Source organism: Ammospiza nelsoni, chromosome 1, assembly GCF_027579445.1.
Source record: "Ammospiza nelsoni isolate bAmmNel1 chromosome 1, bAmmNel1.pri, whole genome shotgun sequence".
Taxonomy (NCBI): Eukaryota; Metazoa; Chordata; class Aves; order Passeriformes; family Passerellidae; genus Ammospiza; species Ammospiza nelsoni.
In genome coordinates this window covers 125423805-125711331 of record NC_080633.1, presented here as the reverse complement: position 1 = coordinate 125711331, position 287527 = coordinate 125423805, and the positions used below count along the sequence as shown (strand labels likewise).

Genomic DNA, 287527 nt, shown 5'->3' with positions numbered 1-287527 from the left:
CACTCAGTATCATGGGTGTTATTCACACTGTTCTTAGAGGCCTTTCCCTGTCCAGGTATTTTATAATTCATCTACAGTGAGCCAGACCCTTTCTTTTGTTTTTCTCCTTGTTTCTGAATACCAACAATAATATAGTTGACAATAATATACATCTTGTTTATCAAGATAAAGTAAACCCCTTTTTTCCTGCCTAAACCATCAGTCTGACAGCATAATTTGGCTTCATAAAAATCTGCTGCTTTCTTTTTATGGCTGCAGTGCAGCTATGCTAACTGTATTGCTAACTGTATTGCTAACTGTACTAAGCTTGTCCCCAGCTGAAGAATGTTTCATAAATTTTGTGCTTTCTTGGTTTAGAGGATTTTGTCTTCTCAAAACCCGGTCAGAAGCCAAAAAAATTGCACTTACAACTTCTGTCTGAAAAGTGTGTTTCTCACTCTCCTAGATGCAGAGAAATTCAGAATATTCTGAAGGCACAGAAGTAAATGGAAAAAAAACCAAACTATATGATGAAAATGTAGTTTATTTTAAGATAATTTCATTTTAGGGGATGATGAGAGAAGCAGAGAGGCAAGGGACTGGTTTGGGGTCTATTTTTTTTCTGTTTGTTGAGTGCTCTGCCACAGTTTGTCTCCAAAATGCAAAAATGCCTCCCCTTACTGAACAAAATTAGAGAGCAGTAGGTTGGACCCTGTAGTTTTACTTCTCATGCAGTAACAAACAGAAGGCAAAGTTTAAAGAGCCTGGGAATTGTTTTCCAAATATCCCACCCAGCTATCTGTGTATATATGCACAATGTGTGAAGGTGAGACACCCTTTTGAATCTGTCATTATGATGATATCAGAAAAGTATTGCTTTATCAGCAGTAACTCTAAGGTTTCTTGGATAGTGGGTCCATGAGATAATGGGTCCATGAAATTACAGGGCCTGTGGGTACAGCTTGTCTGGTCTGCTCACCATCTTCCCATTCCCAGCTCTGGATCTGGGATCTGTCCTGGGGAGAGCTCCTTCTGCAGCAGAGGCAGAGGCCCCCAGTGATGGGTGAAGGGAGAGACACCATGCACGGCTCACACTGAAACTGTGACCTGGGACAGACAGGAGGGGACAAGGTCCAGAGCCATGGCTCCCATGGCAATAGCACAGGTGGCCAATGCTTCTGGCACTCTTGGGAACTGTAGTTGTTCAGGCTGACCACACAGCCCGTGGCTGGGAACCTGTCCAGGTCCAGGAGCTGACACTGACAAGTAATTTCCTTTGAAGGGGCCATGTCCAGCCCTAATGCCTGGTGGGAAGCCCTTCAAACAGAAGTGAGCAATCCAGCTCACCTGGATCTTGCTACAGCTCATGGACACACTGACAAAACTGCAAGTTTTAAGCTCCTGTTTGAGTTTGTGTGATTTTGAGCAGAGGGCACTTTGCCTCATGGGCAGCAGCCCACAGGGCTGATGCACCTGCAGTTCTGTGTACATCAAGGACTGAAAATCAAAGACAACTTTGGGAGAGCTGGTGGGCTCAGAAGTTAGTCTACTTTTTTCTTTTTACAGATCAGGTTTTCTGTAAACACTGTTGTCATCCTTGCAAACCCCACCACTCTCTTACACATCTCTGTGGGTTTGGATCAGCAGAAATTTAGAGTCCTCTGATGGTACAAGCCAGAGGAGACTAGGTCTCACATGATATGAGCAAAGCCATGGTCAGTCAGCCCTTCAACACCAACCTCTGATTAGCCACATTATAGAGAAGAAAATATATATGTAAGGAAACTCAGTATAGTCAGCCTCCCATATTAAAAAACCTCAACAAAGAATGGTGACCTCATATGGCTAATTTTAAAGATAGATATTTTAAACTGATAAATTAGGTGCTATTTCTTTTCAGGTACACATCTTTAGTGGGATTTTGGTTTGGGCTTTTTTGTAGTCAGCAAAGCTATACACTCAGATTTTAAATGAAAGCCTCTGTCTGCCATGGGACTTGAAAGAAGCTATGAATGAGAAATGCAGGTAAAACCATCAGCTGGAAACACTGATAGCAGAGTAGAGATATTCTGTGCAGAAAGTGTGGAGAATAACTCCAAAACTGATGGAATCAGAAAATGGTCACATTTCTAAGGAAAATAATAGTCTAAGGAAAGCTACAAGAAAGGTCAGATCTATTATAGTGCTTTGACTGGTTTTAAATGCTTTTCAAAACCATTTAATAATAGCACAGAATAACTCATATTGAGAAAAATAAGGTAAATGGCAGAAAACATCAACATCTGTGTCACAACAGAATTTCACATCTTTTATTGTGCAGGCAAGAAATGCTCTGATGTTGCACACAGCATAATACATCCTGTTTTGCTAGGAAGATAAATGTTAAGGTACTTTTTTCAACCCTTTTTTTCCTTTTCTTTTTTTTTAAATCTTTTAGTTCTCAGCTGGTGACAAGGCTTCCAGAGCACAGTTATGCTCACCAAAGGTGCAGGCACACAGCTACAGGCTCTTTTCATCATCACTTCCTGTCAGGGCTTTGGCACAGCTTGGACTGCTTTTCTTAGCAAGGCACCTGCTGCGTTTAAAAACAAACAAACAAACAAACAAACAAACAAACAAACAAATAAAATTTAATTTCTCTGGAAAGAAAATGCTGTGGCTGCAATCTCCCAGCCTTGCTGGTGCATCTGAGACTTTTATCAGCCAGCTCTGCCTGCACACGTGAGGATCCCATCAGGTGCTGGAGGGTGCCTCTATTTCCCCAGATATGTTCCCAAGGGCAAACTGCTCACATCTTGTGAAGGTGTGGCGAGAGTATTTGGACTATTATGCCCTACTGGTGATAAAACCACTGTTTAAAGGGTCTCTTCTTTAATAACATGTTTTCAACACATGAAAAAGATTTATCCATCACTGGGTTTTGAACATCATTCAGTGTTTTTTATACATGAAGTCTATGACTCAGTTAAGGATTGATTCTAAAACTTCAAACTCAGAGTACTCTTCAATTTCCTCAGTAGGTTTCTAAATGATTCTCTGGGGTATGTTTTTGGGAGTAGAGCCTTGGGAGAAACATCAGCAAGTTGTCAAAATCCTTTTAATCCTATTCAGCAGAAGTAAACTAAGGAGGCTTTCATATTTGTGAGATGCCTTCATTTTTCTGAGTCTCAGTTCATTGAGAAGATCAGTATTTTAATCCTGCTTTACCTGGTACTGCTTTCTCTCTTAAGTAATTGTTTAGAAAAGGATTTAGAGAAAAGAAGATTAGGGAAATGGTAAGGGCACCAAGAGCTGGCCACCAGAAATAACACAGTGGTATCTTGAATAATTGGTCAGCATTAGTGCAGTGGGATGTGTCTCACTGGAATTGAGCTAGCTGCAGTGGGATGTGTCTCACTGGGACTGAGCTTCAAGGCACCTGAGTTTCCCAGGTCCTTTCATGGAGGGTCCTGAAGCAACAGATTTCAGCAGGTAATATTAATCTCAGGAGCTGTAATTGCTTACATCACTCTCTCTTGCTTACATCACTCTCCTGTTTTGAGCACAAGCCCCCTGTGGGTGTCCTCTTATTGCTCAGTGCACTGAGCAGAGGGCCACCCACCCTCACCCTCCCCAGGCTTGAGTCTAACAAAACTTCCTAAATCTCCAGAGTGGTGGGTGGGCTATGTTCACCCACCATATCATGCCAAATTTTACACAATGACAGGTTTGGACTGTCTGAAAACTCTTCAAGGTGACTCCCAAGCAAAAAGTTTTCAGCTGTACTGTGTGATTATAAACACCTCTGGAACCTGAATGTAACACACAGGGGAAAAAAGGTAATGTGACATTTTTTTCTGAATGTCTGTAAATACAGCCATTCGGAAATAAGAAATTACTTGGAGAAAACCTTTGCTTCCAAACCAACCTTAGTTTTTCCAATGGTTACATCCATTTCAGATCTGAAGAAAAATCTTATGAAAGTTGAACGAGGCTTATCTTTGTCCTCAACAATTTTAGTTGGTTTAGATTACCAATAATAAAGATAGTACATCCCCATGGAAATAATCCACTCCAAAAAACATCAAAGTTTTTGGCTGAATTCTAAAATAATAATTTCTTTATTTTCATTCAGCAGACATTAAGTATGAATTAATCTTTAACTCCTATGTGCCAGGTGACTTACATTAAGTGAAATAGTTAGAACCCAAATCATGATGATAGTAAAAGGTCCCAGAATGAGCAGCTGCTTCTAACACCAAGGGAGGACCTAAGCAATAGAAAGCACAAATGAGAATTCCAGCACATCCCTCTACCCAGAAAACTTATTTTTCCTTCAGTTCCTCTATTGGGATCTTACTCAGAGGTTAAACTATTCACCTTCTCAATGGCTATTGCAGAAAAGGCAGCACCAACAAGCACTGTGGTACAAACTGTGGCATGGCCAGACAGCCTGCTGGAACCTGCTGCTCTCCCAGCCCCAGCCCTTGGATGCTGTAATGGAGAAGCAGGATCAAAAACGTGGCAGCAGCAGGAGGCAAGGGCAGTTGTTTGGTTAATATTTAAACATATATACAGCTTTCAGCCCTTGGCAACGGCATCTCCATCGATTTCACTGAGAAGTCTTTGAATACTGCCTGGATAGCTCCCAACTCATGTTCCTTCTCTGGAAGGAAGCTGTTTGGGCAGGGTTTCCCCCAACCACTCAGACTATCTGAGTAGAATCCTTAATACTTGTCTTCTTTTCTGTTTGCTGACAACATACAGAAGTGATTTCACAGTTTCTCTACTCACAGCAGATACCTGAATCTCCTCACCTCCTTTTCAATGGCAATCACTCCCTCCCAGTGCCCCCGGACATTTCACCCCTGCTTTGTCTTTCAAAGGCTCCAGAAGAAGTCTTTTGTCATTGTATAATCAAGTTCTCAAAGGCACCAGTTCTTGTCCTTTGAACTCTCATTTGTTCCTCTGCTCTTTTCTTCAGCATCACTCTACAGTAACCTTAAGCCATCATCTGCCATATCTTACACCCAGATTTACTAAGCATCCCCATGTCTCCATCTGATATTTCCCCACTCTCTCCCTCTGATATTTCCTGCCTATTGCTGATGCTCAGCCAAGGATCAGAGCACTGAACATCCTTTGCCTCTGGGAAGCCATCCCAGCATCACCAGCCTCCCTGCAAAACTGCCAAGCCTCCTATCTAGACTTGGCCTCTTATGCCTTTGAGAATGGAGCAGAGGAGTGGGAAGCAGATGAAGATTGTTAATGGGAATTCAGACGCAGCTGAATTGTTAATGGGAAAAGTGAAATACTGTGGGTTGAAGACTAAGATGTGAAAGTGAAGGGGTTGTGAATTGGCTTCTGAGACACTTTCTCGCATCAGTTTTGCCTAAGTAGGTTGTGTCATCATTCACTAGAAAATTCTGGGTTTTATGTGCTACATGGATAGGATGTGACAGAGGGCAAATGAGTCTTCTTTGGATCATGATACTGAAACAGTCATTTCTTTTTATCCTTCACCATACCCAGAAAGGTCATTGATCATCTTTTGGGACCTTGAGATCAACCTCCTGCAAAAAATTATTGTAATATATGAATGAACTTTAAAAATTTTTATGTATATTTTTATATGCACATACACACATATATGTATACATACTTAAATATAGAATATATGTGAGTTTATATATTATATTCTTTTTAAAAACTCTTATTGACAACACTTAGAAATAAGAAAAATAGGGATAGAAGAGAAAGGATGAAATGTTTACTAACCTATTGGGAAGAATAATGTAGCAATAACTATGAAGACACAGAATATCCATAGAATATCTTGTGGGCAAAGAAAGAATAATAGATTCAGCAAAGGGTGGAAGTGAAAACACAGGGAGTAACCTGTTTTGGGAGGTTTACATGGGCTGTGTACTCTCCTTCACTTGGAAGTGAATGCCAGCTCTCTGCTATCACATCCACTTACTAATAACCCATATGTCAGTCTTCTGACACAAACAGTTTTGGTTAAAAATTGTATGTTTATCACAGAAATAGTGTTAAAAGGAAAGCTAAGTTTTAATACCTTAAGGATCATTTTTATTTTCCATAAGAAAAAATGAAAAATATTTTTGATGGGAAACATCAAAACCTTAATCTAAAGGATGAAATTTTGCAGCTAGAAGGCAAGAAATCAATGTTTAATGAAAATCCTTTTAAATAACATGAACACTTTAAAAAGAACCAACATTTAGAGGACACAGAAGATAAGAGCAGAGACACTTGTTCTTCATTTGGTAGAAACAAGTAAATTACTCAGAGAGAGGGGTGGGGGAGTGTTGAGTTTAGTTGTTTTGATCTTTTTTGCAATGTTCCTGTTTGCAATCTAATATAGAGACATTTACAACTAATCTCAGATGTCCTTTCTACCCTGAGATGTGTCTGTTCAGTAATAATTTTCCAAATCTGCTTCTGGGAAGTGTTCTCTGAACACCAAGCTGCTCCAGTTTAAGAACACAACTGCTTTTCATTCTTGAAAATTTTGTCTCACCTAGAGGTAAAATTTTAAGAGAATGTCTCTAGGGCATTGCAAGCAAGATTTTCCTGTGTTGGTCCTTCATTTAGGCTTGTCTTTGTAAGGCATGAAGTTTGAAGGATTATTTTGTCTCAGTTTTTATGAACTGTAAAATCAGTGATATTTGCAGGAGAAAAATATTTGCAAAATTATTCTCTGTAAAACACCTTTATCCAGCACTGAGCGAGCCAGAGATTGGGTTCTAAATATACTAACAATGTTCAGGAGAAAATCTCATCAAACAACAGATATAATGGCACTTGCCATAGCAGGAATTATACATTATATATTTTATTTTTGCTCATCTCCCACTTTTGAGAAGCTCATGCCGGAAATAAATAAAAGGCAGATGTGATAGACCAGGCCCTGGAGTAGGTTCTTAACAGCTTTCCACAAAGCACACAGAGCTATAAATGTTGGAAATATTTTTCATGAGATTGATCCGTTGGAGCTGTTTCAGCTTGCTCAATCTAATTAGCATCTCTGGGAAATCCTGGATTTTTCCTTCAGGCTTGTGGTTCATCTTCAGTTGGCTTGGGAGAGATTTTGATTGTGCAGGTGCATGGTCAGGTAGATGCAGCTGTCTGCACAATGTGGTGCTGACTGGCAGGGTCGTTTCTGCAGGTGTGAACAGGCTCCAGTGTGAAGCAGAGCTGTCACGGCCTCCTTGTCAGGGAGCATTCCCACTTCTGTGTCTGCAGCATGCAGTGACTGTGGTGGCTTTGGCTGTTTTCTGCTTTGGACCACCCAGGCACCTTGGGTGCTTGTTCAGGATAAAGCCTCCTGTTTCTTTTAACATCAGGCAACCTGGCAGTAACTTAGCTGGTATCAACCCCCAGAATTAGCAGGATGCTGCATTTTGCTCTTTGCCAATACTTTATGGCTTCTACAGCTGCTGTCCTTTATTTCTGATACTCTGGCTTCTCTCATTCAAGATCACAGAATAAGAATAAGCTGAGTTAGAAGGGACCCACAAGGATCATTGAGTCCAGCTCCTGGCCCTGCACAGGAGAACTCAAGAGTCACACCATGTGCCCAAGAGCATTGTACAAGCACATCTCGAACTCTGTGGGGCTTGGTGCTCTGACCTCTTCCCTATTCCAGTGCCCAATCACCCTCTGGGTGAAAAACCTTATCCTGATATTCAGCCTAAACCTCTGACATATCTGCAGGCTCCTGAGTCCTGTCACTGGTCACCACAGAGGAGAGATCACTGTCTGTCCCTCCTCTTTCCCTCACTATGAAGTTACAGGCTGCAGTGGGGTCTCCTCTCAGTCTCCTCCAGCCAGAACAGCCCAAGTGACCTCAGCCCCTCTTCATTCAGCTTCCCCTCAAGGCCCTTCACCATCCTTGTGGCCATCCTTTGGATACTCTCTAATAGTTTAATGTTTTTCTTAGATTGTGGTGGCCAAAACTGCCCCTGGCATTTGAGGTGAGGCCACCCCAGTGCAGAGCAGAGCAGGACAATCCCCACCCTTGCCTGGCTGGAGATGCTGTGCCTGATGCCCCCCAGGACATGGTTGGCCCACCTGGACTTTGTGATCCTTTCTCATTTCAGTATGAAATGGGATGGGATGCTTGTAAGGTGCAGGTGAATTCTGTACAGCAAGAAAATGTTCACAGATTCATTTTTCATGTAAGCAGCATCTCAGAGAACAAGATTCAACCAGTTGGAATATCATGTGACCTTTATTCTTCAGTTCTCTCTGGACTCTGAAAGAGTACTGCTAGAGAAATGAGTCAATAGTCAATCTGCCTCCCTCCTTAGTTTGTTCTCAGGCCTAATCCTCATTGGATGTTTAAGTCTTCTATTTCAGCTTGTCTGGTCATGAGCAACTTTGGCAGTAAATGGAGCTGATGGGCAGAATCAGCTCTAAGTGTTATTATGCTCATGGTTTTCTTTATGGAGTCAGTACATGTGCCAAAAACATGTATTCTTATTTGTGTTCAGTTCCCCATGTAGTGATCAGTTTTTAGCACTATTTTATTTAACTATTTTATTTCACAACTGCGGGGTCAGGATCACATTCAACACATGTATAGGATATCCTACAAAGCACTTCTAAGACACCTAAAAAACCAGCAGTGGACTACAGTGTTGGAAAATGTCTTTCCTACTTAGCAAATAAGAGTCACTGACTTTAATAAATGATAAATCCTATCCTCAGCAGGAAATTAAATATTTCAGATGTTAAGAGCACTTCAAGATCACATGCTGTGAAATATTTGCATTTCCCATCAGTGCCAGTTTTTTCTTTACAACACATTCAATTCCACAGGATTTTGCTATTTTTTCTGGCAGAGATTACACAATTTGATTTTTTTCTTTATTTTTATTTTATTTTTTGGGTGGTTTTATCCTCAAAGAAACCAGTCAGACTAACCTAACACAGCATGACAATCAATGCTGAAAGGTATATGATTGCCATCAAAACAAAAAATGCCTTTAAAGCAACACAATCTTCTTCACACTGGGTAAGGAGTTTGAACAAGCCACACCACATGACTGTACAATTGAAGTAAAAATGAAACATTTCCACTGAATTGCCCATATTTCCAGAAAACTGAGAAAAGACATGCAGCTTATCAGCAAGAACATTTGTAAAACCCAAATGCTTTTGGAAAAAAATACTGAAATGGAAATATGTATTCTATACAGAGGAGCAGACATGAGTAAGGATTTTAATAAAAACATAAGGGGTATGTTTTCTGCATTAGATTCATAGAAGTTAAGGTGTTCCTCTGGCCAGACTTCTGTATTTCCTAAGTCATTCAACTTCACACAGTAGTTACTGCAAGTGGAATAGATAATTTGAATTTGATTAAAGGATGTCTTCTGGAGATGTGATGACGATGATGATGATGAAGAAAGTAACTGGTACTGACATGTAAACAAGATACAGAGAAAATCTGTCAACCTTTATTAATCTTAGTTGCTTAGGGAGTGTACCTAAATTCTATTCCTAATTTGTCCAGTTTCTGCTTAGAGACACAGTTGTTATGCCTCAGAGTGAGGAGCTGTATCACCATAACAGGAACCTTTTGCTGTGTGTTTGAGTGAAGGCAAGATGACTGTACTGCAGTCTGCTTCCTTCTCAGCCTCTCTTTCCATAAACAACTCCTCCCTGAGAGACACTTTCTATCTCAGAAAATTTGTGCAGCTCATTCTGCATCCAGCAGTCTCTATCCTGAAAAAGTATTGTACTCTCCTTAACACCTTCAATAATCATATTAGCCATTTGTCACACTTGGTGTTAACACTTGGTGGTCTGGTCAAAATCCTTTACAAATGTACCATTTTCCAGTATTCCATTTTTATGGATACTGCAGCACATTGTTGGCATGATCCATCTCCTCTGCATAGCTGGGTCACACACCAGGAGCTGATCCACTGAAGGGCAAGTTTTAGGTAAACTAACATGATGGAGTCAATGAAAATTAGATGTACATTATGAACAACAGGGTGGCTGAGGGCTAGGATGTTTTCTTGTTCAGTCATTCGATATTGTTTCTTGAATGCTGCAGCACTTGCCCAAAACTATGGAAATGATGTGCTATATTAAACCTTCTACTTCCACCAAAAGGAGTCACAGCATATTTACTACTAATTTGAAGGCTATTTCTCAACTCTTCAGAAGAATATGATCAACTTTTATTAAAAATAACAAATTGAGGCAGGGAAGGGTTAAAAACCACCTTCTTCTATTGGGAATAGTTCTTCATTCCCAAAAGTATATAAAATTCTTACAATCAGGACTCTTTGCAATATAGTTATTATTCACTGTTGACTTAAATTTTGCATTGTTGAGATTATTTCCTCTCCTGTACCTTTTTAGCTCCCTGATGATTACAGGGATACAAAGCAGCAGTTAGACTAAGGTGTCATCTGGATATTAGAATTACAAAGACAAAGAGAAAGCATTGAAGGTCAAGGAAAGGATTTATGGCTTCATACACAGAAGACTGAATGCTGACCAGTGTTGAAGTATGATTGGAAAGTTACACTTAGTGGTCATGAAGATTCTGATTCAATAGAAAAACCCTAATTAGTAGGGACAGGGACAACCATTATTTGATAATCCTCAACTGCTCAAGTTGTGTTAATGCAAATGGATGAAAACCTTGAGTGCATCCAACTCTCGTCATGGTTGTCATCATGTGGAATGTACCTCACTTAGGATTTGAAATGAAGTTACAGAGCTTCACACAGGAGCACTCTAGCTTATTTGACAATATGTTGATTCAATTGACCGAGTATTCTTCTAGCATAGGCAATGACCCAAAAATGAGAGCATTCGTACTCTGTAAGGCACCATTGAACCTCTGTTCTGTATAAAGAAGAATCCAAGCTGACTTGCTTTGTTATAGATACCCATTTTCTAGACATCCACATTTATCCAGGACACTCTCATCCAGGATAACAACCAAATCATAGTAATCATAAAATATGAAATTATTAAGCAACATTTTAGCAACATTTAGGGTTAAATCCTCTATTTGACATAAGCTGTGGCTACAAGAACATAGTCCAAGTACAGATTGTTCTCTTGGTGGCCACAGAGCAGCTGGTGAACTGCCTGTATTGCAGCTCAGCAAATGACAGCCTTGTGACTGAATTAATGTTATCTGCCTTTAATTATCACAGCTGAAGCTGAAGACCCAAACCAACAATTCCTCCTGGTTTACAGGTACATGCTACTACTGTGATAGTGGGAAATGTAAACTAACAGAGACATTTATTTCAGTGTTTTGGGAAATGGATTGCTTTAAAAGTCCAAGTATTCTTGTGGGTAGATCTTGGATTTTAATCTGATAATGAGACTCTTTTACACATGCTGGTTTGTTGCAGCAATTATTGCACAGAGCTTCCAGTAAGAATGTCAGACACAAGCCAGTAGCTCATCTTTCCCAGATGCCAGAAGCTAAACGTTGCTTTGAAATAAATCCCTGGATAATCCCCCAAAATCACTTAATGATAAAATGTAAGGAGTAAGAACCTTCTTCCTTGTACTGTAGAAATAGTTTTTCAGGGAAGGGGAAAGGGTGTGGGTGATTATCTTGGTCCCTCTAGCTGGAAACACCTTCCACCATGTACTTGTTTCATTCTTTGGTGAGGCAAACAAATATGTGACATTTTTTTTACTTGCTTGCCACAGAAAACTAACCTGATTTTCAGCTTTTTTCTGAGAAAGGAAATTGCTGCTTCCTCACCTATGTTAAAAGAATTCTATAGAGTCGGAAAAGCAATAAAATTATTTGATTTTAAAGGAAATATTATATCAAATTAGTAAAAGGAATAATTTTACCATTCTGTTAAGAAAAAAGAAAAAAGAAAGAAGAAAAAAGAAAAAAAGAAAAAAGAAAAAAGAAAAAAGAAAAAAGAAAAAAGAAAAAAGAAGAAAAAAGAAAATTCAGGAGCCTTGCCTTGCCTTTTTCCACCTTCATATATTCACCCAATTAGGTTCTTCATTTGATAGGAATGTGAAGGGAGAAAAAAGTCACCAATACTTGAAAGAGGGATGTGAATATCTGGGCCTGAGGAGAGGCAGCAAAGACAAAGGATTAAAAATACAAGGACTGGAGTTTAGAGACTAGAAAGCATAAGCAACTTTAAAAAATATAAGGAACTTTATAGCATGAAAAGTTGCTAATATACACGGAGAGGGATAATAATGCAACAGCTCTTTTCTGTTTTGCCTTTCCCTTTTCACAAACTTGAGTGAGAAACAATTAAGTCAGTTTTCATCAATCTTGCTGATGTAGCACTCTGGAGTCAGTGACTTTCCATTCATCTTGATGGCATTAACAAGCCCTAATTGAGGAGAGAGAGGCACTCTCCTCCCTGAGCACGCTGGTTCCTGGCAGCACCCTGGCCCTCTTGCTCACACTGTAAAGCAGGTCACACATTGTTGGAATACTGGGATCTGCTGGATCACAGACAGACACATGTCAAGCTCAACAACCGCTCTTGTTTTTTTTCAAAAGAGAAAGGTTTGTCTGCCAGCTTTTTGTAATAGAGGAAAGAAAAGAAGAGAGATAAGTTTGTGTAATTTGCTCTCCAAAGAGGCTCATTAGTACTCTAGCCTGACAGGAAGCAGAAACTAGGTTTTGAAGTGTGAGGAACATGCTTTCTGCACAAGTTGTGTGAGGTGTTAATTTTGCCCAGGTTGCCCAAACACAGACCACTCTCTTGCCTAAAAACAGATTGAAAATTTTGCCATCCAGTAACAGAGATTTGAGTAATTGTGACTTTGAGTAGTACTAACCCAAACAATCCAAAGAGATTTATTTCAGTCTTCAGAATTAATGTTTTCTATCAATGTGCAACACAACTTTTCTTGTTCAAATGTGTTCCTTTGAACAATACAATCAAATTTGAAGGTAAAAGGAAAAGTGAGGCAGGATGCAGATCAGCTTGCCTCTGAAATGCACTAGAGAGAATTTGAGATTGAAGTATTCTGGTTGCACTTGACACTTTTCCAGAATGAACAGGAAAGTTGCCATTTCAGTATGAAGACTAAATTACATAGTTGGTAACAGCTCCTGGTGGTTGTTGCACAAGAGCACTCAGTAAGGTGTTTCCATGGATTATTTCAGTCATTCAGGCAATATTCAATTTTGAGACTTCAGCTGGCTGACATCACTGCAGACTCAAGCAACTAAAAGTCATTACCTCTTCTTACATGTTAAGCAAACTTTTAACCTGGAATTACCCTGGTGTGCTTGCAGACCTGAACTCCTTTTATCTCCAGTATGACATTAAATGACCCTTTTAGAATTAAACTGTTCTTTTAGTATGAAATTTTGATAATCTTGCATTTGATAATCATAATAGAAATATGGTGCAAGCAGAATCATAGCATCACAGAATCTTTAAGGCTGGAAAAGGTATGCAAGTTCATCACGACCAAGTGTTAACTAGGCATCACCATGTTCCCAACTAAACCATAGCCCCAAGTGCCACATCCTCTTTTTTTCTTGAACACATAAGTATAAACTAATCAGGATAGTGTTAGTTCTACAACTTTAGAAACAAAATTCTGCTAAAGTAAAGTATTGATATATTTAACACCAGGTTTTTGTTATATACACCAGGAATTGAGGGAATCTTACCCATTTCAACTTAAGTAAATGTGAATTCAAAGACTGCCTCTTCTAACTTATTCAGGTTGATTATGAATGTAGGAATTTTACTCTAGATTCCACACTTGCCCATCTGTGTATAAAAGATACAGGTCCCATCTGGATAAGACTTTACTTACGGCCTCATCCCAATAACTTTGAAACAGGAGGGACAGCTGGTGGGCATTGGGCACAGCATGGCTAGCTGGGCAAGGGAGGGGACTGTCCCACTCTGCTCTGCACTGGGGTGCCCTCACCTCAAGTGCTGGGGGCAGTTTTGTATTAAAAAACCCATTATGGTATTAGAGAGCATCCAAAGGAGAGCAAAAAGATGGTGAAGGGTCTGGAGAAGAAGCCAAATGAGGAGCAGCCGAGGTCACTTGTTCTGTTTAGGCTGGAGGAGGCTGCAGGGAGACCTCAGTGCAGTCTACAAGTTCTTTGTGAGGGAGAGAAGAAGGGCAGACACTGATCTCTTCTCTGGTGACCGGTGACAGGACCTGAGGGAATGTCCTGAAGTTGTGTCAGAGGAGGTTTGGGTTGCATATTAGAAAAAGGTTCTTCACCATGCGTTCTAGGGCACTGGAAAAGGCTCCCTAGGGAAGTGCTCACAGCACCAAGGCTGGCAGAATTCAAGGGTTTGGACAATGCTCTCAGGCACATGGTGTGCAGGGCCAGGAGCTGGACTCAATGATCCCTGTGGTACGTTCCAACTCAGGATATTCTATCAGTTTGTGATTCTGTGAACAGCACTTCCAAGCGCCAGTGTGGATACTGGGTTCAGTGTCTTCTGCCTTGGTCTTAGAACTGGCTACCAAATGGAAATTATTTTTTTTTTTTAACAGTTACCATAGCTAGGTTCTGTACCAGCAAATGTTCCGGAAACATATGGGTAATTTGCTGCACCAGTTGATAAAGCAGTCTCCAATATTTTCTGCTTCACAGAGCAGAAGATGTTATGCAGATGATCTAGATTAGATCATATTAGGCACATAGTGTTTTTATGTTGCCAACCAACTTGAGTTGTTTGGTTATGTTTGGTTATACTAACCCAAGATTGAGCCAGTATGTTGACCTGGGCTGGTTTGGATTTAGTTTTAGCTAAGCACTTCCAAGAACTTCCAAGAACTTCCAAGCACTTCCAAGCATATCACAAATGTGTACCATCACTAACCCTATGGAATCAGAGAGATGGTAGGAGTTTTCTTTGTTGTGTCAGTATGGTTGCAAGACACAGTAGCTTCAGTACTGTCCCAAATTGCACACCTTCTGACTGGCAGCAGGTAGTGTAATCATTATCCTGCTAGATACTTGCTGGAACTGGCAAACGAACCTCTCTGTCTTGACTCTCCAACATTGTGTTTTGCAGCCAAGTTCTTTTATTACTAATGGGACCAAATGCTTAACTCTGTGTTGTCTGAGAAGTAGTTGCAAGGCAAGACAAGAATGATATAATGCTGTTTCCACTTCACAAAATGTATGTTTTATGGTGAGACAGTAAAAATCTGCAGGGGGTGAGATAGTAAAAATTATCTCCGATCCTTTCTAAAGAAAAAAAGAGTTCAGCTTAAGTAGACATCATGGTAATCAAGGAACCAAACCATGTAACGCCCTAGGTTTGCAGCTAAAAACTCTGTCTTAAACTGAACTTGGATTGATTGGCTGAGACCACTGGTACGAAGTTCAACAAGGCAAAGTGCCAGGTGCTGCACATTAGTTACATCCACCCCAATGAGTACTACAGGCTGGGGGGAGAATGGCAGGAGAGCAGTCCAGTGGAAAAGGACCTTGGGGTGCTGGTCAACAGCAGCTGAACATGAGCCAGCTGTGCCCAGGGAGCAAGGGGACAAAAGGCCTGTACCAGCAATAGTGTGCCCAGTCAGAACAGCGACTGTTCCCATGTGTTGGGCACAGGTGAGGTCACATTTCAAGTACTTTGTTCAGTTTTGGGAGTTGAATCAATTGAATCCAACCTTTGACTGATCTCCACTTAGAGCATAGCACTAAATGCCATGTCAAGAGACCACTGGACATGGCATTTAGTGATATGCTCTAAGTGGAGATCAGTCTAAGTTTGGACTCAATGATCTTGGAGGTCTTTTCCAGCCTAAATGATTCTGTGAGCTGTGATTCTGTGAGCTGTTATATAGGCAGAGGAAGAACTATATAAGAACTATAAGTAACAAAAACAGCTTAAAAAAACCTTCCCTGTCTCTCACTCTCTGAGTATCAGGAGATGTAGCTTCAGCAGACACTTCAGGCCAAGGGAACTCACGCCTACATCCCCTACCTCCCACTTACACATTCAGTGTATCAGCTTTCTTGGGCAAAGCTCTTCCTCATGGAAGACTTGGGGACTGTGCCAATGACTGAACACAGTCATGCCTGAATTGGGGCGAGCAGTTTGAAGCAGAAATAAGTCAGGTACTAAATTAAAAATTACAGAAGAAATTTTCAGATACTTCAATCAATTTCAGCAAGATTGTATTGGCTTACTAGAAGCTACATTAACAAAGCTAATGGAGAAAATACTGTTAGAACAGAGATATGTACAACCTAAAGCCATCTCAGACCATAAAAGCGCTTAAATTGTGTTCAGCTTAAATAATTTGTCAGCAAGACTAAAATTATATCAGAGGATGAGGAATCTGCAGGGGCTGAGGAAGGAACAGTATCTGTTAAAAAAGCATGCATTTAGCCTCATGGCATGCATCTCCAATAGAGACATACAATTTGTCATGCCTGATGGCTGTGATGGAATCCTCCAAAGGGGAAAATGAGGGCAGAGGGAATTTAAAAGTAATTTTTGGGTTTCAAGGTAGCAGATTTAGAATCTTTGTGTACCAAAAATAGGACTTGTATATAGTTAGGTCTTTGGGCAAAAGAGCTGTAGGGACATTCATTGCCCACGTCTGCTGATGATGGTGATGGGAGGGATGCAGCACATGTGGCAGCAAACTCCATCCTCCCTGTGCAAGCTGCTCTGTGCTTCTAGTCCCTCCACAGCACCTTAAACAAGGATCTGCATCACTACCTTAGATTAAGGAATGCATTTCACAGACACTCCCTTATTGGAGATGCGATGTGAGTTTTCACATGTCAAACATGAACAACATTGACTAGTTCCTGGCAGGACAGCTGTCCAGAGCAGGAAGGGCAGGAATGATGGATTGCTTTCGAAAACCATAGCATTTCTTTCCTCAGAGATCCTTTTGATTCCCAATCTGTGATATCTGGTACAAGGTGAGATGAAATGAGATTGGCAGTGACAATGAGATCCAGCAGTGAGGCTGCAGTGCAGGCAGCTGCAAGAGGCCACTGGCCCAGGCAAGGCCAGAGGCTGGGCAGGAGCTGCTGCCCCTTCTCCCTCCCTCATCTGGCAGCGCCCAGGGGCAGCAGTCAGCTGCAGAGGATGGGAGGGAGATCTGCTGTGGAGAGCCAGAGAGCTGCCAGCCTCCACTCCCTCCAGCTCTCACCACGCTGTAGGGAGAGGGCTGCTTTCCAGAAGGCTTCAACTCTGAAGGGAATTGCATATTTGGATTTTTAAACTTTTACATAGAGCGCTAGGTCTTTGGATGTGATCTAAAATGCATGTGTAATAATAGAGAGCTTTCTGGCAATCCCAAGGAGGGGTTCCCTGAAAGTTTCAGAGCAAGCTGTCAGATTGAAGGCGCAGGAAGCCAGGAACTGCAGCGTGCAGAAAGAAGACATGAATAATCAGGGCTGCCAAACCCATGCATATTTTATTCAGAGTGCAGGTTCAGCAGAGCTTAAATGTTTTGTACAGGGTATTTTTATTCTTGTTGAAATATTGCTCTTACACTTTGTTCTTTCTTTGCTGGGTTAGAAACAAGTGAAATTGTGGGAGTGTTCTTGATTCACAAGAGGGCAGCTGTTAAGAGAAGGACAACCACTGGTAGGAATAGCTTAAATTTACAAGATAATACATGTTACCAATACACACTACTCTCTCATCCCTGTTTGGAGATTTTTTTGTTCAGCTTGATAAAAAGGTTTAACAAGAAACAAACAAAACAGTGGGAGGTTTCTAAATGCAGGTTTGTATGGAAATTAAACAGGTGGTATTGCACAAGCTGCAGTAACAAGGCAGAGCAGGGATGGATTCCTCTTGGGCAGTCCCAAAGTAGATGTAACCAACAGTGTTATTGCTTTGTACAGATGGAGGCTTTGAGAGAGGGTTTCAGCTGGATGATCTGGGGTAATTCGGAAGAGCATCTGGGGAAGGACTACAAATGGATTTTCAGAATAGTATTAGCAAGTCTAGTCTTCTAGAAAGTCTTCAAATTGCTGGAAGAAACCCAAAAGTGCTTGGGAAACATATTACTTTCTTCATTTGCATCTCTGCTGCGATACCTAAATTTAGAGTGATGTTTAGGGATAAAAAAGTAAGAAAAGAAAAGCACCTTTTTATTTGGGGGGTAGAGGGGAAGAACAATAAGGATTTCTGTGCTCTGAGGTAAGTCCATGGACAAGACAAAGCAGGATTCAGAAAAAGGCCAGCTTTCATTATACACCCTCAAGAGGAGGAGCCCTGATGTTAGATGCAACACTTGTACCATACATCCAAAGAAGTTGGACAGATTTGATTATCAGAACAACCTTAGACAACCTTAAACTTGTTCTTTAGATCAGGGGAATCTGTAGGTAGTCAGAAACATGAAGCATCTGCAATGCCTACATTATAGCCAGCAAGTTAAGATCTCTCATGCAAACATTCATAAGTCAAGAAGTTAGATTTATCACTAATCCCACTATGGCATTTGCTGGATACAGGATATATGAGGTGGACCTCTGACATTTCAAATACTCTTATACAGAAATGTCCACATTATCTTCTGGAAGCCCATCACCTGCATGTCTGTGGGAGTTAGTGTACCCACATTTCTTCTCATTGCAATTAAATAAAACAACAAACCCAATATGCAAATACTTGTCCTTTTTTACTTTTTTGGTATTCTGATATCCCTTTTACCTCTCAACCTGCAATTCATAAAATTCACACTGCCAACTGCCTTGCTCCAGGAATGAGTGACATACATGTTAAAGGAGAGTATGAGAAGTCTAAGTTTTCCTTAGGAATAGCAATCACCACCTGTATGATCTACAGATGTTTGAGAGCATATATTATACCCATGCCATCTTCTGAGAAAAGCCAGAATATCAGCTGTCTCTCAGGAGAAGGCAAGAGCCCAGAGGTTTGCTCTACCCTCCAGATATATCTGCATTTTTTCTTCATCTTTAAAAAGAAACATCTTTAAAGCAAGTTCAGAAAACATAATTATGCATATTTTATTTGCAAGTTAATGGAGTCAACCACCAGGTTTTTTTCTGGGACTTGATCTTCTATGTCTCAGAGTTATGAGATTTCATTTCTGTTCTTAAAAGCTTTACCACAAACTTAGCTTAGTGTTTCAGAAACACCTTTCAAATATTTTTAATTTTCATGGTCCTGATTTCAGATTTTGGAAACCTATTTAAGGGTGTGGAGACTCACTGGTTGGCCTAAAGTTCAGGAGAAAATAAAAGAATCCAGAATCATGAAAAGTGAAGAAGCAGGTGCCAGGGCACACCAGCCTGAGGTCTCCAAATGTCACAGCCCAGCAGTGGGACTGGGTAGAATGGTGCCAATACTCACTCAAGGAAACAGCACATCTTTTGTTGCTGGCAAATCTGACTCCTTCAACAAAATGGCCATTTGCAATAGCACCCTCAGTTCTGAGTGAAGTCTGAAGCCACAGCCACAAGTGGGGGAGCATCAGCTTGGTGCTGGGCACTGAGCACAGGAAAAAGGATCTGATTTTTCTCCTGCTCACCTCCTTCCCCAAGGGAGTGAAAAATACCACTGAAAACCAATTGGCCTCTTGAACTTTCAAGAAATTTGAAGACTTTCTAGAAGACTAGACTTACTGATGCCAGTATTTTGTAAAGTCATTGTGTCACATTATGAGTACTGAAGCTTTAGTTATACCTTTTCCTGACTAAGCAGAAGTCCAAGACAATTCACCTGTTTCAAATGTTAATCACAAATGAGAATAGCAGCTTTGTGAGCAGAGATAGCATTCCTTTACCTATTCTTGTCTGCTCCAGAATTAGATTGCCTTTCTTGTAGCTACCCTGGGGCCTCAGAACAAATTCCCAGTCTGGTACCTAGCCTGACAAGCATTCAGAAAGGTTTTTCCTTTGCCTAAGTTGCAGCAGTATCAGGATATGATATGGTCCCGCCTTCCTAACATGAGGCTGGTTTTGGCCAACTTCTCTGTAGGTGTTACTGTGCCTGAACAGAAGGAAAAATCTCCGTTGCTACAGCTTTGCCAGGAATACACATTTCTTCTTACTATGAATATTGCCACATGTGCCAGTAACAATCCCATACAGAGGCCAGGTTCCTTTTAAGGAAGTGTCCAAGGGAAGTCATTGTCAATGTCATCAGCTGTGGGATCGAGCTTGGGTGTCTTTTCATGTTGGTTTTTATCCAAAGAGTAGCACAACTATGGAGACAGCTGCGTAAGCACAATACACTGCTGCTCATTGGTAGTCACCAGCTTGACATCCAGAGCACTCAAAAGAGTTTTACTCTGTTGCCCTCCTGGGGCAAGGAGGAACTTGAGGAAAAAGCCCCTCCTTGCAAACAGTCATAACTGTTAACTCTGCTTTTCACATACGAGAGTAAGATGTGGTTTTACTTTGGCAATTCCATCCTTACATGAAGTACAGGGAAGGTTTAGCACAATGCTCAATTGAAAGGTCTCCTAAGTGGCAGATCTTCACTGCAGGAATAAACATCCTCTTTCTCACATACTCTAGTGGAAGAGGTCATTGCTCCAGCAAGCTCGAAAGAGCCAAAGAGAGGTTACTATTGTGCTTATTTTTGTAAAAAGCAGTTTATCTCAAGTAGATCTCCACCTTTGGTCTGAGTCACAGAGTAAGATTTAACCCATCATTGCTACCTTCCCATCTACTGGTTTCCCCTGCACAGCTGCTGCTTTGCTGTTACACTTCATAGAACCAAAAATTCTGTGATCACTTCAGCAAATCCTGCATCAGGAATTATCCTCAAATGTCACAGCACCCCAAGACCACATTGCAGACAGTGTGTCATTGTTCTTTGTGGACTTGAGCTGCATCAGTTCATATCAGGATTGAGAAATGAATTTTCTTTGTCAGCATTTCCTGTACTGGACCCTCACCAGCTTCCTTTTCTTGGTTTACCTCTTGACTGCTGTGGTTTCTTCAAAATTTCTGCTTATTTTGAAAGAGGTTTCTACACTTTTGAGGATGCCCTTGTTTTTGGTGGTATGAGATCAGATCAGTGTCAATAACCACGGGGCTGTTTAGCCAGATTGCCCAGCTCTTGCTGTCAAGACACTTCTGCAAGTGACATGAATCTCTTGCTTAAACTTCCAGGCTCACAAACCTCACAGATTTCTTCATGACCATTGAGAACTCCAGTCTTTATCAGCAGACTGCTTGCATTTGCCCCAGAGAGCAGGGCATGATTTGTCTTAGATGAATCAGTGCCATAACTTTATCTCTTGGTACAGAAGTCTCTCCTGAGGGAAAGGATACCATTGGTAAGATACTTTCCAAGAGAGAGCCATAAGTGTGCTCCCAGATAGCTGCTTGTTGAAGTAAACATGCAAGTCAACCCACAAGCTGGCTTTCCTCTTGCATTTTTGAGTCATAACATTCACAAGATACCTACAAATAGCTCAGATTCACTTTAAATAAGTGCAAGTAATTGTGTGCCGGGGGAGGGTACACTTGTCTGCTCCAAATTGATTTGCATGGAAAGGTGCTTCTGCTTCCCCCAAAAGCTCTTCCAAAATCACAAGCATTGCAGACAGCTGTTAACACCAAGGACCAATTGCCTCTCCGGACTGTAATCTTGAATTAAAGGTTCTATTCCCCCTCCAAACAGAGGAATGCTGGTTGTAGTAAGCTGCGCACAGAATAGTTTCCAAAAGGCAAGGAAAGCACAAGCAAGAGCTGACTTCAGCTGCGTCACATCCTTTCTATCTGACCCACTGCAACAATCCTCAGCTGGTACTTTCAGTTCTCATTATTTAAATGCTGGATTTGAGTTTTCATGTTCCTACCATCTGCTCACACACAATACAGAGCTTCTCAAGCCAATAATCTGAAGTAAAAATACCTCAAGATAACGACACAAACTTGAGAGACCTCAGAATTTCCTTTTAAAGAACACTTGAGCATGTGACATTCTGCAAAAACCAGCCAAGGAAGGCATCAGCTGCTTCATAAATAGAATATAGTTTTATTTAATTTGAGATTAGGCCAAAGTCAGTGAATGTTCAAAAAACTTTTAAAAGAATAGGCCAAATCTAAGATTAGATATTCTAGTCCCCACAGACTGACATCTTAAAGGGACAATGGGGTAACTAATTATACATGTAAAACATGCTCAGCTCTTAGAGCAATCCAGGCTGGGGACACACTGCTGAGGGAGAAGCCCTGCAGAAAAGGCTCTCAGGGTCCTGGTGGGCAGTGAGCTGAGACCTGGCAACAGAAAGGTCAGAAGCATCCTGCCCTGTATGTCAGAAGCACAACCCTCAGGAGCTGATGGAAGTGATTGTGCTCCTCATCTCTGCAGTCATTAGGGTGTATTCAGCACCCAGTTTTGAGGTGTGTTCAGCAGAGGACCCACAGGATCCTCAGGGGTCTGGAGCACTTGCCCTGTGAGAAGAGGCTGTGAGGCTGAAGTGGCTCATCCTGGCTCAGCTTTGGGAGTGCTTACAAACAGCCCTCAGCCCCGTGGGAGAGTGACCCAGGAGCTGGAGCCAGGCGGTGAATGGTGGGAGGATGAGAAATTGTGAATGAAAGCTGAAGGTAGAGAGGTTCAGAGAGAAGGTAAGGAGACCCTTTCCCCCTTGGCACAGCTGGGCAGGGGGCTGTATTGCCCAGGGAAACTGCTGGCTCCGTGCTGGGAGTTTTCTGATCCACAAAAGAGCACAACTCTAAGCAGCCTGATGTGGGCTCAGAGGTGACCCTGCCTGAGTGGAAGGATGCACAGAAGACCTCCTCGCTTCCTTTCCCTTACAAATGCCCCTATGATCTTGCAATCCTATATGAATAACTCTTCTATAGCACTGTTATTTACAAAGACAACAAGTAGAAAAATATGTGCTCCAAAATATCGATGCCTAGCAACCAGCACAGTAATTCCTGAACATCCACTTAAAGAGAATTTCAGGGGCTGGACCATGCACTTGTTAGCTGCTTTTTGTCATTGGAAGAGCACGTTACAGAAAAAGGAAGGTCTAGGAACTTGCTTGACTGCTTTCTGATAGTTATTCTGTGAACTGAAGTATGACAGGATGAGTCAAGATGGATCTATTATGTCAGGCCTGTGCACAACTTGCCTCAAACAAATTAATGCCTGAACAGCACAAGCAGAAAAGAAATTAAGTGTCCAGGGAATTTTGGTAAGGCAATACTAGAGCTTAGGTTCATGCCATAACTACTCAAAATGCTCGTCATTAGGGCATGGTTTGTCTGAAGTCATGGGAGTAAAAGGGAGAGAAATCCTCTGTTTTGTTATTTTTCTTCTCACAGAATGCCATATCCCGTCTCCATTACATAAAAGCATATTACGGACGTATTGTTAAATTGATTCAGGGGTTGCAAGGACAAGCAGGTCCCAATCAAGGAAGCAATTTTTTTGCCTTAGCCTTCTATAACCCCAGCATTGTCTCTTTGCATTCCACTTCTTCCTGCAGTTCTGTATTTCTCTAGAGGAAATTTCTGATTACAGGGGTGCTGAAAGCAAGCTAAATTATCCCAATAAGCCTTTTGGATCTGAAAGTCTAGGAACTGAGCTCTGTCCATTTGATACAGTGGACTGAAATGAAAGAGTAGGGGTGAGAACATTAATTTTTGTATGTTGAGCTTGAGCCTCTCTTTTTATTCTGAGAGGTAATTTGATTTAATTATTTGCCTTTAAGGCAGAGTGTTCTTGAACGACAAAAATAATTAAATAAAAACAAGTGAGTGATCTTTGTGCTAGTAAGGGCATATGAATAATAGCACTATGACCCACTGGCAGAGGAGGGGAAGGGGAAGAAGAAAAACACTGGTCACTGGGACTCACTCTTCATTGGTCATCCCAGAGCATCATGTGGCCACGGCTCCTTTTTAAAGATAAGTGCTCTTCTCCTGGAGCTCATTTTATTCTCCAGTCCTGCACTTCTGTTTGAATCTGTGGAAGGCATCTTTCTAGCCTGACAAGATGTGCGACCATTTTGTGGGCACCTGGAAACTCCTTTCCAGTGAAAACTTTGAGGACTATATGAAAGAACTGGGTGAGAATTGCTATTTCAACTTCTTGTATCTGGAACAGGGAAGGAATGCCAGTTTTGATCTTTACTCTTTACTTGCTTTTTCTGGCTGTGCTGTTTGTCAAGGGGGGTTTAATCCAGTATTTTGATCAGATAGTCTTAAACTGGAGAATTCGTCTGTTTCAATAAGTGGTGTTAAAATCCTAAAAAGCAGAAAAACTTTACTTGCTGGGAATAATTTCAGGTAAGTCAAGTCTATGCATGCTTTATTAGTAATTTTATAAATGGAAGTAAAACACATCACTGGATTATTTTGTGTGAATTTGCTTTTATCCTTGGACATGCAAATTGGTGTGATGCTAGAAAGCAGCAAGTTCCCTAATGTCTATGAGCAACACACCTAAACAGCTTTAAAATGCTGCTGGATTAGGACACCAGTTAATTGCCATGGCTATTATATTAAATGAAACTCTGTAGCTGGCTCCAGTGGATATTAATAAAGACAATTGCATGGATTCATGTAGATACTTGCAAGATTTGATGTCTAACACTTTTCTCTAAAGGTGTAGACTTCTAACTTAGAATTAAAATTGGGATTTAAAAGGTTTCAACATTCTGTTAGTGTGGAGGAAGCACGGGGTGACTTGCACTGATTCAATTACCACATGCTAAAAGCTGGGGGTGTTATTTGCAGTTTAGGGGTAAAATACTTACTGTGACTTATCCTGACAGCTTTCAATGAGTGAGACTTGCACTCTTAATCTTTACTCCAGATTTTACTCAGGACATAGTACTTGCCAGCTATTTCTTAATCATTTCCTTACATTCAACCTACCCACTTGTAAATATAAAAAGCTTGGGGTTTTTCCCTTGTTTGTTTGTGTTGTTGCTTTTGTGGCTCAGAAACTGTTATATATTCCTGCTTATTTACATTTAGATACAATTAGCATACAATTTATTGTACAAGCTACTAAAATTATTCTGAGCAGGTCTATGTGCAAATATCTGGCATTCATATATAATCTCAGTCTTCAAAATATTACTTTTACTGTTTTGACAATGACAGAGAACTTCCTTACAGCAACCCACCCAACTTGGTCTACAGCAGAACCAAGTAAGATTTTAGAAAAGAATCTCTCTAAAATAGAATTATTAACACTCAGAAGACAATAGCAGAAAAATCACGGAGGGATTTTTTTTCCAACGTATAAGACAAAAAGATTGAGGAAAGATAAAAAATTCATAGTGCCCTATCTTATTTACAGGAGTGGGGTTTGCTACCAGGAAGATGGCTGGTGTGGCCAAGCCTAATGTAACTATCAGCATCAATGGTGATGTGATTACCATCAAAACAGAAAGTACCTTCAAAAACACAGAGGTCTCTTTCAAGCTGGGTGAAGAGTTTGATGAGACCACAGCAGATGACAGAAAAACAAAGGTGAGTCCTGAAATGGCATTTTGCAAATACATCTCTCAGAAGGGATGTGGGAGCAGCAGGGCAGAGCTGTGATTTTGAATCCTGTGCAGAAATGCTGCCTCCAAAGGTAAGACTGCTGAGGGTGCTTTGTGCTTTGTGCTGTTTGGACCTGGAGAGTCTTCTCCTGAGACCAGAGCGCCCTGATAAAACAGCCACACTTTGTTTTTTCACTTTGGTAGAATGTCATAACCCTAGAGAATGGTGTGCTGAAGCAGGTGCAGAAGTGGGATGGAAAAGAGACTATCATAAAGAGAAAGGTGGTGGATGGGAACCTGGTGGTGGTAAGTTAATTTTTGTTACTTAATCGCTGAATTCAGTGTGCAGAATTCATGTTTAGCTGATGTATGCCTTTGGATTCAAACACAGGGAGGGAAAGCATCTGAGAGGGCTCTGTGCACTTGGTGAGAAGTCTCTCTGATTGAGCCTAGAGCGTAGGTTAAAACTGAAAAGCTGTTAAACTTATGGAATAGTATGAAGGTGCCTGTTCTCCATAGCAAGACATGGTTGGGACATGTAGGAAGAAATACCCTACATCCTTATGAGGGAAACATATATTTCAGAACCTTTAAGTCCTGGACAGTATAGAGGAAGCATTAGCAAAGCCCACATTAAATAAGTCCACTCTATGCTGATGCAAAATATTCCCGTTCATCCTCAGCAGAGGCTTAGAGCCCTCTGTGGGAATCCTGCTCTGCATCACCAACAACTTTTTTAATAATGTGATGCTAGAGCAAGGAAATCTGTGTCCAAGCTGTGTTGGTTGGTTTTACCTGGTCAGACTACTGTGCTTGACCTGGTGCCAGGAAGGCCCACATACAGTCTGGGGCTTCCCAGCTCTGCTCTACAGTTTTAGAAAACACACTTTGAAGAATCTGGGACAGGACTAAATCTATGTTCATAAAAGGCAGCTGAGATTCCTACATGCTGCAAAACTATACACATATACAAAATTCCTGAAGAGTTCTGCCCTCCCCTAAGGAAAAATAATATGTCCATAAACTCAATACTTAAATTCCTTTGGATAGAGACCAGAGGAGAAGAAATAGAAATCGTTTTTAATAACAACTTCATTAAGAAAGACTGAACAAACCAGAGTTTGATCTAACTGAAAAATAGATGAGGACAGAGCCTAACATGCAGAGGCTGACACTGGCAGCTGCAAGTCTGAAAGTTCTCTGTGTGTGCATGAGTTGTGCTCACGTGTGTGAAGACAACCACAGCTGCAAAAGGTGAAGGGAAAAAAGGTTAATGCCCAGCTCCAGGGACCAGTAAGCCTGCACAGAAGTCCTAGAAGCCTTCTGTAGAGATTTTAAAGAAAATATTAGAAATCTCCCAGGGGTCAGTACAGCAATTCTTGAAAATTCTTTCACTCCTGTGTTTGTTTTCCAGTCTTCTGTTGCTGAAGCTCTCAAAACTGAGTTCCACTCTTTTAGCAATTGCCTTTAGAGGCAGAGAAATGCAATTTTTTCTTAAACTGGTTCCCAATAGATAAGTAATTCTCTACCTTCGGACTAACAAACATTTAGTAAGAGTTAAAAGCTTACTGAATTATCTTTTCTTTCCAGGAATGCACCATGAATAACGTTTCCTGCAAAAGAACCTATGAAAAAGCATGAAGAAGCCACCTTCACCCAGGACTAATGCTTAAAGCTGGAGTAAAACAACTTAACCAAAGGAGGAAAGCCCCACAAATCTGTTTTAAAGAGAACTGTACTTTTTTCAGATATATCCCAAAGCAGTTACACTCATTTAATCTAATTTGTTGTGCCTATTCAATAAAATGTTCTGCTTTCTACGACATGTGCTTATGCTGGAGTTTGTCAGGGCTTGGGCTTGGGGGCCATGCAGTGTGGGAAGGGTGCTGGGCAGGACAGCATCACATGAGAAGCACTGCCACACTCAGCCATGTCACCCATCTCCCTGAGGAGAGAGCACCAGAGCCAGTCCAGGGAGTGGCACTTGTGTCACAGTGACAGGCGGACACCTGAACACTCATCTGGGAGTTCTGAGAGGGGGCTGTCCCTGCAAGGAGCCTGTGCTCAAGGCAATGGGGCTGCTCTGCTCAGCTTCCAGCAGAGCTGCTTGTTCCTGGGGCAGGGAGCAGGATCATCTGTGGATGCCCAGTTTTGGCTTCCAAACATGAGCAGGGTACCAGGCACCTCCTCTGTGCACAAATGCAGACAATTTTAAACCAGGAGACCATTTGAACTAGCTTGATCTTATCCTTTTTTCGCCTGATCTTATCCTTTCTTTACCTCAACTGTGAAATTATAGCAGTTAGAGCTTTCACCTGTGGTTATTTTGTCAATGTTCCTGTCTTGACCATCTCATTTTGACCTAGGTAGGCTAATAGCCTGGAATTAATAACCATAGCTTTAAAAATACTCAGGTTGACTAAAAGTCTGTACAAGTTTGTTGGTGGAACAACCTCCTTTATTCCCTGCGTGCATTTTCTACCAGCTCATTAGGCTTGATCAGTCTTGGGAGCATGAACCTTTCCAGATGCAAAGCCCTTTGGTACACCATGTTTTTCAACTCTGCTTATATCTGAACTGCCGTCTTCTACTGCCCATAGGCCTGATGTCCTATTTCAAAACTTTGCATCTACAGAAGCCATGACTTCTACACCTGGGAGGGCTTAAATTGAGGACAAAAAAAAAATCGAGATTTCTAGAGAAAACCTGGACAATATGTGTAAAAGTGTGTGTCTTATCCACTAAATGGGGAAATGAGTGATTAAGATCTCTGATCTAGAGTGATTAAGATCTCTGAACCAAATTCCACATATTCCTGATATTCCCAAAGTCAGCTGTCAGAGGTGATGGCTGAGTCCCTACTGCTAGCAGCAGAGACCTCTCATACACTTGAACTTTCCACTGAATTACTCGGGTTGTTTCCAAGTTTTTGCACTATTTATACAACAGGATAGGGAAATGGAAGGACTTTTGCATTGTACATGAGCTGAGGAGTCATTTAAAAGCAATGCCAAAGACTATCAGTAAATTCTGCAGAAAGTGTTTAGATAACCATGAACAAACAACTCCTGTGTTTTAACCTTGGCTTCATTGCTTGTGAAATCTCACCAGTTTAGAGAACAGCAGCTGCATATGGGATGGAAGAATGCTTCAGAGTATATATATACAACTCCATATATATACTCCATATATATACTACTAAATCTATTTAGCACTTAACAAAACCAAAATTATTTATGACAGTTAGGATACAACTACACTTTAGTGGTAGAAAATCTGCACGAGAGTGATGATTGTAAGAAGCAGAATCATTGATTTAAATAAACTACATATAGGCATTAAATATCAGCCCATAGTATTCTATCATCCACAGATTTGGAAATGCTCCATCAGAGGTAAAAGTTCCAATATTTCAATATTCATATAGCAGATTTTATTTTCCAGAAATCTTACATTCTGAATGCAGCCAGCAGTTACAATTGTAACATTCACAGCCTAACATTTCAGCAAAGGGTAATCTCTTCTAAAAGCATCACCCTTTATTTTGTTACCTGGTGAATGACTTTGAACTTTGTGAATTAATCAAGACACTTAAACTTCTATTTTTGGAAATTTCAAAAAAGTGACATTCTATCTATAAACCTGAACAGGGATAGCTTCATTAGGAAGTATTAGTGATGCTTTTCCTAGAATATGAACATGTTTGGAATTTAGTCTCTGAAGAAGGACAAAATTTATTGTCTGGGAATAGCAGCAGTCTAGGGACTGCTTGAATAAATGGAGGTGATTCCTCTCTGTCAGCAAAAGGTGTGTGCTCTCAGACCCAGATGGAGGTGGGACACACATTTCTAAGGGCTTAAGTCAGATCAGTGTCTTGTCCTCACCTGCAGAGCAGCACAGGTCTTCCTCTCTCTCCTGTCATGCTGAACTATGGTCCAAAAGTCAGTAACCACCCCAGAGCATTCCTTTCTGCCAAAGAAGGATCCTACTAAACCCCTACAAACCCATGGACAGCACACTTATCACAGCAGGCACCTTGGATGCTGCAAGGAGGAGATCTCTGGCCCTCTCCACGTTCACTCACCACTCCTTTACAGGTTTCTTGGACAACAAAAGGGAAAGGTGACTCACACCCACAGATTATTGGCAATTCAGCAGAAAGATGAAAAAAGGCTTATTCTGATCATTGACCTATCAGTTGTTTTTGTCATTTTCTTTTAACTATTTATTTCCATTGGAAAGAGCTGGAAGGACTTCTGTGTCCTGGCCAGTCAAGCCCTGTGTGTGCAGTGCAGCCTGGACTGGTTCCCCCAGCCCAGTTGTCCCAGTCTGGTTTTGTAGAATGCTCCAGCTAAGGGACAAGAAGCTCTTTGTGCCCTCCAATGTAGCTACAGGGAAAAGGGAGGCTGCTGGCCCCATGTTCAGGATGGATCCTTCAGCTTCATAGAGTCAATGCTAAAACATCCTTGGTGTCCTCACAGCAAGTCCCTCTTTGACCTCTGTTCTCCCCTTCTATTTCTATTTTCTTCATTGCTCCCCTGAGAATCTATTTAGACTTTTTGGGCCTTGGATTTGCCTAGATCATATTTCCTTTAAATAAATTCACATGTTTACTTTCTGTATTTCTTTAAATGGTATCTTTAATTTATCTCTGAATTCTTAGTTCTCTATTTTTATCAAGTTTTAGCTTTATCTCTTGTGCTTCTTCACAATCTCCAATTTCTATGTTTTAAATCCTGTTTTACATGAACTATAAGCAAAACAAGGGAATCAAGGCTCTCCCTTATCATATGTACTCACAATCCTTGATGCTTTTTTCTGCTTTAAACTCCAAGGAAATATTGGTTTCCACAACTATTTCTACTAAGATATAATTCCCTGCTCTTGTTCTTTCTAAACTGCAAGTCCTTTAAATGAAAGTACTGTTTCTCCTTGGTGACAAAGAGATAGATGGTAGCAATGTCAACATTGTTTGAGACTGCTTAAGACTGGGGTTTTGTCTGAATAAATAATTCTCTGTTACTTTTGTTCTTAAGGGTACTGGTACTGCAGCATAGCTGTTCTATTCTGACTGATTTGCTCTTCTTGAATTTCTTTGGGCCTAATTTTACAACATCCCAATCATCTTTTATTCCCAAAGGCACCAGCCTTGTCTTGTTAAAGTGTCTTTATGTGGATAAGACAATTAAATAAAAGAACAAGGAATGCCTGAGGAGCAACGGTAGCATATTTTCATATCGTTTCTTGAGCAATAATGGATACTTTCATTTAGAAGTAGTTTTCTCATTTTCAGAGATGGGATAAAAGACTTAGCTATTCTTTATACAAAATGTGATATTATTCATCTCTGATTTAGAGGAGTTTTGTGTGGACAACACCTTCAAAGACTGACATTTATTTACTTATTACAGATACAGCACCTGCTTCCTATTGTGGGGGAGAAAGAGTTCTTTGCTGTGATTATATTTTTAATCACTCCAGACTTTTGCTCCCCACACTGAGCTGTCATTAGACCTGTGCAGCAAGGGAAGCTCTTTCCAGCTTCCCCTGCTGATGTTATTATTGAAGGGTTTAAAAACATTTGGCATATATCACCAAAATATGTGACTGAAGACCTTCTTATTTCCCACGACCACCATGTAAACCACAGACTACAACAATTTCACTCCTCAGACTCTATTATTTACCTGTTCCAGTTTGTTCCCCTTCTTCCTTATGACAGCCTTCAATCAGGACCTAGACCTCACCTTCCTTGGCACACCACCATTTCCATCTCATTCTTTCAACTCTAAACACAAGAAACTTGGTCCCACAACCTATAATCCCAGTATCTCTGCCCTTAAAATGTAGATCTGAACAGTCTTCATAGGTTGCCATAACCCAGAAATTACAGTCATACAAAAAAGACGAACAGATAGCTATTGTTCACCCAAGTTGGAAAGAAGCCTCTAATCTTTGCATGTACCAAGCAATAATTTCTCCAGGAAGATGGTTTAGGAAGAGGAAGGACAGAATTACATCTGATGTGGTCTTGCACTAAATAGTTGAGATGTCTTTAGTTATAAAGCTTTAAATTCCGGCCTGTCACATACACATGTGGTTTATGATTTCTTTGTGTCTGCTTTTTACTAACCGTTAGACAATAGTTCTAAATGTGGATTAAAAAAAAAAAAAACCAAACCAAAACAAAATAAAACAAAAATCCACTTTTAAATGCTGAAAGCTCTAATCTTTCAATCTTTCAATTTTAGCATGGCAGAAAATATTCTGGTGGTCCTGGTGTACACCAAGCTGAATATGAGCCAGGAACTGCATTGGCAGCAAAGGGTGAGTGATGTCCTGGGCTGCATTAGGAGTGTGAGGTTGAAGGAGATTTTCCTTCCCTTCTATTCTGCACTCAGCAGGCCACAGCTGGAATGCTGAGTCCAGATCAGGGCTCCCTGGTACAAACAGTACACGGACCCAAGGAGATTGTGGCATTTCTTCATGGAAGCAGGGAAACCTGAGGAAATCTGACAATAGTAGGACACATTTGAATGCAATGTGTTATATGATTCTGCTGGCTTAAATCTTCCCTTTACTTTATGACAGATTAACTACCCATGTGCAGAAAGAAAAAAGGAAACAGAGTATGTCCCCCTGTCAAGACAGCAAAGCTTCTTGCCTCTCATGACGTGACTTTAAACTAAGAATAAGAACTTTAATGACTCAACCTCTTTTCGTGCTGTCCACCTGTCAGGCACGAGAGCTGCTCTCCACTAATGCACTGCTCTTCTGAATATGCCAGGTTTTAAAAGGGAGCCAGCAAATATTGTCTGCTTCTTCTTCTTCTTCTTGTGATCCTGTCTGGGATACGTGCAGGGAAGAACCCACAGCTTGGGATCATTTCTCTGATGCAAAGGGAGAAAACAGAACAGTAAAACTCAGTTCTGCGTTTAAATGATAAAAAATACAGACCTTTTCCAGGATGGACCATGAAAGTAAGAAAAACACCCAACAAACCACTTTGCACATCATCTTCTTGACCGTTCCTTCGCACAATCCACATGGCTTTGATTTATCTGACTAGCTCAGAGGTGACAATAGTGCTCACACTCTACAGCCTCCTGACGAGGGGAAGTGGAGGGGAAGGTGCTGATCTCTTCTCCCTGCTATCCAGGGATAGGATGTATGGGAATGGTTCAAAGCTGTCTCAAGGGAGGTTCAGATCTGTCATTAGGAAGCACTTCTTTAGTGAGAGACTGGTCATACACTGAAACAGGCTTCCTAGAGAGGTGGTCAAACCCCAGGCCTGTCAGTGTTTAAGAGGCATTTCGACAATGGCTTAACAACATGCTGTAACTTTTGGTCAGCCCTGGCTTGGTCAGGCAGTAGGATGAGATGGTTGTTATAGATTTCTGTTCTCTATGGTGACTGCAGGACAATAGTATTGGGAGGACAGTGGGAGCTGGGTTTTGTAGGGAGGCAGTGCTCCTGTACTTGTCTCTGTGCTGCTGACACCCCCCTGCAGTGTGCCCTGACTTCTCTGCAGGTGCAGTGGTAACATCCTATCCCATCCCCATCCCCATCCCATCCCCATCCCCATCCACATCCCCATCCCATCCCCATCCCATCCCCACCCATCCCCACCCATCCCATCCCCATCCCCATCCCCATCCCCATCCCCATCCCCATCCCCATCCCCATCCCCATCCCCATCCCCATCCCCATCTCCATGCCATCCCCATCCCATCCCCATCCCCATCCACATCCCCATCCCCATCCCCATCCCATCCCCATCCCCATCCCCATCCTCATCCCCATCCCCATCCCATCCCCACCCATCCCCACCCATCCCATCCCCATCCCCATCCCCATCCCCATCCCCATCCCCATCCCCATCCCCATCCCCATCCCCACCCATCCCATCCCCATCCCATCCCCATCCCCATCTCCATCCCCATCCCATCCCATCCCCATCCCATCCCCATCCCCATCCCCATCCCCATCCCATCCCATCCCCATCCCCATCCCATCCCATCCCATCCCATCCCATCCCCATCCCCATCCCATCCCCATCCCATCCCCATCCCCATCCCATCCCCATCCCCATCCCCATCCCCATCCCATCCCATCCCCATCCCCATCCCATCCCATCCCATCCCATCCCCATCCCCATCCCCATCCCATCCCCATCCCCATCCCCATCCCATCCCCATCCCCATCCCATCCCCATCCCATCCCCATCCCATCCCCATCCCCATCCCATCCCCTCCCATCCCCATCCCCATCCCCATCCCATCCCCATCCCAGGCACTCCCCATGTCCTGGTGTGCCCAGTGAAGGAGCCAAGGCAGCGTCACCCAGAGCCCTGCTGCTGTCACGGCTGCCCTGGACAAGGTGCACATTGTCTCGCCCTGGCACTGCCTCTCCTATTGGCCAACCCCCACTGCCACGGGCACGGGACCTCTTTAAAGGGAGACCACTAAACCTCCCTGGGGCACACAACCTCTGACTGCCACCAAGAGCTGCTGTGGCCACTGCCTCTCTCTGCAGGAGCAGCGCCTCACAAAGCCTGAACGATGTGTAACCGATTTGTGGGAACCTGGAAACTCATCTCCAGTGAAAACTTTGATGACTATATGAAAGAATTGGGTGAGAAATGTTCTGGGTTTGTTTGTTTGTTTTTGTTTTCCTTTTTGTTAGTAAGTTTTTTCTTAGTACGTTAGTTAGTTAGTAAGTTTGGGAAGGCTCTGCTCATGGATGCTACCTTCTTTCTTGCCAAAAAAAAGCCCTTAATTACTCTTCTAACATAATTTAATGTCTTTTCTTTAGCGTCCGAATTGAAAAAGGTAGGTGATGAATTACTATTATAAATTTACTTCTGCCTAACTGATATTAATCAATTTAATAAGTTCTTCTGTCATGAGAGTAATCTATGGGGATACAGATTTTTTTGGTTTCCTCTTGATTGCACTATTAAACTTGTGACTTATGATAATTCACAATATATAATGGAGCTGATGTCTCATGACACTGTAGTTTCAGACATCTAAATACTGTGAATGAATCTATCTGTTACTGAAGAATGGCAGGAACGTAACAAATTAAGCATTGTTTTTCATTTTAATGCTGGCTTCATTCCTGTGTGCCAAGTGCATAGACAGTCAGCTACTGCATTGCTTTTGCTGTATAAATGATTCACTGATTCCCTTTATTTGAAATGTTAGACTGAATAACAAAAGAATTGCAGTTAATTAATTAGCCAGGGCAAATGTGGGAGGGAAGTCCAGCTGCAGATATTTTTCTGAACCTCTGAACAGAATTGCTTAGTATGGAATAATTATTGCAAATAGTTTTATACTTTGTAGATAACTTTATACCCTTTTTTACAGATCTTTTAATTTCAGCATGGCATAGCATTAACTGCAGCTATCCCTTTTCTGCCCTTATGAAGCAGTGATACATCACCAGTGGCTTCATTCCTACTTGCCCCAAACCTCCCAGCCTGTAGACAATGAACTGGACTGGAGAGGATTAGGCAATACAAAAGGTTTTTCACATGGGTTTTTCCTGGAAGCTCTTTGCAGCTCTCAGCCCTTATACCTCCATGTTTTTTATATTTCATACTTGTACTTTTCACCGAGGTTTAGATGCAAGGATCCTTAAAGGATGTTAATAACAACTTAAGAATTACCCAGTCTTCAGTATATTTTAATGAATAAGCACCAGCATATTGGCAATTCAGTGCCCAGTTTCTTCCTTGCAGCTATTAACAAAGGTACAAATTTTCAGATTTGTCAAGGATTTTTTTTAAAGGATTTTTACAATTTTTTTTTGAGAACCAGACTCTTCCTATTAATTTTCCTACTTATTCTGTCTATATTAAATTGATGCAGATTTGTAACCAACCATGTTTCTTCTTAGCTAATTGTGCACAGCTCTATAATTGTGTATATCTTTATGTCTTGCTGAAGGTGCGCTCTTACCAGCTGGAGCTGCCTCAGTCCCTGAACACTGAGATTTCCATTCCTACCTCTGTCTCAGTAGTGTCTCATCTAAAGAATGAGTGTTTCATCTAAATCAGGCATTGAAGTATTCAAGAAGAAACTTTTCCTTATTCTTCCACTGAAGAATAATGAGAGGATACTGAGTTTCTCGCTTCTAGAATGCAATGATTTTTTTTGTTTCTGATTTCCAGGAGTGGGCTTAGCTGCCCGGAAACTAGGCGGCCTGGCAAGGCCTGATGTGATCATCAGTATGAAAGGGGACATAGTGACCATCAGAACTGAAAGCACCTTCAAAAACACAGCCATCTCGTTCAAACTGGGCCAGCAGTTTGATGAAACAACAGCAGATGACCGGAAAGTCAAGGTAAGGGGGCTGATGATCTCTGAGTGGTCTGAACATCTCATAGAACACCAGGGGAAATTTTACCTACTCTCTTAATTCACCTTGAGTTTTCCAAACTACTGAAGTAAAGCACTGAAAGAAGACACAGTATAGTTCTGAATATAATGTTACTGAGCATACATACATGAGAGTGCATAGTTTGCTGAACGCAAGGTGAATTGCTACTCTAAACTGCAAAGCTCAGTCTGCAGTCTGAAACTCCTCTCTTGGAATTTGCAGAGTGTTGTAACCTTGGAGAAAGGGTCATTGGTGCAAGTGCAGAAGTGGAATGGCAAAGAGACCACGATAAAGAGAAGACTTGTTGACGGGAAGATGGTGGTGGTAAGTTCATGTTCCTTGTACGCTGCTAAAGGTCAGAAGGATACAGCCTTCAGCACGTTTCTGTCTAAACAGACTATCAATTTTGGCTTACTCTTTGAATGATGAAACAAATTAAAGGACAGAAAAATTGAACCAAGCTTAGGAAACAGCTGGAAAGAAATAAATGTTGTTGCATACAGCAACTTGTCTTTAAAGTCACTACATTGGCAGAGCTGCCATAAGTTGACAGCATACTTACCACTCTCAACATTATTGTTCTTAAAAGGAATAAGGTTTAAAAATAACAGAAACCTGTGAAATGGAAACAAAAGTTTACAAGCAGGGTACTGCTGTCCCTGAAACAGCTCGTTCCTTTTCACTACTTTGGCCAAGCCAGAGAGATAAAACTCCTAGCTGTAATGGTCACTATTAAAATTAAGATTTCACTTTGTTCATTAAAGTTTTTTAATATTGGAGTCAAACTAATTTTAGCAACTTTTTTGAAGTCAGTAGCATTACACTTTTTCATGTTAGCTTGTTCTGACTGTCTTTTGTTGTAAGTTCTCATACATAGAATCATAGGATGGTTTGGGTTGAAAGGAACCTTAGAGCTCATCTAGTTCCAACCCACTGTCACGAACAAGGACAGCAGCTTTGACTAGACAAGGTTATCCAAAGTCCCATCCAGTCTGATCTTGAATATTTCCAGGGATGGGGCATCCACAACTTCTCTGGGTAACCTGTTCCTGTGCCTCACTACCCTCACGGTAAAGAATTTCTTCCTAGTATCTAATCCAAACCTCCCCTCTCTCAGTTTAAAGCCATTCCCCCTTGTCCTGCCTTTGCACAGCCCTGTAAAAAGTCCATCTCCAGCTCTCCTGAAACCTCCCTTCATGTAGGAAGGTTGATTTGTTTTTGCATCTCCACATGGTTGCATTTCTGTGTAAGATTTTCTAATTATTAGACCCTCTTCATGAAGCAGAGAGGTAAAAGTGCCTCCTCTGTCAGCGTCCTGCTGCCTGCCCCTTGCCTCAGAGAGGGCTGTGGAGGATTTCTCCTCCTTTGCAGACCAAGGAAGTATTTTTTTAACATCCTGTTGCCTTTGTCGCATGCATCCTGTGACTGTGAGTCAACAGCAGCCACTGATGGCTGAGGGTGAGAGGGGTGAGAGGGTCAAGAGAAATATTTTGTGACTCAGAGGAGCAAAGATTTTTTGGGCCTGTAGCCTGACCTTTGAGATACCCAGGCTACTTCTGCTTCTGCACAAATAAAACATTACTACTTTGAAAATTTGAAAGTGTTGGTGGGCCATGACATAAAAACTAGGTGAGGCTAACATTTCTGACAAGCTAGCAATAATACCAAGGAAAGTAAATTTGTTTGTGGAAGCTGAGCCTAATTTTGCAATCTTTTTGTCATTAAATGCCACTTAATGAAGTTTAAAGTTGTTAAAATAGAAACAGCTCTATTTGCAATGTAAAAATAGCTTTGCTGTTTGCTCTAAAAACATGACATCTGGATTTTCACTGACTTCAGAGGTTACGGCAGCAGACACAACTGCTGTCAGCAAAATGTTTATATTAATATTTTCCTTCATGCCTTAGGAATATGCCATGAAAGGGGTTGTCTGCACCAGAGTTTATGAAAGAGTGTGAAGAAGTTCCCTCTCTGCACCGGACCAGAATTGGCTCTAAAACCTCAGCTTAGTTCAGTGACCAAAGCCTCATGCACTGTGCTTCTTTATTTTATTTTATTTCCTTTTATCAGGAAAATGACTACACCATAATTTGGTATTTCAGAGCCATAGTGTAACTAATCCAAAATGTTGTGGTGATCCAATAAAAGCTTCTCAACACAGAAAATAGTGTTTGGCTCCACATGAATGATTGGTGTTTACTTCTTGACTGGTGCTATCTTTTCTGTTGATGGTGTCTGTACAAAAGGTCAGACTATTTCTGAGTAAAACAGTGAAGCACAAGTAATCCGTATCTGAGAGAGGGCTAACACTGCTTCTTTGGTTTGTGTAAAAAAAATCCCCTGAACTCAATATTCTTTTCCCACAAAAGATTTTATTGCTAAATATCTCCTACAGGGAAAATTATCTTTACCACCAGAATTTTTGACATTCAGGATGATGTGTCATTGTAGCCTTATAGTCTTAGCACATCATTGTTTCATACTAACCTCAAGAAGCTTATATTTCTTTTAGTACCAGGATTTATATGCTGGCATTTATTTGGAAGAAAACAGATACTGGAGGGAAAAAAAAATTGGAATGTATTTCATATTTGTCTGCCAAAAGAGCAGATAAACCCGTGAAACAAAGTGTAGAGCAGGTGTGAATGAACTCTAGAAGCCTTAAGGCCAGAGGACTTCATTTATAAAGTGCTCAGCAATCAAGCCTACTTCCAGAACAGTATTTAAATGTATGCTCAACATTAACCACACAGAGGAGTTGCATTGGGTAGTTTGCTGTCAAGCCTAACTGAGTAGCTACTATTCATTCCTTCCACTTCCCTTACTCTACTTTTATTTAAGGAAAAAACCAGAAAAAGCAAACCTAAACTTCTGGAGAGCTATTTAACCAAAAAGCACTGTGGCAGGTTATTAATACTTGCCTCGACTGGCCGGTGGTCAGTATCGCTGCCACATTCACGCTAAACACATTTCATCCAGTGTCACTGCCTCTGTGCCGTCACACACAGCTCCCACCTCCTCTGTGGGGTTAAAGCAACTGTGAGAGGCTCATGTGTTTATCTTGGCTCATTAAGAGCAGCAGAGCTGATATGAACCTTTGCCTACTGGTTTTACAGGCAAGAGCACAAGTGCTCAAGGTTAAGACAGATCCTGAACATCAGAATCCAAACTTGTTTAGCCAAGCAGAGAGTGAGGAGATGGATATCATATGCAAATGAAAGATATAAAGGTCACCTTTCTTCTCTACCCACCACTGGAAAAGCCAGAATCTGGGCCCAGGTTTGGGTACATTTTTATGTAGATGCAGTCTAACTGCAGGCAGCTGCCAGAGGGCAAACAGGATGAATCCTAGAAAATACAAGCAGTGAGAGAAAGCTGTGGGGTTTATGGACAGCAGTTTTAAGGAAAAATTTATCCTGGTCTCTGCGTTTGATAAAGGGACAAATGCCCTATCTTAAACCTTACAATTAAAACTCACCCCTATGAGTGTCAGAGTTTCTGTGACTCCAGTCCTCAGTGACTGTAACAAGGAATGGAGGCAGAATGATGCTTCATGTATCACTTTTTGCAAACAGAATGTGATCACGTATTTTGAGCGAAGATATTTTACCAGGCTTCCATAAGAACAGCCATACAGTGTGAACTCTCATTATACATGGGCCTCCAGATTATTCTCCTAGTGTCTTAATAGAGAGCCAGAGACATTTCTTACAGATCAGAATCTGCCTGAAATGGACCAGTGAATCTGGATTTCTGCTCTGCAGTTTCTTCATTCCCGTGCCTTGCAGTCTAACACGGTCCCAGTGTGTTAGAGCTGCTGGAGCTGCTCACCCAGCCTGGCTCTTGGAAGCTGGAACCTCTCCAGAGCCTTTTAAGCAGAGTTCACCTCCCAGCCCTGAGCCACAGGCAAGGGAGAAAATACTGCTGCAAACAAGCTCTGTATTTCTTGGCTTTTCCTGATGCAACCTGTAAATTCTTCTTAAGTTAAATGCAAGATCTCCTCTCCAACAGGTATTAGTTTTCAGCTTTATATTTGCTTAGGAAAAGGAAATAAATGTTTCCTTCAGTACAAACTACAGTTTTTCTGGATCTGGAAACAGTAACAGAATAAAAACAAAGGACTTCTCATCTACTCTTCATTTATTTATTTACTGTCATCTCTGTTTCTGTGACATAATCCATCTCTCTCTTCCTCTTCTAAAGAAAATTTTAGTTGCATTTATTTTTCCAGAGATTTGGAATTAAAATAATGATAGCTAAATTCCTACCTAAATACAGATATGCTGTTTAGGAGCCTACTGTTTGGCACTTTCACTCTATACAAAGGTCACACAAAAATGTCATGAGAGCTGGAGACTTTCCAGAACAGGATAAGTGCAGCAGCACTGATAGTGTTGAAGGCTAAAACAATAGGGCAGGTGGTACAAATCAGCATAGAAACTGAGCACTTTGGGCTACTGCTGTCTGTAAAGCAATCTTTGGGGTCTCCAGGAGAATTTAGGGGAAATATGAACTTTTTAATCTCAAGAAAAATTAGTTTTTCTTCTTTCTTAAACTTTTTATACAGGCCAGATACTTCTGGAATGAACATCTAGTCTGAGGTACAATGTGACTTTAAATGTACTTTCACATTGACAAACAATCCATTTGCTATTTTCCTAGCTTGCATATGGGCCTAGCCTAGAAATATTGGCAGGGTGATGCTGTGCATAAATAGCATTATTTAAAGCTATCAGCTTCATCAGGTACCCACTCCAGGCAGTGAAGTCCTGGCTCAGTTGAAAACACCACACTCAGATTCCTCTCCCACTGGTCACTCTTTGTGTAAGTTTGTTAAGGCTCTGTCTCACCACTGTTTCGCCTGCATCTCCTGAGGTGGTGGAAATTGCCTGCATGGGGTACTCATCCTCCAGTTGCTGCAGGTCTGGCAGCATTCCCTGCCACTGCCCTCTCTGACATCTGCTGGGGAAGGAGAAGAAAGCTGTCACAGCAAGAGCCCCTCTCAGCCCCTGTGCTCCCATGGGGAGCACTGAAATCAAATGAAAGACACATCTGGACTCCATGTACCAAAGCTGTTTCCTTGGACTGAGCAAAATGTGGCAATTTGTGATAGAAAACATCTCCCGGTGATATATAGCTAAACCTGGAATACTGGACCCTGCATCCCAGTCTTTTCCACATGGAGTGGTGCAGAGAATGTAGGCTCTCCTGCAGCTTTCAACTTCTCTTGTCCATCTCTTTGAAGTTCATTTTGGGAGCAACTGTATTCCTGTAAAGTGAATTCACACACATCCTGGTGCTTAATGTACAGACCTGCTGTTTTTTCACACAGAAACCTTGTCACCTGCTGGGACAGTGTGACTGGACAGTGAGTGTGTGGCTGGGCAGCCCTAGAAACAGCAAAGATTTGGGGAGGGGAATGGGGCTGTGCTATTAAAGCAATGTGCTGCATAAGAAGTCCTCGCTGCTTACAGCATTTTTTCCAAGAAGCAACTGTGTTATGCTGCTAAACACTGTGCTCTTTATAAATTGCTCAACTGTGCCTTTTAAGACATTGCTACCTTGCCTAATTTTCATTTTGGATTAAAGATGTTCTGTTGCTTTCAGGAATACAAAGGAGTGAAAGGTTAGTGCTGAAGGGATAATCACTCAGAAACAAATAGGCTGATACCATGAAAAAATTGCCTTCAGAAATCCTGGAATTTAGATGTAATCAAGGTCTTTGTTAGGGAGGCAATTAGAGCATATCCTCGCCCTTTCAATGAAAAATGTTGCAGTTGGATATTGGCCATCTGCTGCAGATGAGAAACACAAGAAAATGTTATTTGGACTAAAGGGCACCACAACATTGGGAATAATATTGTGCCTGAGACGCTACGGAGAGGGAAAGCTGTGTTAGACAGCATTCATGCAGGATTTTCAAAGGAAAGTTTGCTTTTTTTTACCTTTCAAGAAGAAAATCAATGTTTAAACATACTTTCCTCAGATGTTATGAAAAATTTTAAAACTAAAATTAGAAGAAATGCAATCATTCAGGGATTAGGAAGGGTGGGGTGAACGCATTACAACTGGATTTGTGACTGTGATTTCTTCCAGTTTCTCAGTGAAGAATTAATAAAAATATTTAAAAATCTTTTTTATATTTGCTATAATGTGATCACCATTATTAATCATACTATTTGTGAGAAGATAAGGGAAGAAGAAAAGGGTTTTCTATTTAATTCAAACTAAACATGCTCCGTGTCACACTCCCTTGGGGATAAGACTTCCTACTAGAGGTACCTGTGCCAGCAATGGGCTCAAAACCACTGCAAGGATCCATCTTGTCTTTCAAGCTCATAGATGTGGTGTCACAGCTAATGCTGCATCAGGAGACACTTACAGAGGAGCTGTGGGACATGCCTGCTTCAAGCTTGACAGAACTTAGGGTTGCTTTGCTTCGGAAATCTGTAAACATAATTACGGGAAAGGGGAGGTATGTAATGTGTCTAGCTATGTATAGTACTCATACATGCCAAAAACAGTCTCATTCATCTCAGATCCTAGTATGAATTTCCCAAGCTAAAAAATCTTTAAGTTTTACTTGGAAACTCTGCACATTTGATATGAAAAAATCTGCAGGACAGTGAAGGTAGGGCCTTCACTCTTCTTGTATAATCTCCTAGCAGAGGTTTGTAGCTTTCCATGGCATTGTGTCACCTTCTTGTATCTTGTACCATACTGCATTCAGAGTTTTATAGCCTACTGAGTCCTACAGATCTGTAGGGGTAAATGCATTGTAATTCCTTTACAAATCTCTTCTCCATATGAACAGTAGGAAAAGAAAAGACTACAAAGCAATTTGAGACTGTAAGACGCAACATTCAAGGCCCCTAATTACTCGGTCAACACAAATGTTTTAATTTCATTTAATAAGAGATAGAGCAGTTAGATTATGAAAGGTTAGGTGCATAAATGTCTGTGCTTTCCAGATAGGAACTGAGCCCTCTGGCCAGGAGTAAGGAACCAAGGTTAAGACTCTCCCTGGTGCTTCCAGTTTATCCTGGCTCTGACTCCAGTTGGACAGAGAGCATGTTGTGAAATACAGGCACAATCACTATGGTCTAAGTTAATGACTTCAGAAAAGTAGTGTTGAAGAAGAAAATATTTTTAAAGCATGAGCACCTATTTGGATAAGGCATTTCAAACCTATCTCATTTTCCTCTCACACGGTGACAAGTCCTGTGGATGGAAGAACAGTAGTAGTCACCTCTGCTGACTTCTGAAATGTTGTAACGATATGACCAAAGCCATCAGCCTACAAGAAGGTCTACAAGAACATTGGAGAGGGACTTTTTGCAAGGGCATGTAGTGAGAGGACAAAGGGACATGGCCTTAAAATAAGAGGACAGGTTTAGATGGAACCTAAGGAAATTCTTTACTGTGGGGGTGGTGAGGCACTGGGACAGGTTGCCCAGAGAAGCTGTGGATGCCCCATCCCTGGAAGCATTCAAGGCCAGGTTGGATGGGGCTTTGGATAACCTGGTCTATTGAAAGGTGTCCTTGCCCATGGCAGGAGGGGTGGAACTGGATGATCTGCAGGGTCTCTTCAAAACCAAACCATTCTATGATTCTGTGTCTATAATTATGCTATAAATTACACCAGATAAAGCTGCTGCTACAGACTGATGCACAAAACCATGTTTCACCAGCCAATAGCTCAAAGTGGAAGGACAGATCTCATGGATTTGTGCCAGTCCAGTCCTGTTCAATCTTCTCAGTAATAATGATGTTACTATTTGTGGAGTGTACAGAGCTGAGAGAAAGGGCAAGCATACCAGAGGGCAGGGTTCAAATTCAAATGACCCCAACAAACCCCAGTAGTAGCTTGAAAATCCAGAGGGATATTTAGGAGGAAAAAAATGCACCAAGCAATATGAGCAAAAACACAAATACCAGATGGAGAACAAGCAAGAAGTAGAGCAAACACTGGTTTTATAGCAGATCACAGACTGAAAGCGAGTGGTGAATGTGTCCTTACCAAAAAATGCAAATATCCTATCAGGATGCACAGTCCAGAGGATAGCCAGCAAGCTGCAGTCATCCACATGCTCTGCCTGTCACTACTAAAGCTTCTGAGATCATTCTCAGGTCTGGCAAGGCTGTCCAAAATGAATGGATTGATGCAGACAATTCAGAGAAAAGCAATGAGGCCCAAAAAACATTCTTTAAATGGAAAAGTGAAATTACTAGGGAGAAGGGATTCAGGGAAGTGAGACTGGTCAAAGGCACAGAAGGCTTGTATTGACACACCAAATTCCTGGGATAGGTAAGATGCGCAATAAATGTAGATCTACACATGCATAGAACTACCTATTAATGCACATGGTTTAGTCACACCCAGGGATACAGGACCAAGCGCCGGTTCTCCACCTCTGAAACTGTCATGGAGTCGAAGCAGCAGAGCTAACTCACCTCTGCAGCACCTGCTGTGAGAGTCATCATTCAGTGCACCTTTCCTCAGCTTCACAAGTACGTGTTCTCACAGGGCAACAGCTCAGTACATGAAGAAGAGGCAATTTGAGCAAGAACAACAAAAGAGTAGAATACTCAAAGCACAAACAACTCACCTGATTTTATTTTACTACTTACATTTTCTATCTGATTGGGCATAAAAAATAGGAGATTGAAGTTACTTGTACCTGAAACATATTGGCATTATTTCGTTTGTCCAAGGTATACAAGCAGGTGGAAGTTAGATAGTTTAGGAGGAAAGAAAAAAAGAAAAAACAGAGAGAGGAAAAAATATGAAATTACCTAAAAACCTTAAATCTCATTGTTTCAGAGTTGATTAAGCACTTGCAAAGTAGAAGACACTGTATCTACTGAAAAAAAAAAACTATACTTGTCACCCTGACACAGTTATGGATTAGATTGTGATTAAATCATTTGGTCAGAGTGTGGTGCTAATAAGACCAAGGTTGTGGATTCAATTCCTGTATTGGCCATTCACTAAGAGTTGAACTTGGTGATCACTGTGGGTGATTTCCAGTTCAGAATATTCTGTGATCTCAGAAGTGTCATCTTCCCAATGTTTTTCTAGGATCAGGAAAGAATTTCTATATTGTTCTTTTACATGAGTTTCAGATTATTCATTGGAGTCTGTGAAAAAAATTGAAGAATGTACTTTTTAAATTTTATTTTAACTGTACTCCAAACAGAGTTCTTCCCAGAAATCCATAAGCTTTGAATTCTCAGAATCTGCCTGTATGGTACCTATGAGCACTTTGGGGTAGGAGATGTACATGGCACTGAAGATATTCTCAAGCTCCATGTCAACAACAGCTCTTCCATCTGGAAACCCCTCTGACAGCTCCTGGTTGGCAACACAGGGACATCAGTATGATTTATATTTTTGATGTAAGGCTGTGCTTTCAGAATTAATATCTTATAAACAGTTAAAGTGATAAGGGAAAAGGCCAAGGGTATTTCTTACTGCTCAGATAAATTCAGTTACCTCTACCTTTGTCAGCTACTGCTGGGTATCTACTGGGTACCATCTGGAGGCAGAGTTCATTGAGAGTGACAGATGAGGGACCCATCCCCAGCTACTGGCAGAATATATAATTCCTGAAAAATATCCAGCATGGACAATAGCAATCAGCCCAGTCAAAACCAACTTGCTGAAAAAGGCCCTGCAGTGTTAAGGCTGGGCTGAGTGGATTGGTATCCCCTGATCATGGTGTGCCCTGCTCCAGGTAGCAGTCACAGCCAGTTTGCTTCCTCCATGTGAGATCCTGCCCTGGGCACCTGCAGCACTTCACCTCCTAGGGACAAAGGCCTGGGATGTGCCCCCACTCAGGCTGCAAGTGCAGTTTCTGCTGCCTGACTGCATCCATTCCTACCCAGGAAGGCTAGAGAGGGAGGGATTTGGCATGGTTCCCCCAGCAGCTTGCAGCATCCCGCTCTGGTGGAAACACCATCTTCGAATATATTTGGCCACAAAAAAACCAAACCACCAAACAAAGCAAATCCTTTACATGGCATTTAGATGAGTGGCCATAAAGACAAGGGGATTAAAGCACATGTTTTCTCCTTTTTGCCTATAGCTGAAGCTTGTTCCTCCTGGCAACTCACACTGCTCACAGCACACTGTGTCCACATCTGCTTTTACCAGACACACACCAGCTCTTCTCTGCCTCTTCTTCTAACTCCATATTTTCCATACCTGCTTAAATATTTTCCATGCCTGCTTCCATACTGGTTTAACTTAATGTCCAATTATGCACCTTTATCCTGATCATCAGGGAGGGAAACAGAACAGAACCTGTCCATGTTTGTCTGGGTGCTGGATGTTTCAGTCTGTGCTGGCCGTGCATATAGGTGTGTGTGTAGCATGTGTGTGGCCAGGTGCACCTTTTGGCCAGTCTTGCTGCTGACTGTGTCTGAGGCAGAGGTTTGCATCGGCCTCACCTTTGTAGGGCCACTGAATTCAGTAAACCCAGGCAGATATCCCTGTTGTGCCTCCTGTGACTCAGCCACAGAGTTCTTGTACATTGCCATCCCTCAGTCAAGCCCTGGTTTCACAGTGAGTTTTAACATGTATACTACTTGATCTGGATTTAGGTGAATTGCTGAATTTAACACTCCTCTCCTCTTGAATCCTGGATGCTGATGTCCTTAATGCAGTGTAGACATTTTCCCTTAACCCACCATGGATATCAATATTTGAAATACATCCCTACTACAGTTCTTGGAAAATGGCAAACACCTTCAGGTAATACATTAGCTGACCTATTTTAAATATCTTCTTTTGGAGATGAATAACAGCTCAGAAACGTGCTTTCTTTTCAGTGCCTGATGAAGGATTTATGTTATTGTCTGATACTTGATGTAACAGCTCACTGAGCTGAAGGTTTGGTAGCTCTCACCACTATTTTGGCTGACAGGTCTGTGACTGAGCTCTCTTTGGTGTCAGAACCCCAAGGATTGTACAGCTGGAGAGTGGTGGTGTGCTGGTGATGCAATGAAAACCCTCACACATCTCTGACGGTGTGCCAGTGACTCACCACAATGTCCATTTGGGAAATTCAATCCGTGTTCTCCAAACAGGATCAGTTCTGTTAACTGTGATCTAAACAGGATCAATTCTGTTAAAATATCTGAAGATCATCTACTGAGATGAGCAGAGAAGATGACCATTTTCCTTTCACTCAGCTGTGAAAGCATGGTCCCAGTCGTACACAGGCATACGAGGTTAAACGTGGTGCTGGGTTTTGCCTCTGCGTGCCTGCACTGTCTTGCTTGCTGCTGCCTCTCTTCCTGCTCTTTCAATGGCTTTGACAGCCTGTCCTGCTTCTTGGGCTAAGTGGTTGGGCAGTACTGATGGCTGCTTTCCAGCTGATTTCCTATCCTAACTAAAAAGTAGCTTAATTTTGTATTATTTTTTATTAATTAATTTTTAATATAATTTAATATTAATATTTTCTTAATTTTCCCAACACTACAATTAATTTTTAATTGTAGTGTTGGGAAAATGTGTGGGAATCCAGGAATGAGAAAGTCCTTCTTGACTAAACAAAATATGCTGTTGTATTGCCATAGCCTAGTTTGGGCTCTCATGAGGGGACTCTCACGAACCTGACAAACACTCAAAATACTGGAAGCAAAACCAACTCTAAATCTTTGTTCCTCACTTGTTTCTAAAAATACTGCAGTTTTTCTACTCACAAAGCAGCAACAAAAAATAGAAACGAGATTCTAAACTTTCATTTCAGACCTCTCATCAGGAAATTACTCAGGACTCTCCAGAGCAGTCTTTGCAATGAGTTTCTCTTCTCTTGGTAAGTCTGTGGAGAGAACTTTCAGCAGAGGGGGAAAGGGTGAAACATGGAAATTATGTTAGAGTTCAACAACATCACGATGTTTATGTCCCAGAGAAAAGGGGAACATCACCCCAGGGACTCGAGTTGAGCATCTACATTGTGATCACATGATGGAACATTGAGATCCAAAGCCAGGCAATGGAAATGTGACCAGCGTCACTCCCAGGTGTGGTGCAAGGACGTACCACAGCCAAGAGGAAGGGAAGTCCTTTTTTCAATAGCAGAAAATTCTCCAAGCACCATCTGGATTTGAATAGAAGCACTTGTTAAAGGAAATAACTTGTAAATGATGACACTACCCTTTGCAGTTCACATGGCTTTCCACACACATCCTTCTCACAGCACACAAACAAACACACAGAGCTGATGTACTCCTACTGTTTACAAACACTGTGACAAAGACAGGACATGGCCAAAGGACAGAAAACCTGAAGTATCTTCTTTAGAGTCCAAATGTGTGATAGAGAGCATAAACCTCCTTTCCTTAGTTAACCCAAGCAATCCATTCATTTTCCTTAGTTAACCCAAGAAATCCATTTGTTTTCCTTAGTTAGCCTAAGAAATCCATGAGCTTAAAATGAAGTAATTACTGTGATTGACTCCTGTGCAATGACTGATGGGGAAGAGGTAACCCTGAAGGCTTAGCAACGCTATATCACTACACATTCATTTCATTGATGTGTCTTTCATTCTGGGGCTTTTCTATGACATTTGCCTGCTGTTTGGTCTTACAAAAACCCCAAGAACTCTCAAAAATTTGAGCTCAGTAAGAGTTTGTGGAAAAGTAAAAAAACTCAACAATATATATTGTTAATTCCTATACCCTACAATATTAATTGAAAATAACACAGAGTTTCCTTTTTCTTGTGTATTTGATATCTGTCCATAGACTGTAAAACAGTTCTTCATCCTTTTGGGAACTTCACCTACAATTTCTATAGAAAATATGCTTTTTTCTATCAAAATGTGGGATTTTTTTTCTCTAAATATATTCCCATTTTCTCTCTTGGATGTGACTACCCCCTATACTAATAAGACAAAAAGTACAGGATGACAATTTAAAAACAAACATTCCTGAAAAGGATGCATGATCTGATGGAGTTCTCTTGTTGCTAGCAATATGAAAGCAGAGCAATTTGTTATTACATCTTCTGGCTAAATGTGAAGGACATTTGTAATCCAACTGCAACAATATGATGAAACCAGGACTAGCACCCTTAGTGGTAAACTGTACTGACAGGGAGGTCCTGTCATTTTCTGTCCCAAGGAATTCATGGTGCAAGGAACCAGAGTATCACACATGTCTCTAAGAAGGCAGATTTTCTCCTGTGTGGCAGCTAAGCAGTAAAGGAGAAAAAATTGTTCCTTTTGGAATCACTGGTTGTAACTGTGAGAGATTCTGAAGTAAATACAAGCAATTTCCATGGGCTGGAGAAGGTTCTCAAAGGTGAGGCTGTGCATTTGTCCTTGCAAAACTGATTCCTTTCACCTTTTCAGAACTCATTTCTGTTGGGGTTTGTCCAACAGTGGGGTTCACTCCCTTGCTGGCACAGCCAAACTACAACATGTAAGTGGGTGAATATTCAAAAATGTAACAAGCAGCCACTGATAGCTGCTAATCACAGCATCTGGGAAGTGATGCTCATTTGGAAAAAAAGCAGATTAGATTTGGCAGACGACATGTCCTCTCCCCCATGAGCACAACATTTGCTGTTCTGTCATCTTCTTGAGCAGATCTGATCCAAATCTGTAAATCCACAGCAAGGCAAACTGCTTTTTACTGTGCCATGTTCACAGTCACTCACTGAGGGCAATCCAGTCATATTTATAGAGGTGGAAACCAGAACATGACAATTGGATCACCACAAGTGAATGGTAGCTGTGGCAGACAGGTGAAAAGGATGGAGTATCAAGATGCAGAGGGATAATTGTTTTGTAGGCCATTTTGTAGAGAACCCACCTTGCACTGACTTGTTTGTTGTTTGAGCACACAGAAAGCTCACTGCTTCTCTTTTCCACTTCAGTCAGCATGACAATTTGCCTCCCAAGACACTCCCAGGTCACATAAAAAAAGCTGACATTGATTTCAGTGTGAAGGAAGAAAACCCTTTCAATGAAAATAAAATAGTATTTTCTATTTTTCCACTATTAATCCAAACAAAAGGACGTGCTCTGGAGTCTGGCTCTGTAAGTACTGGGCCAAAAAGCACCTCAGACAACGCTGATCTCCAGCATGGTAATTGAGTGTACACAGTCACCTGTGGCAAACAATAGCAGGAAATCCAGCCCACAGGCAACGGAAGGCTCCAACATATAAAATCCAACACATGTATTTTTTATTTCTAATTAGGCATGAAACCCAAGATGGATGAATGGTTGAAGAGTAACTCCATGCAATGTTTGTAGGCAGGAAATAAAAGCTATTTATAAATGCTTAATAAGAACACTTTCTTTTGTTCAAGAATAAAGTTTCTGTATAAAAATGGTGAAATACATCATACTATTTTTGTCCTCTGAATGTTCTCCAATCAGAAACAGAAAAATAATAACAAAAAATTACGGCCACATTTGTTAGAAAGTACTACTATTTATATTGAGAATACTCAGAGGAAAAAAATCATTAATCAGTAGTTTAAAAATACTCTTACAGGAATTTTTACAGGAAAAGGCAGAAAAGAATTCTTCCAAAGATCCCACTTTTGCTCAGCACTGGTTTGCACTTTCCAACATACTTCACTTTAGAGTTTCATGCCAGTCTCTCCTCTATCCAGGTAATGTACCCCTTTTCCTCACTTGTGCACTGCCTTATTGGCTGCAGGTCACTCCTTGTCTCGGGTTTTCCTCTCACAGAAAATGACAAGTTTGGGCATCTTGTGCTAAGGATTTTAGGGATTTCACTTGGATAGGACTTTGCGGTTTATGTTGAATCTTTTTGTGAATTTTCCCAAAGAGGTCTCAGGTAGTAGTTAGAAATATGATCCAACATCTGGGATGGCTTCCTCTGTAAATAGATTTGCTTGCATTTTTGTGTAGGCCCTTTTGAGAGTGTGGAATTTTTCATGTGGTAGCTTACATACACAAATATAATGAAGCCCTGTGAACTTTGGAGAGAATAGAGTGAGTAAGATGATTTCCCATTACCTAATTTTCCTGGAAGAAAGTAGCTCTGAATTAAAATGGAGAGGCCACAAGCTCCAGATTAGGGTAGCCTGAAGATAAAGTTCAGTGAAAGAGTGAAAGAAACCTACACTACTTGTAACTGAAAAGGTAAAAATCCTTTGATGAAAATAAAAGCAACAGTTGTAAAAGTCCATTTCCTGGGTTATGTCCAGCCTCTCACCCATCAGCTCTCCACAGCCCTTCTCAGCAGGGCTGCTCCTGATCTGTTCATCCACAGCCTGTGTTGATACCAGGGGCTGCCCTGACCCAGGTGCAGCACCTTCCACTTGGCCTTGTTGAACCACTACAATATTATTGATAGACATCATCACAATATATTTAGGAGGTCATGAAGGTGAAAATCTGTGACAAATATTTGCTAGCACTTGTAAAAAATGAAGGCAATGTGTATGACACATCTAGTTGGTGGACATGGAGTTGCCATTACTAAAAGCAGGCAACACTGGTGGTAACTTGACAGAGTCCCAGCATAGCTCCACCTCATCCAACTGCAAAATGTTTTCATCCTCTACACAAAAAAGTGCACAGACAGTCTTCATTCATGCCCCACATCTTTTTAAAAGCTTCATTTCCTAGTTTGCTTTTGATGATTTTCTGAAGTTATCATCTTGCTGTTTTGCTGTGTCTGTTGGAAATTTTATAAACTATTTTAAAAGACTTCTGAGACAACATGTTGTTGGAGGAAGCTGGAATATTGTTCTCCAGACGGATGTTTTAACACAGCCAGCTGCCTTTTATGTAGTACAGAGGCAGGGGAGGTTGATGCCACCTTGGAGGAAGAAGGATTTCTAGAAGTGCAGCTCTAGCACATGTTGCATGCCATTGCACAGAAATCCCAACTCTCAGAAATGCTTAACTAGCCCTCATTATTCCATTGTCATCAGTCCAAAACATAGGGAACCCTAAAAAACTGTCCAAACCCACAGTACTCCACAGCCCTTCCCTTAGACCCAGACCTTACATTGCCAGCAACCACATTTTCAAGCTTTCTCTGCTAATATATTACAGGTTATTTCATTGTTGCTTTTCACTGGTTGTTTTGGAGTTTTTTTATGAAACTGAGGCTCTGAGATATTAATACTGCTCTGGGGGAGGCAGTTTTAAGAACAGAGGAGCAAAGTAATAAACATGTTTAAATAAAGTTTAAAAAAAAAGATGTGAAAAGAAAGTTGATTGACTCCATAAACACAAAACCTAGACAAACTCAGCTTTTACATACATATAAATAGTTACATGACAGCATTGATGGACTGTATGAGGCCTATAGTACTGAAAGCTCTGTTATAAAAAGAAGTCTGACATTTAATATTTTGTCTATTATTTCTTGCCAAGTCTTTCCCAGTCCTCTGAATCCACAGTGTGTATTGAAAGCTCAACTATGCCTACCAGTATGACAAGTCTAGAAATTCTCCTTTCTTTTTGTTTCTCTATTTCTGTTTACTGTGTGTGCTTGTGCATTTTGAAACACTGTTCATTGAGAGAGTATTTGAAAGGTCCCCAACATGTGATAAAGATTCATTAAGTCTCACTGAAACACAGCAGGTTGGAAAAGGAAGTGAAAGAATTAGATTTAATCACAAAAGACCAACAATAGCTTTTGGATGTAGAACATTTAAAAAGCTATGAACAAGGTCAGTCCATGTATTTTTCTGAGCACACCACACATTGCTTGTTGCCAAACTCTCCTGGGGTGATGAGACTGAACACCTCTGAGGTAGTTTGCCATGAAAAGACAGGAATGTGCAAAGCTGGATGTCCAAGAGACAAGCCTGCATCACTGTTCCTTTTAAGACCTGTCTGGGATAAAGGCCTCCTCAGGACAGACCCGATTGAGAAGTTACACAGACACACTGACCCTGTGTGTAGTCTTTGGAGGCTACATTGACCTTATAGGACTTTGGTCTGTGTTGCAAGGCAGCTCCAGCCTTTACAGACATTTTGTGTGCAATTCCCTTTCCCCAGGTGCCCAGGGAGATGGCATTTGCAGCAGGCAAGGCTGTCTGCAGGGCCCTCTGGGTGTGCATTGTCACTGCCCTCTCACTGTGGGGAAGCCACGGACACCTCCCCTCACCTCCACTACTGCTGCCACCCCTTCAGGGGCTTGGGTCTGTGAGCAGCAATGTCACAAAGTGCTTTAAAAACCTCAATGTGCTTCATGGGCTAATGCAAAACAGCATGTTCAATATGCTGTCCTCATATATTCATTATTTTATAGCTGGTTCTCTAGAAAAGCTTTCAACTGGTTTGCACTGTCCAGTTCAAAGTACACTGAAAGGATAGGTATGGCATGAAATCAGAAAGAAAAAAAAGGCAGAAAATAAATCCCAGATTATAAAATTAATTTCCTATCCAGCAGTGAACAATGTCCCAGAAGATCAGAAAAAGCAGCTGCACATATAAAGTCCTGGGTTTTTTACTTGTACAAGAGAGGAAAATAGTAAATCAGTGATTACAGAGTCATGTACTTTTCTTGGTATTTTAAATATGTATTAAATAATCATGTGAGTGCTTCAGTGCCCAGGATTAAGGTCTATGTTAAAAAGTCACATGCACCATAAGCAGGGACCCTCTTGATTGTACTTATTCTTTTACTTTAAAGCTGTTTTGGGGAAGATGCAGTTAACCAAACGTGACTCACAAAGTTTTTGAAGCCAATAAACTGCATTACAGCATATTTCTATTGAATTTGTGTTGGTGGCTGATTAGATAAATATTCATTAAGAATTAGTGCTTTCCAACATTAATGGTATGATTTATTACCACACAGAGAACTCAGTATAGTACTAAGAAATGGGAGAAATTTCCATATTCAGAGTAAGTTTATAGTTCAGCATCCCACAGCTACTACCTGTAGTCAGATAGGCAGACACTTCAAGACCCAACATGACCCATGACATCAAAAACATTTGCTTTTCAGCCTCCACTCTGAAGGTAACAATATTTGCTGTCTCTAGATATACTGAAATATGATTCATTTCCACCCTGCCAGTTGTAACAGGGGCAAACAAAAAAGCTGTTATGAGAAACAGGTAGCTTGAGGGGAAAGGAAGGAGTAGGGTTTTGTTTACCTATTCTTGAAAGTGTCAAAGTACATGAGTAGCCTATAAAGCAATGCTAATGCATAGCTTTAATTTCTTCCTCCATATCTTTTTAGGTTAAATGATTTTCAAGGGCAAGAGGGCACTGAACTTCCTTCTAAAAATAAATGTGTAGTGGATGAGCATGAAGAAATGTGTAAGTTGACAAATAATTAAAAGAAAAATGAAAAGGCTTTGCTCCTCATCCATCTATGATCCTCAGTGACAACTCTGAGGAATGTTTTTCAGCTAAAAAAACCACCTTCTGAGTCATCACTAGCACTGACTGCATGGCACTGCTATTCTTAGTTATCTGAGTGACAGCCTGACCTAATCAGTGCAGAGTGGGACAGATTTTCCCAATATATGTTTGCTCTATCCATAAGTCATTTCTGGCCTATTATTGGGATGCATATGCCTGATGAGACACCTAATCCCTGTTACACCACTGGAAAGGCATGGCAGATCCTGCAAAAGCTGGCACTGTAGTAAGTTATATGGGAAATAGAAAATGGCCCTCAGTTCACCCTCCTTCTGAGAGCTGATGACAAGAACAAGTCCTCTGTGCTGGATTCCAACTGGCAGGCTAGAAGTGCAAAGCCTACAGCTTCCTTTCTGTGCCTTGAGTCACCTAGACTTTGTTAGGAGGGGACTTTGTTATCCAGAGAGTGTTTCTAAATGTTAAAAGGAATGGTAAGCAGGAAATGGTCTGGGGCAGTGGGATTTTTGAGCTGTAAGAACACACCATGATCTGCTGTTAGAAGCACCACCACAGGTAGGGAGAACAGGCACAGCGCAGCCTCTGTGGCTGAAGGTGGGGTGGGTGCTCCAGAGCCAGGTCCCACCAGACTGACTTTGAAAAGCTGGTTTCTTGGTCTGCCTGTGTCAAGACATGAGACTTTGCTCAAAGAAAATGGTAAGAAATATCTCCAAAATTGTGACATCAAAATGGCAATGGAAGAAAGGTGGTTAGAGCACCTGCTTTCCTGCAGGAGTCACTGGCCTGAGGCCAAGCAGGAATATTTTCACTCTCTCTCAGACATCACCTCTTCCAAAATGCAACATATTTGACTTAAGCAATACTAACAAGTCTAAAATCCATGCATACAATCATCCTTTCAGTACAATTCCTCTTCAGAGTTGAAGTCTACAGAAAAAAATAACCAAGCAGTGACAACATGGGCAAAGTGAAATATCTACTTTCTTTACCACAGCTGCCAACTCACTGGTAGGCAGGACACCTCCTTTTAAAATTAGAGAGCCCTGAATCATCACTTTGTGTTTCATTCACAGGTCACAGTCACCTTTTCTCTGCTCCCTAGGAAACTGTGCTGCTGCGTGCTCATATGATCCTAAAAATGTCAGCCATGGGAGCTGTGATTTCCCAGGGACAATGAAACATCATTAAAGTTAGCAGAGAGTCCACACTGGGTAAATGCCAGCATCTAAATCTGTCTGTGAGAGACCTGTAAATCTGCTCCCCCATTCTCAAGTGAGAAAGGGAAACTACTGTGCCTATAGGTAGGAGATACCCAGTAATATATCATATCTACAATGTTGGCTATTAAATGCCTTTTTTTTTCAATTTGGGTTAATAAATCTTCATGGACAGAAACTGATCTGTATTTGTGATACACTTTTATGGTCTGCCATAAAGATGAGTCAGAGGAAGTAAAAACAACCCTCCAAATGGGATACTCATGGCAGGTACTTGTACAGGTTCATGCCACTTTTGGGTAGCAAAACAAGAATTACTGCAATTGCCAAAGATGCCATATCTTTGTTAGAAACTCCCATAATTTCAGGGTCTTTACTAAGTTAAGATATTTCAGTTTGTAAAATGTACCACTCATCTCCCATCTGGAGTGTCGTGGAACATTTCCCATTTCGGAGCATAGGGAGCCCCTCTAAATCCCTGCATCCTCTCCACAAGTCACCTGGAAGCACTTCCCACAGGGATACCCCACACTGCACCTTCACCTGGCCCAGACACAGCCCCTGTGGCAGTCCTTGGCTGAGCTGCCAGTGTCCCTGTAGGGGGATCCAGTATGGGTAAATGAAGGCGGTATAGAATGTAATCATATTGCCCAAAGAGTTGGGGCTGAACCAATTACTAAAGATTAGGAGCAGGCCTGATGTTAACAGGCCACACCTGCAGCCAATAAGAGTGTTATAAAAGAGTGGATTGGTGGGAACTGGAGTTAGTTGGCTGCTATGAGGATGAGGAAGAGTCAGTGCCTAGAGGAGTTGCCTACAAGAAACATCAAGGAGGTGTGAAACTCTAGCAATATGGAACCCTTGCATGTGGGAACTCAGCACATCACTCCTGATGTCCAGAGTTGCTGAGACAACCCTTGGGGGGCTCGGAAATCCTGGAATGCTGCCAGAAGTGCTTGGTGGTTGGATTTTCACCCTGCATGGGATGTGCCACCTGTATGAGGACAAGAGGATCACTTGGGGATAAGTGGTGAAGGAATTGATTATTCACAGGGTGAAAATACAGGTTTTGGGATTTTGGTACAGGGTGGGTTTTAGGAGACAAGATGGAGGAATTAGGGCCTGTCTTGTCCTTCCTCTCTTCTTCTTGTCACCCATCTTTGGTGGTGATGCTGGCACCTTGGGATTGGTTCATGTCAAATGTGCACTTGTTAATAAGGGTAAAAGGTATTGGAAGGTAAAGGTAAATATCTTATACGTAGTTTTCAGTATAAAAATAGATGACCGCCCAGTGGGAGGTCAGTGTGCCCGTGGCTGTCTTGCTGGTCAGACCTCTGTCAGGCTGGGAGACAACTTTGTAGATAAGAAATAATAAACAATATTGAAGACTGGAAAATCTGAAGAGTGCACTCGTCCTTTGGAGCGCAGGCTGTCCCAAGGCCATTCTACGCCTAACTGGGCAGAGACAACAGGCCGAGAACGGAGACTTGCACTGTAATGATAATAGAACTTTTGCAATATGACTACACCGTGTCTCTGGAGCAGAAGCAGCCCATGCTCCCTGTGCCAGAGAGCACAGCCCATGCTCCCCAGTGTTCCAGAGAGCACAGCCAGCCCAGGCCTCTTCCACACAGAGTCCCTGTGCCCAGCACAAACCAGGTTTGCACAGCTGATTGTTAGAGGGATGCTGGGGAAAGGCAAGGCAGCCTGAAGCAAGCGCACCAGGATATTATGAGCCCACTTTCCTTTTCCAGGCTATATTTTGCACAGGGTGGGGTCCAAGCAGCAGCTCTGGAAAGCAAAGGAAGCCAGCGAGCCCACCACCCACTCTCTTAGGACCATTCTCTGGGCTGGATGTTAAAGTCAAACATCTTTATAGGAACCCTCAGTGAGTGAGGCCAGGACTGACAGCCATTTCCTGAGCAGTCTGTCAGCCTGTTCCAGCAGCCTCCCTCCTTTCCCAGGGATTTGGTTCTGCTGGAGTGAGCCTGGCTCCTTGCCCCAGGCAAGCTGCTGTCAGAGCCAAGCACGGGCTTTCTGCCCCAGCCACACCACTGGTGTTCCCCTCTTTAGGTCAGTGTTCTCCCTTGTACCTCTGTGTGGTTAATTAGCAGCTGCTCAGGTACTGTAAAAATGCAAGAACATTCAATAAACATAATTTATAAATAGGTAACACCAAACAGCCTGGCTGGAAGCCTTTTGAAGATGCTGAGAAGACTTCTGCTGTCCTCAGTGGGCTTTGGAGCAGGGCCAAAGGCTGCTCAGCATTAGATAAAGAGAGGTTGATGTCAGGACTATAACACTTAATCTGTATAGTAGCCAGACAAATTGCACAATTAAATTTCCATTAATTATCCCAAATTGTCTTCCCTGGGTTTAAATATTATGTCTTACAGTCTTAAGCTCTGAAACAGTGAAGTGTGTGCCTAACACTGAAAATGCAATTAGTGCCCTGGAATCTGTGCCCTTGTTCCTATTTTAGAGAACAGGAAGAGTTTGTAATGCTCCTGCCACTATGAATGATGGTTTTCACTGATACAGTATTAATTTCAAGGCACACTTGGGGTAGATGCCTATTTCTAGTGATCATGTACTCCTTTTGCTCTTACTGCTTGAAAGATAACAGGACTAAATCTATTGAATTTGAGGACAAGCATGAGTAAAGGCTCCATATATTAGGGTCTATTTATTTAAAGCAGTGTCTGCTGTTTCATCAACAGTCATTAAAAATGTGATAAAGTTCCTATTGAGAACATTTTTATTCTATGATATAATTTTTTTTCTGTTTAGAAGGGTATCTTTGTGGTTACTGACTGATGGTACTACACAGAGAACAGAGCTTCAGGGACTGGGTAAAACAGGAAAGTTCTCTAACTAGCAAATGAGGGAACCAATTTTCTGGGCTACTGATACCCACCAGGCTAAGAATGTAGTCTGTGGATTAATAGTCTTTGGGCAGCTTCCAAACAATGCTGTGTTGTGGGAAGGAAGCTATAATGCAGTTGTGTCCCTGTCTTATATTGACTTCTGGGTCAAACAAAGCCTGGAGTGATTTGGAATTCACTTGCAGTGCCACTGCTTACTGCAGCTACTTTGTGAAGGAAGCTATTGTGGATGAGAGAGAGAAACAAAAAGCATTTGATCCCTGCAGTCCTCATGAGACAGCTATGAATTTATGGCAATTTTTTTCTTCCCAGGCAGCAAAGGAACAGATTACTATCTTATTATAGATCAGCATTTTTACAAATGCTGAACAGCAAATGCTCCTTGGCATTGCTTACTAGGGGTGCGAAAAGGAATTATTCAAATTACTTAGAAATTGCCTGACAGCACTTTTGCGATAAAGATACATTGAAATAAAGCATTGCTTACCCAGAGATAACAAGGGAATTGCTGTACTGGATCAGACTGAAAATGCTTTTAGGACCTGATCTCTAGCAGTGGCAATCTATGGGTGATGAGAAGAGCAAACAAGAGTAAGCAGGGCACGTACCAAGTGATCCTTCCCGCTCATACATCCCCCAGACTTCAGATACCCTCAAATGAGGCCCTGCTGGAGCTCGCATGAGCATTCCTAAATGAAGAGTCTGGTTGCTGCTCTCCACAAATTAATTTATACATTTGACCTCCCCACCATTCTGGGGTGTCAGTTACCACCATACAAAAATTTGAGTTACTACATGAAAATAACAGTCATTTGCTGCTTGTCTGTTAGCTGCCTGAAGTGCTGGAATTCTGCAAAAGTTGCAGAGGAAAACAACCTTTTGTACTTTATCTTCCCCAGATAACTTTGTAAGTCTCTTTCATATCTGACCTTGATTATTTTTTCACAAGTTAAAGGTGGACTTTAGCTTGAAAGATCAAATTATTAGTCAATCAGTCAATCTTTCTGTACCTCGTTTTCTCCAGTTATAAAAAGGAGTTTCTGATGTTAGGTGTATTTCTAAAATTTTATTGCCACCCCCACCTCAGTGTCCAGGAAAACTCAACTAACAGAATGCTTTGGGCTCTTCCTGATATTTTAGTAAACTTCCTGATATTGCAAAGTTAATGGAAACTACAGGATCCACAATTGCACTGAACACAGCAGCATTGTAGAGAAAATGGTACTGTTAACTCAGTTTTCATGCAAGAAACTTGATAGATATGTTAGGGGGAAATAAATGCCTGACTGCAAAAAGAACTCATGTTTTGCTGTTCACTAAAACAGTGGGAAAAGCTGCACAGACATCACTCATTTACTTTTTCCAGCTTGTGTACCTGAAAAACAGAAAGCTGACAAATGGTCAGAAGCAAAACACTTGTGATAGATGTGAACATACCAGCCATGTGCAACAAAGGAATGAAAATGACCTCTGATGAGGTTAGTGAGCTAGCCACTGGGAATGATCCCATCTTCTTGAATCAGAGGCAGAATTCCTAGTTAAATTCCCAGGACCATTTATCAATCTTAATGGGTAAACCATCTTTAAAAGAGGGGTGTAGTGAGAGTCCTATGTATTGGATAAGTGGGTCCTAGCTGCTCTAAATGAGCCACAGCTGCTGCCCAACTAAGGACTTCACAGCTGTGGCTCATTTAGAGCAGCTAGGACCCACTTATCCAATACATAGGACTCTCACTACAGAGGGGTGTGGTTGTAGCTGTTTGAACGTCATCTTTCAAATTCCCTTTAGACTTTAGCAAAACTATTTTGATTTCTGAAATTCCACTTCCACAAAAGAATCTTCTCCCATATGCTACCAGACTGCCTAGCCAGACTAGCTAAAACTTCTGCCTGTCCAGAACCCCATGTGAAACAAAATCATTTGCTTTTTAATATAAGGGGTGCAAGTATCTGGAAAAAAATAAATTAAAATTGTGCTCTCACCTTTCAATGAACTTCTGCCTAATATGACTTTCTTGCTACATTTCTTTAAACTCATAAAAATATACCAAACAGCCCTGCCCCTGTACTTTAGTGAAATTTTAGCTGGCTGCAATTATTAGAAAATGACATGATTACCTATTCAAGGCTGAAGCATGTCCAGCAGCAAAGGAAGTTCCTGCCCAAAGCAGTAGGAATGTACTTGACTTGTGCCTGAAGACAGGACCATCAAACCTGCCTGTGTTTCCCTCTGCTGAGGTCAGGATGCTCAAGAAACAGTTCAGGTCACAGCAACCTTGGACTTCCTTGTGTCTGAAGGGAGCCATTTCAGGACCTTTGCCTCATTTCAAATTCCCTTCTAAAATCTGAGAGTATTTCTACCTAATTTATTTATTCCTCAGATGGGTATTTAGGCATATCACTCGAAGTGTTTTGTTTAACCATTAAAAATGGGCCTGTATGTCCTTGCTCTGCAAATAAAAAATTCTTGTGAGCAGTTGTTTTGTAGAAGTCTTGCTCAGATACTTGATGAAAAACAGCAGTCCACGACCCGGGTCTTTATTCTTGACTGCAAGAAGAATAAAGTAGATGTGTGTAGAATGTTACAAAAAGCGTGACACTGCTGTGCACACTTTTTCTGTTTGCTCACAGCAGCATTACTGCACTCCCAGGAATGGGGAATTTGCCAGCAATGGGAGGATGCTGCAGGACCATGGCTGGCTGTGGCTGAAGGAGGGAAGCATGGCCAAGGTGCACATCCCATGCTCCCTGGCATGCTGAGGCTGCTCCCCAGCACATCCCACAGGACACTGCAGGCCTGCTGCTCCTGGAGCATGCACAGGAGGTAAAGCTGACAGCAATTCTGCTTTGAAGTTCCCTCCTGGTCACAGCATTTGAGGATTTAACCCTTAGGGAGATCGGGGTTGTAGTCATCGGGATGAGAATCAGAGATTGCTTCCAAGGATTCAATTAAGTATGCCACACAATAAAAGTGCAGGCATGAGAGACCATTTGGGTTTGGTACCATGCATGGGACTAGAGTCTAATTAGACCTTTATTGCTAACAACATCTGGTTATAACAGTGCCTGCATTTCACAATGGCTCTTTTGCAAGCTCTCTCTGTGTTAACTAACACAGGAATGCCTACACCACAAAATAGAGCTTGATGCAGAAATAAATCATCAAAGCAGCACTGACCAAAATCTGAATTTACACACAAGCATTCAAAAACCAGAGAGCTGTGATTCAGTTATGCCCACGGATGTTAACAGGCCATGAAATCCAATAATCAAGAAACTTTTGGGTCAGGTTGAAGGCACGAGTACTGCAGCCAAGAGAGTACTCTTCCCAAACTCAGGGTCAAATGAACTAATTTGTTTCTGAACTTTCACAGGGAATAACAACATTTGGACCTTAGATCACTTGTCATTGCCCGAGTTCTGAGAGAAGATGACTTAAAATCATTCAAAAGATTTAAAAGCGAGACAGGAGAACAAATAATCCCACAATACTCTCACAGGGCTAAGTAGGCATGAACAAACTGGGATCTTTCTTTCAAGGCAAATATTTCCTGCACAGTTGATCACCTCAGATAAGTTTTGTTTTCTCAGTATCATGAAAACTAATTTACAGGTTTCAGTCACACATAGCAAAATATTTTTGAAGGCTTATTTGTGTCGTTCCAAATATTTTAACTCTACAGAAAGCAGCAGTTATGGTAGTGCATGCTTGACAGTCAGGTCCTGCTGGGTTTAGATTTACATTCAGCCCTGGAGCTTTTGGCTTCTTATTGATAACTGGAAGACTGGTAGTATTTGCCAAATACAATTTGAATTTAAGTGGTTGCTGCTGAAACTGAGTACTAATAGAGACATAAAGGCCAGAGCAAGATAAAGTTTCAAGACCCATCAAAAAGAAACAGATGTCTATTTTCACTTATTTGTTTCAGACATATTATTTAATGGCAAAAGAATAAGGACAGTTTTAAAGCTGGTATGATAGGAAAAGAGTCAAATTAAGAACTCTTTGAAGTGTGTCACCTGTGATTTTGTGGTAGTGCTGCTTCTATTGCTTTCTATTGCACCTACTAGAGGAGTATTTAATATCTATTATTCTCCACCGTATTTTAACAAGATCTAAAATGTTAATTTAATATTTTATTTTAACTTTGTTAATCTTTTAATAACAACTTTTGCTTCATGTCACAAGATGGTTGTGATTTCTTGATGGAAGCAGTTAAAGTTGTTTTTCAGATCCTGCCAATCAATGTAACGCTGAACTTACTCTAGCCCCAAGTATTTACCAGAGTCTTGAGATCATCCACAACAACTCAAACTTCATAAATACTGCAAATAAAGATTAAATATGTGTTAGGGGCATCCATTTTTTTGGAAACATTGTCTTTCTGGTAATGTTTTCTTAGTTTTTGTAAAACTACATATCTTGAATAGTCTTACTGTACACAGACTGGACTCTGATTTTATTTTTTTTTAAATGTATACCACAAAGGTTTTGATCAACTTTACTTCTGAAACACAAAAACCAAAGGCAGATGACGCCATATAGTTTGTGTGTTTGAAAAAAAATTTCAAACATTTCTATTAAGTCTTTATTTGTAATTCATATATTAAAGCAGCATAGGCTTACACAAATATTGTGACTGCCCCCCGTAGACCAACTTATTCCTGGATTCTTTTAATCTATTGTATTCTTAATCTTCAAGCAGCATAAAGATCATGAGGAATGTGCTTTACTTTCATGTGCTTATAATTTTCTCCATGTGAATACAAACATTGTAGTTACATGGGTATTTCGCAGTGCAAAACACTCTGTAGACTAATAAAAAGACAGAAGGCTGACAATGGAAAATATGTGTTAGCTGAACCTATATATTATAAATTGATTTATTGCACAACAATTTGCCAGTTTGCAAACCTTACATATGCTTTCTAAACAGTGAAAGCTATCCTAAATACACAGAGAGGTTGGAGAGTTAAAAGTAAAATACATTAACCTTTCATTTATAATTATCTGTCTCATTTTGCAATAAAAATCCAATGCAACAAAACAAAAGAATACTTTTTTCCCTTTGGACTTGAAATTTTTAAACAACATTTTATTAAAGACTGTTTCTAACTACACTGGAATCCTTACCAGTCAGAGATGGGCACCTGAATCACTCTGGGTATCAAAGTTCAGGAGCTCTTAATTTGTGCTGCAAAAGGTGACCAGCTTCCCCTGGATGTGATGTATTTTCTCATAAATGGAACCAGGGAACACCCTTTCCCACCCATGGAACAAATTTATGTATTCAATAGATAGAGAAATCTGTGCTTGTTTTGGGAAAGGAAAGGTTAATGTCTATGCTCTTGTCTGAGTAGAAACTAGACCTTAGCATGACTCTTTTGGTTCAAAGCAAGTCCATCCCACAGTTTGGAAACCGAGTATAAGAATGACTCTTCTAGTCTAAATTGAAAAAGGCCAAAGTCCTGTCTCAAGTGCAAATGATAAATTGTAGCTGTTCCCTTAATTTCATTGGGGTTTTGTTTTGGTTTGGGGTTTGGTTTTTTTTTGGGGGGGGGGGGGATTTGGAGCTTTTTATCTTATTTGCTGAATTCATCAGTCATTTTCTTGGCTTTAAAATTGGCCAGAATCATACTTTTAAAGGTCTTGAGGAATTTAATTTTAAATCAGAAAGCTTAATTTTTATTGTATTGATATTTAAACATACTATTCTTTGTTCTGCTTTACAGTGTTCCTCTCCAGCATTTCCACAAATGGGTTTAACTACTACAAAGTTACTGAGCTCTTGTTGCTGAGTTCCTTCCTCAATCAGTATTGTTGCTGAGTTGACTGCCACAGAGAAAATTTACACCATGATTACACCAAATAGTTAACTACAAGAAGCCAAAATGAATGTTTATAAATCCTTTTAGAAGTTTGGCTACATAATTAATCCAGTCTAATATCACTGACCTCTGTTTTATAAAGCCTTAGAAAGATTGTTTCAGAAATTGTAGATCAGGGAGCCAAAACTTTCTTATATGTGACATATTTCTTATATGTGACATATATTTTGCACAGACGAGTAGAAGCTTATCTTTGAAGTACCTTTAAAAGCATCAAAAAGCAGATGTGAGCTGTGGGACAGACAACCCAAACCAGGGTGAGTACACAGTATCTGGATGAGCAGGCTCCTTGATTACATCTCTCACTAGTTATAAATCCAGCTTCTAATTGATGACATCTGCCTCTGCTATGCCATGGCAGCAGCCAAACCAAGCAGTGCAAGAAGAGGCAAATATGAGGAGTATAGGGGAAAGGAAATCAGAGATTGTATCTGTTGGTTTTTGTCTAAATATGGAAATTCTTATACAATAGACCATCAAATGTAATTTCCTATGTCTTAGAGGACAAGCTGTACATTTTTTAAAATAGTTCAAAAGGCTTCAAAACTTGAGCTCAGGGTGTGGAAGTGGGAGGAGGGGGCCAGAGGAGCTGTAGAGAAAAAAAGATGGAGCACAGGATATCCCCCTCAGAAGCCTTTGTAAAGAATCCCTCAGTTTGAGATTTCTGTGTAACAGTACCAGACAGTCTGCTCACTGGACAGGACTGGGCAGATTGATGACAGGGATGTCTTTGTGCAAGGACAACTGAGACATCCCTCACCAGCTGCCACATACAAGAGAAGACACATAGTACCAGAGCTGAAGCATCTTCCAGTGCCATTCTGCATCATGTGCTGCAAGAAGGAGGAGCCAGTAATATCACAACAATGCTCTACCCTTTGTTGCACTTTTTCTTCTCTGCTTGAAACTCCAGGTGTGCCTTGGTCTGCCCCATCACCTTGGCCCTGCCTCACAGGACAGTGAGCTCAATTTGCTCACTGAGGGCCACAGCCCTGCTCCATTTCTTTTATTTTTTTTCTTTTTTTAACCAGGAGTGAATATAGCTAATCCTGCTTCACTTCTTTTGATATCTCATTTCCAAACACTTTATCAAATGAATTCAGAAAGTTGCTGGGCTCTGCCTCACGATTGTAAAACCTTGAAGAAACCACTGGGCAGTTTAAGGTCTCTGCTAGGTCAAAGAAGATTTCCAAAGAACTAGGACAACCTTTCTCCCAGTACTTGAAGAGTTGTGCTTCTTTCTTGTCTGGTAATACTTGCTGAGTATGTGGTAACAGACTTGTACAGGCATTCTTGCCTAATGTCATTGGGACATTACAGTACTGAGAAAATCAATGCAACTTTACAGCTATTAAGCAACGTGTTGACAGTAGCAAGCATATGGACTCCTTCAGAAAACAGTCCTGGGAGATTTGACTGTGTCACATGCATCCCAGTGCTCAGCTTTGTGAAATGTGAGGAAATGTGTTTCTCTCAAACAACTTTTTTGGGTAAAACTGAGATGCCTGAATGAGGCGCAAACTGAGAGGTAGAGACTTTTTATGCAGTCACAGCCCTTCCCAGAATAGTGATCAAAGCTGACAGCTTGAATGACCAACAGGAGTGATGTTCTGTTTCCTTCCAGAGCTCAGGCTCATACAGCCTCGCCCATCAGTAAGAGAGCTGAAACAAACAACAGAAAATCATAATAATAGGCAGAACACAATGATTTTTGTTGAACTGAAGAAGGAATTCTGAGCCTGAAATGTCACCAAATTTTTTCACCTTTACCAGCCAGTTTAATAAAGAACAAAGCTTTCCCTGCAAATTCTGCTTCCTTATGCCCACACAGTATGGTAACTATGGAAACATTCTCATCATTCAGTGGACCTGTTCTTGTGAAATAAGGATTTTGGACAGGGGACCAGTAGGCAGCACAAATATTTCGTATTCATTATGGTAGGTGACGCTGCCTGTTTTGATTTTAAATTTTAGACAAATTTTCAAAGCTGTCTTGAAGGGCAGAAAGGTGGGAAACAGAAGATGATCGAGTATTATTTTATTATTTTGAGTATTATTTAACTTTTAATAAGCTAATTTTTCTTTATTTATAATAAGTCAGGATTGTGGAAATACAGATGTGGATAGATAAAATGCAAGTTCAAATGTCTTTTCCCATGACCAGTTGCCATCAGGAACAAGAACTTACCTGGATTTGAACAGAGCATTTCTCTGCCCTCAGCAACCTTGTGTTGATTTGCAAAACGTGCAAATCCAACACTTCATACAGAGGAAAAGGAAATAAAGAGTGAGATTTCCCTACTGGCAGCCTTGTGCAGGTTAGTGTAACTTCAAAGTTCCAGCACCAGCACTCTGAAGGAGGCTGGGAAGCTTTCTCAGGCAGGAGGAAGTTCTGAGTAACACAGATGCATGGTGAGATTGGTATACTTGACTTTGACAGCAGTGCTGCAGCATACCTGCAGGTAAGGAGAAAAGGATATCAAAGCAGGAACACTGGAATGTGGGGAAGGGTCAATTTACGCATAAGGATTTCCACCACAGACACCCCTGGAGCTTTTTGGAGTGACTTCACAGCACTCAGCAGTCCAAAGGAAAGAACTGAGCAAGTGCCTGATGAGGCACATCCATGCACTGACAGCGGTGCCACCAGTTATTCTGCTCTGCTTCCTCCAGGCAGATTGAAACCACTTTCACTCCTGGCTTACAGTGATATTGTAGACAAGCAGGAAAATTTTAGACAAGTGGGAATAGTAATGAGCACTTAGCCTATCTCTTCCTGTGAAATCTTCCACGTTATGTTCTTTAAAATCTCTGAGAAGAAGGTGTCCACACTTCTAAATTCCCATCTCAGTGAGACTAACAGGATCACACAATTTTATAGCTACATGAGAAAATATTTTTCCTGAGAAATGATATGGCACAACCATTTTAGAGTTATAACTTCATCCTGAAATGAGGAAAAAGAGAAGCTAATTGTTGGAAACAGCTCAGTTTTACTGGATGGATGATAGGCCTTGGGAAAAAAACATGAAAAAGAAAAGCAATGAAGCAAAAAAGATGAAGCAATTTTACCTGAAAGCAAATGCAGTCCTCAAGAACAAAACTTTGTTTTCACAATACCACTTTTCAAACTCATTTATTCATAAAATTTTTGAGCAATTCATTGGCAAAACTCACTCATTATCTACAGATGAGCAACTCATGGGTGCAGTACAAGACAGTTGCATTTGGACATTGAATGACGCCTGCAGATAGGTAAAATTTTATTGTAAGGTTGTTTCTGCAGAGAGGATGTTGGACCATATTGAATTCTTGTTCACTAGAGAAAACAATTGGCCAGCTTGGGAAATATATATACATGGGTTTCAAGAGAACAGTATTCTCCAAAAAGTCACAAAAGAAGGAGAAAACTCATGGGTGAAAGTTTAGAAGCAAACCAGGATATGAGGCAGGGAGTGGAACAATCACTGAGTGGCTGAGGTGAGCTCGAAGGAGAGCTGCCTGTGGGACTTTTTATCTTGGTAATGATGGGAGAGCTGACTGTGATCTGCCTGAAGCACTCATTCACAGGTGTCACCTTTGAAAAGCAAGAGCCATGGTCAGCAGGAAAGTTGCAGAAGATCCAGCTTGATGTGCCCTGCCCAGCAGGAAGCATGAGGCCAGATTCTTCTAGCTGACAACAAAAGCCAAAAGCACCTGAAAAAATCCTTTACTGGTGAAAATCTCAAGGTCAAGTTCTTACTGAAATCTTCTTTGAACTTCTGTGCAAGAAAAAAAACTGGATGTTAAATATAGAAGACAAATTATTTCTTTTGAGGTATTTTACAAGATCAAGAGCAAACCTAAAAAACAATATGTCTGTCATTACCTAGGAAATTAATAGTTCTGCATTTTAATTTATTATGAAGACAAAGAATATTCTGGCCAGCACGGTGTATTATATCATTTCCCTCCAAACAGTTTCATCTGTCTTGTTTGTGTCCAACAGCAGCAATGCCTTCAGCAAGGTGTTCACCAACACTATTCCATTGAGCTGACACTTCTGCCAGCAAACTGGATATTTCCTTCTCAGTGACACATTGGTGTAAGCCTTCTCACATGCCCTACAAACATGAAATTTAAATCACCTCTCCTCAATGAACAGATTAGATGGCAACAAAGCAGACATGCTTGGAAAGACCTAATAGGTACTAATAAGAGAGGAAGTCATCAGGAAACGGATAGTTCCTCAAGCTAATGAATTTGTCCCAACAAAACTGTGTCTATTATATTCACTATTCTTTCATGGGATCATTTTTAGAACATTTATTCTGAGCAGTTCAGCAATATTTAGAAAAACATGTAATGTATTTGTTCATTTTTCTCCCAGGCTTTCACTTAACAATGGGCGGTATGAAGGTTTTCCTGAGTTCAACATTTGCTTTCCAGATCTGCACCATTCTGATGGCTTGGAAACGTGACACAATCTTAACGATTTCCCCTTATTCTCCATTAGGCCGTTACTGCTCAGGAGTATTGTGCTGCATTGATAACCACCTTGAGAAGACTTTAGTGAAAGCCTGGTGGGTGGGGTGGTATGAAACGTGGAAAGACGCAATGCTCCTCAAAATGAGAACATAGCAAGGATTAAACACTCCTATCTTGCAGCAAGAGAATGCTAAGAATCTTGGTAGATGTCCTGGCATAGGGACCAGGACTGCGAGGACATGCCTGGGAAATACATCAGAACTGATCACTTTTTGGCTCCTGAACACCAATGCAAATATATGAAACATGAGAGCCCTTTAAAAAAATTAAATAAATAAAAAAAGAAGGAAAGCCAGGCCATCCTTTATCAGACAGGCAAAGACGTACATTCCCAACAAAAAATGAAACATGGCAAAATACACCAACAAAAACCACCCCAAACAAAGCAAAACAAAACCCACAGAAATATATATATATGTTGAAAAATTAATACATCTCATACTCTTTTATCGGTTTCATTTGGGGGTCATCAAAGCCTGGTTACTTAGGAGTAGCAGGATTTAGTTACCCTCTTTTGGGATATGTGTCTCCTCCCAAAAGGCTGTCCAAGACTGAGCTTTCTGCTTCAAGTTCTTGGTTTCTGCTTGGTTGCCCTTTGATTGATTCTCAGATTGGACTTAGACTATTTTTCTTCAGGGAGGCATTTTGACAGGCCATTTAAGTACCACTGCTCACTACCCCATACAGAGGTCACATCCTGTTAGAGCCCAGTTTACCTTTGCTCTTTTTCCAGTGGAATTATTTTGCCCTAACTTGTTATTCTTGGTGGAAATTGTCTAGGTATAATCTAGCCATTTGTGATTCACTATACCAGACAGAGAAAACCAAAAATCAATAGGGGACTGCTAACCTCATTTGTAAATGCTTCCTTAGGGTTGCTGAGATCCTTGTCCAGTGCCCACAGGGGAATCCCCAGTGGCTGTGCTGGGCTCTTCTGTGTCTGCAGTTAAATGAAATACATGTTCAACTTGAACACAAATTTGATCCACCCTCCTGCATCACAGATAAAGCTGTTTATTAAAGATCTGTTAAAACATCCAGTCTTCTTTGCTGATGAAACAAAACACAAAAGGTCATCTGATATTTGCTTTATAAAGGCCAAGGGTCACAAGAGATAGGATAAAATCCAATCATCAACTTATAGCAAGATTCACATGCCCAGCCTACTATTTCCAAGGGCATTGCAAAAGTCTAGCATTTTCATAATCAAGTCACAGATTACTAAAATCAATTACAAAGGTTAATGCCTCTGGCAACTCTTGTGGGTAGTGGATCTCAATTCATAATATTTTCTCTGATGTTGCAGTAATAATATATAATTATAAATTAAATCCTATTAATATTGAAATCTAATTTCAGATTTCTTACCAACTATAGCAATGCTAAACCCTTTTTATTAACAAAATACAGCAACTATTCTGATTCCATCCTTTTTCCTGCAATAAAACCTTGCCATACTGTAAGAGAATTTTGCAAAGTAGCAAAATTTCATAGTTATTATTGGGCTTTTGTAGGGACCTCCTCCTTGATGTCAGCCTTTCAGAGGTGCCTCCATCCACCCTTTGGCTCATGATGTGGTACTCAGTGAAGAAACTTGTCTTTGGTGTAAGCCTGTGAGGATTTGCCAGCTAGTGGGTCAAGGCAAAAGCAGGAGGAACACAACATAGCTGGAACTAATTTACATAAGCAAAAATAACTTCTGAGTTATATTTTGTTTGTTGTCTTATATGAGAGAAAATTTTGCCTGGTCAGTATTTGGGCAACAATCTCTGTACTCCACAGGGAATACCCAAGGATACAGTAGTTGCTATGATTACAGTCTTCATATGACAGGCAAAATTTAGGCAAATTAACTCCTTTAATATTTCCACCACAAACTGAGGCTATTTACTTGTATGGTATCTTGATAAGGAGATCATACTGTTCATAACTGTATCTCCACAGAATTTAATTTTTTGTTTCACAGCTGATGGCTCACTGGCTCCAAATTATTGCATAAATGTGGCTACAGGCAGGGCATACCTGGAGCAGCTTCACGTACTCCAAGAAGCAGCAGAAGTGCTGAGAGGGGTGATTGCCCTCTGCTTTCCCATCAGGAGTGGTGGGGCACTGCCCCAGCCTGCCTGAGGCTCATTAACCACACAGCCAAAGCTCAGCGCTGCTCCCAGCATAACCAGAGCAACAAATTAGGTTTGTGGTCATGGTGAAGAATGTTTTAGACTCTTTCCCCTATAAGATTACAACAGCCCATAGTCTGTAAACTAGTCCATATATGAACAGACATGGAGCTCCTAGGGCATGTCTCTGCCAATGATTAAAGGATCAGCATGTGGTGGGGCCCAACTTTCTGTTGAAGTCAAAGAAATTGGTCACTGAATAACCTCTGGAAGTAAAAGATGAAAAGTGACAAGAAAAAAATATATCAATCTAAATTGATATTACACAACATAAGCAGTAAAATAGCTTTAATGTTTAAGAGAGGCCATTATCATAATACCCTCATTTTCTAGGCTCTATTTGTTACTTGGGAGTCCTTTGTCCTTATGCATTAAAAGCATCCTTAGCTATAGGAGAGGACCAAGGAGGGAGGTCTGACCTGTTAACAGGCAGAAAGAGCAGGCTGCTGCCTTTTGCTCTTTCTTTGCTTCAGTGCCATACTCAAGTGCTCTGTTCAGATGAAGTTGTCAAAGCAGTTCTTCATGCAGGATGTCCAAAAGGAAATCTCTTTCTGGAAGGGTTATAGCTTTTTGAATTCAAGCAAGGCAGCTAATAACATTATAATAAATGTGCACTTATTGATTTCCTTTCCTCAGACAAGCACAATTTTTGATTTTTTTTTTATAAAAAGGAACATGGCACATCTCCTTCAGAAACAATTCTATATTCCCTTGTAAGTATTTTTTTAAAACTGCTAGTGGTTTCTTGCCAAAAGGGAGGCAGTCCACACTCCTCCCTCCCCAAATGTTCCCTCAGGAACGCTTTGTACTTTCCCTTAACTGTTCACTATGTCCATTGGAGTCCAGCTGCAAAAAATGGCTCAACTTTACATCTGAACTTCCAATCAGTCACAAATTCATGGCTGTTTTCCCAGACAGAGAGCAACTAAATGAAACCTGTGAAACCCATTAGCAAAACCCCTGGAAACATCAGTTGACCCAAACAAAACTATTCTCAGTGTTTCTCAGCCTAAGCTTTCAGGATTTAAATGAGATTTCATAAACATCTAGGGAGAAATCACTCCCAATGTTATCTGCTGTTTCTTTTCCTCTCCCATCTTGTTCACTAGTATTATGTTCCATTTTTTAAACTTTGCTTAGCATGCATTTTACTTGCACTATGCTGCAGACAAGTGTGCTAGTGGATTTGTCCAGATCTGCAGGAGAAGCTACATTCAAGTGACATTCTTCTAAATATATTGAAGAGAAAAGAAGAAACTTTTTCTTCTCCAAAAATAGAAGGTGGCATCTGCATAATGCCATGTTCCAGTTCTGTCCCTAAAACCACCTCTGGAGAGCTACTTTTAAGGTTTTGAAATCCTAAGTAACCTCAGAAACACTGTTGATCAACCAGCTGCAAAACAAAATGGTTCATCAAATGTTTCCAAGACAAGACCTTCTTTTCTTTATACTCTGAGGCCTGGGCTGACAGTATCTTTTTTTGTTGTTGTTGGTTTTTTTGCATCAGGGCTGCCCATCTTGTAAGCCTACAGCTACAGCTGGTGTTTAGATAAAGGGGCTTAGACAGAGCTGCATCTCCTTGAGCACCATCAGTTTCCACAAGAGTCAAACACACCTTTTGCAAGTTGAGCTAAAAGAGTACTTTATGCAGGGCTTGCAATAGCAGTTCTCTTAAAGTCCTTATTTTCTCAAGCCAAAGAGCAGCTAATTTCTGATCTAACTTGCACAACATATATTATCTATCACTCCTGCAGTAACTTTGCCTCTCCCTTCAATGTGGATGACAGACCAAAGGGGTCTCAGAGCCCTGACCTGGAGGACCATGACTGCAAGAATGATCAAATCCCAGCTGACCCTGGAATTGTGCAAGATCTGCTGCTCCAGCTGGATCCCTAAAAATCTATGGGGCCTAATTGGATTCATCCAAGAATCCTTGAAGAGCTGGATGATGTCATCAAAAACCTCTCTCGATGATTTTTGTGGTGTCTTGGGAATCCAGAGAGTTCCTAGTTGACTGGAAGCGTTCAGGAGGCAGATTTTAAAGAAGGGCAAAAAGGAGGACCCTGAAGCCTACAGGCTTCTCAGTTACACTTTGGTGCCTGGTAAGGTTATGAGGAGAGACCTCACTGCCATCTACAATTTCCTTGTGAGGGGAAAAGGAAGGGCACAGATCTCTTCTATCTGGTGACCAGTGACAGTACCCAAGGGAATGGCCTGAAGTTGTATCAGGGGAGGTTTAGGTTGGATATTAGGAAAAGATTCTTCCCCCAGAGGGTGTTTGGGCACTGGAACAGGCTCCCCAGGGAAGTGCTCACAGCACCAAGCCTGGCAGAGTTCAAGTGTTTGCACAGCGCTGTCAGGTACATGGTGTGACTCTTGGGGATGCTCTGTGCAGGGCCAGGAGTTGGACTTGATGATCCCGGTGAGTCCTTTCCAGCTTGGGATATTCTGTGATTCAACATCAAGCCCATAAGTCCTGCTGTACTCGAAGTGGTGGCACCAGTGAATTAAGAACTCTATAAAAACTAACCCTCTATTTATAGCACTGCAATCAGCTTCCTGGGAATGTGACCTGAGCTAATACTCCCTATACCACTTCCCCACCAATAAAATAGTGATAGTGATGAAAATCTAATATATCACTAAAAAGCAAAAGAGGAACTACTCAAAACAATAGCAAGGCATTGCTACAGAATTATATAGATAACTTGCAAAAAGATATCAGGACTTCCAACTATGTAGCATGGCTTGAATTTTTTCTTTCAGACCAAGAGTTGTAAAAAAGGAGGACAGATTTAGTGAGATTTGTTGTGATAGCGATCACAAAAGCAGGATGCAAATTGGGATAAATTTGTTCATACAAAAAATTTATCATAAAGTGAAAAATATGCACCAGTTAAGCACTAGAGTATCATGAAACATCTCCCCTGTTCCTAAGTGCATTTAGGTCCTGAATTGGGTATAATACTGATTTACTTAGTGCAGAGTTGTCAAACCTCAAACCAATCAACTACATCTGGCTTGACGAGCTGGTTAATCTGGACCAGCTCTTCCTGCTCTCTTTCCCAAAGCTCCCACAATGATAAGAGGGGACTGCTCTGTAGTGCCAAACCAACTGGTCTGTCCAAACCAGCCAGCCTGGGCCACCAGCCTTCCACTATGAGGCCCCACTGTCCTTCCCACTGTAAGGTGACATCTGGGAATTGGCTGAACTCATTGCTCAGAAAATGGCAGCTTTCTCCTCAACCTTTTCCTAGGGTTTCCCAGAGATGGCCAAAAAGTCAGACAAACCAAGAAAAGTTCACATGTTTTTAGAGTTATATTGCATAAATTCAAGTCTTCAGGACATGGCAACGAGAGAAGGAGATGAGGTGAATGACTGTGTGCTTGTGCAGCCACCTGTATGAAGATCAGGTGCTAGGGACCTGGTCCATAATCTATTTTATTATTGTGATTTTCACTGCATTTATTTTTAATTAAAAGCAGCATGCCTATTAGTAGTAATAGGAGAACTTCAGCACTTAGTCCAGAAATTGTACAAATTATACCATTAACATAGTTATATGTTATACAAAATTATACCATTAACATAGCAAACCAATAGCAGAAAGTTTGCAGGTCTCTGAAAGCAGAGGAGACAAAGGAGTTTAAGCATATAAAAACAGGGTGGATATAACTACCACTTAAAGCATGTTCTAGCCATTCAAGCAGCTAAAAAAAACAGATACTTGTATTACCATTTTTTGTTTAAATGGTATTTGTTTGCCTCAATATAAATTTTTCAGTCATATGGGAGAAATATGCAGAAAATGAGCAGTTGCAGTTTTTGTGGTTTTAAGGAATTATCTAATATTGTAAGGCTGTGTGATGACATGTCCCCATGTAGGCAGCATAGAATATATAGCTAGGGTCAGCTTTTGTACCCATCAAGCTCCTTCTCAGCTTTTCTACTGGTTCACAAAGCATCTTTCATGCCCCTGTTGAAGACTGCATTCTGTACATGGGTGACATTGTCACTGGAGCTCTCTGTTCACAGTCCAGCCCTGCCATCATCTCTTTGGCTACCTCACATAGTCAGAGGTCTGAGATATTGCAGCACATCTAGTAAAATCAGCAAAAGGTTGAACAAAAGAAAGAGGTGTTCAATAACTCACTATTAGTCTGAACAGCTGCTTGGGGTTCTGAAGAAATGTAATTTCTAAGGATTGAATTTTCACACACATTCATTTATATAAATCATACTAACAAGGCATGTCCCTGTCCTGTGAGACAGAAGGAGAGAATGAAAAGAATGATGAGTCAGTGAGGAAGCAGCATGTTTTTTCTAAGAGGGTACCATTCAGAGTTCTTGACTATTATGCCTTTTGAAGTGCTGAGATCCCCAGATGCAAATTCTTCCTTCATAGATTACATTCCCCTTGGAGCAATGAGTGTACAGCAGCTGTCTTCTTTCCATCAGCATGTACCGTACCAGACTTGCTAGATGGAGAATTTTGCTCTCTGATGCAGGAGACCCTTTCAATGCTATGAAAGGTTCAACCATGCTGACGTGGATACTCCCATTCAGGGCAGTAAAGGGCACAGAACTGAGGATTACAGCTTTGTTCACACTACTGTAAGAGCAGTTGGTTTCAATCCCTTCTGGTCTCATGAGTAAAAATTATGGCTACTTCTCCCTTGCCTATTCATCCTATAATCCACCAAGCAGATGTGCTAAGCAATTCAGAGAAAACTGCTTTGCAAAATACAAAATGTCATGTGTCATGCTACAATCCTCCTTGATGAGTTTAGCATTTGTACATCCCCAACAATTTAATTTCTAAGGTCTTTAGTATTTCCAGAACATTCATTTGTCACATTAGGTGCCTTAATGCACGTGTTTGGAACAAGGGCATTCCCATCTCAATTTCCCCCCTTTCTTCCCATGTTCATATTTTATGATCCCTGTAAATGCCAGGCAAAACCAAATGCCTATCATTCTCAGGGCATCCTATGGAATGCTCCCCCAAAGGGAGACAGTTGCATCCTTTGTGCAAATATGAAAACAGCAGCAGAGGGAGTAGGTGTCAGGAGAGCTTTCTCAGCCAAAACCTTTCCCCAGGCTCCTGCTGAGGCAGGGAGGTTCTGCAGCACTTCCAGCACAGCCAGGATCACACCACACTCTGCTGACTCAGGGCTGGGGCTCTTCCCCAGCAGCCTCTCACCTGGCTGATGCAATCACACTGTGCTTTCAAATCACTTCAACCACCTGCCTTTCACCTGGAGATGCATGCAGCATAGAGCATGCACCATGACTGCCTTGGGTAATTTTATTCCAGGTTGTGAAATGCTGGCTATTGGGCAATGATAAATCCACTCTAAGCCTCATTATCTCACTTCTTCAAGAAGTGAAAGTGTGTCTGCAAGCATATCTGAATCACACCTCCAAAATGAAGACTGTTTTGAATAGAGCTAAGTTATATCCCTGGAAAATCACACCCTCCCCTCCCCAAGTATATTTTCTGCTGACCTGTTTTCAAATGTGGTTATAGTCTCATTTCATGGGCCTAGCAATCTCCCTTTATACCAGGCAAGTTTTAAGGAGGCTTTGAAAGCAGTAACTTCATCAGCATATTGTCATCATAAATATGGCCACAATGCAAGGTGAAATCTTTAGTCACCATGTTCTCAAAAGATCAAGTAGCAATTGTCAAAACAAATATCAACAAATCAAGAAAGAAATAGACTAAGTAGAAAAAAAAAGTGACATACAAACTTTCTCAAAATGCCTTGAGATTTGTCATTCCTTCTTTCTTTTGGGCCCCCTGATCTCTTCTATTACCTTTTCTATATCTCCCTGCTTGTTTTTGTTCTTCTGGAGAATATGAGTCAGAGCATACAGACAGACCTTTGGGTTTTTTTAAAACAACGCTTTAAAACATTAAAAGTTGCAATGTTTCACTAGGAAGATGAAAGCAAATTTAACATAACACCTTCCTGGCAAAGAGCTGAAGTATAAAATGCAAAATGGAGCATCACTCTGGTTTTAACTTCAAGGTTGCATCCTGTTCTGATGTCAAATATTTTCCACTCTTGGTACCTGCTGGATTCCTAGTTGCTGGATTCAGCTATTTTGTGGGACAGCTCTTTGGGTCCCCTCCTTCTGAGGGCTTCAGTCTGTGCTTGGCTCTAGACATCTTGCTCTAATATCATTCTTGCAGGACTGCACTTCTGGGTGTCATTGCAGTGTGACATATATATTCCCATTTAAATTATGGATTTTTCATGATTCAAAATTCTTCCTGTTCAGCTTCACCAAAGTAGCAGAAGATGAAAGCAGTGGGATTTGCCCTGGACATTCATTTTGAGGGCACAAAAATAGAAGGCATAGAGTGGGTCTGAAGAAAAAAACTCAGTGGACACTTCAAGCCAAGATAGAGATTGCCATCTCAGTTCTCCTCTACAGGGATCACTGAAATGAACAGGACACCTTTATGAATGAGGATGCCAGAATTACAGCCATCACAAGCCTCAGTACAAGCTACTGTGCAAACACTTGTTACATAGAGTCAATCTAGAACAGACTATAGAAAACCATTATTATTATTTCAAACTTACTATTATTATTATTATTTCAAACTTACTATTGTTCCAGCTGCACTTAGTTCTCCTTCTACAATTACAGTACCTGCAATGCTTACAAAGGATATTCTCTGGATCTGCAGGTCAGAGAGCTGTTCAGATGTTGCACAGTGAGTCCTTCCCAAAAACAGTAACTTTAACCCCATCCCAATGGGCAAAAAGGTAGGACAATGGATCTGCCAGAGGATAGGAAGAAGCTCAGTGATGGGAGAGGAAAAAAAAAGAGAGGAGAACTTAATCAGAGTGAGAGTGCTTGTCTGGCCCCAGCAGGCATCAGTTCCTTATTCTGGTAAAGGCTTTGGCCTTTGGCCCACATTTGTGGGGCCTTTGTAAGTGCCAAAGCTCAATTAGTGATTCTAAAAGTACCTATATAAAAATGAAATTTTTGGCATCACATTCAGATACTAAATGTCCCTACAACAGAACAGTGCCACCAGTGACCTGGTGACCCATGTTTTGAGGGACAGTCACCTGCCCTGGCAGCTCCCCAGCTCACTGTGCACTCAGTGTCCCACTGCCACAGCCCCATGGGCCTGCCAAGGAGCAGATTTCAGACTTATAACTACAGAAATCAAGTCCAATTTTCACTGGCATAGCATAATATATTCCACTTCAATAAAGCTTATGTTTGACTCACTCCATCATTTTAGGATTTTTGGTCCAGATTTGCTAAAAAAAAAAAAAAAAAAAAAAAGTCCAAACATTGGGAAGTTATTTTCTCATTCTTCCCATAAATCTCAGCCAATACAAAAGAAATACTTGCATGAGTAATTCTTTTTGTTTGTTTGTTTGAAAGTCCAGATTCAAAGCATTTGAAAATAGAAAGATGAACGTTTTTGAGAAGTAAAAATCGTTCCCCTCATGAAAACAGAAGCATGGAATGGAAATGTATAAACAACCACAGGAGTTACGGGTGCTCCAGTTACATTCCAGTAAAAGCTAGGCAGATTTGTTGGTGTGCACACATGTAAAATGAAACTTCAAGAGAGTATGCACTTTCCTTTTAGATAAATTTATCACCTTCCAGTCACATGTATTATTACTGAAGAAAAACAGATTATGGAAGAAATAAATATATTTTGCTGGTAGATTTCTCTCTGATCCACAGTTATCACACTACATACGCATCTGGTTTTCCTCTTTGCAAAAAAAAAAAAAATCAACATTCTTGAAAAAAATCTCAGTGTTATTTTATCCACAGGAGCATGCATGCAGCATGCATGAGATGTTTATTGACCTTCCTGCTGAAAGACACACAATTCTCCAAGCTATCATTTCATGCATCAGTTCTAACATTCCTTCCAAGTACATGTATAATACATGTGCAAGCTACTCATCAGCAAGGCTGTTTTAGAAATAAACTATCTTAGATAGCATGCCAGTGCCTAGAGCTATGTCTCCAGCCCATTTGGATATGAATGAAAGGGATGAGGAAAAAAATGTTTGATTAACATTAAACTATTGAACTGAAAGGTTGAAAAACAGAAAGCATCTCTATTAGGGGAGGTAAAAATCTACTATTTTGTTACCTAAATTAACATCTGAGTTGCCATCAGCAATCCATTTACTTGTATTACATGTAACCAATTTTATTCAGGAAAATATTAAAAGGTTTTTTAAAGTTTAAAAATACTTATTTTTTATATAATCTAATTATATCATTGCAATTTTTAATTTGGAAAATACATCTTGACATAAGACTGAGATAATTGTGTAATGGGTGTCCAGCTGTGCTCTGGATGTATAAATCCCTTCATGTTCTGCAGATATCTCCCTGGTACAGTTTGTAGAGCCTGTGCTGCTATTTAGCTGGCCAGTGAATAAGGGTCTGGGTCTGCTTTATGGTGAGATGGAGCACCAGGCTCCACTGGCTGTGCTGACTTGAGGCTCATTTCAGCTGCCTAAAACTGGAATCCAGTGACACCACAGGCACCTTGGGTACCTACCTGGCCTCCAGAACTTCAGCAATTTCTCTGAAATTTCCAAAAATTTTTATTCATTCATGTAAAAATTGAGTTAGCAAAAGCAAAATTGTCTACTTGATGTCCTAGGGAAAATTTCCTTCAAGAGTATCTAAATGCTCCATACAAAGCAGTAAAAAGTCTCAATCCAACAGTCTTTCCAGAACTTTACTGTAAATTTGGAATGCATTTTAAATAAATTTCAATGATCCATTTTCACTTGCTGAAAATTGCTAAGCTTTTTCTCAAAACTATTACAAAGTAAGTATCTAACTTTTCAAACTACTGCCTATGATATCATCCATTTCCCTGCCATCATGCAGACACCTTTTTTGTTTTCTACCCTGACATCCAGTATTATAGCAAGGAATGCTTTGGAAACACTGGAAAAGCCACACAGCTCAGTTTACAAACACAGCCATTTAAACCTGCCATTGATTTTAATAGGCACCAAGCAGCTTTCAGCCTGTTCTGTAGTCCTGAGATGTCTGATCAGCCATCCTCACGTTCACCATCAGAGAGTTTACAGGCGGTTGCAGATGGCTAACTACCCAGAAACATGCTCCTTATCAAGGCAAAGTTTCTTCTTACATAAGAGTTAACCAAAAGATTGAACTAAAAGATTTTCTTAAAAGATATGGCTGAATAGGCCAGGTGCTAAACTGGAAGACAACAGCAGCTTGGAAAGACTGTTGGAAATTTTTAATAACTTCCATGTTTTGGCTGGAGAACAAATTATAATACAGAATAAATACTTTCGGAAATAAGTTGTGTAATTGCAAGTGGTTTTTCTCTTTGTTTTGATTTCTTTAGGAAAAAAGAAGTTTTGTCAAATAACCATGTAGATAATTCAGAACACAACTCCAAAAGTACTCGTGGCCTTGCTGGAGGGAGAAGGCAGTGCTGGCTTCTCTAGTACTGAAGACATGGGAGCAGAGTGGATGTCCTGGACCCCTGAAGCCCCCCGGGGATCATGTCTTTGGACACAGGGTGAGTGCAAGGCCTTGAACCAGTGCAGCTGCCTGGAGCAGTGAGTGCCACCAGGCCTCCAGCAGGACCCAGGGCCTGTCCCTCTCCCACCCCAGATGTGCCAGCCCATGGCAGTGCCTGTGGTCAGCCAGGACACCCAGACAGTGCCAGGCCCCCAGAGCTGTGGACCATTGGTCACAGACACCTCAGGCACCCACTGGCACAGCTGTCTGGAAATCAGATAAAATGCACAGAGCATTTGCTGGGGCTGCTGGACCAAGAGGGAGGTTTCCAGAGTTTCCATGGCTATTGAATGGAGCTTGTGCAATGGCAGCTATTGCTCCAGGCTCTAGAGACCACCCAGCAGTGGGTGAGGGGCTCTTGACCCTCCTGCTGTCCCTTCTTTCCAGGCCAGCATGCTATCAAGAGAAAACAGGAGCTTGAAAGTGCCTAAGCAGGAATTTTGGATGGCCTGACTCCATGCAGTCCGTCTGAGCTGGAGCTGACCCAGCCCAGCTGCTCTCCCATGGGCTCCTCGAGGGCTGAGGTCCAGCATCCATGTCCAGCATTCATGTCCAGCATCCAGCAGCTACCCTGAGCCCTGCTGCTCTCTGCTCTGGGTGCAGCCATCTCCGGCCACAGGGCTGCTGATTCCCCGTGCCCAGCCATGTCCCCGAGTGCCAGCTTGCAGGAATAGTCAGTTCCCCGTTCAGCACCCATGTAGGCTTCGTTCCTTTCCCTTCTCTGATGGGAAATGCCTGCGTGGCGCTGCAGCAGTGGTGGAAATGGTGCCTCCTGTTTAGCAGCTTTTCCACAGAAGGTTTCCACAGAAATGTTTCTGTCAGGCATGGACTTGAGCACCCACAGGTCAAACTGCTTCACAGCAGTCTGTCAAGAAAGAGCTTGTTCCCACAAAGGGTCTCCATAGCATCTCCTAAATGTGGCAAAAAAGAACCTGCTCTCCTCTTTCTTCCTTGGCCACACACACATAACTAGGGACTCATCACTTCAGTTATGGATATTTAAATGGAATTTACTTTCAACAACAGGACAACAAGGTTAAAAAATCTGAGTAAAAGTCAAAAAATGTTTTTCCACTGTATGGGCAGGAGAAAAAGGAGCTGAACTCAAATAGCCTTTTTCAAGGACAACTCTCAGTTTGAATGAGTTCAACAAAAGTACATCTCCAGAGAGACAAAATGTTTCTTTCTAGACAATAATTGCCTTTTTTCAAAATAAAGACTGAGATTCTGGCATTACCATAAATTTTGACCAAAAAAACCCCAAAACAAAACAACTGAAAAAGCCCAAGTGGCTTTACTTTTGTTGCAATCACAGGAAATACTTTACAGATTTGCTTGTAGAAAGCAATTGGAATAATTAATGCTCTTTATATTTCTCAGAGATCTGGTTGAAATTGCATCCTCATTCAAATTTTACCTGCCTGTGCCATAAAATGCAATGTTGATGAAAAATCTGAAGGATAGATGCTTAGAAATATTTTTGTGAAGGAGGTAAACCTCATTTTCATATAATCAAATTCCTCATTTTCTAACTTTCACAGGCCAATTAAAAATGAAGTGTTGTTTGAATTCAAAATATCGAATTAATTTTACACAGAAGAATGAGCATCATGGGAAAACAGAGTGAGCATTATAATTTTTCTAATATGAAATTATATATAAAAAATCTTCCTGGATATAACTACTTCAAAAAGTAAAAAAGCAACAAACAATATTTATTGCAAAAGCTGAGCAAAGTTATCCCCATCTTCAAAGAGGGCAAGGTGGAGAACCTGAGAAGACACTGACCAGTCAGCCTCACTGCCATCCCTGGAAAGGAGATGGAACAGGACATACTGGAGGTCATCAACAAGCATAGGGATGAAGAGAAGGTCACCAGGAGTAGTTAGCATGGATTCACCAAGGGGAAATCATGCTTGACCAATCTGATGGCTTTCTAGGATAGATAGACAAGGGGGGAGCAGTGGATGTTGTCTCCTTCAACTTCAGCAAAGTTTTGACACTGTATCCCATAATATCCTTCTAGGTAAGCTCAGGAAATGTGGGCCAGATGATTGGACAGTGATGTGGATCAAGAACTGGCTGAATGGCAGAGCTCAGAGTGTCATGAGCAGCAAAGCAGAATCCACTTGGTCTGTAGTCAGTGGTGTTCCTCAGGGATCAGTACCGGGTCCAGCCTTATCCAACCTGCTTATCAATGACCTGGACAAAGGTATAGAAGGTACCCTCAGCAGTTTTGCTGATGATATGAGACTGGGGCAGTGTCTGACACACCTGAAGGCTGTGCTGACATTCAGCAGGACATTGGCACCCTGGAGAATTGGGCAGAAGGAAACTGAGTGAGGCTCAGCAAGGGCAGGTGTTTGGTGCAGCACCAGGAGAGGAATGGCCCCAGGAGCCAGCACAGGCTGGGGGCTCACCTACCCGAGAGCAGCTCTGGGCAGAAGGGCCTGAGAGGCTTGGATGACAAGTTGGCCATGAGCTGGCAGTGAATCCTTGTGGCCAGGAGGGCCAGTGGGATCCTGGGCTGCCTCAGGAAGAGTGTGGCCAGCAGGCCAAGGGAGGTGACCTGCCCAGCCCTAAGGAGGCCCCATCTGGAGTGCTGTGGCCACTTCTGGGCTCCTCAGTACGAGGAAGACAAGGAGCTGCTGGAGAGGGTCTGGCAGAGACCACAAGGGTGATGAGGGGTCTGGAGCTTCTCTTATGAGGCAAGACCGTGGGAGCTGGGCCTGTTTAGTCTGGTGAAAACTGAGAGGAATCTCATTGATACATATAAATACATCAAAGGTGAGTGTCAAGAGGATGGTGCTGGACTGTTTTCAGTGATGTCCAGCAAAAGGATGAGGAGCAATAAATTAAAAGAAAACAAATTTCACCTCCTTTCACTTTACATTGAGGGTGGCACACCACTGGAACAGGCTGCCCTGGGAAGTTGTGGAGCCTCTCTCTCTGGAGATATTCAAAACCCAGAAACCCACCTGGACACATTCTTGTGTCACCTAATCTAGGTAACCTTGCCTTGGCAGGGCATTTGGACTGGATCTCCAGAGGTCCCTTCAAATCCCAACATTCTGTGAGTCTGTGAAATTACTTCTAGCCTCAGTTTAAAAGTTAAACTGGCACAGGCCAGTTGTGGGGAAAGGTTATAGATATATGATAGCAGCTCTTCTTTTGTCCCTAAGATGGCATTCTTAGTTTTGACTGCTTTTTATATTAGGAATGAGACAAAAAAAAAAATCATCACTGTGTTTGGTGTGATTTAGAAAATTGGCAATAACCTGAAGGCTTTAGGTATGGAGAGCAAATTTGAGAAGTGGATGGAAAGGAACACAGTTTTACTCACTCTCTGTACACAGAGGATCCACTGCTGGGGCTGTATAATTTTTCCATGTCACCTTTAAGATAAATTTTGTCTTTGTTATGGAGCAATGTGTTAAGGAATATGCACTATCTAACTGGAAGAAATCTCTCCTGCCCAATTTTTGTGGAATTTGTGGAGGAAGATGAAAGTCATTAGGAACAAGAGAAGCATTCAACAAGGCAAAATTGGAGTTTGAAGAAACCTACAGAATGTTTTACATGTGACACACCTACATTATAAATTACATTTTTCCTTCACAGAGGAACACACAATTCAGTAATTCAGCCCCCTCCACCATAAGGCATTAGAAGCCAGCACTGCTTGTCCATTCATCCAAAAGTGCACATTCTCAGAAACTGGGAACTGTGTAGTTTCCAGTGGGCTGTCTGGATGATAATAGTAAGCTGTTTCCTTCTGAACCCACTTAATGGCAATTAGTACAGCTTTGGGAATGGTGATAATGATTTATTTATACTGTGCTCCAGTGAAAAAACAGCTCTTAGTAGTATTTACCAGAGAGCAATAGCTGCAATAAGCAGGTTACCTGGGGACAGCTGCACCTGTTGCACAGACCCTGACTATAAAACACCATTGAGTTTTTTTTTACCTAGAAAAACATTGGGCAGATTATACTTGATAATCTCTAGTGGCATATCACTTTCACAATAATTATCACTAATTACCAAACCTCCACTCCTCTTTGAATAAAATGTTCTCTGCAGGAAATAGTGACCCCCCTTGCTTCTGGGTTGGGCCCTTGCCTAGCCAATGCAACTGAAAATGTTTCTTTTAAACAGCATTGTACCTGCTGCCCAGCATAAAAACAAATCTGTCTGGGTGTATTCAAATGGAGCCACTACCTTGGACTTTTCAAGACCCAGCTAAAACAAATCTATGGCTGACTTGACACCAGAAATGTGGTACCACTTGAGAGTGGTAGTCCTGCTTCAAGCAGCAGGTTGGACTAAATGACCTTCAGAAGGGCATCCACTGCTGATATGAAGCTATGAGATGTGTATAAAAGCCTTAGATATTTAGAACATGATAGTTCTGCATTGGAATTGTTTTGCAACTGAACCAAGAACCCTGTATTTAATAAAGGTGGTGCTAGTCCAACAGTGTGCTCAGGACTTCTGATCATATACACTGTTGCACATCATACTTTTGTAGCTTGCCTATGCATTCCACGGGTTGCAGAGGTCTTTTGATTTCAAAATAGTAAAATGAAACATCAACAACTTAATATGGTACCTCCCATGCAAGAAGGATGTAATTAACTTCAGTCGCTGGCCTGACCTGAAAACAGGGGATCATGGCATCACAGGAGCTCCTGGCAGTGGGTAGAGACTGGAGGAGGAACTTCCAACACCTTGGAAACAGCACAGAAGAGAGAAAAATAAGTTCTAAATATAGGTTAAGTAGCCTCCTTGATTCAATGGGATGAAAATGCTTTGAATTCTAAGTGTTGTAATCCCCCCATTATGTTTTGATTACTGAGGTATAATCTGAAGTGCTAACAATGGCATCAGCCTGATCAGGAATGAAAGGGGAAAATGGGAAAGTCATGATCCTTTCATGCTGGGCGCTTTCAGGGTAATTTTGGTTTGGGCCTTGTTCCCTGAGGCTGTTGTGTCAGTGGTACCTGGAAGCAGTACTGAGCAAGGGAAACTTCCCTTCCAGGAAAGCTGAAGGGATAAATTGTAAATATAAAAATTTCCTTGTTTTTCATATCTAAATCTGAGGACAAAAAGCAGACCATGTCTGTTTCTGCACATGCCACATTAGTATTTCAGTTAGTATAGGGGCAAAGAATATCATTTAAGGTGGGGCTAATGAAGGTGGGGAGGGTTGTGTATTTTAAATAAAATTACTGGGAGGAAGTGATTAGCATTGTTTTTTTAACAAATTACTAAGTTGCTCTCCTTCTTACAGCCTTTTTCCTCAGCTACTTCTATGACCCCATTTTTTTAATGCTGAGCATCCAGTAAATGCCTATGAGGTAGGGAAGTATTATCATTATGCCTCTCAGAGGATAAAAGCACATGTTAAAATACACTTAAGCACATAGCTTTGAATGTCTGAGTGTAAGTAATTCCATTTGCTGAAAGCAATACAGAAGATTAGTGTCAGTGTCTTCTAGTCTTGCTCACTAATCACTTTATAGCATTCTTCTCATTTATTGCTCAGAGAAAGGACATAATTACATGACCCTCAATAGTTAAAAGCACTTGCTCATTTGTCTGTATGCTGAGTTCTATTTATAGCCATTTTTGTGCAATTTACTTGCAATAGGAAATATGCTAGCAATGCATTGAGAAATCAAAATCTGACCTTGACTTGGCTCTTTTTCATTGTGTGAGTCTGCTCTAAAAGCCAGTGGGAAATCTGTGCACAAACTTTGCATTGTATCATTCCCCAAGGCAAAGGCCAAGAGTGCTCCAGATTGTAACTCTGCAGAATTTAGGACACAGACTAAATATTTCTCAAATTGCACGGAATTTGAGTGACCTATCATTTATATTCTCTTTATACCAGTTTATATCACATAATTCCAGTAGGCTCAAGCATTTGCCTGTGTGACATTTCCCTGACTGGCCTCTGTTACTAAAACATCTTTTAGTTTTCCATCTACAGTATAATTAAATTTTCATTCTTGATTGCAAATGTTGAGTTATATTTTTTCAAATCAAGTCTTAAAAAAAAATCTCACTTAAAAACTGTCTTCAGAGGAAATATTTCATTTTAAAGCTAATGAAGTGTAGTCCATTTACTTAATTTATATATTCATCAATCAGCCATTCTTTGAGTCTCTTTAAGTTATGTTCCCATGTACCTGTGCATACTATCTTTTTTTTTTCTGAGTATTTTCTTTTTTTATTTCATTCTCATTCACATTCCAAAACAGATTTTACTTACATTTTCCCCACACACCAAGGCAAGAGCCACCACACCTGTGCCATGTCAAGTTCTCATAAGAACAGACATGCTTTCAAAAACTCTGTTCTGGAGGTGCCAGCTGAACCTAAATTTGACCCAGGTGTCTTATCAACATCTGATACAACCCTCTGTGTTATATCTTGTCTAGATCCTGCATTACCTTCACACTCTGCCTCTGATACATGGGCATATTTCTTGTGTGATGTTTCAGCATGAAAGACAGCACAGCCTCCCTACTCACTTAGGCCTGAAGAGACTCTGGGATGTCACCATTCTACCCCAACACAAAATAGGGGCAGCTCTGTCTTCAGACCAGGCAGCTGAGGGCCTTGATCCATGCAGACAGATCAAAATCTCCAGGCTCACAAATCTTAGAGTTCTCTGAAAAATTTCTTACACTGCATGGCTGTTCTCAGAAGGGCAACGTTTTTCTTTTTATTCAGTCAGACACTGCCCTATTTCAGATTATGATAATTGCATTTCATTATCCCACCATGCAAGTTAGTATTGAGATTGACTCCCTGTTGTATGTAATCTCAAAAATATTGTAAGGGAGCACTTAGGTGCTCCCTAAGCCTTCTCTTCTCTAGTCTAAACACGCTGCAGTGGGTTATGAAGTGCTCTAGTTGTGGGATTCAACTTACTTTTAAAACTCATCCTCTAAAACTTGGGTATCTCAGATAGGTCTTGTCTTCACCTCACCAGTGAAGGAAGAAGGAGACATTCTTGGGGGAATATCCTCTTACAAAATAAATGTGCAAGGGGGATAGGATGAACTTTCTGCACATGTTGGAGATTTCCTGCTGATAAGGCAAAGAGACTTAGCTAAAAGCAGAGGACTATTCAAATGGCGGGCTTCAGGAGCAATAAACCTTGCCAGAAGGCACACAGACTCTCCTCTGGTCTTTGACTGCTGTGTTTGTGTGGCACTGGCCAAGAAATGGCACCTCTTCATCCTTTGTCTCCTCTCTCTTGGAAGAAGAGAGCCATGACTGATTTCAGCGTTGTGCCAAGTGGCTGGATTTTCACGCGCAAGAAGCTCCATGTGAACAGAAAGGGCGCTGGTCCAGGGTGAAGCCACAGGAGAATGAATTACTGGGCAGAAATCATAATCCTTTTAAGTGGCACACCCCAGTGGTAGCAAAATGTAACATTCTCCTTTTTTTCAATTATTGTTTCTGGTTGGCAAATTAAGAAACATCCCTAAAAAGGCCGGGCCCCATGTGTGGAGATAGACATAGATTTCTGCCTGGAAAACGCCTGTTCTTCACAGAGCACTGGGCAACAAAAGTCCTTCCTTGTTACAAAGGTACCTCCCTAATCTTATCTTTGTCATTGCACCTATTACAGTTCAGGACACACCTTCATTTAAATACAAGTAAAGTTCAAAATCTTTCTGAATCAATCTGATAACTTATTTAAGTGTTGTAAGAAAATGATTCAACACTGCAATTAACTCTTGCCATAATTGATTGTGTTTGTTTACATGGAAGGTTATTAGCAAAATATTATCTGGAACTGAACTCTACCTTTAAGCACAGTTTAGATTATTGCAGCAATATGCCAAACATAATGTCATAAAGGTGCAGCAGGTGGCTACTTAATTACAGTTCATAATATTCAGCATTCATCCTAAATAGTGCATTTAGAACCAAATTAGCTGTTTTGAATGAATGATTAAATTGACTGATGGTGAACTGTATGGCATTACTAGCGAGCATTATGCAGCTTTAGTAAAAAATAACTCACAGCTACATGATGATGTCAATCATTATCTTTGAAATACTATTTTAGAAAAGGGGTGAATGGTCTTTGCTTCTTTCAGGGTGATGCATTCTATTCCAGCAGCTGAGGAGTAGTTTTCAGTGCCTAAATTCACCATCTGGTATAGCCCAAAGCCATTATGCCATCTTGCCATCTTAAAACAGCAGTATAATAGACCACTCCAGATTTATAATACTGTCTGTCTGTTTGGATGTCATGCAGTAATGCCACATTTGATCAAGCCCCTAACTGTATGTAATATTTTAAATTACTGTGTATAAAACTGTTCTAATTTTGAGGAAAATATTTTTAAAATATGGAAAAAGGAGGAAAGATATAATTCTGAATCTCCTCAGAACAAAACCATGGAAGCATTAAAACCTTTCATCCAGCCTGTTTCCCACACATCTCCCTTTATTTATCTAACCAGTTAAAAATGTTAGAATAAATTATTCCTGTGATGTGGCAGATAACAGGATACAGAGCCATTGGTATGCAGTTTACAGAGAATTTTTGAAATTGATGGAAAGGATCTTACAGGAATTGGAGAGGTAAGAAAAATAGGGAATCCTGTCCCTACTGCAGTGCCTTCAGAATCCTGCTGCAAGATATAGGGTGACCTTGAGGATTATAATACCAGAAGCAGGATTGTCATTAGACTAATATTCACACATACTCCTTTTCACAAGGACTCCTCCTTTTCTTATCATCTGTGCTCATCTCCTTCCCCTCCTGTGCCCTGCTGCAGCTCCAGACCTAACTGATGTACTTACAGCTACTTGTAAGTGTCACTGGGGAGCTGCAAGGGCTTGTGCCTTCCACAGGACTCAGCTGAATTGAGGCCCTAGATGGAAAGATTTGGGTTTCCCTCCACTCACATCGAAAATATTATCTTGTGCTGCTTGTTCAGTGCACAGTATAATGATGCACTGAGCCATGACTCCAAAAGCACCAAAAGGACAGGCTGTAGGTGGATGTGCTGTAGGTCGATGTGCTGCGCGCTGGGGGAGTGCTGGAGGCTTGGTTTTAGGTAGAAAAGTACACCTGGAAACAGAAACACCTATAATATAAACAAATAAATAAATAGATAAATAAATAAAATGTGGGTTAACAGGGTTAAGGCTTTGTGACTTTTGAAACAACTGAAATGCCCTCTTCAGAACAGATCAGTGTCTTGGGGTCTCACAGAGTCAACTCGTGGTGTACTGTGGTTCCCACTGGGAAACTTGAGGATATATCGTCTCATCTAGTGTAAAATTCAAACTGCTCGGCAAGAATGATTGGTTAGTTTATAAACAGACAGGCTGGAAGTAGCGAGAAGGGGGAAGAAAAGAAAGATATGTCTCATTATTGGCATGTAAAACTCAGATTTAGTTGGAAAATTATCTAAATATAACCAAAGGATTGTTCTGTTTCTTAACCATAAGCTTTTTTCAGGGTAGAGCTCTTTCTTTTTTCTACTTCTATACACCCTGTTTCACCAGCATATTTCCTTGTGTTACACACAGCCTGCCGATCTTTCAGATCATGTTCAACTTTTTAGTTTTCTCTGGTTAGCTGAGTTAAGGCCCTTCCACAACAGGTATAGCTCCCTTGAAAGCTAAATTGTTTTCTATGAAACAACATGGATCTGCTCTGTAAGCACCAGATGGAAGTATCTGACTTTTTTATTACATCCAGCAGCCCCCACATACATGTCAGGTCTATATCAAAATTCTTGAACCCCTTGATTGGGGAATTTCAAGATGTCTGGACTACTAATTTAGAGGATTTTATGGTTTAGTTGTGAGTACTTGTGACACCTAGTGGTCCTGGCAGAAAAATGCGAATATTCTAGAGGAAGAGGAAGTAGGAGGTGGGTCAGTTAGAGGAGGAAGGGTTTCAATATCCTACTGGAAGATAGTTACTACAATAGTCTAAGAAAACACACAGCTGATCAAATTCTTTCCCTGAGGATGAGGCACACCTGTCTGAGGCAACCACCCTTTGCAACCCGTCGTGTAAACAATGGGAAAATTCAACTATGTGAAACACTTGTGAGGTGGGGTGGCACTAGGTGGTTACAGATGTTTGGGTAAGGTGGTCAGGCAATTACCCAAATCCTTTTCATGAAACAGGAGGTGAGCACAGGAGCTGTGAGTGATGGCATTAACCTGGAACCAAAAGAACACCTGGGGTAGAGCAAAACTACCATAGAAAGCCAAGGAAACTGTTCTGTTGTACTCAATTCATTTGCCTCTTTTCAAAATCATCCTTTAAATGCGACACTCAACAGTGTTCCATCATCTAAGATACTTTGTATATTCGACAGAAAAATGTGGGTGTTTCCCAAGGCATGAACTTGGAAGGACTCAGAGCTTAGATGGACTGTGAAGAAGTCTGTGTCAACAGCTTAAAAAAAACCCTTGAATTTATGAACTTTGCAAAAAGACCGGATTAAGAGCACACACCCACGTGATGCACAGAAGTGAGCTGGGTGCCATGGTCAGATGCAGGGACAGGCACACAGACTGTGCTGGATCACTGGGGCTGGCGCCTAGAGAGGCACAGCCTGCTTGCTGCTGCAGGGCAAAGCTCTTCCACAGATACCCAGGCTGCTGACCCAAGTCCACAAAATCTCCAGAACCTCCTGTGCTGGAGATTCCTAGAACAAAACTGCTTTTGATGGTAGAGACGACATCCAGTGGCTTTTAGAAGTCTCTAAAAGAAGTCAAAACAATGGAGTCCAGCATAACACAAAACTCCTCAGAGACAGGTATTCGCAGTTAATTAAGGACAGTGCCTATTTTTGTGCCACTGTCTGCTAACACAAAACACCCATCTAAAGGTCTTTAATTGGGATAACAAACCAAAAATAATTGACTTCACAACTGAACAATTTTTGCACAGCTAGACAACAGACCTCCTGAAACACACCTTGCAAGCATGCAGTTCCAACCATATACAGTTTGTATGTACTTAGTGTGACTCATGAATTAGAGCACATTGTGTGATTCACTCAGCTCCTGTGAGGTTTGTGGGATGAGGGGCAGGCTCTGTACCTTGTACTGTGTCTTGGTTTCTAGTGCTAGAGTGTACCATCTATGTCCATGGAGGACAACAAAGTGTATTCACCGTGGGCTTGGCAGTTTGCCCCTCAGACTGCCACCTGGCATTTCCAGGTCATGTCTGCCCTTTGTCACTGCCATGAGGAGCAAAGCACCTCAGCTTGGCCCTCCAGTTGAGGTTTGGTGAGGTGAGTCTGACTCCACAGTTGTTTGGTGAGGTGAGTCTGACTCCACAGTTGTTATAGCTCCTACACCTCCTAATAGATGCTATTGCTAGGTTTGGCTATAAAGGAATAAAACTCAAATGCAGTAACTGCACTGTTTAAGCATCTAGAATAAGTACATGAAGAAAAGATCTTACATCAGTCCCCAGGCTGTTCAGAGACTTTGCAAATGATAATTTTGCTTGGACTGCTTAGTTGTAGGTGCTTTTCTAAGAGAATTTTTTAGGTGTCCCTTTGTAGATCACACTAAGAGAAATTAATGTATTTTCCTAGCGATTTTTTCTCATATGGAAAAAGTAATGCATCAGATGGTGAAAGCAAAGCTCTTCAGGATTTTCTAAGGGACCATCTGTTTCTTCATCCCATCCTAAACAACATAACTGCAGTTAAAAATGGAAACTGGATTAATTCATTCCACTCAGCACCACACTCCCATTTTCCCACGTGAATCCTGAAGCTTGCAGCAGAGCCAAGAAATGACGAGCCCCTGGGTCAGCAGAGGAGCAGAGTCACTGTGCACAGCACAGCACCACCAGCGACAGGGGCAGCCCCAGCAGGCTGCTCTGGCACATCCCAGGTCTGAATGGACTCTGGGTTACGTAAACCCAAAGTAAACAGAACCTGGAGAAACAATCAGTTTGGTAGTAGGAGCTTATCAGTCCCTACTCATTGTCAACAACACAAATGGCAGAACACCAGACAGTGCTGTCCTGCATGCACAGGCAGAACCTGTAAGAAAGGCAGAAGCAAAATCATGGAGTGAATAATCTTGAGGGGGAGTTGCCAAGAAAGGATTTGTCTAATTGTGAAGAATGATTAGAAGAAAAATACCTTAATCAGTTTGTTGGCACCCACATTACTAAATAGTCCTCTGTTTCATAAGTTATGTTGCAGGGTTGAACTCTGCAACAAGGGGTGCCTATCTTTTTCCTTGGCAATATTTGAATAATATTACTATAGAAGAATGTGGGATCTCCATTCATGGAGTGTTTTAAGAATACTTCGACTGTTACTTCTCAGGGACAACATAGACATCATTGATTTAGGTTTGTGGTAGAAGAAGGAATTAAATGATTTGTAAAAGATCCTTCCTTCTGCTTTTTATTATTTTTCAACAATACCCTTGTTTGAGATATAAGTGGAATAGTAATGAAGAACAGTGCTCTTCCTTGCAACCTCAAGTGTCTTGTATAAGAAAAGGAGAAAGGAAGGAAGTTGTCAGAAGGAAGTGACGGAAGGAAGGAAGTGTCGGAAGGAAGTGTGGGAAGGAAGGAAGGAAGTGTCGGAAGGAAGTGTCGGAAGGAAGTGTTGGAAGGAAGTGTCGGAAGGAAGGAAGTGTCGGAAGGAAGGAAGGAAGGAAGGAAGGAAGGAAGGAAGGAAGGAAGGAAGGAAGTGTCGGAAGGAAGTGTCGGAAGGAAGGAAGTGTCGGAAGGAAGGAAGGAAGGAAGTGTCGGAAGGAAGGAAGGAAGTGTCGGAAGGAAGTGTCGGAAGGAAGGAAGGAAGTGTCGGAAGGAAGGAAGGAAGGAAGGAAGGAAGGAAGGAAGGAAGGAAGGAAGGAAGGAAGGAAGTGTCGGAAGGAAGTGTCGGAAGGAAGGAAGTGTCGGAAGGAAGGAAGTGTCGGAAGGAAGTGTCGGAAGGAAGGAAGGAAGTGTCGGAAGGAAGTGTCGGAAGGAAGTGTCGGAAGGAAGTGTCGGAAGGAAGTGTCGGAAGGAAGGAAGTGTCGGAAGGAAGGAAGTGTCGGAAGGAAGGAAGTGTCGGAAGGAAGGAAGGAAGGAAGTGTCGGAAGGAAGGAAGGAAGGAAGTGTCGGAAGGAAGGAAGTGTCGGAAGGAAGGAAGTGTCGGAAGGAAGGAAGTGTCGGAAGGAAGGAAGGAAGGAAGGAAGGAAGGAAGGAAGGAAGGAAGGAAGGAAGGAAGGAAGGAAGGAAGGAAGGAAGGAAGGAAGGAAGGAAGGAAGGAAGGAAGGAAGGAAGGAAGGAAGGAAGGAAGGAAGGAAGGAAGGAAGGAAGGAAGGAAGGAAGGAAGGAAGGAAGGAAGGAAGGAAGGAAGGAAGGAAGGAAGGAAGGAAGGAAGGAAGGAAGGAAGGAAGGAAGGAAGGAAGGAAGGAGAGAAAGATCAAAGTATTGAAAAGTACACAAGTAACTAGGAGACTGTTAACTTCAGTTAACAGTCCATAAAAAATAAAATTAGGTATTCGGGTTCAGTAGAATAAAACTTCATTTGCACAGTTATACTTGAGCTTAGCATCTGAGTCCTTTCAGCTTTCAACTTCTTTCAATATCTAGAATAAATCTAGTATACAGCATTAGAACATTAATTACTCATAAAGAATACTTTGGAAATTCTTCTTTTACAACTACTAAAGAACTGTAAAAAATGAAAGTTGAATTAATTTCATGAAATCCATCTTTTTACAGAACAGAAATAAGCAAAAGCCTTTTAAACCACCTAATATAAAGATAAGCAAAATCAGCAAAATGTTCAAACTTACCTTTTGAAGAGTCCTTTCACTATGAAAAATGCTCGACCTAGCCTCACTGAAGGACAAAAAGGGGACAGAACACATGCCATGGTTGCTTACCAGTTCTTCACAACTTTTTCCTTTCGCATAAATAAAACCTTTGAACAGCAAATGATATTTTTCTTCCAGGGGCCAGTGAATACTTTGGGGTCTGCATCTGAAGGAGAACTGAATGGTTGACCAAATCAGACACTGGTCGTTAGAAAGCCAATCACTTCTAAGGCCCACCAGAATTCTCAAGAGACATAGTTTTATTTGATAGAAAGGCAGAGTTATAAAAGCAGAGGTTTTGCTGCTCTGCCCTACCAGAAGTGCACCTGTAGAATGCACCTCTGAAGTGCACATTTTCTCACATGAGAAAACTTCCACTGGTTCTTCTTGGCTTCCGTATTAAGAGTAATTGTGTTAATAAAATCATGCTTTTATTCATACAACCTGTTCTCAAATAACATCTGAAACTACACCAAATTACCTCCAAGTGTATGTTTCAAAGAACAGATAAGAGACATCTCATAAAGCATAATGTTGCTGGTAATGAGACCTATACACTTAATAAATCTGGCTTTTCCAAATCCATTGGATTCACAGTAATAACACAGCATAATGTTTTCCTTTTCCTCCTTGATGTATCTACATGCAAATTACCATGCAAAGCAAGTTGCTTATTAAATAACTGACATTTTATTATGGCAAGTTAATTTCAAGACTTGCAAGGGTAACCGCCCATTGTAAAAGGTAGTCAAAAATTAATTACAGCCTTGTTTCTGTGACATGAAGTAACTGTGCAGACATGATATTCTACAAAGTGTTTTATTGGTGTTTTCTTCAAAAGATGTCCCAACAAGCACTAAATTAAAGAAAAAAGTAGATCAAAGTTAACAGTGAAATGTTAACTGAATATTCTGATGCAACTGCATAGTCTTCCTACTAAAATCTTTTGAAACTATTGAAGACAAGTAAGGGAAATATTTTCTCTGTAGTAAGGTAATTAAATAAGAATAACACCAAGAGAATAAAATATGCTTTGTTCCCCACATGCTACTCTTTATTCCAAGAATAAGACAAGGAAAGCATGATAAAACCATACCAGCTGCAGTGATCTCTCCTTTCTGCTCTAAATATTAGGTTCATCAAAATAAGTAAAGGAATATATGAATTTATCAAACTTCATGTGCCACTCAAATTTGTTCCCAGTGAACTCTATTCCCATCATAAGTATTACAAACATCAGGAAGGAAGTTTTTATAATTTAAAGAGTCAATAATGTTTCTTAAAATGAATTATTCATACTTGATTTCTGATATTAGTTTTCAGTTACTAAAGCCTAATCCAATCACACTGCAATAATGCAAGGCTTTCCATTGATATCAAAGGCTGTTGCTTCACAAGATGCTCTCAGTCCCTCTATAATAAATGCATTTATCTCTTGATTTTAGCAGGAATCCAGCCCAGAAATCCTAATCAGTAGGATTCAGCCTCAAAGCAAAAGTTAACTCTCTAGTAAAATCTATAGAAGAAATCATGGAAGAGGGCAAAGCATCTCCTGAAATTTAAAGACATGAGTACAACACAACCAGAGAAATCTCACTGAATAGAGAAAAAAAATTGATTTTATCTCTAAGAAAATAGTCAACTACAGTGGAATAAAGACACAGCTGACCAAAAGGATTATCAGCTGGGGAAAGGGAAATTCCAGTAGATGTCTGGACAACCTCTCACACAGACAGCGTTTTTAATCACAAGGAGGGATACTAGCCGTATCCAAATAAGTCACTATCTGTGAATTAGAACTATGGGTGATGACCTGAGTTTTCACAGCTTTATCTAAGATGTTTTAAACATTCCTAAAGGTTTGGTACACTTCATTTTCCAAGAATAGGTGATTTTTCAGATTTTTGTTTTCTGTAACAGAAAAATCTCAGGGGAGACCTTTCTTCACAGATTTATTATTTGGTCATATTATATCAAAGTATATAATTTTGATTTTTCCTTCCTTCTCCTCTGCAGACCTATGACTGTGTCTTAAACATTGATCATGGGGTAAGGACATAATTGAGTAACTTCCCAAAGTAATGTACATTTGACAGATATGACTAACTGGGAGCAGATCTAAACATGAGGGGAAATCTCAGAACTCTGCAAATTAAGATAACAACAAGGCAGAAATCAAAAATTAAGCTATAAATTTTTGCATTCCAGCTTGAAACTCGAGTTCCAGTTCCATCCAGATATGATGAAATTTGTTCAGGTCTGTGGAGCTTTAGCTGACAGATTAATAAAGGAAACAGGTCTTTTCAGATGAAGTTGTTTACTTCATTTGATTATCACTAACTGCATTCAGAAATTAGTAGCACTGTCACTATTTAAAAAATAAATTCAGCAGAGATTGGCTTTTTGGGTAAACACATATCTATCTACTTTCATAGGTCAGGACTAAACTGATTAAATACTGCAGAAAATTCTGCCTGACACCACTTCAGCACAAGCATAAGAACAAAGAGCATATGGAAACAATTAAATCTCTGGCTAAAATTGCTTAGACATTTACTGCCTTAAAATCAGACTTTCAAGATGGCTGCCATGGATAACATTGCATGTAGTTGGAGTGGAAAGTTGTGCACTTAGTTTTTATCATTGTCTTGGTGCTGAAAAATAGACTGAAAAAAACGAGCTTAAAAAAAATTTTAAAGGGGGAGACTGGACAAGACACACATATTAATTCTTATCTTTCTTAAAACCTGTTCCACTTTACCACAACAGCTGGATGTTCAGAACCAGAGTCAGTGACCTGGTAATCTTTTTTTTAAATAGGAAAAAAAAGAATAATCTTTATGAAGACTGAGCATACAGAAGGATAATGCTTAGGCTCAGATAAGCATGGACTGTGTTGTGCTGACAACAAGGGGAAGGAGAAGTGAGGATATTAAGGCACTGAGGCCTCTGTGATGTCTGTTCTATTCAATTGGCTTCCTTTGCTCTGCACAGTTTCAGAGAAGCAGCCAGCAGTTAAGGTAGCCCTTTGCAGCAGGACCATATTCCATGCAGTGGGCAATAAGAATACAAACAATATATTCAAACAGTACCCCCAGCAGAGGAATGCACCTTGCATTTTCATTCTGCATCTCACCAACAGAAAAAAATAAATGTCAAAGAATAGAAATGTCTCATTTTCTCAACTTTATTTATTTAAGTCTGGACAAAGCAAGGCAGTTTAGGAGAATGAGATGAGACAAATGAAAGCACTCAGAGCAAATCCCAGTATCAGACACTGCCTTACGCAGTTTAAGAGATAGTATTAGTATTTTGCCTTAATTACACTGCACAATAAAATAGGAATAATTCCTACTGGTATATTCTACTGCTACTTATAGAATTAAATTGCCATAACAAAGCCTGGTCATAATTTCTAGAGTGAAGAGTCAGTCCGAGTTGCCTTCAGCCCAACTTAGCATGCACCCAAGGAGCCTTGGTACTCCAGGAGTTCCCAGAAACTCCCTGTCGTGGACTCTCTGATCAAGGTTTCCCTGGAGGTCAAGCCATGCAGGCCGTGCTACCCTGAATGCTTTTGAATTTGCTGGTCACCATAGAGGGCTTTACCCCAGCCCCAGAAGACCATGCCACACACATTCATGGCACAGAACAAGAATGCCCCTGGGGTGTGCAGCTGCACCTCCCTGCCTTCCCAGCTTTAAAATTGCACTCCATTTTCTGTTGGACACTTGCACTGCACAGTGAGCTCACCCTTAGGTAACACCTTTTCTGAAGGTAGACTTGATGATTTCAAGCAGGAATTCCCAAGGGAAGCAGATGCTCTGCCTGGGGGAACAAAAAGTCAGGTCCTGGATAAGTGGTATGCATGGTCCTCAGACTGGGATATTTGTCTTCTGGTATTTAATTTCAGAGTGCACATCTGTGATTAATGACAAACTTCTTATTTATTTTAAAATGTCAACAATACTAATTGGGAGTCAGCAGATTTTTATAGGATATTATTTGAAACTGGTTCTAGGTTGCATGTGTTGCAGAAACTTTACATTTCTTCTGAAACCATAATGAACCTCACATGTAAATATCTTCAGAATATAATTAGGACCACCTGGGAGGGGGAATTGATTTTGAAAACATTTTTGCTAGAAAGGAAACCGAATTCACTCTTGGGAGCAGGGTCTCTCATAGTGTTTCCTTTTCCTCTGAAATAATAGTATGAAGTAAAGCCATTCTGGGAAGTGTCAACAAAAACTTAATTTGATGTACAAGGGCTGAAAAGCCAAAGCTGGAAGAACCATGGGACAAAAATGTGTTTACACAGATGCTGGATTTTCTCCAAAACCTAAGAAAATAGTGCTAAATCCTCTCAGGGGTGAACAATGGGACTGAAATTAGGCATCAAAGAATAATTAATATATGTTAACTTGTTCCCACCCACTCTCACACTGGCTTTTTTCCTCTACGATCACAAATAATCAACACAGTGCAAAGGTTTCTAATCCATTCATTGTGCCAGCACATACTCAGGCAGGGAAGGAATCGCCAGCAAAGGTCTGAGTGGAACTGGTCTGCATCATGGCTTTTATTTTTGTTAAACCATTTTATGTAGAATATAAACAATATGACAATATGGCACTTCCTTCATAGAAATTAGTTTTAAGCATGAATTTTTTGTGTAAAATCTGAAGATATCTGAGCTGGAGACTTATCCTCTGGTAACCAGCTCAGGCACAGACTGACACTCCAGGCTGAGCTGAAATGGGGTTTCTGGGCAGAGACCCAGGTTTCTCTTAGGACCCTGAGAAATATTCACAGGCCACTTATTTTCAGCATTTCACCTTAATAAGAGTTACTTTGAATGGACTGCTTTATGAAGCCACAGAATTCATAGGACATAATATTACCTAGAAGTAGATAAGGTGGTTTATGCAATACTAGATTTTTAAGTCTTAACCTGAAAAAAAAAAAAAAAAAAAAAAGAGTGCCTATTAAATTATTAATTTGCTTTTCAGATCTTTGAGTCTCAGTTAATATAGCCCAAGTGGCCATTGGCAGAGCAAAACTGCCTTCCTACACTTGATCTTCACACCTGAAGAAATAAGCACTCTTTTTTCTGGACAGCTGACAGCTATCAGTCAAACCATATTCTCAGAAAACTGAGAGGTTTCCTACCATGGACCTTGTTTATTAAAAAACTTTGATCTGGAGGGCATGTGTGAGGTAGGAAGGGGAGAGGAAGTGGAAAAGCCAGTGTTAATTGCAGAGATTGCAGGCAGAGTAGGATAACAATTCTGAAATAAATCATAATACCAAACCATAACAGGAAAATCCTTAATAGTCTGAGCATTTTCCAGAGCCAGTACACGCTCCACAGAGCACAATGCCATTTTGTTAGTGTTCCTGGAAAGCTCAAACAAGACACTTCCCTAATGTGGTGGAATATCAGATATAAATTACTCAACAACTTCATTTTCTACTCCTTTATCCCACTTCACTACCAAAAAACTCCACATGCCCATCCACTCACCAGCAAACAAACAAACACATCAACAGCAGCCTCTTCCTTGTAAACAGCAGAACTACACCAATTTGAGAAGCCAGTGAGATTTAAAGATATAAATTGGATACTGCCCATAACTTTAAATGAGTGTGTTTTGGACATGGAAAGTGTTTCTCTTTGAGCACGTTCTACTTGCAGCTTCCTTTGCTAAACATCATTCTTTCATCCCTCCAAAGTACTTAAAAAAACATGCACTAAAATATGACAACAAAGCTTGTCTCCTCATTTATTTCTTTAGCATTTTATAGCAGACCTGGCTGAATAATGCACAACTTCTTCTTTTTCAGTTCTACTCAGAAGTCTTATTTTCTGCCTTCATGTGTGATACAGTGAAGTACAGCTATTCAAATGTCAGGACAATTGGTGGTTTTGCACTGATGGGAATATTGCGTGTATAAACTCACGAAGAGTGAAGCTTTTTCCTAGTATAATAAATAATAGGAGGAAACTGGGAACTAAATATATTTTCAAGTCCTGAGCATTATAAATGTTAGCTTGCAGTATTATAGAACAATCATCATTTTTAGTGTGTGGTCTAATCTAACACAAACAGGTTGTATACATGGCAGTTCTGGGTCACAGTACACTTACATTGAAGCTCCTGGCAGCTGAGGCTGGAGCTAACATCAAAATAAAGCAAATAAATATATGAGACTAGGTGGTTCTGGAGAATTAGCTCTAAAGAATTCCAGTGTCCTCTTGATCTGCCTCTTATCGTTGGTCAGCTTCTGTGCCTAAGATAACTTGTGTCTGCCAAGAGCTCTCGTAATGTTTTACTTCCATTTAATGTCAAAGTGTCACTTCCACGTGCAGTCTTTCCATCATCAAGGTACTTTAATGATCCATCTCCTTCATCAGGCCACCTATTTTCATGACATTTGTGGAAGAATAGTTATCTTTGGGACCTCTAGCCTCTACTTCACATGTGGCTGAATTTGGAGAGCACAGATACACAGACTTTATAAGCCTTTTTTCCAAAGGAAATCACTCTAAAAAGACACTCTTCTGCCTTTTGTTTTACAAGAAGTGATCTCATTGTAATCAAAACGGATGTCCTAGAAAAGACATTGGACTGTTTTTCCATTCAAATGGAAGATAAACAATTAACACTACCCAGGATCAGGAGTAAACAAAGCATGGCTAAGTGAGGGACCAGTGACCTCACAGGAGGCTTAATGCCCAGCTGAGAGCAGCAACACTGTCTCTTTAGGAAGGGAGACAGGATTTTCATATCATGCCTGTTGCTGTTCAGTGTGTTTCTGATCTGAAATTTGGTAGGTCCCTTATCAGAGCAGTTGGTTTCCATATTACTTCTGTGGGTAGATTCCTTCTATTTCTAATGTCTGTGTAAGACTGCACCCTCTATCTTTGGGGTTCATATTAAAATGAGAAGAAATACTACTACAAAATGATATGGAAAAGGACAACCCAAAAAGGAGTCACAGAAAGAAATTGCAAGAAATATTCTCCAGGGAGAAATGCTTTCAGATGACAGAGGTAAAAGGGATGACAGTGTAAGTAGTCATAAAATTATGAAAAAGATAAATGATCCAAAATGATGGGAAAAGTCACTTTCTATGGTTCACAGAATGAACACAACATAACAGATTTTTCTATTTGAGTGAGCTCAGTAATATGATCCATGCACTGAGCAGATGAAATCTCAGAAGTAGAAATTGATTCTGCAATGAGAGATGCAGCAAACAGGACCTGTGCAATTGCATGATCCCCCAGGCTCCTGAGTTCATGGAAACCTTCCTGTCACCAAATGGTTTCACTTTTAGGACATGCTTGTCTGGTATCACAGAAATTCACCTAAACCTTTTAAATTTTTGTCTCATCTGACATCTCTTTGGCAGAAAAGTAGCATTATAGGCTCTGTTTCCCAACCAGTGTAAAAGTAATACTCAAGACACTGATATTTCTGATTATTTATTATGGCACTTCAAAGCATATATGCTCCATTGCTAGGTGTTTCAAACAAGTTAAAAAAAAAATGAGGTTTTAGGCAGTATTTCAGCAATTTTGGTTAAGAATTTTTGAATATTACTAGACATTGGAATAAGAATTCTGCTAGGAAAAGTCTTCTTAAAATAAGGCTTCTGTTCAAGAAAGTGTGTATGTCCTTGCTTAGATTTATCATGCTCATTGGCTTACTGGTATATCTTGAGATTAGGAAAACTGTTGTCCTTATTTATTGAGAAATACTGTGGGTATTATATATTAAGAATTATGTATTCTTAATACATAATTGTGTATTATGTATTGAAATTAAGAAAACTGTGGGTTTGAAACACAAAAAATTCCAAACTAATCCTGAAGATCCATTCCTCTACTTAAACACCAATTTAGTTTCTCTCCTATTTATACCCACACAATTCTAGTTACTTTGCAACGTGGAAGTTAGAAAAAATATTTGAAGTTTGGGCTGTGGAGTTGTTTCAATTTCAAATTTTACTATCTTAGAAAGTAGGAATGTTTGTGATATATTGGCTTGTTTTGTGCTGAAGGCAGATTGTACTATAGCCTAAAACCAAAATGGGGTTGGTTTTTTTGAAACCTCACTTAAAATTCCACTAGCAACAATGTTTCCACTTCATATATTCAACAATTTTATTTAATAGCCTAAGTTCAGAATAGTTACATAATAGTTACATCACGGCCTTTAAAAAGAATTGCACTCAGCTACTCAGTCCATTGAAATACTAGAAAACGGGGAAAAGGAAAATATGGAGTGAAAAGGATCTCTGTCCACTGAACTGAGTTGTTTGCAGCAAGTTCCTACTGAACCTGAAGATGTCCTCATGCCTTCTGGTAGACTCTAACACATTTGACACCATTCATGTCACACTCCTAGAAGATAAAGAGATTCATTTATTAATTTAATTTACCTCTCAGTGCAGACCAACAGGGAGAAAAGACACGTTAGGAGTTACATTTCAGGCTGCCAACCAGCAGCACTTGGGGATCAGAAAGTGGGACTGAACTCACCACCACCAATTTTCCATCCACGAGCTTCCTTGTTATTGTGGTCTTCTTGCCATCCCATTCCTGCTCTTGAAGCAATGAGCCATCATCTTTTAAGCTGACAAGGGTCTGAAAGAAGAACCTGACCATCAATATTTTCCCCATGACAATTGGGCAGCACCGAGGCTTTTCAACACTTTATTCCAAATGAAAGAGTCCCACCCCAGCTCACTCAATAGTATTTTATCACTGACAACTACAAAGCCAGAAATTATGTTAGACATTTTATCAATCCTTTTCTTACAGTAACTAACTCACTGCTCATTCACTCACTGCTCTGACACATTTCTGCATCAGACAAACATTTGACAGCATCTACAATTTCAATTAACAGGAGCAGAAGATGTTCTCTGTTCATCTCTTTGTTACATGGGCTTTGAGCTTTTGTGTAGCATTTATCTGATCTTGCAGGAATAGATGAACTGAGAGTGTGTGGCTGGAGGGAGGGGTTGATAAACAGAGAGCACTCACAGGAGGAAATTAGATATATCCTTTGCTTTTTCCCTGCTTTGGGATAAATATTCTCCCTTCTAGATGCAAGGAGAAGCTCTGCCTTCTAAAACTGGAGTTTAGTGCCTGTGATTCACACTGTTACCTTGCTGTGATCCCACCCCACACTGAACCAGGCTCTCTTGTTATGCAAATAAGAGACAGAGCAGCAAGGTTAACCCTAGGGCTGAATTGCCTCTGATTAAACATCAATGGCATTTTTTCCACAGGCTTCAAATGAAGTGGTATTTGGCTTTAACAAGGATTTAGAGGTCTGTTAGTTTTACTAAAAAAATGCTTCTGCAACAAAATGAAAACAGCAAAATACACAAGACTATTGATTTCAGCACTCTCCCTCTTTGGAATGTGCTTAATCCATGTTAAAAAAAATATTTCAATGAGAATTAGAGAGACAACTGCTCATTGAATAAAGCACTGCTAGTGTGAATGTTAAAAGTGATTTTAAAATAGCATCTCCATTTGTAAAACACCCAAAGAAATGCCTTTTTTCATCAGAAAGTCTAGTATACTGACCTGAGTTTTCCTGCCATCTAACGTGTTTTCCTCAAATTTCTCACCAAGCTTGAAGCTGAACTGTGAAGTTTTGAAGGTGCTTTCTGTTTTCATGGTGATTGTGTCCCCATCCTGAATAATGTAAACGTCTGGCTTGGCCATGCTTCCCATTTTTCTCATGGCCATACCCACACCTGCAAGGCACAGAGTGTCACAAAGTCAGTTAAACCCTGAGGCTTAGGGCCACACAAGAATTCAAATACCTAATTCCCATTTAATTAGGCACTTAAACACACTTGAGAATCAAAGCTCAAGAGCCACAAAGAAAGAGGATGTTTTAAATTTTCCACAGATGAGGAAGGAAAAACCTTATTTGCAGTTACTCTTTTGTTTCCTCAGAGAGCTAAAGTTAAATTCATTTTGCCCTCTAGAGGATTTCTAGATATCCCAAAACTCAACACTGATTTTTTTTTTCAAACAGAAAAAAAATAGCAAAAAGGAAGACAAATACAAATGCTTAAACTAAAATAAAATTGCTCTCTTCAAATTCTGAACACATTAAAAAGTCTACAAGTTATTTTTATTGACAGATTGGTCCACTTTATTCAAACTTAATAAATACCCTTTCCTTAATTTGTACACCATTGCAAACATACCATTTTTAATTAAATTCCATATTCTACATCCTGTTTACAAAGTATGGAGTTGTGAATTAGAAAATCATTATCATAAAAAATAGTGCTTACACACACATGCAAAAGACAGAAATGGAGAAATGAGCAATTTGCAAATGGCTGAAAATTCATGATCTGGAGACAGCAGCCCTCAAAACTCTTCAGATTCACCCTGCTTCAGTCCCCGCATGCACTGTTTGGGGGGTTTGCTTGAATCTTTTTGATCTGAAGGATGAAAATGCAAATAAGAGGGCAGCAAGCAACTAACATGACTCCATCAAACTGCTAAGAGCATATCAGAACCATGAATTGATATGCAACCAAATGGGGCAGAAAACACCACCAAGTCAGTGAGTGCCTGGGTTCTGCAACCGCTCTAGTTAGAAAATGCTGTCAAGTATCAGCACAGCACTCCCCTGGCATGTGGAGGTAAGGGCTGTGTCCTGGAGAGGGAAATGAAGCTCTTTCCAGACACTGCTTCTCCAGACTCAAATGAGATTCCAGGACTGTGCCTTAACCTTGAGTTCACAGAGAAAAAACAGTTATCCTCAGTGCAGCTTTTCTGATCAGAACTGGAAATTTTTGCCACAGTAACCTCCACACACATTCTGTTGCTGTAGTCCAGGCCAGAGTAATCTGGGAGTTATTTCATCAGCTACAGCTTGGGATCCAACTAAACAGAGATGAGCTGCATGTCTTCCATATGGCAAGAAGTGAAATTCCAACTTCTTTGTCCTCAAATGTTCTTTTGCACAGAATGAGCAGAATCTGCGTGGTCTCATTTGTGGTATATCAATAGGATCAAAGGCAGAGAATTTCACAGGCAGCCAGCAAGGGTGAAATCCAGTAAATGACTGGCTCCTAAAATGTGGCTTGGTATAAATTTAATTGCCTAAACCATAAATGTAAAGTGGAAAAGTGACTGGGTTTATGATTTCAATCTAAAACCAAACAACAGTCTGGTGCTGCCTACACATGGGAGGTGCTCTGCAGTTGCAGCACCTAATTTCTGCTTTGAAGTTGCAACTTGGCACACGCCTAGGTCTGGCCATTGGACATCAAGGCACCAAGGCATCCTAATCCATGCCTCAACCAAGCCAAGCTTAAAATTCTTGAATTTCCTCCAAAGTCTCCCAAAGAGCTCAGTCCAAAAAGGATATCTCATATCATACCTATCACATACTGACAGGCCTCCCAAAATGTAATTATAGCCACCACTGTCTGCAGACCGTAAATGTAGTGATGCTTTTTGTATTTTATGTGGAGAACGCAAGACCTAAATTCCTTCTTCTCCCTCTCATGATAAGCCTACATCTTCTGCCTCTCGAGAAAATATCATGGCTTTCATCTGTGAACAAATTGCAGAAAATAATAGCTCCTTGGCCATATAGACACTGCCAGGTGTCTATCACCTGTCAGCCAGGATGCTCACAGGAAAGTGGTAAATCAGAGCTTGCAGATGAGGCTCCTGGTCTGTTGGGTGTGTTCTTCATCCGGTAACTTCACGTTACAAAATGTAGGGCAGCCTGGACGCGGGGAAAACAAGCCAGGACCATCCCCCAGAGATAAAGGTGTGACTACCCGCAGAAGAAAGCAGGCAAACAGCCTCCGGCAGGGCAGCCGGTTACCCACAGCAGCGGATCCAGTTCGGCTTTCCCGGGAGGAGACACCCAAGGTGACTCGGCGGCCCCGGCTCGGCCGGTCTGTGTGCTGGCTCTGGGTGACCGAGCGGAGCCGCCGCCCTGGGGCAGCGCCGATCGCCACGGGCAGCGCCGGCTCCCGCCCGGCATTAGCGCTGAGGGAGGGGCGGGCCGGCCTAATCGCAGCCGGGCTAATGCCGGCCCTGCGGAGGGAGGGGGCAGCGCTGCGCGGCGGGAAGGTGCCGGCACCTGCTCGCAGGCAGCGGCATTACCATGCAGAAGGGGTCGCTGACATCTTTGGGGCGCGGAGCCAGAGGCGGCGGCTCTCCCGCCGGGAAAGCTCTGCTGCCGGCCAGCGCTCCGTGCCCGGAGCCGAGAGGGCGCGGAGCCCCCGGCGCTGCATCCCGGAGATTCCCGGCATCAGCCCCGCGGCCGCCGCCCACCCGCGGCTCTCGGCCGGGCCGCGTCCCACCCTCGGGCCCGGCTCCGGGACCGCGTTCCCCGCGGACCTCGGACAGAGCCTCGCCGGCCGGCACCGGCAGCACATCCCCGGGGCGGCATCCCGGCATCCATCCCTCCCTCTCGGGGGCGGGGAGCCGCCGGCTTCTTACCCAGCTCCTTCATGTACTCGTCGAAGCCCTCGCTGGAGATGAGGCACCATTTACCCAAAAACGCGTCGATGGCCATGGCGGCGGCACTGGAGCTGACGGCGTCCCTGTGGAAACGTGAAGGCAGGAGGACGGGCTGCAGCGCGGCCGCGGCCGCCTTTATAGCCGGGCGGGCGACATGTGCTGCCGGCAGAGCCAATGGGGCTCCCGCCGCGCCCCGGCCCCTTCCCCGCCGAGCCCCCGCCCGGAGAGTCCCGCCCGCGGCAACGGCGGCGGCAAGAGCGGGCACGCCGGGCACTGCCCGCCCTCCGCCCGCACACACGCTCACGCACACAGACTGACACAGACAGACACACTCACAGACACTGACACACACAGACATTCACACACAGACAGACACACGCACACAGAAACAGACACACACAGAGACACACACACACTGACAGACAGACAGACACAGACACACAGACACACACACACACACACACACAGAATCAGACACACACAGAGACAGACACACACAGAGACACACACACACACACAGAAACAGACACACACAGAGACACACACACACACACACACTGACAGACAGACACACACACACAGACACTGACACACACACAGACACACACACACAGAAACAGACACACACAGAGACAGACACGCACAGAGACACACAGGCACACTCACACGCAGTCACACGCAGACACACTCACACGCACTCACATGCACAAACAGACACACGCACACACACAGAAAACGCACACTCACACTCCTACACACACAGACTCGCAGCCCCTCTTTGCACCCCAGCACGGGAACGCCCAGCAGCGGGGGGACGCTGCCAGAGCTGTGGATGCTGTGGCCTCAGTGCTGCTTCGAACACAAACTCCATCTGGCGTGGTGAAAGAGTGCAGCGTGCTGAGTGCCGGTACCCTGCGCTCCTAGCTGGACTCTGAATGCTAAATTATGCTGTTTATTACATGTCATGTTTTTTTTGAAGGTTAATTCAAAAAAATCATCATATGGCACAGAGACAGAGCAATAAGGCATCAGCATCCCAAAGCAGTTTATTGGGTTTGATTGCCAGCTTTCCCAACAACTCCCACTGGTACATCACATATTATTGAACTACAGCTACCCATAGTTACTGTGACCCAGGAACAGACCTTCTACATACACACAGTGGTCAGTTTAGCAAACAAAATCAATCAAAACACAGAATTAATGTGGGTGCTTGCAGTACTCACAAAAAATCAAAGCCTGAATGCAACCTCATGTCTTAGCATTGGAAAAATAGAGATATTATATCTTGATTTTAGTCCATTTTGAACTGCAATTCCTACTTCTTAAAGGAAAACACTGCAGCTGCCTCAACTGTACACTTGCACAGAAGTGGCATCATAAAATATGTTGTCTCAACAGGCCCTGTGAGGTTTTGACTAATCTTTTGTCAAATTTTGTCAGGTGAGTGATTTACTGTCATATTCTTTGAGGAAGCTGCTATTATTAAGTCACAAAAAAAAAAATATTCCTGATTCCAATGTACCCCCAAAATTTGTTTCCAACATCAGGGGTATGCCAATCTCTGCCTCTTTTGGCCTTGTGTCACACTGCATGAAAACCACAGCTACTTTCACCTGTCTGGAAGAAGAGAAATGTGGAGATACATCTGGTATCTCAAGGTTTCTTGGAATAACAGTTACTACACTTCTCTGTTAGTACTTTCATGAAGGAATTTGAGATGAAGGTATCAAAACCATCAAAGCCAGAGAAGATAGCAAAGCAGGTTCTGTGCTGGCTCCAGCATTTCACAAAGGAGAGAGTGCCATAAAGCCAAATGTTTTGGAGCAAGGAGGACCTTTTTCTTTATGCTTTGCTGTGAGACAACTTCACACAACAGCTAGAAGTTTCAAGACTTTGTAAAAAGTCAGATTTTTCATACACAAAATAAACAGATAATGTTTGAACTGAATTTTTTTGATATCCTCTATCCTTCCCTACAAAGCTGTCTTTAATTACTTTCTGCTTCTCTGACTATATGCTTACTTTTAATATGCAAACAACATTATAGCCTCTGCTCATAAGACAGCAAGTCACATTGCTTCTTTTTTGTGTTATTAAGTAGGTATATTGAAACACAGGACTTTCAACATTCTTCCACTTTTTTTTTTTTTTTTTAATTTAATTTTGTGTGTGTGTTGTGTAAGAGATTTCAGAGTAAATGTTAAATTAGGGTGATGTTTACTGACTAATTCATGATAGTTGAATCAACATGCCGTCCATGCTGCAGTTCTCCGGTTGCTTACAGAAAGGATAAATGAAAAGCCATTAGATTAGGGATCAAACAGAATCATCCTTCAGGAATTAGGAAGTCTTCAGTCTTGTAAAGCGGGGACAATTTCTAGAAATAGAAGTCTTGGCTTTACTCCATGTACACCAGCAAATAATTTTGGATCCACATTTCTGCAGTGCTGCCGGCAGATGGCTTACGATATGCAAATGGCAGTCAGGTATAAGTGCTGATAACGCAGCAGAAGATGTAAAATCCACTATTTCCATCTAGTGGTGAGACAGTATTCCTGGATCTGAAGTACCTGAAGATCCAGTTACCCACCTGTGCTCAACATTGCTACAGTTTTGAATCCTCCCACAAGTGATTTGCTCTGATTTATTCTCCTCACAAATTTTTCAGGTCTAGGCATGTAAGTTCATACAAGACACAAGAAGAAAAGAGACTCTTATCTCTCTTTTCTGAAATGCAGATTGTTAGTATACAGTGAAAAAAAATCTCACTCAATTCTTGCAAAGTTCTAATGTTTTGCAAATTACTCAATCCAGTGATATGGCTGTGGTATCATAAATGCGACATCTCAAAAGTTCTTTGAAACAGAATAGTGCTGAAACTGTCCGTGTAGCAAATAAAGTATCTGTAGGGGCCAGAGATGTTTCCTTCTGGGTAAGGCACAAGTAGCTGAGCTACAAAATTTACATTGTTTCTTATCTCGACAGCGCAATATATATTTGTCAAATACGGCTCCTTCTTTAGGAGGCAAACTAAAATGTTCAGACATCCAGAGGTGCTTGAGCCACAGGGATTCAATCCTGTAAATCTCAATTCCAGCCTGGTTTGAGGCTGACATCATAATCAGACCTTTTGTGTTTGTGTAGTCTCCTCTTTAGATATATGAAAAGAGAAGCAGCAAGTACATGCTACCTATGGACAGCACTGAATTCCTGTGCCATGTATTATTGTTTCGGTGCAGACAGAATAAATTCTCTGAAGTTTTCTCATTTCCACAGTGAACTATATATTGTCCAAGAAAAGGAGCATCAAATTTACAATGAGAAGTGTAAATTTTTCTGAGTAAATGAGCTGCACGGCAAGCACGTAGCCGCATTTGGGAGCAACCACCACCTTGGCAGCTTGAGCCTAACCAGGGTGAATGCTTTCCTCAGGTAGTCAAACCCTCGCACCTTGTCGGACGGGAGGGTATTACAGCTCTTCGTTACCAAGTGCAAGGCAATGTGCACAGAGACCTTCCTTCTACTCCTTGGGGCAGGGGCAGTGATGCTGCATCCGACGTGGGCGCTGTGGCCAGCAGTGTTTGAGGTTTCTCTTCACGTAGCCATAGATTCACCTCTTGCATGCAAGCTAAGCCATATTTTGTCTTTTGGAGTCACAATACCTGCTGCTTGGGCAGGGCAGAGCACCACCTCCTCCTCTGCAGCATATCACTTATCTGGTTCCAAAGGAGGAGTAACTTTTTCCTTAGACCTTTACTCATTAAACTGCCCATATGTTTAACTTGGAGGGAACCCAATCTGATAAAGCTATGCTCTACTGTGTAAGGGAGGATCTCCCTTTCCTTCTAGAATACAGACATACTGTGTATATAGACCACCTTTTCTAAGTGGTAGTCTTCGTTTAGATAAGATAACCTCTTGAGAAAGCCTTAAAAAATTGTCAGGAAAACTGGACATCACTGCCAAAATTTTACGCTTCGGTCTATCCTTAGCTGTGGAAAAAAGTTAAAGCAGTCTATGAATAATAGCTACTCACCCCCAAGGCATGGATGGGAAAAATTGCATAGGTAGCAGAGTTTTGTTTCTGTTTCCTTGTTGTACAAGTGTGGTTTTCCCTTCCCAGCCGTGTCATTGCTGGGCAGGCATGATGAAACACGTGCCGCAGTTGCCAAGCTGGCCTAAGGAAGCTGTGCCACTCAAGAGAGGTTTGCTTGGGCAATACTAGGCCAGGGATTATGAAGCAACGACGCACAAACCTGCAAGTTTTCCTTTGTATGTCAACATGCACAAGATCTCCCGGCGTGTCAGCGTTTCATTGCCTCTGAGCTGGAAGAGCTGGGCATAGCTTTGTTTCATCAATGAGCTTTGTGCAATACATCCGGGTTTGAGTCAAAACAAAGCCATATTGCTCTCCAGCATGGAGCATGGGTCCAAAGAATCCTTGCTGTGGATCTGGGTAGGCAGCCTGTCCTGGGTGGGCAGGCTCACGTGTGCTGGCGCGGCGGTGCTGCTGGGGCACAGAGCATTACTGCATTACTCTAATGCAGTACTGCATCACTATAATGCAATTAGCGCCCTGGCAGCCTGAGCCCAGCTCCTGCACGTTGTCAGCAGCACGTTCAAAGCAAGGTCAAAGGGAAATGCTTCTAGGACAAAGTTTACTGTGGCAAAGGTGTCACAGCTCACTGAGTGTAGCCTGCCTCAGTGATGAGAGAGAAAGCTCCAGAAGCCTGCAGTGACTTGGAAGAGGACTCCAGGACCCATTTTCCTGATTCTCGACAAAAAATGTTTGGATGTCAGATCCAGCCCAGGTCACAGTGACTGCAGATATGTGAGCTTGTACCTAATTTCAGAAGCTTTGAAAAGTCCTTTTTATTTAGCAGCAGTATCTACTCTGAACAGCAAACATCCACATACAAGAATAAAAATATTTTTATTTATCTTCAGAATTTTATAATCATCATAGTCGTTACAATGCTAAAAAAGATATTAGGGTGACTACAAATCTTCCACAGCTGTAGTTCTAGCACTGAAAAAGCCTTTGATCCACATTAAAAAAATGTTCATTAGCAGTGAATACCTGCTCACAGAAGAAACTTTCAGAAAACAAATACTCTGGTATGGTTTTTAGAAACATCAGATGTACAAAAAAAATCATCCCAAAACATGTCTCTGTAAATAAAGACAAATAAAACTTCAACTTTGTCCTTTCTGTGCAGCCTGGAACAATAAGGACATAAGGGGAAGGACAAGGAATGTCAAAATTATTAGGAATAGGTAATGATAAAACAAATATTTCTACCCATGATAAATAACTAGATTATGAAATTTGGAATCAATAAAGTACAGATGCTCCCACTGGATTTTAAAGGTTATATAAAGCTGTAGCTTTTCCCCTTGATTGCATATCATAAGTAGAGTTCCATTACTGAGGATATTGATCAAGCACTGTGAAGGGAACCTCAGGAAAAAACAATGTTTCATTTATAGCTATAACCATACTTCTCATTCTCAGGATATCACAAAGGAGAGCATCATAGTACAGAAATTTGAAGGACAGAGGCTGACACACTCTGCAAAGGAAGGGTCTTCTCATTGTGATGTGGATACCAACACTTTTCCCAGGAAAGCTGGAGAGGGGCTGCAATTGCTCCTCTTCCTGTTGGCCAAAATCATGTAGTAGGGTGCTAGGAATACGTGTAGGCTGTCTTCCTGGCCAGGGCTCCCAAAGGGCTTTGTCCTGGGCTAAAAGGTAAAACACCTGAGGCACAGTTGATGGGGGTTCCTTTTCACCAAACAGCACAAGCCTTCTCACACCTGCCCGCAGTGGGAGGAGACAGGCTCTCTGGGCTGCTGCTCAGTGTTTAAGCTTCCACTTCTGACTCACCTTTCAAGACTTCCTTTTTCATGGACTGTAGAACAACATTGGGGAAAATTCTTTGGAAGCTAAAGCTAGTTTTTACTATTAACACATTCCCATTGCCAACATGCTAAGTTTGCAAAAAGGGTTGACTAAATGACTTGTGTTCAAAAGTCTTCTAAGAAAATTCTTGCCTCTGGCATCTCAAGCTACCATGCAGGACAAGCAGGTATTTTCCAGCTTGCTCTTCTAGACTTGAAAAGTCTCACGCTATTTGGGTTTACATCCCTGATTCCATCTCAAGATTTGGTATTATATATCTAGCAACCAGACCAGAGAAAATCTGTGAGGAAGTAGGAAATTATACTGCAGTTCTCTAATTTGTTCCTATGTTTCTGCCAAAAGCTTTTGGTACTGACTGCCACCTTTTCTTTCATGTGCAATTTAACTTGATACTGATCTAGCTGTTTGAAGGAAAGAAGTAATCACCTGATCCTTAAATTTCTCATTCCCAGTAAATACTCTGAAATTCGCTTGAGCAGTGGATTTTGAAGTCAAGTCCTATAAATCTTAATCTATAAAGATACTTTTAAAACTCCATGAAAATATTTATTTTTTCTTTTATTCATGCAAGTGACTTGAACCACTCAGATTCCCCAATAGTGAAAAGACAATTCCATGCATTCATGCAAGAACTGTGTAAGAGAGGACAAACTTGCTGGCTTTGAATGCCAACCATGTTATTTTTACAGTAAGGCTGGTCTTTGACTCCATGTTGAAAAAGGGGGCAGGGTTCAAAAGAAACAGAGCAGTAGTGCCTGAGTAAGGAAGGAACGTGCCGCTTTGCCTCCTACCTGTCCTCTGAATTTCCTGCAGGGATTGTCAGTCTGAACTGTGAAAATCTGTCCAGTAAGGTTTGCTCTTTCCCAGGTTTGCTCCTATTGACCAAGCATTCCCTTCACAAACATGCTTGTCCACTTTTCCAGTTATTTTGCCTTAAAAGAAACATTAATTCGTATGGAAACAAGTCAAACTCATCTCTTCCAGTGAAGCACAATGCAAAGATCTCCTTTGATGTGCTATTAACCTCTGCTATTAACACTGCCAGTAGGTAGGAGACTGCTTAAAGTCAAACAAAATATCTAGGCTTGCCTTAACTCTGCTTGCAAGTGCCACTTTGGAACTTCAGGAGTCATGATCAAAACAGGTCAGCAGCTCCTTTCCCTTCACACCCCTAACATCTGTCCCTAGCTGCATCCTTAGTTTTGTAAAATCCTGAGAAAACCAGCTCGGTGCAAAGACCATTTTTTGTTAAGAAGCCAAATACCACCTCTAGCTGTTCATGCTGCTCCATCCCAACAGTTACCAGCTTACAGAGCAAGGCTGAGCAGGAAGCAGAGAACATGGAGTGGTCTACCAGCAGCAGAGTACCTTGGCTGCTTGAAGCCTCTCCATGCTCTTAGCAGACAACAAAAAGGGCTCAGAGGAGTGACTCAGACCTTCCAAGGGGAAAAGGGGAGCCTGGATGAGATCAAACAATACCAGTAAGGAAAAAGACTATAAGGCCAGGAGATGGAAAAGGCAGAGAAGTGCATGGAGAAGAGGCATCACTGATAGGCAATATGTTGGTCTCAATGGGACTCCAAGCCACTCAGTGGAAAGGCAGGGCCTGCATCCAGGGAAACTGGTTGCACATGGAGTTTGAGGTGGGCAGTGAGCCAGCAATTCTTAAAACTGTAAAGAGTGTATACATGTGAAGGAGACACATTTGAGAACAAGCATCTTGAGAACTGTTGAACACAGTCCCAGGATATTCAACTTTTGAAGGGTTTTTCTGGCTTCTTTATACCACATAAACTCCTTGGTCATTTAAAATTCAAACAAGCAGAGGTGAAGAACTTGCAATGTTCTCTAACACTGCAGCTCCTAGTTGAAATCTTTAATAAAAATAGCATTATCTTTTTCTAAAACCAGTGCTGCAGATACTTCAAAAGGGAATACCTCAGCCAGATTGTGTTATCTGAATGACATATTCATCCATTTCAAGACTATTTTCCCTATGCATTGATAAGAACATCTAAAAAATGGGTATTTGTACAATGAAAATATCTAAGATTATTCCAATAATTGCTAAATCTCCAGGCATTAGAGATTTAGCCATTTTCATGTCATCACCTGCTATTAGACATCCTATGTGGCCATGCTATTTGCATGTAGGCAATCCTAGTTTTTTAGGATCTGTTCCAGTTCCTTTTATAGTCAGGCAAGCACCCACATTTTTGGTGGGATACAATAATCAAGATTAGCGGGCTAAAAAATAACAACATGCAAAGTCAGTGCTCACCCAGACACGCTTTGTTGTGCATGAGTGACCTTAATACCCTGTACATCCCCAGTGCTGGCCTGTGCATGTCAGGAGCTGTCAGAGCTTTGTTCCAGGCAATCAGCAGCAGGAGCTGGGAGGGCAGGAGCAGCTTGCAGCAAAGCTATCTAAATGCTCAGGGAAGAAAGTCATTACAGATTATCTTTAATGTACTTGAAAAATAAATTCTTACCTTTATCTCCACAATACAGGGAGAGAAATTTTCTACATATTAGCATAATAATCATCAGAGGAGTGCCTTCTTGCTCATCTTGCTTGTTTATATCACTCCAGTATCTTGTAGTCTCGAGGATGCACATTTTTAGCTTGATTTTTCTATCCTGTAGGTTTTGCTTTACACATTGCATATTAAAAACCCAGTCATTACTTCCTTTTCATGCACAGAAGGTATCAGAGCTTTCTCACTGCAAACTGCAGCTCCCAGCACCCACAGCAAAAGCAGCACCAGCCTACACCTCATCCCCTGAATTGTTGGTGATCCCTCAAAAGCAGCACCAGCCTACACCTCATCCCCTGAATTGTCAGTGATCTCTCAATGGCAACGTGGCAGGCCTTTGGCCTAACCTAAGCAGGAAGGTTGGGGATGTGTGGATTTAAATGAAAGCCTTTAGAAAAAGTGTGTGTTTTTACAGAGCAATCCATGCTAGTAAAATAAAAAAATAAACTGCCTTTCTTCGACAACAGAAGGGATTCATTTTGATGATAAAAAACTAGCTAGGGTCTTCATTTTTCCCTTTTCTATTCATAAATATAAGCCCCAATCTTGGGCCAAAATAAATACTATAGAAACTTAGTTATTATTAATAATTAATTATTAATTACTGAACTTCTGTTTGACTTTTTGAACACTTATAGATGGCTATTTAAGATGGATATAGGCAATTCAAATTAAAACGTAAGTTTTGTACACTAATGTACAGACTGTCAAAGAAAGAAAAAAACCTTCAAGAATCATTGATATGTTACAGTAAGAAGGCTTTTGTGCAAATGAATACATGATTAACCACAGGAACAATAATTGTGCAGAGGTCTTCCACTTGAACAATTCTCACTTTTCCTGCAAAGCTTTTTCAGATAAAGTCACGGTATTTGATATTATTCTAAACTGTGGGGAAAACAAAACAAAATAAAACAACAAAACAATCTCTCCTTGAACATTCTTTTTTCAATTTGGTCATCTTCTGTGGTACTCCTCTAGCTTGACAGGATTTAAATCCTCTCTGTTCCAAGTGCTCTCAAAAACCCTCTGCTGTAATGGAGCTCAGTAGCAGGTTTAGCAGCTCAGCACTCTGAAGAGCTGGTGGCCTAATAAAGGGTTCCAGTGCACAGAAGGTATTTATCCCAGACAAATTTGTTCACATTTCCTGTTCCCATGTCCCAATTTCATTGAATCATCTTATCTCACACTCTTCTGTTTATTGCAAACACATGGGAAACACCCAATGTCTTTAGCACATCTCTCCTTCTCCAACACAAGACATCACCTTGACTTCAACATTCTAATGAAGAACTTGCAAATAATTACCTTGACAGTGCTATTTAGAACCACCTTGCTTTCAGAATGGACTGTGTCCATTTAATAATCTTGGCAAAAGTAAAGTGAAACTAGTTTCAGATTTGTGTGCTAAATCTGCTGCCAACTTTGGAAATACGTGTACTAGTTTTAGAGAAATCAGGCATCTGATTATAAAAAGTTAGAAGTAAAGCCTCTCAAGAGTACCACACCTGCAATTCTCAAAACTGGAACTACATTTTTATTATGAACAAAACTGATGCACATGAAACACATGAGGAGCTGACACCTTCACCTGCACAGCCTGAGGAGAGATCGACCCTTCCAAACCCACAGATGAGGGTTTGCAACACAGATGGGACACCTAAGCAGTTACTTTAATAAATAATAGGGTTGGACATGGGACTATAAACACCAAATAAAGCTCTGCCTTTGATCTTTCCAAAATAGTTAATGAAATATCCCAAGAGTTACAAAACCACTACAAAACTGAACTTCAAAGATAGTCCTTTTCTCCAATTACCAAAAACACTAACTTGAGCTAAACTTAGTTACTTTTATGCAGGATGAGTAACTCTACTGTGTGTTGACAGACCCATAACCTTGTTACTTTAATAGCTGAGCTAAATTTACATTTAGCAAATTTCCCACTTCCTTCAAAAAAAGAGGAAGAAAATGGTAGGGACTTAGCAACAAATGTATTATAAACAAAGTAGTACAAAAACCACTCTACATTTTCAGTCCCTCAGCTAAGTCAGTAAGTTCTCTTCAAATGTAATAAATAGCCTTCAAACAATAATAACAACCACTCTAAAAATGTTCTGCCTTATAGAAATTTTGTAGGAAATAATGTCCAAAGAGATCTGGCTTCATTGCAGTATTAATTTAATAGCTGATGTGCATTATTCACATTGAAATGCAAATACATGTGATATTAGTCCAACATGCAGCTGCTTAGAAAGATGCATTCCTGCATCTTATGCCACTCTGACGCACTGCTGTAAGATCTGTTGATCTGTATGTCCTCCTTCAAGGGAAGGCAGGGAACATTTAAAGTCTTTTGGCCATCTCTCAGATTTTGTTGCATAGGAAAAAGCCTTCTGTGCAGCCTGCTGTTTCTAACACATGTCAATGCAAACACAGCTGGTTTTCCATTCTTCAGGGATTCTTCTTCTTGCTTTTCTGTTCTTCCTTCAGGTCTTTTGCATTACATCTGGAAGCCAATGCTGTTAACATTTCCCCTGTGGTCAAGTGGGCTCCCTTCATGATCAGTCGATCTCCATCAGCTACAAATGAAGAAAACCTTGAGAAGTCACAAAGTGACAAATCCTTTGGTGTGCAGTTGTTTTATACATATAAATCCAACTACAGTTCACCTTGTCTGATTAGAAGGTGCTCCAGCTACCAAGGAACCTGACTGTGCACCACTGCCAAACACAATATGCACACAATATGCATTTAATTGTCACTTCTGCATTGCATTATTGAAAAATCCCAAGCATTTGTCTAGGTATGCCTACAGTAAGAACACATTTGATAAGAATACTCTGCCCCCAAAGTCACCTCACAAAAGGCAAGTAAGGCATTGGAAGGCACAATTTCTACACATGGCTAAGCATTTTAGTAGCCTGTTGTCAGTGGTCCATTTAACATGCTTCTTCAGCCAAAATAACAAATTGGTTCACACAATCTTGTGGTTATAATGTAAAAAAATAGGAAGCACGAGGATTTCTAGAATTCTGAAAGAATTTATTTTAAAACAGGCAGGGAGCAGTAGAAGGTGAATATTACTCAAGTTAATTATTTTGCAAGATTTGCAAATAAAAAACCAACAGCCAGACCCATATAATGAAATACCATGCCTGGCATCCACATTCCAGCCTCATTTTTGCCAACTACAAGGGCTACAAACACTTCACTGGAGAAAAATCAGCTTTTAGAATATAAAGAGTTTAGAGGTGTCTTGGCATTAATGAGATAAACTGGTTTGGGTTTACACTGTGAAAAAACATAGAGCTTTACTACTTTAGTCTTAATACATCACAAGGATGAGAAAGACAGAGGCATAGGGGAGAGACAGACGAGCAAGGTTAACACTGCAATAGTTTCTTTCCTAAGCAAAACAAAGACCATTCAACACTTTTGATATTTCCACCAATTCACTAAAAATATGGAAGTTTAAACATAAGAGGGTAGCAGAAATCAATATTAATGAAAACTTTAATGGGCTACATGACATATTGGTCCATTACAGCACAGCAGGAAAGAAGATGCAGCCAGAGAAAAGGACAAAAGCAGATTAGAGCCATCTGTTCACAGCCTGGAATCTGGGACGCTTCCAGAACTGATGAAATCTCCACCACCAATTCCCTGCCTGCTCCCTATACCCTCGAAGGAAAGACAGAAATTTGTTGTACATAGTTGACCTCATTCTGCAGGTCCATCTGCACATGCAGAGCCTCACCCAGCTGAGCAGCTCCTTCGGATTACAGCTACTCAGTTGCATAAGCAACTAAAGGTATTCAACCTTCTCTTCTCAAGACTGAGATGCCTCCACCACAGGTAATAAAAAAAATTATGGAAAGTAAACAGATTATTATATAAAAACAGAGCTAAATTTACCTTCCTGGAATTGTGCCTGACTGCAAGGTTATAAGTACATCACTAGAGAAGTACACTCAGCTCCAGTGTTGTGAGCTGTTGGATCTAAGATCCATTAGAGCTAACAACAGTAGAGACATATCAGGCTGTTAGTGACACCCTCTTTCTTGTTTCCTCTGAGCTGTTCAACATCTAGTTATGGACCAGAGCAAAAAAAAAAAAAGCAATTAAAAAAAAGAATACAATAACATTGTAACAACACAAACCCGGGGGTTTTGTTTCTTTAAAAACAAGCTCCTTACCGAATGTAACATCTACAACTGGTTCAGATCCATCATGTCTCACATCAGCAGTCACTTCACAGTTTGTATTAGTAGCTTGGATTTTTTTATGGTAAATTCTTTGGAGAAATTTTCTGAAAATATATTAAAAATATATTAAGTATGTTGTAGACAGAAATTAAAGTAAACATACTTCTAAAATTAATCTGCACATCTCAATATTGCTGGGCAACAACATATAAACAAAATAGGATTTGGACTTAACTTCAGACAGGTACTTCTTATAAGAGAATCACTCTTAAACTCCAAAAATCCAAATTCAGTATATATTCCTTATATACTAACACGTTAAAAAGCACACCAAAGAACTTCATAAAACTTCAGTGTATATACTTTCTGTGTTTCTCTTAGCTAGATTAGTAACAACAATAAAAAAAATTAACAGCAAAGGCATTTTCATTTTTCTTTCTGCATCATTTGCTTGCCAATGTTTTCTTGTTTGGGTTTGAGACAGCATTTATTTATATGACATCTTTGGTCTCCTGTTGATTTCTGAAATGCGTGACAGCTACTTTAAGCTGCTACTCTGGCAGTTTAAAGATATTCTAAGTTAAGCTGTGTTACTAAATTCATTTTAAAAGTAGGTGCGCCTGTAAAGTCATTGCAAAACGGCATTTTGGAATTGTTTGGAATTGTTTGCTGTCCAGAACATCGCCAGAGAGGCACAATCTCTTAAATGTCTCCAGCGATTAATTACCGGGATAGAGGAGCTGCTGTTGCCCCGCCTGCCCGTCACCAGCACATGGAGTGGATTTGTGCCCTCGCTACAGATCAGCCGCGGCGGGGCTCAGCACTCTGCGGGGCTGGGCGCTCTGCCGGAGCTCGGGGCACACTGCGGGGCACACACACTGCGGGGCTGGGCGCTCTGCCGGAGCTCGGGGCACACACACTGCGGGGCTGGGCGCTCTGCCGGAGCTCGGGGCACACTGCGGGGCACACACACTGCGGGGCTGGGCGCTCTGCCGGAGCTCGGGGCACACACACTGCGGGGCACACACACTGCGGGGCTGGGCACTCTGCCGGAGCTCGGGGCACACACACTGCGGGGCTGGGCGCTCTGCCGGAGCTCAGGGCACACTGCGGGGCACACACACTGCGGGGCTGGGCACTCTGCCGGAGCTCGGGGCACACACATTGCGGGGCTGGGCGCTCTGCCGGAGCTCGGGGCACACTGCGGGGCACACACACTGCGGGGCTGGGCGCTCTGCCGGAGCTCAGGGCACACACACTGCGGGGCACACACACTGCGGGGCTGGGCGCTCTGCCGGAGCTCAGGGCACACACACTGCGGGGCACACACACTGCGGGGCTGAGCGCTCTGCCGGAGCTCGGGGCACACTGCGGGGCACACACACTGCGGGGCTGGGCGCTCTGCCGGAGCTCAGGGCACACACATTGCGGGGCTGAGCGCTCTGCCGGAGCTCGGGGCACACTGCGGGGCTGAGCGCTTTGCTGAAGCTCAGGGCACACAGCTGTGAAAGGGGTGCACGGCTTGGCACGGACCCTCGGGACAGCAGCACAGGATGGCCCCGGGTGCCATAGCCCAGCGCCAGAGCCCGCCGGGAGACGCGCGGCCCGGAAGGCCGCAGGAAGAGCGCACGGAGGGCGCCGGGGCGTCTGCAGAGAGGGAGCCCAGACAGAGCGGGCAAGGGCAGCCCCCGCAGCCCCCTCACCTGGTGCTCTCCACGTTGGGCTCAAAGGGGCAGAACCGCACCACGATACTCTTCACCGGCCGCAGCACCAGGCTCACCTTGGACGCCATCTTCTCCCCGCCCCCTACTACAGCTCCCAGCAGCCCCCGCGCAGGGGCGCTCGGCTGCGGCGGCCGCGCCGGCTCGCTCCGAGGGCAGCTGGGAACTGTAGTCCGTGCACGGCCGTGGGGGCGGAAGGCCCACGGGCGCGCTCCCTTCACCGCTGCCGGCCCCACGAGCCGCGTTTGATAACCCGAGGCGCTCGGGGCCGGGCTCCTTCCTGTGACAGAGAATCATAGACTGGTTTGGTCTGGAAGGGAGCTTAATTTTTTTCTAAATGTAGCTCCAATCGCCCTCCCTGTGCAGGGGCACCTTTCACTAGACCAGGTTGCTCAAAGTTCCCTCCAACCTGCCCTTGAACACCTCCAAGGATGAAGCATCCGCAATTTTCTCTGGAAAAACTGTTACAGTGTGTGAAAAATGTGTATTTTATGATTGGCCTTTTGCAAATATTAAAATTCATATTATATGTGTTATGTTAGAAAGTTATGCTGCATTAATTGACTTAAGTAGTGTGTTAAATATAGTTTTAGGTTATAAAATAATGGTAAAATAGAAACTATGCTGTGTAAGATACTTTTTTTAAAGAGAGGACTTGCACTGAGATAGCAGCCACAGGACACCAAAAACTTTCAGAGACAAAGAATTTATTGCTCTCTTATCAGAAGAAATTAACTTCCTGCCTTGCTTAGCCCTGAAGACACCGTCAGGATTAAGAGGAAGAAGTTGACACTGACCAGACAGAATCCTGTGTTTGAATGGGAGTTATGCATCACATATGAGATGTATGAATATGCAACAGGCTTTTAAGGGTTAATCCTCTGTTAACGTGTGTCCTTTTTTGAGCTTATGCTGCCCAGAAAGAGGTACCCGTACTGTCCGTAACTCTTTGTTTTTTAGTGTCTTGTATTGTCCTAAATCCTAATTGTCCAGATTTTTATTACTCTAATTATGTTACTATTTTTATAACCATTTTATTACTATTAAACTTTTAAAATTCTAAAAACAAGTGATTGGCGTTTTTCACACAGTGCTTCACCATCCTCAGAGCAAATCATTTATTCCTAATAACCTAATCTAAACTTACTCTCTGCCGATTTGAAGCCGTTCCCCTTGTCCTCTCTTGACATGCTCTTGTAAAAATTCCCTCTTCAGTTTTCTTGTAGGCTCCCTTTGGTGCTGGAAGGGAACAGCAAGGTCTCCCCCAGAGACTTATTTCCTCCAGAATGAAAAGCCGTGACCCTCTCAGGCTTTCCTTGTAGGAGGGGAGCTCCGTCCCTCTGATCATGTTCGTGGTCCTTCTCTGCACCTGCTGCAACAGGTCGATGTACTCCAACAGGTCCTTCGTGTGCTGAGCACCCCAGAGCTGGGTGCAGCACTCCAGGTGGGTTTTCACAAGAGTGGAGTAGAGAGGGAAGGAAGATAAGGATCAGCTAAAGATAAATTGGATCAGCTAAGAAAAATTAGAGGCAATATTTTGCAATACATCGAAGAGGAAAGAGATTTGCAAGAGGACTGCTGCTGGAAGTGAACACGTTATGGTTTTGGTTGATGACTGGTTATGTCCCGGAGCTGCTTGCCAGCCCTGGAATCAAGCCTGGAGAAGAGGAGGCTCAGGGGTGACCTGACCACTCTCTACAACTCCCTGAAAGGAGGGTGTAGCCGAGAATCGGCCTCTTCTCCCAGGCCAGTAGCACCAGGACAAGGGGCCATAGTCCTAAGCTGCACCAGGGAAGGTTCAGGCTGCGCATTAGGAAGAAATTCTTCAAGAACTGGAATGGGAATGGGCTGCCCAGAGAGGTGGTGGAGTTCCCATCCTTTTAAAGGAAAGACAGGACGTGCCCCTTGGTGCTGTGTCGTAGTGGACAGGGTGGTGTTTGGCCCCAGGTGGGACTCGATGGTCTCAGAGGTCTTCTCCAGCCTGGCTGTCTGTGAGTCTGTCCGGTGCCGGTGTCGCCGTGTGTCCGTCTGTCCGGGTGCCGCTAGATGGCAGGAACCTCCCTGGCAATGGCTCCGCAGCGCCGAGCGCTGGGGGCGGGGCAGCGGCGTTCGGGCGCGCGCTGGGAATGTCAATATTCAATGTGCAATATACCACACAGACCCGCCATCCCGACCCACGGGAACTGCGTTAAACAGCTACCGCCTCTTGGAGTGGGAAACCTATTCTTAGAAGCTTATCTTTGTATATTCCAAGTCGTCTTCCTTAAGAAACTCACAGTTTCTGTAAAACCATTGTCTTCAGTGAGATTTGGACAAGAAATTAACTAGCAAAAGTAAGCACAATGGAGTCAATATAGTTGTAATGTTTGAAGTTTTTCTCTCTCTCAAGAGAATAGAAAAAAATTATATATACATATACATGTTTATATATGTTATATGTAATAATATATATGTTATATATAATATTTTTCCCTTATTAAAAAAAGGGAAAAATACATTATTGTGAGATATCTTTTAAAAGACTTCACTGTAACCAATAAATAGCTGGTTTAAATAGGAGTTTTTCCTATATAGTAGGCTTAGACACAAGGCCAGGTAAATAGAGTATTTTGGAAGGCAAAAGTAACTTCTGAAATTTCAACATCTCTTTCTTTGTTATAACACGGAGAGCTCAATGTATTCCATTTGAAATCTATAGCTAAATTTCCATTGACTTCTATGGTAACACTGAAGGAATAACACCAGTAAAGGATGGGGGAAGAAAGATTGATCACTGATTTTTCTAAGGCTCCATTTTTCACACTCTCGGTACTGTGGCACTCACAGAAATATGCACGACCAAAACAGTTTTTTATTTGCTCCTATCGCATTTTGATAGTAATTTAAGAAGAATGTTTAGCTTATATTTCACAATTAAATGAAGAGAAAATTTTGTTTACTCCTTTCCAGAGTCAGATCAGTTAACTTTTTTACTTTAATGTCAGCAGTAAAATTTGCATCTTTCCCCTTAAGCCATCTGTTTAGAGTAATTGAAAACTCACTCTGATATTTCAAAGTAATTTTTAATTTTTTGAAGTCTGAGAGATTCGCAGTGACACCATACAACAGGTATCTGTTAACTGAAAGGCTCTGTGTTCTATTTCTCCCTTCAAAGAACAGTGTGTATCTCTGATATGAAATTTCTACTCATCCCTACAAATAGGAATATCTCTTCTTTGGATGCTACTCCTACTTGTGGACGACCAAGTCTTTCTTGATATCTATTCTAAATGCAATAGTTTTAGGTGATGATAATTCTGGTGAGAATGTGAACTTCTACAGATACTAAATTAAATAAATGAACAGCTAAGTGACACATCTATTTAAAAACAAAAACAAGCCCCAAGCAACCAATAACAACAACAAAAAAAAAACACACAAAAACCCAAAACAAACAACCAAACCCAAGCATTTCCTCATCTGCTTTTAAAACCAGGTGGTGGTTAAGCACAGTACATTGGACTACCCTCAGTTTGTACCAGAGTAACTCCAACTGACCTCTGCCATTTCAGGAAAACTGATAATTTATCAGTGTAAGACCTTGAATCAGTCTCTCCAGCTCCAGCAGGTAATCTAGGAACTCTCAAGTGTCTGCATTTGAGACTCATCTTCAAGGGCATCCTTGGGAGTCTGAATGATTCATGATTCTTATACCTAATGATAATCACACACATTCCTAAAGCATAGTAACATGAAAAAGCATCAGAAGATACATTATTATAATGGAAACTATTTTAGTATTCCTTTCACTCGGTGGATCTTTTTTATTATAAATACTGCCTCATCCCAAGTCTACAGACTTTCATGTCATCAGTTTCACTGAAGTGTAGCCACGAGCCATAAATGATTTATCTCTAAGTACCATATACAGCAAGGAAAAACTGCAGCCATGCTTTTTACACTGTAGTTATGCAGAGAAAAGTTGCAGAAAAAACGTTATGCAGAAAAATGCCTGTAGTATTAATTATACTAAGTAAATTTTCCTCTTTTCTCATTGATCACTCCAGATCTTTTAAATCCTGGGAATATTCTTCTGCTTTTTTTCCTGTTTCTTACTCAGCTGCTTTCACTTTGTGTTCTGTTTTCTGACTATAGAAAGGCCCACAGTTCAGAACTCTTGAAATCTAATTTCTCCGTGGTTTAGACATGCCTGTTTTTAGCACCTTGGCTCTGGCTTTTGACTGTTTTTCAAATGCTGCATGAGAGAGTCTTCTCAATGCTGCATTTCAGGTGTGCTGCAACACCTCCCTGTGTTTCTTGGGTTCTGGAGACTTGGATCCTTATCTCTGACTGTCCTCAGCTGATTGCCTCCTCTGCATCTTTATCCTTTTTTCTGCTGAGGCTTTCTCTGAGCCTTGTCACAAACATCAATAGGCCTGGAATTTAGCAATCAAAATGTCATGTCTGCACATCTAGTTATAGTGCTGTGCAGTCCAGGAATAACATTTAATGCTGCCTTCAGGGCAGTGGGCAGTGCTGAGGAGAAGTGAAGCAACACAGAGCCAGCAGCCTGCCTGTTCTGCACCCAGGTGATGCTTCCAGATGACCACCCAGGAGAGGCTCTTTGGGAAAGGCTCTGTGCTGGGCCTGACAGGAGAAGCAAATTATTTCTGGGGACAGAAAACCACTCTGACAGGTGCAGTATCAGGGAGCATATCTTTGAAAGAGCAATGGACAGAGAGACAGTCAAGATCACAAAGGGCTCGCAGCAAGTCATTATAAAATACTAGTGCCACATTGAAGGACATGTTGGAATGAAATCCTTACCATACTGGAGGAACACTGCTTATACTCATAAAAATATAAACCAGTCTGTGTTTTCTGTCTGGCTTTGTTTCTTCCTTTGAACTGAATATTTTACACCATATGTCAGTTACTGAATTTTAAAAATATTTTCCCAAAGAGAAGAGCTGGAAAAGGTCCTTTATTCTCTGAAAATTGTGGAATCAAGCATAATTTTCTACTAATAGTACAACAAATTTTGCATTTTATTTATAAACCAGCTAATAGTTGTATGCTGTTAATGTGATTTTCAAAAATAAAAACAAAAATAAAATCAACCAGCAAAGATGCCACTTACAATGAGCCTGCTTTATAATTAATTCTGAAATAATAACTCTCCGTATCAGTTCAGAAGAGCTCTTATGGGAGCGAATAAACATATTCCCTAGTTGCTCTTTACTCCTCTGCTAACATGTATTTCTATTGCCTGAGGTTAACAACTGCCAGCAGAACTGTTTGCTAAAATAATATGCAGCATTTAACTGGCTGAGAGCATACTGTGCCAATTCCTGACTTGTAACTTAATTTCTTGAGGATATTACCAAAAGCTTTATTTTGTACATTTTCTTCCCCATCTAATAAATACTACATTAAATATCTGCAGTTATCCTTTGGATTTTTATGTTGATTCAAAATATACACTTGCTTCCAGCAGAGAGAGTTTATTATCATAATAGCAAAAGTCACAAAGGTGAGCTGAAATGAGTGGTAACAACTCAAGGTTAGCACCTGAGTCCTTGAGGTCTGGGATCTGTTCTTGAAGCTCCAGGTAGATTTCATGTGTGTATTTTTACTTTAAGGGTCCTTGCACAGGTCACAGGCACAGTCCCATCTAACAGGTCTGACTCAAAGTCATTATCATAGTTTGAGGGGGAACAGATTTTTCACAAACGCAGATCTGGGGAAAGCGGTTGTATTAGAATTTGATCTATATTTTCAGACTTCCAGAAGGTTTGTCTGTTCTTCAAATAACTTGTTAGAGGTTTTGAGGAGCTCAGCAGCATATTGACATTTGTACCACTTTGCTAAGGGCATGCTTCAGTGCTGTGAATACCATAAGCAAAGCAGTTTGTTTCCACTGTGTTCTGCTAAGAATAGCTGTGCCTATAGATTGATGGTTTAAGTTATTAGTATTGTCAGCAAAGTATAACAACTCTGCTCAATTGAACGTGGTGACCAGCCAAGAAAGTCTCTGTATGCTTTCATTTTTTCCATGTCAAGAACTTTCACTTTATGTTCTACAGGCTTATTTATGCACCAAAACTTTTTCTTGACTTAACTTCTATAGATTTCTTCTCCCTACATGTAAGCCACAGAATACCTACTTAACACAGATAAAAGCTGAAACATAAAGAGTCTAGACATTCAGACATAAAGGAACTAGATATCAAAATAGGGAAGTTTTATGCAACCATTGGCTGTAGCAAGTTTCATACAATTTAATCTATTTATTAAAATAAGTAAAAGGTATCTCCTCAAGAGAGTCACTGTATTCTTACCGCCTATGTGAGTAGAAGACCATATTTCTTTAAACATGTATCAATGTCAGTGACATGATACTACATTTAGTATTATAATTCCAATAGAAAGGTACTTTGACTTACTGAGAGGCCATGATAAAAATACTCTTAGCTGTAAATTTAAATATGCTACAGCATCCTTCCTGTAAAGCTCTTTCTACATTTGCAGTCTTATGCTCAAAAAAGTTACAAAAAATCCCACACCAACCCCCCCTAATCTGTTGGTTTTACCTTGTACTAGAATAAAAGAGGCAAGTTTTGTTAAAAGCCTGCTTAGCACAGGAAGAGCACAATTCAGGTGGTGTCCCACAAGAATTCCAGGTACAGTGTGGTCAGTGATATGCACTGACTTAGTGCAGAAATTAATAAAGATCTGAGCCATTTTGAAGTTTTTGTTAGATATCTCCTTATTTGATTACAATAGTATGTAATAATTACATTATTGTGTACTAATTGAAGCAACATGTCAGCAGATAGAGGACAACAAATAAGATATTGCAAGAGTTGCTTGTGTTATACATACAGAAGCTACATTATAGAAACAGCAGGCAGCAGATGACAATTTAGATAGATATTCCCAGGAAATTTATGTTACACAGATGAAGTTAGGAATATGAAATGCCATATAAATAGCAGAACTGGTGAGTTTTATTCAGGCATATATTACCAGTTAATACAGGAATGAAGCAAGTATAATTTCTCAAAGCAATGATTTTCAACCTATGGACCCTTAGTCTTCCATGGCCTATGGGTTCATGAAGTATTATTTTAAAAAGATAATAATTCTTACTCTTGACAGAGTTCCAGTCAGGGTCAAGGAGTCTCATTTTCCCCTTGGACACTGTGAGGATCCAGTGTTACTGATCTTTATAGACCAGTAAAGGCTGATCACCACAGTGTAAGTGGTCACTGTCCAGCCCTGGTGATAAGAGATAGCAGAGTATTGGTTACCAATACTAGTAGTTCCAAATGGTCAGATTTTCCAGACAGAGATTCCTAATGTTTTAAAAATATCAAACTTTCTGCTCTGTATCACTCAAACCAGAAGAAATCATCACTATTTATGCCCAGTCTTGAATTACTGACAGCATATCCACATTTCATCCCTCTTGAACTACATTAATTACCTTGAACATCTCAGAACCTTAGGATAACCAATTCAGTTCTTACCTTTATCCAACTTCTTGTGTGACATATTAAACAGAGAATGTGCAAGCCAGAGATTTCAAACACTTGTGTTTAGTTTTGTGCATATAATACTGTTGTTCACCTATTGAAATGGCTGGATCAAATTTCACTAAAGTCAGTCACATTTCTCTCTGTAGTACTGATGGGTAAAAAATATCCTGATGAATCAACACTATAAACTAGAATTATTTCCAATACATTTGTATTTATGCTGCTTTTCTTTTTTCTTGATGAATGGGCAGTGTGTAAAGAAAAGAGATTAATAACTATAATATATGTAAATATATAAGATATAAAGAATATTTAAGATCTGAAATACAGAAAAATATATAAAATATAATTTATTTTCCAGAAATTGTTTCTAGCAGTAAGAAAGTTTGTCTCTTATCAATGTCTCATTGAGAAACTTAGTGGAAATTAAACATTTGTGACTGGTATGACCATACCAAGCTCTAGAGCTCTGTAAAGGCACAAACAAATATTTAAGAGTTAACCCCTTCAAAAGGAAGGAAGAGAAGCTATGAATTCAGATATTTTATTCAATCTCCATCATGTCTGCAATGAGAGAATACATTCGTTTACTGTAAACCCTCCCAGCAAATCCATATCATCAAACAAAGGATAAAACATCAGTTTCCAAGGCAGGTTTTTCTGGAAAAATGCATCAGCTCTGTAGAGTAACAAAGTGAGGTTTGGGGGTCACAGGCTTTCCTTGTATCTGTGTCCCTTGTGCAGCAGCAGCTGAGTTTATCAGCAGTATTAAATCCAGGTGATGCCTTAGCTACGGCACAGAACCAATTTGTCTCCACAGACGCTCCATTGTCCAAACTAATAAGAGTGATGCTTTTGCCAGGGATGCACAGAAAGGAGCACAGCATTTGAGAAAGGCAGCAGCACACAGCAAAGAGGCAACTGCCTGTGGCCTCTCACCAAACACATTTATGGCAGCAGACAGCTCCTGTGGAACCGTGGTGATGAGCCAGAGGTCTCTGTCGCTGCACCCTGCGCTGCCCGCAGTAGCCAGCAGCACTGCTCTGCCTTTTGTAGGGCTCCCACCTACATGTCTGCAATCCAGCAGATTTCTTCTCCCAGTCTTAGAAAAATATACACATCATTATTTCAGTTATTGATTTTTTTCTATTTGGTAATGACATGTTTAAGTTTTAAATCCTCTGTGCTTCTCACTGTCTAAATAAGCTGCTCCTGTCTCCCCCTCTCTGCAGGCTTTAGGGACACAGTCAATACCTATAAACTCTAAAGATGTGAAGGGAGGTTTCATCTCATTAAAGTGTTCCGTGAGTGGAGATTTCTTTATTCCTTCTTGTGATTTGTGTTCACAATTTCTGACCTTTCCTATGCGTGTTGTCTCACTCATACACTGTGTGCCCCTAGGGAATGTACTCAAGTGTGTCACGGATTTTTGCTTTATGTTGTACACCTTCCTTCTCCCCCGTCAGAGTATTCTCATCTGTTTATAGATTGTGCAATAGCTCAATGAGTAAAATCATTCTTCTAGAAGATCAGGTTCTGGGAAAATTACTTATATTGCTTTCAGATATTGCTTCTCTACCAGATTCTTCACTTCACTTCACTTACGTCAATAATGCAATTTTTTACTCTTTAATGCTACAATTCCTCAGTAAAAACCAATTATCTTTAGGAATATCATAGCTGTCAGGGTTTTTTTTTTCCCACTATGCTTATCATACCTGAGGTTCTGACTGTGTTATGTTGCTAAGGTTTCTGGAAACTGGGTTATGACTCAATCTCTTTCTCCCTCTTAGAGCACCTCCAAAAGGCTTGAAGTGAGTTACAAAATTAAAAAATACAAGTGAAGGAAGAGTTACTCAGCTTTCTATCCCTACACAGAGCCCACATACTTCAAATGTCCAGGATTGTGGGAATGTGATGACAATAGTTTCCCAGGGCATCCCATTGCTTTGCAAACCAGCAGTGTTGGCTTCAGAAGTCTCCCATGGATCCCCTGCTTCTAAATATTCAAGTTGGTAGAACAGCCTCCCTCAGTTCATGAATGCAGCCCCAGCATAACAAATTACACTTGAACAGCTTGAGAGCTGTAGGTGGCTAAAGAGTCCCCAAATACCACCCACAATCTAAGCAGCCAGCAGTTTCCAAATTTGTTGTAAATCCTTGAAGCTAGTAACTACAAACATTCCTCTTTATCTAAAGAAATTAGGCTGCTGCCTCATCCTAGAAATGTGGGGAGAGCTAGTCAGAGGAAGGGCCTGTGGTTGAGGGAGCCTCACAAACACAAATGGGGCCAGAGGAAGTTGTACTCAAAGAAATGTAACTCTAAACTATTCTCCATTCTCTGTGTTGCTAAAATTTCATTTTACAGAGAGAAGTGTCTGATTAGGATTCTGATCCTCACCAGAAATTTGATGAAGCCACCAACAGCTTTACTAAAATCCTAATCTTTGAGTGGCAGTGCACACTCTTGCATAAAAATGCTCCTTCTATCAATATCCAGTTTGAATATATGCATAATGGGCTCCACATGACTTGGGAATGATCAAGACCTTGGAGCAAAAATCAGGAAATGCCTTAAAGCAAGGTGCCATGGGAATGACAATGTTGTGTGTATTTATGAAAATTTTCCATCAGGAAGAGTAGTCAAATATCAAGCAATCCTAGTCTGCTTTTCCATAGGATTTGCACAGCACAAGAGTATGCATGAAAACACATAACATCTAGATGAAACAGAAAAGGGATTTCCAACCCTTTGATTGGTATCAATCCATAAAGGGATTGCTCTACCCCTTTGGGGGCAGAACTGATGGTTATGGTCTGAGCAGAACTGATCAGCCAGTGCTTGAACCCTTGGCTGAAAAGGCTCATGTTTTGTTTTTTTGGTAATCATTCCAGAGAAACAATGGATCCAGTGAGCTGAAAAAGTTATTACTTTTCAGCTCATTCAATCCAGTTCAGCTCACTCAGGTGACATTAAATAAAGAGATGTCTCCGTTAAATAAGTGCACTTTAAAACATTTATGTGTTGTATCAATCAGAGAATCAAAATGACGAAGTTGATGGAAAACTGCTGATTAATTGTGAAAGTCAGTGCTGATGCAGAAAAGAGAAGAAAGGGATAAACTCCCAGCCTTCCATGGGGAAGTGACTCCCTGGATGAGCCTCTGAATCCATGGGATTCATAGGGTCACCATTTTGTTCAGCAAGAGCATTTGGGTCCATTGCCTTCCCTGCTTTCCAGTGCTCAGGAAGTGATTTTTCTGTGCAAATAAGGGAGCAGAGATAAATCCAAAACCTTTCCCAAGATACTCCCTGCATATTAAACACTTAGGCATATTAAGCTGTCTCTGTGCTTGTTTCTGGGATGGTTTCTGGGATGGACCAGCTACAAAACCTGGGTTCAGAATCAAAGGTTTGTTGCCATTAAATTTATCCAGGAGACATTGGTTCAAAATTCTTGTTGAAATTTCTGAATACAACAAAATAAACTGTCTCTAATGCCAGAATAGCCTCCTAACTAATATGAATTTGGTATGAATTCCTTTAAAAAAGCTGAGTGCCACAGAAATAGTAACCATGTCTAATTGTGCCAACACTATGTGTAGCTCAATTGTATGTTACAGCTAGGAAGTCATATCAGATTTGCTTTAATGGATTTTCCAGAAAGCATTTTCTCAAACTGGTGCACAACTTAACAACCAGAGCTTGTGTAATTCTTCTCTTGGCTGTTTCACAATATCATTTTTTGGTCTTCTAAACATGAGACTCCAACTAAAGTAACAGAGCAAGCAATGTTGGCAATAGAAGCAGGTAATGTGAAATTCATACCTCACACCTGCTTTTCTATGCCACTTTGTCTGTGCCAAAATGCTACTCTCTTGTTGGAAGCTAAGCAAATATCAGATGCCTTTCATTTCCCAGACGTGTGTGCCACATGCCACAATGTGCTCCAAGGCTTATTTGCATTTGAAGAAGAAAGAATCAGTCTTTTGTGTGCTTGTATTGCAGTCATTTCAGTTGTAAGGGTATCTTTTTTCTGGCAGGTATAGATTGCTTAATTGGTCCTGTCTGTCCAAGTCTCTGCTTTTTTTCTACACTCTCATCCTGTTTGTAAGAGTTGGGCTACCCTGATTTCTGTTCCTCCTCTCCTAAGCATGAGAGGGTGAGGCAGTGATGAGAAAATGTAAGTTGAAAGGACCCCACAGTCTGTTTCTTTGCAATATTTCTTTCTTCTTCTACTGTGTGCTGGCTGTTTTGCTTTGGGGAACACTGGCCTGCACAACTCCAGAAAGTCTTCTATGACTTAAACTACTGCCAGTGCTGTGTGTTATAAGGATGCAGGACTTCCCTGCTGCCTCTTAGCTTCCCTGTTTCTTACAGACACAGGCAGCCTGGAATCATCCTTGACTAACTGTTGTCTTTGGATTTCTTTGGTGAAAAATGAATGATGGCAGGAGAAAACTCGCTGATCACAGTGACATCTCTCTCTCTGCCTTCATTTATATGAATGGGTTCATTTTTCTTCCTGCTGAACTCATACAGAGTTTCAAAAGGATCCAAGTGAATAAAAACCTGATAGATTTGTGCACTCCTGGACAGGACTCAGCTGTCTTTCCATGTGTGCTTAATGTTATTTAAGAGAGTAGGTGCATCCTGCCTATTCTCCTGCTGCCCACCTTGTGGGAAGGTCCAGCTTTTCTCCTAAACCCAATGCCATATCTGCTAGCCCATGCAAATGACTTGGATATCCCAAAGTACTTCCAAAGAATGTCTTAAAAAGTGCATTTATATCCTAGCAAGTATTTTTATTTAATTAATTGGATGTGGGAACAAGTTTGGACTGATATCACAAAAGTCATGGCTCTCTTCAGTAAGGTTTTCAAGATTCTGGTATTAGGAAACCAATCAGAATTCGGTCTCATTAAACGTCTATCTGCCAAGATCTGCAAAACAGGAAATGAAAGAATATTTTCCTTTTTTTAAATGTATTTTTCACTTTTTTCTTTGGAGTGTGGGGCTTTTTTTGTGAGTAGTGATTAGCATACTCAATAAAAAAGAATAATAATAATAAAGGATAATAAAAGGATAGAATATGTTTTAATGTCATTTTCTGTAGTCAGAAAATAATTGATAGTTTGCTTTAAAAATCTTTTATATGGGAAAAAGAAAGATCAGCATTAAGTAATTTTAATTGAGGAATGCAACTAGATTTGGTGGATTTTCTGGCAATATGATTTACTTTCTCCTGCTCCAACCTAAGGAGCAGAACAAAAGTAAACAAATGGCATCAGCCCATGAGTCAGATTTTAGTCAAGTCATGATTTGGTTGACAAATCATCCTAACAGTATTGCCAGTATTTAACTGCTGGGTGATGTCAGAATGGCTGAACTTGCTGTCCAATTACCTCAGTTTGCCATTTGCCTACTGTGCCTCCCCAGATAGACATAAAATCTATTAATTCCTTCTTGCCTGCCAGGGTGAATTTCATATTCTGGTACGATAAAGTAAGATCTCTCCAGCTCCAACAGGAGCCCATCTTTAACCTGTTTTGGTTTTTTCTCCATGAGCTGGCCCAGTTGGCCATTGTGGCCATTGCTATGCAAAGTAACTCCCTAAGGTACGAGTTGTGTGAAGCTCTGGAGCAGCGTGGGCTTCACCTGCAAGACAACTCCCAGCCAAAGGCTCTCTTGGGACATGCCCAGAGAGTTACTGCAGGGCCTTACTGTGCCAGGTATGGTTTGTCCTGCTGACTGATATTGAATATTATTGAATATTAAATGAATATTTCAATACAAGCCAGTTTAAGATTTTTCAGAGGCAAACTTCAACCGCATGATGTTTCATTATAATGTGGCGTCAAAAAGCAAAGTTGGGAGATACAAAACAACTACACATGGGCGTTCGAAAAGGAGCAGTCAAAATACAGATTCAACAGAAAGAATAATGGTATTTAACTACCCCATCATAAGAAACACACTTCAGACTCCTTTGACTTTTCCAGATCTGGCAACAAAACAGATTCAATGACATGGGAGCAGTGAATAGGCTTTAAGGGCACAGAGAGAAGAGACACATCTTTCCTCATTGGACTACTTCCAAAAAGATCTCAGTGTTGTTGGTTGCCACCATGAGAATTTATCTTGGGGCAAAGGTGCAGAAATGTCCTGATGTGCCTGGCAAGTGCTGCCCTGCCCTGGGATAGCAGTCCTTAACCAGAGTGAGGCAGCTCCTGTCCTAAAATGTGTCCACATTCACAGCTTCACAGTTCACAGCCTTCTTCATTCAGCTCTTATCCAGCAGGTTTTTGTTGTTGTTATAACAAAGGGCTTTTGTACTCTTTGGACTTAGCTAAACAATCAGATAATTTGATGAAGCACGGTAGGTGGAAACAACATGGGATTTTTTCCACTGCACAGTGCTTAATACTAATATTTGATAATAATAATAATATCTGATAATAATATCTGATAATTTTTCTTTCTTCCTTTAATTTCCTCTAATGAATGTTCCTTAGATAATTAGACTCCCAGGCTACTTAAATGTGGATCACTCCAGTGGCTACTTCAGCCATTTGGAAGAAGCACACAGCAGCTTCACACATAGAAGGAAATAATACCAGCTTTGCTATCCCCCAGGAAACAAACACAGATGTTCTCCACTTGAAACTAGAGCAATTTATCATTTCCTGCACACTACAAGACTGCTAGGTAAGAAAAGGTAAAGGTGGAACACTGAAACAAAAAGGTAAAAGTGGAACACTGAAATAGATCTGGAGGACCTCAGATGATACAAAACAGAAATTTGTGCTGCAAGGCACACACAGAACAGGAGTAGTGTTTATTTGTTCCATGTCAGCATTTAAAACCAGAATGACAGTGGCAGTGTACTGGTACTGTCTGGAGGGGGAAGTTTCTGTAGACAAAGGTAAAAATTCATGGTTTAAATCTTTCCAGCTCCCACAAGAAAAAGTTCAAAAGATTGATCCATGTTTGGATGGAGCACATCTAAAGAAACTCATGTGACTAGCTGAATGTAATTGGCTATTTTCTGTTCATGGATTGTTCACATTTCCTTAAATTTATGTGACAAGTTCTTTAGAGGTGGATTGTTGAAATTTGAGTGATAAGATTTTGTTATAATTGATCAGATTTTTCCCAAGGTATTCTCCAGCTGGGTGATGTAGCTCTGAATGCAATACTTCAATTACATAGATGCTTGTGAAACAACAGTTTTGAAATACACTCTCCAAATTTCTCTGCAGGCAGGTAGAAAAGTGTGGGGCTCTTTTCAAGTTTCACAGGAAGGAGCCATAAAAATGAGCTCAAAATTATAAACTACTTAAAACAGGATTAGGAAAAAGTAAGAATAGGTTTATCAGGGACTGTTAAATACAGCAGCTCTTCTCCCTTAACCCTTGACTCCTGGAATGAACAAGTGCACAAGAGGGATCCCTCACTATTTGTGGCTTTCTTGTATTTCATAAACTCATAGAATACCATGTTATGATATGTCCATGGAAAGGACCTCAAGGATCATCTTATCCAGCCTTTCTTGGCAAAAGCATGGTCTAGCCAAGATGGTCCTGCTGGATCTTAAAAGTGTCCAGTGTTGAGGAATCCACAGCTTCCCCATGGAGATTATGCCAATGGCTGATTGCTCTCATTGGGAAAAAAATTATTTCCTGTCAAAAGCTCTCTAGTAGTAACTTGTACCCATCACACCTCATCTTTTGCATGTGACTCATTGTAAAAGAATGGAGTCTCTATCTTTTTTGTAACCACCTTTTAATTACTGGATGATAGTGATAAGGTGTCCCCTATGTGGTCTTTTCTCAAGGCTGAGCAAACCCAATTCTGATTTTCCTCATATGACAGACTTCCCAATCCTTTGCCTGGTGTGGCTGCCTGGCCACAGCTGAATTTGGAACTCGCTGGAATCACAGCAGGGATGTACTGGGAAGAACTCACCTGGGATCTGGATATTAACAAAGCATTAATGGGCATTTAGTGCATAAATTCAAAATGATTTTGTTGCTCCTCTGTGCAGCCACACCAGTCTGTTGTGCATATGAAATACGTTCTTTGTGATTTACAGTCATGACAGCTACAGCAAAATCTGCACTTATTTTTTCCCTCTAGTTACCTATATGCATTTTGATGAGAGGTTTCTAGTGAGGTGCTTACTGCTGGAGAAAAGCTGTGTCCTTCTCTGAGATGCAGCAAAACTTTCCCTGGCCTGAGCTGTGAAAATCAGGTCTCACACTGACCCTTGAAGGGCCTGGGTTCAGAGCTAGATCTTTGCTTGGTGTGTTCCATCCATCTGCCTCAGCCACTCAGTCACAGGCGGATCTTTGGTATTAAGCACAACTAAGCAAACAGTTCTTTGAGCAGCAGAGCTAAAGGTATTAACTTCTTCATGTCTAAGAAGATATAAAAGTAGCTACCCAAATATTTTCTGCACTTGAGGCAGATATAACATTTCTTTGTGTGGGCTCTCTAAATTACTAATACAGTTACACTCTCCATGGTCAAGGCATTCCTGTAGTAAGGCTAGGAGCAGCTTGTACCTCCCGTCCTGCTGCTTATCTTCATTAAACTTATATGGATTTAAATAATTATCTGTACCATGTGCTTCCAACTGGGCACTGCATTCAATATAAAAAGATGGGGGATTACAGGCAGACAGGCCCCCCATGAAGAGGAACATCAGAACCTCATTTCTAAGTGAAAGTGAGTTTAAAATGTCACATAAGAGCTATGTTTTGACTGTTATATGTAAGCATCAGAACTGCCCCAAAAATTCAGGATCTTGCTATTTTGATGTTAACATGAGATAGCACAAATCTCTGTGCCTGCAGAACCTTTTCCTTCCTTATCTGCTTTAAACAACTGTGATTAAGTGTGTGGTAATTTATCTCTGAATAAAGATGAAAAGTTGAAGTCAACTCCTTTTAACTGGAATGTTTTTAAGTGTACAGCAACTAGCACATGCTACAGCTCTAACTGGTGCTTGAGTTGCAGTCAGGAAAATACTCTTTGATTGAAATTTAGATTCTTAAGTATTTGATGTCAACTAGGACTTGAAAATGCAGCTCAATGAGCCATTACAGACCTGCTAATTAGGCTCCTGGTTACTCCAGAGAACCCTCTGGAGGGTTAAAAATTAACTGACAGCATAATATGAGTAAAATAAAGCTATTGCTAGAAAAGAAAAAAAAAAGGAAATGTGATTTATTTATACACATAATTGAAACATATTTTTGTATGATTTTAGCTTCAACTGATCATTTGCAATCTACATATGGAGTGAGATAAGTAATTTACATAGTCATCTGTTGTATGGAGCATTGTGTGGCATAGGTCCACACATTAATAAAAAGACTACCACAGAGAGTCAGGAACTCCTCTGCTTTTCCTTATATATCCTTACAGTGTCTCAATGGCCTCTCTTACAGCAATTAAAAATATCCAGTGTCACAAATATTTTTAACATCAGCAGTAAGAAGAGACTTCATTTATTGGAATGAATATATTTCACATTCACAAAGGTCAGGCTCCACTAGAATCACTGGGATGTATCCTGTATCCCAGGATGCAGACCAATACTCTGCTGTACTGAGGCAGGTCATTCAACCCCTGTCCTCCCAAACACCCTGAGTAAATTATGCTTTGTACAACAAAAGCCCTCTCACAAGGAAAAGCCATTGGGATCACACAATAGGCCCTTGACAAGAGTTCCTTCTATGGTTTTTCAAAGTCAGGCACAACCCAGCTGTTACCATCTGCTGGGAGGGGTTTTTGGCAGGAGACACCTTACAAACACCAGTCAAACACAGCTCCTCAGTGTTGGAGACATCTTTTATGAAAAATCCTTTCCTTAGGATTTTCCTTCTGAGAAGCTGGAGGCCTCAGGAACAAAATGTAAACAATGGTTATCTGCTGCTGTGGAATGCAACAGGTGCATCTGTGACTGGCTCATGTTGGTTGTTTGTAATCAATGGCCAATCACAGCCCAGCTGGCTCGGACTCTCTGTCCGAGATAGAAGCTTTTGCTATTCATTCTTTCCTATTCTATTCTTAGCTAGCCTTGTGATTAAATCCTTTCTTCTATTCTTTTAGTATAGTTTTAATGTAATATATATCATGAAATAATAAATCAAGCCTTCTGAAACATGGAATCAGATCCTTGTCTCTTCCCTCATCCTGAAAACCCCTGTGAATGCCGTCACAACTCAACAAAATGGAGCAGCCTCGTTCTCTGAGGCTGAATCCCTCTGGAGCTGTGGGGTCTCACTGGCCTGGGCACAGGTGCTGGTGCTGCTTGCTGCCCACAGTTATGGACTGAATCCATAAAAGTGAAATAGTAATTTTTCATGGGTAATTAAGAAAAGCTCTTTCAAATTTTAAACACAGATAATGTCATCATTGCAAAAGCAACACCTTTTTTGGGACACATAATTTCCTCTAAGCCACTTTAATAATCATTATGTTTTATTAAATTTCTAACCCTAGTACTAACTGTTTGCATTGATTTAAAGAATAAATTACAGATTGAAATTTTTTTCCATCATGATTTCATCCCAGTCTCATTAAAATACTGGAAACTGTCAAGCTACCAGCATGAAAAATAGTTAATCTCAGTCTAAAATTAAGCAGTTTAATTTATTTGCATAAATATAAATTGACACCTTTAATCCCACAGAGAAAAGTCTGTATTCCCAATACCAGATCCTGTCATTTAGGACTGAATTAATGTTGAAGTATGGAGATCCTCTTAATGTATGATTTATTTTAATGCTTTCGCTGAAATTATAAAACTATCATTTCTCTTCTACTTCTCTTTCTACTAACATTTCTCTTCAATGGATTTAAGATTTTTTTCCTTTCCAGCTGCACATAAATGCTACACAAAGACTTAAAAATGTTAATGCATCACCTCTGGAGTAGTCTTCAAAAGAATAAATGATTGCTTAACTGGCACTCTAGGAATTTGCCTTGGAAACACCCAGATAACCCCATGTAAAATTCAAGAGAAGAGGAACAGATAGCTGTAAAAGTAAACAATGGCATAGTCCAAAATGAAAAGTTCACCACAGATTGATAGTTTACGCCCCCATAACTTGAATTGCTTTGGATTTGTTTGTTTTAAATGACAGCATTTAAGACACCAAGTTTTGAGGCTTTTTGGGGTATAACACCAGTTGTAAACTCTGTAACTGAAATCTTGATTTAAATTCTTCGTCATTTATATACATGTAACTCCTTTTTGCATGACAAGTGTACACACTGCTTTGATACTTGTATTTGTTCCAGCTCAATAAACCCAGCTGTTCTGTACCTTTGCTGTCTTCCCCTCGTTGTTCAGTGGTTAGCAAAACCATTCTTCCCAGGCCCAAAGTGAAAAGCAGAGAAAGCATTAGCTACAACCAGCCAGAAAAACACTATTACCACTTTTATTGATTTTCCATGCTTAAGTGTAAATCTATCAGGGAAATGCACTCATTGCACAGAAGCAGAGCTAGTTTTACTCAGGAATGCTAAGCTGTGCACAGAGATGTGCTGGCACACTTAACAGCATTGCAATGATGCATTCTGGCCAAAATGACAATGAAGAAGTTCTCCTAGACAAAGTGAGAAATTCTGGTCATATGCCAGCTTATATCCATTACTGACTGTACCACTGTACTGTCCATGCAGTGAAAGACAAGTCTGATTCTTGTGACAAGTCTGAACTTGTGAGTACAAGTTCCCACATGTACTAATGCAATCCTGTTTTTTCTCCCAAAGGATAGCTTCTTACCTAAGTTTAGGTAGGCAGAAAAGAATCAGACTCATCCCATCCATATGAGCAGTTATGTTCCCCCTCTGCTTTAATGAAAACTCATAAACCCAAGTGGTGTTACTGTGGCATTCCAAGGCTGCCCTTGGTGTCCTAGGGCAAAGCATGCCACATGGGCTGTGGTCAAATTGATGCTTATGTATCCTACAAGGAATTCTTATCAGTTCATGTTCCTTAAACTGTCACTGCTCCCATGTCCCATTGAGAAATAGGTCTTTTTTCCTGTGGTCAGTGATTTAATTTTATATATATATATATATATATATGTATGTATGTATATATATATATGTATGTATGTATGTATGTATATATGTATGTGTATATGTATATATATATATATATATATATATATATATACACACATATATATATATAAATGTGTGACTAAGTAGGCACCTTGTTCCCCCCTCCCTGTGGTGGAAATAGCCTGTTGGACAGGAGGCATTTGTGCACATACATGATGTAAGGAATTCTGCAAAGTGTCCTTCACTCCCCACAAAAAAAGCCCTTTCCTTAGAGCCCTTGCACCTGAATGCACAGGTGTGGTAGGCCTAGAAAGGTGGCAAAGCAGAGAGATGCTGTATTGGAAAATAGACCTAAAATCTTGTGAAAGCGTTTTGACTGAAGCTTCCCTGTCCACATTGGGTTATTTGTAGCGTTACCACGGGCTTTTGTTTGGCTTTTACCCACACTGCACTATACCATCTGTCCACAAACATAGACCTTGTTCCAGGCTGCTATCTCAGGCTGCCTGCAAGCTAAGACATCAGGGATAATTTCCCTAACAGAAGGTTGCCAAAGGCTACATCCAGCATGGGCCCCACAGCCATATTTGATGGCTGCTGCGGCCTACCTGCACTTCTAGCTGAGGATGAGACTGGCAGCAGTCTTAAAGCTCAGGCAGGTGAGGAAGTAGGATTGGATCCCAGGCTTTTGGACCATTTGGGTAAAATTTCAGAACAAAGCAGAGAAGGCAGGAACATTATCAGCACTGGAGTCACAGCTGATGCCAAGTTGATGCTGCCTGGAGAAATATTCCATGTAATCCCATGACCAGTGAGTGAAATTATTTCGGTAGCTTCTGTTTGCTATGGGATGGTTTTTATATCAAGGTCAAGGGAAGAAGTGATGTCTTCTTCCTCTGCCATCACTAGCAAGAGTAATCACAGATGGAGAGCTATTATCCAAGCCTGCAGCTAGGGATTTTTTTTCTACTGTAGAAAACAGTAAGAAAATTTCTAATAGTCATTTTTCTACTGGTCTTTAATTTGATTAAAGGCACTGGCAAATGCTTGGGCCTCTTCCTATTCTGCCCACTGCAACAGTGAGGGGAAGAGCAGAAATAATGGTGACATGTAACCCCATCACTGGAGAGTGATGCACAGGGCTGGGATCCTCTCCACAGGCACCATCACAGGCATGTTGCTGGCATTTGCAAACTTTTCTTGCTGTCTATGTATTTCTTAACAAAGTTGTTTCATTCTTTTTAAATGTCTTTTACTTGCTTTAATGAAGACCACAGTTCCACACTCTGCAGATAAGTACATAAGGAAACACAAGAAACAGGCGGGCTCACCCACACTTTTAATAGATTTCAAAATTGCATAAAGCAGTTGCCAGTTGGCACGGATGTGACACAGTAATGCAGCATCACATTTCCTTACCCTGTCTCACTGTGCACTGCCTCTTGCCACACAGAGCTGCAGGTACACAAAGCCCTTTCAATGCCTACCTCTTCTGGACTGTTCCCAGTGATGACAGATGAGCTCTTCAGTTGCCTGTGCCAGGCCTGCAAACTGATGGTGCTCACAGCCTGTGCCAATGAAAGCTCTTTGCATTGCCCTTGTAAATATTGTGCCATTTACCTCCCACCCCACTACTCTGAAGAGCACCAGGCTTCCTGGCACCTCAGCTGGGTTACAGGTAGTGTCCATTTCGCTTTCATTTTGCCTGAAACTGGTTCTGCATCCATCAAGCAGCAGATCAGTGCACAGCTGAGCCATCTCCTGCCAGGTGCTCTCATAGCAGGGAATGGCCTCATCAGCCAGACTAGTAGAGGATACACTGACCACGCCCCCCTCCCCCCCATATATAATCCGGTACTCATATTTTTAAAGGCAAAAAGATGTTTTCATATTCAAATAGATCTGGGCCACATAGTACCATGCACACATCCAAGGTATCCCACAGTAGTATTCACAAAGTCTGTGCCTATAATAATAACTCAGATGTGCCTAGGAATGCTCCCAGGTGCAGGGGCCAGCTGGCACTGAGTGGCTTACATCCATGCTAATAAATTGCCTCATCCTCCCAGGCAGGGCTGCTGCAAGCAAACCACCCACACTGCTCTGACCATGCTCAGGCATTGCTCAGAGGTGTCACTGCCATGGCCAGGGACAGCTCTAAGGTTTACCAGAAAACATACTGGGAGCTGTGGGCATGCTGGGCATGCTTGGAACTGCTCACGCAGGAGCAGCTCATTTTGCCCATCTGGCCAAATAAGCATTTTCAGTGGCTTATTTGATTTGTCCACAGAGTCTATGTAGCACTGTGGTATTTGCTGGGTCCCCAGGACAAAGGAGGAATTGAGAATCTGACTCCAAGTTCTTAGAAGGCTAATTTATTATTTTATTATATTATATTGTATTGTATTGATTATATTATATTACTAAAGAATAGAGAAAGGATCCTTACAGAAGGCTTAACAAGGCACTAATGAAAAACCTGTAACCTCTTCCAGAGTCCCGACACAGCCGGATGGTGATGGGTAATTAAGTCAAAACAATTCAGATGTTGGATTAATAATCTCCAAACCACATTCCAAAGCAGCAAAACACAGGAGAAGTGGATCAGATAATTATAATTTTCATTTCTCTCTGAGGCTTCTCAGCTTCCCAGAAGAAGAAATCTTGGTGAAGGGATTTTTCAGAAAATATGACAGTGATGTAGCACAGCTGCTGTCCATATAGGAATGTTTGTAAATGCCATCACCAGCACCTGGTGAGGGGCACAGAGGGACTGTCCTCTCCTCAGGCTGGCTCTCACTGCAGGGCTGATAGGAACACCAAACATTCTGCAGCCACAACACTTTAGTAATCATCTCACAAGCTCCCACCACTACTCCCACTAATCAACTGTTCACTGGCTGCCATCAGAGGGACCTGATGCTGGCTTGTAATAAAGTCATTGCCTGCAGATCCCAATTGCAATCTGCCTGGAGCTGCATTTTGTGTGGTTCCATGAATTAGTGCTCTCTGTGCACAAGCTCTTCGGTCAGTTCTTGTGGAGTAAATGGAGGCACTGCAAAACATTAAATCAAGGAGAGGTTAGTAGTGAGAAATTCCTTAGGCTTCAGATCCATCTACTTTAATATTTCCATTAGTGATTTCAGCACAATAAATATGAGCAGTGTTGATGAGAATTCTCAAAGTCCTGAACACGTGTGGTGACATGAAAAGAGAGGAGGTTTGATATCGTATTGGAGAGATAACTTCAGTACTACAGTATTAGAGACAGGATGAATGTCAATAAAATGAAAGATCATACATTTGAGAGTAACATAGATCATGTGACAGCAAGGCCCTTACTGTTGCCATCCAGAGAGGAAGGCATGTGATTACAGATTGAAGAATGAACCACCACGAGAGGCAATCATGAGAAAAACATGTGGTTGCAGGACATGCCTGCAGCAACAGGGTGTTCCAAAGAGTCTGCTGGGCTGGTCACTGGCTGGGAGAGCAGTTTGTAGTGGCAGGAGGGGCAGGGCAAGGGGCTGTCTCTCCTGTGAGAGAAGGCTGGTGACTCTTAACTTGGCCATCCTAATGATAGGAGAGAGTAGGAGATGTAGCACACTTGTTGTTGTCCAAAACTGTACAATGGAGGTGAACCTTTTTCCTCTGGAAAAGGGACAGTCAGTGCAAGCCAATGTTTGCATGCTTGACATAAATATAGGTAGGCTGGGATTTAAAAGGTGCTCCTCTTCTCTAAACCAGTCTGCTGTGGAGTAGCTATTCAAGTAGAGCAAGGATGACATAAAGGAAGAGGGTTTTATGCAGTGTTCCTTGAGTTCAAAAGAACAGCACGACATACTCACCTGTGAGGGCAGAGAACAGGGCTGGCAATCCACATTCCCACTGCAATCCTTTTGTCCTACAACAGAGAAGCAGCAGTCTGTGCTTAAGTGTTCACTTGTTCCTGTGACCTGGGGAATGCAGAGGGCACCCAGAGAGGCTGCAGCTGGCGTCAGCAGTCTCCATGCATCCTCCTGAATGGCCTCTGTGTCATGGCATGCCCCACCTTCTGCTGCCCTCCAAGCATCTTTGCCAAGTTTCATATCCTTCATTTGCATCCATGTTTGCATAATTGAGAAGTTTTTCAGTTTACTGCTGCATATGATTAAATTCATTGGTGGAAAATGAGGAGAGCTCCCAGCTGGAGTTAGTTTGCCATGTCAGAAGGCTGAGATGTAACAGAGAAACTGCCCTGTGGGAGTAGGGACACCAGAATAGGACCCCCAAAATCTGACATGCCTGCCCTGCATTACAGCAGCAGTTTGGACCTGAGGGCTGGTTATGGTTGGGAATAGGGACTCCAGTAGGCAGTTTGGCTAATTTGGTTTCAGTGGGAGGGAAGATCCTACATGATAGCTGAAAGGAGACTCTGCTGGCAGTCAGGCTCACGCCAACATCATGTGGAATCACTACAAGCAAAGCAAGTGGGAAAAACACCTGCCCCAGTGGTCATCTCTCCCCATCAGAAAGGACCAAGTGTGTCTGAAGGCATAATTGAAAAACCATCAGCAAAGCCCTGAGGGTCATCAGTATGAAGATTTATTAATTGATACAAATTGGTTTTTAGGGAGTGACTCATTTGTCATGGCTTACACAGTGCCTTGGAGAAAAAACTCCTTAAAGACAGAATGAAACCATTTGCCATAGCTGTGGAGGAGTGTCTGGAACAAGCTGCACATTTGCTTTCTGGCTCTGGTTGATGCCTGCCAGAGCAAGGCTTTGCTGGTACCAGAATGGATGTGAAGTGAGTAAGCACCACAGCTGGTGACTGATGCCAGTTCTGGCAGGGAGGGATGCACAGAGTCCTAACAGCAGAATCAGGGGTGCATTGAGTGAAACCCCCTTTGCTGACACTGACAGCACCACAGACCCTTCTGGAGGACAGCACCCGCAGTGGTCCTGCAAGGAAAGGGAGGGAATGGCTCTGCCTGGAGCAGAGATCCCAGCTGGCCAGGCAGGGTTGCACTGCTGGGGCTCTGTTCCCTTGTGTCCAGCGAGGACAGTGGCACATGGCCAGTAATGGTGACAGGCTCAGTGCTGCCCATGGGCCACCAGAGATGTCTGTGCTGAGATGGCTGGGGCAAGGTGGGAAGTGACACCAGCTAGGGGGCTGAGCACAGGCTCACCTCAGCTCGGGAGTGAGGGTAGCATTTATGTGCTAAGTAAGAAGTGACAGACAGAAACTACTTCAGAAAATCATTCATTGCAATCCAGATGAAAACATGAAGGTTTTTAAGCTGTGAATTGAGCAGGCAGCCAGCCTTAGCCATAGGTGTCTGTTTCACAAGGGAGAAAGTACTACTGCAGCACCTAATTAATCCTGAGCTTCACTCTGAGAGGGAAGCCTGGAACTGAGGACAGCAAATTTTTTTTCATGCGCTCCTGCTTCAGCTTCCAGGTCTGACAATCAGATGTGCATCCTGGAGAACTCTACTAACCAGCAAGCTTTTATCATTTCAGTAACACACCTGACATTTTTTGCAGGTAACTCTTTCAGGTCTGTAACCCAGCTGCTTCACTAGCTTTTCTCTGAGAGGTGAAGCCTGTCTCAGATGGTGGTGGCTCTAGTCAGTCACTGCTTTCTGCAGAAGGCAGGCAATTTGACTTTGAAGACTGCTCCAAACACACAAAAAACGTTGAACTGGAAGTTTTAAAATTTCTGTTGGTGATACACTGGATGGAGGCAGATAGTAATGTAAATTTTGTTACTGATTAAGGCAGGTATTCACATGAGAGTCTGATCTGTTATCACCAGGTTGTCCCCATGATGAACTTGCACACATTTGTTATTAAACTGGAACATGCTGCTGCCCCTTTTAAAATGCAAAGATAGTTTCCAGAACAGCTCTCAATGCCTGTGAGAGATTGTGTCGCCATGATATTTTCTGAAAAATCCCTTTGCCAGGATTTTTCTCCTGAGAGGCTGAGAAGCCTCAGAGGAAAAGAAAAACATTAATCATCTGCTGCTGTGGAATGCAACAGGTGCATCTTTGATTGGTCCATGTGGTTGTTTTGAATTAATGGCCAATTACAGTTTGGCTGTCTTGGACTCTCTGGTCAGTCACAAGATTTTATTATCATTCCATTCCTTTCTTTTCAAGCCTTCTCATGAAATCCTTTCTTCTATTCTTTTAGTATAGTTTTAATATATAATTTTCTTTTAATACAATATATATCATAAAATAAAAAATCAGCCTTCTGAAACATGGAGTCAAGATTCTCATCTCTTCCCTGGTCCTGTTCCCTCCCCTGTGAACACCACCACAGGCTTTCTCTTTTCCAGCAGTATCAGCTGGGCCTGAAGAAGGAGGCTGGGGAAAAGCACAATGACTGAGGGTATGGGCTCCCAGAGTAATCCCTCCATGGTCAGGCTGGGGTGAGTAGTTCCCTCTTCTCCCTCTCAGTCTTAGAGATCCCCACCACCCCCTCAGCAGTGTCACCACAGGTGCCAGTGGGCCAGATGGACAGATGGACCAGGGAAACGATCAGCATTAAAATGTACCCTTTTCCCAGTGAGACCATTTCTGCCACGCCAGCTCAGAGTGTCCTAGCTGAGAGCATGACCAAGGCTGCCTTTACATCAGTGCACCTTCACAGGTGCCTGCCCTGCTGTCCCCCCAGCTGTGCCACCCTCCTCTGGCCCAGCCCTGCACCCTCAGCCCTTCTCTCCCTTCTCTGGCAGCAGGGGAGCCACAGTGGGCTCTGGGCTGAGCCAGCCCTGCTGCCACCAATGGAGAGGAGCAGGCAAGGTCCATCCCTACTCTCCATTCCTACAAAGAGGGATGGGAAGTCCTGAAGAGACCAGGAGTTACATGAAGGTTATGCTGATATTTGGTTTAGACCCCTCAAGTGAGCCAAATATTGCAGTTTTATGGCAGTTTAAGGTAAAAGGTGGGAGGGAAAAGATTTTATTTTCCCCTTGCTCACTGCCACTCCTGTGCTGTGGGTACCCACAGATCTGACAGGGGAAAATGGCTGTTTGGAGGTGGGAATTATGCAGAATATGTGTGACTGTGCAATAAATTACAGCTTCCTATCATACATCAGTTCTGGATAACACACAGCCCAGTGAAATGTTTCTCAGATTTCTACTTTGCTAATTTTAGGAAATCAGAGATAACATATCAGTGCTCAATATATTCACTCGATCTTGTGTGGGTGAGGTCAAGCTACCATTGCTGATCAGGAGCAACTACTACTGCAAAGGGAGAACCCTTTTCCACCTACAGAGCTGTGTGTTCTTGTAAGCTAAGATCAAGATCTGAACTTAAATTGAACTACCAGTGAGAAACGTGTTAATATAAATCAGTCCTCATAAGCCAAATACAAATTGTAACAGCAATCATTAAAGCAACACAGAGTACAAAAATATTACAGCTATGAAACTGCATGTTGTAATTACTGGTGTTATCTCAGTGCTTTATATTCAAAGTTCTCTGTTCTGAATACTATTAATGAATATTGATTTGGAGAACAGAAGAAGAACTTCTCAATATTGAAAATGGTTTAGCTGTATTTAAACTGAGACAGTTCCTTTTTTTTTCCTGCCTTGGCTGTATCTTTCAACCCCCATCTAACAGCAGCTGTGATTTATTTTTAGCTTCTTTTTTTGCATATTTAAAAGGGTGTTTCTGTATGGTGTGAAGCATAAGCTAGTGCAGCAATTAGCTGGCAAAGAGACTGAGCTTTACAATTGCGAGTAAGTCAGAAAATAATTTTTGCTGTGAATCAAAGACATCTACACAAAGTGAACAGTATGCCTCGACTGTACACATACACTTCAGATCTCTTCATTCCATGGGCCCAGTGGAGTATACAAACTGAATTCAAAGGAGGACATCTAGCAGCAAGTTTAAATGTCTATAACACAAAAAATATTGGCTGTGTTCTAGAGCTGTCTTTTAATTCATAATATATAAATAAAATATTGCAGAAATCAGCAATAACCTTTCAGAAGTACTACTCTGTACATCTAATGGAACTTGATCCTAAGGCTCCATTTGCATCTAAACACAATGATCCATGCAGAAAATATCTGGCTTTTACTTATAAATTGCAATGAACATTTCTTTTTCTACTCAGAATGGTTGTCTTTAAAGAAAAGGAAGCTCTGTCTTCCAAGAGATGATGAACAACTGATTTCTTATTGTTTGGATAAGGTGCAGTGATCCTGTCAGTCAACACAAGTTACACATGAGGGGTTGTAAGTCTGTGACTATATAAATGGCTTTGCCCTGCCATCTTCAACTAGGGAAGCAGCCTCCAGAAAATAAATTATGTGGGTACAGAGTAAACTCTTTTTACACTGCATCTTAATTAAGAATTAATTAACAAGTCCTCATAAAGAAATAATTAATTTCTGGATCTTATTTGCTTTTTTGTTGTATAATTCTAAACAAATGTCTAGAGTTTCAGCCCTAAAAGACAAAAAAAGCCTTTACAAGCAGGGAGCATTTTTATCTCTTATTGGTGTGCGTTAGAATTTTAAGAATATAAATCAGTGTTTGGGTTGGTTTTTTTTCCATAGATATAAAACCCCTCAGACTTCTCTGGCTGGTATTTCTCTTTCAGGCAGTTAGTTTCTGACTTCAGTGGCCTCATCAGCAGGGATGGGGAGGAAGGGCTTTGCTTCCCTATTCTGTTTTGCTTATTTATGGTGGTTTATTGGTTTAACCCGGCAGGCAGCCAGACCCCTCCCAGCTGCTCCCTCACTCCCCACCAGTGAGATGGGAGAGAGAAAAGGAAATAAAGGTAAAAGTCATGAGTTGAGATAAACAGTTTAATAGGACAGAAAAGTAAGGGAAAATAGTAACAATGATAAACGAATATAGAAAAGAAATTATGCATAATGCAATTGCTCACCACCCACTGAAACAATGCCCAGTGAGTCCCCAAGCAGGCCACCTCCAGCTGGCTCCCTCCAGTTTTATCACTCAGCAAGATGCCATATGGTGTGGAATGTCCTTCTGGCCAGCTGGGGTCATGTGTCCCAGCTCCTATTGCCCCCAGTCTCCTTGCTGTCAGGGCAGAATGAGAAGCTGTAAAGACCTTGACTTAGGGTAAGCACTGCTCAGCAGCAGCCCAAACATCACTGCGCTATCAACATTACTCTCATCCTAAATCCAAAACACAGCACTCTATCAGATGCTCAGAAGAAAATTAACTCTATCCCAGCCTAAACCAGGATAACCAGCACTTTAAAGGAGTTGAGCTTCAAGGCAGACCAAGATTATTTTAGATCACCCTCAACCCTTTCCAAACAGGACACCTTTTTACACAGCCAATTAATAAAACAGCAGTGGAGCCTGCAGAGACTCAGCCAGACCCAGAAACCTGCCTTCCACTCAAGCTCCCTGAGCCCTCAGCTATCACTTCTGCTTGGCCCCTCTCCAGGCTGGATGAGATGCACCCAGCAGGGACACACACCCTGCCAGAGCCCTGCACTGCTGTGTGGCTCAGACAGGGACAAAACAGCCAGCTGTCTTCAGTGTGTAAAAATGAGGAACCTTTTGGGGAAACACCTCAGAAAATACTGGGTGTTAAGCAATGAATTGCCTAGCATCATAGTAAATCCCTGGCATGTGGGATAGACTCAAACTCCTTCACTGTTTGCAGCCACTCCTCTTTTGCTGTCCTGAGTATGTCTGCATTGCAGTCACTGTTCACAGAAACACTGCCAGACTGGGTTAAGCTCACTCAACTCCTGCTAACTCCTGCTGCAGCAGCAAAAACCTCTGTTACAAATCCTGCTTCAGCAGATTTCTGCATGGCTTTGTGTGTTAAAGTATCCACAGTGCAATTAGTCAAAACTTTTAAGAGTGAAGGTCCATAATCCATCAGCTGGGCTGAAAACCCAGGAATTCAGATGATCAGTCCTTAGATGCCGGTATTTTATTTGGGCATTGAATTAAAAGACCCAACCAAACCAAACACAAAAACTAAAACAACACCAGTACAATTTCATGAATTTCTGTCTTTGAAAAGGTAGCAATTATCTTTGGTAATTTCATTCCCATGGTACACACTGCCTTTCTGCTTATCTCTGCTGAAATGCGTTTTTCTAAACAAAACAAAGCTATTTTATACCTCATACTCAACAGTTTTCAATTTTGATCTTCAAGGCTAAAGGTGAATTTGCACACAGTGCTCTCCAAGTCTCTATCTCTGTCATTACAACTCCGTTTATCCCGGGCTCTTCTGGGACCTGTTCCCTATTTTACTCCCTGTAATGCTTCTCTGACAGTGGCAGGAATGAGAGAAACTCAGGAGAAAGATTTGGGATTTTTCTACCCCAAATCCAGGGCAAGTTTTGATTAAGTTTAGACAATCCAGGGCCAAAGTTTCTGTACTCCAGCTGCAACGTTGAAGACCTCCCTTACTGCAGTGGGAGGACCCCTACACCCTTGTCAGATTTCTGCAGAGGATCAGGTTCCTACCTACTGCTTTGCATCTCTGGCAGATTTATTGCAGGCTGAAATTCCTCCCCCAACACAGCACAGCACTGTGCTGCAGGTGTGCCACAGGACAGGCAGCACAACCTCCATCTCTGGCACATCATGTCCTGCCTTGTATGCATTAAACTTTAACGCATTTGCTGCCTTCCTGACATCAGCCCAAGGCACAAGTGTGTTGATCCTGCAAGCGTGAACCTTCAAGGTTCCAGAAGTAGAGACCTGCTCTGCATTCAGATTTCAGTTTGAATATTTCACCCTGCCTTTCTCACTCTGCATATTCTTGAGAGATGTCTTTTTATGGAGCAGGCACTGCACATAACAATCAAAAAAAGGACACTGCTTTCTTCATCTTTTTGTGAACACATGCAGCACTCGGGGCCAGGTGAGGACACAGAGGAGGAGGCTGCTGCTACATTGCATGAGACAGGGGCTGGCAGGGGACATGCCACCTTGTGAGTGGGGCCAAGTCAAGGGCACGTGCATCTTCATACAAGTGCATCCCAGTGGTACATGCACCTTGGCACATCAGCTACTTCAGCCATTCATGTCACCAAATAACAACAGCCTGGTGGATTGAAAACTTGTCTTTGTGCATATCTGGTAGCAGCTTGTGTTACATGATGTAACTCACCACTTTTGCTCCTTGATCAGACAGCTGAGCAGAGGAACCTATAGCTGTGTTGAGGAAAAGGGGAGCCATATTCTGCTCTGCTCCCCACCAACATCTCCCATGTAGTATCTGTGGCACTGGTACTGACCTGCTGTTTTTTGTACTGATGGGCTTGCTAAGGAAATGAAATCTCTGCACTGTTGAGAAAGTTTTCCTCATTCATTCCTGGGTGATTGTTTACATGGTCATCAAATTGCCCTCTGAGTGTGTGACAGGAAAATAAGTCCTGATGATAAAGTACACTGTCAAAACTGTCCCCATGTAGTGTTAATTACTTTGGGTGTTAGAGCAGACAATTATTCCACATAGATTTTACTGTGGATCAAGACATACATATAAAACTAATTGATTCAAAATGGAATACACTGCTTTTGTTAAGGAGTGTGCTTTTATCATTAAAGGAGGGAATAGAGCTGAAGTAATTTATTGATGACAGCTGGAATATTGTATTTAATAGAAATGTGTAGAGCATGCTAGATATGGAAAATTAGAAAAATATTTTGATCATCTCTTTGCATCTAGGTAGTGGCTCTGTCAGGAGATATTCTTTCATCCTTGCAGTCACTTAATATGCAAAAACTGAATTAATGTCCTGTTATACAATTTCATCTGTGGGAGAACCATGCCTATGCTAATATAATAAGAAAAGCATACACTTCATCATTTCTATCCATTACTTAGTCTGGAAAGGTAAAAATGGCACTAGTTCTCTATGTACTATGCCACCCACAAAAAAGAATTCCTAGCACAGAGATGCCAAAACCCCCCACCCTTGTCAGAACAGACATAACATCTTACCAACACTAGGGCACAGCTTCTCCTCATTGGGGTTGGGCTGGAGCCAAGACACTTCTTTGTTGGCTTTTTTTCATCTTTCAGCCTCGAAAAGAAGGCTGAAATACTTTGAAGGTAGTGTCTCCCAAATCAGCTTTGAAGGTAGTGTGTCCCAAACATCTCTCTAGACTCAAGATATGAACTTCTGATGTCATTATATAATCATATCATAAACTATGTAAAAATACAGCTTCTTCACCTGATATGGACACAGGATCTCCAGCCCAGCTGCTTTGCTGTACAAACCATTCTTACTGACTGATAGCACAGCCTCTAGCACATGGACAAGTCAGCAGCAAAACACTGAAATCTGCTGTGCTTGCATGTCTGAGAAGAGAAACAGAAATTTAGAAGAAATAACCCTTATCTTCAGAGTGAGAAAAACCACAAGCACCATGATCCACCCTCACCCCATCTGCAACCAAGCCTGCAGAAACCTCCAGCACAGGCTGCTTCTGCTCCCTCACTGGAGGCGTTTGCTGATGGTTTTACCCCTCTGTGGCCCTGCTGTGAGAGCCACACCGAAAGCATCAAAGGAAGGAAGACAGAAGTGACACTGCTTGAGTAAGGATTCTAGAAAGAGAGACCAGAAAATAGTGCTACAGTTAAATTTCACTGAAGGCTTCTCAGGATGAGGTAACCTACAAGGATTAGCCCAGAAAACACAGTGCTAAATGCATTTAGCTGTCAATCATTTACACTTACATGATGAAATTATTGGTATATTCCTCCTCATTGACCTGTGTTTTGATTATTATTACTTTGAATTCTTTTGCACCTAAATTTGTAAGAGCAAGTCAGAATGTTAGGCCTTTCTTATACAGTTTAGGATATTATCTGCCTATAACCAGAGACATTCAGTTCCCTTGCTGTCTACCCTCAAATTTAAAGTCTGCAAAAACTGCAGCCAGCGTAACTGCATTTTGAATTACACAGCTGTGTAATTCAACTACACAACATGTAAGCAAAAGGCACCTCTAAAATAGTTGAGTACATTTTAAAAATGTGTGCATCTTCCCTCAAGCTTTTCCTATTCCTCTCAAAAGTCCAACCTGCCAGAGCCATAGGAGAAATAAGGCTTAATGGATTAAGTAGAACCATCTTGATTTTTACTAGCTGGGTAGCCAAACTGGCAGCAGTGATGCTGAACTGCTCCCAGACAACTGCACGGGTTTCCTAAAGGTGTTGTGGGTGTCCCACCCCTGGAAGTGTTCAAGACTTGGCTGGACAAAGCTCTGAGCAACCTGGTCTAGTGAAAGGTGTCCTTGTCCAAATCAGGGGGGTTGGAACTTGATGATCTTAAATCCTTTCCAACCCAAACCATTTTACTATTCTATGCTATGCATTTTACTATCTGCTGCCAGAAGACAATCGTGGTGTTTGGTGTGGCAGTACAGCTTCCCTGTCCTGAATGCAAGGTTGCAGCAGTCCCTTAGAGTAAATGCAGGGTAGATGAGGTTTAGCAAAGATGATTTACCAGTGCTGCTGTGTAGAGCCTTACATTTGCAGACAGTGATCTGATGAAACTCTTAAAAAACAGGAAGATATGTGGTGTGGTGTAAAAGACTTTTTAAAACACACAGACAAGATAAAGATCACCTCAATCCCCTTCCTGGCAACAAAGTTAAACTCTAGGTGTTGATGGTCACCCCAGTGTTTGCTAATTGGGAAGAATTGTGGAGAACATCTCATGTGTGAAACATGTTTTGTCACTGAATTGCTGATCTTTGCTAATACACAGGGTTTCCTGCTTGATAACTGGAATTAGATGGATAAAAAACCAACAATGATAATGTTTACACACATTTATCCACATGTTCAGGCTTCATAAGACTCCTGTATTATAACCTAAAGCCACTGATGCTTCATAACTGGTTGGATGCTTCTCCTGTGTGCTGCATCCACCAGCTGATGTTGTCCCTATTCAAACAAATCCTTCCCAAAACACAAAAAACCCCATTGTCTGATGCTATTCATTCTGGTTACCATTCCCAGTCAACCAGACAGGTGTCAATCAAACTAATGCCTCTCAACATAAAGCAAATCTGTCTAGGGTTGCAGGGTTTGAGCCAATTTAATTTAATTTATTAGAGTTGAAAGGAACCTTTGCCTCTGTGACAATGGGTAAGACAGTTTGTAATCATTCTCATTTAATTGATGAATGTAAATTTGGCACTTGACAATTAACCAGACACATTAAGACACTAGGGATGAAATCCCAAGAGGATTTCACAAGCATCAACATGCTCTAAGGTTTACTTTCCTATAGCAAATTCATCTGCAGCCTTTCTGTGTTGGCAGAGCTGGAGCCACTCAGCTGTGTCTCACAGAAACCGACAGCCTCCACTCAGAGAAAAAACCCTGCTGTGAAGGAGAAGGACCCAAGTCTCATCTCTGCTTCCAGTGTGTGACTGTGCTGAAAATGTACAGCCTGATGGCAATTCTGTAACCCCACACAGGCTTTTTGCAGTTGATGTACCTATGCACAAGTGAGGAACTTACAAGTATGCATCAGCCACAAAAAGCCCACAATAAATTAATTATCTTACACAGGGCTGGTTTGAAGGAGCAATATTCCTCACTGGAAACACTTTTCTGTCCCACATATTTTCTAGTGCTGAAAGTTAGCTTGTTTTTATAGTTTGTCCTTTATGGTTGCCTGATTTACCAACCCACTTTGATTAGCTTTTCAGTGTTAATTAATACACATTTGCAACCCTTCTAATCACATATTGCTCAAGGGTGGGTATTCTAAAGTCACAGATTAAGCCCAGGGTGCATCATTGCAGGCTTCAGCATAACTCTCTAGTAGTTTACTCTTTGCCATGGGAGCACAGTGCTGAACTGACTCTGCTGACTGAATGTGAGATTTTTTTTAAGGAAGGAAATCTAATCCTGATTTAAAGATTTAATGTGAGAGAGAAGCTAACCACATCCTGTCATAAGGTGTTTCACTGGTCAAGATCTACATTTTATTTTTAGCTTGAACTTACCCAGCTCCAGCTTCCACCCATAAAGCCATTGTTAGAACTTTGTTTTCTGAACAGTGTTATTTATAGCCTGTGACAGATCACTTCAGCTATCTCCTCATTTACAAGCTAATTAGATTTTTTATAGATATTTCTAGCTCCCTCACCCAAAGAAAAGCCCTGGAGGACAGCTGTGGTCCTCTCACTCATGCCTCTACCTCTCAGTGTCATCTGATCTGCACAGAAGCTGCTGCTCACCAGTGCAGCCCCCTCCTTATGGGGACAAAACCTTCAGGGCCACCAGACCGTCACAGCCCTGAGCACAGCCTGCTCTGCTGATCGTCCCAGCAGCACCAGAAGGGCTCTCTCACCTTTTCCCACCACCCTCCTGAGGTGCAGCCTTTGGATGTTATTTGAGCAGGGGGTTGGTTACTGCTATGTTTCTCCTGTCGTCCCCTGCTCCTTGCAGCCTGCTGTTAGTCCTCTGAAGCCACACATCCCACCAGGAGCTTGTGTTTACCCACCACCTGAGAGGCCACCCAAATCCTTTGTATAATCCCTCATCTCCCCATCAGTCCCCACCTGAGGCAACCTATAGTTACTTGGATATTTCTGGTTTTAAGTTATTGACACATAATTTGCCTTTTTTTCATCATGTTAGTCCAAGGGTTTATAGTTCAATGGGAACTGTTCTGGACGGGACTCCATGGAGTATATGTGAGTTTAGTGTGCTTACCCCTCTCTGTTCTCTGGTGTCAGTTCAACCTAAAAAGGCTTTAACATTGTATTTAAAGTGTTTACATGTTCCATTATGTAATGTTTGCATTCATTCTGACATACTTCAGATCTGCTCTCCCTCCTTCCCTCCTTTTCCCTTCCCATTTCCCTGCCTGCAGCCTACGCTTTCTGTCTGCCAGCTATAAAGAGATTTCAGAATTTTAAAAATAGCTATTTAAAAGCAACAAACCAAGGCTGAAATGAAATACAGCAGGCAAGAACTGCTCGAGGGAAACTCACTAAGTCAGAATACACCAGGGCTTTCCTGCAGGGTTTTAATGGTGACTTTGTGTAGCTGCTTAGACCTAAATCTACAAATTTAGCTGAACCATCACCATGAGAGGTTTGTCTTTATCTAAATAAAGCTAATTGCAGGTTTACTTTGGGAAGAGGAATTCCAGATATAAATTAATTTAAACAATGTTTTATTCTTCTTATTTATTACATATTCTTCTCACCATGAAATTTTATTTTCCCCTCATGAGAGTTTATGGGCTAAATCTGGATTTAGATGCCTCTGTTTGAACAAACGAGCTCAAGAGATTTGGCCCTGTGGTATTTAATGAAAAAGAAAATGTCATGAGGCCCTCCCCTTTGGAAATAACCAGTTGAGTAAAGATTAATCAAGATATATTCATGTCCACACTGTCCCCTGCAGAGAGTTTAGGAGGTATATTCATCATATACATCAGGATTAACTCAGTTTCTGCTGTGGCATTGCAATTCTCTTGAAACTGTATAGCTACTGACCTACTTTTCAGGTGGTTTGGTGGAAGTCACTACAAATCCTTCTCGCATTTCAGCACCAGCAGTCTATAATGTTTTACAGGGATAGAGCATCTTCTGAAATGGCAAAAACTGAGTCACAAAATAGAAATTGAATTCTCAATGCTGGGAAAAACAAGGATAGTTTTCATAACAAGCACACACAAGGAATGAGCTGACATGGAAATGCCCTACAGGAATTTCTCTCAAAGGGCAGTCTCTAAAATCCCAGATATGCTATAATCTTTGATGACCTTCTGCTGCTCTTCCTCTTTTTGCAACAAAGTTACTGGATGATCTTTCTTTCTTTCTTTCTTTCTTTCTTTCTTTCTTTCTTTCTTTCTTTCTTTCTTTCTTTCTTTCTTTCTTTCTTTCTTTCTTTCTTTCTTTCTTTCTTTCTTTCTTTCTTTCTTTCTTTCTTTCTTTCTTTCTTTCTTTCTTTCTTTCTTTCTTTCTTTCTTTCTTTCTTTCTTTCTTTCTTTCTTTCTTTCTTTCTTTCTTTCTTTCTTTCTTTCTTTCTTTCTTTCTTTCTTTCTTTCTTTCTTTCTTTCTTTCTTTCTTTCTTTCTTTCTTTCTTTCTTTCTTTCTTTCTTTCTTTCTTTCTTTCTTTCTTTCTTTCTTTCTTTCTTTCTTTCTTTCTTTCTTTCTTTCTTTCTTTCTTTCTTTCTTTCTTTCTTTCTTTCTTTCTTTCTTTCTTTCTTTCTTTCTTTCTTTCTTTCTTTCTTTCTTTCTTTCTTTCTTTCTTTCTTTCTTTCTTTCTTTCTTTCTTTCTTCTTTCTTTCTTTCTTTCTTTCTTTCTTTCTTTCTTTCTTTCTTTCTTTCTTTCTTTCTTTCTTTCTTTCTTTCTTTCTTTCTTTCTTTCTTTCTTTCAGCAGCTCTACTAAACTCAGGCTTATGTGTATATAATATTACACCAGGTGAGTGTTGGACACCACAGTCTATCTCAGTTGAATATATGAATTCTTGAGGTTGAAATAACACCAGCTTTCTCCATAGCCCTTGCTCCCAGCTAAGGCAGCTTCTCAGGAAGGCAGTGTTGGAACATTTACCAGCCCAGGGGGGAGGTGGTAAAAGCCCAGGACAGACCCCTTTTGGCACCTTCCAGCCCTGTTTTCCCCTCAGGCTGTGCCCATGGTCAATGGATGCTGTCAAACAAGGTGGTGCAGGGCACCAGGGCTGGGGACACAAGCTGCTCACTCTGAAACGAAGACAAAGCAATACCCGACTCTGATCCAGCAGACACAGACATGTGAATTTATACAAAGCAAATCCTTAATCACTCTCTTAAACACAAGAAAGACTTCTCATAATTTAAACCCAACCAGATTATCATCTTAAGCTCTTTAAGGATTTGCTTCTGATTTCATAAAATCAGCCTCAAGAGGAAAGTGGAACAACATTTTCTGTACCTGCATTGGGAAGTCCTGAAGGATGTTATTTTACAGCAGAATCTTGGGCAGACACTGTAACTGCTCTATCACTACCTCTGTAACGGCAAAATGATCTCCTGCATTGCTTTAGTCCTTTGAGGACTTGGTGATTAGAGAGCTGTTTCTGCTCCCCTGCACTGGCTGTACAAGGGCTGCCCCAGAAAAGAGGACATGAACAAAACACCCAGGCAGCTCAAAGCCCACATTGATTTGTCTTGGCCAGAAATTACATTAACATCTCTGTGGTTTGGTTATACAGGGCAGCCAGTGGGGAAGGGAGGAAAAGGATCTAGTGAAGAAGAAAAGACACAACTCAGCAATTCAGCTGTTACACTGCAGCTTGACAGATACATAAAGAATTTGTTTCTTCATCATCTCTTAAGATCTGGTCACCAGTTTGAGGAATTGAGGACAATAAAACAGTCGCATTTTTAAAAATTATTATTTTGCCTCATTGATATAAATTCTGTGCTAAGTCAAAAAGTGGTGGCACCAGCACAGCACTGAATAAGGGAGCAGAGTTGTTTCAGCACTGCTGAGGCTTGCTGCACCTAGAGGGAAAGCCTCTGTTGCTGTGTCCCCATTGCTGTGCATAGGACCACTGGCTATGTGGAAGAAGGAAAATTTTGTCTCCCTCTGCCCCTCTTCCATTGTTTCCAGGCCATGTCCACACTATTGCTGCATGGAAATTCATCTGCTGGTATAGGAGAGGTGCTAAGCAGGAAAGACAGAAGGGAACAACCACTGTATATGGCAACTGGATTCCAGGGTTATAGGAGTTTCTCTGTGTTTTTCTTGTTACTCTACCTTGTAGTTAGAGATAGGGAAATCAGATTTTACTGTAGTTGAAACACCCAGACAACAGCCCACAAAAAGTGTCCCAGAGGGTACCCCATGGAGCAGTAAGGTAGCAAAGGCAGGAGCAGGCTATGCAGCCTGAAAGAAAACAGTGTCGGAAGATGTCAAAAAAGGGGTTGCACATCAGGATTGTTCCAGCCAACACAGGACAACAGATCCCCCTCTAACAGGTCCCTTGGAAGTGAGATAATATTAACCAAGAAAATAACTTGGCTTACTGTTTTTTATTTACCTTGTTACAAAAATAAGAATTACAGAAATAAGAAAAAAAACCCACAAAAAAATTTTACTAAAATAAGAAAAAAAAAAAAAAAAACACCAAAAAGAGGGTAGCAGACATTTTTGAGAGTGAATGTTGCATACTGATATAGGGTAGTATCTGACAGTAGAGACACTTCAGAAAACTGAGGATTAAACATCTTTCCTAACATTAACACTGTACTAAATCAAAAGCTTTACTCCTCCTCCTGTTTAGGTTTAGCTATATTACTGACCAGCTAGCCTTCAAGACAGAAAGACCCTTTTATCAAAAAGGAAATCATTCCAGAGTTTGCCTGAGGCATATGTCCTTCCACAAGATTTAGGAAGGTGGAAAAAGAAAGTAGGAAAAGAAATCATCTAACTTATTTTAAAATAAGATATATATTGCATTTTTGTATTTCAAATAATTACTTGTTTCAATTTTATTCTGTCTATGTAATGGATTTTGTTTGGTTGTCATTTTAAATACATCCTTGTCTTGGAGCACCTGAGGTATGCATTTAGTCCAAAATTAATTTCTCTAGTTTTAATTAATTATGGTTCCTGTATTAAAAATTAACTTCAAGGTTATTTTTTAAAATCTCTTTTTCTTATTTATAGGACATCAACAGAAACAGGAGATATACATACCTGTAAAAATCACGCTTGCTGTTCAAAAAATTTGTTGATATTTTTCAGGTCTTCCAGGCTCTACTTCTGATTGCTTGACAATTCAATGCCATTTGAGAAGTCCGAAAACAAAACAAAACAAAACAAAACAAAACAAAAAAAAACCCAAAAAAACCCAAAAATGAAACAAAAAAAAAAAAAAATCCCACAAACTATTGCAGACTTCAAAAGTAGAAAGGCAGCATGGAGCTGGAGTCCATGGTATCCCAGTTGTGGAGCAAGCCTGGCTGAGCCCAGTTCCCTGGGGCTGCAGCTGCTCTCCATGAGCTGCTGGCCCTGTGGCCACTGCCCCTCCTGCCGCCCTTTGGATGGTGCTGCACAAGCCATGGAACAAACCCCAGCCCTGGAGTTCAGCTGCCTGGAACTCAGAACCTCCAATCTGACCTCCAGCTTCCTGGAAAGAGAGGTGGGAGAGGCCAACTGCTTCGGGCTGCAATCCTTCAAGCCTCTTCCTAAAGGCAGTCAGCTGTGGAAAGAAGTCACGGTGGTGAAACTTGTCATTCAAAGGGAGCATTTGCCTGGACTCCTTTCACTAACCCCTCTTCCCCCCAGGACCTGAGCCCTCACTTGCCCAGACCTTGAACCACACAGACAGACCCTGCCCTTTCCTATTTGGGGTGGGAAGGGGTTGCATTTCTCCTAATTTCTGGTCTCAGAGCAGGGCAGCATTCTCCTTGAGAAATGTAAATCTCTTCATGCACCACCACAGCTCTTGCTCTGGACTGAGACCTCAGCACTCCTTCCTGCTCTCCACATTTTTCTGGTGTCTTTGTGAGTAATAATTAATCATTCTTAGCCTAAAGACAAGTGTTCTAGCCTTTGAGAGAATCAACCTTTTACCTCAGTATGTGAGAGAGTGGCACTGGCATTGATTTGTCTTTCAACAATGTCTCAAGCTTGGTTTTGGGGTTTTTTTTTTTGACAAAAGGCTACATTAGAGCATTAATGATCACAATTTGTTCAGGTTTGTTACACTTAGCAGGTGGGCTATTAATTGAAATGAGTATTAGTGAATTTGAAAAATCTTTTTTTCTACTCAGTTTTGATTTGCTTCCAAATACCTGCCCTGTGGTCAGACCACATATTTGTAATGGGCTCCTCTGTGGTAATAAATTTCTTGACAGGGTTTTTTGTATGTTTTTAAAGATCACTTCAGCCTCTATACAGCAGCATTTCTGTTCATATTTAGCAATAGGAAATCAGTCCTTCATTTCCCAAGGCCAGCAGAATGTCCTGAACTTTGCTGCAGCAAACTAAAATTTATAGGTACATATACAAAGAGTGGGAACTCAGACAAACGAAATATTTTGATTCAAGCATGATGCTTGTGACTGTCATTAGAAACCAGTTTGCCATCCTAGTAATTACATTCAGATGGGTTTGGGTCAAACTCACTTTACTGTATTGTTTCTTTTGGAAAATGAGCTCTATGAGCCTACAAATTTCTGCCTAGCAGTTTAAATATATTGATGGAGGATTATATTACAGCAGCCTTAAAGATTTTATTTAAGGTAGTTATGAAAAAAATGAAATAATTTGTAACTGTGAATATAGATTGCAATTATTTTTAACACTAGCAACCAATTTTCTGACTGAATAATTTTTATGTATATTTCTAATACTTGTGGAGAAAAAAAAAAAGCATGATTTTGATGTATTTTTCTGAACCAAAATATTTTCTCAGCCTGGTACAGTCATTAGTTTTAATTTCTTATTTTCGTTCTCTTTCCCAGCCATCATCTACAATCAGTACTACAGATGAATCATTAGTACCACTTCTCCAGTTTCCTAGTGGAAGTCTGATAGATCAAAGCCCATTCAAGGATGCAAATTTTTCCCTTTGTCTCATCCAGGCCATTCCTGAAGCTAAGAAGAGGTAAAATATTAAGAACAGCCATATTTTTCAGCAACAAATCAAGATACAAAGAACAACTAAATACTCCTGAATAGCAATTCTGCAGCAGTGTCAGCTAAAATGCTGCCATGGACACCTGCTCACTCCCTCTAAAAACACATTTCTGGATTGTGTCACCAGAATTAATGAGCCTAAAACATCTAATGTCTCATGACAATAGGATTCCTGGGTGGAAAGCCGTGTGTGGAAAAGTGCTGGGCAGACGTACAGCAGCCCTTGCTCTGCTGCCCTGCAGCTGTGCTGCTGAGCAGTAACCACAGCCAAGCCAAGGCACTCCAAGGCTGGCAAGGTGAGGGAAGCCACAGCTGGCTCCCAGGCTGGGAGGAGCATCATTTGCTGAGGCTGAACGTGGGTCCAGGTGCTGCTCAGCAGACTCAGCAACTTCTCTCCTTCCTCCTTGCTGGAAATCATGGAAGTGAGCTACCCCCAGGAGTGGCATCACCAGGAATGGCTTTGTCCATTTGTCACCGTCATATTTTCTGAAAAATCCCTTCACCAGGATTTCTTCTCCTGGGAAGTTGAGAAGCCTCAGAGAAAAATGAAAACAATAATTATCTGATCTGCTTCTCCTGTGTTTTGCTGCTTTGGAATGTGGTTTGGACATTGTTTACCAACTGGCCATTGTTTCATTGGTTTCATGTGAATTGTTTTGACTTAATGACCAATCACGCTCCAGCTGTGTTGGGACTCTGGAAGGAGTCATGAGTTTTTCATTGTTATCTTGTAGCTTTCGGTAAGTAGCCTTTCTCTATTCTTTAGTATAGTTTAGAATAGCATTCTTTAATTTAATATAGTAACATAAAATAATAAATTAGCCCTCTAAGAACATGGAGTCAGATTCATCTTTCCTCCCTGAAAATACCACATCCATTTGATACATTTCTCTCCTTTGGAGGAAGCCTTGGCCCAGCACTTGAGGCAGAAGAAAGTTTCCTTGCCCCCAAGGCCTCAGCACTAACCAGGCAGCAGCACTAACAATGCTTGGATCACTCAGTCAAATCAACCACACCAGGAGCCACTGCTTTGACAGAACTATTTTACACACCTCAACCATAATGTGATTTGTCATTGCTTTCAGAGATGTGGTGTGCAGCCATCCAGGCTTTCACAGGGATTTTTCGCCTGTAAGAAAGTTCTTTTAGATTATTTACTCTCTCCCCTTGGCTGTGGCAGCTTCTCCCTGATGTGCCCCTTGAATGGAAGCAATGCCTTCCCACAAGCCCCCATGCCTTCCTTCACATCCCTTTCTTGTCCCTAATGGCTTGATTTCCAGAGGTGAAGCTATCCTCAGGCCCTTTTGCTCCCTGAAGAAGTAGGACTGCCCAGGCCTCTTGAAAACCAGGCCAACAATGCAGAGAAGAGTAATTGCAGTCTTTGTGGGTAGCTCCAGGCCATGTCATAATACACTCTGTTAAGTGAGGACAAAGCCCATGCTGGAGGGATGAGCAGTTAGAAGTGATGCAGGCCTGGCACAAGGAAGGAAACACATCAGTCTATTTGAACTGTTTTACCAGTGTGTGGTGAGAGGGAGCTCAGCAAGGATGAACATCTTGCCTGTCTTAAGGCAGGTAGGGCATGCTTCATCCCAGGAACTGGCAGAGATGAGGGATACTGAAAATGCTGATTTAAACCAAGGTACTGGTCTGCATTAGGCACTCATATGAAATTTACACTTGTGTGGTTTGAAGTTGCATTCTCTTTATAATGAGTTTTGCTTATACTATGTACAAATGATAATTAGGCGACGTACCTCAATATATCTTCAAAAGGTACTTGTTTCCTCAAAGTGCAGAAGCCTGCAGGCTGAGAACTGATTTTTGTCCAATTTTATTTACTAAAACTTCTTTAATGAGTATTTATACCTGAATAAGAGATGTGGAACTAGGATCATGTTTATATAAAATAGGAGTGAATTTAGGGATTGCAGCAAACTGCAGCACTTCCAGCTCCTGCAGAGTTTGTGTATTTCTGGGTTAACACGTGTAAATTGACCTCTCAACTGCATCTGTGAGCACCTAAGCATATCCAGTGGCTTGGTCTTGCCATAAGGGGGAAGTCTTGTTCCTTCTTTTCCTTCTCCTCTAACTCAAACTTCTTCCCAGCCAAAGAGCCTGCCCCCTCATCTGTGGTGGCTCTGGAGTTTATTTGACTTGCCTGTGAGCTGATACAACTCAATGACACAGCAGAAAACCAGGCAGCTGTTTCATTCAGAATCACATTTTGTTTGGTTAGTGACCAACTCTGGTGACTGAAGGGTTTCATTCATTCACAGGTAGCAGGGCTGACAAAAGAGCGATGATGGGATTGCATGTCTGGAACAGGGCCTCCTCACTCTGGTGGAGGGGAACTGCTGGCTTAGGGATTGCCATCCTAGGAAGATGAAACCTAAGGTGTCCAGCTTGAGTACCAAACTCCATTTTAGGCATCTGAAAATGCAGTTTAGTTGTTTTACTTTGCTTTGCACAAGCACAGCTGAGGCCAGTCCTGTGCCCCTGGAGTGGAACATCTCCAGCAGCTTCTCCAAGCCCTGCTACCCCCCTGCCTGCCCCTGACACTCTTCCCATGCTGGCTGGCAGAAATTTGTGCGCCTTTCCTGGAAACTGGTGCAGCTGAAAAGGCACTTGTGTGGCCAGCTCACTTGCAAAGAGCTGTGACAGTGCAATGCAGGGCAGAGCAAGGGACAGGGATGGGCTGTTCCAGGCTCAGCCAGAGCAGAGCCTGTACACGTCCAGCTGCTCCTGACTGCTGCTCTCACAGAATGCTGCAAGTCAAAGGCTGTGACCCCTAGCAGGACATGCTGTGCTTCAGCTGTGCCTGTGTTTGCCTTCTGCCCTAACTACCACCACCAACAGGCCCTTGGACAAGAGGTTAAATGGGGTGCTTGGGATTTCCTCATTCTTGACTGGGAGAAAAAAGACAGTGGGAATGCCTGAAATGGAGGGTGGGTTGCTGCTGTGTGTGTACATTACTTGTATGTTACTTACTTCTGCTATAACCGTGACATTACAAAATGTAAAGTGCAATGTAGGCTCCCAAGGTTCCAGTTGTCCTTTCTCTTCCAGTCAGGTACAACATTTTGTTGCACTACTTTGCTGCATTTTGGGTCATGCTAAGCTGTAAGCTCCTTGTGGCAGAGAGGGTGTCACTGGTGTGAGGCACAATGCCTTAGATAATGGAGCTCTAGCAGCAGTGGGGGCCTCGGGGAGTGCCTGTCACAGAAATGACAGGAAGGAAGAGTTTCACTCTTGTTGAGTGCAGAATTAGTCATGTCTGAGACTGCTTGATTTTTGCCAGCCTTTTTGAAGGATTTCATCTTTGCCTGTTGCCTATGCAGCTCCTACCCCTCGATCTCCACCAGCTACCCATCACCTTTAGACCCCCCTCCTACTCCTCTGTTTTGATCCCATGCCTGATCCTTCCCTTTTGTCAAGAGATCACAAGCTCCTGTCCCTCATTCTCTGCATCTCTTCTTTCTGACCTCCCTGACCTTCCTGACCAGCCTGCCTGCTGACTAGGGCTGCAAATAAAGGTTAGGTAACGAGCAAACTCCACTTCCCGAGATTTAAAAGAGAAACATCCAATATTGTCTTCTTCTAAATGCAGAGGCAGATAAATTAAACCAAAAGGTATTTGGAGCTGGAGTGCAAAGGGGAGATGAGTGGTGGGAGAAGAGGCCAGCAAAAGCCACCCCTCTCCTTTGGAACTGTCTTTGGTTCTGTTTCTATTTTAGCAGGAGTACAGGTTAAGGTGAGTCCAGATTGCTTTGGTAATACCCTTTCATACCACATGTAGTGACTCTTGCTCAAAAGCAAGTATATGGACTTGATTAAGCTTATGATTGTTGAAAGGTTTTTTCCAACTAATTAAATTCAAATAAACTTACTATCTGGAGGAACCAGAAATGTCTACAGCAGGGTTAAAGAGATGGAGAGCTCCTCTGGGTTTCAGTGTACTGCCATGCTTTGTGCATCCCTTGTACAAGACTCAGTGAAAATTGTATTTTGCTGATGACATCAAACTGTGCCAAAAGATACAGCTGAAGGGGAGTAGCTGCTAGAACATTAGTTTCCAGTCTTTTTGGACCTACAGCCTACTGCTGGCCTCCAAAATTTCCTACAAATCACAATTTCACAACTCATACTTTAAACTGAAAACACTACAGAGGCACCAAATGGCAATGACAGCCTACCACTCTCTATAGGACATCAACAAGGCTTGAGTAGAGCAGGAGAATCACTGGTCAAGAATGAAGGAATGCAGAGATGGAACAAAAGTGCTGATTCAAAACTCCACATGTGCAAATCTTCACTGACTACAAAACCAGTTGGAGGTGAAAGAGTCTCTGGGGTAGTTGGGTTCATTGCAGACTCACCATGTGGGATGTGGATACAGATGTCAGGGGTTTCACAAAGTCTTCTTTAGTCTAACTAAATGATTTGGTGGGAACTTTTGGCAAGAACTGCAGGTAAAAGAAACCAGAGAAAACAAAGTCTGAGAAAAACATCATTAGGTCAGCTACAGTGCCAGTATAGTGGCATGTCAAGAATGGAGAAGAAAGGCAACACCAGACTGGTAAAATGGCAACCATCAGCTGGATATTACAGGAACTGGCAGGTTACATGCTAGAATAATATGCATTTCGTGGCAGGGGCCACGTGGACAAACTGGGATGGACTGGACTCTGCTAGTCATGGACTATGTCACCCAGTGCAGACAGAAGTTGTTGAATAAAGAGCTCAAAGAACGTTTAAAAATATTAAAAAAAAAAAGTTAACAAATCAACAGAGGAACCCAACAGCTGGCAATCATGAAAGGTGGGATGAGGAAAGGATCAGCTCTGAGGATTCATTGGATAGATACACATGGAGATAATACATTGAGCTGTAATCTTGCCAAAGATTAGGTGAAAATGAAAATGCTGGTGGTACTGCTGTTTTTGGATTTCAAAAAAAACCCCAAGCAACCAACTAAGCAACAAACCAGCACTTTCCTGGAAAGGCAAATCCTTGCTTGGAAAATACCAAGAGCAGATCTAGACTCAAACCTTGAAGGCATCTGACAGCACTGCTACTGCAGAATGGCATATGGGGTTTAAACTTATTCTCAGGAAGAAAGAGCTCACTGGGTGTTATGTCACTCCTTACATATGGGTGGAAACTCATAGTAATTGTGCAATTTCCCTAAAAAAAATCCCCAGAGATCTTAGTTCAGTATTTTGCTTCTGCAGCCTTTCCTGCCTTTGCTGTTACAGCGCTTTTCACTTGCAGTCCTTGCGCTGCCCTACATCATGTAAAATATGATTATTTCTTTTGCTTAAAGACCTTGGTACAACACTAAAAAGCCACCAGTAACTACGCCGAGGTTCCTTTTGCCAAAATACCTGTCTTCTTTAGTCATGCTCACTTAACCAGGAAAAAAAACCCAAAAAAACAAAAAAACAAAAAAAAAAAAAAAAAAAAAAACCCAAAAAAAAAAAAACCAAAACAAAAAAAACCCAAGACCAGGATGCTTCAATTCCTCCTTTTTTCCTCCTTTCCAGGCCGGCCACCGGAGCATCCTCCAGCCGCGCAGCCCCCGTGCAGCAATCGGGGCGGCGGCCGCAGCATCCTCCGCCGCAGCGCCGGCCCGGCCGCAGCTGCTCCCCGCTGCTCGGGGCGGCCAAGGCCCCCGGGGCCGGGCACTGCCGCAAGGTGGGCAGCGAGCGAGGTGCTGCGGCGGGAACCGTGCAACGCAGCCTCCGCAGGGCCGTGCCGTGCCGAGCCGTGCCCGTGCCGTGCCGTGCCCGAGCCGAGCCGTGCCGTGCCCGTGCCGAGCCGTGCCCGAGCCGTGCCGCGCTCGCTGCCGGCCCGCGGCGCCGCCGCCGCCTCCCTGGCTCCGCCGCCGGGCGCGGGGACATGCGCAGTGCCCGCGCCGCGCTCCGCGGCCGCGCTCCGGCCCCTCCGCCGCCTCCCCCGACCCTCCCGCCGGGCGGAGGAGGGGGAGGGAGAGAGGGGGAGGAGGAGGAGGAGGCGGGTAGGGAGAGAAAAGGAGAGGAGAGAAGAAGAGACGAGAGACGCGCCGCAACTTGCTGCCTCTCCTCCCTCGGCTCCGTGGCCGCGCCGCTGCGGGCTGCGCTCCGCGGGAGGCGGCATCATCCAGGGACGCTCCGCTCCGCGGGGCCCGCGCCTCCCGGTGAGTTGGGGGCGGTGCGCGAAGTTGCCGTGTCCGTGTCCGTGTTTTGGGGTGCTGGTGCAGTCGCTGCGGGGCCGCTGCGGGGCTGTCTCTGCGCTCCGCGCTGCGGGCGCTGCGCACGGGCGGAGCTGCGGGCGGTGCGGGCGGCAGGAGCGGACACAGGTGCGGGGCACGGCCCCGGCCCCGGCCCCGGCCGGGTCAGCTGTGCGAATCTCCGCGGCGCGGGGTTACCGCGCCTCCCCGCTCCTGCCAGCCAGCCCCGTAACCCTATTTCCATTGCAATCCTATTAGGCAGTGGCAGGCTCTGGTTTGTGTCGCTGTGGCATCTGCTCTGGGCTCGGAAAGTCTCGTGGAGGACTGGGGCGAGCGGGGCTGCTCCTCCGACAGAGCTGCGAGCGCAGATTGTCCCTAACGCCGAGTGCTGCGCGGGGCTTGCGGCTCGCAGGGCTCCGGAGAGGGAAAACAGAAACTGACCCACGGGCACAGCAGAAAGTTGTGCAGCTTGAGATGCTACGGACGCTAATGGGGCAATTAGCTAGATAAACAAACGTAGTGATTTATAGGTGTCTGAACTATAGCACTTTGAAGATAGAGCTCTTTAACCTTTCATTCTCATCTATCCTTCAGAGATTTGGTTATAAGGAGAGTAACGTATCGTGTGTGGTGCTGAATGCACGAATTGATTACATTTGTGAAAGGAACGGCCTTTGAAATAATACTAAGCCATTAAGCAATAAATGCAGAAAAGGAGTGAGACAGAGGAAGAGCAAAGAAAAAATCTTGGCAGAAAATATTTCCCCCCGTCCTAGCAGCCTAGGAAGCCTTGCAGCTGTGCTTGATTAACTGTTATCCAGAGTTCTTATTTTATGAAATTAAACTTCAAAAAAACAAGCGCGCTGTGTGAAACCAGAGGCAAATCCTCCTTAGTCCTCTCAAAGTCTGTCTGTGTTGCAGATAAATGATGATTGGAGCAGCATCTGTTAAGAGAATTTGTAGAAGCAAACACTGCTAAAGAAAGATACCCAGTAGGTAAATGGAAGTACTTTGTTGTTGTGTTTGTTTCTCTTAGGTGATACAGAACAAGACATTTCAAATTCCACGGGGTTTTATTTTACATTTTTAAAAATTTTTCAGGTGCACAACTTCGTTATTGCAAAAGTGCCTCTCCTAATTGGAAAAGTGATTTATTCAGGTCTTAGTTTATTTAACAAAGGCCAAATTCTGCAGCCTGTGGGGCATCTCCTGTAAGGGGGTGAGTGTCTTTTGCACTCATTGAAAAAGAAAATAGGACAGAATGTGTGACACCATCCAGGCCTGAAGTACTAGAGCAATTTTATACTTAACCAGCATTTCAACACAGATTTTTATTAACATAAAATCAATATTCAGGTCAGCAATTAGGATCTGCAACTTCCAAATGAGAACCGGACCTGGAGGCAACACATTGCTCAAATGAGTAAAAGTTGTGGGACATGACAGTCATCAAACTCCCCCATCTTTTGTTTGGTTCCTTTTATGAGATGTCATTTAATGAGGAAAAGAAACAGGTAATCCATTGTGTTTTAAGGCACAGTGCTCCTCATAGGCCTCATTGCCAGGCATTTGGAAGTGCATGTGGCTTTAGATCATGTATTGTGTACAAATTACTACTACCAGATAACTTTAGTTCTGAATTTATTCTACTATTACAGTTCTATTGATCAGAAAGTGGCAACTGGATTCCAAGTCCTAAACAAGGATGATCTGAGAGTTAATTTATATTTTAGGGAGCACTGAGGAGTCCACAAGAAAAGCCATTAAGTTTTTCTTGTTGGATGTGCAGTGGCATTTAGTTTAAGGAACTTTCTTTCTTGGGGCACTGACATTGACACACAAAGGAGTTAAATGAGTTTATCAGCTCATTGATGCCCATGGTGGAGTGCTGCAAAGTTCAATGGCTGGAACAGGATAGTTATTTTACTTCCAGTAAGGATGGAGATGGGGATAGAGAACTGAGGAGCTTTTTCAAAGTAGTTCCAAACCCATGGAGTTTGTAACTGTAAAATATAATGCAAGAATAAGATTAATAGACCAAGAGGACTCAAAATCGTGTGACAATTAAAACAATAAATCATTCAAATAACACTACCCATACCTCTACAGCAATGCTTCTGCTTCCAGGTGTTGAGAATGGGGCAGGTTTCAGGCAGAGGATGCAAGGGTAGCTCAGCCCTGGAGCAGCAGCGGGGAGGGCAGGTGTCCCAGAGTGTGGTGGTTGTGCTGGGGCTGGGAGGGAGCCCAGGCAGGGTCAAGGGGAGCAGAGGGCTGCCCCTCACCCTTATCCCCTGGTTGCTAAACTGAGATGGGGAGTGGCCCCTCCCATCATTTAGGGTTTGCTGAAGGTATGGCCCTGCATGGAGCCAGCAGGGAGAGGTGCTGGATGAGGCTCAGGTTGCACAGCCTGTGGCTTGCAGGCACGCTGCCCTGGCTGCTTGCTGCCCATCCAGCATCCCAGGGATGCCATCAGTACTGCTACTGCCTTATACTGTCTATAATAATGCCAAAAAAGTTCTGGTGAGGGGAGAAGCTCAAGTTTCTTCCAGGGGAAAATGGTCCATTTGTAAATGTTCATATGATAAGATACTGCTTGCATGGAGTGAAACATGGAAAGGCAAGCAGTGTACACTCATTTGTGCAATACTACAAGAAGTAAACTCCAAATTTTGAAATCACTATGCAGTCATGTGGGCCCATGGAGGACCTGTGAAAGCTGCAACACAGATGAGGAAGCTGAATCCTGATTTGGCTGCCAATTTACTGCAGGTAGTTGAGATGTCCTTGGTTGCTGCTCCCCCATCTCCATCCTGGCACTCTTCATGCACTGAATTGCTGTGCTGTGCCAGAGGTTCTTCATCAGTCACTCCTCCCCCTGGTCCCTCACCTCACAAAATCCCCATGTGCCATGCCAGCAGTGGTGCCCTGCCTGTGAACTGAGGTGAATGGCAGCCTGCAGGTGTTCAGTGACTCCTTCAAGGCCCCAAACTGCAAACCCCTCTGCAGTTTCATTCTGCTTCTCTTCTGTGGTGAAGCAGGTTTTTTGGCAACACTGCTCCCTCAGTTACCTGGGCAGGGGTGGGCAGGCTGCAGGTGGTGGGACCTCCACAGCTTGCTCTGAGAAGGTGCACCCAGCACAGCTGTGAGGTGGATGACGAGTGACAGGAGGTGTGCCTGTGCTTCATGGATGTAATATAACCCATTTTTAATTAAAGCAGGCACAGCAGATTATTAGGGTAGATAAATACTGCCTTGTTACAGCCCTCTTGGGTCGTATGTAAGCAGTATTCGTTTAGAAAGGATGAATGAATAGTCAGTGTGAAGGATAAAGATCAGCATTGTTAATCACTCTGGAAGTCTTCCGTGGGAAAGTGTAAACTCATGAGGAAAGACAGTGCCCAAAAATGTCATTTAAATATTTAAATAAATTGAGGATAAAGTTTTGATAATAAAGGAATGCAAGTACCAAGTTATGTTTGGGTTCCTGTCCAAGATAATGGGACTTGTACAGTTGGCCTCAGTCATTGATAGGCTGTGCTTCTGCTTCATACTTTGCTAGCAGTAATGAAGAGCTCATCTTCAATGCCACCTGGGGGGGAACAAAACTCCTAATTTTTCTTGTCAAAGCACAGAGAAAAACTTCAGAAACTTGGGGGGGCTATGTTTGCTTAAGATCTTGAGCTTCAAGAGGGGTTAATGCTTCCCTCGTGGTGTTTGTGCCAGGTGCCTTTATGGGGGCTTGAGTCAGGGGCACTGAGCATCCAGCTGCAGCTTGTTGCTGTTGATACATCTGCAGGGTGGGAAGAATGAATCCAGGTGGGAAAGAGTGGGTTTCCACCTCCATTTATAAGCAGAAATTGTGCATCTACCGTTCCTTGATTTTGTAATTCTCACTAAAGTTTCTTTTGCCCTTTCATACCTCTCAGAACGCCTTACAACTGTTGGGAAAAAAAAAAAAAAATCTGTGTGCTTTCATGTAAATGCAATGAGGATGAGCCTTTGAAAATATATCTAGCTGATGTTGATGAATAAACAAACGTGGCCAGGGTAAATCTTTTCATCTAACTTCAAGAGCCACGCTGTAATGAAGTAAATATAGATGTACTTAATGGGCTTCTTTCATCCAAATATATAGCAAAACCTTTAAAGTAATGCAAACAAATCTAAAATGGATTTCTAAGTGGCTTTTTATTTTTTATTTTCTCAATATTGGAGCAGTTTAGTCTGGCTAGGCCAGGAGGGGAGCTTGCCCCTGGGGCTGTGCAGATATTGAGGTGAGTGCTGGCCTGAAGGGGAGAGGGCAGTGGGAATGTGAGAGACCCAGCTCTTCTCCTGGGGTGCTGTGCAGTAAAGGCAGGAAGTGCTCATTCCATGTGGAGTTTCAAATGTATTTACATGATGAGGGTCTCCCCAGACATTTCCCTTTGAAGGGCAGCTTTCAGACATGGCTCCAAGAGGCAGGGACCCTGCAGGGCCTGCTGTCTGCTGCCCCTTGGCTGTGCTCATTCCAGGCAGCACCAAGAGCTCCCCAAGCTCAGGATGACTGGCTGCCTTCCCCTGGGGCCACCTGGGCATGGCAGGCCACTGCTTGGCCAGGCACAAACCTGGCTCTGGGGCTGCTCTGCAGGACACGTCCTGGAGTGCCCAGGTGGGGTCCTGGCTCAGAGCACCTGAGCTGGGAGTGAAAGGTGGCCTTGGGGCCATCAGGACACTGCCACAAACAGTCATTGAAGTAGGACAGAGGAACCACTGGTGGTGGTGACTTTGGCAGCATCCTGTTGGCTGGAAGCTGTGGGAAGCTGGAGCTCAAAGCGTGGTTCTGCAGATCTGGGCATTCACTGCCTGCCAGTGGATTGGGTTTCATTTCAAGTCTTGCAGGATGACTGTTTCCAATGATAGCATTTGTAAACAGATTACTGACTTTTTGTGAAGAGCATTTCCTGCACATACAACTGTTCGGTTTCACTGCCCTTGCTTGTAAAGAGTGTGTAATGTTTGCCTTTCCCATATCACAGGACGAGTTTTCAGATCTTCTCTTTAAAAAGCACAGTTGTAAAACAGTTTTATTTTAGAAGGAAGTCTTTGTTTTATAAAAGATTAAACCCAGCTCGGAGAAGAAGGCCTTTACTTAATGAGAAAAAGGTCTTACCTTTTCTTAATAAGAAAACTTCAGATCCATTTAGTCCCATTGTTGAGTAAAATCCCATTCACAGCTGGGCAATATTAGAATTTGAGTATTAGACTATTTAGACAACTGCTTCAGCATAATTACAGAAATTCTTCAGGATGAGATTTTTCTTTGCTGAGATCTTGATGGATGGGAAATATTATAGAGAATAGTTTCTATGAGTCTTAGAGGACTTTTGTGAAAGATATTTAAATCTAGAAGACCACTGTACTTTGAAAAACATAAGGGTGATGTACTGATGTCGGACTGAACTCACTGTTTGACACCTCGGATAATCAGTCCAGTCCAGTTTAGCTCGCATCTCGTTGTGTTGGGCTGTGTGTACAGAAGTGAAATGTATTAAAAACTGCTCAGCTTCGGATGTGTTCATCTGGGGATTTGCTCATAAATAATTGATAACCCTCTGAAACAAAATCTCTTCATTACCCCGAGGACTGCTCACCTCTTCCCTCCCGCGCTCATTGTTCTTGCAGGCGGGGAAGGAGGAGGCGCTGCTTTAATGAAGTTGCACGTCAGCCTCTGCTGCTCCTGCCAAAGGTCATCCAGCTGAACAGTGGCAGTGAAATGCTTGACAAAGATAAACATTTTATGGAGATAGGTGGCATTCCAGTGTTTTAGAGGAGCCACTAAGCTGCTGTATTTTAAGACTTCTTTGCATCCTAGCATAGTAGCAGCGTGTACGTTGAATTACTGACTCAATGAAATGTTTGCATCTCATGTGCGACAGGACATCAAAGTAAGGACATCAGTTATAGCTGTAATATTTGGGCTTGATCTTCCATGATTTTACTGCTAAGGCGTAAGTAAGTATCCTTGCTCAGACTGTTTGCTGCAAATGGGACAAGGCTTGGTGAGCAGTGCTTTCTCATTGGAGCCAGAGTGAGTTCCTGTTTACCAGACATTGATGTGTAGTGATGAATTTCCTTTTCTGCAAAAAGAGAACCATTCTGTGTCCACTGACCTAAAGCCTGAGTTGATCTAACAAAATCTTGTTTTAATGGAAAAAGTGTCTTTAATGTAAGTTCAGTTCATCTTTTTGATGACTTGATTGCTTCAGAGTTATTAGCCAGATTCTGTAAGTCCTTAAAAGTGCTAATACTTGCTTGCATTTAATAGCCCTAACTATTACTAATGTACAGGAAATGATCGAATCACATCATTAAGAGAGAGCCCTGACAAATCTTAAAGCCATTTTCATGTGAGGTTTCAGATGTTACCCTTTTTAATTGAAAGGTGAATGCTGTAAAGGCTTTGTCAGACTGCTGTTTCTAGATGACAGCACTTTCTGTGGACTAACTGAAAGACCTAGGGTGCTGATCCCAGCTTTCAGCTTCAGGATTCATAGCTCAACTCTTCCTTTTTTACTTGGCAGAAGCATCTGTGGTAGTGTCTGGATTTATGTCTTCCAAAGAAATATTGGATCAATCAAAGAAAATGAAAATGATTTTCTGAAATGGTAATCACATTCTAGCTGGTACTGGAAAGAACAGAGCCTTTGCTCCTTCTCTAAACCATGAGATTAAGCTTGCTTATAAAGGATTAACAGAGCTCTCTTCTGTTAATTCGTAGTGGTGTAGTCGAAGTGCTCGATTCTACATCAGTGGAAAATCCATTATCAATCAATGGGAGTTTTGCAGCTGAAGCCAAAAGGATTAGAGGCTCATGGTTCAGAAGTGACTGAGGGAGAGAAAGCCCTGGATATGCTTGTTGCCACACAGCTGTGAGCCACTGCTGGGGTGTGCCCACGAAAAATGGCAAAGGAAGTGTTCAGCTGCCTCAGGTGGGCTCTCTCCAGATGTGAAGGGGCTGGTGCCATGGGGCAGGGCTGCAGAGGGAGCTTACCTAGGGTGGTGCCAATATTGGGCTGTTCCTCATGTCCAAGCAAGGTGGTTTCCAATGGAAAAGGCAGAGAAGGGTAACCTGAAGCTTGCCCCTAGGGCTTGTGCTGTGGCTGGGGGAGAGTTAATGAGGATGTCAGTGAGAGCAGGAGTTAAGAGCAGGGAAAAGGGGTTCAGCTTTGGGCATAAGGGGTGCAGAGGAGCACTGCTGCCTACACCACGCTCTGACACCTGCACTGCTCAGGCTGCCACCCAGGCACTGTGGTTTAGGAGCTGGGGTGTGAGGGAGAGACAGGAAGACATAGCTGAAGAGGTTGTAAAGAACTTGCTGCTGATGGTGTTGTGGGTGATTTCCCAACAAACTGCACTGTCTCCAGAAGTTTGTTCCTTCAATGAATAACAGCTACTTTTCCTTCTAGCAGAGTGCATAGACCAACATTCAGACTGTCAGAGCCTGCAAACTAGAATGCCTGTGGTTGCAGACTTACTTTAGTTTGGAATATTCACCAAGCACATTCCAAAATATAGTTTCGCTTTCTTTTGAAATGCTGTCAGAGAGGTTAGCCTAAAGATAGCTCTGATCCCGAAACTAGATGTGTGGAATAGCACAGTCTCCATGACCTCTACTGCAACATTTGGTAGTTACTTTTCCACAAATGGAAGCTAATGCTTCAAAAAAAAAAAAAAAAGCTATTCAGAGTAAAAATTTCAGAGTAAAAATTACAGAGTAAAAAATTAGTTTTTACAACAACTTGGTAAATGTACGTGTATTGTTTTGATCTGTTATAATGGGCAAGGTTGTGTCACTTAGTTTGGCAATTACAGAGATTAAATTAGTTTTCCTTTACTCTTTTTAAATGCAAAATAATTGAACACACGCCATGGAAGGTTGGGGCTCTCATGTTTGTAGCTTCATCATTTATTAATCTAACACATTAAATGAGAGGCTTTATAGATTTGCTTGCCTAAGGAAAAAGAAGAAGAAAATTCAGAAAGGCCAAAGTGGATGTGTCTGTATTCTGTCTCACACTTTGATGTGCTGTCAAATATTGCTTGATTTTTAGTACACTTGGTAAGAAAGGACACTGCTTTGCCACCAGAATGGTAAATTGTGACCTCATGTTTAAATAGTCTGAGTAAGCTCATATTTGTGTAGGCAAAGTCACTTGTGCAGTTCCCTTCACACTTTACATATAGGAATGTAATGTTGTAATCAGACCAGCAAAATAAATTTCAAATGAGAACCTTGTAAAAAGGTGTATTTTGAAACTATCTTGGCCATCTTAATTGACTCCCCTAGTTACAGGAGGGGCTGTCCCTTCCCGCGGCTCAGCCTTTTCAGGAGATGGTGTTGGCAGCAGTGCAATAACAGCTCTGTGGGGGCAGATGTGCTCTTCTTTCTTACCTTCATGTAGCTGGAGGGGATTTGAAAATTGGTTATTTCTTTCTGTCTCTGCAGCTCCAAGTAGCCCTGACACTGCCAGTCATGGATTAGTGAAATAAATCCCACATGTTTGTACTGAAGTGGAAAGCATAAAGAGCATTTCCTGTCTTTTCCCCCCCTTTTTAATGTGTCATTTGCTGGCTGGCACAGTGACCTCCATTTCGTGCCTTGTGAAGGGACTTGTCACAGAGATTTCTCTGTGGGTGAATTAATCACTCAGGGGAGCAGCAGCATGTGGCATCATGCATGGGGACCTGAGGTAAACAGTTACCTATGGACCACCTGTACTGAATGTGTATTCAAATATTATCTGCTAATGCACTTGGACTTTTCTAATATGATTTTCTTTCCCTTCTGTTTTATCTGTTATCTTAACTATGCCCTTGGTAATCAAAAGGGATGCAAATATCTAGTCACCTTTTGGTGTTTATAAGTATGACTGTATTTGGAAGAAAATATTCCTGGCAATTTAGTACATGAAATCTGACAGTTCATTGGGGAATGGTTTTATGCTAATGTAGAGGTACAACAGTTTGGTTTTCCAGGGTATCTTGGACAGTTTGTCAAGTCTTTTAAATTGTTCCCATCTATTATATTGAAGGAAGTGCAAGAATGAATCATCAAGAATTGAAAAAAAGAAATTAATTATATTTCATACTTTTGATTTACATTTTTATATCAATTGTATATTTTAATTTGTGTGAGTGAGTCCTGAAGCTCTTACTCACTTGTGACTGCATATTTAATGTTGCTTGACAAGTCCATTTCATTCCTAGAAATCTAATACACAAGGAATTGATTAGCATTAACAGTCAGGTGAATGATAGGGGAGGTGGTGATATCTGGGTCTGGTGTGGGGTTATGATGATTTAATGGATGCTGCTTTCCAGGTGATCCTGTTATTGTTCTCCTCAGCAGGTTTGGCTAAAACCACCCCTGAAGAAGAGCTGGGGAAGGTAAACCAGAAGCAAAGGATTGGTTTCCCACCAAAACAGGAAGCCATTATTATGAGGCATAAATAGCTATATTATTTACTTGGCAAAGCAGGCAGGCAGCAAATAACTCAGCATTTCTGTGTTTCATGTTTACTCAGCACTCAGGCACAGCATGTACAAGAACATGATTTCTGGTTCTCAACAGGCACATCAAATCTGGTCTGGAGAAAGAAGCCCAGGCTGTGAAATGGGTGATGGAACTTCCAAATTCCTGTAGGGATGGCCCCAGGAGCTGGTCGTAGCTACCCTGGGACATCAAAGCCCTGGAGGTTTGGACCCCAGGTTGGCAGTCTGGGAAGCTGGAAACCCTTGGTTGATTTTTGTCATTTTTTGCTTCTCCCAGCTGTGGGAATTACTGAAATATTAGTTCTTGGACAGTGGTGAAATTAGCATAAGTTGTTAGTTTTAATCAGCAGAGAACGTTTTATTCAAGAAACACAGTAAACAAGAAAACTTGTTTTCCTTTGGTTTTCTGAGCTAGGCAGAAATTATACATTGCAGTGGTGTGATTCCCTGAGAAGCAGAATTTCCAAGTCTTGGCAGTTTCCATGTTCCAGTCAGCATGATACGTGCCTTACTCCACTGAGCCATTGTATTTCCTATGTTAAGTATTAGCTTGTATAATTAATACACTGGTGCTTAAAAACAGTCAACCACTTTAAACACCAAAGGCTTTCCTTCTTTAGATTCTAGAGAAATGAGAGAAAAACCCCAACCAACCAACCAATGAAAAAAACAAAATCCAAACCCCCAAAACCAACCAAAAAAGTGCACACAGAGAACCCTTGGGAATTTCTGGGCTTTAGCTATCTGTCCACAGGCAAGAGGAAATTGATTTTATGAAGTATAATGCTAATGTTTTAGTGTTCATCATTTAATAAAAATTATGCTCCCTGCGGTTCATCAGCAGCTGGCACTTAGAAAGACTGAATTCAGAAAAAATAAGTGTGAAGATTGCTGTGGGTAAATGCTCAGGACAAGAGCTGTGAGATTGATACCTTTTCAGCAGCTGGCTACCTGGTTTTATTTACACTACAATAACTGTGGTGTGTGTCTGCACCAGCCTGACTGCATGCAGAGGGGAGCAAGCTCTTACAAAAAAAAAAAAAAAAGTCAGTTGTATAGTAAAGAGTGAGGTTTTGGTGTCAGGGAGAAGAGCAATGCTGCTTTCTCTTCTTTCCTGTACCTGGTGTTTCAGTTTAGCACAAGAAAAGTGCTGGGGCTGAAACTTAAACTTGTATTTTCTCACCCCCCTGCTTGATCTTCTCCAAAGGATTGTTGTCCCTCAGCTCTGGGAGTGATGGTGTTTGGTACAGGAAAGGGTTAACTTCCAGAAGCACAGCCTGGCAATTCAGTGCCCCTGGAGCTGTGAATGAGGAGATGCTGATACAGTGCAGGCTGTAGGGTGGGCCCTGCTGGGGCACACCAGGACCGAGGATCACAGGCCCTGACCAGAGCCGGCCTTCCTGCCGTGGCTGGGCCCTGCTGAGCAGTGCTGCCTCCAGGGCATGGTGCCTTCTGCTCTGCTGCACACAGAGGAGCTTGGACTTATCCCACATCCACAGCTGAGCTCCTGAGTGGTGGTGCTGGGAGCAGGGGAGGAGCACCCCCCAGGCTCCGATATGTGCAGGGGGATGACTGTTCAGAAGGCAGAAAAGCTGCAGGCTTCTGGTGGATACCAAGTAGAACGTGAGCCAGCATTTGAGCCCTTGTGGCAAAGATAAAGTGTGTCCTGGGCTGCATTAGACAAAATCTTGACAGCTAGTGGAGGGAGGTGATCCTTCCCCTCTTCTAGGCACTTGTGAGGCCACACCAGTTCTGAGATCCCCAGTACCAAAGAGAAATGCACATATTGGTGGGAGTCCCACAAAGGACCATGAAGATGATTAAGTGGCTGGAGATCTCTCATATGAGAAGAGGCTGAGGGAACTGGGACTGTTCAGCCTGGAGAAGAGAAGGATCAGGGGAGAATGTTGTCATTTTGTAGAAATACCTGAAGGGTGGACACTAACAGGACAGAGCCAGGCTGTTTTCAGTGATGCCCAGTGACAAGACAGGGGCAATGGGTAAAACCAGAAACACAGGAGGCTCCTTCTATAAATGCTTTTTCTGACTGTGCAGGTGGCTGAGTACTGGCACAGGTTTTACTGGGAGGCTGTGGAGTCTGCATCCTTGGAGGTATTCAAGACCCACCTGGACATAGTCCTGGGCAACCAGCTCTGGGAGGCCCTGGTTGAGCAGGGATGTTGGATCAAGTTACCTCCAAAGGTCCCTTCCCGCATCACTGTGATTCTGTGGCAGCACCAACTGCACTCTTTAGCAGCTGGGCTGGGTGGGTGGTAGGGACTACCTCCATACCTCCTTTGAAGGCACAGGTTTTTTAAGAGAGCCTATTCTAAAATAACAGTTCTCTTGTTTGTTTTTTAAAAATTTGAAAAAGGTCCTCCACTCTCACTGAAAAAAGGATAGCGAAACACTTCTCAGTTTGCTCCCACTTCTTCGTCTTTCGTTTTTAAAATATAAAATCTTTTCCATGTTCCCTGGATTGTAAAGCAGAGGAGCAGTATCTGCTGTCTCCTGTTCCTGCAGGATGCGTGCAAAACTTATCACTGTTTTGAATATGCAGGTGAAAAATAAGGGAAATCTCATTCTTTGCAGACACTTGAGCCTGTAAATGTTGGACAAATAATGCTTATTGTGCAAACTCCTTGTCTTGCTTTTTTGAAGTATGTCCTTTCCTTTAAAGCCTATTGCTTACTGTTTCCAAGCAATTTGTAGCTGGCATCATGTCCTCTGTGCCTCCACAGCATAGCAGATGAGATGCTGAGGTTAGCTGTCATTAATAGGCCCTTAGCAGTGTCCTACCCAGGACTCAAGGCAGGAGACTTGTATCAACGCAAGCCTTCTGTAAACCACAATGGTTGGGTGTGCCACTGCTTGTTCCCTCCTCCCGGTGAGTTGACACCCCTGGAAATGAACCCACCAAATGTGCTGCTTTTGATGCACAGGGGAGGAGTGGAGCTCTTATCAGTGACCTCAGCCTCCTCTCCTGGCCTTGCAAACTGATTTTATATTAATTACAGGCATAGCTTTAATCTTTGTTAACAGGATAGCAACTGTGGTGTTACCCTTGGACTGTTGATGTTCAAATTGTCTTTATCTCCTGATTCTGAAAAACTGGGACTGAAGTATTTTGCATATAAATTTATTTTGTATTCATGGTTTTTTAAATTTGCTGAGAGGCTGATCTTAGACATACACGTGCTGCCTTCTCAGTGTAAATATTATTGCCCTAATGCAATCCTTGGAGACTGTGGTGGCCTTTCCAGCTCAGGAATAGTTTTTTGAGGCAAAAGAGGAGCAGTCTTATAAGTTGTGTGGTTCTCCCAAAGGAGAAGGAGTCTTACTATTTTAGGATAGTATGAAATCCCAGCCTTTACATAGGTCTTCCTCAATTAAAGGCATTCTCAAGAGCTTATGTACTATTTAGGATTTGAATATACTTGCAATAGCAAAGACTTCAAAAGAGAAACAGCTCCACGAGTGACAGAGTGGCTGAGATCTCAGTGAGCTGCAAATGGGTGACAACTTCTTTTTACATCTGAACCTAGGAAGTGGATGTAAACTTAGGTAGGAACAAGTTTAGCCAAGAGAAATATCCCTTCCTCCAGAAAGGAAATTTTGTTCTTTGGCTTTGGTACCTAAGTGTGTCATATAGTAAGAAAAATGCTTGGGAGGATTGGAGTTCATACAGTATTTTAGTTGATTTAAAAATACTTAGGAATGTTCAGAAACAGACTTTTGTTAACCACAAGGTTGCAAATGTTGACAGGCATAGGTGTATATGAGCAATAGCTACTGAGTAGATTTCCATGATAACTGAAAATGTGGATTTCATGTCACTTTTTAATTTGCATTTTATGCCCTGTGGTGGCTTTGGGGGGATTATATATATGAACCCATGGTGCAGAGAGATAACTGCATCGATGAAGTAACACTTGGTGCTACATTTGCTCTTTATTATACAAGTACATTTGTTTTTAGTTTTGGTCATGTAAAGATGCTGCAGTCCTAAAGCTGAGAAGAAATATTTTGGTATTTGTGTCTTTTAATTGAAACCAATTGATGCAAGTAAGACATGCTAATATCTGTAGCTAGTAAGAAAATAAATTGGTTTATTTTTCATTGTATGTTTTATTTGCCTTATGCGGCTGCACGTGACTCAAGCAGTGAACTCAAGAATAACACTGCTGTTGAATTTAGGCAAACCTCTAATACAAAGAAAATGCACTTCAAGACTTTGAAGAGTTTCAGAAAATTTCTGAATTAGTGTGTAAAAATGTATCTTTTAACCTCAAGGGCTTTTTATACACTGAAGTACTTGTCCCAGGCACAAGTAACAGCAGATCAGTTGAAAACAGGAGAAAGTCAGAAGAGAGAAAATCAGTATCCTCAGGCTCAGCATGGGAAGCTGCTTAAACACATTGTAAAAGTCACTTAAGGCATGTGTGTGTAAGCAAGCAGAAGCAGTGGTCTGCTGAAAGCACAAATGTTAGGAGTTATTCAGACTACAGAAATATCCTCGAGCAGATGGGTATCTGCCCCTAATGATTCCAACAAAAAAACCCCAGCCAGACTGTGTTGAATTGGATGCAAACTGAGCATGAAGATCTGAAAAAGACTTTGAAGAGTAAAGAGTTTGCAACATAAAAGAAAATGATGAACTGTGTATATATCTATGAAAAGGCTGATACCGGTAAGAGCACTGGAAGGCAAGCAGGGTCACCGGGCAGGACATCAGAAAAAATAACTCAGTTGAATTGGTCATTGCAGGAGAATTTGGGCAGGTGTTGTGTTGAGTAACAAAGATGAGAAAGTGTCAAACTGCTGAGGTCTCACCACAGAAGTGCTGAAGAAAGCTGGAGAACTGAAAATTGAATACAGAGGTGTGACCATGTGTTGTACAGAGCAAGGCCAATGCTCTGCAGAGGCATCACTGCTGGCAGAAAACACAGCACACATGTGGATGCTGCAGCTGTGATTTGTGAATATGAGGAATGGATTGCATTTTCAAAACCCTGAAATATTTGATTAGGTGGTGATTTTGAGCAGGCTGGCAGTGGCAGTCCTGGGAGGCCGTGGATAACCAGGTGGACAATTCTTTTCCTCAGCCCACTCATGCTCCCTCCTTTTGACTTCTGATGCTTCCCTTCCAGGCAGGTGAGCACAACAGCCCTGCTGCCTTCAGTTCTTGTTGTCTTGCCTGCAAGCCCCTGACTAACTCCACACTCCAAGTCCATCCTCCCCCAAACCTAGCTCATTCTTGGTAAGATATTCATCTTCAGTCTCGCTGTGATTTGTGGAAGTGCAGAAAAATAATGTGAAAAATAGGTGCTTGGCCTTCTGGATATTTCATGAGAAGGCTGTATTATTTGTAAATAATTTATGACTTTGAAGCCACACACTTTTTCCCAGGTTATATGTCTTGTATAACTGAACTGTGATTTACCTTAAATTGCCTATCTGCCATGCATCCTGAATCTCTGTAGAGTGCTGTTTCTCCTCTCCTGTACAGCCTTCACCCGTGGATGAGAGATTTGCATAAAGTGATTTCTTCATGTAAATGTGATCAGGCTGCAGCTCCAGCATCTTCTTGTGATGGATGTACCAATCCCCTTGAATTGGGTCAGTGTCTATCTTAGTAATTGAATCTATTTGTTTGTTGATGTAGTTTTGGGAATTGCATGTACTGACACACTTTTGCTGCAGCCTTCGAAGCCTTTCCTGATCATGAGGCTTCTTTGCAAAAAACAAGAAGCAAGGCTTGGGATGGGGGTTGGTCATGCTGCAGCTCAGGCAGGGGCTGGCACAAGAGCTGGGGGGCTCCCTGGGGACACCCTGGTTATCTGTGCTGGTTCTGAGCCAGGAAGCTGCCCCCCCCCCGCCCTGCCCTGTGGGGACAGCCTGCCCAGGGCTGGGACAAGCAGTGTGATTGGAATGGTGCATAAGCCACAGAGATAAAGAGCTCTGCTGCTTTAGTTGGTGTCATTCAGGCTGTGACATGGGCCTGCTGCAGCCTCTGAGGTGCCAGACTGTGTCAAGCCTCTGCCTGAGAATAAAACTACCAAAGCATCTCACAGATTGTTCCTGCAGTCCTCTGCTCCCCGTGCACACTGTCCCCCCATTTGTTTGGTGTTTTCTACCCCTAATCACTGGTTTTGGCTGACTCTCTTCATTCATGGCCTCACGGTCTTGTTTCCCTTGCCTCACTTTCCTTGCTTTGATTCCTTTCTGTTCTTCCAGCTCCTTCTGTCCCAATCTTGTCCCAGCTTCTGTATTCTTTCTGGCACCCCTCTTTCCCCTCTGCCTGCACCATGAATAACTGAGAAAATGAGACACAGCACTTCCCAATTACTTTGTATATGTATGCATATGTATGGCCTCACCCACTGCCTTGTCTCTCATCCTTCTGCCCTTTTCTACAGCAGTCTCTTGAGGATGGGATTATCTGTGAGTGTGTATTTAGCATATTTTCACTGCCACAGTGTGCACAGCATTGAGTAATGGTATACATGCTTTGGACACCTAGAGCTGTTCTGTAGTGTTCATAATGCCTGACAAGTGACCGGGTAGCCTAGCTTGTCATCACCTTCAGTAAGATGTTTTCCTGCATTCAGGTTGTCATTGCATAGTTTTATATTTTTGAAGTTGGGAGGATAAATTAATAGTCTGTATTTTTCATGCTTTATCATGATTTTTATGCTAGTGTTAATGTGTTCTGAATAATGGTTTATGGGAAGTGTCTGTTAATTTAGGTAATGGGGATAGTATTTTGATCAGGTGTGTGGTAAATGCAGAAGTTGGAGGGTATTTTTTGAAGGCTTCTCCATCTTTCTGTAATTACCAGATAGATAATAGGAACTTGCCAGATTCAACATGCTAATGATTGCCTTCCAGCTTTGAGAGAGACAGAAATTATATGCTAGCAGTGTCTGAACGAGATGCTGCTGTGGCAGTGTAATAAAACATACCATACTGTGCTCTCCTGCCATTGTGTAAACATCCATGAATATGTCCTTGGTCTTTCAATACAGAGAGTAATGAAGATGAAGCTAAATTTACTTTGGGAGTACTCAAATGGCTATTGATGGCTTAGGAATGCTGGGTTATCAATAGTGGATGAACTGCTTTGTTGTTGTCTGTCACTTTGTGGGGCAGCCTCATGAATCATGTTTAGATAAAAGGTAAATGCTCTTACTGTCCCATTTTGCTGTTTTAAATTGCTACCTCTACAGCCTTGTCCATGGATTCCCTGAAGCCAGGGAGAGCTTGCTGCATCTCTGGGCCTGAGATGCAGGGTATTTTCTTACTGGTGCCTTTTTCCACTTGCTCTGGCCTGTGCTGCCTGATTAAAGGCAAGTCTGCTAAGATCTCAGCATGTGACAGTGATCTGCTGTGCTGGCTGTTCCACTGGCAGCTCAGCACTGCTCTGTGCTGGGCCTTCAGGAGCACAGGAAAGAAAACTGTGTGTGGGCACTATTCTTAAATATATCACATACCCTTGGTGCCTTGCAGCTGGGTCTAGACTGATGGGGAAGGGAGCACATTGGGTGTTTTGCCACCAGCGGCTCTATTAGTTGCCTCTTGCTGTATCTGACTTTTAAAGGAATGATTTGCAGCACATGAATCCCTCTGGGATGAAGAGAGTTCTATCCAGTATTTTCTTCTAAGTTTCAGTCAGTAGGGTGGATTATTACAGAAGAACATTGAGACCTTTAGTCTTTCATATTTATTACCATTGAATTGGGAGTGTGTAAGCAAAGGAGCAGTCTGTGGTAGCAGATAACCTTTGGGCAAAGGAAAAAATAACAGTAAATAGTATAAGAAGCAGCAACAGCATTTCTAAATCTGCAGGAAACAATCTAATCCTCAGTTAATATAAAGCATGTCTAAAATCACTGGCTTTTTGAAGTTGGTGTCTTTGTTTCAGAAGTAAGCTGTGCAGCCCCAGGTGGTGGGAATTTACTGGGATGTTGCTACAGAAAGGTTTCTGGAGATACAGGACAGGAACCTTGCCTGTTTGCTCAGGAGCTGTGAACCAGATCACATGATGGTGTGTGGAGCTGATGTGTACTCTGCAGGAAAGGGAGGAAATTCTGGGAGAAAGCTTTTGTAAGCTTATCCTGATTTATTCTGAAAACCCCATCAGTTAGATACTGCTGTTAATGGTGTGTTATACTGGTCAGTGTTAGGAGCAAGGGGCAAGGCTCTTCCAATAAAGAAATAAATGTCACCATCATTTTTTCCAGGGCTCTACACATCAGTTCTGTGTATTAAAATGGACAAAGACTACAGCACAAGGGGGTGGTTGTGTGCCTACCAGTTGTAATAATTAAGGGCACACTTAGACCCGTGGGCCAGTACCAGATCTGGGTGTACAGTGAGTATGACCCACCAGAGTGAAACTGAGGAAGTGTCCCAGCACTCCTTGTCTCCCCATCCATTGCATCGTGGTTTCTGCAGGAATAGTGCCTGGATGAGGGGTTCCAAAGGAGCCCCCTACACCCCTGATCTGTAGTGACAACAGCACCTCAGTATTTCTGGCAAGTTTGGGGCATTTGTTTACTTAGGTGGGTGTTTTTCTCCTTCCATCACAAGCACTAAAAAGATCCTGCCACCCATCTCATGCAGTTTGCCAGCTGTGTCCCTGTCTTGTCTAGCAGAAGCTAAGGGCCATTTTTTTCCCCAGCCCTGTGGTAGTCCTTGGAAAGCATTAGCTATGCTGGAGGCACTTCAAGGCTGAGCTGTAGCTGGCTCCCCACAGCTCCTGCTGGCCCTGGGTATGAGAGATCACAGGGCAGGCCAGCCTGGTTTTCCAAGGACAGTCATGGCCCTGTGGCAGACCCTTGAGCCATTGGCATGTTTAAAGAAGTCAGTTTGAACAAAATCCATAACTCACGTAGAATGGTGTCACGTCCTCAACAGGGACAGAGTGTCACCATTTCATTTTAAAGAACTAGCCTGTAATTGTCTATTCATTTTATTGCTCCACTGCTTTGTGCTATTGGTGCCAGCAGAGATGAGGAATTAGGTAAGGAAAAAAAATATATTCTAGCCTGGTTGTCCCTAAAGTGCATGTGTTACTGTGGCTGGATTGCTGCACCCAGTCATGGGCCTGGCTCTGGGGAGGAATATGCTTCTGTGATACAGGCTCTTGTCTAGTTCTGCCAAAAGATGGTCTCTTCTGACCTGCTTTTGACTTATACCTGTTTCCTTTCTGCTTCTGCATTGCTTGTCTTTTCCTAAGCCTTATTCTTGAATGTTTTCTTCACACTTACCTCTCTCCAAAGTGTATTTCTCCCTGCAGCTGCTGTTCCCATCTTAACAATCTGTTGTACATTTTTCTTTTTGTCCCAAAGGACTTCTGTTACTTTCCTGCCATTCACTTGATGCCCCATTGCTGCCAGTCTCCCATGCAGGCTCCCAGGTCTGTGCTGCTGCCTCCTTAGCCCTGTGTCCTGTCTCTGCCCAGCCAGTGCCAGTGTCCCCTTGTACCAGCTGCATGTTGGATGGGTCTCGGCTCACCCTGTTCTCATCCAAGTTACTCCTGATTTCACTCTCCTTTTTCACCCATTTTTTTCTCCTTGGATTTTGCCTAGATTGACTGGCTCTCACCATCTTTCCTCCTTGCTCCCATGCCCTCTTTCTTCCTGCTTTTCTCCCAGACTCTCCAGCCAAACTTCCTTGCCTGTTCTTATCCATCATCTTGCCAACACCTCTCAATCCCAGTTTTCCCCCTTTTTCCTTACTTTTCTCCAAATTCCTTACTCTTGTTCCTGTTCTCACAGGAGTACATCTATCTCATTTCAGAAGGTAGTAAAAAGCATCTCTCTAACATAAAGCTTTTTCCTGGGTCTTGTCAAGTCCTTTCTTCAAAGAGTAGAGATACTTGGGCTTCTCAAAGAAAAAGACCTTTAACTTGTGAAAAGTGCTTTTCTTTGGCTTTTTTCCCAGAAACATATGCATTGTTTTAGTGGGGATACCCAAAACTTCATTTAGCATGAAGCCACATTTTTTAACAATTGAAATTTATCAAGAAAGGGGAAAGTGGCCAACAGCTGTAACAGGCAGCACCACTGCTAGCCTCACCTCCTCTAGTTATCATCACAAAATCATAGTTTGAGTGTCTTGAAAGTCCTTTTCACAATATATTGGCAGATAGGGAGTCTTGGAAAGAGTTCATATGATGCTGCAAGTTTTCCAAGGCTCCCAGTAGAGTGAGTTGCCCAAGGAGGAGGCAGCACATGAGCAGTAGCTGCTGCCTGCCTTGCTGCTTTGTGCCTGCCTTGCTGCTTTGGAAGTGTGAGAGTGAGTGCCCCTCTTAGGAGTTGGGCATGGTGTGTGAGTCCCTTGATGCTAGAATTGCATGTCTGTGTGTATCTCCTAATCATCCTTCTTCTAAGACTAGTTCTACAAATGTAAATAAAAAATAAATTTAAAAAAGTCACCTCACAAATTACAGCAGCCTGTATCAGCATAGTCTCACTGTTTTATAGAAGGGCTAGACTAGGATGCTGATATCTGGAAGAGGATTTGTGATATGACAGAAAATACACAGCTGTTGAAATATCTATTAAAAATTCAAATATCTAAACTTGTATAGCAGCTCTACCAGCCTTATATTGTTCAAGGTCTGTCTCTGTCTGTCATGTGATTTTTCACAGAAGAGTGAAGACATGATCCCCAGGGAGTTAATAATAATTCTTTCATCCCAGGGAAAAAAGTGAAAGGAAAAATGAGCTACATAAGATTTGCCTGTGACATTTAAAGTCCAAATTGGAGTTTGTCTGAGTAATTTATCTTTGGGTATTTGTAGGAGGGAGTGTAGGAGAATATGAATGAGGGAATCTTAGTTATGTCTGAGCTTTCTGATCATTGAAGAGAATTTTTGGGTGCTCTGTGTGGCTGGAAGGTCTATCTTTGTGATCTCTTCTCCAGTAAATGCAGGATAACATTAGGAGGAGTACTTTAATTGTCAAAGCATGGGAATTACTCCAGTTCAGTATCACCCTGAGACACCATTTTCTTTCAGTGTGACAGGTGATGTGTTTCTGGGATGTTAGAGAGAGCTCATTTCCTGCTACTGCACTGAACATGTGTACACCACATTTTCTCTGGCAGTGTTAAACCTGTATGTATTGCTGGTGAGGAAAGAAATAAAAATACAGCATATCCTTGTAGAGAACATAACAAATACAAAGAAACTGAAGGAAGAGGGTGTGTTTTTCACTTTGACTTCTTTCACAATCTGCTTAGATTACTTGAGTTCCTGTGAATTACATGTAAAATATGATTAGACTGACACAAATTGAAATCTTTCTGCACAGAGAGATTATTTCTCAAAGCATGTAGCAATTTCTATTTCCCACTGCTGTTAGATTTCTGCTTGCACAGGTGTTTGTGCAACTTCATGTTTCTGTCAAGACTTCTCTTTGCAATGTGGTGTATGTGAACGTGCCAACAGTCCTGCATCCAGACCTCCCTTTAACTTCTAGGAATAGCATTCAGCATATTCTGGTGGGTATCAGCAGTTAACTAACAGAGGCACAGACAGACTTCTGTGAATTGCCTCCAACTTGGGCAAGACTGGAGCACTGTGTTTATTCTCCAGCCTCTGCTTGCTTCTCAGCTGCTTTTCCCCACAGTTGCGTATCACAGAGTCACTTGAAAGACAGCTTTCAATGTCCAGTGAGGAGCAGCTAAGGACTTGGGGTTTGTCTAGTTTGGGAGAAAAGGAGGCTGTGGGACAACCTCACTGCTCCCTACAGCTTCCTGAGCAGGGGAAGTGGAAAAGGAGTTGTGGTTTCTTCTACCTGGTATTCAGTTATGGACCGCATGGGAAATGGTTCAAAGCTGTGTCAGGGGAGGATCAGACTAGAAAATAGGAAGCATTTCTTTACCAGGAGGGTGGTCAAAGGCTGGAACAGGCTTCCTAGAGAGGTGGTGGAGATTCTGAATGTCAAACCCCAAGATTCTGCTACAAAGAAGTTAAGCCAGCAGATGGGTTATTCTGCAATATATGATTGAGATTAACATATTTATTACTTCCAAATTATTTTTGCTGTTTTGATATTTATGAAGCTTTTCCTGAATTAAGTAACTTTTCTATTAGTACCTGAATGTGGCTGAGTGTAATTGGCATGTGATTAATACATCTAATAGCGTTTCAGTCTTGAATGTGACTCCTTTTGACATGCTTTCTGACTTTTTTTCTGTTTGCTATTCATGTTGGCCACCTGAGACACTTGTTGGGTTTGGGTGGGTTTTTTTTGGCATAACATTAATTTTTGTTTCATAGTTGATAGCATTATTATTTTTTCAAATAACCTGATAAATTGGTACAGCACGACTGCAGCAGCAGCAGTCAAAGCACTGATGCTTTCTAATGGTGCACTTTACCTCTGCTCTATTATCGCTGCCCATTTCATTATTTGAGAGTTGATTACAGCTGCATTTCTCGGGGCCTATGAAATATTCAGCAGCCTGTACTATCCATGGGAGAATTGCAGTCCTTGCAGCTGAACACCTGCCCTCAAAGGCAAAGAAAAACCAAAAAAGTTCTTGTGTTTACAAGTGATGGGGAAAATCCTTCTTTTCTTTAGCTTTCCCACAGCACTGACTCTAGGTATGCCCTAATTAAAAATTGCCACTTTACTTATGCTTGTTATTGGATGGGGGGGAAAGGATGAGAATAAATATACAATATAGATCTACTGCATTTCTGCCATATTTGCCTGGACACAGCAGAGAAGGAAAACAAATATTGGTATAATTGGTTGCCTGTGTGTCAGTGTGAGGTAGCTGATGTTCAGCGTGGGTTTGGGGAGAAAAAAAAAACCCTCTCTGTTAAGGGCAAAAATGAACACTACCAGTTTTGTTTTCACACTGTGTCTCTCTGGGGGACTTGCCAGCCATGATTGACTGAAATGTGCAATATTTTACCAAGTAGGAAACAGATAAGATTTTTTATAAACAGGAAGGATACTTCATCATTAAAGTAAAGAAACAATTGCTTTGACCTTGTCACTGAATGGGTAAGGCCAGCATTGTGATAATTGAGAATGTAGCTAAGCAACAGTTCTCCAGGAGCATGCACTGCTTTATTTTTAGTTGAGTACACTAGTGCAGTGGGGGGATGTGGGACACACGCACATGGGTATGAATGAGCAAAACAACTGGGTAATTATTGCTAAAAAGGAAAAAAAATCTTTTTGCGTAAAATTTGAGTTGTAATGTTTTCTTATACTGATTTTAATTTGGGTTTACATCAAAAGCAAGTAATTGAATCAATATATCCTTCTGTGGTCTGAACAAGCAGATAGCCTGACAGTATCTCTGATTTCTTAAACTGCTTTAGTAACTTGAGTCTCCTCTGAAAATTAACAGTGTAGAAGAAATGGCATATTCCTTCAGAGAGAGTCTATTTTGTATCTGTTTCCTCTTACTTTGGTGTTAATTACATTTTCTAATCTTACAGGTTACTATTTCAGAGCTTAATTTATTTATTGCTTTAATTTTGGTTTAAACCAGTCTTAAATATTCTAGTGAGCTAGCCCCCTCCAAAGTAAACAGTATAAGATCCTTTAAATCTGAAATTAATGTCCAGGGAGGACATTTAACATTCCTCCAGCTAAGTCAATTTACAAACCAAGTTAGTTAATTTTTCATGTAAGCAATGGGGAAAAAACAAAGTGCAAAGTTAGTAATTTTTGTTATATAGGCATTGCAGGACAAATTGCCACCATGTGGCCCCTCTGTTTTCCCATAAACAAAAGTATGTGCTCCAAGGCTGGTTCAAAGGGAAAATTTGCATCCTTTTACCTTTTTCTGCTTCTGGTAAATATCTCATCACTGACCTGGATGCTTTTTCTTTAGATACTAAACCAGTACAATTTGCTAAATAACAGTGAATTTCTACATACCAAACTCAAGCAGTTACAGAAATCTCTCTGAAGATATTGTCACTGCACGAGTATAAACCACCCTAACTTTACATATGGGAGCCTTTAATTCTGATTTGTTCTATGAAATTTGTATTATTGGCAACATTGCATAGGTGAGAGAATAAAAATGTCCTAATTCTCACCCTAATTTTATCAGATCTTTAAAAGCCAAAAGATAGTTTACAGGTGAAAATAATAAAAAGGAATTTAAAGATTGTATTAGTTACTCTTGGGTATTTTTAGTATAGTAAGAAAACCTTTTCATAAAGTGCTTTTCTCTGGATGTGATTTTAAACTTGATGAACCAGAGAATGTAATGTATATTTTCATATTCTTAAAGTGTGTCATAATTGAATTTGGACTTGAGAATTTTTTTTTTTTTTTTGGCTAGGAGGAATCATTTGTCAATACTGTATCTCGCTTGAACATCAAGCCCTACAGAGCCTACAAGGTAATTGTTTATACAACTGCTTTCTGTTTCCTGTGGTGGTCAGTTTGGCTTTGACTCATTTTCTGAAGACTCCTGTAATTTATGAAGGTGCCAGTGCTAAGCCACTAAAATGTTTGGCAGAAATGTTACAAGTAGCTTTTACAGAAACTGTTGCTTACAGCTTTGCCATCCATGGTGAGCTGGATGAGATTGCCAGTGGGTGTGCATAAAACAAAGACGTGCTATATTTTCAAAATGGACTTCTTGCATTTGTGTCCTAAGAAGGGGCAGTGCCAGTCCCAGCTGAAAGGTAAAATCTGCTGAATATTGTGTGGGTTTGTGTGTGGTCATTCAGAAAGTTGTTTCTCACCCCTCAGCATCCCAGCCTTTCAGCTGGTTTTCTTCCTGGGCTGTGTGAGGCATCCCGTGTCCTGCAGTGCTGACACAGGCTCTCCTGCCCAGGAAGGTGGCTTTGGTCAGTGCAAATGGCTTGATCAAGCAAAGCCATGACCATCTCATGGAAATCACAGTCCTGGCTCACTTTGCCAAGCTGATAAAAGCTGTTTCTGCTGTTGTAGTTGTGGGAGATGCTGCAGCTCTAAACATCAGCCTGCTCATCTCAAAGCCCATTTGGAAGCACAGCTAATGAGGTCTCCATGGGTGTGGACAGCAGCTGAACCAAATAGACTGCTGAGGTTCATATTTCATGGTCAAGTTACAAAGCTCTCCCCTGTGCTGGGTGCAGAAAAGGATATTGTGGTTAGGGAGTTGGGGTGCAGTCTGCAGAGCTGGAACCTCCTCATGGAGACCAACAACATCCAGCCTTCAGCCAGTGCTGCTTGCCCTCATTTACTGGAGGAACGATGAGATTTGAGCAATACCACATTTATGTTGGGTTGCCTCTTAAATAATGTCTCCCAGCACCTGGCAAAAGGTAAATTTCAAGGACTGGAGTTAATTTTAATTCCAAGTGTCCCAGCCTTTGCTGGGTGGCTGTTACTAGTAAGTGAAATGGTACCAGACTGGACTGGACTTGGTTGTGTGTAATGCACACAATTTGTGGCTGAGTTGAGAAATACTGGGAAGATTTCAAGTCTCTTTCTTAATGCAGTAAGAGCCTTGAAACTTTCTGAGGAATCAGTGCTTTGCTACTGCACACCAAGCAGGTGGTCTTCACTTACTGCACATTGATAGCATTGCAAACAAAATCTTTCAGGGTAACCCCACAGTGCTAACTGACCTGCTGCATGTTGTTAGCTTTTCCTGAAGGAAAGGTGGATTATTTAGACAAACTTAACTTTTTTAACCCTAGACAGGTTTAATTTTTCCTTTCCAAAGTGGAGTGCACTTCTCTGGTAACATATTTGGCTACCACAACTTCTCTGACCGGGTGCCTCCTAAGCTACAGTGACTGGTTGTATGAGTTTGTGTGAATACTCTGAGTCCCTCTTTGTCTCCTTTTGTTCTCTCTATGTAGGACAGACATGCTTTTGAGCTCATGAGAGAGGCATAAATAAATACAACATAAATATGGTTCATAAAATTATTGCTTCTTGGGAATAGTTGTCTTTAAAAGGAATATAGAAATCCATGAGCTTGTACAGATACCTCAGAGATAAAATTAATGTAAAATCAATTTATTACCACTCATGCTTCTAGTGTCTTACCTTGTGGAAACTAGAGGTCTATGACAGTTGCCTTTAAATCTGTCAAAGATTAAGCATTTTACTTCTGAACTCTCATTTTTTGATGGAAGAAAGAAATTTTCTGTGAAAGATACTCAGATCAGGAAATGAAACACATCTGAAAGCTGAGGGTTTTCTCTCTCTTCTCTGTTTGTTATTGCAAATTCTGTTTGCAATAAAAGTGTGTTGATGACTGAAGCATGTCTGATGGACCTACATAATCTGGACTCTTACAGAGGAAATCAGAACCTGTGAACAGATATTATCAGGACATGTAATCCTCCATCAGCATTAGACAGCAACACAGTGCCATCTGAGGGCAACTGTAGGTCCAGAGCACTATAATTTCAGTTAAAAGCTGGGAACCTTGGAGCTGAGGAAAAAAAAAAGTTTTATTTGGGTTCTAGGGTCTTTCATAAATCAGGATGTGCCACTCTGATGCATAGTGCAGTCCAGAGGCAGCTGTCTGGCTGTGAGCAAGGCTGGAAGGTGGGACAGGATCCTCTCTCAACCAGCTGTGTGGTGCTGAAACAGTGTCAATGTTTAGCCTGGCAGATTTTGGGCTGTGTAGAAAAACCAAATGACCCTCCATGGGTCACTTGATGGGTGTGGTTTGGAGCACCTTCAGATGGAGGTGGAGAGGGGAGGTGTGAGAGGTGATAAAGGAGATTGCTGAACCAAGGACTTGTTCAGACAGGCAGGAACCACATCTGCAGGCGCTGCACGCACACACAGCTCTGGTGTTTCACTGAGAGGTTCCTCCCTGAGGTTCCTGTGGCTTTCAAAGGCAGAATAGAGAGGTTATAGCCAATGTCAGTTTTAGGAAGCTTAATTATTCATTTAAATTGCATCAAAAGGATAAGAATGTGCGAGTTGAGTGGTCATGAGTCAAGTGTCCAAGGCCAGGTGGTCCTGTCTCCTGGGGGCTGGCAGAAATATGTGTTGTACAGTCATTTTTTAGAAGCACAGGAGTGGCTTCTAACACAGATACACTGTGGTGGAGGGGTGAGGGATGCGTGAGGGGTGAAGAGCAGGGTGGAGTCTCTTGGGTAGGTCTCTACAGCAGGACAGCAGAGCTGTTGGCAGTCATCCCCTCATCCCCTGTGGCTTAGGTCTTGCAGAGAACGTGCTGGACTGGTTTGCTCCATGTTCGTGGTGGCTGTGATTGGGCATCACACTGCTCTGCCCATGTTCAGTGTCTCTGCTCTGGACTGTCTGGCCTGGTGTTGGCCTGGCAGAGGTGCAAGGCCACTGGCTGAAGGACAGTGTGTGAGCCAGGTGCCAGCTGGAGAGGGCTTGGTGGCATGGGAGCACTGCCAGGGGCCTGGAAATGGCCCTGACCAGAAAGGCAGTGAGAAGGGATGAAGTGCTGCTTCCATCAGAGAGACTTTGCACAGGATACATGGCTTGGTGCTGACAGCTTGCCTGTGGTGGAAATTACTGTTCTGCTTTCAGTTTCCTTTTTGGCTGTTTTGCACCAAGCACCCAGGGACTGGGGTTTGTAGGTATTTGGAATCAACAGGGATCCATACAAACACCAGCCTCTGGCTTCTTCTTTTTGCCTGTGTGGGTTTTGAGGATTGGGTGTGGGGCTTTTTTGTTTGTTAATGGACTTTTTTTAGGTTGAATTTGTTGGGGGGCTTTTGTTTGCTCCTTTTTGGTTTGTTTGTTATTAGAAGTTCCCTGTTGTCTTCATCATTTCACTTTCTTTGAGTTGGCAGAAGCATTTTCCATCAGTGTTGATGTTAATGGGCTCCACCATGCTGGCTGGTGTGAGCCTCAGGATAGCCCTGCCCCTATCAGTGGTAGCTTCTGCACGTCTGCAGGTTTCTTTGGCTGAGATGTCAGGCTTTCCCTCTGCTTCCTTTAGGCTGCTCTTCCAGATAGCTGGCTCTCCTGCAGGAGTGAGCACCCCCAGGCAAGGGCACTCAGCTGCAGCTCCTCAGCCTGAAAGGGTCATAAATACATGAAATTTGTGCTTTTCATTATACTGAGCGTAGCAGGAGGAGCTGCCTTGTCAGCAAGCTCCCATGGGGAGGATCTGCACTAAAAGGTTTGTATAACAGCAGGGGGGTGAAAAAACCCCCTTGGAGAGCAATGTCCATGAGCTGAATGTTGGTGACTTGGAGTCAGGGATCTCGGAGGTCATCCGTGGGTCTGCCTGCAGCTCGCTAGCTTGTCTTTGCCTCTCTGGTTTTGCTGTTTGTCTGGCCATGCTGCTGAACTTGGGCGCCTGTGGATCTCATGAGGGCTCCTAGGAGCACTGGCAGCTTGCCCCTTGTCCCAAAATAACTTATCCATCTCCTTGTTTTCCAGCATGAGATCTGTTTTCAAGGAGCATGGTGGGAAGGCAGCATTTTTGAGGAGGTGAGGCTGGGTGGGACTTCAGCCCCCAGGCCATCAGTGAGCTGGGAGGGGAGAGATGTGCTGTCCCCTCAGCAGGGGCTGTGCTGCTGCTGCCTGGTGCTGCCCAAGGTTTCCTGGTGAGGAAGGGCACGTGGGAGGAAGGAAGGAGCGTAGGAGTCAAGCTTGGCCACTTTCACTAAGGGTTCTGTCTCTGTGGGAGAGCAGTGGGCAGCAGTTCCTACTGTGCTGCTTCCTGCATGGTGCAGTTAACATAACCAACCCTTCTCGGGCATAATGCAGAGGAATTTCAGAACTGCCCCATCACAGGAGTTAAGCCTGTTTATTTAGGCAGGTCCTGTAAAAGTGGAGGGATTCAAATATTCCTGTGGCAGGTTGGCATCTGAGCGTGGTGGGGGACTGAACCAGGAACTGCACTGACTGCAAAAATAGGCTTGTGTTGCAGGAATGACTAAGACCATTACAGAGCTGCATGAATGATTAATTTACCCTGCTTTTGTTTCACGTTTGATCCTGGGTCCTCTGGAAAGAAAAAAAAAAAAGGTGATTTTGGAAGATGTTTTTAGAATAACAAACAAGTCAGTTGTAACAACAGCCTTACTACACTACAGATGTGCACCAGCACCACTCCAGGAGGAAGAGAATAAAAAATCACTTGCTAACATTTTTCTGTAGCGTGAATATTTGAAATTTGTAGACAAATAATCACCAAATACTTTGCAATCAGAACATTTATTCACAGTTCAGGAGAACAGCATTATTAATCTTCAAATAGCATACAGAGTGATATAGTAGTAGTGCTTTCTTAATAGCTTTCTTTTAAGCTCAATATAGAAGGAATTTGTTTTGTTATTAAAATTACTCCACATATTTGAGACAGACTTCAGCTGAACAACTGCCTAATATGTGCTAGACACATATTGATTTTTTTGTCTTAGCCCAACGTTTCCCCTGGGCATCATATTATTTATTCATAAAGCAGAAATGATGTCTGACAGGCAGTTAGAGGGGTGTAGAGCTGTAGGCCAGAAACAATGTGAAAAGCTTTGCAAGGACCTCAAGAAATCAATGTGCTGATGCTAAAGAGCAGCCTTTTAATTCTGAGCACACATTCTTGCAATCATTTAGTGTGGAGCAGGAAATTTAAATAACAAATAGTTACTATTAAAACTGCAGGCCTAAATTTTCATTCATCTTTATTCCAATTATCCGAGCCAAGGTGGAAGCAGGCACTGAAGGCAGCTAGCCAAGCTCAGCCACCTCTTAGCCATAACACAGGCTTGCTGCTCTGGCCCTGATTTGCACATTTGTATGGAAATTTCTGCTGGAAGGAAGATATTTCTATCAATAAAGATTTAGAACCCAAACATTGTTCAGAGAGCCAAGACATTCCTAAAATGTGCATGATTCATCACCACTTACTCTGATTGAGCTTTAGACTGATGTCTGTACAGCAGAGTAAAATAATAAATAGCTGGTATTTTTAGAATGCAATTTGAAATATTTTGATGAGTTAGTCATTGTGATAGACCTGTTTGAAAAAAAAATCAGGCCAAATGAGATTTGTTCTGGTTTTGTTCATTCAAAACTATACCACAGCATACTATCAAGCACTATTTGCTGGTGGAAGTTATATTTCCAATAATGTTTTTTCTACTGAAAAAAAAAATCTAACTATCAGGTAATCTTAGGAAAATGTTAATCTGACTTTATGCTTCTTTCAATAAGATAAATAACTACTGAAGTATTAGATTTGAAATGCAATGAACATCTAAACATCTGGTCCAATCAGGCCACTATGGAATTTGTTTCTTGTTCTTTAAAGCACAGATAATGCAGTCGAAAAATAGCATGTCATCATGTAATTAAATATTTCATCTTAATGTATAAGCACAAGGGAGCTGAACTAAATTTGTTCTGGCATTTCTTGACTTTCTAGGATTTGACTTTGAACCTTTTTCTTCTTTGATATATATTGAATTGGGAATTTCAAAATTTGCTTTGCATATTTTGAGGAGGGAGGGGAAATGTAGGAAAATAATTCATTTCTACTCTATAGACATGAAAATTGTCTTTCTTGTGGTTAATAAGAAGGTTGTGTTACAGTGGAACCAAGACACACATTAACCTTGTGAAGATAAGAAGTTCACATGCACTCCTTAAACTGGCCTGCAGAACATCTTATAGTTGTTTTCCCTGAGGAAAGCTTTGACCTCTTCAATCATGAAGAATCACAATAAATCCAATTTTAAATCACTCAACTGGGACAGCATAATCTGAGTCCATCCACAACAAGTAAGACTGTCTGAAACATGCACACTTTTGTATTTTTCCCCAGGAAATGGTATGGTTTTGACAAGAAGGGAAAAGCAGTATCTGCTAGGAAATCAAATGTATGAACTTTCACGTGTAGTGTTCTGACATATGATGGCATTGGGACAGCATTGCAGTGTTTGACTCTGCCTGTCTCTCCTGGATTTGAAAACCTCATTTCAGTTGACTCAATCTGAAGAAAGTGTAGCAAAGCCAGCATTTTTCTGGGCTATTGTGCACATTGCAATGGGCATATTTTTAATGCTTGCTATCTGATGAGGACATAAAATACCTAATTTCACCCAAATGGATGGATTTTTATTTGCTCTTGCCAGTACTTTTGAATGCAGCCAATAACTTGTGAGACTTGCTGTGTATTTGCAAGTAGGTTTTAAATTACAGATTTACAGCATAGCATTACAGGCGACAACGTTGTGTAGTGACTTTTAAATGTCACTTTTCCAAACTGGTAAACTACAGCTGTAATAATAATTCTTTTAATCTATTTGGATAGCTGATAGCCAGTCAGTTAATGAGGTTTGTTCATCAAAAGCTCATCTGAATTTCTCTGCCTCTCTGAAGTCTTTTCTTGATTTTGCCCTGTCCTTATTGTTGTCAGGAACATAACTCCTGGCTTTTGACAGCAGGGGAGTACCCAGCCCAGATAAGGCACTAAATGAATGAATACACACATTTTCTGCTTCACCAGCTTGGAGAGCTCTTCAGGACACTCAGACAGAGGATTTGTGCACCAGAGCTGTTTGCCCAAGATCCAGCAGGGAAGTGGCCGCTCTTAGGACATGGTTCTTTAAGATGCTTTGCAGGCTTATTTTATTGCATGGTGACTTGTGTTCTCAGAAAAACTTTACAGGATGCAGTAGTCTGAGTGTAAGGACCCAGTTGTGGGGTGGAGTTCAGTTTCAGGCTGACACACACACACACACTGAGTTCCTCTCTGAGCAGCTGTGTGTCTGTGTGAGCAGAGCATCTGCCTTGGAGTCAGTGGGAACGTCCTCCCTGTGTCCAGCAGAGCCTGGAAAGCACTGCTGGTCTCCCTGAGCCAGGCTGTGCTTGGTGGAATCCTTCACAAAGGGTGAAAGACTGGGCTGGACCCAGCATTGGTGTTAGCAGGGTGCTGGGACCCCAACTGGTGTGCTTTTCCAATCCATTTGTGACAGTGATACACAGCTAGCTGCTATGTTGCCTCCTGGCTTTTTTTCTGGTGCTGATTGCTAGTTTTTAAAGGACATGGTGAAGAGCACTACACAAAATAATCAAAGATAGTCCGTGTTTTTAACAGGCCTTTTGTTGTTAAGGTTTGTATGAATACAGTGCAGCACAGCAGAAAGGATTTTCTAAACTTGGTGATATTGTTGTGTTCCTAAAATTGCTTTCTTCTGAGGCTTTGCTGGAACCTTTGATGAAAGGTAGTTCAGCTGTAAACCACTCTTTAAAAGGCCTTGTATGGGAAGATGATGTCTGCTGCCATTTTCTATCTTTTACCTTCGTGTTTCAGTAATTTACCTAATGTGACAATAATTTACCAAATGTCAACATATCTCTGGTACAGCACCTAGCCTTACCAAACAAACAGGTGTTTTCAGAGGCTTGCTAAGAGGATGGCAAACACCAGTCCATCTCATGGATAAAAGGCTGCACTTCTATTGAGAGTACCATCTGCTGAGAGGCAAATGTGTTTTAAGACCAAGGTTTGTTGCTGAGCTCAGATGGGCCCCTTGGCCACTGCTCTTTCAACTTGGGAAGTGGCTGAGCTAAGGAGGTGACAGAAAAAGTCCTACCTTCAATATTTTCTAACAGAATTAAATAGCAAGTACATTTGCAAAACAGTTTATAAAAGATCAAATTAGTTATGGAATGCAGAAGTTTCCAGCTATTGCATACAGATATTTTAGGAGTCATTAGAAGATAGTAACTCCTTGTAACAACCAACATAGTTAAACATGTTTGGGAGCCATCCCTAGGGATGCCTGTGGCCATGGAGCAATGCCATCCTTCAGTCCAGCATGGTCCACATATAGCTTATGTAACTTTTACCTTGTTCAAACCTGCTGTTAAAAGAAATTTGTTTTCTTGTGAATGTTTCTGTAATGTTCATATGTTTCTCTCATAGTAATGGTAGAAAGAAGCAGTCTGATTTCATATCCAAAGCTCTTCTGGCCACACAATCCTCCAGTTCATTTGCAATATCAGCTTTGTCACTGACCTGCTGTGTATTCAAAACAGCATCTGCAGGCTTTATTCACTGCTACACTGAAGTTAAGGATGAGCTGTGGACAGACATCAACACACTTAACCTCATTTTCTCCTTTTAAATCCCTTCTTAAGAGTCTCTTCTTCCATAATCCCTGGAAAAAAAAAAAAAAGAAGAGAGAGAGAGAGAGAGAGAAGTAGGTTAGTGAGGTGTTATAGCCACTGCCTCTTGTTTTGACTGATGTGGTCTCTTTGTTTTCTCCTACTTCCTTGTCAACAATCCATATCCTCTTACTGGACCTTTTGTTTTAATGTTTAAATGTGGCTTTCCAGGCAAGAATTATCTTTTTTTATTCTCACTGAGCACAGCTCTCAGTGTGCTTCTACCCTGCCTGGGACTGCTAGATGAGGTCCCCAGTGCAAGGGCCACTAAGCTGATGAGGGAGATGAAGCACCTTTCCTGGGAGGAGAAGCTGAGAGAATTGGGATTGTTCAGCCTGGAAAAGAGAAGGCTTCAGGGTGACTTCATTGTGGCCTTCCAGTACCTAAAGTGACCCTGCAAAAATGATGCAGAGGGATTTTTTTTACAAGAGCATGTAGTGGCAGGACAAAGGGGAATGGCTGCAACCTGGAAAAGAGTAGGTTTACATTAGATATCAAGAAAAAATTCTTTACTGTGAGGGTGAGACACTGAAACAGTTTGTCCAGAGAAGGATGCCCCATCCCTGGAAGTGTCCAAAGCCATTTTGGATGAGGCTCTGAGCAGCCTGGTGGAGTGAAAGTTGACCCGGCCCATTGCAGAGGGTTGGAACTAGATAATCTTCCCTTCCAACCCAAGCCATTCTGTCATTCCATGATTCCATGTGACCATAACACAGTGAAGAGAATGTAACTGTCATGGCTCAGTGCTTCACAACTGTCACAAACTTTTTAATAGCACCATATGTGGAAAACAAATATCACATGGTGATAAAAGGTGAAAAAAGAGGCATATGTCCTTAATAAGGGATGTTCTTAAAGATTTCTAATAATTATGAAATATCTAAGCTGAAATAGAAATCTCTTTTTTTAGCAACAGAAGGGCTTGTGGCATTCCTTAATATTTCAGATCAATTGGAGCTTCCATGTACAGATGTATGTTCAGCACTGCTGCACATCAGAAGCTTGGGAAATGGAGGTTTGAGTATGAATGGGACTTAGTGTTTTCCCAGGCATCCATAGGAGCTCTTTGCCAGAACCTATGTTCAAGTTTAATCCCCACACTTTCCCAGGTCTCCTGTGGTGATGACTTTTTGCCTTACAGATTATGGAAGAAAGGGAGCACAATCCTATGGGCTGGCAATACTCAGAAAATTAGTAATACAGAGCCTTCCCCTGCACCACTGTGTAGACCAGCAGCTTTCCTGTGAGGGCAGGGTGTGTGCCTGGCTCTGAGGCAGCACTGCAGGCATCAGGAGCTGTGTTTTCAGGGCAGTGTGGGCTTTGACATATTCAAGCACATGTTTGGCAGAGTCATGGGCTCTGTGTATTATCCCACCTCTTGGGAGAGCATCAGCCTGTACAGATTTTGGTGATTTTGCTCTGGAATCACAAAAAGTTCCTCCTCACCTGCAGCATTTACAGAGGATTTTACACCAGTGATATTGAAATATAAGTAGAAATATGTAAATACATTATTTTTTTTTACATAAAAAACCTTACCGCTGTTACTACTCGGTGATTTTCTTAAACATTTAGTTAAATTTTTGTATCTTTTTTTATTTCAATAAGGATTATGTTAATTGAAATAGTATATTTAGTCAGCAAGTATTTATTGAGGTTATAATAGCCTTCCTGTGTACTCTGTGGTGTGCTGTTAAAAGCATTTGCTTCCTTTTATTGAAATGTAAGGCCTACACACAATACATGCCAGTGTAGGGTAGGATAAAGTTTTGGCTGCCATTTGGGATAATATTGTAATTGCCATTGAATCAATTTTTTAATGCCTCTGTTAGTAAATCTGGGACTTGTGCTTCTATTATACAGGGCTCCCTTCCTGAAATCATCTTAAATCTCAATATGTGGCTTTTTTTATGTATATACAAGCATCATGATACAAGTACACTCAGGAGAAACTAGATTTCCTTCCCAGTGGTGTAAATCCTCTTTGTGATATCTCTGAGTGAGGTTTTATTCACTGTCAGTGAAGCAGGTACTGTTGGAAGCTTGTGTCTTTGGCATGGAGAATATCTCCATTTTTCATGACAGACCAGAGGAATGCATCCATGGTGAGTGTCTGCTAAGGAAGGCAGGAGCCTTCCTTGAAATGGAAAACGCAAACCCCCTCTCTCCAAATTATTATAATTTTTATATTAAGGGGCTCTGAGACAAAGATATGGGAATAGGAATAACAGTTCTTTATTAAGAAAATTAAAAATACAAATGCAATAGTACAAAAAAAGAAGACAAATCACAGTCAGAGTATGACCTGACACCCTGTCCCTGTGGGTCAGGGTGTTGATAGCCATCCCATTAAATGGTGGCTGCAGCCCTCCTGCAGTGTCAGGTGTGGTTCTGTTGGAGCTGTGATCCTGTAGAAGGGGGCAGTTCTCCTCTGAAGGTCCAGGGGTGGTGTAGATGGGTCTGGTCTTCCTCTGGGAATCCAGTGGAGGAGACAGCTGCTCCTCTGGGAATCCAGTGGGAAAAGGCTGTTGCTGTTGTGGTGTTCCAATTCTCAGATTATATCCAGGTAGGAATGCTTGGCTCCTCCCCCTGGGCAGAGCATCTCACAGTGGGATGATGTAATTTCATCAGTCATGCAGTGACTCAACGGCCCATTCACAGAAGAGTTCTCCCCAGAGGGAGGATTGGTTGTGGAAGAGATAAAATAAACTGCGCCATTAACAGAAGATGACTGCCCCACCTCTAACTGATGGGAAATAGAATGCACACCCCCAGCCACACCTTTCAACCTAAGACAGTGAGTTATCACATTTGATGATGGTGGATTGAGGTTGCTGGCTAATGCTGCCAGGAAAGCTGGTGAATGAGAGGAGTGCATAAACATTATTTTTCTGTCTTTATGGGGTGTTTGTCAGTATGTGCACCCATACTGCATTTCTAATTGGTGCTTGAACAAGCATGGAACGGGCTACGCTATGATGCTTTGTACAGGTGTGAAAGGGGCTGTAGAATGAAAAGTTAAAGTACACAAAGCTCAGTCTTTAAAAATGGATTAAATAATACATTTCTTCCTTTTGAGGAAGAAATAAAATTGATCTGGAAATGGAAATAATTTCAACCCACAAAATAAGAAGAGGTCAAGCTTTGCCAAACTGAATTAAAACATATTTGAAAGGAAGATCTCTAAAATGCAACAAATTTCATTTATTTTTGTTTCTCTGGAGAGTCGGAACTGGGCATCCATGTTCAGGGTTGAAGAGGAGTTCAGTACCTGTGGGGCTCCAGCTGCAGAGGCTCACTTCCCTGCAGACACTGTCAGCAGGGCTGCCCATCACGATGGCACTTTCTGTAGTGCTCACACTGGGCACTCTCTGCCCGGCTCAGAGCCTCTGTTCCATTTAAGCAAACATCAAGTCACAGCAGCTTGGGTCAGCAGTGATTTGACCCCTCAGTTATGTTCAGTGCTGTGACTAAAGCCTACTGTATTCTCTTTGAGCTATTTTATACATGGCATCATTGCCACTTGGGAATCTAGAGTGACTGTTGTTATCAGTTTAATCAGTTAAATATCCACATGATATTTACCTAGTGCTTCTAAATAAAGTATTGAGCACTCTGTCTCTGCCTTGGTACCACCAGGAATGGGTGTAGGCTTAGCTTTCAGCCTTACCTCTGCATGTTCTTATATCTGCATATTAAGAGACTATCTTGTCTGAAGCCATCAAAACCTTTTAACTTTCTAACTGTATGACCCTCCATTGAACAGAGAAAGTTGCAAGCATCCATTGAATGTAAACTTTCTTCAGAGCTAACAATGGACGTTTTTCAGAGCTACTGAAGCTGTAGTCTGCAACTTGCTTTGAGCTAACAGGAAAAGAGAATAGTAAGAAGCAGAATAGTAAGAAGCAGACCTATCAATATGCCATTGCTGTATTTCTGTTGAGAGGCCTTGTGACTATGCCTTTGCAAATAATTGCCTTGAAGCTTTTAATGTTCTTGCGCTGCAAGAAGCTAAGCAATATTTTCAGTGCTTATTCACAGTATATACTTCTGCAGTCCACAACAGGCAGAAATCACCCTCAAATTAAATGGGCTTTTGCCCAATACAGTCTCTCTAACTGAATTAGCAGTAACAGACTTAATTATAAATTATTTTTTACTCTGGGCACATTCTCTAATAATTACCCTCCACTAGTAAATACTTCACTGTACCAGGGAGATACAAAAGCTTTGAATTTTTTTAATTCAGCAACTGCCTTTAACTTCAGGATTGGCTCTGTTGGAAGAGGAGTTAGGTTTGTTTTTATGGTGAGAAAGATCACTTTAAAAACAAACCTGAGGGTATAATTAGGACACTGCTTTATGAAATTACTACCTTATAATATGTGAAATTTGAAGTTCTTCCCCATTGAACACCTTCTGCTTTAGAGATTGGGGTGGCCAGGTCTAGGAAGGCTACGTTTGTGGTGTTTTTTAATGCTTTTTGTTTTCCAGGTATGCGTTGGTATTGAGAAGAGGCTGATTCATGCTAGACATCATTTTCAGTATGGATTTAATTCCTTCTGGAATCAGAGTAGTGAAACGTGCTGCATGGCAGCTGGCACAACAACATTTTTAATCAAATAATAGATTCCAGCTGGTGGGGAGTCACCTGAGTTCTGAAGCAGGCATGACTTAATGCAGATCTTCCTTATTTCTGTAATAAAATGCCTTACCTTTGCATATGAAATAAGTGGAAGAGGAGAAGTGAGGGAAAGCAGGTTTGTAGGTTTGCTAGAAACAAAACTAGCCATTATAACCTCGTAAGTTGACTTCAACAAGGGACTGTATGGGGTTCTGAGGTCAGAGTGACAAATTAACATGGGCTCTTCTCACATACCATGAAATGGTTTCTGGTTTGCAGGTGAGCTTCCAACTGCAAGGGTCATTTCCTGGGCTCTGTCCTTGAATATTGCATTTTTTGCTCTTTCGCTACCTACTGTTGTCACTGTCATGAGGAATCATCCTCACGTTAATTGTCAGCCTCTTCCCCCTACTTACCTGGCCAGGTTACACTGCAATGGTGTCAACAGTCAACCCCAGCAGCTGAGTTGGGGTCTTTCTGGTGTCACTGAACTGAATATTGTTTCAGACAGACATTTTTCTCTGCTCTCTTGAGAAGGGTAAAGATTTTGATAGAATTCAGATAATGAGGATCTTATCGATAAGTGGAGCTGAAACTGTAATTGTGCTGCAAAGCCGAGTGTAATGGTACTGGAAAGGTCAGTGCATGCTGGAAAATGTCAACAGATGCTGCATTTTCAATGATTTTTCTTGTTAGCATCTATCCCACTATCTAAGCTCAGTGGTTAGCCAGGACAAGCAACTCATTCTTCACTTGATGCTTACTGGGTCTTAGTTCATGCTATTGAAAGAAAAGTCAAAATCCCCATACATTGGCCGGGGCTTTTTCTGCTGGTTTTGTCCCTGACTGAGTGCTGAGAGTGATCCATGCTGGCTGCTTGGCTTTCCGTTATTTCGCTGTTGGGTGTTGTGCAGAGGTGAAGCTGAGCAGCACCCACCAGACTCAGCAGGTGTCAGGGGGAGCAGGTGTCCTGCTGTCCTGTCCCCAGCTGAGAAGTGTGAACCTTTGAGGAGCTGGTGCCTCCCATCCCATCAGCTGGAGCTGCAGAGATTTGATACTTCACGCAGTCCAGCCTGGAAGTAAACTGAGTATGAGGAGACTGTTTCTAAGATGAGTGATGCCCATCCCCTCAGAGCCTCCCCGAGGTCACTTGGTTCAGTCAGGAGCTGCTGTGTGATCGCAAGATCAAAGCCTTTGGAAGCAATCAGACCTTTTCGTGACATTTGCTGAAAATGTGCTACAAAATAAGTTTTCCCTTTAAAAAAAATAAAGGGAAAACTTTATTTTTTTACTTCATTTGTGTGGTCAGAATTTCATCCTTCCTATGGAAGAGGAATGCTAAGAGGTGTTTTTATGTAGATGTCTGCAATTAACATAAATCTACTAATCCAGGCTAGCAGGAGAGAATATCGACTCCAGTGTTTTTACACTTCCTTCTGACAAGTCTGAAAAGTGATGAGAGGAAAACAAGGCCAAATTGATCTCATAATTTCAGTTGTCTTGAAAATAAAAGTAAATATTCACATAGCTTCAATTTATTGCCTGTATTATTTCCATGATGTTTCTGTAGTTACTGTCTGTTGGTGACAACATTACAATATATTTTAGAGGAGACCTTTTGTGGTACATTTTGGTTTTGTCTGTCTCATTCCTCATGTAGCTTATTGATGCCATAAAAAACCCTAAAATCATAAAAATGTTTCTGAATGTGGAAAATGCACAGAAAAAACAAAAATAATCAATGTATGGCAGATACTAATCACAGTTTGGAGAAGATATTTAAGTAAGTTTTTTTATTCAATGTTATGAAAAGTTCATATTAAGTTTCTGTTGTGCCCTGATAGTTCAGGGGATGCACTGGAAGTCTGGTTGTCTGTGCTGTGACTGGTCAAACCCCGCAGTTTATTTTGGTGCAAAGTGAGAGAGCTGAAATTTGCAGGGTTGGGGTTTTTTCATACAAAAGCAAAACTGGACCTTTTGGAAACATTAACAAAACAATATGGAGAGAAACACTTGCCAGAGCAGCCAAGTGTATTTTGGCCAGGCACTTTGCTGTAGCAACAGGAACCCAGCCTCAGGTCTCTTGTCTGACACATCCTGGGCAAATACTGTTTAATGCAGACTGTCAGTGGCTTTTGGTCAGGAGCCTGCATCTCCCTGCTCTCTCTATTCATCTGGAAATCTTAACCCACATCTGGGAAATATTTCTACGTCAGCTTTCTTAGGAAGTGACATAGTAATGCAAAACATTCCAGTCACCTTCAGTTTCAAGCTGTATTTGATAAATTTGGAATCAGCTTTTAAATGAAGCAGTGTGAGCAGTGGTTGTGTTCACATTTTCAGAAGGACCCTACGAGCTAACAGACTTTACATTTTCTAGGTGTGTGCTGATGCACATCACACAGTTGAGGTTGTGATGACCAAGACAGAGGTACTAGTTTGCTCTCAGCCTTTTTGTCAGCAGTGGACTGGTTTTCATTTGGATGTGTTGAGTTCCATGTGCAAAGATTGGTGTGACATTTGTCGGTTTTAATGAAGTAGGGTCAGATTCATGAGATGTATTTAAATGAAAACTGATAAATGGAGGTTATCAGATTGCATATTGGCCATGTAGATTAAGAAAGCAGCTATTTCAGAAGTAATCAGCCTGTTTATGAAATGAACTAATAATATTGAATGAATTGTTTGATTCTTACAAATAGTATTTGTGCGTGTGGATGATAATTACATGAGAAGACCTCTGTACTTTGCACAGGCAGAGTTATGTTTTTGTTGAGGTGTTTGTTGTATTCATGCCAAAAACAACCAGAAAACCTCATTAGGTTCTGATCCTTCAAACGTGCCTGCGCTTAACACAACTGCTCAAATGATGTTGCTTTGGCAGGGTTGATTTCAATACTTTGATCATGAAATAGCTTGTGTAAGGTGGTGGTGGTGGTGGGGAATTTATCCAGCAGAAGTGTTGATCTGAATAAACAGTTGTTAATGAGTACACGTTGCACCCTTCCCTGGAGGCAGAAAACCATGTTTCTGCTGAGTTGATGAGGAAAATTAATTTGCTTAGTAAAGATACTTACTGTCTTGAGATTCAGTTTGCTGCTGCTCTCTCAGCCCAAGCTCAGACATCAGAGTGGCTTTTTCTGTTCTTTGCTGGGCAGAGATTTCTCTGGTGTTCAGGCATTTACTCCTGCCTGCCGTGTGTCAGCTGCACCACCTTCGCTCAGTTCCCTGGGCTGGGCTGGGGGTAGCACAAAGACATTTATAAAGGTAAACAAGGGTGTTGTTTGAGCGTCTTTACAAACAACAGAAGATAGTTTGTTTGCCCACTGGAAGGGGAATGTTTACTATTTAGCAAGGAAGGAAAAGTACTATCCCTTCAGGCTTTACAGAGTAGAAAAAATTACTGCAGCTTAAAGCTGACTGGAGCCCCTGAACCTCTAATGTTAGATACCAGCAAGTTCTCAGCTGAGATTTTGGGATACCAAAGAAAAACCTGGGAGCCTAGCAGGGAATGAGCTCAGGTAAGACTAAGAGAGAGATGTGGGAATAACTAAAAAGCCACATAAAATGCATAAATTAAGCGTGGGGAAAGAGGATCAAGAAGGAGGTAACAGAGGTAGATTTCTGTGGTTGCTGCTTGGAAGAGTGGCTGGCAGACAATCCACCTGACAGCATTTCATATAGATTTTGCATGGCCAAAATTTAATTTATAATTATAACTAGATATTTGAATTTCTTTACTACTACTGTGTGAAGTTGTTCCTGCATTGTTTTTCATGTATTTTCTCAAAGGAGAAAAAAATTTGCAGGCTCCCCAAATATTCTGAGAAGAAAAGCCAGCTGTTTATTTAAGCTGGCTCTCAATACACAGTAAGTTGCCTCCAGAAGAAAATGCTAATATTTGGCTTTGGACTTGCCTGGGAACACAAATAAACTGTTGTTTATTTTTTGTCTTTGGAGGTTTTGTAGGTGTTTTTATTTCTTCCTTGTTCTTTTAAGTCTTTCTACTTATCTAGCATCTTGCATAACTTTGATATTTATCTTTGCAGTACAGTAATTTACATGAAGATATGCAGGATTTTGAGGGTTTTTTTACCGGTAGACAGAATAGGAGGCTAAAAATCATCTGTTTTCCATTCAGTATCTATTTTGCAGTACATGTTGAAAGAGACATATGCTGCTGCATGTCTGATGAGGCTAATTCTGTCTTTGCCTTGGTGGAGTTGTTCACACTGCACTTGCATTCTGATGCATTGAATGAGAAATTCAGTGTTTAGGTTCACAGTGGGCTCTCAGGATGCTGCTTTGTTAGAGCACTGACTTGGCTCAAAGCTCTGCAAAACTCACCCAGTCTCAGGTCTCTCCCCAGCCTTCTGCTGCCACTGTGTTCTCTTTCCTGAGGCCATCCAAGGGAAGCTAGGGGTGGCTGAAGGCTTCAGGAGGCTCCAGCATGGCTTTGGGCATGGCCTTGCTGTGAAATTAAAATTGAGTTGTGGTAAAGTCACAAGTTCTCTTGTAGGCAAGTCTATCGTATCACTCTGTGCATCAGAGACTCATGAAACTAGAACACCTGTAAAGGTGAGAGGTTTTGAGTGGGAAGTTCTTCCTTGGCTCCAGAGCATTTACAGATTGTCAAAGTCAGGGATATTGCTGCGGGTGGGCTGTGGCCATGACCACATGGTCATTTGACTCCCTGCATCTGAGCCTCAGTGAATGGCATTGAAGGATTTCCTTTTAATGGGCATGTTAAACATGGGACAAATTCAATTTTAGCATTGTCATTTAAAGTAATTTCTGATACAGATGATTTGCTGGCAAATGAGACATTAGGTCTGCCATAATTTGGGGCTCATCCAAGTTTCTGTTCCTCTAAATGCAAGTGATCTAAGTGATGGCTCAGCTGTGCACACTGCTCTTCAGAACTTCAATGCAGATGAGCTGTTCTGACCATGATGATGAGTGCAGTAGCTAAAACTCCTATGCAGTAATAACAGAATATGCCTGCCATCACCTCCTTAAAAAAAACTCTGAAATCCCAGCGTGGTTGGCTGTTACTTTCATCCACTGCAAGTGGAAACTGCTTAAAACAGACACACATCTCAGAGTTTCCCGTGGGCATTTTTAATGCAGAATTGAGTACTGAATGTCTGAAAAAAACACCAAAAATTTATTTGAAAGAATAATGAAAAATTCACCAAAAAAATCTAAGTTGTTATCAAACAACTAAGGGTTGAATAAACCCTGCTATAGTGAGGCATATAATATTTTATACAGTAATCACAGTGTATAAAATATTCTGACAAAATTTTCCAGTTCACTGTGGGCTGGTATGTTAACAAAGATACTCGTCCCAGCTTTACTAAAGTAGGGATAGTAAAATTCTTGTAGAACTTAAATGTGTTGTGCATGTAGAGTAGAAATGTCTATCACGAGACTACACTGCACTTAGCTTCATGATGACCTGTCTTTTCTCTTTACTTTGATTTTCTCCTGACTTGTAGCTACTGAAGTCCCCAAGGATTACAGGGGCAGAATGCCTAAAAGTGCTCTTTAATGCTTGACAGCATGGCTCTGACAGTGTTAGACACACATTTTAAGCACGCTAACAATTGAAGGATAATGCTGTACAGAGTGTAGCGGGTTTACAGAAGAGGCAAACAGGGATTTTGCAGCTTATAATAGAGAGAGTCTTTGATATAACTGTTTCAAATATTAGATTAGCATGTATATAATTTAAAACTCCTTTCCAGTTGTGCTGTAAATTTAATGGCAGGATTTGGTTGAAATGAGCTCTTGTGGTCTGCAAGGAAGAAAATCAATCATCAGGATGCACCTTATCATTTTTGCCTTATCGTTGGTAGGGATGCAATTAAATTCAGTCTGAAAGGTCACAGTGTGGGGTGTGCATTAACCTCACCCTAACCAGGTGCCTGATGCTGCCACTGAGAAGGAGTTAATAATGATAGCAGTTGGAGCTGCACATTTGTTCTCTCTTTTTTTCAAACCTATCTGTGTTCACACACACTTCTAATTACGTCTTTGTGCATAATATTAGCAGATATCTAGAATATTTGCAGGGCTGTTAATTAGGTTGTAGACTAGTGTACAGTGGAATGTACAGCAGAGTTCCACAGCTGGTGGCCAAACCCGCTTAAACTCACTTGTTGGAGTTCATGTTAATGCAGGAATATGTCAGTGAGACAGGGCTTTGTTTTGTTTCCAGACTCTGATGATATTTAAAGCAGCAGCTGCAAAAAGTGGGTTCAGTAGACTTTTCAGAGAGTTTTCAAAGTGCAGTAGAGTTTCTGAATGCCATTTGCATTATACACATTTGCTCCAGATGACAGAAATTAAATTTCCTATTGAGAATTGGACAAGTACTTTGGTGGTGAAGAGACTCTTGACCTTTTTAACCTAATAAATTAAGTTATGGGGAGGTATTTGATTTTAGGTTTGATTTGGGAAGCCTCTTTAAAAGGAATCAGGTTTCCCATATTAGCTATTGAAGAAAACCAGTGTTGTGCAACATTAAAACAGAAGTGGAGTTTCAGGGAGAAGGCAGAGAAACCATATCCATCCCTTCTTTTCCAGAGGCTTGCACTGAGAGGTCATCAGATTTTTACTTCTAAAAAGCATTTTTGGTCCTCCCTGGAAAGCCATTTTTTGTTACATGAGACTGCAGACTTTTTTATTGAATATATTGAACACTGGGGCATGAGAATGAGAAATATAAAATGTAAACTTCAGATTTTGAGATGGTTCCAGGGGAAGTGGATTTGGCAAAATAACAGCCTGTTAAGCCAACTTCTAAAATACATAATATTTTAGAACAAATGTTGATCAACAAATTAAAGTCAGGGAAGCTAATGGAAAAAGGGATAAAATAAAAAATTATTAATAAATATTTTTGTGCAAGGGTTAGCTGTTTCATCTTCTTCAGTTCTGTTGCTAAATAAAAGCAATAGATGCAATTCATCTCCATCTTGATAAAGAATTTGAATGTGGTACCCACATGGAGATCTATCAATGTGGCAAGAGAAAAAGAAGATTCATAGAAGAAATGTTAAATATGTAGAGAATTGAATAAAGAGGAGAGGTCAGTATTATCTTAAAATGGTGAGAGTGTTGGGCCAAAGGGAATCTGCTAATTAAATTCCTCAAAGGAGATGAAACATGTTTAGTATTTTTCTATTCTTGTCATAAATAAGCAGCAGTATGCTTATGAATTTGACAGGTGACAGAATTCTTATGAATTTATAGATGACTGAAAGGTAAGAGTCACTGGCATTTCAGAAGAGGATCATAGCATCATACAAGGATTGTGTTTTCTTCTGAGGTGTGTGATAGATATGGCATAAAATGTCATGGTGCAAGGCCATGCTTTTTGCTCTGGGTAAAGTGAGGCCAGGCAATAAAAACCAGTCCCTGATTATCTCTGAGGTTTGTTAACAGAGTATTCCAGGTGCAGCAGAGGTAAAAATAAAGAGCAGCTTTAGGATGGAGCATCACGGAGTTCATAGAAGGGACTCGAGAGTTTCCTTGCAGTCCTGTGCTCCTGTATTTATTTGAGGTGTTTCTCTTGAGGAATGGGATGCGCATGTGCCTCTCTGTGTGTGGATGTTTTAATTAAATTGCTAGCTGCTTCCATGTGTCTGAAGCATTCCCCAGTGGTGTCTGTGTCTGTGCACTGGAGCAGTGGGAAGGATGATGTGTTCTTGTGCACGCAGCTGCAGCCCAGCCGGAAAGGGGGAGACTTCAGAGAGAGCAAACTCTGCAGCTCCTGGAGGGATCTTGTCAGCCACATCTGCCTATCCCAGGCCCTTTGCTGCTGGGGGAATGTGCTGAGTTTCTGCTCCTCTTTGGATCATCAGCCATCACTGCTCATAAGCACAACCTAAATATTGGCCTGCCTGCAGAGAAATAGAAAAAAATCCCTTTTTACAGCACATAAGTTTTGCTCTTGGAAGACAAGAAAGAGCCGTGTCCTGATGGTGAGGTAAGTGCCACGTCCCACATTTTTGCAGTTCCCAGAGGCAGGCTGGAACAGTTAAATTGATTGTTTGGTCAAATTGACTTTCTGTGCCGGGCACGCTGAGGGTAAGTAAGGGCAGGCATATACAGGTACCCTTGGGTACAGTCACTGTGCTCTGGCCAAAGCCTGGTTTCTCTGCTGCTTGGATACTGCCATGGGGAGGAGACCTTGAGTGTCAGAGGAGGATGTGGTGGGTGGTCTGCTGGGCCCCAGGACCAGCCTGTGCTGAGCTTGTGATGCTTGTCTTGGGTTGGAGCAAGTGCTGCTTCTTCCCCACTCTTGTGGCTGCTCCTCGTCCCTCCTTGCACGAGTTCCTTTGAGGTTTGTTGGGCTCTGTGGATTTCAGGAGGAAGCATGTGTCACTACTTCTGTTATCACTAATCTTGAAAAGGCAGAATTTAGGATTTCACCAAAAAAATCCAGCCATTAGCTTCATCTATTTGTATGCTAATGCTCATTTTGCCTTAACTGTCACAGAGTGGAGATGATTTACTCCACTTAAGGCATACTGGTTTTTGGTTTAGCCATGACAATGGTTATCAATAGTGGGATTGTATCCTGCAGCATCTGCTTCTTTTTTTTTTTTCTCTTTTCATATTATTCTCACCCATTTTCCATGTTTGCATTGTTTACCCTTGACATGAATGATTATTTCTTCCAAATATATTAAACACATTAATCAAGTTTTCATGGCTGAAGCAGATTTAATATGCATTTTTAGGAAAGTATTGGACAGATTTCAGTGTTGTTATTCCAAGAATTTTACTTGCTGATTTACTGTGCTTTGAGAGTAAGATTGTCTTTTGTGTCAGACGTGCAGCATGGCAAGCCAACAAACACGAGAACCAAGAGTGACTCGATGCTACAGATGAGAATGTGTGATTCTCTTTCTGCCATCTAGTTCTGTTTAATACCAACAGAAATGGCACATCTCCCGCTTCCCTGTGAGTACATCTTCTGCATTTCTGCAGTGAATCCAGAACAGTTTGATCAGGGCTTTCCCCAAGGGGTCAGAGGAAGCTGTGGCACTGCCCACTGTCCACCACTTCTCTGAGAAAAAGCTTCACAGTCCAAGTGAGTGAAAGGGTTTTATTTTTCATGGCATAAAGACCTATGAATGTGCTCAGAGGCCACACATTTCACTCTATAATTTTCTACTTGATTATGCTTTTAAATTGCAGAGCAGTTGTATTATTTTTATATAGCAGAATCATGAGGGTTCAAGAATACTTCTTAACTGGTGTTGAACTTTAACCTGAACACTGAGATTCATGGGTTTATTCTGTTCATATCCCTTGATAATCACTCTCTGCCTTATCACTGTCTCTTCTTGAGGAAGGCAGAAAAAATACAAACCAGTTTGTTCAAACTCATGAGATGAAGTGATGAAGGTCCTTATAATCTTACTGGATAAAAGGAAGAAAATTGGACCAGAAGTTCACATCCTAATTATTGCTGAAGTTCCAATGTAGTGTGGGAACTGTTCTGTTCTAGGCAATAAGGAAACACATGCTATTTGAGTCAGAGGCATTATTATTTTTGCATTATTTCTATCAGCATCACAATTCTGCCAAGTGAAAATACATATCCAGACATTACATGGTCTTCTTGCTTTTCACAGTTAATTTTTTCTGTCTGTTGATGTGTGCAAGTTCTTTCACCATGATTTGAAACTTCTTAATGGTGTCGACAAACAATTGTGTATTCCCACACTGTCAAACAAAAAATTTGTGGTTCTTTTTAAGCCTTGGAGTAGGCAAGGACCTAAGAAGATTACATTACATTACAGAAGATTGATTTCTGTTCTTCATGTAAAAAGAAAATCTATTTCTAATCTGGTTTGGGATGGGAATTCATAGTGACCATCTGTGTGTATATTTTACCCATAGTAATTTAATTTTAAAAAACAATCTGCCTCAAAAGTCAGTGCTTTTTTTGCTTTTATTTTTCTCTCCCTGAGTAAGGTTTCCTAGTCTGGCATCTCAGGGAAGAGCGTCTGCTTCAAAGGATGTCTTTGGAGGTTCTGAGTTCAAAGATGTCTTTGGAGATTCTCCTTATCTTTTTAACAAATATTTCCATCATGCTGCCTCATACAGACAGTAAGAAGTCTCCAGCTGTTATGGGCAAGGTCTATAGTATAAACATTCATCTCACTTCATCAGAGATACAGTCTTACTTCACTCCTTAATATGAATGTTCATCTTATTCCTTAAAAAAATTAATTTGACATCGTGATTTACATTAATAATTCACAATTTTGACAGAATCTTTTTATTAAAAAAGATCATGCCTCACATTTCAGCCTATTAAAAACAAAATTACAATGGATTTAGACAGAAGGCTAATAATACTTAGGAAGCCCAGTCTGCACATGCATTTTTCATTATGATTGACAACCTGTTTAGAAATTCTATGTTTGTAAGTTCCAGCCCAGATTTTCACTAGGTCTCAGTGAATATTTATTGGAATTTGCAAACACCTCATAGTTAGGCTGCATTCTGTCCCCATGGGAACATTTTTCCATGGGACATTCAGATAGTTATCCTTTATTCACATAAATACTTCAACAAATATTCAGCATTCACATTACATGAAATAATGTACTTACATTCATGTGCTGTGTTGATATTAATGTCACTACAAATGTAAAATGTTGATTGTGCTTGAACATTCTCACTGCAGCACTCTATTAGGTTAAGGATGCTACTGGGTATCAGAGGGGAGTGCTGCTCCCAAAACTCATTGACCTGGTTCACTGCAAGAAAGCAGTTAAAAGCCAACATGGAGACGAAAATATCTTTCACAGCTGTGACAGCACAACATGTGTTAGTACTTTGTGTGAAAATGAGCAGAGACAATTTAAGCTCTGCGTTTGGCCGATTAGTCCTATGGCGTCTTTTCTTTGAAAATAAAGATGCCGTTGGCAAAGCCGAGCCAGAAAGGACAGAGTGGGTATTCCTGCAGAGACTGCCTAGTAGATTGGGATGCTTCTGGCATACAGATACTTGTAGCAGATGTTTCCAATTAACTGTAATAATTCTGGAAAATAAATGAATTTTCTTCAGGATCTCCTTGATGAATATTGATGTGGTGGCAGTCTCCTCCGCCTGGAAGTGCTCACGGTGGCAGTGCTTGGTGTGGAAAGGATAAGAAATTGAAAGGTGATGATTTGCCTTAAAAGGTGAAGTTTCAGATCCTTGCACAGGGTAGAATTAGGAAAGAGCTTTTGTCTTAGTTTCTCTCTCTGTTCTGGCATTTCCCCTCCAGCCAGCCCTCCCAGGCAGTCAGCCCCACGAGGCAGGCCTGTCCATGAGACACCACGCCGTGGGCTCACACCCAAGGGGACATCCATTGCTGCAGGACAGAGTGGATGGGTTTGTTGGGGCCCTAGGTGAGCTTAGTGCCTGGAGTGCTGGGATTTGTGAGGAGCACAGTGCTGGTGGAGACATGTGAGCTCTTCAGGGACCCCACGGCGCTCCATGCGGAGCCGCTGGGCTTGGCTGGAAACACTTGCAGTGTATGGAGAGCTGAGCTTGGTGTGGCTGTGCTGTGGGATACCAGAGTGAGCATGAAGGCTTCTGGTAAAGATTTTTTCAGCACTTCAGGACTCTTGTTGTGTGCTGTCCATAAACAGATGGCAAGCTCTACTGTTTAATAAAAAAAAAAAAAGAAAGGCAAAGAATCTTTCACAACTTGCTGAGAATTTAATATGGCTTTATTTTAGCTCATTTCTTGTTCAGTCCATTTTCCTTTATTTTCTTCCTTGTTGGTGTATTTTTTTTCATACCTATAGCTAGCCTAAGTAGTTTTAATTTGAATTTGATGATTTATATAGTTTTATTTTTTTGAATGTACCAGTATTTTTACCAGTCCTATTTTTTACTGTCTTCATAACTTCGTTGCAAGACACGGTTTTGTGGTGATTTCACGTAATACTTTCTGCACTCCTAAACTCTTGTATTTATAGTTTCTTAGATTATTTAGTAGCTTCCATGTCTTGAGAGTGATGGCAAGCATTGCTAGTGTCATATCTTTGCATTTATTTTTTGTTTGTTTCAAAAGTCAAAGCTGTGAATTGGGTTATTTGAACGAGGCATGCTGTGTTGTATGTTTTTCACATTAGCTCTCCGAAGCCTCCTCATCTGTAGCGCTCACAGGGTGTCCTGTTTGTGATGTCACGGAGTCAAGGTCTGGTTTGGAGTGGTGGCCAAGCTAGCCATCAGGAACAAAACTTTCTGGCTGGTGCTGCTGCCCTAAATATATGCCTCTTAGCGGTAAAACCCACTGGGAATTAATCTTTTCTTTAATTCCTATGTATTCCTCCTACTCTTTTATGCAGCAATGGTATTAGTGTGTTTGTAATGCAGTCCCATTGTGTGGGGTCCTGCCTGCTGCTGTCCTTTGACACAAGCCTTCAGCTACTTCACTGCTTCTTTTGGCTTCTAGAAGTTCAGCTTCACAAGCTGTAAAGGGTCTGTGTTTCTTTAGAAAAAGCCCAACTGACTGTGTATAATCCTATGCCACTTCATTTTCCAGTACTTTACTTAACATTATCTGCTTTCCATAGAGAATTCCATGTTTAAGAGACAAAAACTTAAACGGTATTAAGCAGTTCATTGCAAGGCTTTTTTAAAGGGAATTGTTTGCAAAGCAAATTTCCTTGCCCATTGTCACCATTTGGAAGTGTCTCTAGTTTACTGCCAGTCAGGAAAGTGCAGAAGATGGGCTCTTAGCAGTGATAGGAACCCTTCCCCTCTCACATGTGCAGCTCTGTTTTGTTTTCACACATTTATCCACCCTTCAGACACTATTAGCGAGAAAATAAAATTATATGGAGGGGTAGGGCTGTTTCTTTTGTCTTTTTTATGTTAAGGCAAATTGAGGATAGGAGGATGATGCTGAGTCAAAATGATCATCTCTATAACTCTTGTAGGGCTAGCACTAAAATAAGAATGAGATGGGACAAGAGGTCTCGAGCAAATGGAAATGGTAAAGCTGAAAACACAAATGTGAAAGACAAATGGTTCCTGTGAGCTCCCATCTGTATTGAAAAAGACTGTCAAGAGCAGGGTTTAAACTTTTTTGGCTGCATGCTTGTGTGGGACAGAATGTATTTAAAACAATTCCTGTCAAGTTTTTTCCTAAGCAGGAGTGTCTGGAGAAATAAAGGACTGATGGAGCACCGCAGGCTCATGGTGGGTGAAGAGGTGTTGCTCCTGCACACAGGATCAGGTTCCAGCCTTTTCCACCTGCAGAAAGCCAGAGAAAGCTTAATGATTTCAACAGAGCAACTGCACAAAGACTTCATAGGAAAAAATAGGGTTGGAAGTGGCAAACATGATGGGAATACAGTCTTTCAGATTATTTGCTGTGATTTTTCACCTTTGTTTTAACCACCTCCTGGCTGGAGTGCTGCAAGAACAAAACCATGGTCTTCTAAAACAATTTTGTAGGCATTTTAAGAGATGCTGTTGCAGCATAGATGAAGTATTAATGTAGCAGTGCTTTGGTGTGCCTGGGGGATTTATGTTGTGTTGATTCAGTGACGAATCAAGTAGGCCATGTGCAGTGCTGGGAGATGCTCTGCTAATGCTGTTAGAGGAGAGGCAGGGAAGGACAGGGATGCAGCTGCAGCGAAGGGATGGCTGAGCAACAGGAGCACAGAGCAGAATTCAGAGAGGTCACAGGTAGCAGCAGACCTTGACTGGTCTTGTCTTTGTACCCATGAACAGTGGGTTTGCACATAGCTCATAGTGGGTGGTAAATATGAACTTTGTCTGGAGGCGTGACTTCAGGCCCCTATCCTTTTATGTTCTCCCCTCTGTTAAATATTGTTATAAAACCCCCAAACAGCAAAGTGAGTGTTTTTTTTTGTTGTGTTTTTCTTTTTTTTTTGTAAAGGATCTATTGGCAATTATTATTATATCAGTAAGGAGCAACATAAAAGCCAAAGCATTAAATTACTGCAAAGAGTGCCCCTTGTTTAAATGAGCAAATATGTAAATTTTATGTAAACTGCTTAACTTATTCACATTTTTGCATTAAGCTCTTCTTGTGTTTTATGAGCTTATGACCAAGCAACAAAAGTTTTATTTTATCAGGATTTGGAATTAATGGAAGACTGAAGTTAAAAAAATAACTAACTAAACAGTAAAAGCTGCTTGATGGAGAGAGGCAAGGAGATTTCTTTGTGTGTACAAGACTTGTAATTTTTGAAAGTGTATCTGCCAGCCCACTTATATCTCTGTCCTAATAGGATCACTTGGAGAATATCTGAATGTCTGGTATTTCACATTCTTAACATCTGAGTTTTAGTTTTGAAGTGGCTGGACATCTGAAATAGCAGACATGCACATGTGAAAGACCCTTATTTGAGTGTACAAAGTAAAATAGTGGAGACATCCACATTAGTTGGGATTATTGACTGAGATGCTTCCCATGTCAGGAAGAACTGATTTGTTTCCCAGGGCATGCTTTCCAGGCTGATGTTCCTAGGAGATTTGTCCAAGCAAAGATATTCAGGCTTTGACTCATGATGAATTCTGGTAACTGGTAATGCAGAGAGGATGCTAACAGCCATCCAAGAATTGGATTTTAAAAATTATGGAGAAAAAAAATGAATGTTTTGTTTTTCGCTTCCTCAGTTATTAAAGGCAAAGGTGGAGAGGGTACAGTTACCATTTGCTGAACATTATTCCTGAAGCACTTCAGAGGGGGTGAGGCTTTCCTAAACATTCTGCATGGTGAATTTGTTTCTTCTGCCCCACAGAATTCAGATGAGTGCTTTTCCTTGTTGCAGTGTGTGAGGCACCCTCGCGTTGTCCCTGCCTGGAGCACGAGCAGCGCTTTGCTGCCCGCATTCCCACGCAGCAGCAAGCAATCTTGTCTGCAGTTAAGGTCTCTCCATCCCCGTGGCTCTGTCCCTGGTGTCTCAGAGGCAGCACTCAGGGTCCCACGGGGGAGCTCACAGCTGGCTGCAGCTGCTCCCCTGCTTTCTTCATGGAGCGAGGAATGTACGTGAAAAAGCGGGAAAGCTGTAATGAAATCCATTAACAACTGCTAGGAAGGAAGCAAGCTCGTGCAGATGAATTTTAGGGGAACAAAAGCTATTGATACAAAGCCACTTTATGTGTTGCAATAACTGATGGCTATGCCATGGGCTGACCCCTCTTCCCAGGGCCTTGCTGGATAGCAGGGTGGAGGTGGGGACCCCCAGACTCCTTCCTGCACCCCAGGTGCATTTCCCAGCTGTGGCTGAGGTGCTGGCAGGAGCACTGCCCTGGCTGCCAGGCCACTGCTTTCTCCATGGCCAAAGGAAAGGATCTCTGTGAAAAGAAGGTTCACAGTATGGAGGGGTGGGATGTATGCACTGGACTTGGGGAGAAGCATGTGGGGGCTTCTTTTCTTGTTCATCTCCCCTCAGGCTTAGCAGAAAATATTTTTCTCACATCCCTGGCTGTCCATCTGGCTGCTTTGGTGTGGGAGAAAACACATGCTGAAGCCCATACAATTTGCATGGATTTCATGCAAATATCAAAGCAGAATTTCAGGAGTTGGTTAAGGGTGGGTTTTTTTCTAAAAGGCTAATGTAATCTTCTGTGGTGTGTGATTACATCTTCTGGCAAAGCTCACTTGATTAAGCAAATCCCATTTCTGGGATCTAGAGTTTTATGCTAGCATCTCTCCCAGTTCAATGAGTTGGCAGAGGAAATTCTGTTTACTGTCCTCTCTGGTGCATTTGGTCCAGCATGGAGTCTGGAGGTGGTGAACATGCACATTAACACTCTGGCTGTCTCAGCCACTCATGTAAATGAAAAAGTCACATTCAAAGAATTAAAAAAAAAATAAAAATCTTATCATCCACAAGTTACTGCAGGTTTCCTTTAAACATCCTAGTCAGTTCTTGCTGGCAGAGTGATTTTAAAGGTCATTTTCAAAAGAGAAAGAGACATACAAATGTTCTGGGGAGTCCTCCTTGTTGGGGCACTGGTCAGAGCAGCGATGCTCTGCACTCTCCAGCCACCAGTCCAGTGCACTTGTCACCTCCCAGGAGGTGCCCAGGAGGAGGATGGTGGATGGTGGCACCCAAAAGACCGCTATCTGCAAAAGTCCCTGCTGAAATGGAGGGGAAGGCTGCCCAGGGGTGCTCTGCCTCTGCTCCCTCCTTGTAGCAGCTCCTGCTTTACTGAGCCACGCTCCTGTAGAGCCTGGATGTTCCGGGGTCAGGTCTCCCTTGCAGGTGGCTTTTGTGTGCCAAAGGCTGGTGGAGCAGGGACGTGCCACAGGCTGGGCCTCTGCCTGCCAGCTGGAATGTATTCCCCATGCCCAAGATAGCTTTCATTATGTTGATATTAGTTATTTAAAAAAACAAAGCCAATCAGCTTCTGTCACAGCCTTGCTGTGTGACCAGGGCAAAGCCTTTATTAGCAGATACTTTGAGAGCTTTTGTGGAACTCCCCTGGTGGACAGACACCTCTGACTTACTGAGCCACTCCACTCCCAGCAGTGATTGTTTAAAGTAAACTTTAAAGTCAGGGCAGGGCCCAATTTCTCAGCGCCCTTGCTTAAGACTCGCTATATCAGACACTTGAAAGATTTGCTCTTTTGAATTCCTTTTTAATTAGTCTATAAATTCTTTCACTTCAATCTTGTGAACCAAGCTGGGGTGAGGCTTTCAGGTATGTGTCAATGCGTCCATGACAGATATCTCCAAAGGAGAACAAAGTATTGAAGGACAATATGAGAGACAAAACCAGGTCTCATCTCTCACAGGTGGTGTGGAGGGCAGGCAAAACAACAATAGCAGAGAGAGTGTGAAAATACCAGCTCTTACTGATCTGTTGTTCAGCTTCAAAAGCTGTTTGAACCTGAGGGCTCAGCAGGTCCTTTAGGATATTGTTTTTTCTTTTATGTCAGAAGCATAGGTCAGACTTTGGGCAGCACTGACAGATTTCAGTCGAGTGTCACATGAAGCAGGTGCAGGGGCAGCCAGCTCACTGTTCTGTCCTGTGGGTACTTGGGAGGACAGTACAAAGAGCTTTAGCTGCATTAAGAAATTTTTGATGTAATTAACCAGATTTTTGTTTGGATTTGGTCTAAGGTTGTACATCTTGTTTTTCCTGATTTTTAAACCAGTTTTCACTCTGAAAGATATAGTGATAATCAAAGAGAACAAGAACGGTTAGCTGACAGTCTACATCCCATCCTGCTTTTCCTGAAGTTAAACTTTGAATATTAACACTGTCTCAATTCACTGTTGTTAAACAAAGGTTTCTAAGAGTGGGGGGGATTTTTGTTTGTTTGTTTGTTTTTGTGGGTTGGGGTGGGGTTTTTTGTTGTTTTTATGTTCCTTGTTTTATGAATAAATAATTGCTGTGGACACTTTTGTCACTGATGCAATACTTAAATGTGATTCCACAGTTTCTATGTGGCAGTGGCTGTGGTAAGAGGACTTGTACAATTTGTGCAAATGCTTACACAGAGAAAATCACATCTTAATAATTACTTTTAATATAATGCAATTTCCTGAGCACGAACAGTTTTATGTAATATGCTTTTGTTGAGTAAGATGCCAGCGTTCATGACAGAAAAACAGGGATAATTCTAACAGGTCTGAAGGCATCAGGACTCAGGAATGCAAGGCAGCCACTGGAGGTGAGATGCAGAGCAGTCATGGATGGTGATGAAGTACTGACAAAGTTTCTCTCTGTCACAGCCTGTCAACAAATGACAGGAGGATGACATTTTTTCTCTCTTGCGCTTGTAATCTCAAAGTTAAGCCCTTTATTTATTTATAAATAGATAAATATCTCATGGCTGTTTTCCTGATTAGAGTGGTGTCATTTCCATTTCCAGAACCTATGCCCGCTAGGATCTTACAGTCTGATCAATTATTTTGAGGATACTCTAATCATATTTTACATTTTAAAAAATAATTATATTCCCTTGTGCATGTGAGTTAGCAATTTGATTTATATAATCAGATCTTGTCCATATATTCAAATAATTCATGAGAGTTTCTCCTTGTTGGATATAATGATATAGGATAATGGATTTCCACAATTTTTTAGCCAAATCTGAAAACATTTGGATATCTTGAGTCAGAAAGATCTTTGACCTGAAATTTAATTAAGGAATGGAAAATAGGAAAAGTGAGTGGATGCAGGAGAGGATTAAACAAACCAAAAAAAAAAAAAATCTCTGTTCCTTCAAGATTTTGGTTCTGTTAAATGGTGTAAAAAAGTTTTTTCATAGAATAGTTGAGGCTTATAAATGGCATAAATTTGAAAATTAGGAAGAGTGGAAAATGGAAATTTAGTCATTTGATTCCTTTCTTAATTTTTAACAAAAATGAGCAAGCTACAGGGGAGAATAAAAGGCAGCTGAAGTTGAAGGAAGCACATTTGTAGCATCTATGTCCTAATGAGTAACATTAGGAAGCCATATGTGAGTATTTAGTCTTGACTGTAATGGATTGAATACATTTGGTCTTGTCTGAAGGAAAAAAGCCCAAATCACTCAAGTACATGGGTGAAAAAACAATTGGAAATTCTGGTTACTACAAATGGAAACCAAAGAGCCATGCTCAAATTCTTTCACCTCAGATGAGGTGAAAGTTTCACTTCCACTATCAGTGTTTATTAGACAGGTGAGAAATAAATTTTTAAATTACATCAATTATTCTTAAATACTTTACTGGATGTATAGTAGTTCATAAGTACTGTAATGTTGCAAACCAGCTTCCATAAGAAAAAATATTTAAGAAAATTATTTGCATCCTTTTAGTACAGAAGATTAGACTTATATTGGTAGATGTCAGATCTTTGTAAGGCTTTGACGTGACAGCTCTGAGAAGGGGCTGTGGCCACATGCAAGTTATGCCAAGCTAAAAATCCACATGACCTGAGTTAGTCAAGAGTTAAAGAGCTTTTAACAGAGAACAGTGTAGACCCAAATGATCTGTGCCCAAGTGAAATACTTCAGTTTGATCAATAGCTCAAAATGAAATACAGATCTTTCAGCAGTGGGGGCAGCCTGCTGTGTATTTGTCTTCCTTTGTGTAGGAGATTTGCACTTCCCAGCTCTGCCAAGCTCCCAGCCAGAGGCAGAGGTGATGCTTGAGTAAGTGTAATTTTGTGTTTGGTCTCCCATAGATGGAGAGGACCTGCTATGATCCAGCATTTGTCTCAGGCAAGTAGAAGGAGCTGATGAGGTTCAGGTACCGATGCCACGTAACACTACAAATAAAACAGCCACAAAAGTAATGCTCTTGGAAAGAAGGAATAGCAGTGACAAGTTTGACTGGAAAAACTGTAATTGAGGCAAGTCTAGAATAAGCAGTGTTATCAAGTTGGTTTTCATCAACAGCTAATCCAAATTTAACTAGGATCTCTCGGGTTCAGGCTTCATTATCACCTAATGCAGGCTGAACACGTCTATCTGGACCCATTGGAGATTTGATATAACACCTATTTAGAGAAGTAATTTACAAGTGTTAGTCTTATCTGTATGGCCAGAGATGTTCATAATTTGTTTAAAGATGTTTGCTTTGTATTTGTAAAGACTGATTTTGCTGTCAGGGAATTAGAGTGGCAGTGACTAAGTCTTGGCGTACGTCTTTGGAGAAAGAATCTCTTGGCCTTGTGTTTTCAGAAAACTGAATATTGAGTCCCTCTTCCTCTTAGTTGTAGATGGAAAGTGGCAGTCTGAACATGTGTGTGTTTTAAAATCCTGTAAGCAAACCAGAATTTTTAGAATAGCATCATACTAAGAAATCTCATAGTTTTTCTACATCTCCAAAGACACAGATGGCACCTTCCTGTCCCTGCCAGTGAATGTGTGTAGTGCTCCTTCCTCTTGCATGATTTTATGGAGAAGTTCTTCTCTGAAACTACTATTTTGTGGTTCCTTAATCCATGACAGAAGTCTTCTGCCACCTAGGCTGCCCTGGGTAATATCCTTGTGTTTTTATACACCTGGAGAGCTAAACAGGTGTGAGATAGAGGTGAGGGCTATCTCAGATTGATGGGGTATGTCCAAAGATACTGCAAGTTAATGGAATTGCTGGGAAATTATACCAGTGAAATTCAGGTCTTCTTCTGTACTTCTGCAATAATTGTGAGAATAGTCTGAAAGTATTCATTTTTTTCATGGGGCCCTGGCAAATAATATCTGCATCTTTACTTGCCATAGATGTGGCAAAAAAAGACAGTAAGATCTTTTAAGAATGAAAATCAAGTAGGGTCACAAAGATTCAGAAGCAGAAGTATCTCCAAATAAAAATTCAATAAACTATGTCATATAAACAACTTACATGTAAGTGATAAATCTCTCTACATCTGTTGACCAGTGTAAAGACTGAGTTTTGTCTTTCACATTGGAGTTTATGTAGACTAAGTACATGAAATGTAAAGGTACAACTTGGGATGAAATGAGATGGCACAGGCAGGCTCCTCCACTCCAGACTCAAGATTTCCAAGAGAAATAACCATCTTCAGTGTTCTTCACTACCTCCAAGCCAAAATACACCATTTTTAGGCAGCTATTTATGTTATGTTGTGGTTTCTAAGTGTTGTGCAGTAAAAGACGAAAGTGATATGAGAAGAGTAACACTGAGGACCACTGATTTATGTGGACTGGAAACTTAGGAGAAGCAGAAAAAGGGGAAGCAGAAAAAGGAGAAGGAATAAAGCTGGCCTGGTGCTCTTGATTATACTTGACCTGTTTTAGTTGAAGCAGTTCTGCTTGCCTCTGGCCACAAGAATTTCCTAATGTATTTTACCATTAGATGTTGCATCCTTTACTAGGACTTGAGTGGTGTTTGTAGGCTGACCCCTGCACAATTCTCCTTTCAGACATCCTTTTGACTCTGAATAACCACCTCAGCACTAGTTTTTAAAGTTTTGACATTACTTATGTCATTCTGCAAAAAGCGATTTGTACTGTGAAAATGCCCCTGGAAGCTACTCTGAAATATGTTCTAGATGTTTACAGTGTTCAGTCAAAGAACATCTGATTTTGTTTATTGCCGTGGAGTTGTGGGGCTCTGCTGAAATAAAGCACTCTTGAACCTGCTTAAGTCCATTTGACAAGATGCCTAAGACAAATTTTATCTTATTAATTTATAAAAGGAAATCCTTAAGAATTGTTATTAAATAACAAAATTAGAAGAGATGATTGCTCATTCACAGCTGTCCTGTATCAGCTTAATTTTGAGTGCAAGATGCAGAGTTTTACAGGTCTGTTTCTATGCAGGCACTGAACTGAGCACTACTGCTCAGTTCTCCTGAAGATTATTTTGGAGTTTAGCTTCAGTGAAATGCTTTAAAAGAACATAATTTTTTAAAGTGCTTATAAATTCCCTCTAGAAGTCACCCTCTTACTTTGCTGTCTCATGTTACAAACTCGAATATTTTAATTTGTAAGAGGTGTGTCTTTGATTGTTCATTACTCAAGACAACCCTTGCCAGAGTGCCCAGAAATACAAGAGCAAGAAAGAGCGCTGAGAGGTGGGGCAGCAGGGTGGCTGCCTAGCCCTGATCATCATCTCAAGGCTGATCTGGTAGGACTGGCTAAAAGGGTGACATAGGCCCCTGGGAGATTGCCAGCAAGTCACCAATTAATACTAATTGCATGGGAAAATACTGTGAGGGTGGTTCATCAGGGACTGGAATGAGTTTATAGCTGTGCTGCACCCAAGGGCTGTGTGTCCCTTGGTGTTTACTTCAAGAAGAAAACACAGTGTTGCTTGCTGCTCTATTCACTTGCAATGTTTCTAGATCTGGACTACAATTCATGTGGAGGAGCGTGAAACATCTCACATCTATCACAGAGCTTGGCTTGTGAATATTTGAGTTAAAGTGCAATATTCTAATTGGTTTCAGCAGGAATCATCACTGTCATCTTGAGCCAGACATTGCTTTTCATTTTCTCACAGGAAGGAAAACAAAGCTGAAGTTGCATGAACTATATGCACATGATAGTCCTTTCAAAACAAGAAAACTATGGAAAACTATGATTTTAAAAGGGCTTTTGGCTTTGCCTCTCTGATTTCCAAGGAAAGCTTTGCAGAAAACTGGGATTTAAGCTGCTGCTGTCTCCTCCTCTGCCTGGTGACAGCTGTAAACATCTGCTGAGGATGCCATTTATTGTTTCATCCTCTCGTTGCTCATGGGGATCATGAAGCATCGTGCCTTCTTGAAAATGGAGCTGGATATGCTGTGGGGCAGGAGCGGACAGGCAGCGTGCTCAGGGGCTCTGGAGTGTGGTTAGCGGGGCCGAGAGCAGCTGCTGTGCGTGTGCTGTCCCGGGGATCAGGCACAGGGAGAGGGGCAGAGCCGCTTTATTTCCCGGCAGGTTTGGAGAAGCAGGTGGCAGCAGCCGGGCTGGGAAGGGCACGTTGCCCCGTCGGGCACTGCGATTTCGCCTCTTCTTCCTCCTCTCGAAAAGGCAGACGAGGCTTCCAAGTCCTAAATTGCATTTTGTCTAACTCCTCCCCTATTCCGGCTGCTTGCTCATGCAACCACCCACGGATCCGAAACAAAAATGTGTGAAGCGAGGCAGGGAGGGCTCTTGCCAGCGCAGATCCCGGCTCCTCTCTGGGCCCCGTCGTGCGCTGCCACTGCCTCGCTCCTGGGCACGGCGGAGCTGTGCCTGACCATAAACACATCGGCATTTCTCTCCCATCCCTCCTCATCACCCTGTGCTCCAAGAGGAAGAATAAGAAGCAAAAGAGGTGCGGGGCTGCGGATGAGCGTGTCTTTGTGGCGGGCTGACAGAGGCGGCATTGTTCGCGGGCTGTGCCCGCCTGGCAGCCGGGAAAGTGGGATCTGAGCCCTGCAGGCGGGATCGGTGAGGCTGTGCCCGCCTGGCAGCCAGGAGAGGTGGGATCTGTGCCCTGCATTCGGGATCGGTGAGGCTGTGCCCGAAGGTGGGATCTGTGCCCTGCATTCGGGATGGGTGAGGCTGTGCCCGAAGGTGGGATCCGAGCCCTGCATTCGGGATGGGTGAGGCTGTGCCCGAAGGTGGGATCCACTCCCTGCATTCGGGATCGGTGAGGCTGTGCCCGAAGGTGGGATCCGAGCCCTGCATACGGGATGGGTGAGCGGCCGGGACAGGGTGAGCAGCTCCGAGAGCTGCGTTAATGCCCGGAGGGAGTGTCAGAGCTCAAACAGCTTCTCTTGGTATCTTCTTCTGCACAATGCAAAGAGGGTCTAAGATGAGGAGTCCTTGTTAACCAAAGGTAATATTTTTGTCTGTAGAGTAGCATAAGTTAGTGGCCATTGCTGCTATTTGGTTGTTTATTAAAATAAGAGTGATACAACAGGGAGGAAAGTTATGAAGTGCCCTGTGCTCTGCAGGAGAGTAAAGCTTCATTGTGCTGAGGGTTATTGAAGTTTGGCTATTGCCCTTTATGTGGGCTTAGTTTGTGTTACCAGTAATAAGAAGATCTGTATGTGTTCCCATCAGAGGAAGAAAGGACTATTTAGTTTCCTTCTCCATCTTACTTTTTAAGCCAAAAGTTACTATTTATATGCAATATTAAATTAATTATGCTAATAGAAATACATTGATATATAGACAAGGTAAATACTTCTTATTACCAGAGAAAGTTCCTCACCTCTCAAGGTACTCCCTGGAGTACAATGCATCCTGTACAGTCGTAAAAACATTAACATTTGTTGCACATACCTCAGCAGAAAGAAAAATCATTGTTGCATTTATTTTTCCAGCCACCTTGCAATAACTATGATTACACACTGTGCCAAGCAGATTTTTCATTGTTGTGCCAGTATTTCTCATGTGCTCTTAGTACATCAATCCTATTTTAGTGGGTTTTAAATGACTATTTTTTTAGTTTCTAAGATATATTTTGTCCAAGTGTCGGCTGTTCATATTGCTGTCTGTTCTTTGTGGTTGACAAGTCTGTTTTTGAGAGTGTGTACTGCTATTTGGGATGATAACAAGTATGGTCTTAAAAGCACGAACCTTGTGGCTGTTGCTCATCTTTTGTGTCCAGGCTGACATGCTTTTGGGGTGAACGGGCTCAGCTGCATTGAAGACTCCCCACACAACTCTAAATCTGGAGCTCTTAACAACACAAGTGGTGTTTGGAACGTCTTTTCCTAAGAAGGGGTTAAAATGAGGCGAGTGTGGTTTGTGCACTGAGGAACGTGACTGGGTCCTGCCAGTGCAGCGCCGTTTGTTCTGTGCAATTTGGGAGAACACAGCTTGTACCTCCTGTTTGCCTGATGGCACAGAGCGGCCCCAGAGGACACACGCTGCTTTTGTGCTTCTGCTCAGTTTTAATCTTTAGGGAGCAACTGTTTCAAAGAATAAACACATTGCCTTGTAGGAGAAACTCCAGAAAACATCCTGCTGGTGACAGCGGCAGCCGCTGCCCATCATCCCGACGCTGCTCTGCCAAAAGCGGCGGGGCTCTGTGAGCTGGCCTGCCAAAGGCTGGGAGCTGCAAACTCTGTGTTCCCGAGGATGGCCAGAGGAAAGCAGCTTTCAAAGAGCTGAATTAAAACTGTGAGGCTGCTAGCTGCTGGCTCAAAATGCAGAATCTGTGTTTATCCTGGCCCCCTCAGCCCAGGGATTTCTGGCATCCCCTTTCTGCTGCAGTGTCTTGCCCACTAATCCCTACACACCCCTCAGGCTACTTGGTGGTGGGGCTGGTTGGGCACCAGGCAGGCAGGTGATGAGCCTGCTCACTCCCTCCATGCAGGCTTTTAGGTTAAATCAAAATTAGTTGTTTATTATTTTGAATACACTGCCTCATACTGGTGTAGAGCCTCTTACTTTTCTTCTACTGATTGGTTTTAACGGGCAAACAAAGTTTCATTTGCTGTTAGTTTTAAAAAGTGGAGTAAATACATGTCCCACACAAAATAATCCCACCAAATAATATTTGTTTGCTAGATGTTGCATGCCTCACTTATACACAGACTTTAATAACACATTTCCTTCAGAGTATATGACACTAAGTGGGCAGGGTCAATTTAAAATAAATAGCTTTTGCTTGCGAAGTTGACTTCAGTCTATTGTATATGTTTCTGTAAACAAAAAGATGCAGCAGAGTTTGGGATGGACATAAGCACAGACAGGGGTTTTGAGATAATGTCTTAACCAGTGTTTCATCGGTTTTTCAGCCCAGAAGCTTTTGCTTCCTCACTGGGAGAGCCTGTATGAAAACCTGTGTGGATGATGTTATAAGGTAAGGAGTACACCTTAGGTGTGCTCTTTAACTTCTTAATTTTGCATTGCTACAGAGTCTGTGTGAGAAGTTGCTGCACTCTATCTAATTTTTTCTCAGAGAGACTCTGTTGTTTGGTAGTAACAAATAAATGAGCAAGACTGTTTATGGTGTAGATGATGATATGTCTTAAATGCTGTTGAATTTCAGCTTTTCTGCTACGAGCCTCAAACTGTCCCTGTGGGGAGAGGCTCTTGCTGTGTGTCTGGGGTCTTGCTCTCTTGCTGAGGTCTGGAGGACCTCCTGGTGCAGCATCACTCGCAGTGTTACCTCCAACTTGATAATGTTGCATTAAAACAGGAGTGTGCAGTGTGTTTTCTGATTCCCCGAAATATTGTCACTTTGTGGCATTCCCCTGCTGACGTTAGTGTCACCTTTCCTTCTACACTGGTCCCTGTCTGGGTAGCAGTCCCCATCACCTCTCTTGCCCTGCAGACATGGTGCACTCCAGGCTTTTTTCCTCAGGCAGACTGATGATCAGTGAACAGCACCATTCTCACCTCCTCTCTCAGGTCCTCATGCACTGAGTCACCAAATCATTTGTCAATAAATGAAGAATCTGTTTGAAATAAATTGATGAGGAAATGTGGAAGTCTTCTGTTCTGGGGTCCTAAAAGGCAGGCTTTCCTGCTAGGCAGTTCACAAGCCTGCATGCATATTGCAAAGTCTTAGCAGTGTTAGTATAGTACAGCTGTGCTGCATATTTCCTTCATCTGCTTGTTTAGAGACACCCAGAATATTCATCTTAATCATTTCCGCTGCATAGTAGGTACAGGAGGAAATACCAGGGAGAGCCCTGTCACTGGGAAAATGCATCATTTGAATGTGTAATGTAAATATTTTAGCTAAGCAAATGTAAACACTGTTTTGCCTTTAGGATGGGAAAAGGCTGTCGCAGTCAGAAACGAGCTGACATAAGAGTGACCCTGTATAGATGAGATACAAAATTGTGTTCACACATTTTGGTAATCAAAACAGAGCCCTTAATGAATTGCCTAGTGTGAAAGGAATTACAAACACAAATGTGCCTGACACAAGGCATTAGGAAGTTGCTGCTGTATTAATGCTAGAATGAAGGACTTTTCAGGATTCATGGGGATCCAAGGTCTATGGGGAGGATGATGGGAGATAAGAGAGGTAAGATGATGAGAGATGTGCTATGGTGAGGGCTAAACAAAGGCTGGAGACTCTCTGGAGGGAAAACTAAACTTCTAAGTGTGCTCTGAATGTCCATGCTTCTCTATGTCACTGACTATGAGTTGTTGAGTGAGTTGTGTTCATCATGCCAGGACAGTAAATTCAGAAGTTTTCAAGGGTTAGAAGATGGTAGAAGCAACAAATATGCTAGATTCTGTAAGAAGCCCCTTATTGCATTCACAGCCATGCTGTGGTTTTTCAGCCAGTGGATTCAAAGGAAAGCAGAGTTCTTAGGGAGTTCAGAGTGGTTGCTCATCAGTTCTGCCTCAACTGGCTTTGTAAGTGTGTGAAGACTTATGTTCGAGTGGTAGTGCTTGATGGAAACCAAACATGTGGTTTAACTTTTGGTACTGAAGTTGGTCTTGAAAAACAGCATGGGATCCAGAATCCTCCCAGATACCACTTGACTTCATTGTGCAGTAAGTGGTCTTTGGGCATTCATCAGATTGCTAAGCCGAAGAAACATCTGGAGATGATTTTGTTGGCTGTATGTTCTAGCCCTTGAATTGTTAATGTCAGAGGAGGAAGAAACGACACAGAGGATTTGTCTAGACTCCATAGATTGCAAGAAACTAGTTAGATCTTATTCTGAAGGCACAGGTTCATGTAAACACCCAAGTGAGTGAGCTTTCATTACTGGAATAGCTGGGAGATTTTTTAAGGTTGATTTTTGCTTGTATTACCAACAATGGATAATATATTAACGTCTGCCTCACGTTTGCTATTCCTTTGTTGTAACAGCTGGAAATTTACATTTACACATAGGCCTCAGAGCTAAAAAATGTCATTCCCTAGGTTAAAAACCCATAATGATTTTTGTTGTTCTCCTTGATAGGGAGAACTGAAAACAAGGAAAAGACAAACAGGAAGGGTAGCCCCAGACGATAAAGGCTCTCAGTTGGAGCAAAGATTAATCATGTAGAGTGTGGCCTTGAAAGTGTCATTGTCTGCCACTACTACAGCAATTTAGCTATAGCCAAATGAGCAAATCTATCTATTTAATTATCTAAAGAAAGTAGAAGAAATCAAATAATAAACATCATCAGTGAAAATACAATGGCTTTTTTTTTCAGTACAGAGAAAATTAAAAGCCCCTCTTGTGTGGATGAAAAGTGTTCGGCATTGATGAGAGTAACTTCAACATTATCACAGAATCAAACTTGTGTTGCTAGAAAATCTAATCATTTTGTGCAATAACTTCTTTTAATTATTCTCTTGAATACAGATAATCCAAATCTCCTTTTTCTCCCATACAGATGTATCAATTTGAATGGGAAAGCATTAATACAGTCAAGAGCAAGAACTTCATTTTTTTCCTTTATGGGCAGGAAGTTCATATACGTTTCCTAAAGGGCTGTATTATGCCTTTTTAAAAAATAATTTTTAAAAAGGATTTAAAATTAGATGCTGTGTTTTAGCACAGGGAAAAAGGTAGGAACAGATTGGTCTGTAGCGCTAAATTCACAGCATCATTTTTCTAAAATAAAGTTATATTATTTGAAAGCTGATGAGAGAGAGGGAATTTAAGAGATGGGAACTGCAATTGAAAAATTTTTGGAAGGAGATTGTAAACTTCAGGGCGGAAGGGAGTTAGATAAAAGAATCTGTGAGAGTGGGAATAATAATGTGAAGAGGAACAGACTGTGCTGGTGATGTCTTTTGGCCAAGGTTTTGAAAAGAATTCAGAATATGATCTGTAATCCCTGTCTTTGAGGGGGGGAATGGGAATTTTTCCATTTACAGTAAAGTTGAGTGAGAATGTCATTGCTCCAGCTGTTAAAATATTTTGAATTCTACTTCAAACTGATTATTTATTGCAGTGTTAAAGTATAGACTATTGTGGACAAAAGAAAAAGAGAAATTGGAATCTATCCCAAAAGGTGGGTTGAAAGTATAATTTATGCTTCCCTGAGAGGGAATGGGACTGCTTGTCCAGTTCAGCTCATTCCAACCTAGTTCTCTGAGAGACTGCTTTTTAGGAAGCCTCTTTGGATAGATACAGCTGGAGGTGAACAAATCTCAAGGTTCAAATTTGCAAGGGAAACTTGGAAGCCTCTGTGAAAGCCAGGGATAAATAGGATGCATATTTTGAGGCTGGAAGTGCCCTCTGAGTGTGACTTTACAAAGCACGTGAGGACCACGGCATCCCAGGCATCTCTGGCACACGCTTGAGAACAGAGCTGTGCAAGGCAGAGTTTCTGCAGGAGGTGGATGGGCTACTTGGGCTGCTCCTGTGCCTGCAGCCTTTTCAGCAGCCTCTCTTTCCTCATGGTACTGAGCAGTACACCATCTTTGCCTGCTCAGTCATTTCTATGTAACACAGTCTTCACATTCATATCTACATAGAACCAGCTCCGGATGAATAGCAGTAACTTCCACCATTAGGTAAATATGTCTGTGAAATGAATTTATCCTTCTGCTGTTTGGACTGTCAATAGCCTTGGACAATCTGCTGTCATCAGACTGACTTGGGTTCTTAGTTTTGCTTCTGTGGCACAGCCAGTTCCATTTCAGTGTATGTGAATTAAAGAGAGTGTGCTCTAATAATATTTTATATTTACATGGCACATCTCATCCCAGAGGACTTTATAAATCATGTATATTCAACACCTCTGACCTTTCACAGTCCCTTCAGAGCTGGAGAACAAGCATTTTACAAAAGCAATAAAACCATAGGAATTTTTTCTCTGTAATACTGGGGGCAACTCATTAATTACAGAATGAATTTTATGTTCCCCCAGCTACAGCTCCACTTTGTAAAGACCTTTATTGAAAATTTCTTCAAGATAAGATGCATGATCTTGCATTTTGTGTACACCACGAACAAAGGGCTAATCCATCCTTTTAAAACTGGACCCCTGGAAATATTTCACTCTTGCGTCTAAATGAACATAAAAGTGTCACTGCCTCTATACCTTGGCTGTCATTTTACCAGTAAATTGTCACCTCTTCCTGAAGGATCTGCCCAAAATGCCATAGTCTGCCTTCCCCCTCAGCTGCTACACATCCTCCCATCTCAGTGTGAGAAATACAACAAAATAGATGCATCAGAAAAACTATTTACTTGCTTTTGAGGAAGTCAAATGTGACTGATCCTCTGAGGTATCAAGCTGAAGAAATTCAGCATGTCTGTGCATTTGGTCAGCATATGCAGAGGAGGGATGAGCAGGGCCAAAGATACAAGGCAGATGAGGAGGAGGATGGTGATGAATTCATTGTCCTGGCACTTGGTGCCTCTTCCTGTAACATTAGGAGGATGACCCAAAGCCTGTGGCTATCAGTGTCTGTGCCTGCAGCACTGGGTCAGTGAGGGACAGTGTGGGGCCCTTTGTCTTCCCAGAGCATCCTCCTTGTGGTGCACAGAGGCTCAGCTTATGTGCAGGACTACCTCAGTGGGATCAGATTCCCTCTACTTGGAGAAAAAACTCCAGAGGAGCTGCTTTCCTGAATTTTAAAGAAGAAAATGGACATGCAGCCTGTCTACATACAGTCTTTGCTTGGCCATTTTGTGGGTTGATTTGGGTCTTATTTAGTCTGTTGTTTTAAACAGAAGGACAACAACATTTCTATTCTAGTTGTACAATTCAGCAAACAGATTACAAAACCACAGTTAAGTGTGACTGTCATGGATAGTAACTCAGTTAATAATAGATTAAAGAATCTTTAAGTTTTCTGTGTATTGTTTTGCCATTTGTCTCTCTTTGTAGCTTGTCTGGATTTAATATAGTTTATTCCATTTAGGAGCATTACTGAGACAAACCCCATTAAAGCAGGCATTATAGTCCTTGTTTTGATTAGCACTCAAGGCCACTAGATAATGATGCTTAAAAAAAAATCTCGTCTTTCTCCCATGGTCATTAGCACTGTGATCATTGCCAACCTTCATACAACAGTGTAAGTTGTTTTTTTTCCTAAATCTCAGAGCCAATTGTGAATGTCTGTAATATAGTCTGTGACATTTGAACTGTAACATTTATCTCAAAAATAGCAGTTCTTGCTCTTTCAGTGCTCATACTTGCAAGAAATTGGATCTTTATATGTAAGACAGTCAAAAAATATCACTTAACTAGCCAATATTTTTCAAAGCTATTTTATTGGGGCGATTTTTGGTTTTTTAGTTTCATGTTGTGGTGAGGCTTTCTGGACATTCAGGTATGCACATGTTCTTCTCAAACAACACCCTGACCAGGGAAAGACATTTGCACCACTCCTAACAATACCAGACCATTTCAGCCCTGGACTAATATGGGCAATTAAAATAATTTCCACACATCATGTTTAAACCAGTGACATGTAATTCTAGGACAAAGCCTCTCAGCACCTCTTTCCAATATTCATCTGCACTCAGAGGATAAGCAGCTGCTATTACATGCTAATGTCTTTTTGAGGGTGAATGGCCATTTTAGGGCATGTTATTAACTCTGTGCAAATCAGTGCATTTTCCATCTTAGTGTACAGAGCTGACTTCACATGCTGTTCCTTTTACAGATTTTAGTTCTGTTAGCCAAAAAGAAAAATGAGAAAAATGAGGCATTTGATGAGTTTGGGTTGGCATCTTGAAGGATGGGGCAGGTCCATCTGCAATTACATGTTCAGGCTGTGGGGACCAGACCTCTCACCTCACAGGCTTGTCAAGTTGCAGGTCTTAGGGCAAAAGGCCAGCCAGAACAACTATAATTTTTAATAACACAGCTGACTTATTTTACTTTATTGCTGTGTTTTACCTTATGTAGATGTACACTGGGAACCTGGAAAGAGGCACTCACTCTAGTGTTTGTTTTTATCTTTTCAGACCCAAGTCACCCTATGTTCCCACTAACTTGCCAGATCCAGGTGCAGGAGCCCAGCAGACTCCTGAGATCCTTTGAGCTGCTCATTAAATCCTCAGAGCAAGCTGGATTCTTCTTTGCATGAGCAAACTTCTTTATTGAGATAAAAATTCTTGCTTTTCTCCCCCTTCTCTTCTTCCTGAAAAGGAAAAAAATGAGTGCCCACACACGCATACATACACACACACACACAAAAAAAAGTGGTGTAGCATACAAAGCTTTAGCATAGACTTGCTTTGGCTTAAGACTGGCTTGTTACTACCAAGAGTTTGTTTCTTGCTGTGGCCATGATCCCCTAGCCTCTGCTCCAGCATTTAGGGGACTCATGTGGGATGAGTGGCAAGGAGTGCCAAATATTAATTTTGTTGAACTGTTCCAGGATTCTCCAAACCTTCTCAGCACAGAAACCTTTTTTATCATATTGCAGCCCAAGCCACCTAATCTGTACTCTTCTTGTTTGGACATTTAAATGAATTTTGCTCACTAAGGCATCCAGTTCTGTTCTATTCCTACTATTTGTTTTGTCTAGCCTTGCTCAGAGTAGATAATTAATGCAGTAGTTAAAATACCGTCATCTTAATGCTCTTTCCCATGGATGAAAACCTGCTTGTCTCAGAAGCTGTTATGCATGAACCATGTAGAAGAATTAGCTTCAGAGTGGAATAACCCTGGATTTATTATTCAACCAGTCACCACACTAACCTGGTTTTTTTTCCTGTTATTATTCTTACCTAAGTAGTTGCTACAGTTGAAAGGCATCTCCCAAAACAGAGGACAGAAGCAGATCACTGGAAGATCTTTTAAAAAATCCATTTTAAAAAAATGTAAATCCTCACTTGTGAATTCCTGATAAATGCTGAATAAATTCCCACAGTTCATAATTTCTCATTATTTATTTAATTTATACACCATTATAACTGTGAATGAGGCTTTACAAAACCACAGGGACACAATCTTTGCCCTGAAGAGATTGTAGCTGAAATTAGACACAACATATGACCAATTATTTCAATAGACAAAGCAGGATTACACCAAATAAAAATGGTTCTTGTTGCATATCTTGTGTATATTGTAAGCTTGTAATAATACAGTTATTTGGAAAAGACCTGTTTGTGCCCCTGAATGTGGTGATTTGTAACAAAGCTCTAGAATAAAACCATCATTAGTGTTTGCTGGTTTAAACCAGAAAACCTGAGACACTAATGACTAATGGTTGCTTTCCTACAGGCAATTTAATTAAAGAACTGGATTTAACAGAGGATGTATTCAGTATTCATTTCTAGCTGCTGTGGCCTCCAAGGATCTTCAATTTTAGGCCCATTTTGAAGATATTGTTTGCCTGGTGCATTTTATTGCATGGTGAAGGCAGAGCCTCTTGGAGGCTCTAACAGGACTCCACACTTGCTTCAGCCTAATCTTGGGCACACAGTGAATAATAAGATTTTTCTGAATTTTAAGTGAAGTGTCTTATTCCATACATATAGAGCTCTTTTCCTACTATTTAGTTACAAATACCAGTGTAATATTTTATATCCAGGAAAAAGCCATAATTGTGCAGTACATCATTGTTTAAGTGTTCCTCAGCAGAAGAGGCTACCATCCTCTTATAAATATGGCATGTACTTGTATCAAATCCTCAGGCTTTATTTTGACTTTGAATATTCAGACCTTTTTCTTGACAGGACTTTAGCTAATGAACTGAGGTTTGGCCACTATTTCCAGAGCTCTGCCAGTGCAGAGCTCGTCTGATCCCCTCTCTAGATGAGGAAAAAGGTCCATGGTGGGAGCAGGTCAGGGCTGGGTGAAGGGAATGGGGCTGGAAACCTCCCCACCTTCTCCTCCCCTGCAGCAGGTCAGGGCTGGGGTTTTATTCCCCAGCAATTAGCTCAGATAAAAAGAGGATTAGGGTACCTGCTTGCCTACCCCACAGGATTCTGGTGTGGCTAATTAGTCAATATTTGCACAGCTCTGAGAAGATGCTTTAAAGTGCCAATTATGAATAATAATTATCTTCTGAAGATGATTGGGAGTCCACGTTTGCGTGTTGATTCAGGCCACAGGAGTCAGTCTTTCAAATAACAGCTCTTATTTAAATGCCTTGCTGCTTCCCTATCTCATGTTGTGTGTTGTTTTTTTAAGGATGATGAGAAACATTAGTTTACCCTCAGGAAAGGCCAGGTCTGACTGTTTTTAATAATGAGTTATGTACTTAGTCACAGTAGGTAAATTTACAAACCAAGCAGGACACACTCGGAGATCGATTCTGTGTGTTGGGCAGATGGTTTTACACAAAACGTTCAGCAGGACAAGCCTGCTGAGACTTTAAAACAAACACTGCTAAGTAACATTGCCATAAGCCTCTTAATATGGTGGCAATGCCTGATTTACACTCTGCAGAGCTCCTACTTTATTTATATCTCATCTATTTACTGGCGTGTAATAGATTTGCTCTGGGAAGAGCTCGATCTGGGCAGGTTTGCTTTGAAGGCTGACATTTCCAGTTGGAACTTATTCCAGAAAACAGTAACTAGTCCTCAGCACCAACTGCAGGGCACTAAGCTATTTTATTAGTAACAGCACACCAGTATTAAAGACAAAGCAAGAACAGCCTACAAAAGAAGTCCGTGACTGGACTTCAAATTTTTGAGATTCCTGGAAACTTTCTATTGCAGCAGAAATATTTTTTTATTTTTCTTAACATCTCTGCATTTTCTTGTCATTTTAGAAATGTTGCTCGTCTCTTTAACTGGATAGTAAGAGGCTTAATTATTTATTCTACTTTTATATGAGCTAATTAGAGAAGTGTTGCCTGTAATTTAGTTTTAATATTTGAGTTTGTATATCTGTATGTTAATGTTGCATTAAATAAAAGGAAATCAACAGTTGTACTTAATTCTACAGAGAGAACAAAATCTTGCCTCCAGTTACTATACAAGAGCAATTGGGAACAAAATTGGGCCAGAAGTTCCTTGCCTTCTATCTCTTTGCAGTAACATAAAATTTTAATGGAGAAAAATTACACAAAAAAGAACACTTTGTTTAAAAATGTTCATAAAGGGAAAAGAACTTTTTTTGTTTTTTTGCCTGAATAGAGGTCTTTTGATAGTTGTTTGCTAATTTTATGCTTATACATGTGTTCAGTAGCTGCATAGGGACATTAAACACAATGTTGATATGAGCCCACACATTGATGCTCCAGCAGAGGGGTCTTAAATATTCATATGATGACTGGATTTGTGTTGCTTTATTTGCTTCTTTTTTTTTCTACCCAAAGTCCTAAGCACCATCAGATAATTAAACATTACAGGATCTGTGATAGTGAACATTTCTGAAAGTCTGGACATTAATTTTGTGTCCTGCCAGCTGGAAGGAGTGTGATGCTCTGGCATTGTTTCACTTGGAGAAAAGTGTTTTTCTGATATTAGACTCAAATGTTTCATCCCTGAATAAATCTTTATGGCTTTTGGAGAAGGATTTAAGTGCTAAGAGCATTCAGCTTTGTATAGGAAAGTACTTTAGAGGAAGATGTTTGTGCCTGTGCAGTAGTAAAGCATACCATTGCTGGTGTGAGATTCAAGTGCAACTGAAAATTCCTAAATTTAGGCAAGTATCTGCAGGGCACCTTCAGGCCCCTTCAGCTGCTCATGCAGAAGCAGCTGGTGCCATTTGAGGTGCCCTGGTACATTTTTCCTCGTTTCTTAATAGCTGTTTGAGAAGTGTGAGAATTGGCCCTGTGCCATGTCTGCTGACCTCATCCAGGTGCAGATTTCATCTGCCTAAAGAGAGGGCAGTGAATGGTGTTTGAAATGCCATAAACTGTGCCCTTTGGCCTCCATCTGCTGCTCCAGAAGGACACACATATCCTGCAGCTCATGCATCAAGTTGTTCTCATGCCTTGTGGAGGCTGACCTAGAACAGAGACTTTAACTAGACAGAGTTAAAGTAGGTATTTACTAAAAGACCTCAATGGACATGCTTTGGGCAGTACAAGAACCCAGCCAGGGCTACACCCAAGATGAACCCAAAATGGTCACAAAATGGGCAGCTGGTCACAGGGTCTCATAAGTTGTCCATTTGCATATTGGAGTTAATTGTCCAGTTATAGCTTTAGCTTATGAAGTCTCATCCTTCTTGTTTTTCTGTCTTCAGAAAAAGAAATTGTTTATGCTCCTGGGCCTGAAACTTGGATCATTTGTCCTTGGTCCCCTGCTAGAGAAAGAATTGTTTTGTCTACCTACTCTGTGAAGAGAGCTTACTATCCCTAATATGAAGCTCAGAGCTACACACTAAAGCAGTGCAGAATCTGAAAAACATAAAAGCTGAAACCTGAGGTGTCGCAGACATTTCTCCACAGAAATCCTTTCTTTCGGATTTCTGTGTCTTCGGGAGGCCAGAGGCCTCCGAAGACAAGGTAAACAATTATTATCAGCTGCTGGGGAATGCAACAGGGGCACCTATTTTGATTGGTGATTGGTTCATGTTTTATGTTTATAATTAAGGGCCAATCACCAGTGCAAGCCAGGGGACTGAGTCCTTGGCCACAGCTTTGTTGTGGATTCTTTTCTATCTCTTCCTAGCTAGCCTAGCTGCTCTGCAAAACCTCTCTCTATATTCTATTTAGTATAGTCATAATGTATTATATCATATATTAATAAATCAAGCCTTCTGATTCAAGAAACAAGATTCACCGTCTCTCTCTCACCAGCCGCGCCCACTCAGACGCGGTAATACTGAGGCATCAGTTCATCTCTGTGGACACATCTGCATGAACATCCAGACATCCTGGATGCCTTTAGGCAGCTCAGGCAGTTCTAGCTGCCAGTGTTTAGGCAACTAAATGGCCCCCTGGGCTGCATCCTGCATCTTTCGTGAGGCTCCATTGCCTGGTACCCCTAGAAGCCCAGGAGGCTCAGACACGTCACTCGTACACAGACACACTTGGGCACCTCACACACCTCACGATGGGTGGCTGACTGCCACACATCATGTCACAAGTGTGACACCTCCCTGAGCCTGCAGAGCTGCCTGGGACTTGGCTGGGACAAAACAAAAAAACTATGGAAGGGCTGAGGAAGGAAGAAGAGAAAACTGTAGTTCTGCACGTGTGACTGCTGTGCTGTGCTCTGTAACTCAGCACTGTGGGTTTGATCTGTAGTCTCCCAGTTGTCCTGCCTTATCAGCATAGCCACAAAACAGCCACTGGGCAACCCAGCCAAGTCAGAAAGCTGCACCAGAGGGATGTCAGTGGCCCTGAGTCTTGATCACTGGGCAGCCCCAGCCCAGTGGAATAAATTGTGCATCCTGAAATGGCTGAAATGCCTGTCCTTCTGAGACAGCAGTGGGTACCCTGTGGTGACTGGCTTGTTTTCTCCATCTCTTTGGGCTGCCATCATTTCCCAACATCATTTTGCCTTTTCCTTTCCTTCGCTTCACCTGCGTTTGTCAGCAGTGCTGTCTTTGCCTATTAGCAGTTGTGTACCAGCTGCTGTGCTTTTCCTTTTTTTGGCAGTTTCCATGCAGATTGTGCTTGCTTTTTTTTGCCCCAAACCTTTTTGGTGCATGTCAGCATTTTATCTGTTCACATGCACTAGGGAATGATAGGAGCCATGATCTATTTGGGTCAGTGCATGCCTGTAACAATTCCAAAGGAGGGATTTTCTAAGAATAAATTCTCCAACGCCAATCTAGTTCTCATTCTTACCCACATAATATCTGTTAGCACCTTCTGCTATTTTTATACTTGTGAAACTGGGGTAGCGTGATGAGTCTGTTGTTTTTGCTTTCTTCCAGATGAACTAAGTCTTGCAATTCTTCTGTTGGTTGAATAACTCATGGAAATACATAGCAAAGCATGTAGTTTAGCAGCTGCCCCAAACTAATGTCTGCAATCATACATTTCAAGTCAGTTGAAAATCGAAAAGGACTCTCTAAAAGGATGGCATGGTTGTTTTTTCTGAAAGTAGCACATAAATTTGGTATTGAATCAAAGTAAATGCAGAGTTAGATGACCTTTGTTCATCAGGCAGTTACCCAGGTGTTCATTGCAGTCAAGAAAAATTTTCAACAAAAGGAAAAATTAATTTACTGTCACGGCCATCAAATCAACCTGTAAATGTTTCAGCTTTCAATAACTAATGCTCACTCTCTTGACTTACAAGTGGTTTCTTTGAAAACTGTTTCCTTCTGCAGAATTGGATTGCTTTGCAATAAAACTATGTCCCAAAGTGATGAAAAGGGATGAAAAAAGCTTTTTTCACCATATAGCGTTAGGTTATCCTTTCAAATGAACCATGTTCAGGATGTATTACAAGAGGCCTGAGCATGGCACATTTCTCAAAGAATAAAGCAGATGAAATCCAGATTCCTTGGTTCAGGAAAATGGAACCTGAACAGGGTGTTATAACAGTGGTGTAATGATAAATTGTAAAAAATAAGTAGTTGTTGAAATTCCTGGGTGGGATGTGGTGTATTGTAGCTGTATATGTTCTTCAGCTGACTACTCATTATTGTGTATGTTTGTGTCTGGTATAGTGCTTAAGGCCATTTAGCATATTTTAGGTGAGCTCTTCTACTGCCTAACTCCTATCATTCCATTCTCTCTCTCAGAGAATGCTTTCTCAGCATCTGCTCTTTGTGTTTCTGACATGTGCTTTCTTCACCACTTGGGCATCCTGATACCAATAGGCCATAACCAAAGTAATCAATACATGTTGTTATCAGTGTTGGTAGTTTTTTTAAGTCTTTTTAAAAGCGTTTGTATGGGTGTTTGATGGGCACATTATTGCAGAAAAATAATCCAAAGGAGGAGTGATAAACCAAAAAGGCTGCCCAGGGTGGGAAACACTCAGTGAATAGTCAGGGTGGCTGTGCTCTCTGCTAGAAGCACTGAGCTCATGGAGCTGTGGCACTGTGGCAGCACTGGTGTGGCCTTTGGAAAAGAGGAGGGGGCAGCTGTGGAAGGAAGAACAAGGTTGGGTGGGCTGCAGAGGGTGGGTGAAGGTGCCAAGAGGAGGCAGGATAACAGAGGTGGAGGCTTCCTGGCCATGCAGGAGCAGAGGCAGGACCTGCTTTTGTGGGCCCAGGCCTGCTGTCCCTGCTGTGGTCACACCCACACAGCTGGAGACTCCTCAGCTGCTGGGGGAATGACACCTGCTTATGTGATCAGTCCTACAAAGGTTTTGAGCTTGTTATCTGGTGAAAGATAACATACATCACTGGTGAAAGACTGTTCTTACCTGGTCTGTCTTGACTGTCTCTCCTGTCTCTGGAGAGCAGTTATCCTGTATCCTGACAGGCTTTCATCAAATCTGAGTCTTCTCTTTCAAAACCTTAACAGGACTACATTCTGTGGGGGAAAAGTAATGATTTGGGTCAGCACAGCAGAGAAACCTGGGAGAAGCAAAGCCCAGCTGGTTATTGATTGCGTGAAGTGATGCAACACTCTGCTTATCCTGCCTACCTGCCACTGCTTCTCTGTTATCATGCTTTGGCAGCTCATAACTCAAGGTAGCAGCAAAACTTTTTGCAGGAGGCTTGATGTATTTATCCTTCTCTCTGCAGTGCTGCCCATCTTGTAGAGCCTCCTGTCACAGTAATGCTGATGATGACACAGGAAAGCACAGAGGCAGGGGAAGTCTCGAAGCAATAGTGATGCTTAAACTGCAGAAAAACCCAATGCCAACAGGCAACAAGAAGAACACACAGGAGAAAGGGGGGAAAAGCGATTTTCTTTAGTCATTTGTTATTCAACAAATTTGAGTTTACCAGCTACAGGCCAAATTCTGTCTTCTGATTCTTGCTTTAATGCAGGAGGAGGGTATTTTTACTAGGGATCATGATTTATTCATGTTAAGGAAATGCTTTTTTAAGCCAAGTTCAGGCTACAAAGGGACAGTTAGTAGATGACATTCAGACTGGAGATTTCCCTTGAAACAACGTGAGAAAGTATTTATTTTCTGAAGTCCACTTCCCTTCACAGACAGGTTCCTACCATGTAATATCCAACAGCCCGGAAAAAGAGCCCAATACTGTGACAGGCTGGATATGCAAATGCAATATTCATACAAAGCTTTATGGAGGGTTTCTTTTCCACGGTGTATGAACAACCAAACATCTCAATTAAATCAAGAAGGGGAAGACCTGGTTTTCGTTAGCTGTGAAGACTTTCAGAATTACATTAGTTGCAGTTGATTAGATCTCATAATTGCATTTGCTGTGTGTCAGGATGAAGCAGTAAGGGGTTTGGCTGTGTTGAGGGGGGTGGTACCCAGCTCGTAGATCACTCCTGCAGGACTCATGATTAGTTTCTGCTGCCTAGGTGTGTTGGGGTCAAGCCCAAGGTTTTATATTTCACTCTCCAGAGCAGGAGAGAAGGTGGATGAAATGCACCATGTGTCACAACGTTGGTGTGGGGGGCAGGACAGGATTTTGCCTCCCTGCTCCATGCTGCTGCAGGTGCCAGGCAGGATGCTGGTGAATCCACAGGATATTCTGGACTGTCAAAAGCAAGTGATGCTTTCATTTACCCCAGCTCTGCTTCCAATTGAAAGGGCAGAACAATGTCATTATGCTGGTCTCAGGGAGAAATTGCAATGAAATTGTGCCACAGAGTGAGGCTGTGAAAAGGTGTGGTCTGTCAGGGCTGCTCCTGCCGCCCAAAGGTTTAGTTATCCGCATTGTCTGGTGTGATGGGTCAGCCAAGGAGGCCAGCTCAGAGGAGTGCATCTGAGGCCCTTCCCCGTGGGTCAGCACATTAACCTCCCCGGTTTTGTCCATGATTTATAGATATCTCCTCTCCTAATTCTAGGTCTCTGAAAGGTCAGTTGTCTGTCAGAGATGAGGAATGACCTTCACAGCTCCCTTTGAAGGTACCCCTCTCTCCACAGGAAGAAGTGAGTCTTTACTGATCATGCAGAGCATGGAGGCAGCCATCTTAGATGATTTTTACAAGATTGAATTAAGGTGGCACCTTCCCTCAGGGAACACACAGCTGTGTTTCCAACTCAGAGAAAAAACAAAGATCACGGAGAGGCAGCACTGAGTGGGGACACCAGGTATCTGGATAAGTTGCAAGAACTCTTCAAAACCCACCAAATCCTTCTTTGTCTTGGACATTTTCTCATGAAAATGAAGTTATCGAGACAGGGATTCTCTCATGTGCTGTCTTGGTTTTATCTTGATGAACAGTAAACTCTTCAAGACAGGGACCATCTCCAGCAATGACAAAGGCTCTGCATGTATGCACCAAATGCTTAAGAAAAGCTGACATTCCTAATGAGATACAAATGCTAAAAAGTTAAAATTATTTTATTGAATCAATTAAAGTGAAATGAAATTTGGGCTTGAAATAAACACTACACCTACACAAAGCACATTGTAAGGTGAACTCTGTTTTCTTCAAATAGATTTGTCACCAAGTTCAATCACAGCTGCGTCTCTTGTTGTGGGATATCACAAAGCTCAATTCTCACTAATTCCTTTTGTTTCAAGATTACTTAATCATAAATACAACAGGCCATTCTGATTTAATTTGTATTCTACCTCCAAGGACCATCACTTAGCTTCCCTGGAACACTCCTGTCTTCCAGACATTTATATCCACAGATTTTATGATAGCATTGGCACTCAGTAATCTGGGATGTTTGCATTTAAAATTATTTGGATTAAATTTTTAAAAAATTGGGATGATCTTAATGTGCTTCATTTTGGAGGTGCATCTCACTCAAGGCACTTTAAAAGGCTGTAACATCCTGACTGTTGGATAAATTTTTTTAAATTTCTCATTTTAGGTAGAGTTATTCTCACTATATACAATTTGAGCAATCTGAAAGTTTGGTATTAGTAGAAGTCGTTTAGTCTTCCCCTGTGATGGGAACAGGGGTGAGATCTCACAGGTGGGACTCTGTAGATAGCATCTGAGTAAACCAAAGACTGGTTTTAGAAATGTAAATAAGTGGAATCTCATTCTAAGTAGGAGTCTTTTTTTTTTCTTTTTTTTTTGGGGGGGGGTGGTGGGGGATGAAAAAGAGCAATATTTCATTGGGAACAATCAAAGCGTTGTGTTTTGCTGCTGCATATTTTGCAATTTATACAGTTGGGGTCCTTTGGAAACTGGAAGTAGCATGTGGAAAAGTACCATCTATTTGTTGTATTGTTTCATGGGCCTGATTCAAACAGCAGTTTGAGAACAAGTACAATTGCCATGGATTTTAGAGGTCTTTTAGGTCAGATGACTGAGACGAACTCTGTGTGTGCCTACTTCCCAAGCTAGGGGGAATTTCTCAGTTTCCATTATTATTACCTGAGATGGCAAAAGGGTTGCTTGAAATGTGGTTGCACTGCAAAAACTGAAAGGGGACTTGGCATGGTAGAATTACATAAACAAAGTGAGATTATAAACAGGCCTTGTTTAATATGAAAGAGCATCTAGTTCCAGGAAAAGCAAAGCTATCAGGAGTAGTTGTGTCAGAGCTGGAAAACACAAAGACAGCTTTCATTTCTATATGCTCTAAAGTATGCAGTAATCGTGGTCTAATTGCCTCACTGCAGCCAGAAAGCAATATGGGATATTGTGGGGGTGTGGGAAAGAGCACAATAATGCTACAATTAAGCTGTAATCTTTGGCATGGTCACTCAGCAGATAAAGCTTTTCTGCTGTCACATTTGAGACAGTCATTATTTGGCTGCTAAAGCCCGGGGAAAACATGTGGTGCTGTTCCTAGGAGCTGTTTCACAGAGGCTTCATTATGGGTTTCTTCCTCAGCAGCTGGCCAAGCTCAGCCAGTGCTCTGCATTTGAGAGCTGTGGCCTCAGCACTCCCCTTCTCCCTGTTTGTGCTGGGGGAGGTTTGTACTGCTGGTAGTGGAATGGGGGGAGCCTTATTAGCCACTGTGGAATAAATTTGTGAGCTTTAACGTTTGTTACAAACCTCTTTGCTCAGGGCCTGATTTATAATGGAAACTGCATTTGGCAGAGATTTCTGTGTATGGCTTATACACAGAAAAACCTTGTGAATGTGGGAAATAAATGTGATAGCTCTGTGACAGGTTAGGTGCCATAATTATGCATGTATATTAACCCCAGGATGCAGACTGTGTTTCACAGGGACATAATCACATTCACGTGCAATTATGCTCACCTTCCTTTGAAAATTTAGTTTTACAGCCTGCTATGAAACCTTGATAGTGACATCTCTTATTTTCTGAAATCCTCCGTCATTTTAGGAAAACTATTCCACTGTCTTGAAGTGAGCCCTTGAATTCACACACTTAATTGTTCATACAACTTTCCTGACTCTTTCCACTTTCCCAAATTTCTTTCTTTCTGAGGAGAGGCTGCCTGCACTGCAGGCTTGTGTGCACTTACTAGAATTCTGGTAGGAATAGAAAGGAGAGAGTGGCAGGAGGTCAGGTCAAGTTTGAATACATTAACCTTGAGGTGACGTGGTCTGACAAGGCATGAATGAGTTGCTTGGAGTATGAATGCAGATTGTGGCATAGATCAGCCTTTACTCCTGCAAGAGGCTTTTTAATTTTTCTGCAGTGCCACAGATAGATGGGTACAGGGAGATGTGGTTTCTCTCTAGAAGATGTTAAGGCTTAGAAGGGGTTAAAAGCGACCAGTGGTTTGGGACTGTTCTGTTTTGTCTTAGATCTGGTTTTGCATTATAGAGTGCACACATCCTTTGATAAACCAGCCATGATTTCTGAAGAGGTAGGTACAGGTACATTACATCAGAACCTCATTATTCTGCTGCCTTGCAAAGCAGAATCATGAACTGTTTTGAAGGCTTATGGCATGCACAGTCTCTGCAAGGCTCATCTGACAGCCGGCAAGAGCAGCTCAGTCCATGTCACTAATTCCTTCCAGCATCAGGCTTTCAGGACCAGGCCTTAATTATGTGCACATCTGGTCTTCACAGCTTGGAATAAGATGTGTCTGTCTTGAAGGGTTCTCATAAATGGGTGCTGCCAAGCCAAGCATCTCAAAACACAACTGCACCATCAGAAGAGCTTTAGTATTTGTCCTGATTTAGTGCATAGGAACCCTAAAAGCAACATGCACTAGGTACTGCATGAGAAAGGGGATCTTAGTCTTAAGGTTTGTGTAGCTCAGTACTGGATCTACATTTAGAACACTAGAAGCCAAAAGAAGCCATTGCAGATGCAGAAACAGCAATTTGACCAATTACAAATATGTTTTATAATGTTTTTTAAGTGCCTGTGAAGAAACTTCACTATCTTGACTCCAGTAACACTGTGGTGCTAGGAGACATTCTGCCAAGCAGCACCTCAGTCCAAACAGCAATCCTGTCAGCTACTGTCTCCAGAAGCATTTAATTGCAATTGCTCTTATTCACTTAATACCAATGTAAAGCAAGGAACACATTTGTGTATTCAGGCTGTTCCACAATATCATCTATTTTAATGTGGCAATGCCTGAGAATTATCTGAAATGTCTCTTTTTTATAAAATTTTGATATCTTTGTATTTATTTTATTAGGCTGTCATGCACACTTATTCCTATTTTGATATCTTAATTAGTCTTTGTCACCTGTAGCAGAGGTGGTTGCCTGAGGCAGCAAACAGGACTGGGAACTGAGAGAGGAAGAGGAGCTGGAGTCGATAGAGAGCTGGGCATGTCCTGTGTGGAGAAGTACTGAGAGAAGAGAAGGATCTCTAGTACAGGGGGATTAAGGTCCAAAGGACCCCCTGTTATCAGATGCCCAGCATGAAACACGGAAGATGTGGGTTTACCAAGTTAGAACAGCCTGAAGCATAATTTTGGCTGCAGTAAAAAGGCTCTTTCCCAAAGCCAATCCCATGCATAACTGAGGAGTTAGCTCTGGTCAGGGACTACTCCTGGAAGATGATACAATCCCCATTCTGTGGAGAATAAGAGAGTATGAGATTGTGGGCTTGGGCTGTACAAGACAGTTATCTCCAACATGCTTCATTTACTGCAATGGACCCAACCTTAATGTTCATTAAAGCACAACTCCCACCAGCTTCTGCAGACAGGCTCCAAAGCAGGACTTGCAGTAGGGAGATACCTATGAAGAGTTTGACCCAGGTATTTTGCCCACACAAGAAGAAATGCAGCCCTGATGATGTCATTAAGCATGTGTGTAATGTCTTATTGAGTTATACTGTCAGGAATCCACCAACTGTGGCAAGTCACAGAAAGGAGACACTCAGGAGCTGCCTCCAGCTACTCTGCGCTTAAAGCCTGGTTAGGCCACATAGTAGAAAAGGTCAGAAAAGACATTCAACTTAAAATCAAGAGGTTTAAAGGAAGGTTGTTTAGGAGAAGGAAGGGTGCTTTGATTTCATTTTAACACAGGTCAGCACAGTGCTACACTTCAGGGCTGTTTCAGGAGCACAAATGGCATTTCCTGCCAGCACCATCGTATTTGCATGCGGAGAACAGTCCTGACATGGAAATGGTTATGGATTGAGCAAAGTGCATTTCCATGTCCTCCCCCTTCTCCAAATGAGCTGTGTAGTTTGGTGTGAGCTGCTCTGGGTACAGGAGTTGGGGATTGCCTGCCTTCAGGTGTTTTCTTTAGGGTGGCCCTCATACAAGGGGTGTGCTCTGTCTTTGGGCCCTTGGAGATGTACTCTGCCTGCTGGTGCCTGAGCTGGGTCGGAAGTTGCAGAGAGAATTTTCTATAGTGAGAGTAAGGTAAATCCTCTGGTCTCCTGCAGGATGCTATCTTCATAGAGAAAGTGTATTTTCAGGATTTGGAGGAACAGAAGATGAAAGGCTCTTACATTGAGAGGTGTTAGTCACATGTTCAGAAAAACTTCTGCTGTTGCCTGTTTGTTTCAGCCCATGTTTCTGGTTTTGTGGTTGAATGACAGCATTTGCAGCTGGATGTCGACAAGACATTGCTTCATACTTCTCAGCTCCTGTCTCAGTTTGTGGGTCCACACATCTTGTACTTCCCCATTTTCTGGTTTAATACAGCTCTCTGGGGGATTGCTACCAGAGTAATAAAAATCTCATATAAAAATTCCAACCTTCTCTCCCACTCTCCCTGCTCCTTGCCAGGCCTGCTGTGGGGTGGAGGGGATCTTCCAAACCGTCTCATTGCCCTGATCTGTTTTGCAGTGTAACAGTGGATAACTGAGAGCCCTGGGAGCCAGAGGGGTGGCAGGGCAAAGAGAGCAGTAGGAGCCTGAGCAGTTCCCAAGGGAGTCCCTAAAAGAGCTTGGGGATGAGCACATGAGGCACCTGGGCAGTGCCCCCGTTCGCTGAGCACAGCCTGGCAGCCCCAGTCCCGCAGCCTCCGTGAATCCCTCCCGTCCTCTCGCATTTGCCTTCTCGCATTCTAAGTCGCTCACTTGTCAGAACAATTCAGTCTCTTGCCTGTGCTCCATCTATAATTCATTAAGAAACCCAGAGAGGTGAAGCTGTTGACATTTCCCACTCTTTTCCCTTTGGAAGGCATGGGCTGAGTGTTCTTTGCAGCAGGCGGTGAATGAAGCTGCTCTAAACCCAGAAGCCAAGGGAGAGGGACACGCTGCCATCTCCTGCTGGGACACCAAAGCATGGCATCTGCCTGTCACAAGCACATCCTTTGCATGTGCCACCATCAACTCAGGCAGGACTTTGCTCAGAAAATCCTGGCCAGACCCTGGACCTGAAGTGCACTGGGTCTTTTGGATGCACCTGTCTTTGAAGGAACATCTTCAAAGGTGTTTGGGTCTCACCCCAGAGTTTTGCAGCAGCTTCCCCACCAGTTAAAATTTATGCTTCATGTGCTTCCCAGAGTTGCAGCCTATCTGCTTCACTCCAGATACAGGTCTTTTGGAACCAAAATTGCATTCTCCTCATTATCACTTCATCCTGAACTGCATCAGCTCTACTTTATGCCTGCAACAGCCGCAAGCAAAAATAACACATTATTCACCATAAAAGCGTGGGTTATGCAACAAAATATCTGTCATTTTGAAACCACAAATATAATTGGGCATTTAAGTGCAATTTTGAGGAATGGCTACAGGCATCATCTATCATAGAGATTTCAATAATGGCAAATATTGATGTCTAAAAAGCAAGAAGTTCCCACAAGCAGAAGAAATTTTATCTACATTTTATATAGTGTAAAGATTCGTTTTCTGAACTGGTAGTGACTTTGACATGTGAATGCAGACTATTGTTTAGATTTTGCCATAGATGAAATAACCAGGTTTCTTACCCTCATGTAAGGGCCTTTCTCTGTTATTCTCTTTAAGAGTTCAGCATCCCCAACAACTTGTGTGCAGAGTTCTGTGGAAAGGGTACAGTGGAAGAAATCTTTATCTTTAAATGGTTGTCACACCAGAAAATCATTTTAAAAACCCCAAACAGTTCCATTGACCACTGTTCTGTCTCAGCAGTGTCTGTCTGCAAGGTTGAACTATTTGACAGACTTCCAGGGGTGGATGCAGGACTATTTTGAGCCTGACAGATGAAGGGCCCCACTGAACTCAAGAGTTTGCACCAAGCTCTGAAGCACCTCATAGGAGCCACAAATCCCAGACCCCAAACAGAGAGATTCACCAGAGGGCAGCACAATATCACTTTCCATTGTAAGAGCAGGAGTTAATCCTTTCAGCTGTCAGAAAGCTCTTAAAAATTAGCTGCTTGTTGTTCCATCATTATGATTTGAAATAAGTTTCTCTTTAAAGCTAGCCTCAGGAACATCTCCTAAATCCAAGGCATTGATGTTTTAAGTGTCCAGGCATTCACATAGTGGAAGCAGAGGGAGTTCAGGCAGTTGTGTTTTCAGTCTGTCTTTGCCAGGTTTCTGTCCAGGGCTGGTTGGGGCAGCTGATGGGTGCTGGTCCAGCTTCAAGCATTCCAGGAGCTCTCCTGGAATATTCCCCAGCCTGGGTGAATATTATTTCAGCCTCATTTTTTGGGAGGCATTGAACAGAAAGAGCAAGCTCTCTGATGTCACTGCATGGTAAGGGTTCACAGAGGGTGAATGTAGAACCACAGAATCATAGAATGGCCTGGGTTGGAAGGGACATTAAAGGTCATCCAGTTCCAACTCACCTGCCAGGGCAGGGACTCTTTTCACTAGACACGGCTGCTCAGAGCTCCATCCAAGCTGGTGTTTAACACTTCCAGGGATGGTGCATCCTCAACTTCTCTGGGCAACCTGTTCCAATGCCTCACCACCCTTGCTGTAAAAAAATTTCCTTTGAAATCTAGTCTAAACCCACTCTCAGTTTAAATTCACTCCCCCTTGTTCCATCACTACATGCCCTTTAAAAAAAGTCCCTCAGTAGTTTTCTTCTGAGTCCCCTTTAGGTACTGGCAGGCTGAGATGTTTTTATGTTATAATTGTATTTGCTTCTGGTTGTCATGTGTGCTGAGCAGATTCTAGGCCCTTTAGAACTTATGCTAAACTCCTGCTGTTCAAGGAGCTGAGAGGAATCACTTGTCACATTTTGCCTGCTCAGCTTCCTTCATTCAGGGCTTCACCTGCCATCAGTCTGTTCCTGTTATTTCTCTGTTCTGCTGCACAGGTGTCTGCAGCAGTCACCTCCCCTGGTTCAAGTGCCACTGTGCTTTTCCGTCCTGTTCTGACCTCTTTCTCTCAGCATATAGTCAAGGCATTTCATGCTGCTTTCCTGTAAATTAACTACATCTTCTGGCCTTGGTCATTTCCTTTGCTGCTTTGACTTCTGCCTGGTGGGATGCCTCATGTCTTGTGCTTCACTCCTGACATCACTCAGAGAGGTCTTCCTTGACTGACTCTTTCTGATCTCACTCCTTTTGAAGTTCAGTCTGAGCTCCATCTGCTCTGGCTCAGACCAGCCCTTCTAACTCTGTACTGAAGCCTTCAAAGACAGAGCTTTTCCATGGGGCTGCTCCCCATGTAGCCTGAGCTTTCCTTAGCTTAAATGTTATCTTTATTTAAAGTCCTGGAAACTTAAGAATATATATTTAGAATTTTAAAAACCCACTTTCCTTACAGTATTAGTTTAAGTTACATTACTTAGTCTTTTGAGAGTATAGTATCCTTCTTTGGAGTAGATACAAAATTATGAACTTAGTAGTAGAAATAATTTAAGTATCTTTCAAGACAGGTCTGTGTCTGCTCTAAAAGAAAATAAAAATTTGCTTCTGTTTTAAGAAAAGTACTTTAAATTCCTATTCTCTTTCTTTCTTTCTTTCTTTCTTTCTTTCTTTCTTTCTTTCTTTCTTTCTTTCTTTCTTTCTTTCTTTCTTTCTTTCTTTCTTTCTTTCTTTCTTTCTTTCTTTCTTTCTTTCTTTCTTTCTTTCTTTCTTTCTTTCTTTCTTTCTTTCTTTCTTTCTTTCTTTCTTTCTTTCTTTCTTTCTTTCTTTCTTTCTTTCTTTCTTTCTTTCTTTCTTTCTTTCTTTCTTTCTTTCTTTCTTTCTTTCTTTCTTTCTTTCTTTCTTTCTTTCTTTCTTTCTTTCTCTTTCTGCCACTTCCTTCCGCCACTTCCTTCTTTATTTCAATAATTTAAAAAAAATCGTTTCTTGTTTTCATTTGCATTCTTTTTATTTCTTGGGAAAACTAAGGAAAAAAGATAACAAAAATGCTGAAGACTTATTTTGCTCAGTTTCCTTTGTCTTTACCTTCCATTTTCATTTAATCTTTTTTTTTCCAAGGAAAAAAGAAAATTAGGGGGTTTTGAAGGCAAAAGGATTGGACGAAAGAAATGAAAATATTTTTTATGAATTTTTTCTAAGTTTTAGCAGGGCAGAAAATGTCTTTGAAAATTCACAAAAAAGATAAACTTAGAAGGGAAGTACTTTCTATTCAACCATCTTAACAAGGGTTTGGAGCTAGTTAAGGCAGCCAGCACAGTGCTTGGTAATGTTTTCTGGATGAGGACAGTCCATCACCTTTGCAGGAATCCATTCCAATGCACAGTGCCCTTGCATGACATAACAGAGGTATTTGTGGGCATTACACCAGGTTTTCTCCTGACTAAACCTGATTCAGTTTCCCTTAAGGTCTCTCCATTTCACAGTCAGTGACTGTGACTCACAGTAGAAATAACCCAACCTGGGCTTTAAAATAGGGATGAGGCAGAGCTGTGTCATCTGCTGTATACACAACTTTTAGAGTGATCTGCCACTGCTTTTAAATGTTTGATTTTCCAGGCTCTGCCCAGATAAGCAGAGAGGCACATTGCTTGGCAGTGGTCATCGCTGAGGAGCGGTGGCTCTTGGCTGTCAGTGCCCAAGACTACCAGTGAGATGTTTGTGCTTTGCCAAGGTGTGTGGCACCTGTTTTTCCTGTGCATTTAGGGGTTTGGAGAAGTTACGCAATGTCTGGCTTTCTTCTTTCTTGCCCAAACCGAAAATATTTAACTACACCTTGAAATTGGTCTTTTCAGGATCAGCAATTTTTCCCATCTTTTGTTTGTTTCTTCCCATATCAATTAACATCCAATGCCATTATTACCTAAAGGGAATTTTTTTTTTAAAAAACCATTTATCCACTGTGGATAAATTAGTAAGATTCTTGTTGGAAGGTGTTCAGAAGTCTGATCCTGCATGGTTGAAATGAATGAGTTCATTTTATGCAGGAACAGAAATGTTACTTGTAAGAGCTACCCAAGATACCCAATCACCTAACTTAGTTGTTATGTGAAGCTACTATCTTCTCTGATTCACCAGATTTACTTTGATGTGAGTGGCTTTTTCTGGAGGTAAATCTTCTTTTCGTGTAAGATTTTAATAACAAAATGGTGATATGTTTTTGTATGCAAGTATGATATTGGCACCTAGTTGAATTTGTTTTTACAAAGGATGCTTCTGCTGCAAAGAAATAAACATATCTACATACAAATTTCCTATACCAAAAAAGAAATTCTATGAAAATGTATGCGTTAAAGTAAGTCATTAGTGGCTTTACAAATTGTCAACCTTATATTTGTGCTACTTTTTCATTCCCAAAATATATCTGCTCATTTTTTAGCCATTGTATTCTATTTCAGTTTTTATCAATCAAGTCAGGCTGAAAGCCTGTAAATAGGCTTTGCATAACCTGTTCCCAAATTATGGAGGAATTGTTACCTTCAGCAGTGAAGAATTAATAACTTATTTTTAATTTTGCCATGTCAACAGTATATTGCACTAAATGTACGTACAGAATTTTAGAATGTATTGTATGCCAAAACTTGTATGTCATAAATAGGATTTACCTAGCAGTCTTCCCCATGGACTGCTGTGCTGTAGCAAAAGTTGTGTTTATTCAAGTTCTTAAAAAAGACCCTGTTTACTTTGCTCTATTGTTTTCTCACACTCGTGTGTGGAGAAGCTAAAAAAGAAAGTTCAGTATTGTTACTCTCCAGACACACTATTAAGGAAATAAGCATGTCACACAGAAATAAGACAGGATCTTATCTGCTGTGGTGTTTGTGGTATTCCTTTCAAAGGCTTACCTAGTTTATTTGTCACTGCACTTTAAGCCTCCAATCACAGGCAGGCAGGAGAGACTGAGAGAGGAGGAGGTGAATGTTTGCTGCAGCTCTTTTGGCTTGTTATCTTTGCAGAAGTTGTAGCTGGTTTCAAAAGCTCATTTTTCAATAAAATTTGCAAATATAACCACAAAATAGATTACTCTGGCCCTCAAAGCAGATTTATAAGTCTTTTACTGAAGATACAAGTACAGAGATGCTGTACTACCTTTTATTCATATTGAGATTGTAGATAGGTAACAGCTTGTGTTAATATTTGACAGATCTGTTCTATGTTACTGTCAGAAATGTAGCAGAAAATCTCTTTGGCTGGCTGGCTTGTACTTGAAACTGGTTTTCATAAGATCTGGATTTGAAAATCTCTCCTGCCAGACTTGTAGCTGTCAGATTCATTATCTTCAAAACTTCTCTTAACCTCTGATGGTGTTTTTTTTTCCTTCTGCAGAAACAGAAGGTGCATGCAGCACAGATGTTAGTCTTCTTCAAGGAGTAACTTCTTCAACCCCAAGTGATACCAGCTCCTGCTAGTACCATGGGGCTGGAGGGTGTTTTTTTAGGCACTGGACAGATCCACGTAATCCTGTGGGGAAGTTTGGCAGCCATGACAACACTCTTGTTCCTCACCTTCCTCATCTTCCTTTGCTCCAGCTGCAATGGGTAAGGCTCCAGGGCTTAATGGTTCACTTTGGACATAGCTTACGTATAAATAGTTAGCAGAAAACGCTGAGGACTGAGGTACAGAAATTAAAAAAGAAAGGTACAGTTTTAAGAGCAAACTTCAGTTTGAACAGTTCTATTCATTCTAAAATCTAATTTTTTTTTTTTTTTTTTTTTTTTTTTTTTTTTTTTTTTGCTGTGAATGAAGTACACAATTGTGTTTATTTGGTGGTTTCTCCTAAGCAGAAGGCTGAAGCACAGGTAGACACTGAGTGTTAGCAAATCACACCCTTAAGCTGAAACTGAGAACATTAGGTGGGCTAAACAGGACCAAAAAAAAGTCTAGGTAAAAAGGAAAGGGAAGTGATTATGTACTTCAGCTTTGCTGTGGCCATTCCTGAAGTATTGGGAATATAGTATTGATCCTGCCTTTCATGCAAAAACGAGTAAGGATCAAACAGTGGTACTAATCAATGCCTTATGCCCTATCCTTATTTTCTTCTCCATAAGAGGATTCAATTTCACCAATACAGGCACTATAAATGGCTTTGTTTATGCATCTTTCAAGGCTCCTTGCTGACACGCACTCTGAGGCCTGCAGGCCGCACAGGGAGGGGGCAGCCTGCGCTCTGCCCATGGTGCCCTCCACAGGCCGGAGCAGGCTGACCCCTCACTGTCACGAGTGGCACTGCTTGGTCCATACTGCTCTGTTTTGTAAGCACAGCTGAACCAGCCAAGTCTATGGGAGAAAAATCCAGTACAGCAGCAAAATCTGCAGTTTGGGTGCATGTGCTTGTAAGGAGCATGTGCTTTCACCCCTTCAGCTTTGAGAACATTGAGGAAATTGTGCAGCCGTAAAATGCACTGTATTGGCACAAGATGTGTCTACAGTGGAAGACTTTGTTTTTCAGCAGGATTTATCTAATGCCCACCATGCAAAAAACAGTTGTGGGCAAAACCAGGTCCCAGAGTTGGTTGAAACCCTAAAAAGCCTAAGTTAGAACATGTAATTTCATGTGATTCAGGAGAAACACTTTTGTAAACTGTGAGTTGACACTTCAGTATCTTCTTATTGTCACAGTTTCCTGTGATATCTGTGTAAAAAATAGTAGAATTTTTTTTTTAATTATTTAAAAGTAGGAACCCTATTTTAAATACTCTTCAGCCCACAGACATTGCATTTAGGTACTGTGTATCATCTTTAAGGCCTTTTCCAACCCAAATGATTCTATAATTCTGTGTTTTGTTTTGTAACATACCAATCCTTGAACCTTTTCTAGAAAGATGGGTCAAACCACTGAGTGATCTTTGCAGTTACAGAGATACATTGCCTGAAATATTCTGGTGGTGTTTTTTAATAAATTCTTGTGTTGCTAGTTTGGACATAATATCTGTTGTTTCAGGTCATTCTGTAGGGCAGGTTGTTTATGCATAAATGCAGTTGTGCAGAATTTCTTCCTGGCTTCCTCTTGAAAAATGGATGAGGACATAGAAAACTGAATAAAGTTTGTTCTTTCTAAAATATCAGAGTCAGAAAAATTTCCAGAGAGGAAATTCAGCTTTTAACTTTCTCTGTTCTGCATTGGTGCATGCTCACTTGCTGTTTTGGTATTTCCCAATTAGGTGGAATTTTAACAGTTGCTAATGTGGAAGTACAGTTCACTGCAGACTTTAGAAGAAGCAAAAGTTTCATCTTGTCAATATTTTCTCAATTTTTGTTTGACTTTTTATCTAGGGGAAGGACTAACATTATTTTAAGCTCATACTTTATTGCAGTATTTCTGAATAAGAGCTATATTTCCCAAATGGTAAAAATGGAAATGTGATCCATACTTGGACTCCTTTGAAGGACCCAGGGAAGCAGGATTCCTTTAAAAATGTAGGCCCCTGCTGCTGTGAAATTTGTACACCTTTTTGAACTGCTTATGCTTATTATCAATTTGACTGGCATTTTTAGTTATCTGGATTTTTTTGGCCTTTTCCAATTCCTCATAGGATACACACTTTTTTCTGACACAGTTTAAGGGACTTCCTAAGTAGTCTGTAACCAGAATGTGTATCTGAGAATTTCAGATATGATTAAAGAATAATATTTTTATTATCATAGAATCATGGAATGGCCTGGGTTGGAAGGGACTTTAGAAATCATCTAGTTCCCTGTCATAGGCAGGGACACGTTTCACTAGACCAGATTGCTCAGAGCCCCATCCAGCCTGGCCTTGAGCACTGCCAGGGATGGGCCATCCACCAGTAGATACTTGTTGGAGCAATTTGTTCCAGTGCCTCACTACCCTCACAGTAAAGAATGTTTTCCTAATATTTAATCTAAACCTACTCCCTTTCACTTTGAAGCCATTCCCCCATGTCCTGTCTCTGCATAATTATTTTATTACATTGTAATAACCATCAGTCACTTCTCACGGTGATCTCACATTGACTGAGAAGAAGGTTTTGTGTGTTTGTTGTACCTCTTCAGTTATGTCTGTCACCATTCTGCCTCAGTGGTGTTTTTACACAGAGGTCATACCAATTGCTGTAATAATTTTCAGTTATTCCATGTTCAATATTGTTGTGAATCATAGTTCTGTTCCCTGTAGGAGTGTAAGGTCTATGAATGATTGGTATTTGTATATTAGCATAATTTGTAGTAAAAATTCATGTGTCTTTTTCATTAAGGGAAAAGAAGGCCAAAAATCAGAATGGAGATCATGAAAATCTGATGAATGTGGTAAGTATTTATTTCTGGCAGCTTTTGTCTGTCCTGTGGTTGGTTTGTACCAAGCTCCTTGCAAAATACAACAGATTAGAAAATAGCTCAGGAATTTCGAGATGGTTGAGCATGGGAAACTTTAAAAGTTGCAGAATGGGAAGCGGAGGAAAACTTGTGTAGATCCTGATAATCTGCATTTTCTCAGTGCCCTTTCTGCCACCACTGTACTCCAGCCTTCCCTTCACTCCATCTGCAGCCCAAGGCAGTGTACAGTGTACCCTTTGTCAGCTGCTGTCTTCTCAAGGGTTAAAGCCATAGCAATGTCTAGTACCGTAAAGCTTGAGAAGGACATCACTCTGGACATCTTGGCATTTATTTCTATTTAACATCTGCAAACACAGGCACTTAAATCTTTGAATCTAGCTGGCATGGTTTGCTTCTCCTGCCAGTAATACCTGTGGGTCAGAGCCCCAGAGATGGGAATGCAATTTGTTGTGTGTGTGTTCACGTGAGCGTTGATTGTGATCCAGCAGTCCCTGCTCTGTGTTGCAGCCTTCCGAGAAGGAGGTGTTCAGCCATTCCATCACCAGTTCTGTAACGGAGCCTCCCCCAAACAGCGAGCAGAACGGAGCCCTGAGCAACGGGGAGGGTGAGTCCGGGCAGCCCCTGCGGGTGCGATGAGCCAGCGCTGCTCACAGCTCCCTCCTCAGCTGAGCGCTGCCGATCCCTCGGGTTTCAGCTTGCCAGCAAGCAGCTTGCCAAGCACACAGGCAAGCCATTTGTCAGAGTACTCTGCACACCTCTGCAGGTCTGACACCAGATCACACACAACTTACAGCCAAGTTAAAAAATGCCATGGAGTTGTTTGCCTTGCTGGGAGGTCAGTGGGGGTGATCATCTCATGGAGATTTGGGAGGTTTAGGCTGCATCTCCACTCCTGTTACTCTCGTGTTGAGAACGACACAGGAACAGGTGAGAGGCAGTATTGCAGAAAGAGCAAAGAAGGCTTTATTCTAAAGAACCACGTGGTTTTTATAGAGTGATAACAAACAATAATAATATGGGGTGATAATAAACTATAATAATATAGAGTGATAATAAAACAATAATAAAATGATAAAAACCTATAATAAAATGGTAATAAATTATACATTCTGTTTGATTGGCTAGTTAACAAAAACACCTTTCTCATACACCATCTTTGAGAAGAACAGAAAGACAAAGTAGCAAAACACCACCTGCAGATTGTTTATACTAACAAGTTATTACATTCTTACAACTCCCTGAAAATTCTCACGAGCAGCTGTGAGAAACGCTTGCTGTTTCTCTCTCTGTGTCCCATGGCATCCGCACACTCCTGGGCGTGCTCTGGCACAGCCCCACGCTGCTGCTCCCAGCCCTCCACGCCAGCCAGCACTGGGAGCTGCTGAGGTCCTCTCCTGGGCCACCAGGTGTGTGTCACCAAGCCATACCTGCAGATTGACCAGGTCACCAGGCAGAGAATGGGACCTTCCCTAACCTTGGTAAGCTGTGGAACTGGGATAAAACCAGAAGATGAAGCTGCACCTTAGAGGTTCAAAAGTGCTCCAGGAACTTAGGGACATATTTCAAGTCCTCCTCCAGGGATTACAGCTTTGGATCACAGTCCTGTGCTGTGCTGTCACTTATATTTTTATATTTCAGAAAACAGGCAACATAAATAGGCTTCCTTTTTTTTCCTTAGTCTTTGCTTTGCTGAACACTCAAAATTATTCACCCTGAAGTATCACTGGAAAAATATTTTACTCAGCTGCACCTAAAAATAAACTCACTCTCAGCTCAGAGCCACTGGGAGCCAACTGTTGTCTTCACACTAACACCAACACCAGGGGCTGCACTCCAACTTACAGCTTTCCTCATCTTCTGCAACCAGAGGCTAAGCTAGCCAGACTTCACCCCTTAGAGACAAGCATCCAAAGTAATTTTTAAACTTTGTTTTTGCAGCTAATTGCTGTTCCCATCCATTGGCTTGTGTATGTAGGTGTGTGGTTCCCTGAGGACTTGATGTGCAGAGCAAAGCCCTGCAGAATGGAAGTATTTCTCTCTGCCATGAGTCACCACGTGTGCAGCTGTCAGAGCTGCTGCTAAAAGGTGTGCTGTCAACCAGCAGACAGTTTTCAGACAGACTGTCTGATATTATACTCAGCTTACACTCTGCATAACAGCCCTTCTGAATAACAGGAACCCCTGAGCTTTAATTTCTCACTTATAATTTATGCACTTTTTGTTAATACTTCTTTTTATTATTGTTTCTGCTAGCTTTTTGAGCAGGGGCAGGGCTATGGAAGAGGAACCATCAAATGCTATGTGTTTTTCCTTTACCCAACCTGCCAGCATTGTCTTATCTATGCCAACCCTTCAGCTACACCAACCCCTTCTGTGCTACCACCCATAACCACAAAAATACAGAAAACTAAGCTTTTGTTGCTTTTGATTATCCCCTCCAGCCTGTATGGAGTGTGTGGTTTCTGGGCTCTGTAAGGGTGCTCAGCACAGCATAGAAATCCCTGGAATCAAGGAGCAGAAAGGCAAAACTCCTACCTCCCATTCAGACAGTGATTATCATCTCACACCTCCAGTTCTGTCCTGAGTTTTGCAGTCAGGGTATGGCTCCCTGCAGGTGCTGACTGTGTCTGCATGCCCTGAACACAAGAGGAAGCAATGTCCATGGCAACCACCAAATCAAGGGCATCGATTGCTTTGGAAACGCTTCTGTCACCATGTCAAACACACTGAAGGACACAGAAGAATGGGTTGTTTTTGTAGAGATAGTGCCTTAGGAACTGTACTAGGAAAAGTAAAGCTGTTCAGAAGTGATTTTTTACAGAAATAGTGTGAGGTAAAGTTACCTGCCATGCTTGAAACATGCTTGTATATGCCCATGAATGCACACAGATGTCACACGTGTGCTGTAAGATGAGAAGCCCCATACATTTCAGTCCCTAATTCCTCTAGTGACAATGACATGTGGCCCACTTCTGGGACCTGAAACAACATGTTCTGCCTGACACTACCTCCTGAAGTCTAGTCTTGTCTCTTGTGCATATGGCCAGCTCGTTAGTAGGTTGTCAAGCAGCATTATGTGCTGCGAGACTAAGAAGGATGGCTCAGCCCTCGGTGGGGAGCTCCTGCTGGAGCCTGCAGGGAGGGCTGAGCAAATGCAGCTCCAGCCAGAACTGGGCCAGCTTGTTAAACAAGCTGAAGGATGGTGGAGAGGAAGAAGGAACGCTTTCCTTTTGATTCCAAAGAGTGGGGAAATGCAAAGAGGAAAATCTGACGAGGATTTTTTTAAGGCGCTTGGTTTGAGGCCTCCCACCTGTTTCCCATCTGAGACTACTGAGCACTCTGTAATCATTCAGTGAAACTGAGTACAAGGCAGCTGAATATCCCACCCCCTGTTCTGACAGTGAATGCTGTTGCCATATAATGTGACTTGGGGGCGTACAGACTATTTTAGATGTTGTGAGAAAGATATTTTATCAGTAGAGTGCAGAAATGTCTCTAACTGAAACCTTTTGATAAGCAAAAAGCATGCTAATCACTAGGCATTTCCAGGCATTAGCATCATTTATCCTTTCCAGCATGTCACAAAACCAAAGTGATGTAGAGAGTACCAAATCACACCTTTTAGTTATGCCTTTGTTTGTAATACTTCTCTGTAATTTTCTTTAGTTCTTTCTGAGGACAGTACAGCTGCCTGTATCCAGCCTTATGAAGAAGTACAGACATCTGATCTACTAGATCAACAGGATAGTCTTGGAAAGTCTATAAAATGTCACCAGAGCCGGGAGCTACCCAGTATTCCCCCTAACAACCCCATGGAAACAATAATCTCATCTAGAAATGCAGAAAATGATCAAGGTCTTGGAATGGAAGGGCCTTATGAAGTCTTGAAGGACAGCTCCTCTCAGGAGAACATAGTTGAAGACTGCTTGTATGAAACTGTGAAGGAAATTAAAGATGTTGGAGCAGTAGTCAGCATGGAAGGGAACTCTAGCAGCAAATCAAAGGCTTCACTGACAGTTTCTGAAGGTCAGAATCAGATTCCTGAGTGCAGAATTGAGTCAGCAGAATATGCATCTGTTGACCGAAATAAGAAGAGTCGCCAAAGTGCAAATTCAGAAAGTCCTCTTGACAACATTCCAGATGTAGAGGATGAGCTTCCCCCTCCAGTACCCATGAAACTTCTTGATGAAAATGAAAATGTGCAAGAAAAAGAAGTGGAAGAAGAAGTGACAGAAGGAGCGAGTAAACCAGAAAAGGTAAATACTGCAAATATTTGTCCTCATCAAACAGCCAAATAATGATTGGGAAATATGGGTGGGAGAGGATTTTATTTTTCAGTAATAAAAAATAGCAAGAAAGAAACCCCACTCAAGATGAAGCAAGACTGTAAATGGAAATATGATAATGTATAGTAGAATCCTTGCTTTAGAGGTATATGCTCATTCTATTGCTGCCTGTATTTTTGATTGTTGCAGCTATGCAGTACAAAAGGCTTTTCCCAAATATTATCCAGGAATTGCATAGGAGGCTTCTGCTTCTTTGTTTGATGGTATTATACTTGTGGAAGCTATTACAAAGGACATCCAGTATCTCTGTCACCATCTATATATTGTTCTTTTTTGTTCTCATGAAACTGCAACTTACAAAAAGGAGAGGGGGGCATCCTTGGGGGATGTCCTTACTTTAGATGTGCCTCTTTCTTTGGGCCACCTTGACTTAGCTGTGCAAATGTTAGGCACTGACTTTGGCTGTAGGAGAGAGGGATAGAAAGAGAGAGAGACTGCAGCTCTACACTTTTATATTTGTCAAATCCTGCATGTCACGTATAAACAGAGTGTAAGGAATTTCTAAGTGCTGAAATCACAGCCAAAAGTGAAGTTTTCTCAGCAGCTTATGCTTCCTCCCTAGGAACGAGTTGTGGTGAATTCCTTGAAATACAGAATTATGACATTTCAATAGTTTCTTTTCCCATTTGTAGATTTTTACAGGAAGTCATTTTAAGGATGCTTTCAGATCATAGCAGACTTTTCATAATCTGTTGAGTTTGCATTTTTGAGCATGTTTCAATATCTTCCTATTAATTGTGAATGAAAGGTTTAGGAGATTTTTGGTGTCTGAGTCATCAAATAATATTAGGTAGGTATTGATGAAAATTTCCAAAAAATTCTTAAGATGCAATGGGACTTTTTAATGTAAACATTTAAGTGAAAAATCACAGCAGAGCTGAGGTATTGTTACTTGGTTTTGTTTGTTCTCTTCTTTGAAGAATTTCAGTAATCCAGGAAGAAGGCAGAAGAGTATCTTGTTAAATAAATAACTAACCATGTAACTTGTAAAGCACAATATAGTCTAAATGAATAAACTGAAGACTTGCAGTATAAAAATTGTTTAGCTAGACTCTCCAGTGCACATTTTTACAACAATGAGCTCATTAAGCAAAAAATTAAGATGTGACTGTCAACAATAATCCAGAAACATTCCCCCCTCTCACATTCCAGCCATAAGTAATTTCTAATTAAACTTTTAGATAAACAGCTTACTGTAAAAGTGATATTTTTCCTACCAGGTGTGAAAAGACTAGCAGAAAGCAATTGTACTTCCCAGGCACCAATACAAAGGAAAAGCCTTTGCTGCTCTGTAGCTCCCCAGCACACCGTGTATGCAGTGTCAGTAACTGCCAGGAGTGGGAATTGATTAAAATGGTTCAGGTTTTGAAGGATTAATCAAGAGATGACACATGCAGTCCCCTAAGTGCCAGAAAAAAAGGTGTTTGTCTAATTAAAATTTATTCAGAGCTGAAGGCACCCTGAGTTCAATCTTGGGCAGCATCAGATCATGGCTGTGCACGCTGCTGGGTACATGCATTATGCATCGGGTGTGCCTGTCCTGTCCTTGAGAGCTACAGCTGCAGCAGAGCTGGAGATCGTAATTGATGGAATATATAAATGTCATTATTGTTGGCATTGTGTGGGGAGGGGGCTGGGGGATTGTTTTTCTGTTGTGATGATGATAGCTTCTCCCTGTATTTTGCTGCTTCAAGCAAAGCAGAGCAATGCCTGGTTTTGTGATGTGGCGACCAGAACCAAGATGTTCATGGAAATGTATGTTACACTGATAACTCTTTTAGCTAGACCCCATAGGTGTTTCTGGTTTTGCTTCCTTTCTATGAGTCTACTCAGCTGCTTTGTTTAGCATGACGTCTGTATCCCAAACTCTTCAGCCTTCTGCCCTGGCCCTGATGAAGACAGATGTTGTGTGTATGTCATGTCCTGCAAGTCTCCCTCACTACGATGAGGGCACACGGAAGGGACAGGCAGGGAGGCTCCTGTGTAACCAAGGCTTGTACCTGCCAGCTGAGAGAACAGACTGTGTCCAAGCTGTCTCACTGTCTAAAAGAGGGCAGCCAGGGTGATCCCCAGCCCATGCCAGTCCCTGAAGCACTTCAGTCTGGGAGAGTACTAGGTAGACCAAGCCAGAGACCATTCCTGCATATAACAGCATGAAAACTACCAGGCATCCTTGTAAGAGCCAGGTGTGCAATAACAGATGAAAATTTACCTAAACAGGTTTTTGGCTGTGAGCCAGCCAAATCCTTTTGAAAGACTTGGGAAGAAAGGCACCTTTAACAGCACAAGGCCTCTTACAGGCCTCTGTCACCTGCAAAACCTTGAACATCATTCTTCTAATAAAACTGAAAAAAGCAGAATAGATTTCTTTAGTTCTTTCTTTTATTTAAAAAAGAAGTATGAATCTCCTTTTTCACCCAGGTCTTTCCAGAGTGAGCACTCTGGGTAGAAGTGCTATCTGTGTGTCCATTTGGCTGCTGCCATGTCATTTCAGCCTTGCACAGCCTGAGGATGAGCAAAGCATCTCTTACAAATGCATCAGAGGAGAATGTCCTTGTTCTTGTGCCCAAGTCAGGAGCAGCAGCTGAGCCAAACAGCAAAATATCAAGTGCTGTCAAGGAACAAAAGGAAAGTGGAAGGCAAATAAGGACACGTGTTGCTACTGTTGAGGTTTCAGCATAGTTTAAAATGTTGCTAGGTACAAAATGTTTAGGGGCAAGTGGGATTTAAGTTTCCAAGATAACAATATCCTCCAAAATGGATGTGTCACAAGCTTCACATTTAGAAGAAAGAATGCTGTATCGGGGGAACAGCACAGGATGGCAAACACCCTGGGGTATTTATCAGTACCTGAGTGGGAAAGTGTAGAAGGGGTCCTGACACCTGGTGCTTATAGACGCACTGATGAAAGAAAAATCACTGAAGAATTTTATGAGCACATGCTTGTTCTAATGTGTGAGGATGAAATTAGTAGCTTACTCCCCAGCAGAAATAGATGCAGATAGGAAAGACTAAACTAAGTTGCTGTAGTGAAGCAGATTTAATACAAGGCTAAAATATATTTGAACTTTTCCTTTTTCTTTTGTTTTTTGGGTTTTTTTCGGTTGGTTGGTTGGTTGGTTTTTTTAAGAGTAAACAAACCACAGGTTTAAGAGCACTGTTTTCCGGTCAGTGAGAAAGAAGTGAGGGAGCTTGTCAGTGTGAGGGAAGCTCTTCAGGTGCAGCAGGCAGAACTTCAGTGTGCTTTGGGCCAGGGTCTGTCAGAAGTGCCCAGGAATCTGAAGTTTGGTATTTACCAGAAGTAAAAACAACAAGAAAATGGAAGGAGGAAAGAATCTATCACAATGAGCCTCTGAGAAAAAATAAAAAAAAGGAAAAAGAAAACAAGTTGTGTGCCTGGAAGTAGTATTTTATTAACTGTGCTGAAAATAGCTCTAGTCCTCCGTGTTGGCTTGCACTGAAGGTGGTATTAAGTATTTTAGTTGGAGAAGTTGTGTGAAAGTCCAGAATACAGCTTTTTACACTGCTGGAAGGCTCCCTCTGAATCACTGTGGAGCAGGACTCTGGCAGAGCCGCCTTGGCCCAGGGAGGAGCCATCCATGTGCAGCAGCAGGGCTGTAAAAGTCTGAAGATGATTTTCATAAGAGCAAAATGCTTTTCCCCTGATGTTTCATGACCCGTTCTACACAGAACACTTTAGATGCTTGAAATTAGACTTGATAGCAAACCAAGCCCTCCATCCTTCAGTGACTCTGCTGTGTGACCTGGCTCCAGCTCAGGGTGGGCTGCAGCAGGTCTGAGTGGTTGTGAGGCCGGGCTGCTGAGCACCTCTGCACAGGAACTGCATTCCAGGGGTGGAGGACACAGCTCTCCCATGCAGCACGACCAGGATCTACAGAATGGAGGGTAACAATCCTCCAGAAGGTGTCAGCTGAGTATTGTTCTTCTGTCATCTAAAAGTGTATCTGAAAATCCTGTGAAAGGGCAACTGGTGTATCACAACAGCTGGCTTCTAATTGTTCAGAAGCCTCTGTAGATACTTCATAAGAGGTGTAAAGGCAAGGATACAGTGGTGCAGTGGTTTTTTTAACCATTGCATTATTTTTACCCTTTTCAGGTCAGGATAACAGCAGATACATTAAAAAAGCTTTACCAACCTCAGGGCTGTAATCTCCAGAGAAGTACTCTGAATAGTGGGGGTATTAGCTATGTATAATGGAACTTGAGAGCAAATGACCATAAAATATAACGTATTGATTAAAATGGGAGGGTTTTATTATAGATTTCACACTGCTGATGGGTAATGAGCCTTTTATTTTCTTTCTTTCTTCCTTTTTTACAGAGGCTTAGTTCAGTGTCTTACAAGTCTCGAGAGGAAGATCCATCTCTAACAGAAGATGAGGTAGGTTTCTTGCATGAAATTCAGTAACTAACTAGAGACCAATTTTTAGGCACAAATTAGCATAAGCTCTGGTTGATTAAGCAAAATCCAAGAAAGGTGAAACTTGTGTGAAAGGAAAATGAAAGCCCAAGGTTCTCTGCACAGAGAACCATTCCTAAAATCAGAGGTATTCTAACATATGGCTGTATCAGGCCCATAGGTTAAAAATGGTGTCAGAAAACAATAGGAGGCCACAATTAGTTGATTGATAGGGTAATTTCTTGATTTGGATGACAAAACCTTCTCAAGAAGAATAACCAGCAGCCTTTTGAAACATATGCTCCAGCTTCCCCATGCAAAGTGTTTGGGGCTCTGAGAAGTAAGCTGAAGCACAATAAAAGCACTGGAACATAAACTGTTCTTTATGGCCAACTGTCTGTTGGTCAGATAAATGGAGGAGAGTTAAACAAAGAGAAAAATTAAACATAAATAAGGCTGCTTGTGATCATCTCCAGTACACCCATGCCATTTATAAATATGTTTTCTGGGTATAAAACTAAACACAAACTTGGCAATGAGCTAGGTGAGCCAATGCCTTCTGCTGGGAGAAGCATTCCCAGCCATTAATGAATAACCTGACCTTGAAGTGGGTTAATGTAATCTGATACTGAGAAGAGTTGAAGTACAGATGAGCAGAAAAGCCATTTTTTGTTAGCTGAAATCAGTAAAAAGTAAAAAGTATTGCCATCTTCAAGATGATTTCCCTCTAAAACAAACAAACACTAACCAGCCCCAAAAACCCCAAAGCAAACCAAAACCAAAAAAACCCCAACCAACCAATCAACCAGCCAAACCTAGCCCCACACAAACACACACACACACACAAAAGAAATCCCAGAATTATCAGAAGTGGTCTGGTTTGTCTGCTTCAGTCTGTGTTGCCTATTGGTAATGGACATTTTTATGCTAATCTACTCTTTTAACTGGATTGATGCAAACGCAGAATGGCTTTGCATGCTTGGGAAAGACTTCAAATGTAATGGAAGAGCTATGTTGCATTGTGATATTGGGTACCAGAGAAGCTGTGCAGGGAATTTCTGCCATCTCTCTTGTGCAAGGGCTAGGATCCATTTGTCCTGGGAGAGGGAATTAAGACTGATTCCTGTGCTTGGCAACAGCCCAGGTAATCCCTGAGCAGAGGGACATGTGTGAATGTGGGCTTCTCCTCACCTTTTCATGAAGGGCCACTTTCATGCACTTGTTGAAGTGTACCACCTCACCAGAGGAAACTTTTAGTTAGGAATGAAATGATGGCTCCCTTTCTGCTGTTTACAGCTGAGAGGATTCAGTCTCCAGTCTCAAGTTCACATGCTCAATGCCTGAGAAGCAGCTCTTCTTTGTAGGCAAAGTGCAGTCAACAGAGCAGACCTTGCATATCAGTGTTGGCACTACTTGCTATTATCTGGTCTGAGTAATTTATCTCCAGATTTTTAATGTTGTCTTCACATGTGTTGGTGCCTATTTAGTCCTGCCTACAAAAACAATTAACTATTAATTATTAATTAACTCTTCTTCTATTGCAGTGTCTCTAAAAGCAGAAAAGTAGCCACTACCATTAAAAATAGTAACAGTAATAATTTTTAAAGCCCTAAGGATCAGACAGCATCCTTCATTACAGCAGTTCAATCTGATCCTCCCTTTGATGCCTCTCTCCCTGTTGAATCTAAATTGACTCCAGGACCATAATAAAACTTGCAAGAGCTCCTCTTACAAACCCTTTCCCTTTTGCCCAGTTCTAATTTTCTCACCAGGGTTTTATATTCAAGGAAGTTCTGCATTTATAAACTTATTTTATAAAGCAGTCTTTTTTTTAAAAGAAAACTGATCTGTAAATGCATGCCAGAAAAAGAAGGATTTGTAAGAAATAGTTGGGGTTTTTTTTCCAAGGAAAAAGTCATATCCTTTTAGAATGGATATCTTTGTATCAGAAGATCCTGTCTTTTCTTAAAAACCAACATCCTTGTAGTGCAAGGGTACAGACTGGTGCACAAGCTCTATGCCATGCTCCATACTCAGCAGGTGTCTCCTTTTCCTAGATCTCAGCCATGTACTCATCGGTGAGTAAGCCGGGACAGGCCATCAAGGCACTGGATTCTCCTTACACCTGCATTCAAGAAATTGCATCTCAGAGGTCCCCGTCCATTTGCAGTGGCCTCTATGCAAGTGTGAAGGACTTTGAAAACGCCCTCAATTCCACCACTGTGCCTCAGCCAGCGGACAGAGCAAACGGGGAGCTGGAGCCGGACTATGAAGCTATCCAGGCAGTGAGCCAGGAGGAGGACAGGACCTTGGTGGTGCCCAACACAAACCACACTGCTCTTTCAGGAGAGAGCGACTACGAGAGCATAGGGGACTTGCAGCACCACAGGGAATTTACCAGACTTTAACCACTCCTGCAGCAGATTTCCACGCTGTTATTTTCAAAGGACAATGAAACATGGAGAGGGAAGTGCTTTTCCTGTGGAACACAAGTTCTGAAGAAGCAATGTACGTTTCAGCCAGGGTGTGATACCTCCTGGTTTTTCTGGGTGGTGGATCAAGGCTCATGGGAAAGGGTCATCAGGTCAGAAAGATGACCAGGAAAATGTAAAGGTTTCTTTATTGCTATTAGCTCCAAGGCAAACGTAATTTGGGAAGGAGTGCCATGCTTGTTGTCCTGATAGGATTACATACCAAAAAGACTACCTTTACACAAAACTAGCTTCTCATTTTAAGAGATTATTTTATGTAATTTTCTTCAAAGTGTTTTTCAAGCATAATTTTTCATTCAAGTTTTGGCATTTGCAATGTTGAGCAAACCACGGATAATCGTACCTCAACTCAGACTTACACTGCGGGGCTGGGGAAGATTCACTCACTTCTGTGTCTATTGGGGAGCTCTGGCCACCTTCACTGCAACTAAAGTGCAAACAACCGTAGTTCACAAGGGACTGACTCCAAATGTACTTGAAGTAATTCTGCTGGCTTTTTCTTTTTTCTTTTTTTTTTTTTTATGTCAAGGGCTGTAGAATGTGATTTTCAGTATTTGAGATGTGTACTGGTATTTGTAGGGGTTTTGTTTGATTATTTGTGAAATATCCCTTTAAAATGGCAGCGGTCACCCTTAGCATTCTTGCACTGTTTCCCTCAAATGGACATAAAGATGTACACACACACCCCAGACCATTGTCATGTTGCAAAAATTGTGCAATTGAATGCATTGGCATAATGTGTAATCTAACCTTAGTAGTGTTGAGGAATTTTTTTGCAGAATTTTGCCCTTTTTAAAAACTTAACTATTTTAATGTTTGTCTAGTTTCTTATATAGAAAAAAATCTGTACTGTGTTCAGTGGGTAATACATTTTTTTTACAACATATTTTTCATCTTCAAAGTTTTTATAGATTAACTTACTAGGATTTGTAACAGGAGGAATCCCATTCTATATTTGGGCTTGATTTTTGGTTGGTTTTTTTTTTGTATTTCAAAAGTAGATAAATGAAAATTGCTTTGGGGTTGTTTTGTTGACTTTTTCTGTCTCCTTGAGCAGGGAAATGGAACATGCCTTGCTGTTTTTAAGCTAAAATTATGGAGTCTATGTAAAAGAACACTGCCAAAGGGCAAAAAAGACAAGAGACAGTGGGATTTAGTCAGGCATAGCCACTGGTCCTCCTTGTTCTTCTGCTAAAAGGAGCAGGAGGGCAACCAAGACCTACTTGGGCCTCTAAAAAACAGTTTGAAACTCACTGGCTTTTAAAAAATGCTGAATTATTCTGTTACTGTGAAAAATTAAGTACAGTGCTTGGATGAAATAAGCAGGTACTGGATTGGTACCTTTTTTCTTCAAGAATAATACAATAAATAGTACAATGGTACAGGAATAGTCCAAGGGTAAAGAACTAGCATTGTGTGACATGCATGTGCACATATCCCCATGTATATAAGCATACACTTGTAATTCGGACACAAGTATAAGTTATAGTCCAAGCTGGCAACATTCACATACGTAATATCTGGCATGTGCTTGAAGAGCAGTTTATTTTTAATTCAAAATAAACAGTACATAAACTGAGGTTGGCTTATTCTGTAGTAAACGAAACAGGTTTACTTTCAGCTCAATTGGTACTGGGTTTTGAAGGTTGAACCCTTCTCGGATCCTTGGTCAGTTCTCAGCATGACTTGGTACTATAAAGAGCAAGCATAGACCTGGTTACACACATTTATTAGAAAGAGCTTCATAACTGAAAGAAGTGTGCTGATTTACAGGCTTTGCCTGCAAGTTTGCTCTGAGGAGCAGTGCAGTTGTGCAGTCAGCCTCTGCCCACGGGGTGGTTCAAACTTTGTGGATCCTGACCTTGTGTGACAGTGCAGCACACTCTGATCTATGACTCTTCCTTGAAGGAGAAGCAGTTCAGACCACTCCACATCCATCCTGTTCTTGACCATGCTGCCATGTTTTGACAGCTGCAGCAAACCCTTTGCTTCCACTTCAGTGCTTTTTAAGGATGACTGTGGTTCTGCTTTCTGGAGGTTTTCCCTTTATAAAAGTTTTTGTTGCTGTTTCCTTGAATGTGAATTCATGAAGTTCACCTTTGAATGTTCTCTCCTTCTACTTCACACTGTTTAAGGCCAAAGATAAGATGCACCATTTTTCAAAATATTTGTCATGCTAAGTCTGAAGAATTTCTTTAGTCTTTAACTATGTGTTTGCTGTCTGTTCCTTGCTCAGGGGTACCAGTTTATATATGTAGTCCTCAGTCTGACTCCTGCAGTTTAGAACTCAACTCCTGATGCATCTCAAGGTGTAGTTATCCTTCTACATGGATGAGTGCTTTGGAGAAACAGTAGGAACATGAGGTTTGCCAGGTTCACTAGATTAAATTTCAAGACCAATTCAATGATATCTTGAGATAATGTCAGTTGATAGCAAAGAATAGCACTGAATTCTTGACTGTAAAATTTTAAGGTGCAAAAGAAGAAAAGCAAACATCACTCTAGAAATACCCCCATTGAGACCAGCAGGTCAAAAGGTGGTGGAGGACTGTCCAGTCATTCTGATGTCTTTCACAGCCAGATCAGATATGTTGCTTTGCAGGAAGGGACACGAGTCCTTCTGTCCTTTCTTTCCTCTGTTCTGACAACTGCTCCTGAGACCCCCAAGGCTTCCCTTTTACACAGTGAAAGAAAAATTTTCCTCCCCCTCTCGTCTTTCTTTGGTTTCTGTTTTTAACCTGTCTCCTACAGCCTGGCACTGGGAGCTGGTACCATGTCTGCAGTGCTGTGGCAGTGGCACATTCCTTCCTCTTTCAATTACTTTCAGACTGGTCACAACCTTTTAATGGTTCATCAGACCCCAGTCTCATGGAGAAGCAATTCACATTTTGGATTGCTGCTTTTGGCACGTGTACCTGCCCTCAGCCTTGAGACCCACACACACTAGACTTAAAAGCTGCAAAAAATAATTACCCCCCTGAACAAGGATGTATGGGGGAGTCCATAACTCCCCTGCAATCACCATTATGTAGTTTAATGCTAAATGAAAATGTTTTAGAATTCAGACCAAGGTTGGTAAGTGAGTATTTACATTTGTTGACAATGAATCAATGTTCTGGTTTAGTTCTCTCTACCCAGAAGTAATACCTGTTCCTTTATGGCTGCTGTCAATGCTTCCTTTTCATTAATATATTTGACAGAAAGATTTTTCCAGTAGTAATCCCCAAAGAGATTCATCTGACTGTAAAGAAAAGGGAGTTTCTTCTACTTGTCTCTTTCCTGCTCTTTTTAATTCTTTCATCATATCCCTAAATAAAATTTCAACATGCAAAATGAAGTGTTTGTTACCTGGTGATGTTTTCTGGGAAGATTCACAGTCTATTTCTTTGCTTCCTTTTTTTTGCACAACTGTACAATAAGATCTCACGGCAAATTGCCACAGTAAGGCCAACAGAAGCTGTAATGTGTACATAACTGCACTAGTGAAAAGGTCTTTTTGATTTCTCTCTGGGAACTGGTAGAAAACAGGAAATGCAGTTCAGACATCTCTTCCACAAATCTGTGTCTTCCATGAAAGTTGTTCTTACCACATACCTAACCAGTGCTAATCCAATATGTAAACCAGTCATCCTGTTCTACCATGAGTGTAGAATAACTTTCTCAGTCACAGAGAGAGATAAATTCTTTGCAGATACGTGTAGCATGGGCATGTACCTAATTACCACAGTTAGATCAGTTATAGTGCCTTTTCTACAAAGTAGCTAGTAATTCCATACTCTTTTCCATACTCAAAAGTTTAACTCAAAAGTATAAAGGGACAACCCCAATGTTTACTTGTCCCAACTTGGAAACATCTTTATAGAGACACAGTTAATGTTAACTCAGTTAACTAGACCTCAGTTAGCCCTACAATAGCAATAGTCACTTACACACATCCACTAAAAAAAAAAAGCCCAGTAATGTAGCTCTGATGACCAAGCTTTGCAATAAGAATTATCAGTCTTCTTTTGAAGAACCTAGCTTTTACAATAGTGAGCATTCAGGGAAGTGGTGTTCATGTCAACTGTGAACAATTTGTTGCTTCAGTCTTTCTATTCATATAAATTGCAGGCTTGCTTACATGTAGCAGGATCCATGGGGTGAGGGATGAGTAGGTGTGGGGATTCATATTCATGAGTAACCCAGAGCTGGCTCATCCTCATAGTTTCAGCTGGCTGATGACCAGCTGCCTTTTCTCCAAGCCCTCATCCATCGTGCCTTCAAGGAATCCATCCCGAGGGGCTGCATGCTTCTCCATGGCTCCCTGAACAGCTCCTGCCCTCTGGTTTGAACACAATCCTGTGTACGCGGTGTTCTCAGTTCAACCTCTCAATGGTGCTTCTATAAGATGCTGGATAAATGGTTTGCATGTGTAAAGCTGTGACACAGAGTGCTCTCTCTGGTATTGTCTGCTTTCCAGATCTTCATGTTAACTGTGCTACTCTTGACTACAAAAGCTGGCAGTGCTGCCCTGTCTCTTGCTCGTCTCACTGCAGCCAGGGTGGAGTCAGCCCGTGTGGCAGCCCTGCCCAGGCTGGGACACGGGTGTTTAAAAGCAGCCATTCAGGCCAGGGGACTTGGCTTGGAGCAGCCAGAGACAGGACTCTCATCTGTGCACTGTGGGACTGGAAACATCATACCCCAGCTCAAGGACTTTATTTCTGTCTCCTCTTGTGCATATACATTTGTTTGCCACGTGACTGTAAGAAATCTGTTTCTCTATCAAACGTTTTAATTTGGACCACACTCCAGTGAGAGGCTCTTGCTCTTCGGCAAATAACCAGTTATTTCAGATGAGTTGTATTTTTTGAGGTTGAAGTATGCCTGAATAAGGCTTTTACATCTCTCACAAGTAATTTGGTGTGGTAGTCTGCTGCAAAACAGAAGAATGCAGAAAGATGCTTAGCCTGACAGATGCTCCTTTGGTGGCATGCTGAAGACTTTCAAGGGCAGGTCTCTTCCTGGGAGCAGGGAACATAATTACTGTTAATACAATTTCATGTCCTGGTGCTGAATTTGATTTGTAGCATCTCTTCTGGGAGGGTGGTGGCTGAAGTCATGGCCAGAGCAGATCTCAGCCTCCAGCCTTAGAAAAGAAAAAATATATATAACATATATCCCTTGCTGCTGGCAAGCAACATGTGTTCAGGATTATGTTAAAGATAAATGCTGTAAACATCACAGAACTAAAAATATAGGGTTCCCTTTCTTCAAGGAGAGACAACCCCCTTGGCTGGTCAGCATAAAATATCCCAGGCTTACAAAACTTATTAAACAAATTAATTGCCTGTGTGGTGATTTTCCAGGAGTGCATTAGGATTTCACATACAGTAGGCACTGTTCTTTTCTCCTGAACAGCAGAAAAATGACAACTTATTTGTAATACAAGGTTCCCATTGATTAATTGATAAAACTTAATTTACATATAATCCAAAGGTCAGCAAGAGTGTCTACACAATGTAGATATATTTTAGCTCTGGCACCCCAATTTCCATAGAAATGCACAGATTATCTTTACATTACGAACCCACTGGTCTGTGCCCAGTCTATAGGAAATATAAATCTTACAGTTCTGTTTGCACAAGCTGTGAAGTTTTGTTTCTGGAGACCTTCAGTTTTAAACTGGCCAGAAGGGCAGTCACTACAAATATGATAGCAAAGTGCCTAAAAATATGGATGTTTCTGTAAAGGTAAAGATGCTCACTATTATTGCACTTGACTACTGTATGTGGTGCTCTCTTGCTATACACATTCCTAAATATTGGCTTTCATTTGTGGTGTTCATTTATTGTAATAATAGCACAGCCTGACAAGGGTTTTGTCTCTGCAAATTCATTGGTTAATTTTAACTAGCATGTGTTTGTACAGAAAATACAAATTTTTTTCTTTTGCTTAGAAAGCAGGTATGTTATTTCCTATAGTTTATGATAATGCAACAATTGGCTTAGATTATTTATAAGGTATGTAAGTAATTTGACATCAGAGTGCTTCATTTGAGATTTCAGAATGCCTCCTGTTCGCTACAAGACAATATCACCAACTCTTGTCCTTTTAATCCTGCTATATTGAGGAGGGGGGCTTAAACATTACAACTCTTATTACTTTATTTAAAAAAGGGGACAGTTCTGGTGTTTTCAATTCCTAATGTCTAAAAAGAGAACAGTTTTAACTCACATTTTAACTTTCAGCATAGGTGGTATTTGGACTACCCTCACATTTGTGGAACTGCTCTTCCCCACTATGTTCATCTGTCACCACCTGAGTATCTCTTTTGTCCTTAGTGAAAGATGACAGTTGTACAGAGGGCACAGAAACTGCATCACATTAACACTCCTGAATGGGACCTTTCCAATGTGCCTGTGAGATTCGGAAACCTGGACTTCAGTCTGATGTTTTGAGGTAATCTCATCCTGTCTGGAGGCATCTGTGGAGGTCTTCACTTTCTTTCCAGGCAAGAAATTCTGTAGCTTGCAAGCACTCACATGACAGTCAAAGACACGTATAAGATGTGAATTGTCACAATGTTTTAAGTGCATTATTAAAGAGACATCTAAGAGCACAAGAACCTGCATTCTCACATGTCTGAGGATACTGGAATTTGCTCTCTGTATCTGAGACTGAGAAAGGTCACATAACCAGTCTCCACAGAACATCCTGCCAGCAGACAGAGCTTTGAAATGAGCCACTGTGCTGGCTCCTGAGTTTCTAAGTTTCTGCATGTATGTACCAACTTCGTGATTTCCAGCAGGGTTCATCTCATCTCATCATCTCATCTCATCTCACCTCATCTCTGTGGCATGACTACTTAGGAATGGCCCTTTGCTTCACAGTCCCAACCCCTTTAACTCAGGGAAGGGGATGTGAGCTCCTTCTCCTCAGTCTGACCAGTCTTTCTAGATGAAAGTGTGCTAAGAGCCCACCTTCAGAACCACAAAAGAGCATTCACTGTCAGGGTAAGACAGGTACAGCCCACAGCAGCAGCTAGGAAGAAAGGTAAAGTAACAATAGCTAAGTTTCATTTGCACTTCCCTCATCCCACAGACAAGCTGTTTTGAAAGATTTTTAAGGTAGAAAAGGTTACAGTGAAGGGAGGAGTTGCTGAGATTCTCACAAGAGACAGATAGCAATGTTTATTCTTCTCAGTATTCCCTATACAGAGAGAGGCAGGATCAAGTCATCACCACCCAACCATGATGCAACTGGATTATCTTTTATCAAGCCTCCATATCAACAGAATGGAAATTAATAAATTCTAAATACATGTTTTTGTTCTGTTAGAAACTCAATATGGACAAATGTAAGTGCACTAAAGTAAGCACCATGTGTAGGTCTGGACTTGCATCATATGGGGTTTTTAGCAAAAAACAAAACCCAAACAAACAGAAAACCCAACTCTTAACTGGATTACTTTATTTAAATAGAATTCTTTGCATGAGCCAAGGCTGCAGGATTGGGCCCTAAGAGTTTAGAAGTTTGGTTTAGTGATAGGTACTTTTGTTTGTATTGTCAGTGAAATGTATTTTTTTTTATATTAGTGAATTGATATGACTTCCATAAAAAACAACAAAAAATAGTCAGTTATAGGGATAATTATGTCTAATAGCTAGTTATTAAAACTGTGCCTCACTAAGAGTCACTTAAAATTGGGTGCTATATGACCTTCAGCATAAAATTGCTTTATATATGGAACACTGCATACTAAGAACATAGTGAACGAGAATTTGTAAATACAGACACTTGTTTATTTTATCCATTGTTTTATAATGGAAAAAATACGTGTTACTGGAATATCTCCAAGCAAAGTTCTTTTACATGGTGTTCTAGCAACAAAAAGTGTTTTCTGGACAACTATTTGAGTCTCTGATCACTGACACAGAACAGCAAAACACCCTCAGAACACTATGAGCTTGTGCAAAGACAGGCTTAGGACTGTCCTGGCTATCTTAGAGTGGATATAGGTGAATATCCTGCAAAGTTCAGCTCTGTGGGCACAGAGAGCAGCTCAGTGATTCAATGACTGTGCCATGTACACAATGCATGGAGTCAGTGCATGCAGACTTCTGAGATGGCATTAGCTAAGGCTTGTTTGCTACATGAAGAGTTATTTGGCTTGCTACCTGTTTGAAATCAGAATTTTTTAATAAACATCACTGCAAAAACACAAAAATACTGTAGTTTTGCAGAATGTATGTTCCATAAATTGTAGTTTAACTGTAATTGCAGGGCTTATTCTACTGTTAGAGCAGTTCAGATCCAACACTAAATTGCATTTTGTAAATTAACAAATGCCATTAAATTCCTCTCAGTATTTTGTGATAGCATACACAAGTTGATGTCATTTAGTCATACCTTTGTTCCAAGAATCTTCATCAGATATTTCTATAGCCAATTCAGCTTTTGGCTGCTGAAAGCACAGTAGGCAATTGTGGTTATTTACTGTAAATGTAGAAAGTTTTATGTAAATATTTCTGGGGGGAAAATGCTACATGAACATATGAAGCAGTTATCTAAAAGTAAGAACATAGGCCAATAATAAAAAATGCAGGTTTTATTTATGTACAGTAGCATCCTAATATTTACTTGTTTATATGCAGAAGAAAAATCATATGATTCTGTACTGTATTCTCTGAAAGCATTTTAAAGAGGCTCTGCCATTTTCTCTGGTTATTACATTTGCAAATAACTCAAATTTATTGGAAATCCATGTGAATTATGTCAAATGGGAAACATGTTACATTGCAATGAAATTAATTTAATTCAAAAATCCTGGCAAAATTCATTGGATTAAAATCTATATATAAATTCAATAGCCAGACAGAATAAACCACAATAAATAAGCTTTGTCCTTTGTTTTAGTGGTTGGTTGGTTGGTTGGTTGGTTGGTTGGTTGGTTGGTTGGTTGGTTTTCAGCTGTGCTTCTTTTAGTTGTTTTATTAACAAATATATTATTCAGTCCTTGCAGTCACTTCATTCTGCAGGTCTTAAAACCTGCATTATTTTATAGAATTCCATTTGTTCTAGGAATTTTGTGCCGATTTCATTATCTGACAAGAACTACTAAGACTTCTTTGTGATATATAGCACCTTACTCCTCCCAAAGCCACAGTCCTGTCAAGATTCAAGCACGCACACAACAGCACCAACTTGAAGTTGTCTCTGACTAAAGCAGTGCCATGAATATTGGCACTATGCTCTCTAATGCAGGTGAGAATATTGGGTTTGTGCCTTTCAAAGTTGTGCAGCTTTCAGCATTTTTAAAGCTGCAATTACCGGCCCCATGGATTATCCTCTGAAATTGCCATGGCATTTGATTCCTTTTCCTTTGTAATAGATGCTCTCTAGGTAATGTTCCCCATCCATTTGCTGCACTGCTCTGTCAGTAGCAAGACTCATTTGTGTAGAAATACTTTTAAGAGCATCCTGAAGCATTTCAGAGGCAGGTGACTTAGGACCACTGCTGAATATGTAACACAGATTCTGCTTGTAAGTCTAACACAAGTGTCATTTTTAAGCATGTCACTGGAACAAGGTCCCTTTGTACACTAGAGCATGAGGCTAATTTTAGGTTTTACCTAGACTTTTGGGGCTTACACTCTCCATGACTTGCACCTTCCTCCTCATTATCTTTAATGACAGATAGTAAAAGCTTCACCCACTTAATACTAAGTAGTTACTGATGAACAGGTTCCTGGAAAATTCACAGTGCAGGCAAGGATTAGTTACACCAAGCTAGGAGACTGAAGAAATTAGACAGACAAGTATCTGCTCATTGTCAAAGTGATGGCTTTTTAATGTTTAATCTGGGTGAGTATATTTTAACAGTCAAAAGATACAAGGTTATAGGTCAAATAGATAATTTGTGAAAATAAGGAATATTTCATGTGCAAAATCATTCAGGATATGATAAGTGTAAAAGAAGATTGTTTTTTCCTGAACATTTGTTCATTGGCTAAGAAGCTGCAAATTATGCAATATGATACAAATTTTGTATTAAGTAACTGTTGGATATTATCCAGTATGGGCTGTTCTTCAGGGGAAAAAAAAGTGCATGCAGCATTATTATCAAGAGAACGGTTTCACATATTTTTTTAATTCTTCATTCTGAACAGTTGCTATCAGCCATAAAATTGCTCTATTACTATGGTTAGCTTCATGTTTCAGGCCAACCACATAGAACTATAAATGTGGCTGGTTGAAATATTGAACAGTTTTCCCAGATTCTGGCTACTCGTATAGCTGTGTGGAGACACTTGGGAACAGAAAGTACCAGCATCTTTGTTCTCCATAAGCTTTGACATCACTTAAAAGTAAAGCTTTAACCTGATGGGAGCTTGGTGTGGGAGTCAAGAGTATACTGCAGTGACACCTGGTGTTTAAAGTAGAATTAGTCCCTGTGAAGTGGGAATGACAATTTACTTTTAATTGGGTACACATTCACTGAAAGACTCCCAGTTGATCTTGTGTTCATGGAGCACAGCATTATGTTGAACTACAAAGCATTGGAGCTAAAGAGTGTCTTGACATTGCTTCATAGAAAATGTGTCTGATAGATGTGTTTCAAAAGCTCAAAACTACAGTGGCATGATCTTCCTTGCACTGTAGCTGGCAAGACACTTCTGCACTACTTCTTCGCAGTTGGCTATTACATAAATGAGATTGACCTTTCATATAACTCACACGACTGGAATTTCTGTGCAGCCTTTGTGGAAGGACTGATAGGCAAGAACAGAGAACTGTCAGTTCAGGCAGAAAACAGGGATCCTGTGTGTGTCGTGGTGCTAGAAAGCAAATTAGAGCTAAAACAGATTCTTCTGAAACAGCTCCTGCTAAAGAGCTTATTGACCAAAGTAGTCAAGATCTGCGTATTTACAGATGTGACTGAAATGGCATGTAAATCCCATTATCAGTTAATGTAATTAAGGATTATTAGGATAATGTAAGATAATAATAACGAGGATCATTATTATTCAGGATTTCAGTTTGCCACAAGATGAAATAAAAAATAAGATCTGGTTGCAATCTCTAATTTGGGCTGATGAAGTATTTCTATTATGCAAAATGTTTGTGTCACCTATTTCAAAAACCACAAAAATGCTCCACATTTATGTAGTTAATCCTTGAAATTTGGCAAGGACAAAACTCTAAGGCCAGCATTCTTGTTTTCCTTTATGCCACAAAATTCTCTTAAGGGGTTGGCTGAACTACAAAAGTCAGTTTATCCTAAAAGTCACTGGTTTTTTTTCTTTCCTTTATTTTTCTGGAAAATTATGGGATCCTGTAAAAACAAACAAATAAACACGAACCTGAACTTTCTAAGGCTGCACTGAGGCTCCATGTCAACCAGCAGATAGCCAAGCCTTGTCCAGCAGATACTTGAAGGCTGGCGCTCAAACTAGCATTCAGAGGTCTTCCTAATTACTCAGCTGCAGCTTATTTTCAGCAGCAAAGTACAAAGATAAAAAAGGGTCTGGGCAAAATGAAGTCTGGATGGGTTCTGAAGGAAGCAAAGAGCTGCTGCTCCAAGTAATGTAATGAATCTTGCAACCCAGCAGCAGAGCCACCACTGTGCTGTTTCTAGGTTAGAGGGCTGAGGCTGTCACAGACTGGAGGAGAGTTATCAGTAGCTTGTCCTTAAAACACACAGTTCCTTGAGAACTCCTTCAGGTCATTTTGGAAGATAGGAGGGACACTTGCTTTCCCCCAGTTTTCATGCACCTGTCCAAGTCATCGTGATGATCCAAAGATAATCCAAATGCAATGACATGAGCCAGCTCCCTCAGCATTTTTTGGGTGCATCCCACTGGGGTCTGTGTCCATTTTGTTTAAGTATTCTGTAACCTGATCCTCTTCCACCTCACTTACGTGTTCCTTGTGTCAAACTTTCCCTCTGTCTCCAGGTCCTTGGATTGCTGAAGGTAGGTTTTTCTAGTAGAGACTGAGGTGAAGAAGGCATTCAGTATCTCAGCCTTTTCTGTATCCTGTGTCACCAGGCCCATGCCACCTTCAGCAGCAACAGGCTCACATTTTCCCTAGTCCTCCTTTTGTGACTGATTTAATTACAGAAAGCCTTCTTGTTGCCTTTAACACCCCTCACCAGATTTAATTCTGGTTGGTCTTTGGCTTTCCTGTGTCTTGCCTGCTTGGACAAGGTCTCCTGTTCCTGCTTCACAGGTCTCCTGTCCCTGCTTTCACCTTCTATATACTTCATTTTTGTGGTTTAATCTTGCCAGAAGCTCCTTGTTCATCCATGCAGGTCTCCTGGCATTTTTGCCTGACTTTCTGCTCCTTAAATGGACCCCTGTTGACCTTGGAGGAAGTGAAGCTTGAATATCAATCAGCTTTCTTGGATCCCTCCAAAGCCTTATCCTTTTGGACTCTTTCAAGCAGATCCCACACAGCCACCTCATTCACCAAATAAGAGGATTTTTGGGAAAAGTAGTATTGTGACCTTATTTACAATGACTTTACTTGCCCAATCAGGTGTGGGGTTTTTGCCCACAGAAACTGTCTCAGTAGTTCTAAGCATAAAAAATAGCACAAAACTCTATGAAGTATGTGGAGTTATTTGTAAATCTGAGGTTTTTTTCCCTCCAGATTTTGCAGCTTAGGTAACACTTGAAGGTTTGGTACATGATTGAAAGATGTTGATTGCCACTTGTTTGTGACATGTCTGCCGCTGGCAACTATAAAGACTGATAAGTGGAAGGATAAGATGACAAGCAGCTAAAATACTCATTGGGCAGATGAGTGCAAAGAGATGAGTGGGAGCAAAGTCCATTCTCTGCTGTTCATTGTAATAGGTTTTTGATGATACTCTAACAGTGAGATTACTTTTACCATGGCTCCCAAATTCCCACTAGGTCCTCCTGGGTTTATCTACAGTGTTCTCCAATACACATGGTGTTTGGCAAGCCTCCTAGCCCAGGCACAGCCTGATTCTGCAGCCCATGTTACCAGAATATACAGTCAGCTCTGGGATAACATCTCCTAAGCTGCCTCAGCACAGCTCCAGCCTTGTTCCTGGCAGGCCCAGGTCCAAGCCTCAGCTGAGGAGCCTGCACAGAACCACACAAGCCCATGGAGCTTGTATATCTCTGCACAAGCACTGCAGTTTGGCCACAACCTAGGTAATTACCACAAAAGGGAGATAAATAGGTGGGTGTATTTCTTTAACTATGTGTATGCATGGCTGTCAAGGGGAGAGGAGAAGAAAGAGCAGCATCACAAGTTTGAGATCACGTAACTTCCCTTGTCAAAGCTCATCTTATGTACCTTTCCACTTGGAATTGTCTGACCAATGGCCTATAGTGAAAATTGGCCTGAAACTCTAGACAGAAAGATTTCAGGTTGTTTGTGATCATTTGTGCAGTTCACAGAGCAAGAGAGTTTGGAAATGAGGACTCTCCCACTGGAAATGTGTGAGCTGGAAGCAATACCACCGTGAGGTGCTACAGCAAGAGGAACCCCTTCACGAAGAGAACATGGCCTGGGGGTTATCCTGCGCTTTTCAGCCACTTATATGACAAAATTAAAACCAAAAGTACTGTCTTGGTGCCTGGGGTGGCTGTACAAGCATGTTCTTAATAAATTAAGTATTTTTAGGTTAAGCTAAAAAGACCCCTTCAAAAAACAAACTATTCATTTTTGGACCCAAGCTGAGTAACTTTATTTGCTTTCAAAAAAAAAAAAAAAACCCAAAACACTTTAACATGTATGGAGAATACTCATGAAGCTATTATAGCCCTAGCTGGTTACCACAAAGTAAGAGCTGAGTTTTTGGGTCCCCTGCAGCACTAAGGGAGTTAGGTAACTTCAAAGGAGTTCAACAGGCAATGTACTGAGAACAAACCACTTGAGGCAGTCACTGAGGAACTGAGGAACACAGAGATGATATTAAGGGTTTGCTCACCCAACGTAGGATAGGCAGGTACTTCCATCTTTCACAGACACAAACCATTCCAGAATGTTCTGACAGCTTGTGTCTTGAAACCTCTTTGTTGGGTGAGATGATGACAACTACTATTTGTAGCATGAAAAAATTAGCCCAAAGAAATAGTTAGCACATGTTCTCTTCTGGAGAAGTGCAATATGAACTCGTTCAGAGCCTAAGCAACCATGACCACATCCGTATGGGGAGCACATGTCCCTTCAGTTAAACACAGCTCTATTTGTGCACCATTGCCCTCTTGGAAAATCTGCATCAATCCAACACTTTAAAGCATGCGTCATCTCCATTATAGTATGGTGGGAAATATAAAGTGCTGGGTACACTTTAGGCTGCATTCAGAACTGATTTAGAGGAGTGCTTGAACTCATTTGAGATTACTATCTGGTCAGGCCAGGTCATCTCTCATGGATCACACGATGTCCAGATTTCCTTGTGGTATTTTAGAAATAGTAACAGAAACTGCATTTGGAGGGATTTGTCTCCAGTGATGCATGCAATTTTCATACTGCAGGAAGAAGAAAGTTGCAGCACTGACAGCCACATGGTGCCATTCAAAATGTAGTTAATTCATGATTAAGCTAAGTCATTTGCTCCTCTGTAAAGCAGATCTGCAACAAAGGAAAATAATAAGAATGCTATCACATCACAAAGGATTCTTGTTGCTTATTCTTCACAGACACAGAGATAGTTTAAGGTAGGTGAAAAAATTACAGGAATTTTAATCAGACAGACTTTGCCAACATCTGCCATGTTACTACACCCAGCTTGTAGATTTGACACCAAAGGCCTATCAAGTAAGTGCTCTTGCATGTTTGCTTTTCCTCACCATACAGAATATGTTCTCTTTTTCCTAGAAAGCTGCAAGCCCTTGGCATGATTGGCTCTGAATCCATCAGTGATCTCCACAGGGTCCAGAACTTCAAATGCTCTCCTTCCTTGCATGCAGGTTTTGGGGCCCTCTCCTAACTTTTCGCAGGGCTGTTTAATTTATGGGTTGTACTCCCTGTTAGAGCAGAAATAAAAACTTTGCCATTAAGCTGCCTAATTCCCTAACTCATTTCTGTCTCTGATCAACAGATTCAGTAGAAAAAGGATGTGAAGAGAGGCAATCCCCAGAATCCCTGGGCTTGGACAGCTTTAGCATACTTACTGTTTATACAACATGCATCCTCTTGTAGGAAGAGCCACTAGTGAACAACTTCTGTTCCTGCTCATTTTACTGAATAATATTTGTTCTGCCAGGGGCACACCCCTCACTCCAGTGACCAAGAAAGAAGGCATGTGTCCCAGAGACAATTTTGGACCAGCATGGGTATCCAGGAAGACTGCCAAGTGTTCTGTTCCTAATAGGAAGAAAGTGGGTACTGCAGGGTACAAGAAACTCTATTTTTTGTGCCTGATGAAGTGGAAGAGCCAGAAGGGGAAGAGAAACTATGGGAGACAGAATGTAGTTGGGATCATTTTCATTTCTAAGACTGCAAAGCTGAATTTCAGTCTTGGGTCCTGGCAGATATGCAGGGCAGCAAGCACCCTTCATACAGACGTCTCAGAGTTCCAGGAGGTTTTGAGTTCAAAACAGTGACTTCAGCATTCAATAGCCCTGGCAAGCACTAAGAGAAAAAAATTGGCATGTGTTAAGGATTTCAAAGAGAGGGGGAGGGAGACTACTGCCAAAAGCTCTCCATTTTGAACTTAGTTTTCCTCAGAAACTCAGTTTCTACTGCTGTTCATTAAAGCTGCAATTTCTATACCTGAGGGAAAAAAAGAGGCAAAGGATAGGGAGAGAAAGAGGCTCTTAATTTTGAACAACTGTTCACTTCTTGCATTCCCACCCTCAGGTTTTGATGGTACTTTCTTAACTGAAATAATTATTGACCATACTTCCCAACTTGAGTTTGGTTTAGGCAGTAACAAAGGCATTTTTGGCAATTAGGCTTAATCTAGAAACTGAAAACAAAGATCAGTGTTTCTTAAAAACAAACAATGTTCTTATTGTTTGTTAAGGGAGGTTGTTTTTTTTTTCCTCTGGTGCTATTTTGAGTTCTAACATGTCTATTGTACACAGGCTGGAGCATTCACTCTGATTGTTTACAACAATTTTTCTGGTGTTGCCAGGCTTTTCTTCTATGAAGCACAATTTTGTAGGCAATGTACAAAACAAGCTGCAGTGTAAATAAATGAAATATGTGTGAAAAGTGTTGGCTCAACACCCCT

The 287527-nt window shown here is 41.6% G+C and overlaps 5 protein-coding genes across 7 annotated transcripts; 3 read left to right on the top strand and 2 right to left on the bottom strand.

The window, feature by feature from the left end:
• Positions 1–23730: 23730 nt before the first annotated feature.
• LOC132081917 (fatty acid-binding protein, adipocyte) lies at positions 23731–27236 on the top strand. The gene is made up of 4 exons (XM_059485883.1): positions 23731–23985; positions 25227–25399; positions 25618–25719; positions 27004–27236. The coding sequence occupies exons 1-4, from the start codon at positions 23913–23915 to the stop codon at positions 27052–27054; spliced, it is 399 nt and encodes a 132-aa protein (XP_059341866.1). The 5' UTR covers positions 23731–23912; the 3' UTR covers positions 27055–27236.
• A 6664-nt stretch (positions 27237–33900) lies between these two features.
• Positions 33901–37841, top strand: LOC132076448 (myelin P2 protein-like). Of its 2 annotated transcripts, XM_059477529.1 has the most exons (5): positions 33901–34047; positions 35594–35766; positions 36025–36126; positions 36815–36872; positions 37710–37794. In XM_059477529.1, exons 1-4 carry the CDS (start codon positions 33975–33977, stop codon positions 36842–36844), a joined length of 378 nt encoding a protein of 125 aa, XP_059333512.1. In that variant the 5' UTR covers positions 33901–33974; the 3' UTR covers positions 36845–36872; positions 37710–37794. The 2 variants fall into 2 exon arrangements, with proteins under 2 accessions (XP_059333512.1, XP_059333507.1); XM_059477524.1 differs by lacking the exon at positions 36815–36872 and having other exon boundaries at positions 37710–37841.
• A 63889-nt stretch (positions 37842–101730) lies between these two features.
• On the bottom strand, positions 101731–107159 carry LOC132072004 (fatty acid-binding protein 5). Its single transcript, XM_059469888.1, has 4 exons — positions 106766–107159; positions 103862–104034; positions 102803–102907; positions 101731–102664 (listed from the first exon to the last, which is right to left on the bottom strand). Exons 1-4 carry the CDS (start codon positions 107142–107144, stop codon positions 102614–102616), a joined length of 708 nt encoding a protein of 235 aa, XP_059325871.1. The 5' UTR covers positions 107145–107159; the 3' UTR covers positions 101731–102613.
• A 10254-nt stretch (positions 107160–117413) lies between these two features.
• MRPL53 (mitochondrial ribosomal protein L53) lies at positions 117414–121283 on the bottom strand. Its single transcript, XM_059476515.1, has 3 exons — positions 121161–121283; positions 119449–119561; positions 117414–117831 (listed from the first exon to the last, which is right to left on the bottom strand). Exons 1-3 carry the CDS (start codon positions 121247–121249, stop codon positions 117704–117706), a joined length of 330 nt encoding a protein of 109 aa, XP_059332498.1. The 5' UTR covers positions 121250–121283; the 3' UTR covers positions 117414–117703.
• A 47165-nt stretch (positions 121284–168448) lies between these two features.
• Positions 168449–274659, top strand: PAG1 (phosphoprotein membrane anchor with glycosphingolipid microdomains 1). Of its 2 annotated transcripts, XM_059489070.1 has the most exons (9): positions 168464–168600; positions 192493–192552; positions 231076–231140; positions 257102–257313; positions 259990–260041; positions 260576–260672; positions 263735–264324; positions 268757–268816; positions 270892–274659. In XM_059489070.1, the coding sequence occupies exons 4-9, from the start codon at positions 257189–257191 to the stop codon at positions 271240–271242; spliced, it is 1275 nt and encodes a 424-aa protein (XP_059345053.1). In that variant the 5' UTR covers positions 168464–168600; positions 192493–192552; positions 231076–231140; positions 257102–257188; the 3' UTR covers positions 271243–274659. The 2 variants fall into 2 exon arrangements, with proteins under 2 accessions (XP_059345064.1, XP_059345053.1); XM_059489081.1 differs by lacking the exon at positions 192493–192552 and having other exon boundaries at positions 168449–168600.
• The last annotated feature ends 12868 nt before the right edge of the window (positions 274660–287527 follow it).

What these genes read in the sequence shown, in the direction of transcription:
- LOC132081917 (XM_059485883.1), top strand. Translation starts at nt 23,913, where the DNA reads ATGTGCGACCATTTTGTGGGCACCTGGAAACTCCTTTCCAGTGAAAAC. An exon ending in GGACTATATGAAAGAACTGG is followed by an intron (nt 23,986 to 25,226) that starts GTGAGAATTGCT and finishes TCTTATTTACAG; the next exon opens with GAGTGGGGTTTGCTACCAGG. An exon ending in CAGATGACAGAAAAACAAAG is followed by an intron (nt 25,400 to 25,617) that starts GTGAGTCCTGAA and finishes TCACTTTGGTAG; the next exon opens with AATGTCATAACCCTAGAGAA.
- LOC132076448 (XM_059477524.1), top strand. Translation starts at nt 33,975, where the DNA reads ATGTGTAACCGATTTGTGGGAACCTGGAAACTCATCTCCAGTGAAAAC. An exon ending in TGACTATATGAAAGAATTGG is followed by an intron (nt 34,048 to 35,593) that starts GTGAGAAATGTT and finishes TCTGATTTCCAG; the next exon opens with GAGTGGGCTTAGCTGCCCGG. An exon ending in CAGATGACCGGAAAGTCAAG is followed by an intron (nt 35,767 to 36,024) that starts GTAAGGGGGCTG and finishes TGGAATTTGCAG; the next exon opens with AGTGTTGTAACCTTGGAGAA.
- LOC132072004 (XM_059469888.1), bottom strand. Translation starts at nt 107,144, where the DNA reads ATGTCTGTGTGTGTCAGTGTCTGTGAGTGTGTCTGTCTGTGTCAGTCT. An exon ending in CGAGTACATGAAGGAGCTGG is followed by an intron (nt 104,035 to 106,765) that starts GTAAGAAGCCGG and finishes TGTGCCTTGCAG; the next exon opens with GTGTGGGTATGGCCATGAGA. An exon ending in TGGATGGAAAATTGGTGGTG is followed by an intron (nt 102,665 to 102,802) that starts GTGAGTTCAGTC and finishes TTTATCTTCTAG; the next exon opens with GAGTGTGACATGAATGGTGT.
- MRPL53 (XM_059476515.1), bottom strand. Translation starts at nt 121,249, where the DNA reads ATGGCGTCCAAGGTGAGCCTGGTGCTGCGGCCGGTGAAGAGTATCGTG. An exon ending in CCCAACGTGGAGAGCACCAG is followed by an intron (nt 119,562 to 121,160) that starts GTGAGGGGGCTG and finishes ATATATTTTCAG; the next exon opens with AAAATTTCTCCAAAGAATTT. An exon ending in AGTTGTAGATGTTACATTCG is followed by an intron (nt 117,832 to 119,448) that starts GTAAGGAGCTTG and finishes CTTCATTTGTAG; the next exon opens with CTGATGGAGATCGACTGATC.
- PAG1 (XM_059489081.1), top strand. Translation starts at nt 257,189, where the DNA reads ATGGGGCTGGAGGGTGTTTTTTTAGGCACTGGACAGATCCACGTAATC. An exon ending in CTTTGCTCCAGCTGCAATGG is followed by an intron (nt 257,314 to 259,989) that starts GTAAGGCTCCAG and finishes TTTTTCATTAAG; the next exon opens with GGAAAAGAAGGCCAAAAATC. An exon ending in AGCCCTGAGCAACGGGGAGG is followed by an intron (nt 260,673 to 263,734) that starts GTGAGTCCGGGC and finishes AATTTTCTTTAG; the next exon opens with TTCTTTCTGAGGACAGTACA.